The sequence below is a fragment of the Crotalus tigris genome, unplaced genomic scaffold (genome assembly GCF_016545835.1).
Source record: "Crotalus tigris isolate CLP2741 ecotype Arizona unplaced genomic scaffold, ASM1654583v1 scf7180000023583.536487, whole genome shotgun sequence".
In the NCBI taxonomy this organism is placed as follows: Eukaryota; Metazoa; Chordata; class Lepidosauria; order Squamata; family Viperidae; genus Crotalus; species Crotalus tigris.
Genome location: NW_024100058.1, coordinates 3285 through 291642, shown reverse-complemented (window position 1 = coordinate 291642; position 288358 = coordinate 3285). Strand labels below are relative to the sequence as shown.

General features: G+C 37.5%; 1 protein-coding gene across 1 annotated transcript; it reads left to right on the top strand.

Annotated features, from left to right (window-relative positions):
- The first annotated feature begins 32986 nt into the window (after positions 1 to 32986).
- On the top strand, positions 32987 to 40113 carry LOC120297123 (RNA-binding protein 14-like). Its single transcript, XM_039319382.1, has 2 exons — positions 32987 to 33479; positions 40109 to 40113. Exons 1-2 carry the CDS (start codon positions 33017 to 33019, stop codon positions 40111 to 40113), a joined length of 468 nt encoding a protein of 155 aa, XP_039175316.1. The 5' UTR covers positions 32987 to 33016.
- Positions 40114 to 288358: the final 248245 nt, after the last annotated feature.

The following is a 288358-nucleotide window of genomic DNA, read 5'->3' as shown; positions in this document are numbered from 1 at the left end:
CAAGAGGCTTGGAGTGTCAAGAAAATCAATGTAATATGTCATTCAGTAACACACTTTCAAAATGATGATTCACCTAAATCTTCAGCAAAGTGCCCCATTGAAGCTTTACATAGTGTCATTCTGCAATTGCTCCCATTGACACACATATTCAGATGTCCTTGCTTTTAAAGTCACCCACCACCCAGCAATCCATTATGAATTTACCCCTAAGCCTTTAATTTACTCACATGGCCTAGGGTATCAAAATAACATGTTTGCCATCCTAGCATCCTATTATAAGAAGTATTTTTTGCATTATATTTTCTTAGGTTCCAGGTAAAGAAATCTTTTTATAAATTACTTTCAGTAACTAAAAAAATCCATTCTAGCTGATATTACTTTTATTAGCTTTACATTGGTTTGAGGTGTGAAACAATTAGCTGTTATAAGCTTATAAGCCATGATGGAACTTTCTCTTGTTAAATAGATGTGGAAATTTTAAGAGGTACAGATGCTGATAGAAAAGGTAGTGAGTAATATGTACTGTGTTGCAAAGGATTAATGTGTACACAAAGAAACAGAAACAGCAGTTGTATAAGCACACGCTTCTGCCCACTTCATCAGATGAAAGTGAGAGCTGACTATCTCCAGAAAACATAAAAGTAAGTTGAATACAATATGAAGTTCTTAAGATTTGTTCAGGTCAAGAATGAATGGGTTATGAAATGTGGATGTAATAGAAAAGTGAATGGCCAGTGTTCAATAAGAAGTTGAGATGGCTTGGTCATGAAGAAAGAATGAATGAGGATCATATTTCAGAATAAACATACAAAGAGTGAATGGTTTGAGAGGAAAGGAAAGACCAAGAAAGCTGTAGTTGAAAGGAGTTGATAAGATCCACAAAAAGAGACAGGTGAGAAGTTTAATGAAGAGAATGCAATGCATGAATTTGCATGTGGATGTGTTAGAAGTTAAAATGATTTTCAAAGAGAAAAAAAATAGAGAAGCATAGTGAATACTGCTGCTATAAAGCAGTTTTAGTTTAATTCTCCCTTTTTCTTCTAATCATCTTCCTTCACTTTTTTTTTTTGCTCTTTCTTTACACTTTGCATAATATTATCTCAACAGAGTTAATGATGGGCATATATGTAATGTGGCAAATCACCTGGTGAAATTAAAGTCTTATAAATACATAAATAGTGATCATATATCTTATGATAAAATGAGAGAGGGAGAGAGAAACTTTCAAATTTCTACTGATATTGAAAATCGGAGAACTGACTTTCTACAACTCTCCTGAGATATTTGGGTAAATATCACACACTGTATCTTCATTGGTTCATTGTAGAAAGCATTTATCACTTCTTGCTCTCTTGATAGAAAAAGGCAAATCATGTTCATTTGAATTAATTTAGTTGTTGATGGAAAGACCTCCTAGAAGGGGCTCATAGAACATTGGCCAACAAAAACTTCAGAAATCTGTTTTTTCTCCCATTCTGTTGGTACCATGCCCAGGCAGAACAAGCAATCTGTCAAACCTTGCAAATACGGATCATCCACTGAGGAACTTCAACTTAGCAGAACCACCAAATGCCACTTTGTGGCAACTAAAAGAAACAGAAATTCCTGCTCATACTTTTGCAATACAGAAGATGGCAATGAAGGCAGGAAGCTACATCACACAACAAGAATTGCTATTGATTATGTTTCCCATGCCTGCCTCAACAGCCTATGGCTGTACCAGGTACAACTGTTCAGCTATTGACTCTACCTTTGCAGGATGTTAGCTGCAGAGGCCTTGTGAATCACATTAATGGTTTCCACTGTAGACTTCAAATAAATATGCCTAAATGAAACAGCCCCACATCACATGTATTTATTTCACTACTATATACAGAATCTATTTTACTGAATTTGTGCAACAAAGAAACAAATGTATCTCAAATACATATGACAAAGACAACAACAAAACTCACAAGGGAATAGCATGAAAATTAAAATCAAGAAACTCAGGCAAGGAAATTGCTGTGCAGTAGAAGGCTAGTGTAGTAGCAACAATTCCAAATGAACCCTAGAACCTCAAAAGCCCAAATTAATTAACTAAAAAATACTTAATTAATTAACCTTCCAAGTATCTCCCAAATGACCCTCCAAGCACTACTACCCTAGGATCTTGCTGGGTACTTCTCAGAAAAGACCTCCCCCCTTTGTAAAACACTCAGTGCTCCAGCTAACTAAGGACCTCCCCTTCCATATATGGTCACACAATGTCTTCAGCCAATAGATAAATAGGTACCACCCAGATTTTCACAATCTCCAGTTTTCACCCATGGAAAGGGAAGTAGAAACACAATTCAGTCTTTTCTTACTTGATGACCAGTCCAGTTTCCAATAAAAATTCTCACAAAATCTTCTTAGGTCACAATGGCTTTCACCTGAGAGCAGCCTACACTAAAATGACTGTTACAAGATCTCTCCCGGCTTCCAGCCAGGAAGGAGTTATGATGGCTACCCAACTGCTGGTGGCATAGAAGTCACAGGGACCAGGTAGCCACAACTACTCTGACCAAGCTCTAGTTCTGCCACAACAAACCTCCCTACCTCCAGCTATCCATGATGAAAGAAAATGATAGCTCCTATCTGCTCTTTTACAGAGCCTTTATCCTTACTTCAGAGCACACACCCTCTGCCCCGTAAGTCAGTAAAGCTGTGGTCAACCACACATAGCCGATCTCCTTCCCACTGCTGTGTCACTGTACACTGCAAAACACAAAGAGAGTACCCAGCACAGACAAGATGATCCACACACTTGGTGATCCAACAATCTAGCTGCCATTGCCAACTCCAATTCCAAAAACTGATTCTCCAAGCTACAACCCAGGCAAGGGAGTAACACTGGGCACCACACACAATTCTGTCCCAAACTTCCAAAAAGCTTGGCAGGATTACAAATTGTGTGAGCCAGAAAGAAGGCCTGTCCAGTCTATTTTGCTAGGGAAATAGCAATACTGCATCACAGTGTTTTACAGCCCTCTCTAAGCAGTTTGCAGGGTCAGCATATTGTCTCCAGCAATCTGAGTCCTCATTTTATCAACCTCAGAAAAATAGAAGGCTGAGTCAACCGTGATCCAGTAAGAACTGAACTGCTGGCAGCTGGCAGAATTAGCCTGTAATATTGCATTCTAACTGATGCATCACTATGGCTCAAAAAGACTCCAGTAGACTCCTCCATCATCCAGTCCAAAAGATAGTACCTCTAATCATCCAGAACATACTAAAATCCTCCAAGTAGCAGCACCTGTTTGGTACAAATATCCCAACTTGGCACCATGTTTTTAAACTATCCAATGTTTCCTTTCTGTTAAACTTAGTTCCCCATAAAACTAAAACTATATGCTTAAACTGGAGCATATGTTTATGACATTGTCATTCATTACTCATATTTACAAGTAACTCATATATAATTAATGTGTATCAGAAAAAAATAAACATTTTCCTTACAAATATGCTAAGCTACTAGCAGCCTGACATTTGTAAAGAAAGTAATCCAAGATTAACTATTTCCTACAGTATTAAATTTGTTTATAAAAATATGCTTATATCAGCATTAGTATTATTACTTATTTCATTATAATTTTTAAAGATTTGAAATGTCACATTCAAATTATAATAAAGCTCTTTTCTTCAGCAGGTGACTTTCATCTGGTGCATGAAGATGGTACCTGGGGAAGAGAGATTATCTTTTAATTGTGTGAAGACTCCAGCAGTGGCATCACTTCAGTGCAAACAGTGAACTCTCTTGAAGAAACTCATTCTTCTGAGAGAAGGACCTTGGAATGGATCTCAAAGATACCATAGGGGGATAAATGAAAATCTGGCTTGGCATTGTACCATTGCTTTAACCCATTTAATTGTATCCTCTAATGCAGGGCTTTTTTTTGTCATAGAACGCCCAGAATGGAGTTCCAGCACCTTTTTTGGATGGAACCTTGTAGGGTAGGCAAAGCAGGTTGTATGACGTGTGTGAGTTCCAGCACTTATTTTTTTTTTTTACAAAAAAAGCACTGCTCTAATGTATTTGAAAAGTGTACCAGATAGATAGAGATAAAGAGATAGATGATAGATAGATGATAGGTGATAGGTGATGAGAGAGAGAGAGAGAGAGAGAGAGAGAGAGAGAGAGAGAGAGAGAGAGAGAGGTGGCATGGTGGCCTAGTAGTTAGGGTTAAGATTGTGAAAACATCCTAGGTAGCAGCAGATGTTTCTCTCTCCTAGGGTGCAAAAAAAAAAAAATCTGTTGTGAACGCCGCTTGGCATCAGAATCAGCATCTGGCCAGAAAACACTCAGCTCCATTCAGTCACCCCCAATTCTACCCAGAATTAAAGTGTTACAGGGTTGTAAAAAAGGAGGAGGAGGAGAGGGATGGATGGATGGATGGAGGGTGGGATAAATGGATAGGCAAGCAAACTTTTGCTTAATATATGTAGGATTACACTATCTGCCTTGGATGGATTACAGGTTAAATAATATTTCTGTAATTCTACCAGTTTTCCCTATAAATCTTTCTGTGTAAACAATAAATACAAATAGACATCTGGATTTATTCTTCTTCTTAGAACCTAAATATGGAAGGAACTGATTTACAGTACCTGAGGGATGCATCTATAGATGAGAACACTTAGGCAGGTAAACACCAACAGCAAAATTTCTCTCTTGTTTGCAAGTTCTGCACTAGTGTTATCAAGCAAATATAAAGTTGAGAACCTCATCAGCACCCTATAATAAATAATTCTATAGAATGTGGCATTTTTGCAAATAAAGTGAGTAAGAGGTAAGCAGTATGTGTGAATAGGGTATAAGAGTGATTTGTATTTACCATGTTTAAATGTTAGTTGTCATACTATATATCAGGCATGTTACACTGCCGGCCCAAGGGCCGGATGCATCATACCAAAACCCGGCTCACCCCATTGCCAGCAAGGGGGAAAAAGTTCTGATACGTTGCGCAATGTCATTTGACGTCACAAGTTTGACATACCTCTATATATCATTGGTTCACAGATGCCAAGGTGAATCACAAACATTTTAGCAGGTGCTTGTATCACAGTAGGTTGCATATGAATGAGTATTTGTATGTATGTATATTTGTAAAGATGAGATGTGGAGTCCATTAATAAACAAAATATTGTTGATACTCAAAAGCCTCTCAAGTCATAAGTTTTTATCCAATGACATCTGAGTTCAATATAATTTAATCAGACTTGTCTGTCAATAATTACTCTTCGAGTTCATGCTTATGTTGTCATTGAAAGTATTAAAACAAAGTGGCCTTTTTTTAATTGCTTATTTATTTTCCTGAGCACCAGGACTTTCTGCACTGACATTTGTGCTTGCAGTATGTGTCCAAATTATTTTCGGCTTTAGTTTCATTATCAGTGCTTTCAGTAATAGTCTAGATTTATTTCACCTAATACTGAATGTTTTGTTCATTATGCAGTCAAGTACATTTCCAATTTTTCCGCAATGTAAAGGCATCATTTTAATTTATGTACCTTTTCTAATTATCCATTTCTCATAGCTGTATATTACAACTGAGAAAACTACAATCTCATTTGTTGACATCAGGTGGTGCCTCTGCACTTTATTTAATCTAGAGTTCACATTTTTGTTCTCTCAAAAGCCAGACATAAATTCTTCCAGCTATCAGAGTAGCATCAACAGCATCTTTAAGGTTGTTGATATTTCTCCCAGATTTTTTTATTGCAATTATCACTTTTTTTTTCCTAATTAGCATTTCCCACACGTAAGTTAAATAAGGGTATGGTAGAGCCACTTTGGTGCAGCGGTTAAGGCTTCATGCTACAAACTGTGTGACCTTAGCCACTCCCTCTGTCTCAGACTTAAGAAGAAATAGGCAATGACAGCAGTGGTGAAATCTTGCCAAGTTAACTACAGGGATTATTCTAGGCAATTACAGAAATCAAGATTAACTCAAAGCATTAACAAACAAACAAACAAACAAATAAAATTGCATATTGCCCATCCAATGATTGCCATGTATACTCTTATTGCTATTTTCTTGGGCAGAATTATATCAGTTTATCCATTGCTTTTTTCTTCCTACACCAAGATTAATTTTCCCATTATTCCACGTTATTACCGTCTGTAGCATTTGAGTCTCCCATAATGAGAATACCCTTTTAGGAGATGTTGTGCCAACAAGATGTTGTAGGTTACTATGAATTGTTCAACTTCTACTTCTACTGCATTTTTATGGGAGCATATATATGGATCACTATAATATTTAGTAGCTTGCTTTGGGTTCAAGTTATCCTTCTATCGTTTGAGGATTATATTCAAGCATTGATTTGATACCCTTTGTTAAGAAATATGAATTCTTCAACTTTTCTATATTTTTTTCTTATCCTCAGTAGAAGCTGTGTGGTTTCTGTTACTGACTGACTGACTGACTGACTGACTGATTGGCTGGCTGGCTGACTATCTAAAGAGACTGCCTGATTCCTGGCATCTTACATCTCAAAGGTAGGAAACAATAAAATGAAAGTAAAAAAGAGAAGTGGTTCTAATTCATTTCATTTCACTGATTCCCAGAATGTCAACATTCAGTCTTGATATTTCTGCTCTGACAACATCAAGTCTGCTTTGGTTTATGGTTCTGACATTATACATAAAAATAATACACATATCTTTGCAGCAACTAAATCTTCCTTTTAACCTTGACACAACTGGGCATCCTTTTGGCTTTATTCCAGCTACATGATAGGCACTAGCACTACTCGTCCTTGTCCTGATTCTCCAAGTAGGTTGTAGGATACCTTCTCATCCAGTAGATTCATCTTTCAGCATCTTGGTCATATCTCAGTAGTTTTGAATGGGCATTCATTTTTCTTTGCGGAATAGTGGAATGGGTTGCCATTTCATTTTCCAATGGATTGCATTTATATGAATCCCATATCTATGACCTACTTTCATGGGTCCATCATCCAAAGTGTCATTGGAATGTGATACTCAAGGTCCCTTCCATGAAATATAGCTATCTGTTAGAATCTAGAAAGTGTGCCTTTTCAGTGGTTGCCCTACATTATAGCAGGCCTACACCCTTTGAACATTCAGGAAGGCCATAAGCACTTGGCTCTTCATCCAGGCACTAGGAAATACAGAATAAACAGAGTTACAAGGGACCTTGGAGATCTTCCAGGCTACTCCTCAGCTTGAGCAGAAAACCCTATAGCATTTCAGATAGATGGCTTCTTAAAAAATCTCCAGTGATAGAGCACTCACAACTTCTGGAGGCAAGTTATTCGACTGATTAATTGTTCTCACTGTGAGGAAATTTCTCCTTAATTGTAGATGGGATCTCTGTTTAATAATCTTCCATCCATTACTTCTTGTCCTGCCCTCAGGTGATTTGGAGAATAGGTCAACCCACTCCTCTCTATCCACCCTCAAATATTGGAAAACTACTATCATGTCACCTTAATCCTTATCTTTGTTAGACAGGCAAAACTAGATCCAACAATCATTCAGGTAGAATAGAATGAGATACAGCGAGGAGAACCTGACAATGATTGCTAACGTATCCAGGAAGGATGTGCCATTTTTTTAGTTTCTGTTTTTATAATCTTTATGTTTCTGTGGTTTTATTGTGATTCTGACCCACCCAGAGTTATTCTCAAACATAGATAGTTTACAAATCTTTTAAAATACTGAATAAAATCAGACCCTGTATCCATTATCAAGGATCTTGTAAGCTGCTTTTGATTTATTACAACACAATAAACTTTGAAAATGATTCAGAAATCTCAATTAATCCAAGAGTCTGACTCTTGAAGTTTAGCTAGGACTGATAGATGGAATGCTAATTCTTTGCCATTTTCCTTGTCTATATTTGAACCTAATTTAAAATGCTGTTTTTGGTCTTTGGAGGTAGATATTTGAAACAATATTTCTTACCTTATTTGTATGCATGAATCTAAAGGTTATCATCAATGGACTTCTCTTGGTGCCCATGAAGTTATACAGATAGAGAGAGCTGATTCAGTTCTAAAATCCAGTCTTAAAAACAGCCTCTCCTGAGACATAGAGGTTAAGACCCTTCAATTCCCCAAAGCTTTTGAAAGAAGCACATTTTTATGGCTCTCATATCTTTGCACTGTTTGCTCTTTAGTTGGTTGCACTATGATTCTACATGTTGCATTGTATTATTATTCTTGCCACCGATTCCCATTTTTATTTTATTATATTATTTTTCACTGGAGTTTTACTTTAAAGTATATTGATTTGCATACCATCCAGATCACCTTGTTTATTGAAGAATTTAAAAGATATAATAAGACCTGAGGGATGAAGCATTTCCTTTTAGGAGGCTTAAAAATGTGACCTGCCAATATAATAATTTTAAGAGTCAGATTTTGGAAAGTGTTTGATTCTTGTGAGTATGCCTCCTCCCCCATGGTGGGATTCAAATATGTGAACAACCGGTTCTCTGTGTGGATGTCACTTCTGGAAGTCCATTCTGGGCCTGGGCAACAAAAAATTAACTACCGGTTCTACCAAAATGGTGCAAACTGGCTGAATCCCACTACTGTTCCTCTCCCTCTTTCAGGGTGCTAATCAGCCCCAAGGCTGCATGCTCATCTGGATGGCCCCAAACAAGACCATATAGCCATGTTTTTATGCTTTTATGAAAGGCCAGGGGAGTGGGAGTCTGCCTCATGGGGGAAGAGGAGGAGGAGAGAGTGTCAGACATAGTGAGGCAATAGCAAGGAAAGCTTTGTTCCTGGACCCGAACAGGGATCATCTTTGGAATGTGACTTTGTATTTCCCCATCCATTACCCCTACAATATATATATACTGTAAAAGGTCACATAATGTTCTTTTTTAAAAATTGAATGTTTGTATAAAGCAGTGGTTCTCAACCTTTTTAATGCCGCGACCCCCAACCGGTTGTAAGTCGAGGACTACCCAACCGGTCATAAGTCGAGAACTTTCCCTGCCCGGGAGCACCGCACATGCATGGTGCCACCCCCTGCGCCGGCCGAGGCATAGCTGGCAAGTGGCAGAGACAGAGCAGGCCGACCACCGGCTGGGCCACCAGCTGGCCCAGCCCAAGGGAAGTAAGGCATCCACCGGAAAAGGGGAAAAAATGGCAGACAGCCTTGCTTGGCGACCCCCGTGAAATGGTCGATCTATCCCAAATGGGATCATGACCCATAGGTTGAGAACCGCTGGTATAAAGTAATGCCAAGCAATTGACCACTCTAGCTACTTAAATTTCTTTATTGTTGTTGTTCCTCAATTCGATTTTCTCACAATTCCTTGGTAAAATTGTGGCTGCTGTGGAGGTGACTAATCTATTTTTTGGTTGTTAATGTTTTTTCTGCACTTACTCTCTTGATGATTTTTTCTGAACTACTGACATACAGACATAATAAAACTTTTCACCACATTATATTCTCTGGTGTTCTCCAACAAATCCGAGGCCTTCAGTACTCTTTAAAAAAATCTTTGTGGAGGGGGAATGGCCACTCTATACCACATCTAGTTCCTGAAATTTTAAATATCAAAGGAAGCAGGAATTATCAAAGGTTTGGATTAAGCTCTTTATTTTCAACTTTTTCTTTCCTTTTGTACCAAAGACACAGTCAATTTAAGCTGTATCTAATTGAACTGCAATGAAATTCCTCAAATTTATATGCCAAGATGCCTTTTGAGATGCCTTCTTAGGTTGATATTAGAGGCATATCTAGGAATCTGACTTCATGGCTGCTGGACTTCAGCCAGTTTTATAATGCCTATGCTTCATGCTACCAATTAGTAACATCATCACTCATGTTCATTTGCTGACCTTGACTTGAGAACAAGGAATTTGACAGAAATATCCTGATACTGGGTATTTTTAGGAGTTTTTATCCTTAATGTGTCACTGGATAGCATTGCTAATTGTTATTTTTCTTAGTTGTTGTTTTTAATTTATAAGCCACCTACATATGCCTGCACATTTAGCGTGGGATGCAACTTGAAAGTGAGATAAAACTATTTTTTTTAAAAAAATAAGAATTACAAATAATTCAATATTAAAACAACTTTTAAATACACAGTCTCTTTCAAATGGATACCTTTTGCATCTAACTATTTCAAATGGTTTAAATATCCACCCTATCTAACATTTATTTTTATTTAACTTGATAGTTGTTATAACAATTTAAAACATACAATTATATGTCATTTTAAATCTATACATTCTGCTGTTATGTACTTGGCAACAGTGGTTTACTGTTTTTATAAAGCAGGGCTGAAAATAGGTCTACAGCTGAACTTATTTACACAGAAGTATTATTTTAATACATTGCTGGTTTTTCAAACTAATCCAAAAAACCTCAACAATAAAATTGTAACAATAGCAAAAAAAAATTCAGAACATTAGCATCTTTATTGCTGACATCATAACTTAACATAACATAATCCAAGAAAGAATAAGGCCAGATTGCAAGTAATTTATCCAAAAGAGCTCTGAGCCTCTACCAAAAGCCGAGAATAATGTTTTTACTTAACATTCCAAAATAGTTCATACTGGAGCTAGGAAGCACTCTGAAAAGAGCATTCAAATGACTATTGCTAGAAACAATCAAGAAGAATGTGTTTCTGATGGATGTCCAACATTTTGGCTATTGTATAAATCTAAAGAGTTTTAGGTGACATATGCAGCATTGAACATACAGGGAAAGCATACATACTTAGATTTGGAACTTTATTATCTGAATCATAAGATTTATTTTGACCTCCAAAGTGGGCAATTAAGTTTACGAATCTGTTACTTTCTGAGTTACTCAAAAGATAACATAGCCTAAAGTACCAATATCTGAAATATTGTATAATTATTAGTCCTCATTCATTTGAAGTGAGTTGCAGCTTTCAAATAAAATTTATTAGATAAAAAATATGTTATCAGACTACCACTGATTCTTAATCATCATAAACTAACATTCCTCTGCTGATATTCTGGTACTTATACTACATATGGGATGTGTGTGATGCCTCAGTGGTTAAAGACACTGAGCTTGTCAGCTGGAAAGCTTATAGCCTGAGTTTGGGTCATGAATGCTACATGATGGGGTGAGGTCCAATTACTTGCCCCAGCTCTTGCCCATCTAGCAGTTTGAAAGCAAGCAAGTGTGAGTAGATAAATAAGTACCACTTAGTGTTCTGTGCATCTTAGTGTATAGTCATGCTAATCACATGTCCACAGAAATGTCTTCGGATAATGCTAACGCTCTTGGCTAAGAAATGGAGATGAGTACCATTCTTAAAGTTGGAGTCAACTGGACAGAGGAAACCATTACTTTTATTTTTTATGTACCGTATATGCCGGCATATAAGGCGACTTCCGCAAGCGCTAAAATTGGCGCCAAAGACGGGGGTCATCTTATATGCCGAGTCGTCTTATACGCCAGAAATACTGGTAGTTTCCGGCGTATAAGACAACATTCTAGGAATGCAGCTCGGCGACAAAGATGGGGGTCGTCTTATACGCCGGGTCGCCTTGTACACAGGCATATACGGTACATTTATGACACATACAAACCAGGGTAAAGGAAAACCAACTTCCTTTTACTTCAGGAAATTTTGTCTTCTCATTCTTCCAACAAATGCTGGATAAAGCATTTGGGAGAGTTTGATAGAGAACACTTATAGATTTGTTACTGCTGATTTTAAAAAAAATCAATAACATCCAGAGTATTATGTTAGAAGAATTCACTGTAACTGCTGAAAAAGATATACCTGCATACGTTCTATGCAATTTCAGAAGTTAAAAGGTTCTCTCTGCTTGATGTATATTTGATTGTTTGAACTAGACATTTGGTAGCTAAGTCAGTGAGTGCAGTATAAAGGAATTGGATTGAGGATCTTGATTCATTGCACATGAGCCATTCTATTGAGACAAAATAGTGAAATAATTAGTTTATACTACTAATAGTTGAACATTTGAGTTACAATTGACCTTGGCCAAATCTGACATGGTGACCTCGAGCTGCAGAGCTCTCATATCCCATTACAAATGCCCTGAGCTATTAAGAACCCCATGACAATAATATCATTAAAGCCCTCTAAATTTGCCGACGCATGAGTTTCCTTTCCTGAATCTTTATTTATGCTCTCTAATCAAATTAAGTGTTCATGGTGTAAATTCAAAACATTTTAACATCCCCTTTCTTCTTATTTACTCACTAACCTGATGTTGAACCAAAAGATTTTTACTTGGAAGGGATTTTCCCTCCCCTAACTACATTCTTTCCTTCTTAGTATTTGACTATTTTTATCAATAATTCTCTCTCACAGACACAAACTCAATCTTGAAGCAATCTTATCAATGGATATCAGGATTTTTAAAATTCTTATTTTATTATAAACATATAAACTTATATTTAGATAAAGTATTTTATAAAACATTTATTTGATAAAATTCTTATTCTTTAAACTGTTGTTCCTTTCAATGACTTGAAAAATGTGCATGTATTGTAGATGCAGATGTTGCAAAAGAGATAAAATACTATATGAATTTTTTTAAACAGTGTAGCTTTGGGCACCATATTTTCAGTTTAAAATAACTATTTTATATGTATCATTTTTGGTTATTATGGAGGTAGAAGAATCATTTGAAATGTGGTAGACACTTTTGAGAGTGTGTCAATAAGCAAACTTTGCTTCTTAGCTTGGCCACTTTGTTGTGTGCTTAAAGCTAGTTCCATATTGGGAAACAATAGTGGATGGATATGAGATACATCCCTTGCTAAGGTTCTTTTGTGGGCTTATCCTACACATGTACATTTCTTTTGGATCTGCTCCGGGCCTTGGGGGATCATTAAAAAGTTTCTTTTTCAGAGTTAGGAAACCAGATTATTTGCAAAGAGGAAGCAAGAGTAGGGCCAATCAATTATTTCCTTCTATAGAACTTGGAGGGTTCAGTATGTCAGAGATAGTAGGGTCCCTATTTTCATTGTTTGTGTCTAGAGCTGCCATCTGTGGAGCTAAACTCCAGACAGAAGTATTTGCAAGAAAAAGAGAATGGACCACAGAAAATGGCCCAGTGGTCATCTGAAGATTTGCAAGCTAGAAATAGTAGATTCACTCTTATTGACTTACAACTTTGCCTTGCAACTTTTCCTGGTTGAGCCTGGCAGTGAACCCATTATCGTATTTCTTTTAATCCATAGTCTTGGAACCCTACCTCCCACATAGATGCCTTTTGCTTAAGAACAGCAAATTCTATTCATTCCCAGTAATAAACTGTTATTGTTGAATTTGTGCTTAGCTGGAATATTATAGTTTCACTGAGATGGATAATAATTACTTTGGAGAACCAAGTAAGAAGGACAGAAAGGGATAAACAATGGAGCTGTGTTTAAACAATAAATATCTTGGGCTATTAACATTAGCAAAATAGCAAAGGAAATTCTTTCTCTCTCTTTCGCTGAATATACTCCTTCATTTAAATATCTCTATATATTTTAAAGAAAAATCACAGTTATTCTTTTCTCACATAATTCTCAGCAGAAGTAACAGGCTTGTCTATCTTTCTCCTGGGATTTCTTTTTATCTTCAGCAGGATGTGTGTACCAGAGAAAAACAGGTGTTTTCATTTGCTCATTGCCACTTGGATGCCTGTCAATTTCATCAATGTTTTTAAAAAATATTAAAAACTTAAAAAGGGGGGGAGCTGAATTTTTACCAGTTTACATATAAATACTAAAATATTTTTTCTATCAGACTTCTGGTGGGACTTTATAGCCTGTTCTTTATTCTCTTTATTCTATCTCCAATGCTTCTCATGAAATATGTTTTGAGATTGATGGATATAATCTATATGTCATGCCGTCTGTCGTTGTCCTGATGGAATAAACGCAGGAATGCAGGAACGAAGTGCAAGTCAGATAGTTTAATCCATAAAAAACAAAGTCAGCACTGGGAGTGGTTTGCTCCCAATGCTTCATATAACAGTGCCGCACCCAACACCCCACCCACCAACCATTAACCACTATCCGCCCATCTGTCTTCAAAAGTCCATTTGTCCTGCTCTGGCCCTCCCCCAGCTGAACCCCACCCCTCTGGCCTGCTTCCTGTTCATTCAAGATGGTGCCATCTGCTGATGCGCTGTTTCCAGGCTCCTCCAGGCCCCCATGGCCAGCCACCGGTATTCACCCTGGTAATGGTGAACGCTCTGTGCTGTGCAGCCTCCGGCCCTGCATATCCCCCCCCCCTTTGTCCAGCCATCGCACAGGCCGTCTGCGCTGTTGGAATGGCCCCCTCGCCCAGTTCTGGCTTCTCATCAATCTGCACATGTCCAGTGATCAGCTGGGCAGCGGGGCAGCGAGGCTTGGAGGTTCCGGGTGTCGGCTGGCTGAGCTCAGTGGTGTTCTGCTGGTCTCCGACACCCAGCTGGTTGGTGAGGCGGCAAGGAGTGGGTTTCCCCAGTGCCGGCCAGGGCGAGGGACCGTGCAGCGCCGCAGTTGTGTTTGGCGGCAGTGGGCTGGTTTCTGAATTCCCCCCACCAGTGAATGGCAAGCCCCGCAGGGCTTGACATGCAGCCCCTTCTACCACGTCTTTACCTGGAAGGTAAGGAGAAATGAGTGAGTCCATTATTCTATAGCTTCTACTACTCAGCTTCTCCGGACATCGACGGCAGAATGCCCTGTAGGAGCCGAGGAGCATGTACATCTACCACCCCAACCCAGGACGCTGGGAACAACCCTATGTACTTGGGGTCGAGTTTCTTACAGGGTAGTCGCAAACGGAGGTACTTTGTGGATAGGCATACCCAGTCCCCCACCCAGAAAGGCCTTCCTCATAAAATGTCTATGTTATTATGTTCCTTTCCTGAAATAGGGGAAGAACATAGAAAATATTTAGGGTAGCAACCATACTGTCACATTACTACATAGTTTTCTCCTGAACAATTTGAAAAAAAATATAAAGAGAGAAGGCTAGGGGAAGTGTGATCTGTTTCTCAGCTGTGTATCAGTTGCTAAGATTCTGTGTTTGGCATTACCAAATAAACTAGGCTGAAGAAGAGAATAACAAACATTTTTCCTGGAGTTATAAGAACTTGCTTCCAATCAAATTAGGTTATGCTGGACTGGGTGAAACAGTGGCTCAATTTGATATTAATCAGTTTCACTTGAGATCTTTAGAACATTTGTTTTCCTTTTTGACTAAGCCAAACTGGTCTCAAATTTTGCAAGACCATGAAAAACCTAGTATGATAAGTGAATTTGTGTGAACAGAATTTTTATGGCTCCTGCTTTCAGATAGGATAGCTCATTCCCATTACATCTGGAGCCAAAGCTTTATTACAATATGTTTGTATTCAGAGGAGTAAGTCTTGTAACAGCCCATGAGTGTCCCTGAGCATCACCCAAGGTGACCTAGCTGGGAATCAAAGAATCAATCTTTTTGGTTCAACTTTCCCCTCTTCCTAAGATGCTACCAAGAAATTCAGATGGAGGCAATTTCATATTTTTTCCTGTTTGTTCATAAATCCCCTATGTCCCTCATCTCCATCTTGTTTCTTCTAATTTCTCTAATGAAATGTTGACTTTTGTTTCTTTTATTATACTAAATCTGTATCAAATGTGTTTTCCTTTTCTGCTTCTCTTTTTTCTACTATTTTTCTTTTCCTATAATTTTCAAGAAAAAGAACTACAATATTAATACAAATAGCAGTTTAAATGAAAATTGATTTTTTAAAGAAGCTTGCACTATGAAATATGTACGTGCAAATTCAGAAAGACACATCTTGTTCCCCTTTTGTAACTACATCCAGTCCAATTTTTATTTTATTGTTTGATGGAAAAAACAGAGATTCGGTATGATATAATGTTTAAGGCATCAAGCTAGAAACCAGGACCCTGGGAGTTCTAGCCCAGTCTTAGGCACAATATTAGAAGTAACTTTGAGTCAGTGACTCTCCCTCAGCCCTAGGAAAAAGAAGCCAATGGCAAACCACTTCCAAATTTTGCCAAATAAACTGCATGGACAAATCCAGGCAGTCACCAAGAGTCAAGATTGTTTCACATACTTAAACTATAGTACATATTAGTCCTGTTGGTGATTTGGATGATATTTGAATGAGCAATAGACTCATCATATTAGAGCAAAATGAAGTATATGCAAATGAAACATTGCATATACCTTGCTGAGTTAACAAGCTAATGAGAGTTAATCTCAAGCCATCTTTAAAGTGAATTATTCTATGTGTAAATTTACATTCAGGACTCATAATAAGGATATTAATATAAATTGGATCTTAGTTATTCCCCAAGAACATTTTAGTCTTTACATTTATAACTAACTGTTATTATTCTATAACATTATAGTCAATTATTGTACAGAATAATTTAAGTACTATTGCAATATTTTTATCAGCATCAAAATTGGATTTTTAAATTTATTTGTCAAATTTAGAAATGAATGCAACATCAACCCATTAATCAGATCAGAAGTATTCAATGCATCTCTTGGTTATTGAAAGTTTTAATTGGAAACATGATTTTTGAAAGTAATAAATATATTGTATATAGCAATGGTTCTCAACCTTCCTAATACCACAACCCTTTAATACAGTTCCTCATGTTGTGGTGACCCCCAACCATAAAATTATTTTTGTTGCTACTTCATAACTGTAATTTTGCTACTGTTATGAATAGTAATGTAAATATCTGATATGCAGGGTGTATTTTCATTGTTACAAATTGAACATAATTAAAGCATAGTGATTAATCACAAAAACAATATAGCAATGCTCGCTGGAGAAGCTTACTCTTCCTTGCTCAAAAATGTTGGGAGGGAGGGAAGGGGAAGGAAGGAAGGAAGATTGAAGGGGAAAGGAAGGAGATGGAGGAGATTGAAGGGGAAAGGAAGGAAGGAAAGAGAAAGATTGAAGGGGAAGGGATGGAGAAGGAAGGAAGGAAGGAAGGAAGGAAGGAAGGAAGGAAGGAAGGAAGGAAGGAAGGAAGGAAGGAAGATTGAAAGGGAAAGGAAGGAGATGGAGAAGGAAGGAGATTGAAGGGGAAGGAAGGAAGGAAGGAAGGAAGGAAGGAAGGAAGGAAGGAAGGAAGGAAGGAAGGAAGGAGAGAGATTGAAGGGGAAGGGATGGAGATGGAGATGGAAGGAAGGAAGGAAGATTGAAGGGGAAAGGAAGGAGATGGAGAAGGAAGGAGATTGAAGGGGAAGGAAGGAAGGAGGGAGAGATTGAAGGGGAAAGGAAGGAGATGGAGAAGGAAGGAGATTGAAGGGGGAAGGAAGGAAGGAAGGAAGGAGAGAGAGATTGAAGGGGAAGGAATGGAGATGGAAGGAAGGAAGGAAGGAAGGAAGGAAGGAAGGAAGGAAGGAAGGAAAGAAGGAAGGAAGGAGAGAGAGAGATTGAAGGGGAAGGGATGGAGATGGAGATGGAAGGAAGGAAGGAAGATTGAAGGGGAAAGAAAGGAGATTGAAGGGGAAAGGGAGGAGATGGAGAAGGAAGGAGATTGAATGGGAAAGGAAGGAAAGGACAAAGAAGGAAATTGAAGGGGAAGGAAGGAAGGAAGGAATGAAGGAAGGAAGGAAGGAGAGAGAGATTGAAAATGAAGGGATGGAGATGGAGATGGAAGGAAGGAAGGAAGGAAGATTGAAGGGGAAAGGAAGGAGATGGAGAAGGAAGGAAGATTGAAGCCAATAAGGATACATGATGAAATCATGATATCATTTGATGTAACATCGCTATTTACATCTATTCCACAAGACAATAAAAGATCTATTACAGCAAGAGGAGTCACAGAATCATGACTCGTTCAAGAAAGAAGGCGTCATCCACTTATTGCGCCTGTGTCTTAGAATGGACTTTACATTCCAGGGCATGATGTATGAACAGATCAAGGGCACACCGATGGGATCCCCCATTTCAGGGGTCATCGCTAAGGCACTCCTACAGTGCCTGGAGTCTAAGGTGATGTCTGACTATCGACCCAAATTTTGGGCCAGATATGTCGATGACACATTCGCTATTGTTAAACGGAAAGACAAGGAAGGGGAAAAACTAAATGCAGTGTTTTCTGACATCCAATTTACAGTGGAGGAGGAGGCCAATGGCACTCTGGCCTTTCTGGATGTACTGGTCAGTCGCCAAACCAGTGCAACTACACTGGAGAGATGGCCAAACAGATTAAAACTAGAATCCATGAGCATAAGTTGGCCGTCAAAAGGCAAGAACAGTACTCACAAATATGGACGCACATGGTCAACAATGACCACTCTTTTGACTTCATGGGGGCAGAAGCTATTGCTCAGGATGCCTCCAAAGGAGGTTGTCTGCTCAGGGAAGCTTGGTTTTCAGACACATATTTAATTAACCACCACAATTAACCACCGGCATACCAGGCATTGAAAGCACACAAACAGCAATTAAAAACATTAAGAGAGGAGCCAAGGAAGATAAAAACTATACAACCCATGTAAGTGAAAGAATACCAGATACACAGCAGCCTGCTGAGGTCGGAGAAAGGGAACAAGTAAGGAGTGATCCTGTGACAACTTCCAACAGCCAGATGTGGATGGGGCGAGGAGAGAGAGGATCACGTCCAACACATGTATGAATGGATGGAGGGCGACCAGAGGGAATAGGGTCGACTAGGAGGGGTGATGAAAAGCAGGAATGGCAGGGGGTGGAATGAACACATGGATGCACCCAACCTGAAGGCTGGAGGGGATCCGGTGGATAGGCGGAGGTGGAGTGACATGAGAGCCATTGGGGGAAGAACGACGAGTAGATGAGGACAGTATGACTCGTGAGGAGGAGGATGAACAACAACCTATCGAGCTCGTGTGGCAGAGCAAGGTGAGGACTGATCCAGCAATAACTCTTGTTAACCAGGTACGGACGAGGCAGGGAGGAAGAGCGCTGCAACACACCCACACACCTATGTGAGAAGAATGGCCAGGGAAGACAAGACCAATGGGAATGAACAACAGAAGACAAGGGCAATAAACAGACACACCAGAGGAGGAAGGGTGGAGTGGCAATGGAAGGACACGTACATCGTCGGATCGGGATACACAGTCCATAATGGTCACGGGAGGGGAAAGAAAGGAGGACAGATCAGGAGCAATACCACATGGCCAAGTGCAGAAAAGGTGGGCGGGGAAGACAGACAAAGGGGGAGAGGGACCCCCCCAGAATCAGCACACATGCCAGGAGATGAGACATAGCGAGGAGAGGCAGGACTGACTGGAGTGGGTAAAACAGAATAGGCAAAGAAAGGAATGATGGGAAGAAAGAGGGTGATAGGATTAGAATGAGGATAAGAAGATGCGGGACAACTAGAGCAACTACGGTTAGCTAGAACAGGTGGGCCCATCACACGATCAATGGGTAGAGTGTTACACTCTACCCATTGATCAATTAGATTTATAATTGATCAATCAATTAGATTTATAACAAACTCCCCACCCCTAATGCTTACTCTGATGATGCTGGCAGTGGACCAACGACAGCTAAGACAGTCAATTTTTAGGTTTTATAAATAGTTGATTTTATTGTTTTTATTTTTCAACAATAAATAGCTGTTTTATACTTATCCCAGAGTTCAAGGACTTTAAAACAATAACAGTAATTATATTAATATTTAACCTTTAACACTATCGAACAACAGCATCTGCCTATCACAGGTCATTGAGAAGAACTCTATATGTGAATAAAATATGAAATCCATTCTAAACATCTCTTTGACTCTGCAACAAATCTAATTAACATATTAAATTTATATGCTGTCCAATTCCCAGTGACTCCTATTTCTCAAATGGATTGCAGCCTCTCTGGCTTCTCACATTTCATAAAACCATGAAGGAATTCTTCTCGTTATTATTTTTTTCCTGACTAAGAAGGGTAGGCAGCCAAGGTGGGTACAGAGTGATGAAAAGATCACTCAGCAACAGCATACTTTACCACTTCTTTCAGATTAAATAAGCTCAATATTTACATCAAGAGAAATATTAAAAGAAATAATTTTAAGCATAATAAGAATAAGAGGGTTTTTTAAATAAATCTCTTTTAACACAAAAAGGAAACTGAATAGAATCATTTAGAATACAGGAAATCTGTTATGGAATTACAGCATGATCTGGTGAGACACGTTGCAGTGGAATTTCTAAAACCAAGCAATTCTAAGTTTGGCCAGTGCTTAAATAAAAGACCATATGTCTAGAATTCTAGAACAAAAAGAAGGCAGTCTATACATTGCTGAATAGATAATTCGTATAGACTCAATCAACACTCCTTGAATACTTTGTTAACATAAACCATCGCTCAACACACTATGCTCCAGGACTTTACAAATTCATGCTTGATAGAGTTGTATAGTGAAAATTAATATTATGCTATAATAGCAAGAACTATTGTGGCATAGATTTTTTTCATGCATATTTATAGTCTTCCCACTTAATAAACTTGAAAATGAATACCCTGGATATGATCATTGCTGCATACAAAAGCACGTTTCAAATCCAATATCAAAATAGGCTGCAATGTCAGGTTAACTGACGATCGGAAATAAAGGTACTGCATTGTAAGCAGAAAATGCCTTCATCAACACATATCAAAGCTCTTTAAAAGGATTAGATCAATCAGAGTTTCTCAAATAAATCTTTTGTGCCTGATTCAGTGAAACATAATAAGAACACAAACCATCCAGTAATGGTTATGCAGTGTATATTGTAAAGAATACTGCATGTATATGATTTCCAGGATATGTCTCATTGATGTCTCTATCCTATGGCTGATATTTAACAGCTGCATATCAATTATTATTTTGGCGTAATCACAGAAAATTTTTAACAACATATGTAGTTCCTATGAAATATATTTAGTTAACTCTGATTTTACCTGTATGCTGCTTCTGATTTTCAGAAGAAGAATATGGAATAATTAAATAAATAGCCTTACAGAAAAAACAGCTAGAGCTAAATAAAACCAATGATCTATTAATTAGACAGAGGCTGTATTTTCAGATAGTAGTAACATATGCACCTTACACTTAGTAATATGGAGGAGGGTTTAGCCTTACCTCCCTAATCATAGTGTCTGGATACAAATACTACAATAAATTAAAGTGTGGGTTTTTTTGGTTTTGGCATAATATCAATGAACAAATTCAAACTCGGTTTCTGATTGCAAAGGAATGTGGGTTGATTTCAGAAGAGGAAGAAAGTACCAAGTTATTATAGAAAAGTAGACAGTCTGAGAAAGAAATTCAAAGTATTCTCACCTTGATTTGAGATACACTTTGACAGTTTTTTAAAATTCTGTTGCAATCCCTTAGCCAGAATAAGGTAAATTCTGAAACTCCTAGCAACTTCTGTTTCCAGGTCTTTCCTACCTTGACTGGCTCACACTGGTTTACCAAGTTGTGTGAACTAGGTAGGAGTTATTCAACAAGTTATTATTATGAAACAAACTGGGTTTGCTGGATGTATGAAAAAGGTCCCTACCAAGAATATTTAGTGTGGATTGAATACATATCTATGTTTGTACATATGTTAAGTACTTGTATTTATATTTATACAAGAACTCACTACAATAGCAATAGTATTTAGACTTATATACTGCCTCACAGTGCTTTACAACCCTCTCTAAGTGGTTTACAGCATCAGCATATTACCCTCAACAATCTGGGTTCTCATTTTACCGACCTCGGAAGGCTGGAAGGCTGAATCAACCTTGAGCTGGTAAGACTCAAACTGAGGAACTGCTGGCAATTAGTAATCAGAATTAGCCTTGCAATACTGCATTCTAACCACTGCACCACTACAGCTCTTGGACTTAACTTGCAGTAGATCAAACTTCCACTGTGATTTACAACATTTGTGTAATTATATGCAATTACAAATGGTATAATGAATTGCAAAGAATGCAATTACATCATTTACATGATGAGGTCATTGCCCAAATGACAGAAATGCCCTGATCTTTGATTCAAAGAAAATTCTTGAATAACAGGCACCTCCTTCCATAATTAGCTCATTAAAACAAGGCTTTTTTGGACATTTATAGGGATGCATTTCCCTGTAAGCTCTACACACAGTAGGGGAGTATTTCTTTGAGTCAGTGGGGAAAGACTTTTCACTTTGTTTTCTACATTGAGAGTTCTTCTTGGGGAAAGCATAGGAAAATATGCACAAACACAATCCCTGGATAGAAAAAAGAATATAAAGGGGTTTTTTATAAGAATTCAGCAAGCTGTTTTGGGGAACAGGATGTAAAATCTCATTCCATTCTATCCCTTACATATTTTATGCATAGTTTAATGAAAAGAAGGACTAAGGGTAACATGATAGTAATGTTCCAATATCTCGGAGTTGCCATAAAGAAGAAGGAGTCAAGCTATTCTCCAGAGCACCTGAAGGCAGGACAAGAAGCAACGTATGGAAACTAATCAAGGAGAGAAGCAACCTAGAACTAAGGAGAAATTTCCTGAAGTTAGAACAATTAATCAGAGGAACAACATGCCTCCAGAAGCTGTGGGTGCTCCAACACTGGAAGTTTTTGAGAAGAGATTAGACAACCATTTGTCTAAAATGGTATAGGGTTTCCTGCCTGAGGACTCCAAGGTCCCTTCCAACTCTTTTATTCTGTTCTCTTCCGTCCTGTTACTTTATATCCTCGAAAGCCCACTCTATCTAGAAATGAAACCCATTATCTCAGTTTATGAAAATTATCAACCTTTAAACCAGGGATCCCAGCCTGAAGCAATAGAACTATAAGAAAGACTTCAAGTGTTGACTGGGTCTGCAGAGGCTCTCAAAATGTTATTCACAAACTGCAGTATTTAACTGATGAAAGTCAAGCATGTTAAATCCCTAAGAAATACATGTATCTGTGAAATATATTTAATTAATGCATATTCACTTGAAAGTAAATGGAATATTTGTTTGCTCTGGTTCCACTCAGTTTTTGGGAATAGGAAGCTAGCCCTCCAAAGCCAACTGCAGTTCTCCTCTAACCCCGAAAAAAACTGTATGAAATGATAGTGTTGACAATTAGGAAAGAAGACTGGCTGAAGCTTTTTCATAGAAGAAATGATGCATTTTAACCACCTTATCATTAATCATTCATATGACTAAGGAGTTGTAAATAATTCCTTCAACTTTTAATAGCAAACTCTTAATTAAAAAAAGAAAAATAAACAGAGCCAGAGCCAGAGTTAGAAAATTCAGCTTTATTGAAAAGTGATAAGAAATTTTTCAAGTGAAACATTTGCTTCTGTGTTTATTTGTTTGTGTAAAATAGGCTTTACTATCTCTCCAATGGCACAGATATGTCTTATTGCAAGAGCTAAGGAAAAGAAGTAATGCACGAGTTTGATAAAATAAGACAAACTGTTATGTAAATCTCATTAAAAATAATGCAACCATTAAGAAGATAATCCTAATCTTTTCAATTGCCTGGTTGTTCTTGTTAATTAAGCTCATTATGAAATATATCTTTGAAGGAAAGGAAGAGCACTCCAGATTAAAGAATTCCAATTTACAGCAAAAAGTTTTCAAAGAAAAAAGCAAATATAAGCAAAATTTGACATGATCTTTTGCAACTGAACAATTTGGCCTTAATTGGAAATTTAAAATATAATGGTTCTTTTTAATGTAGAGGAAAAAACTTTTTAATTGCTAAAAGCCACATAAAACAATCCTTGCTTGGTTTCTGATCATATGGTGCAAGGACACTATAGGTGGCAATGGAAGGCTGGTTAGAAAGGAAAACAGTGTTGCATAAATAAAAGATGGATGAAATAAATGGGGAAGGATGAGAAATGTTGGAACACTATTTGTTTTGTTTTGATAGAGAAACACGGTAAATTTAGTTTTGGTAGCTAAGGTATGGGTTAGCCCCTAGCCAATTGTGGCTAATTTTGAAAACTAAGCTTTGTTGTCTCTGCTTTGAACTTGGATGAGAGACCAGTAGAAAAGAGTCTAGACTGGAAAGTAGGAAAAAATATTCTGTTAAAAGATAGTGCCAAACCAGTTTTGTACTGATGCCAAGAAAACTATATGGATCTATCCAGGTAGTCACAGGCTTTACATTTTATGGTGAAGGCATGATTCCAAACAATTTGTTTTCCCTTCTATGAATGCTTGCTAGGTGAACATTGGAGGAAAAGGAGAACAGCTTAAACATATGCATTTCATTTATGAATATGGCTCAGTCCAATTGTATCAAGCAACCAGGATAAAATATTAATAAAACATAATTGACTCCCATTTAAGTGTAGATTATGTTTTTCAGGGCTGCTTGCCCCCAGATGTTGGAATTCACACATGAAATTCAGAGTAAGGAGAGACTTGATCTTGACTCTTCTACATCAAATAATGCATCTTAGGTTGCATTATTTGCTAAATGCTTCACATATAAGCATTAATATTCTATAGCAAACCATGGGAACTCCTGTTGTACTGCCAATATGTGGCATGAAATGGATCCTGCATTCCATAGTCGTATTGTTCCCAATTGTGTTCAACATTTTCCAGCCAGCACAACATTGCAAAAATTACTCTGATGAATGAAGCTGCTGCTGCTGCCATTGGCACAACTCCTGGAGGTTTGTTATTTTTCTCAAGCTTTTTCCTATTTCATGTCAATGGGATTCTCTTGTCCAAGAACATCATCAAAGAGGATCTAAAACATTACCGGGCTAATGTCATTTACCCAGTACAGGTGCAAGGATTGGGATTAAAAGAGTCACTTCATAGCAAGATGGGCAGCAACAAATTTAATACTAAAAATAAATAAAAAGCAATCTCATAATGTTTGCTGAGTAAGGGAAAATAGCTCTCTTATGTGCCAGAAGAACCTAAACAATAGTTAGAAAGGAAGGACTCCTGTCAAACATGTAGTCCCAAAATTGCTTTTGAATTCAATTTCCTGGCTCATTTTAAAAAGAGGAAGCCTATGTTATATCACTTTTTTATTTTTATATACTGCTTTATTATTTTTACTTACTTTCTTTGCTGTGACACCATACCTGACCTTTGGAGTATTGCCCCTTACCTCAGCTGATCCCATGAGAGATGACAACCATACGGTGATGAGTTCAAGGGTTTGAGGTTTAACAGTTGTGTGGCCATCTTCTCAAACTTATCAACTGGCCATCTGATTTTGTGAGGTTAGGAATCATCAAGAGTAAACAAGGAACTGAGGGTCAATATGGCAGATGAAGTGGATTATTACAGTAGTGGCCAAAAATGTGGAAACCTTTTGGGAAATGTGTACAGTAGAAATGCCACCTTTGGTTAAGTTTCCACCAATTTTTCTTCTAATTTCTTTATAACTGTAGCCTTGTTCACTTAATAATACTATTTTACATAGCTTTCTGGGCAACCAGTCAACTCTTTGCACCATTACTTTAATTTTATTATGTTTTACAAGCTCACTAAATGAAAGAAAAAAAGCAACTTGATAGTGATCACATAACACACTGACAAATGTCCTCCTCTCAGCTTCAATACATTACATCAATAACTGAATCCTACTGTGATCTGATTGGCTCATTGCCAAAACAAATGACACCTGATCGGTTCTCTATACACTCATGCTCATTGGCTACAATCAGATGAAAGAAAGCTACCTGATATCAACCTAAGCAAGTTGTGCTTCCTTTTTCTGGTTATTTGGCTATACCTTTTCATAGAATACAGTACAGATAATTGAACAAACTATGTTGCATTACATTCTTGATTAAATTATCTTTCCATTGATATATAATTTTTATGGTACTACTCCAAAAAAGTGGTGTTATTAGCCATCAAACCTCAAAAATACACTTTCCCCAAAAGGTTTCCACAATTTTGGCCACTACTGTACTTAGGTAATCATGTTCTTGATGGTTATAAGAGTATAAATGCAAATGCAAATAGAGGTTCTGCTTGAGCATGCACATACAAGATTATGATTTAATGGAACTTCCTTTTGAGTAAACAGCATATATTCACACTTCAGTAGCCTTAATTCAAGTTTTAAACCTGCAGTCTTTATAGCTTTATAGCTGGAGTATATTTGTCTTGCTGTAGCAGCAAAATCTACAAGATTGCCAGGGGAAAGTTCCATGAATCTCAATTGAGAACTACTTCCTAGATGTTATGGAGAAACTGGTAGATAGTTTGCAATGAAAAATTTGATTGTGAAAAGTTATTTTCATTTATTTCACAATTCAATGCTGTCCTCATTCACACTAGCCTTCTTTGAGGGTCTTCAGATAGTAGGATTTGTAAGACTATGTAAATGCCAGAATAAAGATAGTCCACTTGGAATATGTAGCATACGCATAAGTAGGCATGGATAGAAACTTAGGGTTAAAACAGTTGAAGACCACTTAGTTTGGACAGTTAGCTTCATCCTCAGGTAAGATCTACATCTCTGGAAGATGCCTTTACACATACTTGGACCCTCTCCTTATCCATCCATATAGCTGCCACTTATTCAACTTATTGTATGCTAATGTTTGGAGGACAAGAGAATATGGTATGAATGTTTTAAGAATGAGGGCGATAATCTTAACATTAATCTAGTCATTTCTAGACTAGAGATGCACAGCATATAAATCAAAATTTACAAATATACAGGCTGCATTTAAGAGATTGGGAGATGGAAACATAGGATATATGAATTGTATTGAAGTTCTATGAATCTGATAGGATATTGTCCATATTATTGATTTTTTCCTGTACACACTTAGTAATACTAAGTTTCACACTGAAGTATAGATATGTTATCATACAATTGTCAATTGGATACTGTGAAGATCACATATTGCATTAGAAATCCACCTCACATGGTTAGGTTGGCATGGCATATAGTGGGATGAAATATAGTGTATCTATGTGTGAAAGTCTATTGAATGATCCCTCAGTGTTACTGCCCACCCAAATGAACAATAAAGACCTTGGGAAGACTAAGATGTTTTCCCCACATATACTCTACCAGCATTTCTCTGTTGTGTCTGACCTATAGAATTGTTCTATAATATATAGTGTATATAAATGACCAAACTGGAAAATAAATAAGGCCCAAAAAGTCATTTAGTTGATAGCCTGGAATACTGTAATCATTTGAGACTAAATTAGTCAGCAACCAATAGACAGCATTGCAAAAATACTTCATTGGGAATGAAGTACAATTCTTTAGTATAAGGTAAGAATTATGATTCTGGATGACCCTAATAAGCTGATTTTTGTCTTACTGAGGCAGCAAAATCTACATGGTTAACTCACTGAGTTTAGGGAGTATTCCCCATATCCATAGTGAGGGTCCATAGATGATAAGAACTTGAAGTCCTGGAAAGTAAAGACCCAAATGGGAAAAACTAATGCAAGAGACTCAAGGGCTTTTCTGCCTGATCCATCAATGGCAGGTGAGCACATGATCAATGTATGTAAACAACTGTCACAAGCTTGCAATTGCTGACAGTCTGTAGCTGGTTGGCTGGGAGAGGTTTGTAACCAGCACAAAGATTGAAGTTGCATAGTGGAAACCGGTGCCATCTTGCACCAAAATGTCATGTTAACTAAGTCCATAAAGGTTTGGTGAATATTTTTTTCCATATTCTGAAATAAATCACTTAGTATTTTATTTGCTCCTTACTTGTATTTAACAGTGCTGAGTCAAACACATCTCTTTCTTAGCTGTGAGCAAGCAAGGCAAACCATAGGTATCACTGGAAAGAATAGAGAAGCCATAAATTGTTCCTTTTCCTCAGATTGAAGAAGTTTGAATTACTGTGTTCTGCTGCCCTTAGCAACAGGAACCTAGCAATTTTGAACCTCTCTCTAGGAGCAATAGGGAAGCCATGAGACAAAGCTTCTCTCCCTCTTCCTGTTCTTGGCTGGATGCTATCATTTGGTTCACCAAGAAACTTATGCTCTATTCTTGTGAGTCACTCAGTGATATCTTACTTTCCCACTGTTTTTCATCTAACCACAATATTGTATTTTACTTGGAGAAGATTTTTGCTTCCTTTTGCTGAAACTATCATTAAAATTGACCCGCTATCTTCTTTCAGTTGTGGCTAGACATTGTTAAAATATCAATGATGTTCTTAAAAGACAATTTGCTAAAGATCTAATAAATGCTGTTAATTAACTATGTGTGCATGCTTGTTTGCTGTGTAATTGCATTCTCAATTTCTCATCATTTTAAGCACACACACGAAACATGCAAATGCAGACACACACTCATACACATATGCGCACATATAGGGGGCTGCGTGCACACATATGCAAATGTTTTACTGCTGTCTTTGAATTAATTATGATAGTTATAAAATAGGGAAAAGTGAAAAGAACAATATTCCAAGCTGTGTTTTCGGGGAGAAGGCAAAAGTTAAAGAATTGTTTTGTCTCTCTTGTCAAAGAGAATAATAAACTTGGTTAGATATACAGGACAAAAATATAAAATATGGTGAGGCATGAATGTCCACAGACAGCATAGAGAAGACATGTCAAACTCGTGACATCGTGTGACATTGCGCAATGTATCGGAGCTTTTTCGCCATTGCCGGCAATGGGGTGGACGTGGTTTCCAGATGATGCGTCCGGCCCATGGACCAGAAGTTTGACACCCCTGGCATAGAGTAAGCCACAAAATGTGTTAACTTGTCACAATGCAAATGCAATCACATTTTTATTTGCATCCAATCATTGCTTATAATTACATAAGAGGCAGAGATTGCCTTATGATGTCATGATGTTAATTCCACTATTCTGACATCATCATGGTTAGTTGTGGGAATAGTTGGGGTGAAATGTGGGGTAAAATGTTTCACCTTTAATTCCATTTTCCTGCATATTATTTTTCCATACCATAAAAGTATGCAACTTTTCAAAACTGGGAGTGATTTAGTTCATCAATTCATCCCTCTTAAGTTGTTTCTGATGTATTATATAGTGAGGGGTTTTTTTGCTGCTGTTTTTTTTCCTTTTAATTACACAGCTATGTAATATGGTGTGCCACAAAGTTAATCGCTGCAATCTGAAGAGCATTACTGGTTCCCCTAACTCTTGTCATATAAATCTTTAATACTGAGCCTTTAATTATCATCCTCATGGCAATTTTGTAAAGAACTATCTGTTATTCAATGACAGCAAACTCCTCAATGATTGTCTGTGGTAGAGTAAAACTTTTGCCATAATAAAATGAAGATGGAGAATACTGGTGGGCATTTATTGTGCTGCATAGCATTGTAATCATCCTGAAATTCATGGACAATGTCTTGGAAAGCTCCTAGTGCCCCAACAGAATTAGAGTTTGAAGGTTAGGCTGGAAATTTGAAAGAAGAAAAACCCATCCCCAATAAATATAAGTACTGAGAAACACTTGTTGACAAGGAAATGACATGGTTCAGCTCATGGGATCAGATCACCAAAACAAAAATCTGAGAGATTCATTTACACCCTTTCATAATAGTGTTCCAATAGCAAACATAAATTCATAAAGGAAGCAGTTTGCACTGTGATGTTCTGGCAACATTTCATTATTTGTGTTATCCATGGAACCTAGGTGTTTTAGACGCATTCCACTGTCCTGGCCACAGTTAAGTATTCTACTTTCTGATATTTAACTGAAAAAAGGCAAAGAAAAAAAAACACTACATAAACTAGGGCAAAAATGGTGAATTGGGTTTGAATAATATTTAATACCTCAATATGTAAAAATAAAAATCAACAAACTAGCTGGTTCTACGAATTATACAAATCCATGATATTTAGGACCTTTCAATACATCTCCTATTAATTTTCACTAAAGTTGTTGGCAACATCAGTTCTGCTATTGAAGCACTAAAGTATAAGACAATCTGCCCTGGGCTGAATTTCATGATATGAGATCATTCTCACAAATTTTACCAAAGAGTTTTGAGTTTTTATCTTCTTGTTTTGAGAAAGGGGTAGCACCTGTGTGTCAATATATTGGCCAATATAAAGTGAAATGATAAAACTGCAGTGGTAAAAGAGCAAGAGGCAATAAATCACTTCCCTAGAGAGGATCATAAAAACTAGTCACAATGTACTTGTTGGCACACTTGAAATAAATTAAGTTATCAGAACATTGGGTACCAACACAATTTATGCCTAATCTTTTGTTCACTTATCAAATATCACTAAAAATCCAATAGCAGTAGTTTCTAGAATAAGCATTTTTCTTCTCAGAAACAGGATTACTGGATTGCATGACATATGAATGTATAGTGTCCTGGAGCATTCCAGTGGAAGCAATTGATTTATTAATCTTATTCCAGCAACTTATTTACTCTGAAGTCTTCTGTTTCTTAGCTTGTTTTTGCAACTTTTGCCAGCCAAGTCCACTCTTAACCACACATTCTGCTTGACAAAATATTTGATAGATTTGTGTTAATATGCCCAGGACAAGCATCCTGGACTGGGTAATCTTAAGCTAATTTCTTATCTTTGTCTCCAAGGGGCAGGTGCTTAGCTTTATTGATTCCATAAACAACAAAGAAAGCTGGTCCCATTGTCCAGGGCTAAATGCAAATTTGTTTCTGTTGTGCACAGTTCAGGGCCAAAACTGAAGTGTTGGACTCTCCGAAAGGAAATAAGAATGAAAAAGTAAATATAACCACAATCTTCATACACATATCTTATAATCATAAAATCCACCTTTGTAAAAGTAATGATATTGCTAGACAAAAAACTAGTAGGCTTCAGTTTAAATATTGAACATATACTGGATGCCAAAGTTCTTGTGACAAAGATACTCTCTGCTTTAAGTACTTTTTCCTCGGTCTCTGAAGGATCTTAGGCCATTCTATCATCAGCAAGTTTTTGTTGAACAATACTCTCAACTGCCAATCATAGATATAAGTGGGATAGCTAAGGTTTTAAGACTAGACTCATACTCGTGATAATAGATGAACAGGGAACAAGAACTATAATAAGGAATAAAAGAAAAAAATGCAGGCATCATGCATTCATTTGTAAGGACAGATGAAAGGACTGAAGTGAGAATGAGAATTACGTTGTGATTTTCTTTTATCTAAATTCAAGCCTAAATTGTTTTCTCAACAAATTAGGTATAGCTGGACAAATAAAGGTAATGAATTCAGGATGTTCCTAAGCCAAAGCAAACTGAACTTTATCATTGCCATGTGCTTTATTTTGCTCCTGAACCTGATGAGATTTTGCATGCTGCTATTCTGATTTCTCTTATTTAGAATTAATTAGGAAAAAAGTGGGAAAAAATAAAAGTTTAGTAAGTCGAAATCCCAAAACAGGATTTGAATGTTTGGGGGCATTTGAGGGAAAAGTCATATTTGTATGTAGACATATTTTTCTCAATTTTACCCAATTTGCATCCCAAACTGAAATGTTGGGGAAAGTAGTACCATAAGCAGGTAAATTATCTTTTCCTCATTACTCCAATGAAAGTTGTGACTAAATTTTCTTTCTTGCCTTCTTGTTTCACTATTATGTTCCACTAAAATTTAAGAAAAATGTGATCATAAAAGCCTATACCAGCACAATACCATTGAGAAAGAAAAACAAGAAATTTAAGAAGAAACCAGCATGGCTGCACAAAGATCTCTCTGACAAACTTAAAGACAAAAAGGACAAATACAAAAAATGGAAAGAGGGGCACATAACTAAAGCCGATTACCAGCAAATAGCCAGAACATGCAAAGATGAAATCAGGAAAGCAAAGATGAAGTCAGAATGAACAAAGACTTGCAACAGAAATCAAAGTTAATAAAAAAAACCACATTTCTTCCAACATATTAACAGCAAGAAAAAAGTCAAGAAAACTGTGGGCCCACTAAAGAGAGAAGATGGAAAGGAAATAACAGACAACAGGGAGAAAGCAGAGCTCCTTAACTCATACTTTGCATCAGTCTTCACACAAAAAGAAACTATAGCCCAACATATAAAAAAAAAACATTGTAAAAGACATACTAGAAACAAAAATTAAAATAAGCAAGAAAATGATAAGAGAACACCTATCTGACCTGACAGATTACATCCCAGAGTTCTGAAAGAGCTGGCAGATGTTATTTCAGAACCATTGTACCACATCTTTCATAAATTCTGGAGCACCAGGGAAGTACCTGAAGATTCGAAAAGGGCTGATGTGGTTCCCATCTTCAAGAAAGAGAAAAAATGGACCCAGGAAACTACAGACCAATCAGTTTAACATCAATACTTGGGAAGATCCTAGAATAGCTAATAATAATAAAAAAAACAGATCTGCAAACAACTAGAAGCAAATGAAGTCATAAACAGTAGCCAGCACAGGTTTGTTAAAAACAGATCATGCCAAACTAACCTTATTTTCATTCTTCGATAAAGTGACTAAACTAGTAGACCAGCGAAATGCTGTAGATGTAATATACCCGGCTACTGAACTGCAGGAACACCATCACGCTTGCTAGAAGAGCTGGCAGATAGCGGCGGAGCGGAGCGGAAGGGCAGCTTCTCTCCAGGCACCATCCCAAGCAGCAGAGCAAAAGCCGGGTGAGGAATTCGCGAGAGGAAGAAGCCTCCTCTGACCGCGTTGGAAAAGAACAACCGCCATTAAGCCGCGGCGGCGGCTCTTGCTGCTGCTGCTGCTGCTGCAAAGGCGGCTCCCGGAATCTCTGGGCGGCGTGGAGCAAAGAAGACAGTGAGAATTGCCAGCCTGGAGGTTCCGAGGTGAAGTCACGGCACAACCCAGCCCAGCGTCGGACCCCACCGCCCGCGGAGGACCCGCCAGCGTTGCTCGCCCTCTCCCCTGCCCTATCCCCCGCAGCCTCGGAGCCAGCCTGCCCGCCAGGTCACAAGAGGCGGAAGGACTGTTGCTGGAGGGGGGCCGCGTCTCTTTCGCAGGTGCCATTTTGTGGGTCCGCGTTGTCTGGCTTCTTTCCTTCTCTCTGGGCCTCCTCGGGATGGGCGGGCCCGGTGCAGCTGGGCGTGGAGGTGTTCGTGGACGGCGTGCCCGGGGGGGGGCATCGTGGATGGAGCTGCGCGACCTCTTCGAGGCGGCCGTGCCGGGCGTGGTGGTGAAGGTGGCTCTCATGAAGCAGTTCGCCTTCATCCACCTGCGCGACGAGGAGGCGGCCGAGCGCACCATCCAGAAGCTCAATGGGCACCTCCTGCACTGCCACCACGTGGTCGTGGAGTTCTCCCGCCCGAGGCCCACCCACACCGTCAAGACCTTCGTGGGCAACGTCTCGGCCGCCTGCACCAGCGGCGAGCTGCGCGTCCTCTTCCAGGAGTTTGGGCCCATCATCGAGTGCCACATCGTGAAAGGAGTGGGAGAGGCAAGCTTGTGGCCTAGAAATCTACTCTGTATATGCTCAGAGGTGTTGTTACATACTCCATTCCCGGCTGCGATCCAAGCAATTGAAACCAACTCAGCTTTAAGGAGCCCCAGTTTGACTAGCTGTTCCGCCATGGCTGGGTTGACTTTACACAATTGTTGGATGTCCGGAGAAGCCATTGATGAGCTGCACGAGAGGTACTTGGAGAAGTTGACCCAGCTCTTTGAGGAGCATAAGGCCAAGTACGGTCTGCCCCAAGACAAGTACCTAATGATCACCTAGCCGGCCACATTGGACCAGCCTGGGACACAGAGGGGCAATATTATTTTTTTAGAGAATGTTTGTTGTGGGTGTGAGTATGCATGTAGATGAATGGTGGCCCTGTTATGTATAAATTTTATTATTGTATTTAGGGCGTATGAATGTGAATATTTTTATTTTCTATGTATATAAATTGAGTGTGAATGTGTATTGAGAGTTTGGGGTATGAGAATGGTGGAGTCGGGGGCGGAGCCTGGTACCCCCTCTGCTGAGTGCAATAGCAAAAGTAGGGGGGGGCAGGACTTACCTTTGGGCTTGGTCTGTATGGAAAGCGAGTCCGGTCAGGAAGGGAGAAGGCTGGTGAGGGTGGGGGTACTCCGGGGAAGGGAGAAGGTTGGAGCATCCCGGTTATGACTGGGATGGGCAGATACGGCAGGAGCCGAGGGGCAGGCCATCTTTGGGGAACGAGGACTCGCTATGTTAGAGCGATTCCTTGTTCTGGCCCCTCAAAAGGCTCATCCTATAGTACTGGTGACAGGGGAGTACAGGGCCCTAATTGTAGGCTGCTGTTGCTTAATGCCAGGTCCGTTGTCAGCAAAGCCCCCCTTGTCCGTGATTTAATATTGGACAGCGCGCTGGACCTGGCATGTATAACCGAAACCTGGCTGGGCCCTGAGGGGGGTGTTTCCCTCTCAGAGATGTGCCCGGACGGGTTTGTGGTGCTTCATCTGCCTCGACATCAGGGCAGGGGTGGGGGAGTGGCAGTCATCGCTTGGAAGTCCTTGAGTCCTCGTGGGATTCCTGCCCCGGAGGTTGTTGGGTGTGAGTCCCTCCTATTGAAGTTGGGTTCATGGGTTCAGTTGGGCTTGCTGCTGACGTACCTACCTCCCAGCTGCATTGCAACAGCCCTGCCTGCATTGCTGGAATCAGTAGCCGGGTTGGCGGTGGAGTTCCCCAGACTTATAGTACTGGGCGACTTTAACCTACCATCACTCGGCGATCACTCAGAGGCAGCGCAGGAGTGCATGGCTTCCATGGCAACCATGGACCTGACCCGGGTAATTCAGGATCCAACTCATAGGGGTGGTCACACACTCGACCTTGTGTTTCTCTTGGGGCAATGGAGACATGATCTGGAATTAAGAGGAATAGAGATCTCACCCTTGTCATGGACAGATCATTTCCTATTGAGGCTGGACTTCAGAGCATCGCAGGGAGAGGGAGCCGACTAGGTGGTTCCGCCCCAGGTGCCTAATGGACCCAGATCGGTTCCACGAGGAGCTTGGGGAAATACCTGACTCCCTTGTCCACAACTCGTCCAGGTCCCTGGTTGCGGCCTGGAATGAGGCGGCGTCCGGGGCCCTGGATCGAATTGCGCGTTTGTGACCTCTCTGTGGTAGTGGTCCCCGGAGGGCGCCTTGGTTTACTGAGGAGCTCCGGGAGATGAAGCGCCACAAGAGACGTCTAGAGCGATGTTGGAGGGCCAGTAACTCTGAATCTGACCGATCACTATTAAGAGCCTATCTTAGGACTTATTTAGTGGCGATAAGGGCGGCAAAGTGTGTTCACTTTTCCGCACTTATTGCGTCTGCATAATCTCGCCCAGCCACCTTGTTTAGGGTGACCCGCTCCCTTCTTAAAGTGGAGGAGGCGGAGGAACCCTTGCAGGGGAGAGCTGAGGAGTTTGTTCAGTTTCTTTCGGACAAAATCGCTCAGATTCAGAGAGACCTGAACTCCGACTGGGCAGTGCCAGCCGAGTTGCCAGGGGCTGGTCTTAGTCATGTTATCTGGAGCGAGTTTGAGCCTGTGACCCCTGATGAAGTGGACAAGGCCGTGAGGGCAATGAATGCCGCCACCTGTTTATTGGACCCGTGCCCCTCCTGGCTGGTTTCTGCCAGTAGGGAGGTGACACGAGGCTGGCTCCAGGCGATAATCAATGCCTCCTTGATGGAGGGGTCTTTCCCGCAACCTTTAAAGGAAGCGGTGGTGAGGTTCCTCCTCAAGAAGCCTTCCCTGGACCCAGCTGTTTTGAAGAACTTTCGTCCCGTCTCCAACCTCCCCTTTGTGGGGAAGGTTGTAGAGAAGATGGTGGCATCCCAACTCTTGCGATCCTTGGATGAAACTAATTATCTGCACCCTTTTCAATCTGGTTTCAGGCCCGGCTACAGCACTGAGACTCCTTTGGTCGCACTGACCGATGACCTCTGGCGAGCCCAGGATAGGGGTTATTCCTCTATCCTGGTGCTTCTTGACCTCTCAGCGGCTTTTGATACCATCGACCATGGTATCCTTCTGCGTCGTCTCGGAGAGGTGGGGGTGGGCGGCACCGTATTGCGGTGGTTCTCCTCCTACCTCTCTGACAGGTCGCAGTCGGTGTTGGCAGGTGGACAGAGATCGACCCCTAGGCGCCTCGATCATGGGGTGCCTCAGGGCTCGGTCTTGTCCCCCCTCCTTTTTAACATCTACATGAAATCGCTGGGTGAGATCATTCGGCGACACAGGATGAGGTATCATCAGTACGCAGATGATACCCAATTATATATCTCCACCCCGTGTCCTGGAAGATGTGAGGGTCAGGATGGGGGTGAACAGGCTTAGACTCAACCCTGAGAAGACCGAGTGGCTCTGGGTCTTGCCTCCCAAAGGCCAACTGGATGGTCCATCATTAGTCCTGGGGGGGGCAAATTTACCTTCCTCAGTGCAGGCACGCAACTTGGGTGTCCTCCTGGACTCATGGCTAAATTTGGAACAGCATCTTTCAGCTGTGGCCAGAGGGACCTTTGCACAGGTTCGCCTAGTGCACCAGTTGCGGCCTTATTTGGATCGGGAGGATTTACTCACAGTCACTCATGCCCTTGTCACCTCAAGACTGGATTACTGTAACACGCTCTACATGGGGCTACCCTTGAAGGGCGTTCGGAGGCTGCAGTTGGTTCAGAACGCAGCCGCAAGGGCGATTGTGTGCGCACCAAGGTACGCCCACGTGTCACCTATCCTCCGTGAGCTGCACTGGCTTTCTGTGGGTCTCCAGATGCAATTCAAGGTGTTGGTTATCACCTTTAAAGCCCTTCATGGCATAGGGCCAGGTTACTTACAGGACCGCATTCTGCCGCACAGTTCCCAGAGACCGGTGAGATCCCATAGATTGGGCCTCCTTCAGGTCCCGTCGGCCAGACAATGTCGGCTGGCGGGCCCTCGGGGAAGGGTCTTTTCTGTGGTGGTTCCAACCTGGTGGAATCAACTTCCCCCCGAGGTTCAAACTACTCCCACCCTGCTGGCCTTTAAGAAAGCTGTTAAAACTCTCCTATTCCGGCAGGCCTGGAACTGATGTCCCCGGGGGGGGGGGGCGGGATATGATCGGACTCGTGGTATGACTGTATTATTTTATTGTTTTATGATTGTTTTAACTCTGTACGCCGCCCTGAGTCCTTTGGGATTGGGCGGCATATAAATAAAATTAAATACAAATACAAATACTTAAAATTCAGTAAGGCGTTTGGTAAAGTAGACCACAACCTACTCCTTGGTAAACTAGAAAAAGGTGGAATAGACAACATCACCACTAGATGGAACTGTAGCTGGATGATAAACCATACTCAATGAGTAGTCCTCAATGGCACTACATCCACAGTGAGAGAAGTAAGCAGTGGGATACCACAAGTTTCTGTCTTAGGCCCAGTACTCTTCAATATCTTCATAAATGACTTAGATGAGGGAATTGAAGGGGAACTCATCAAATATGCAGATGACACCAAACTGTCAGGAGTAGCCAACACCCAAGAAGACAAACTCAGGATCCAAAAGATCTAGACAAACTTGAACAATGGGCCCTATCCAACAAAATGAGTTTCACTGTGGAGAAAAGCAAAGTTTTACATTTAGGCAGGACAAATCAAGGATATAAGTAGAGATTAGGTGAGACTTGGCTTAAAAACAATAACTGTGAGAGGGACCTTGGAGTCCTATTGGATGATTACTTGACTATGAGCCAGCAGTATGAAGCAGCAATCAAAAAAACTAATATAATCCTGGATTGTATAAACAGAGGCATAGAATCAAGATCATGTAAAGTATTAGTACTGCTTTATAAAACCCTAGTAAGGCCATACCTGGAATACTGCAGCCAATTGTGGTCACCATATCACAAAAAAAGCTGTTGAGAGTTTGGAAAAAATTCAGAGAAGAGTAACTAAGATGATCAAAGGCCTGGAGACTAAAACATATGACGAATGGCTGCGGGACTTGGATTTGGCTAGTCTAAAGAAAAGAAGAAATAGGGGAGACATGATAGCAGAGTACCAGAGGGAAGGGCAAGAAACAACGGTTGGAAACTGATCAAAGAGAGAAGCAACCTGGAATTAAGAAGAAACTTCCTAACAGTGAGGACAGTTAACCAGAGGAACAGCTTACCTCCAGAAATCATGGGAGCTCCATCACTGGAGATTTTGAAGAAGAGACTAGACAATCACCTGTCTGAGGTGGTACAGGTTCTCCTGTTTGAGCAGGGGGCTGGACTAGAAGACCTCCAAGGTCCCTTCCAGCTCTATTCTATTTTAATAAAGTACTTGTAGTGGTATGTTGTCTTTAAAGCTTGGACAATACACCTAAGAGAAAATATATTATGCCAATATTGGTACCAAATATTTTATGTGCCAATATTGGAACTAAAATGTAGATTTGCTACAGCAGTAGTCAAAGACAGTCTCATTATATCAGCTTGCTACACTTGGTGAGGCAGGGAAGATAAACATGGTGTGGACCCCAATCAATTCTGATTGGTGGGGTCTAAAAAGAGAGCCCTCGCTGCCATTCTAACATCAGTTCTGAAGTGCCCCTCCTGGCCTTTTGGAAACATCTAAAAACCTGGCTCTACCCTCTCCCTTGAGGCTGATTGGCTGGTTAGTGCCCCGAAAGCCTTCTGTCTTCCTTTTAATTAACTTTTAATGTTGAATTTTAAGGAGCCTTCCCTTATGTTAATTTTTTATATTTATTTTTATATTTTTAATATTTTATTTGTATACCACTTACAGTCCCTCTGTGAGGGAGATAGGTGGTTTCTAAATTTCTAAATAAAAAAAATAAAGAACATAGTGACAAAATATGATTAAAATTAAATATAAAGAAGATCAAACTAATGATGACAATAGGTAAAGCAATGAGCCACAGGATTGACCGTGAAGGTATTGAAGTGCTAGATATCTTCTGCCTTTTAAAATCAACTATCAATGGTAAAGGAATAAGAAGTCAAAAAATATTCCATAACTAGTTCTCAGTAAAGCAGCCTTGAAGGTCTTGGCAAAGATATTCAAATGCTGTGATGTGTCTATAGTTACAAATAACAGAATAATACAAGCTATGGTATTCCCTGTGATAGTCTAGTTGGACTTTAAAGAAGCAGGCTAGGCAAAATATTGGTCACTCTGAACTTTGATATTGGAGAAGACTCCTGAGAATACCATGGACAGTGAAGAAAGCAAATCAACCCAGGGGTCTCACTTGAGGCACGAATGATCAGGTTCAAATTATCCTATTTTGGATTCGTTATGTGAAGACCATAAGGCTCTAATGCTGAGAAAGAGAAGAGGAGATGAATTGTTGCAAGATGGACAAACTCAGTTGTGGTGGCAATTAGTACACCATTGGGAGACTGGACAAAACAAGTTAGGGATAGATCAGCATAGCAGATCTATCTATGTGGTTGCTGGGAATCAAAAATGAGTTGATGGCACATAATCAATCAATCAAACAACTGCTTCTGAAATCTAAGTAAAATAAATGTGTTCTACTGTATAATGACTATTCCCAGGAGTGGATAAATTTGGTCTAGGGTAGTTTTCTGTATCTCAAAGAGTTTATGCTTGACACAAACACTTATATGTTGGCTACTGAATTTATTAAAATCTTCTGAATAATGCATAGATGTTTGCAGACAAATTACAAGCTCAGGAGGTTGTATTATATGAAGAGATGCATTTCAAATCTTTCCAGTTTTAAAAAAAAACCTGATTACCAGATTGCCTGACTTATATAATATGCATGCATTTAGGATGAGTAATTGGTTTTTGCACAGGAAATAACAACCATTTTGTTTATTCCATGACCACCCCTCCCCAACATACACATATTCCATCTGGACCTCAGCATGCATTACAGATGATAGTCATCAGCAAAATCTTTCTGTGACTCAGATGGTCTAATATTTCTTGCATATTAAATGGAGGCATATGAAAATACATAAATAATGGTGCATTTGCATCTTTCCCCCCCTCATGGAAAAGATCATGGAATAACAGCTTCCAGGAAATCTGGCTTTAATCCATGTTTGTGAGGTATGTGGGGTTTATACATTTCATTTACAAAATGAGAAAATATCTAAAGGCAACACTAGACTACATGGTCACAACCTGGATTATTCCATTTTATCTTTATCTGGGACTTCTTCAACACCAAGTAGTTTGTTTTCTGTGCAGTTCTACCACAACACAATCATTTTTATAATTTGATCCTTTGAATTTGTCATCCTAGCATAATGTGCTAGAAAATCCCAGATGGAAGCCACCTTTCCTAAGAATTTAAATCAAGAGCTTCTACAAAAAGTGCCTGGTTAGTGACAAATGACTTAATTCTTTCCCAGTTTGAAAATGGAGCTTTTCTAATATGATTGTTACAAAGAAATGAAAAATTTCCTCTGAGATATAACATTGCTTATGAAATACATTTTGAAGTGTAATGCTTGCCTTTTGAAAAGTGATGAATGAGATGGCCCATTTGATAAGTTGTTGTCCTAAGCACATCTATTTTCAATGAGTTCTTGAAGCAATCTCTTTAGGATCAATCTGTCAGTGGTTGTGCTAACTTTCAAACAAATCTGTATTTAGAAATAGTTCTTTTATGCAATCTGCCAATAGCAAAGTTGAGAAAACCATGCCTGAGATGAACTGAATTCATTTAAAATTCAGTCTTATTCATGTAGCTATGACTGATCAGCAAACAAAATAAGCAACATGTAATGAGGAGGAACCTATCTTTTATATATATATTTTTTTATTTTCTGAAAACTATCCTTCAAGACAATATATACACCAACCCTTAAAGATGCATAATTATATTGCAGAAAAAGGATACGATCAACACTGAGTTGGCGGCACATAATATTATTGTGCTATATTCTATTGTACTGTATTATGTTGCATTGCATTGTGTTGCATTGCATTGAATTATTTTTAGACATAGAGGTATGCATGTACTGTATAAGTAGCAGAAAGACATTTTAACTCTGTTAAATATTTCCCTTTCTTTAATGAATTTCACAAAATTATATCTCCAAATTGGGAGGACTTTCCTTTGAATATTGAACACTTCCACTGGTAACATTAATTTACAAATTGTACATGATTAATTGATTGATTGATTATATGCTGTTATTTTCAACTCCTACAAACTACCTAGCTAGGTTTTCTTCATGGTCTTTCACATTTTCCAACTGTAACTGAGCCCACCCACCTTGTTTATCCTTTTTCTTTCACCTTTTCCCAGCACTAGAACCTTTTCTATATATTTACTTTGGTGATATCCATGTGTAGAGGTGCTATTTTGATTGTTTGAAGACAGTGTTACCTATGGAAAATTCATCAGGGTGGCAGGAACTGGTAAGTCAGTCTCTTTTTCATTTTGGTTTCCTAAGCCATACAATCCAACTACATTTTCCTCTTTAATGTTGAATGTTTCTAACTTTGGCATACCAAGCAGCACTTCTTGCTTACATGTTATGTCAATTTCACATTGAATTTGGTCAATGAAATCTCTTCTTCTATATAAGCCCTTGTAGCATAAACTTGAATGATTGTCATATTAAAAAAAAGGTCCACTTCTAGGTTCCCAGAACTAAAGAATAAAGAAAAAAGAAACACTGTATTTAGAATATGCTATCAAAATTATATTGGTGAGCTAGAACTAATCTTTGTTTACCTCTCCAATTAAAGTATGAATTACATATATCTCTCCACCAGACTTTGAACTCCTACCAATATTTTAATGTAATTCCAAAAATGTAAATCTAACAAAGTATGCATTAAATATAGAATAACAGAGTTGGAAGGGACCTTGGAGGTCTTCTATTCCAACCCCCTGCTCAAGCAGGAAACCCTATACCATTTCAGACAAATGGTTGTCCAATCTCTTCTTTAAAACTTCCAGTGTTGGAGCATTCACAGCTTCTAGAGCAGTGTTTCTCAACCTTGACAATTTTAAGGCATGTGTACTTCAACTCCCAGAATTCCACAGCCAGCATTGCTGGCTGTGGAATTCTGGGAGTTGAAGTCCACATGCCTTAAAATTGTCAAGGTTGAGAAACACTGTTCTAGAGGCAGGCTGTTCCACTGATTAATTATTCTAATTGAATATATAATGGAGATTTAAAATATACAGTGGAGAGTTATAACATATATATATGATTAATTAATTAAAATAAGTTGCTGGTTTATTAAATATCTCTCTCTCTCTCTCTCTCTCTCTCTCTATATATATATATATATATATATATATATATATATATATATATATATATATATATATATGTCTTTGGTTATTCGGGTTTTCTACCGCGTCAAATTGGAAGTGTCTTGGCGACGTTTCATCGACGTTTCATTCGTCATCTTCAGGCTGGTATTTTCGGTTTTGTGCTTCTAGGAGCAATGTGTGATCATAGCTGTTTCTTCCTTTTAACTGCCAGTGGGGGTATGAACTGATTGGGTGGGAGCTTGGCTGTGTTCTGATTGGGTGCAGGTGTGTTCTGATTGGTTAGGGGCTTGGCTGTGCTCTGATTGGATGGGGGTTGGCTGTGCTTTATTGGCTGGGGGAGTGTTCTGTTTGGGTAGGGGCTTTGTTCTGCTCAGGTTAGTCTGAGTTGCAGGGGGTTTTGAGATGGTGAGCTGCATTGATGTTGTTTGGCTTCACATTCATGGTCATGCCTCATCTTCATGGTGGGTGTCAGTTTGCTTCATGTATGGATTGGAGGGGTTTAAAGTGGCTAATGATGCAGCTGTGGTCTGGCTTCTGGTTTGTGGTCGTGCCTCATCATCGGTGTGGGTTTGGGTTTGCTTTTTGCATGGATGTGTGGTGGTGACATCCTGTGTGGTTTTTGCAAGTGTGGATCTGGTGTCATTCTCTGTGTTAGGGACTCGTTTGTCAATAAGGGGGGGTTTCCAAATGGCTGGTAAGCGGAAGGTATCATCTTGTTTATTCATGCTGTGTGGGCATTTTTCTATCTCGATGGCTTCTCTGTTTATTCTGTTATTAAAGTGTTCAGTTTTGGCAATGGATGAAGATGAGGCATGACCACAAACATGAAGCCAAACAACAGCAATGTAGCTCACCATCTCAAATCCCCCTGCAACTCAGACTAACCTGAGCACAACAAAACCCCCACCCAAACAGAACACTCCTCCAGCCTATCAGAGCACAGGCATTCCCACATCCAATCAGAGCACAGCCAGGCCCCTAACCAATCAGAACACACCTCCATCCAATCAGAACACAGCCAAGCTGCCACCCAATCAGTTCATACCCCCACTGGCAGTTAAAAGGAAGAAACAGCTACAATCACACATTACTCCTAGAAGCACGAAGCCAAAAGCACCTGCCTGAAGATGACGAATGGGACTTCATTGAAATGTCGCCAAGACACTTCCAATTTTACGCGGGAGAAAACCCGAATAACCAAAGACCTACAGACAAACACCCGTGAAAACCTCAGAAAACACACACACACACACACACACACACACACATATATATCCTTAATGGTTATAAAAATATGAATCCCAGGCATATTTGTTCAATGATGCAATCTTCAATCTCCAGGAAGAGTATACTCCAGTTATTTATTGTTAAAACAACATTTAAAACAATAAAAACAGTTATATACAAGATTAAAACAACTTAGCTTTTGCTGGTCCTCTGCCAGCATCCTCAGAGTGGGGCTTAGGGGGTGGGAAAGTTCTTTTTATCCCCTTGCTGATCCAATTGCCTACTCATTGCCCTCATGACAGGCCACTCTTCCTGATTGCCTATAACTGCCTTAACTGTTCCGCCCTCTCTTTTTTGCACTCCAATTTTGTATTTTTCTGCTCTGTCATCTTTGTGCCGCCTCCTCCTCCCTGCGCTGTTATTACCAACACACTACTCAATCCCTCCTATCTACCTAATGCAAGGTGCCTCCTCCGATTCGACACCATACAAGTCCTGTCACGGAGTTCCTCCTTTTTATTCTCCCTGTTGGGCTGCTGAACGGCAGGTAGATCAGCAAACAAATAAATAAATAACGATCAGCAGGAGAATAAATGAAAAAGCATTTAATAAAATCAACCTAGCTTTTGTCGGAAGCTTCTGACATCGTCAGGGTTAAAAGCAGTTGTTGGGAAGAAGTTTATATATGATCACTGGATGCCTGAAAAAGAAACAGCTACCATCCCAGAACCAACGGTGGAGGAGTACACTGTAGCGCATGGAGTAGAAACAGGAAAGGGCTGGGCGCTGATGCAGGAGACATATTTAGAGTGGAATACAATCAGCTGAGACCGATGATGCATTCCAGAAGCCAGATGCAGGCATCCAGTTATCATATATAAGCTTCTTCCCAATGACTGCTTTTAACCCCGACAACGTCGGAAGCTTCCGACGAAAGCTAGGTTGATTTTATTAAATGTTTTTTCATTTATTCTCCTGCTGATCGTTATTTATTTATTTGTTTTATAATATGAATATACCCGGGAGTCGTATTTTTACCCACATTACTATATATATATAGTATATATATACAGCTTCTAGAGGCAGGCTGTTCCACTGATTAATTATTCTAATTAAATATATAATGGAGATTTAAAATATACAGTGGAGAGTTATAACATATATATATGATTAATTAATTAAAATAAGTTGCTGGTTTATTAAATCTCTCTCTCTCTCTCTCTCTCTATATATATATATATATATATATATATATATATATATATATATATATATGTCTTTGGTTGTTTGGGTTTTCTCCCACGTAAAATTGGAAGTGTCTTGGCGACGTTTTGACGAAGTCCCATTCGTCATCTTCAGGCTGGTGTTTTCAGCTTCATGCTTCGAGCAGCAATTTTACGCGGGAGAAAACTCGAACAACCAAAGACCTACATACAAACACCCGCGAAAACCTCAGAATATATATATATATATATATATATATATATATATATATATATATATATATATTTTAGGTTTTGCTAACAAAGAATAAAGAGAGAATGGTATAGCTATTTCGGGTTCCTTCCCCAGCCAAACCTAAAAATGTAAAAATGATGTCGCAGTTAGTGACTGCTGCTTGTGGATGGCTCTAGATTGAGCTGATACAGGCAAAAGAAAAGAAAAGAAAGAAGATTTCTTTCTCCCATATCTGGGCTGACAGGGTGTTCATTCAAGGTAAATATATATATATATATATATATATATATATATATATATATATATATATAGCCATTTAATAAACCAGCAACTTATTTTAATTAATTAATCATGATGTATAAAACAGTACCAAGAAAATAATTTAGACATGACTCAAATATGCATACAGGAAGACTTTAAACTAAACCAGAATGGTGAGAAGGCAAACAGAAAAACAAGGAACAAGTCTGTGCATAGTAATGGAGAATGTGTGATGAAAACAATTCTGAGAAATCCCCAGTTTGATGGGTTGGTAAATCCACCAAATTTCCAAAGAATATATATACACACATTTCCAAAGTCTATATATAAATGCACACAGAATGTGAAAACAGCAATAATTACAAATTCTAAAATAAGAAAGCAAATAGGTCCTGTTAGGACTTACTTACTTATTTACTTACTTACTTGCTTGCTTGCTTGTTTGCTTGCTTGCTGGCTTCCTTGCTTGATTGATTATTTTATTTGCCATCCATCTCGATGCAAAGTTGAATCATGATTATTTTAATAGTCTTTAAATTCTACATTCCAAAAAGGATGCATAACCCACCACTTTATATAAAACAGACCAAACAAAATGGGAGATGTGAGAGGGACCTCGGAGTCCTAGTAGACAATCACCTAAATATGAGCCAGCAGTGTGCTGCAGCTGCCAAAAAGGCCAAGACAGTGCTAGGCTGCATTAACAGAGGGATAGAATCAAGATCACGTGAAGTATTAATACCACTCTTCAATGCCTTGGTAAGGCCACACTTGGAATACTGCATCCAGTTTTGGTCGCCACGATGTAAAAAAGATGTTGAGACTCTAGAAAGAGTACAGAGAAGAGCAACAAAGATGATTAGGGGACTGGAGGCTAAAACATATAAGGAACGGTTGCTAGAATTGGGTATGTCTAGTTTAACGAAGAGAAGGACAAGGGGGGACATGATAGCAGTATTCCAATACCTCAGGGGCTGCCATAAAGAAGAGGAAATTAAGCTATTTTCCAAAGCACCTGAAGGCAGGACAAGAAGCAACGGGTGGAAACTAATCAAGGAGAGAAGCAACCTAGAACTAAGGAGAAACTTCCTGACAGTGAGAACAATTAATCAGTGGAACAGCTTGCCTCCAGAAACAGTAAATGCTCCAACACTGGAAGTTTTTAAGAAGAGACGAAATGGTGTAGGGTTTCCTGCCCGAGCAGGGGGTTGGACTAGATGACCTCCAAGGTCCCTTCCAACTTTACTACTACTATTATTATTGTTGTTGTTGTTAATTGCGAAGTCGTGTCCGACCCATTGCGACCCCATGGACAACGTTCCTCCAGGTCTTCCTGTCCTCTACCATCTTCTGGAGTCCATTTAAATTCACACCTACTGCTTCAGTGACTCCATCCAGCCATCTCATTCTCTGTCGCCCCTTCTTCTATTGCCCTCAATCTTTCCCAGCATTAGGCTCTTCTCCAGTGAATCCTTCCTTCTCATTAGGTGGCCAAAGTACTTGAGTTTCAACTTCAGGATCTGTCCTTCTAAAGAGCAGTCGGGGTTGATCTCTTCTAGGACTGACCGGTTTGAACGCCTTCAGTCCAAGGGACTCGCAGGAGTCTTCTCCAGCACCATAGTTCAAAGGCCTCAATTCTTTTGCGCTCAGCCTTTCTTATGGTCCAACTTTCACAGCCATACATTGCAACTGGTAAAACCATGGCCTGGACTATACGTACTTTTGTTGGCAGGGTGATGTCTCTGCTTTTTAGAATGCTGTCTAGATTTGCCATAGCTTTCCTCCCCAGGAGCAAGCGTCTTTTAATTTCTTGGCTGCAGTCTCCATCTGAGGTGATCTTGGAGCCCAGAAAAATAAAATCTGTCACTACCTCCATTTCTTTCCCATCTATTTGCCAGGAATTGAGAGGGCCGGATGCCATGATTTTGGTTTTCTTAATGTTGAGTTTCAAGCCAACTTTTGCACTCTCCTTCTTTACCCGCATCAAGAGGCTCTTTAGTTCCTCTTCACTTTCTGCCATTAGAGTGGTATCATCTGCATATCTTAGGTTGTTGATATGTCTCCCGGCAATCTTAATTCCAACTTTTGATTCATCTAGCCCTGCCTTTCTCATGATGTGCTCTGCATATAAGTTAAATAGGCAGGGAGACAGTATACAGCCTTGCCGGACTCCTTTCCCAATTTTGAACCAATCAGTGGTTCCGTGTCCAGTTCTCACTGTTGCTTCTTGACCTGCATATAGGTTTCTCAAGAGACAAATAAGATGGTCTGGTACTCCCATTTCTTTAAGAACTTGCCACAATTTGTTGTGATCCACACAATCAAAGGCTTTAGCATAGTCAATGAAGCAGAAGTAGATGTTTTTCTGGAACTCCCTAGTTTTCTCCATGATCCAGTGTATGTTGGCAATTTGATCTCTAGTTCCTCTGCCTCTTCGAAATCCTGCCTGTACTTCTGGTAGTTCTCAATCCACATACTGCTGGAGTCTAGCTTGTATGATTTTAAGCATAACTTTACTAGCATGTGAAATGAGTGCAATGGTGCGATAGTTTGAACATTCTTTGGCATTGCCTTTCTTTGGATTTGGAATGTAAACTGACCTTTTCCAATCCTGTGGCCACTGTTGAGTTTTCCAAATTTGCTGGCAAATTGAGTGTAGCACTTTTACTGCATCGTCTTTTAAGATTTTGAATAGCTCAGCTGGAATACTGTCACCTCCACTAGCTTTGTTGTTGCTCAGATTTTCTAAGGCCCATTTCACTTCACATCCTAGGATGTCTGGTTCGAGGTCAGTGACCATCTCATTGTGGTTATCTGGGATGTTAAGCTCATTCTTGTATAGTTCTTCTGTGTAGTTTTGCCATCTCTTCTTAATCTCTTCTGCCTCTGTTAGGTCTCTGCCATTTTGGTCCTTTATCATGCCCATCTTTGCATGAAACGTTCCCTTATGTACTTGAACTTCAGAAAGGCACAGTCTGATGAACACAGATGAAAGATGGACAGCGTATAATGGCTCAAACTCTGAAGGATAAGTAAATTAAATTCTAATGGATAAATGACCAGAAAAACTAGATGTTTAGAACATGGGCGCAAACACTTCTTATGATGAGAGAAAAAAAGGAAGAAAAATAAAAATAAAAATAGCTAACACAGTGGTTCTCAACTTTTTAATGCCACGACCCCCAACCGGTCGTAAGTCGAGGACTACTCAACCGGTCATAAGTCGAGGACTACTCAACTGGTGCAGCACTGTTTGCAGAATGGGATTTTTGGTGGGCTCAGCAGGGCAGAGACAGCCTGGACAATTCCTATTGGCTTTTGAAAGCCAATAGAATTAGACTCTATTCAAGAGAGTCTATTCTATTGGCTTTCTAAAGCCAATAGAATAAAAGGGAGTAGCACAGCTAAGGAAAAGGGGGAAAAATGGCGGATTGCGTTTTTTGGCGAACCCTGTGAAATGGTCGTTCGACCCCAAATGGGGTCCCGACCCACAGGTTGAGAACCACTGAGCTAAAAGGATATCTCATTTTTGAAGGCATAAAAGCTAACGGAAATATGCATTTGTTATGTCATGTTGTGTTTTTGTAGGGCTCAGAAGCACTAGAGAATGCATGAAATCTCTAAAATACTTTAAATGTCTCATCCTTAGATTAATAGAGGCACAAACTAATCAAAAAAGGGCTACTTCAAGTCAGGAACTAATCTAATTCAGTGACAGAAGAGTAAGATTTTTATATCTGAAGTTATTAGAGCTTTTCACTTTGTGTAATTCTGTTAATTTTGGGCACACAAACCCAACTGTGTGGAACAAGGATAATCTGAGTTCAATGTATAAATAAATACAAATTTACAGAATTGAGTATGGATGAGAAGCAGGGACCAACAAACAACATTAAAAATTAAATATCAAAAAAGCTTTGAGTAATTGCAGAATTTCAGATAAGCTAAATAGATTTAGCACTAATAATTCTTATGATTTTGTAACATATATTGGGCATGTATTGGGGTAATTGTTTATATTGTTCCAACTGTTTCCTAAGTATTAGGAAGATTTTTCTAACATTTCTCTGAATCTATAAAAGTGAATTAATGTATAAAATATATTAACTCTTTTAAACATAAAAGCACATACTGAGTCTTATCAAAATAGAAAATGTTTAAGCCAAGACAGATGACGCATATAAATTCATTGGCCTTGTCATATAAACTTTAAATTATTGCTAGCAAATTCTTTCATAGAACTTTTCTTGTACCTGAACATTCAAACTTTCAAGTATCCAGTAGGTGTGGGTGCAGATCAAAAAGCAAATTTTCTCTTGAATTTACTTTGGATATATTGTTTAAAGCAGCATTCCCTAACCTTAGCAAGTTTAAGATATATGAACTTCAACTTCCAGAATTCCCCACCCAGTCATGCTCTCTGGAATTCAGGGAGTTAAAATCTGCATATCTTAAAGTTGCCAAGGTTGGGAAATGCTGCTTTAAAAACAGAAAAAAAGTCTGATATCTGAAGGCTCAACTTTGCTTTCATCATTGCCCTGGGTATACCCAGAACATACAACCAGTGAAGTTGGCAAAGCAAAGCACACTGTCAAAGCAAGGCCTTAATATGTACTAGCCTTTTCCAACTTCACACAATCCATAAGCAATGGTCTTGTGGATTACGAAAGGACTCTTACGAATTCCAGAGGGTTTTAGCAGAGAGATTTATTGCGCAGGTTCAGAAGCAATAGCAACAAGCAATTCTGAACCCCGAGGGTGGGTTCAGACTTCAGTTTTATACTTTCCTTTTCTCAGGAACAAAGGAATACACATTGAAATACACATTGTAATACATTAGGTTTGTTTCTCATGGGTATACAATGGAGAGTTTGCTACATACATTGTATCCAAGTGCAAAGCGCATTAGGTTAGTCACATACTACTAACACAGCACTATTCCAGTAATTATGCAGACATATCATTATTCTAGTGATTGTTCATTATTCCATGTTAATGGGAGTGCAAAAATTCCTAGTTAGCTGGTATGAGCTTAGACCAGTAGTGGGATTCAGCCAGTTTGTACCAGTTCAGGAGAACCAGTAGCTACTTTTTTGTTGCCCAGGCCCAGAATGGACTTCTGGAAGCAGCATTCATACAGAGAACCGGTTGTTCCCATATTTGAATCCCACCAGTGGCTTAGACCATAATTATATTTTATTTTCAGCCAATCCAAATTATTGTTGTAGCAGTAGTTGTTATGTTCTCTTCCCCAACCATTCAGGGAATCTTCCAATGCTTCTCAGACCTCATTTATTCTCCTGAATCCTCTCAAGAATAGCAGGGTCTTTGTGTTATATAAACTATGTGAGAAGTCACATCTCCAAGGAAAGGTGGGCTGGGGAGTTTGAGAAGGCACTTGAATACACATGGCTCCGCTCCATGCTAATGAAAAGCATATTTAAAAAATAAAGATCAAATGCAAGAAAAACAATGAGAGTCAACAGGGGTAAATGTGAACAGCTTTAAATATGATATTAATAAAATTGATTTTTTTTAAAAAAAAAAAAAGTGTGACTAAGTACCATGAATAGCTTTCTGGAAAAATATTTCACACACACTGAGAAATGTTCTTTCTGTTATTTTATACATACATACATACATACATACATACATACATACATACATATATATATAACACACACATATATATATATATATATATATATATATATATATATATATATACACATACTGTTCACCTTTTACTCAAATATTTATGCAGCTGGCTAGATTTGTCTCAATGTCAATGGAAGAGCCTGCAAAAGTTGATATTTGTGCTTTGAGGAACAAATTAGAAGCATGAACAAATAAGAGAAACATTTTTTAGCCACCTCATCAGAAAAGCCAAAGTCTGTCTCACTTTTAGCCAGCGAATTTGTGAGGTTATAAACCTACATCTCTCAGCAGCTTCAGGAAGTGTTGAGCAGTAGTAAAAAGATATTGAGAGTTGTGGTTCAACAGTATGAGCCTAACCACATTCTCCACATTTTTGAGTGATGTTTTCATATTAATATGGATGCTCATTTCCAGTGATTATGGAAAGAGATAGATAGACAGACAGACAGACAGACAGACAGACAGATAGATGCTTTTTATCTTATAAGGGATGCCCTTTTATCTCTTAGATGTAGTCAATCTTTCTCTCTTCTGGTTTTTAGCTCTTTCTTTTCCATTTTGCCAATCAATTGTTTTGGAGGCTTGCTGATGTTTAATAAGAAACATCAATATATTGATTTGAACTGAATAGCTTGTATGTTTGCTCTAATCTGAATAGGGATTAATTGGGAGTGTGCTGGGTGCAAACTAAACTAGAAATTACAGTATTTTTTCAACAACTGTCAGGATCAGTGTGCATGGGGGACAAAATATCTATATCTACACCTATATCATCTATGAAATGCATTTAAATCTGCATGTCCATCAGAATAAACAAAAACAAACAAATAAGAAAACAACTTGATGGTGCTGTGCCAACTCTATTCTCCTCATCATACTTTTAACAATTGGATATTTCATCTTATTTTCTTTTCAAAGAACTAGCCAGGAGTTAAGAAAGTATTTTAAGTCGGTTAAGCTGTCTTTGATTGACATTAGTCCTTAAAGTAAATAAAGCCATGTTTTGAAGAGGCAGGCAGGCAGCTAAGGAAAAACTTAGCTATCTACTGAAATCTGTTTTCAGTCAAAAGCCAATTGGTGTGTTTGTTTATTAGTTACCTCTGCAAATGCCACTGTAGAGAAATTTAGGCTACTTACAAGTCTGTGTTCCAGAAAATTGGATGCAAATACATCAAGAGCAAGCAGGAAATATTGTAGTTTACCTAAGAACTACTGAAACAATGTGTGTGGAAATCTGAGATATGTATATCACTTATTGTGTTAATGATATGGCTTTCAATGGTTATTTCCTTTATTTTAACAAAATGAAGGATAAGAATACAAGATTTTTTTTAAGCCACTCTAATGACTCAGAATAAGACTTTTTATTCTTTATTTCCAGCAGTCTGAATTCAAAAGCAGGTTGGTAAGATGTGTTACATTGCATTTTCACATTGTATGATTGACTTTACTCACTACTCACTACATTAATATTGATAGTTAAGTATTGATTTAACTATGTCAAAATAGGTATTTACTGTAAATCTTAAAGTCTTCTTTTTAACAACTTTTGAAACCAAAGAGGCATCATATAAGATATGAATCAGTATGAAATCTGAATTTTAATTACAAGGGCAATTCAGAAATAAACCTCTGTTTGAGCATGTGTGAGAAATAGGCAGGGATAGTGATGCCTGTTCTGTAGCACCGTGTGCAGTAGTTCAATAGGCAATGAAGAGTGGAAGGAGAAGATTGTGTTGCAGTTGACTCATCCACTAGATCAATTGAAAATGAAGCCTGCCCTAGAAAATCCTGCCAAATGTGAAGTGCATGCAATAGTACAATTCCTGTGTGTGAAAAAAACTTTTGGATACTGCGATTCATCATGAACTGTGTAGTGTTTATGGACCAAACGTGAAGGTGTCATACGTCAATGATGTTGCATGTTTAAAGATGGATGAACTGACATGCATGATGAGGCAAGAAGTGGCCGCCCATCTGTAGTCAGCAATGAACTCATGCTTGACAAAAAAAAGTCTGTGAAGTCTGTCAGTTCATGATATCTGCACTTTCTTTATACTTTCCCCATTTTCTTAAATAAAATTTTTATTTAATTTTTAAGAATTACAGTCTTTAGTGCTCAGTAAACAACATGTTGTCTGGGTTCAGATATTTAACATTGAATTCTTCAATATAAATCTGTTCAATACTACACAATGCAGTATTTTTTCTCTGATCCTCCTTTCTTCTTCATATTTTTTCCATTTTCCCCTCATTATACAGTTACAATTTTTGGTACTGTTAATGTATACAGAGTTAAATATAAGCATCTTCATCATATTTTACTAATATCATACAAATAATAATATCAATTCATAAATCAATAATGTCAATTCATTAATCAATATCCTGTTTTTTGTGCTCTTGTTAAGGTTTAATTTCCCATTAATATTTGAAATATCTTTATCAGTTATGATTTTCTCAATATTAATTACATTTATATAGCCAAAGGTTTTATTCATATCAATCCTCATCTTATCTTCATATTTCTGATATCATAAAAAAGGAAAAAAAATGTTATCTTAGTTCTAAATCATATCTTTCATTATAAAAGTCTAATTATATCTAAGGGTTATTCATTCTTTTAATCTTATTCAAACAAGTATTTAAATACATAATTCCCCCTTTAAAAGGTCAAATTTCCTGTTTTTTTAAATCTGACCCATTACTTTCTTTCTTTGCCAAGTTGCTTTCCAAGCCAGGGCAATTAGATTACCCAGGAATTTTCTTTCTATTTTTGTAAAAATTGCTTGACATGAGGAAGACAATTTAGGTAGAGTATTTGGGGGTGATTCTGCCCATTTATATTCCTTAAACAACTCCCAGTTCCTTTCTCACTCCATTTCTCTTTTCATTCCCTGTCTCCCAAGTGACATTTCCCCTAACAGCTCTATATTCCATTTTTTTAAAATCTTGCTTGCCATCAGATATATTTTGCAGACTTAAGAGGTAAAAGGTTTTTTGCATTTTCATTGTTATAGCTAAGTTTTGCAGTATTTTGTTTGTATATAGTCATTTATTTTTCCCTTTTTTATTTCTTTATCTCTAAATCCATTTCCTCTGTTTCATCTTCTGATTTCTGGATTATTTGTTCATACTTTGTAGTTGTTATTTGGGAACTTTCTAGTTGTAGATTTAATTTGGAGATTTGCTCATTTATATTGTCTACATTGTTTTTAGTCTCATTATGATTTCTGTTTATCTCCTCTTTGCATTCAACAATTGTTTGGTGAATTAGTTATAGCATAGAATATATTTCTTTCTGAAAGGTGTTTGTTTTTTCTTGAGGCATCATTCCTGGAGATCCTCTAGTATTACAAGTCTCAATAGATAAGATCAAAGTTTCCTCTAGTTTTCTGTTCTTTATATGTATTCTTTATAATCCAATAGATTCCAAAGTGTAGTTTCAATTCTGAAAGCAATATTTTATAGTGATCCTTTGTCTCAAATATCCAAAAACTGTCCATCAGGCAAGGTTGTAATCCACAATGTTCAAAGTGTTCAAAATGTTCAATCTCTCAGAAAACAATTGAAAAGTCTCTCCCAGCCAGGCGTAGTCCAAGGCCATATTTTTCTTTCTCTGCCACTAGCTCTTGAAGTTAAAAGTCCAAGCTCAGTAGGTATTTATAATCCAAGAAGGTCAGGGTGATAAATATGCCAATATATTTTCCTTTATTGCTAGCTGTTCTCCCAAGCTTGGAATCACCAAGCAGCCAGGAAGCAAATTATAGTGCTATACACAAATCCACCATTAGATGCCATTCCAAGTCCATTTTCCACACTTAAAACAAAGGATTGATTTCTTATATTTTGCCTCAATGTTTTTTTTTTTCAAAGAGAAAATCTTAACAGTTATCTCAGTCTCAGACTTATCAAAACTGTAGCTTTATGTTACTTCCACTTCAGTATTGTATGTTTCTGTCCCCCTTAAAATTAAAATGCTGCTAATGTTGCATTTGGAGGTTTTTAGCTTCTTGGGAGCCTTTCCAAGGAAATCCAGTTGTAAAATAGTAAAGAAAGGATCAATATTCTCACCCAGTTCCAAACATGCTGTTTACGATGTATTAATTAGTGTTTTTTTCTTCTTCAGTTGTCAGCAGCTAATGGCCAGCCACAGAAATGTAGCCAATCTTTCCACTGCCAGTTTGGAGGACTTTCCTTAGATCAAACAGAAAGACTACCATCTCTCCGTGATCAACAAGGTACCCCTTCTCTTCATCGCCTCTTCGGGACAATTTTAGGCCCTTTTTAGGGCCCCCAGCAGGGCAAAATCACAGAGCCCTGCCTTCCTTCATCCTGTCCCACCGTGATGCAAACCAGAAGTCTACTTTCCCCAAATTTTGAAGCAGTTCCGTTGGGATGTTTTTGATCCCTCCTCCCATAGCCCAGAGTTGGTGCCAAGTGACTACCACCTCTTCAAACACATGAAACAGTAGCTTGTGTCTGCTTCAAGGATGACAATGTGCTTCACCATACTGTTACAGGGTGGCTTCATTCCCAGGTGGGAGATGTTTTTTCAGAAGAAATTTCAAATCTTGTAAGACGTTATGACAAGTGCCTCAATTTGAATGGCAATTATGTCAAAAAGTAATGCAATGTTATAGTTTTCTAATGTGTATAATAAAAGTTCTTTATCTGCAAGTGTCTGTCATATATATATACACCCCAAAATAAAATTCACGATGGAAATGGAAGCTAACAACCAACTCCCCTTTCTGGATGTCCTAATTCACAAAAAAAAACCAATGGCTCCCTAGGACACACCATCTACTGGAGAAAAACACACACCAACCACTTCTTAAATGCACAATCCCACCACCACCCTGCACAGATCAACTCCGTAGCCATGACCCTCATCTCCAGAACCAAACACCTAGCTGACAAAGACCATCTGAAAACTGAATTACACACTCTCACAAATGTATTAATCTCCAATGGATTCCAAAGAAATACAATTACCAACCTAATCCAAAGGGAAACACCCCCCAAGAACTGAGACATAGAACAGTACAACGACATTGCCCTCCTCCCCTACATCAAAGGCACAGATAAAATCAGCAAAATTCTCCACAAACACAATATCAAGACAGCCTTCGGCACTGACCAAAAAATAGCCAACATCTTAAGAAATGCCAAAGACATGATCCAGCTAGAAAACCAAGGAGTCTATGAAATACCATGCAAAATCTGCCCAACCACAAACATTGGACAAACTAATAGGAAAATAAATGCACGCATTGCAGAACACAAGAATGCAGTCAGAAAAGAAGAAAAAAACTTCCTCCCTCTTCCAGCACCTTAAAACTACAGGACATGAAATTGATTTAAAGGAACCAAACTAATCTCCAAAACTGAACACCACAACAAGAGAATAATTATGGAAGCCATCGAAATAGAGAAACACCCCCACAACATGAATAAACATGATGATACCTCCCACCTACCAGACATCTGGAAACTAGCCCTAATCAACAAACGAGTCCTAGCCACGAAAACTGACTCCAGACCCAGAACAACATAGTACGCCACCACCATTCACCCTCACCAGATCCAAACCCAAGCCCAAACCCATCCCTAAGACAAAATGCAACCACTATCCAGAAGCCAAACCATGATGACATCACCAGCTGCTGCACCCCTCTCCCACCCCCACACAAAGCAAACGGACACATGCCATGAACACAGAGCTAGACCCAAACTCGGAGCCAAACCAAAGGCCAGCATGTTGCATCACAGCCTTCTGCTCCGGACATCACATCACAGAACGCATGAGGTTACAACGCTAAAGTTCAGGATGTTACAACACAGCCAACCACCCAGGATGGTGCAACACAGAACTCAGGATATCACTACACTAGATCTCAGGATGTTAATACACAGCCCATTACCAGGTCATTACAACACAAAAGACTAATGGGCAGACAGCCAGCACCTTAGCTACTCAGGATGTTATGAAACAGCCGAACAATCTGCAAACAATAACTCCAACAAAGCCAACCAACCCACCTACAGCAACTAAGCCAGCATTCCACACACTCCCACCAATATTTATAGAGAGACGGCAGCTCCGATCACACTTTGCTCGCACAAGCATGAAGCTGAAGATCCCAGCCTGAAGATGACGAGTGGGACCTCGTCGAAACGTCGCCAAGATACTCTCAATCTTACACGGGAAAAGACCCGAATACATGGGAAAAGACCTGAAAAATTATATATATATATATATATATATATATATATATATATATATATATATATATATATATATATATATATATATATATATTTAGCAATAATGTACTGTGGAAATTTTCTAAAAACTACTTGTTGATAATTCTTGACAATCAGCAAAAGTATTTAATGATTTACCTAGATCCTTGTGAGACATTTTTCACTGATCTTTGTTCTCCTACCAATTGCTCTCTATCTGTGGTTTGTGGTGCATATTTTATTCTGCCAACAGTAAGGACTTTCTGCTAAAGAAACATTTGCCAGTTTGAAGTTGATACATTTTAGTTCCTTTATAATTTTCTTACTTCTGGTTCCTTTTATTCCTTTATACTCAAAATACTGAAAATACTTATCCAATTTATTTAGCAGTTGTTTTTTTCAGATGCTTTTTGCTTATCCTACATTTTATCAAACAGAATGATTTCAGTATATTGGCAAATTATTTCAATTCATTCCTGAATGGCGTTCATTTTCTGTAAAGGATTTAAAAACACCCACATTTGCTAAAGTCTGTGGCAAAGTGTCCCCTATTATGAAAGACCTTGGATATCAAAGCCACATTTCTGCCAGATGTCCACCCTTTTTAAACATATTTCTCAAGTCATTTCTGAAATCACAAGTGTTATTTGCAATGTACAATATATGATCATGAGGAGATTCTAGCTTATTCCAAAAATATGAACTTTAAAAGATTTGAACCTCCTGCAAAAGATGTATTGAATTCTAACTATAAATAATAACTAGTTAACTAATTTGTTCAGTTGGGAATTTTTGTTCTCTCTTTTATTTCATGCACTATAATTCTTTGAATTGAACTCCATAAAACCTGTTGATGAGGTTCAGCTTCAGAAGAACATTTTCTGAATCATAATATTTAAAAAGCACATTTCTGGAAACATTACAATATTAAATCTTATTAATATAGAGGTCTGGAACAGTCGTTATTGAGTTGTCATCATGGTCTACAGGATATAAATCTCAATTAATGCCCCTGGTATAAATAGATTTTTTTATTAAAACCATCTTCTCTGAAGGTCCAGTTACCTCAGAATGTGCTTTTTGCATATTAGAGGAGGGTTGCTCCTTCTGTCACTGTAGTCAGTCAACCATAGACTTGCCCTACTTCAAAATTAGATCTGTTGGAAGTCTAAGGAAAGCAATCTGACAAGAAACAGTGCCTTTTAAAGAAACATTTAACAAATTGGTGATCCATGGGAGACCTTATTTAAAGTCAATGGAGCTTTTGTCAGTTTTCTTAAGCAGCATACATCTAAACCCCAAATAGAATTAAGCTGAAGAGACTAGAGACTGACAGCCACTTGGTGAGGAGGGTCATTTAACTTCTCTAGGACAAAATTAGCCCAAATCCCTCTGTTTCTATAGACTTAGATTTTCAATTAAATTAAGAGAGACTACAAGGATTATTTTGAATGTATAGGGTTTATGTTTTGCCCCCAACTTTGGTGGAAGCCAGCTTCGAGGGGCAGCATCAGTAGGATCTAGCATGTCATGGGAAGGGATCGTGAGAGATGGTGGCTCTCTTTATGTGTTTTAGTGCCTTCAAAATTGAGCACTAAAGTTGGACAAGTGTTGAGAGCCATCTAAATCTCTGAGCATAGGTTGTCCATTAATATTTCAAGGAAAGAATGTAGGAATTTGACAATTTGCTTAGCATCTGAGTCACTGGTGCATGCTTAGTTCCTAGCTCCAGTCTTCCTAAGAAACTAGGGAGATTGGGACAAATTTTGTTTAATTCAAGCCCCCAAAGCTAAAAAAAAAAAAAAAAAAAAGTATCTGCCATCCATCTCCTCCAGGACATTAATCACTAATGGAGATTGTAATATGCAGTATTTTTACATTAATATACATTATATATTAATGTATAATTAATTAAACTTGTTTTTTTCTTGCAATGGATAATTGGGTCTTGTATTACATTTTTTCCTGCAAATAAAATCATTCTCTTTTTTGTGACATTTTAAATTTCAATTGATTATAATGATACATTCTGGGAGAACTGAGAGTTTAAATGATCTATACACAAGAGGTGTGCCTTTTGCATATATGAAGATGGATTGTCTAATAGCTGTAAGTCGAGTCTTGATACAATCCTTGAATGTTCTTATGACACGAATCATGTACTGAATTATCTCTTATGTCAAAGTAGGTTCTTAGAAATTGAGAAACTCAAAGAGCAATTGTTCACAATGAATCAAGCTGTAATCTTCTTGTTTAAATCTTCTAATGTAGATAAAATGTTGCCCATAAGAAATAAACTTAATTCCACTTGTTACCTTCTTTGAATCAGTAATGTTTAAAAGTACTGGCAATTATCCATTTTTAAAATTTAATCAATTACTAAATCAAAACAAAAAAGATTGTGCAAAGAGGTATTGCAATGATCATTATATCATCTGCATTTTGGTGTAGTGGTTAATGTGCTAGCCCAGAAACCAGGAGATCATGAATTCTAGTCTCTCCTTAGGCATAAAAGCCAGCTGGGTGACTTTGGACGAGTCATTCTCTCTCACCCTAACAACCTCACAGGGTTGTTGATGGAATTAAAAGAGGAGGAGGAGGAAGGAGTATTATATATGCCTGTTGCCTTGAATTATTTATAAAGTAATAAACACAGGATGATGATGATGATTGGATATGTGCACACAACTTTTAATCAAATTACCCGATACTCTAGTAAATGAAAAACTAAGCATGGGTACCAAACTGGATCCACATTTTTAGTTACAGATTTCTCCCTTGCAAATATGATTCCCTTCTTTTCTTTTCCTCTTTCCTCTATATATTTTGAAGAGAGGAAGACCAAAGGTACATCACATACACCAGTGCTCCAGTGTGAAATTTCAAACTAGTTGTTCTGTTCTGGGATGCTCACACAGAATGCTGTGTATACAGTGGCCTAATGGAATAAAGCAGTGGTTCTCAACCTTTTTAATGCCGCGACCCCCAACCGGTCGTACATCGAGGACTAAACTGGTCATAAGTCGAGGACTAAACCGGTCGTAAGTCGAGGACTACCCAACCGGTTGTAAGTCAAGGACTTTCCTTCCCCAGAAGCACCACACATGCGTGGTGCCGCCCCCTGCGCCGGCCGAAGAGTAGCTGGCAAGCGGCAGAGACAGTGCAGGCCAACCACCAGCTGGGCCACCAGCTGGCCCAGCCCAAGGGAAGTAAGGCACCCACCGGAAAAGGGGGAAAAATGGTGGACAGCCTTGTTTGGGGACCCCCATGAAATGGTCGATCGACCCCAAATGGGGTCGCGACCCATAGGTTGAGAACTGCTGGAATAAAGCATCTCTTATGTTTATATGTAAAACTGTACAGAAAGAATCATTTCATATTATACTAAGAGAACCATGTTAGTCTATGATGGCAAAATTAAGAGCAGTCTGGTAGCGCCTTTTGTCAGATAACAAATTTTATTAAAAGGCATGAGCAGCTCATGAGAATTTATGCTTTATAATAGCATTTGTTAGTTGAAAAAGGTGCTATTTTGGACATCATGAGCTAATTCCAAAAAGCTTGTTATATGTAAATTTAATGCAATGCAGTTACGGCTGTTGGTATGCCAGTGTGTTATCTGAAAAGTAGACAGTCTTTTTGGCTATTTCCTAAATCACAATTGTTAGTTTAAAGCAAGGTTACCTTCCCCCCCCCCCAAATCTTTAAATCCTTAGCCTGAGACTGAAAAAGATATTCAGCACACCTCTGTTGGGAAAGCATTTCAGAAGAATGAGGAGGAAAGGGGAGAGGTTTGCTAACTGACAAGTTGGAATTGGAAAAAAAAACAAGTATACATACCTTACAAATCTTCCTATCTTGAGCTCAGCTTAAAATATAGCTTAAAAGCTTATACTCCATAACAGTTAAACAAGACATCATATTACTCCAGTGAGACTATTACTATCTAAAGTGATACTATTTTAATGTTATAATAATAGTGGAAGTTTCTCACAAGGAACTCATTAAAGTTGATTGGAAGGCACTTACTAACTGATTTTGAACAATAGAAAAGAAATATAATTATTGCCCATTTTATCATTTTTAATTAACAATCTAATTTCAGTAGCATTTTCAGCTGAAATGATAAGCTTGGGGGAACAACAGTAGATGCAGTTCACTCTGTACATGGGAAACAAAATAATAAGCAATAAAGACTTTTACAAAAAATGTTTACAGTTGATTACAACTTTGAGAGTTGGAAGAAACCTTTGATTCACGTTTATCAACAAGTTACTCATGAAAAATATTGAACCATTATTAACAATTAAGTGGTTTCTGGTGAGTTCTCCATTTCTTGCATAGATTCCCTGAATAATTAATTCCCAGACAAATCCAATAAACCTATCAGATGTAAATTACCATTTGTGTGGATGACAATACATAAGTTAAGTGATGGTGATTTTTTTTGTTAACTCCTGAAAGTGACTAAAAATATTAAAGGATAGATGCTAAAGTCCTGAATAAAAAGTGGAAGCATACTACTTATAAATAAAAATAAAAAAGAACTGATGGTTAATCCAGCAAACCATTGAACGCCATCTAGAGTTGTTTTTTTGTTTTTGTTTTTTGAGATGGACAATTATATAAATGTGATATAGATAGATAGATAGATAGATGGATGGATGGATGGATGGATGGATGGACGGTCGGACAGACAGACAGACAGACAGACAGACAGATAGATAAATAACCACACATTGATATAATCTAAGCTTCCTAAACAAGGCCTGGAAGAACAGCCAGAATTTTAGGAGGAAGGCAGCTAATCATAGAAGGTATATTTTTGGTGTCCTGATAGATGACATTGTTTCACTGCAGGACTCAGACTAGGCCCTTCTGCTGGATCAAACTGGCTTGTCTCATACAATGGGAGATAGGCAGTTCCTCAAATAACCAAAGCTCTTTGCCTTGTTTTATAGGTCATAATTAGCACCTTGAATCACACAGAATCAAACTGGTTATCAATGCAGCTCACAAAGCACAGGTGTTACATGGGCATACAAGGCATGCTCATCATTGCCCATGATAATGCAGTTGAAATCTTCTTTCATTCTTTGACAAAGTGATTAAATTAATGGATCAGCAAAATGCTAGGGACATAATATACTTAGATTTCAGTGAAGCATTTGATAAAATAGACCACAACCTACTTCTTAACAAGCTAGAAAAATTTAGGATAGACAGCACCATTACCAGATGGATTTGTAAGTGTCTGACAAATCATACTCAACATGTAGTCCTGAAAGGAACTACATCCACATGGAGGAAAATAAATAGAAGGGGAACTCATCAAATTTTCAGACAACACTAAGCTGGCATGAATAGCCAACACCTCAGAAGACAAGCTCGGGATCCAAAAAGATCTTGACAGACTTGAACATTGGGTCCTATCTAACAAAATAAAATTCAATGTACCGTAAATGCCGGCGTATAAGGCAACTTCCGTGAGCGCTGAAATCGGCGCCAAAGACGGGGGTCGTCTTATACGCCGAGTTGTCTTATACGCCAGAAATACTGGTAGTTTCCAGCATATAAGACAATGTTCTAAGAATGTGGCCTGGCGATAAAGACGGGGGTCGTCTTATACGCCAGGTCACCTTGTACGCCGGCATATACGGTAGATAAAAGTAAGATTTTATACTTAGGCAAGAAAAAACAAATGTATAGATACAGACTAGGAAATACTTGGCTTAATACCAGTAATTGTGAAAGGAATCTTGAAGTCCTAGTGGACAATCACTTAAATATGAGCCGGTAGTGTGCAGCAGCAGCCAAAAAAGCCAATGCAATCCTAGGCTGCATTAATAGAGGGACAGAATCAAGATCATGTGAAGCATTAGTACCACTTTACAAAGCCTTAATAAGACCAAACTTGGAATACTTCATCCAGTTCAATATAAAAAAGACATTGAGACTCTGGAAAATGTGCAGAGAAGAATAATTAGGGGGCTGGAGGTTAAAACATATGAAGAACAATTACAGGAATTAGGTATGTCTAGACTAATGAAAAGAAGGACTAGGGGAGACATGATAGCAGTGTTCCAATATCTGAGGGGCTCCTACAAAGACAAGGGGTCAAACTATTTTCCAAAGCACTAAAAAGCAAAACAAGAAACAAAGGATTGAAACTAACCAAGAAGGAAAGCAACCTAGAACTAAGGAAAAATTTCCTAATGGTGAGAGAAGTCAACCAATTGAATAGTCTGCCTTCAGAAGTTGTGGATGCTCCATCATTGGAGGCTTTCAGAAAGAGACTGGACAACCATTTATCTGACATGGTATAGGGTCTCCTGCTCTAGCAGGCAGATGGACTAGAACAGCCTTTCTGGCATCAGGGACCGTTTTGTGGGAGACCATTTTTCCACAGACCGGGAAGGGATGGTTTCATGCACAACTTAGATTCCATGCATCCACAGATAAAGCTTTGCTCACTGCTTATGCTGCCCAGTTCCCAACAGGGTCTGGACTGGTACCAGTCCATGGCCCAGAAGTTGGGGACCCCTAGACTAGAAGACTTCCAAGGCCCTTTCCAACTCTATTATTCTATTATTCAAAGGGAGCTGGGAAGGACTTATTCTTCTAATAGAAAATGTCAACTAAGAAGCTATTTATTCATAAGTCAAATACACCTTACAATTAAATAATTTTGCCTCTATATACTCTGGGTGTGCAGAACATAAGTACAAATGGAAATGCAAACAGATTCCTTGTAGTTCAATCTGAAAGAAAATTAATGTTCTGTGTTTCTATTCCATGCAAAGAGGTGACCTTTTCCCTAGAAAGGGGTCTGTGGGTAGGGCTAAATGGATTTGCTTCTCAAAAAGACCTCTACTTTATCTTGGGAAATAGCAGTCTGGAACCTTTCTCTATCAGCGCATCTACTCCTTCTAATTCTAATCTCAACTGACACTGGAATTTGGCTTAAAGTAAAACCTGGAGGGCCTCCTCAGTCTCTGTATTGAACTCTGATTTATTTCAAGAAAAGCTATTTGGGCTTTTGATAAGATGAGTGGCATATCTTAAGGAGGGTGTCCTGGGATTGTCACCACATAAAAAGAAGATAAAATATCTAAGGAATGCTGCAAATATTACAATGTCACTAACTCTGTTTCTTTAACCTTGAGGATTGTCTGGCATGATCCACCTGAGCCCCTGCTTATGGGAAATGTGGAACAGAATATTTTACTAAGCCAGCAAAAACAGCTGTAAAAATGAGTGGTTTAGTCTGTTACCCAAGACTCCCACAGAGGCTAATGAGGTCAGCGCAGAAGTAAATTGTCATAGAGAATTAAGGTTCATCATCTTCAAACTTGGCAATGAACACAGGAAGGCGAAATAAAAATGAAAATGCATATTATGGGGAAAATCCATTCTGACATAGTATAAGAGTATTAACTTGAGGATCTATAGAAACCTTCCTGAGCTCCTGAACTCTGACTTGAAATTCTCAGAATTTCCTATGGGCATTGTCTGAATCAAAAAGGTTGGATCAAGGTATATCTAATTCCAGGCAGTGCTATAGCAATACACATTGGCTATCCAATTGGTATCATAATAAAAACTAAATAAACAACCATCCAACTCCACTGGAAAACTCAGAGATTCCGTACTAAACATTAACTCATTCTTCGGAGTGGAAAGAGGCTTCTTTGTTTGTTTTTTTCATAATAGCAGTAAATATTTCAACCCATCACTAATGAAAATGAAAATTATCTTCAAAATGTGTTGGTATGTAATAATAATAATAATAATAATAATAATAATAATAATAAAGTTGGAAGGGACCTTGGAATTCATCTAGTCCAACCCCCTGCTCAGTCAGGAAACCTTATACCATTTCAGACAAATGGCTGTCCAGTCTCTTCTTAAAAACTTCCAGTGTTGGTGCATTCATCGCTTCTGGAGGCAGGTTGTTCCACTGGTTAATTGTTCTAACTGTCAGGAAGTTTCTCCTTAGTTCTAGGTTGCTTCTCTCCTTGATTAGTTTCCATCCGTTGCTTCTTGTCTTGCTTTCAGGCACTTTGGAAAATAGCTTGACTCCCTCTTCTTTGTGGCAGCCCCTGAGATATTGGAACACTGCTATCATGTCCCCCCTTGTCCTTATCTTTGTTAAACTAGACATACTCAATTCCAGCAACCGTTCCTTATATGTTTTAGCCTCCAGTCCCCTAATCATCTTTGTTGCTCTTCTCTGTACTCTTTCTAGAGCAGATATGTCAAACACAAGGCCCGGGAGCCAGATGCGGCCCACAAAGTGGTTTCATGTGGCCCGCGAAGTCATCCTAGAAACAGTGAGGGAATGGCCCCTGCTGTCTTGGCCCTGGCCCAGGCTGGCCGGGAACCAATGTACAATTTTGTGGTGGCCATCGATGCTGAAACACATTCAGTCTTAGCTCCACCAGGCCGTCTAGAAACAGCAAGGAACCAGCCCCTGCCCTGTCGCCCCCCCACCCGGGTGCATGCTGGTCACCCTTTGTGAGGAATGAAGAAATGCACCATCACCTGGAAGTGGCCAGTATATGGCCCTTGCCTACTTCACATATCCGATTTGATGGGCTCTGGGGGAGGGGTTTCAGCAGGCAGTGGGGCGCTCTTCTCTCAGTGCCAAGAGGTTGAGCTGGGTGGTGGAAAGCTCACCAGCTTTGCACCTTGCTGCCTGCTGAAACTGGGCAGGCTGGGGGCAAGGCAGCATTGCACTTCTCATCAGATTCGCGGCACCTGGCTCAGCTCTTAGCACCCCACTTCCTGCTGAAAACAGGCAGTCTGGGAGCTGAGCAGTGTCATGCTTTTCAGATTCGCACCTCCAAGCTCAACCTCTTGGTGCTGTGAGGAAAGCGCCCTGCTGCTTGCTGAAACTGGGCAGGCTGGGTGCTGGGTAGCATCATGCTTCTTTTCAGATTCATGCCGCCTGGCTCAGCCTTTCAGCGCTGTGAGGAGAGCACCTTGCTGCCTGCCAAAACCGGGCAGGCTGGGGATTGGGCGGCATTGTGCAGGTAACATTGACTCTCACGCTGCTCATGGCATCCCCTCCCCCAGAGCCCACCAAGTCAGATATGTGAAGTAGGTGAGGGCCATATGCTGGCCACTTCCAGGCGATGGTGCATTACTTCATTCCTCACAAAGGGTGATACCTCCCCGGCTGTGTTTCTTGCCTGTTTTTCTCCCTCCCTCATCTGAAATATTTTCCGACCACTCTGTACTTAGGAAGGAAGGAAGGAAAGAAGGAAAGAAGGAGAGGGAGGATCTGAGGAGAGTCCTGCTTTAGTCCTACCCTACTGCCTTTTCACCATTCCCTTCCCCCCTCCTCCTGGCCTATCCTGGGGGTCTCCCATCCTATTGCTAAGGAAGCTTTGGATACAATGCCGGGTCTCCTCGCATGGAGAGGGAATGGGCCTCCCTCTGACTTTGCCCTCACACCCATCATAGCAACCTGGCTAAGGAGAGCAAGCACAGCAGCAGCAGCAACCTTGAGGAGGAGGTAAGTTCAGCTGGACACCTCCTTGGGGAAGTGGGGCTGGACTTTGTGCCATAGGTGCTGGAGGGCCAGGCTGGGCATTTGACCTCTGCTGCCCAGGGCTCTGGGCAGCCCACACCACCATCCACCCTCCCCACATGACCTGAGAGGAACAGTGAGGTTCCTCTAATGGACCATGACTTGGCACTTGCCCTGGTCCCACTCCCTTCTGCCAGAGACCCTCAGATCTGTCCCATTCTTGCCCAGGCCCCCAGAGGCACCCTTGACGCGAACAATGTAGAGCGGGCCATGCCCACCCAGTAGGCCACACCCACTCCATACACACCCACCCTGACCACACCCACTCGGCCCCCCGAGGGCAACTGCAATGCTGATGCGGCTCTCAATGAAATTGAGTTTGACATCCCTGTTCTAGAGTCTTTACATTGTGGTGACCAAAACTGGATGCAGTCAAATTAAAAGTAATAAAAATGCTTGGATTTTTTTTCTTTTGCTCCTTCCTTCCTTCCTTCCTTCCTTCCTTCCTTCCTTCCTCCCTCCCTCCCTCCCTTTCTTTTTTGTTATTGATGTGATTAAAATGATGATGATAACTCATTAAATGTGGGATTCTCATAGATTCTGAAATTGTGTAGCTTCTATGATAGAAAATGAATATGAGAGTGACCAGTGCTTGATAATATGTGAAATGGGAACACATATATTTAATTTGTAGAAATATTTGAATTCCATAACTATTTAGAAATATATTTTGCTTTGTGCATATTATGTTAGAAAGAAAGTGCAAGAAATGTCATTACTGCTCTGCTTTTTATAAATCTTTATAATTAGAGAACTGACTTTAATTTTGATTTGTATTCATCCAATGGAATAAATAAGTAGTGATCCATTGTTGTTTTATCAATACAGACTTAGATTTTCATAATACTGGCTTCAATGTAGTCTTAAAATTCAATATAGTCTTAATACTAGAATGATTTAATATTTTTTGGCTACCTAGATTGATAAGATGAGTTTAATATAAAAAATTAAAATGATGTTCTGCATCATAAGGTTCAATAGTTGAAATGAGAATCATAACCACATAAACATGTCATTGATGTAGGCAATCAAAACCCCATCATAAAATGTTTTACATTTTCTAGTTTGCCAAGGATAACTATACATATATAGACATGAAGATTATACCACTTCTATTCTGGAATTAATATAATTGTCTCCATATGGAAGCTATATGACTCATCTTCTGAAATTGACAAAGTTCATGGAAGTCCTCCCTTGCCCCCAAGGTTACCCATAGAATCCTGATTATACAAAACCATGTACTCTCTTTATGGCTTTTTCTCCTTGATATGGTTCTGAAATTAGAAGAAAAAAAAATACTTTCTTTGAAAATAATGTATTGCTTGATATGAAAATAACAACTAGCTGTAAGAATTCCCAGGTTGGTGCTTTGTAGCTTTTATACTCTTTCAGAGTTATATTTGCCATGTTCTCCATGCCATATTGGATAGAAAGTGGAAAAATAACCTGAGCCTGGCCTATGAGGTAATGATGACTGAAGCTAATTACTCAGACTTTGTACTGAAATTTTCATGGCATTCCACCGTCTGCTGTGAGAAAACATCTTCTTGTGTTCACTCATTTCATAGCTTTCAACCATTTTCAGTCATCATCAAATGAATAATAACTCAATGAAAGTTATGGTGACAGGGAAAAAAATATTTCACAGTGGCCTACAGATTGGAGAAAGTGGGAGGAACTCCAGAATGTAACCATGCAATGAAACAGATTTCAAAAAATAAGAATGTTCATTCTATCGTTGAATGTTTCTAAATTCCCATAACAGTCTGTGTTGACTTTAGAACATATCAGTGTGCATGTTTTTAAAGAAAGCCAAACTTAAAACATATATTGTGAGATATATAATCATGCCTCCAAGATACCAGCCATTCTGAAAGTTGTTAAATTCATCATTATTTTTCATATTCTTTCACCAACTATGGAGACTTTTATTGGCTATTTTTGTTGCTCATCACAAAGCAACTGAAGGTGGGATAGTATTAACATTTCCCCCCATAAATGTGAATGAAGGATTTTTTGTTCATTCATGGTTCTATGATCAAGATGTAGGACATTCAGCTCTTGATAGCAAATAAATAAATAAATAAGAAAAAGAAAAAAAATAAAATTGACTGGTTGACATTTCTCAACAATCTCTAGCATTATACAAATATAGACATGACCATGTTTATAGCATTTGAATATTAGCACAAACTGAAAACATCTCAGAAGAAGTCCAATTTAGTTTCAGCATGCTGCATGAAAATTTGGAAAAATAAAAGGCGAATCTGCTGGGTATCAGTGTAGGTTTCAAAAAAAATCCTCACCTCACTTTCCTAGGGGATTTAAAAAGTTGCACTTTGAAAGTTTAAGGAAAAGTTGTTGTAAAGATTATTATGGTTCAAGTGCAACCCATACAGCAGATCTGGGAACTTGAAGCCCTACAGAAGTTTCTGAGTCATAGGTACAACAACCAGTGTGACTAATATTGAAAGACATTGGAAGTTGTAATTCAGGAACATCTAAAGGTTTATCACATATGATGAATATTTATGCTGTGGTCTGTCAGAATGGGGGGGGGTTAGAGAAAATGCCCCTTCCCCAAAAAAAGTTTCCATTTCATTCTGCTTTGAAAGTAGCACACATGTGAACATGAGTATACTATCTTTTGCAGAGGCTGAGTCTTTACAATATCTCTGAGCCCATGAACTGCAATCTGCTTTCCACTTATTATCAGTTGGGAAAAAAACACACAAAAGGGTAGGAGCTCCCTGGATGTTTGCAGATCTGCCCTGTTTCACAGGCAGGCACCACAGTGGAGAAGATGTGTTTCCTGGGTCTTGTAGGTTACCTTGTTTAATTGAGGGGACATACCACATGCCCACTTTACTCAATCTTATTACGTAAGCAAAAACTATTGGATATAGATCAGACATGTCAAACTCGCAACATCATGTGACATCTCACAACGGATCGGGACAGTTTTGCCATTGCCGGCAATGGGGTGGACGTGGCTTCCGGATGACACATCCAGCCCATGGGCTGGCAGTTTGACACCCCTGATATAGATGGTTCTTCAACTAACCAGATCCCTGCACAAAAATGCACATTTTTTTTTTCCCTGATTGTTTCCAACGATCACACCAAACTTGATTTCTCTCATATACAAAATAGTGATCATTCTTGTATCATTCATCTCTCTCTCTTTTTTGTTCTGATAAGCAATGTAATCAATCATGTTTGGTTTCTTTGCGTGTGTGTCTCTCTGTGTGTGTATGTGTGTTTTAAGATTTATGTTCATTTCTTTGCCCATGATTTCAAATAAATAGTCTTATGCTTAACTATATGTTTGAAACATAAAGTGTGCCATACACTTCTCTTGATTTGATTTGATTTGATTTGATTTATATAGGTGCCCATCTTAAGTACATGATTCTGGGCAGTTCATAGCATTAAAATGAATCAAAATATATAACAATATAAAATCAAATGAGATAGAACCCAACAGCCCCAAAATCATAAAAGCCCTCAGGCTCAAGACATTTAAATCTTTAAGACCCTGCACAAGTCAGGAAGGTTTAGAGAATTAAGGTTCTAGAGGGTGGGTGCTATGGCAAAAAAGATCCTGCAGATTCCAAGATATTATATGCATACAAGAAGGTATAATTATTATGCATACAAGATAAATGCCATCAGAAAGAAAGAAAGAAAGAAAGAAAGAAAGAAAGAAAGAAAGAAAGAAAGAAAGAAAGAAAGAAAGAAAGAAAGAAAATTCCAGTTTCTGAATGCATAAATTCCATTTGCAATTAATTTTCTTTGGGAAGGGTTTCCAGATTATGTATGTACTATATGTATGCATTTAATAATTCCTTGGTGTCAACTGGTTCCTTTCAAAATTATGTAATGCCCCTTTTAGAAGCTTGCATTAAACTGAACATCTGAAATCGCTATTGAAGGCTTTCCTTTCTTTGCCCTCCCTTCTTCCACTGAACCTGAACATTCATAGCTGTGGAGTCATCCTCTAGTAAACACAATAAATTATACAGTCATGCTCTCTTGGGAAAATACAACATTTCTCATCTGATGAATAAAGCGCACATTTTACTTCCAACCCTATGCAGAACTACCATTCTTTATGCATTACAGAATGTTTATACAAGTAAACGTGAGACAAACAGGCTCAATTGGTGTCAAAATGCACTCCCTGCAGCATTTAAGGTGTTCTCTTTTAACATTAATCATGTAAAATTGCAGCATTTTTTTGTACCTGGAGAGTAGTCATGAGGTTAAACAAAATACAAATGAATGAACAAGAAACTTATCAATTAATTTTATAAGAGACTTCACCTGGAACAGGGGGATCTGAAATACTAGGATCTTTGATAACCAAGCATTGAACATGGTATTTCACAGAGTAGTTCAGTATTCAAATGTTAACCATTTTTAAATAGCATATGTTTTACCAACAAAAACAGTAAGTCAAGCCATTCAATAGCTGGTGGCTCAAAATGCTTTTCACTTTTAAACATGATTTGCCCTATTTTCATTGCGGAAATCTGATTTCCCAAAAAAAATGGGGAGATACATTTCATGTAGCTTAGCTATGAAGTGAATGAGTGACATGTCCAAAGTTATATAGGTGATTTGATAATAAAATAAAATAATTTCTCTGGTAATCAATTTCCTGGCTGCTCATCTTTCAAATCAATTCCATGGGAAGACATCCTGAAAGAATGCTTTCCTTCCTGGCCCCACCACTCTGACCCATAGGAAGAAGAATCTACAGATAGAAAGGTCTTATAGGGATGGGGAAAGCATCAGAACAACAGGACATTAAAAGTACAGAAATGCTAAAACATTTCTTAGGAGAGAGAGAGAGAAAGAGAGAGAGAGAGAGAGAGAGAAATGGGAAAATACCCCACAGCTATTGACATAGTATTAACTGTATTAATTATTTTCATTAAGTTGTTATTTTTCCATTCTAAAAATATTTCATACAAGGAAATTAAGCTTTAATCCCTGATTTATGATTTGCAATGATATGAAGAAAAACCTGAGCCAGGTTTTCCAGACTGCATAAGGAGAAAGAACTTCCTCACTTTGATCGATTGAATGGATTCCTCAATTATGAAGGTGGCAATCATTTTAACTCAATGCATTAGGAAAGAGAGACAGCAGAGATACTTCCATGCATGCTAAGGTCATTCAAGATCATTAATTAATGTAGCCCTGCCTTCCCAGGGCAGTTGGCCCCACAGAAATGTCTTTCACTCCCTCGCTGCATATAACATTTTAGATTACCATATATCATTTTAATTTACTGTACAGCTATAGAACACAAGAAAAAAACAATGGATAGAAACTAAGCAAGGAGAGAACCAACCTAGAAATAAGGAGAAATTCCCTGACAGTGAGAACAATTAGCCTTCAGAAGTTGTGGATGCTCCATCACTGGAGGCTTTTAAGGAGAGACTGAACAGCCACTTGTCTGAAATGGTACTGGGTATCTTGCTTGAACAGGGGGTTGGACTAAAGACCTCCAATGTCCCTTCCAACTCTATTATTCTTTTATTCTGTTAGCTTGGGGGAAATGGTGATTCAAATCTCTTTTTTATTCCAATTTGAAAAAAAAAATCATGGAAGATTTCATAGGTAACCCTTGAAAACTGCTATATGACTTCAGATGACTTTTCACACATTGTGATACTTTTTGAAATTTAATTTAGATCCTTCATACATCCACCAAACTTTGGCTTTTTTGACTGTTATTAATCATGTCCATGTCCTGCTATCATTCAAAAGTCCAGCTGTGTGTTGTATCATTGTTTGACACTATAACAGTGATGGCGAACCTATGACACAGGTGCTAGAGGCGGCACTCAGAGCCCTCTCTGTGGGCATGCGTGCTGTCACCCCAGTCCTAGGCCTTCAGCTGGGTTTTATAAAACCTTTTTGCTTTAGGCCTCCACCACCGTGTGCAAAAAAAAAAAAAAAAGGTTCGATCAATCAGTCAATTTCAACTTCTTGCAGGAAAAAAAGTCTTGCAAAGTTGGAATTGATTGGTTGAACTTTTTAGTCCCACCCAGTCTGCCGTTACCACCACAGCCACGTCCAGCCAATGGGCTACACCCACCCGGCACCCAACAATACATAAGTGGGTTTTGGGTTGCAGTTTGGGCACTCGCCATCACTGTACTATAAGAATAGAAAAATACTTAAAATTCATCACTTTCTATAATAATAAGAGACAGACACTAACAGCTCCAATCTCCCTAATGACAATGTCTTTACTCTTTTATTTGGTTAAGTATACCATTGTCAATAATCCTTTTCCCCAAAGGCATATGAATATAAGTATTTTAAATAAACTAACTTTTAAGTAAGTACCATATGCAGAGATTTGCTAACCAAGGATTACATTTATCTTTTCATATTTATTCTTAATACATTGTCTCTCTTCTAAAGCAAATGGTTGAATTACCCACCTCCTCCCCTTGCCAGGTCACGAACTGATGTTTCATTTCTTTCATTTGTAGCTCATGCCATCACAGAGCAAACACACCTGACATTTTGCAAATACACTGTTCTAATCCACTAGTTTCCTAACTAATATCAGTTGTTGAACTGAGTTGATTAGCAGCTTGGCAGATAAACCTTTAGTTGTTTGCTTATCTCATTGCCTGCTGCACCACTCGGATGAAGTGGTGCAATGAAGGAAAAGTCAACAGAACTGTTAGTTTGAAAACAGAGCAGTATGTTTGGACCAGGGACCAAGATTTAACTTGAAAATAGAGCAAACCAAAATGACATAGTTGCTTCCTGTTGTATTTGGTTTCTGTTTGAGGAAGGAAGGAAGGAAGGAAGGAAGGAAGGAAGGAAGGAAGGAAGGAAGGAAGGAAGGAAGGAAGGAAGGAAGGAAGGAAGGAAGGAAGGAAGGAAGGAGCAAAGTTAGTAACCTCATGCTGGCTTACTAATACATTAAATACCTTAGTTTGGTCATACTGAATAAAAGTTGAAATCATCTATTGCAGACATGTACATGAATTCCCCACCAGAGTGTTTGCTGATAACAGAATAATCGACAGCCACAAATAAAGGCATCCTCTTCTTAACATTATACTTTCAAGAAAAAAGGAAGAACATGTGTTTGAAAACATGGCAACATTAATTTACAATTTCAGCTTTATTTTATTGATGTTTTACATCACTTTATAGCATGAAATGCACTACATAAATTGTTTTAAAGTGAGATAATACACCATAACATGCAAGAAGAGGCATAACAATTGATGTTTTGTTGCTGTTTTTACATAGTTTTTTATTCCACAGATTGGAATATTTTAATGGGGTTCATAAGAAGGTGTAATTGAAAGCAATTCCATACTGCTGGCCTGTCCATTTCTCAAGCCAATTTCTAAAATTCCACTTTGCCTTTAGTGGGTGGGGAAATGGATTGGAGCTAGTACTCTGTATGAACTATTGCCAATGCAATACCTGATGGCTTATTCCTATTCTTTGCCCTTCTCATCCATTCTAGGAAGGCAACTCCCAGCAGCTGACTCCTGGATGGACCTACCATTGCTTGCTTTCTCCTTTTACAGTTGTTCCTTCCTCACAATCTCCATGTATTTCTTCTACTTTTACTTTGCTTTCCCCCCTACTTTTCACCTTATATCCATTGACATAGATTTTACACACATCTTATGGAAATACTCTGTTGCTTCATTAATCAAGCAATAGGGTATAGATCATTCTTTCATTCCTATATTTGTCTGTAGGTCCATGGAAATGTGTAAAAAGAATGAATTTAGAATTTGGTTTTGCAAAAAACAAAAAAGATTCTGTTGATAGCTTTACATGAAGACAATGGACTATGCACCCCCACAGTCTATTGCACGGATGTCAAACTCAATCATGTCACGTGACATATTGTGACGTATCACAACATTTTTTGCCTTTGTGGATCCGAGGTGGGCATGATCTGTAGGTGACACATCTGGCCCATCGGCCACCAGTTTGACACCCCTGGTCTATTGTCTTCATGTAAAATAGGGAGGGAGCTGTCTGTGGCTTTTACTCATGCTACTTTCTTGGCTGCATTCAGGCTTTTCTTCTGCCTGTTGCCTTGGTATTGTCTCTTTCTCTTATCTGTCAAAGTCATTCCCTCTTCCCATTACATCAGGGGATATGCTAGACACTTTAGCCAACCAGAATTGGGGCTACTTGCTGGAATGAAACCAAGCTGGAGATCATCTGTTCTGAAGAACTTAAAATGATTCAGCTCAGAAAACTGTAAGATTGAATCTAAGTTGGAACACCCAAGCTTTTGGAGTATTTGCAATGGGCTGGGAATGACATCATCCATTCATGCCTCAAGAACTGTCGAGGGACCTGTACTGGTGACAGGCCAAGAAGAAAGTGCAAATCTGCCCATATTTCACTCATTAACAAAGGATCTTTTCAAGTCAGTAGATGCACTTTTACTGCCTGTTTTATTTTCTCCTTTTATGTGGTACTTAGAACCTGATTATATAAAATTAGAGTTTGACCTCAGTGGCCTTGAAAAATTCTCCACCAAATTTGGTAGCAGAGTAAATGAGAAGGTGAAGAAAGTATTAGTCGTTTCTCATGGATATGCTTCACCTTTACTGGTAACTGTAGCATTTCTATGGAAAAAGAGAATTGGGAGAAGTTCCCTTATGGTATGCTCCCTTGGGACTAAGTGTTGAAGATAGGATTAACAGATAAAATATAGAACATTCTTCATAACAAATCAGTATGGTATGCTGTACTTTGTCCAAGGCAATGCATGGAGATCCTGGCCTCCTTTGACATGAATAAATATCTTTCATTAAACCTGACATGAAGGAAAAGAAATGCATGAAATTTTCTGTTATCTGTCATTGTGTAAATCTAAGTCCAATCTGGTGCTGTGTGAAGCTAGTGTAGAGGGAGGAAGGCAATTAAACCAAGCAACAAACACACAGTTGTTCGTCCTTTATGTAAAACTGCAGGGAGTAGCAAATTTACAATTTTTATTGGGCATTCTCTGTGAACCCCCCCCCCCTTCACAGGGAGAGGGGTTTTCATGCTTCTGGACTATAATTTATATTATTATTAATAATAGCCATGTGGCTATTTGAGTCTTTTCTAAGCACTTTGTTGTTGTTGTTAGTTGCGAAGTCATGTCCGACCCATCGTGACCCCATGGACAACATTCCTCCAGGTCTTTCTGTCCTCTACCATCTTCTGGAGTCCATTTAAGCTCATGCTTACTGCCTCAGTGATTCCATCCAGCCATCTCATTCTCTGTCATCCCCTTCTTCTATTGCCCTCAATCTTTCTCAGCATTAGGCTCTTCTCCAGTGAGTCCTTCCTTCTCATCAGGTGGCCAAAGTACTTGAGTTTCAACTTCAGGATCTGACCTTCTAAAGAGCAGTCAGGGTTGATCTTCTCTAGGACTGACCGGTTTGATCACCTTGCAGTGCAGGGGACTCGCAGGAGTCTTCTCCAGTGCCATAGTTCAAAGGCCTCAATTGTTTTGTACTCAGCCTTTCTTATGGTCCAACTTTCACAGCCATACATCGCAACTGGGAAAACCATGGCCTTGACTATATGTACTTTTGTTGGCAGGGTGATGTCTTTGCTTTTTAGTATGCTGTCTAGATTCGCCATAGCTTTCCTCCCCAGGAGCAAGCGTCTTTTAATTTCTTGGCTGCAGTCCCCATCTATGGTAATCTTGGAGCCCAGGAAGATAAAATCTGTCATTACCTCCATTTCTTCCCCATCTATTTGCCAGGAATTGAGAGGGCCAGACGCCATGATCTTGGTTTTCTTAATGTTGAGTTTCAAGCCAACTTTTTCATTCTCCTTCTTCACCTGCATCAAGATGCTCTTTAATTCCTCTTCACTTTCTGCCATTAGAGTGGCATATCTTAGGTTGTTGATATTTCTCCCGGCAATCTTAATTCCAACTTCATCTAGCCCTACCTTTCTCATGATGTGCTCTGCATATAAGTTAAATAGGCAGGGTGACAGAATATAGCCTTGCCAGACTCCTTTCCCAATTTTGAACCAACAAGTGGTTCCATGTCCAGTTCTCACTGTTGCTTCTAGGCCCACATATAGGTTTCTCTCTAAGCACTTAGGCATATAGAAATGAATGGCAATAATTGAAGAAACAATAAGCCATCTACTCTACTTATTCTAAAACTGAAAAAAGAGATATTTTTGATATGTATCTCATTAATGTAACATGGATTTTTGCTTTACACTAAGTATAACAAAGGATATTTCCCTCTCTCTTTGACATAGGTCTTCCAAGCAATTCCCATGTTTAACCATGTATCTCTGAATATGAGGCCCTAATTATATTTTTTATGAACTTCTAGGCTGGCGAGTTTTAAAAACAGAATGCTGGATTAGGCAGGAATCTCTTTCTTATCTTTCTTAATGTCCGTTAAATTCCAACTGATTTATTAGCTAACAATATTGTGTATTCTAGTAAACTTTAAATATTACATTTAGTCCTAAAGCAGATTTGGGCATTAGAAACCATCTAGTTATAGCAAAACTGAAATCTCATAGGAATCTGCATTTAAATGGTGGTAATTCTCAATAATACTAATAGAATACCCAAACATCAAATCTAAGACAGTGTGAAACATACTTTGTTGGTTCTAAAGGTGTTCCCACTTTGGAATATTTTTGTACATTTATAGTTGCAAATATTAGAAATTGTGCTTGATCTCCTCAGTTACATAACAACCATAGCTTAAAGAAGTTCAAGCAATGAGAATTTTCCTGCAAACATATGCTCTTCAGCTCAGCCAGCAGTCTTAAACAAAAAGGACCAAACTCTTAGTTTTCAAACTGTATCAGAGAAACATGGCAACAAGAAGAGTTTTCACATTTGCTCTAGGCCAGGGGTGTCAAACTTGAAATGTCACGTGATGTGTTGCGATGTATCACAACTTTTTTTCCATTGCTGGAAATGAGGTGGGCGCGGTTTCACTATGATGCATCTGGCCCGCAGGCCAGCAGTTTGACACCCCTGCTCTAGGTAATTCTTAGGAAAAGAAAGAAAGAAAGAAAGAAAGAAAGAAAGAAAGAAAGAAAGAAAGAAAGAAAGAAAGAAAGAAAGAAAGAAAGAGGAAGGAAGGAAGGAAGGAAGGAGAGAAAGAAAGAAAGAAAGAAAGAAAGAAAGAAAGAAAGAAAGAAAGAAAGAAAGAAAGAAAGGTGTTTTTTTTCTTTTTTCCTATTCAATTTCAAAGAGCAAATGAGAATGGGCAATCTGCAACCTAGACTAAAGACATGTTCCGTTTCCAAGAAAAACATGCAGTTTTCATTTATTTTTATCCTCTGAAGAATAATCATTATGTATAACATCCAGCTGAAATGGCCTCAAGCCTTTTTATTGCCACTATCATCTTGTTCCAAAAATATTAATTATTGAATAGAGCTACAGGATATTTCATGACATTCAGGTTCCCTTTGACTCCTGCCAAAACTAGATTCTTCTCAGCAGCTTCTTAAACAGTACCCTCCATGGGTAAAATAAACACTCTTAACCATCCGAATACAGTTTCACCTCAGATCTTTAATCTAGAAATAATGTATGGTCCATAAGTATCTCTCTTCATTCAGAATGGGTAATAGCTTTGAGATACTATATTGTTTATGGTAATACAGATGATACTTTAATAAATTTATAATTCATTATATTACAATGTCTTTTTCACTTATTTGTAATAATGTTTATTACATCATTTCTACCTTCACTCAGAAAAAATAGTATTTTTGGCAATTGTGAAGATGAAATATATTCAGATTTCTGAAACTTCATCTTACCTCACCCCATAGTATTGCTGGAAATCAGTTGAAATCCCAGTAATTCGTAAATCATGAATTTTGTAAAAGATTGCAATTTGTTGTAATCCCTGAAGTGATTCCAGTGATGTTAACCATTTTAATAATCTGATATTTTGGATATCATGTTTTTATTATTATTTGCTTCAAGAATGTCTTCCTAGTGATTAGGCAAAATGCTAAACATAATTTGGGAATGTATGATATGTGTGTTTGTGTGTTTGTTTGTGTACAAATATGTAAGTGTGTGGTGAGAGAGACAGAAAGAAACAAAGGAGACTGTAGGAGTGCATATAATGCTAATTTTAAGTACAAAAAGGTACATTTCCTCTGAGCTTGTGTGTAACTTTGTTTTAAGGAAATAACAATCTACTATGGAGGCTCCCTTATTTCCAAGTATGAATAGGGAGAAAAATCCCTATATATCCTCAGTGGCTTTCATCAGGATATTCTTCTTTGTTTACATTTCTTGCAATATCAGATTATCATGTATGGAAAGATGAACTGTCCTGACCCAGAGAAATGTTATGTGTGACGGCCAAGGTCAAAGGTTTTTTTCTCTGCAGGGATCTCACTGTCAACTGCCCAGCTTAGGCATGTAGGTCCTTGCAGAGACAAGAAAAATAAATTAATAAATAAAAGTTTAAAATGTGTTAGCATCACCTGCAAGGTGATACACAAAGGTTTCAAAAGAAAAAACTATAAAAGAAGATACAGTGGGGAGACAGAAGGTATGAATGAGAGGAGACCGGACATGGTGTGGAACAGGAAAGACCAAAAAAAAGAGGATCCACAGCCAAGGAGAAGATCCAGCAAAATACTGATAAAGTTAACATCAAAGGATGAGAGAGAGAGAGAGAGAGGGGGGGGGAGGGAGGGAGGGAGGGAGGGAGGGAGGGAGGGAGAGGCCAGCTCTGAACTCTCAATGGGGGCCCAACAAACTCTATATGACTCAGAGGCTGGATAACTGGCCAAGAGACCATTAAGAGCAGAAGAAACTAGCAGTGAAGCATTTTTTGTATTGTAAACAAAGCAATAGAAATGTAAGTCATTTAGTTAAGTTCTAAGTATTACGTTATGTATCATATTTCCTCTTGGTCACTATGGCTAGATATACATGCAGTATATATGTAGAAACACATACATAAAATCTTATAAATAAACTTTGTACTATATTAAAAGGATTACTACATAAAGAGGATTGCCTTCACTTGTTAGCTTCCCGTCTATCTCTGGTTTCTTTACTTCCTATCCATTTCTACCCTCTGGCACCATGTATTGTCGGTATATATCAGGGGTCATTTTAAATGGAAGGAAATGATGACAAGTTATGGGGATGGAAAGATTGTGTTCCCTTCTGTCAGAATTCATAGTCCACTCCATTAATAATCATTGCTGCAATTTTGCCCCATTTCTCCTTAAAGGGGAGAGAAATCAAAGCAGGTATTCTTTTGTCATATCTCCAAATGATAGCATTGATAAGTACATTTTTACATCTCCCAATTAATTAAATAACTCAAATAAAACAAAGTTGGACCAGGATGGAAATACAAATATAAATAGACTTTGATGATTCTATAGTGCTGCTTTGAAGATGAGATACAGTAAGTATGATTCCTTATTTACTGACAATCCAAATTGTTGTTGTTGGGGGTTTTTTTTGCTTTTGTGCGTGTATGTTCTTTGAATCTGCTTTTTACTCCTGGTGACTGCTAGGCCTAGTCTCTGCAATTTTCTTGGCAAGAATTTCAGATGTGGTTTGCCATTGCTTCCTTCCAAGGACTGAGAGAGCAACTGGCCCAAGGTCACCCAGGTGGCTATGTACCTACATAGAACTAGATCTCACAGTCTTCTGATTTTTAGCCTGTCACTTTAATCAATAGGGAATTAAGTTCTACATTAGAAGTAAAATATTTAATGTGTAGATCTTCTCATTAGTAGTGTAGTCTGTTTAAAAGTAAATTATATTGAGTTCATTCTAAATTGCCTGGTAATCTAATCATTTCTTTTAAAACATCCTGTTTGCTAGAGATTTAAGCAGATTATATAAAATATAGATAATTTTTCCTAGAATTATAAAAAAATACCCTTTTTATTTTGAAAAATCTAAGTAGCAGGCATTTCTCATAATACAATATAAACAGAAATATAATATTATATTTCAGTTTATGGTATCCTTGGTGTTCGCTGAGCTCAATTGTTTGCTTGCAGATTTTCATTACCCAACTAGGTAATATCTTCAGTGCTAGTGAGTGTGGAGCTTGCTCCCAGTTTATATACAGTGGTTTGCCCTGCTTTGATTTGGGGTGTGTGTGTTTTTCTCCTTGGTAGTCCTTGATATTCTAATTCGTTGTCCTCACTGATTCTTTCCTAAAATAAAAAATAGAAAATGGCTCATAATTACAGATTTACACTGAAAACAAGTTATACTATAGATAAGACAGCTACTGCTCTCTGGTTAGATCTAGTCAACTAGTAACAAAACTCTGAGAGTGAAGATTAGGGGACTTACATTTATCTTACACATGAGATGAAAATTTTTATAGTTTATGTGGATTCTCCCATATATACATACTCCACCATCTGGTCTTGAGGTTTCTGTTACATCTATTTTTGAATCATTAAAGTAAATGAGGTGAATAACACAATTAAACTTGTTTACTTGTCATGTAACAGCCAGTTAACAATGAAATGTACCTTCTACTTTTTTGCTATGCAGTGCAATAAACATATCTTAATGCAACAAAAAGTGATTTCTTAAAATTAATGCCAGATAAATATATTTAATTTATAATATAATAATCCAAAAATACATTAGTTTTTCCAGTTACATTCTACCTATGATAATTGTATCAGCAGCCATATGAATAGAACCAAGTATAATTAAAACCATAAAACACAAATAAGTAGCATGGAAGGGGGGAAAAGCCTGCAAGCACAATTTAATGCTACTAATCAGACACACTTGGGTTTTTACAAAGACCTTTGTGCAGAATTGCATAAATACAGAGAGAGTGAAAGAGAGAGAGAGAGAGAGAGAGAGAGAGAGAGAGAGAAAGAGAGAGAAAGAGAGAGAAAGAGAGAGAAAGAGAGATCAAGGATCTGTAACTCTCCATATGTTGAAAAATATTATTCCCAGAGTACAAATCCCTGGCCATATTGGCTGAAAGTTTTCACAAGTGATAACTTTGAGTTATCAAAACTGGCAGTGTTATTTGGGGGGAGGAAGGGAGACGGAGAGAGGAGAGAGAGGGGGGGAGGGAGGGAGGGAGGGAGAGAGAGAGAGAGATTGAGCATCAGAAAGAAATAAAAATATTGATTTTGCTTTGATTCTGATAGCATTAACCAATAGCTTTGGTCATACTGACCACTAATGTGCAATCTCAACTGTGGTCAACAAATTGAAATGATTATAACAGTTGTATCAATAAATGACATTAAAAAACAAACAAACCTACCCTTAATCTAGAATATGCTGCTCACTGAGAAAAAACAACAACAGTGAAGCTGTTTTGTTCTGATCAGATTGTTTAAGCTGATTGCCAGAACCCATTATATCTTTAGAAGCAATTGTTGCCAGTCTGCTCTTCCATTTCATCCCTGTGCCTGAAGGACACACTGCACCGTAAGTCCATTATGACCAAGAATCAAGAAATCAAAGCATATTGGCTCAGCAAACACATAAACATAAAAAGAATGAGCTAATATGGACAAGATGTTGCTACTGAATCATAGGCATCCCTTGCCTATGATTTATGGCTATCTAGCTTTACATTTCTAGCCACATATTTGTTCAATAAGAAGGACAGAAGGAGAATATTAATATTAAATTGCTTTGAGGTCTCTCCTACTCTCTATTTCCCTCTCCTTACTTTCTCTCTGATTTCTCCTTTTCTATGAATAAATAAATAATATGTGATAAATTCACAATTCACACCATTTTCTTCTTCGAGTATTTTCATACTATTACTGTTTTACTCCTAAGACTTTCTAAAGAACTTCTAATTATCTTTCCTGTTGACATTCATGAAAAGAATATGCTAAGATTATCATGAATCAATCAATATTTTGACCAGAAAACCAATAAGACAGTGAAACATTTTAATCTAGTTAGTGCCATTGACCCCCCTAAATTACCAGGGACCATGGAAAAGTGCAAACCTCCATTGCTCCCATCTTATACAAAATAAACTACAAAAAAGAAAGGAAGTAAAATAACTTGTTACTACTATCATGATGCAAGTTTTGAGAGGGATGGTGAAATATACAAGTTGGTTTATCACCATCACTAGTGAAAGACATTGGAGATATTCAAGCAGAAAATTACTTTTAGGTAAAGAGCTGTTGATACTCATGCTGAAATGGAAATATTTTGATTTTGCTCATAACCAAGCTAATATTTTGAAATTACATCACCAAATCCTGTTAGACCACTCTTCCTTTTTCATTTTTCCTTAGAACTGAATTAGTGCTCCAGAGGTTAGTTTATGGATTTCTTTTATGAATGCCACTTTAATAATTAACTGAACAAATTGCTCTCACTTGCTCCCTCCCTCCCTCCCTCCTTCTCTCCCTCCATCGTCCCATCCTTCCTCCCTTTTTCCCTTTCTCCTTCTCTCCCTCCCTCCCTCCCTCCCTCCCTCCCCATCTCTCTCTATTTCTTTCTCTGTTAGGAATAGTATGAAAATAGCAGTTTAGTTCAACATTGTGTAAGATGACCAAGCAAGTAGTCTGCTTTCTTTGTCAACAACATTCACAAAGTTGGTTTCAATTTCTCACCACAAAATCACTGAATAGATTTAATCCACCACACTTACAAAACTGCTATTGAATTGCTTTGCCTGGTTTCAGCCTTAAAAAAAACTCCTAAGCAATATTGAAAATGAAGGTGGCAAATAAAAGTATACAACAACTTCCATCTCTTTCTCTCCTCTCTTTTTTTCAGTACAGTTGAGAAATAACTAGTGTGTGTGATAGACCACCCTGTTCTCGGCTGTTCTCTTTAAACAAACACACTTAAGTCGTCTTTATTTATCTAGAAGCCAATTCATGGGATAAGAATTATGATGTCATGGCCACATTTTGTCTCTTTTGATGGGGTGAAAATTTAGAAATAAATATGACCCCAGTATTAAAATAGTTTTGAGCAACTAATGCCATGCAAATCCTATATCTTTTTTTTTATTCTTACCCAGTCTGAGAAATGAATACTGGATATTTAGATATTGGCCTATATAATATATCATCAAGAGAGTTTACAAGTAGATTTTTTTGCTCCCAAAGATTATGGTAATATCCTGAAATTAATTATTTAAGCATAGCAATCCACACAACTCTGTATGTATGTATGGTTTTTTTTTTTTTTGTTTAAATGTGCTGTCTGTTCAAAAGTTTGAGGTGATTCAGAAATTTTCAGATATTGAATGGATGATGTCTATGAAGCTCTGCTCATTTTTTTAACAAGGTATAAAAACAAAGCTTTCATTGCATTTTGCATCTTGACTTTTTTGACCGCACCCGTGGATACCCTTGGAATGACCCTATTGTTTGGTTCAATCTAGCAATACTTGGCCAACAGCAGACTATTGCAGAAAAAGTACAAAAAGGAGACTCTGTGTCAATTTTTGTTTGATTTAATCTCTCCCTCTGTCTCTCTGTCTCTCTCCCCTCCTGTGTGTGTGTGTGTGTGTGTGTGTGTGTGTGTGTGTGTGTGTGAGAGAGAGAGAGAGAGAGAGAGAGAGAGAGAGAGAGAATCTAAATCTTAAGCCCATTTGGATACATATAAGAAGCACTTACTTTCCCCAAAGTTTGTTTGAGGATCTTTTGCCCCAAACTCAGTTTCTTTCCAACTTCATGAGGTCAGGAAAAGCATTATCACATCATCTCAGGAGCTATTGAAGTGCATGATATATGAGAGAGGTGAGTAGTCTTAATTCAGATTAAGAAGAAAAATATACATACAGTACTACTGATGTAATCCAAATTCAAAAAGAGAATCTAATGTAAATTATCAAAATGTATGCTCCACTATTTGTTCTTGCTTTTTATTAAATCTTCCTGAATCATATCCCAACTCCTTTTATCATGATTCTCATTTCTACTGGTATAGGTTCCCACCAATTGCAAATACAGCTCTTAAATTTAATTTCAATTAAAATATTCTAATGTCATCCATATGGTTATTTTCCTTGTATTCAGTAATTTCGTCCTTTGTGACATTATAAATTACAATTCAGTGGCAATTTTCGGGGAGATTCACTGAGCCATGCTCTCAAATTAGGGAAGCTGGATTGTTCTACTTGCTAGGCCAAATTTAAAACCATTGAAATCCATTTGTCTCTTCATCCAATAAGTACAACAGAAGAGTTCTGATGATATCCCAAAAATATGAATCATTATTTCATATCTGCCATCAAGTCTTTTTGACTCCTAGCAATAATACAGACATATTTCATCCATAAAAGTCTCCCTTTCTTAACTAAAATGTCTTCTTACAAAATACATATTGAAATCATTCTGTTCAGTCGACTTGGCACATTTGGATCCATTCCACTTCTGTCTTTTTCAAATAGCTTTCCAGCATTTGACACCGGGAAATTCCATATAGTATAACCATGGTAGGATGGTATAGTGGTTAAAGTATTGGACTTAAAAATAGGAAGAGCCAGCTACAGGTCTGGTAGGGATGTTTGTTGGTAAGCTGAATTTATCCTATGAAGTTGGTGTTGTGGGGAAAACCCTACATATTCATAATAAATAATAGCTGTTGGACTGATGCTACATATGGAAATTTCACAAAGGATGTATTTTTCCAGCCTTGCTTGATGAAAGTAAAATACACATCTCAACTTTTATTTATTTTATTGGTGAGCATATGCTCAATAAGTAACAAAAATGAACCCAATGTGATGGCACCTAACTAGCTAGCATAATTAGGCACCAATATAAGAAATATAGAATTTAAAAACAAAATTAAACAAGATTAAAGGAAGTCTATCCTTTTTGGAATGAAAATACATGATAAAGTATCTCAGGGATCTCTCTCTCTCTGTTTTCATAGTGATGCAATGGTAAAATATGGATATTTTAATATTGTCCTATAACCTACCACAGATATTATCACAACAAACACAGTAAAGTTATGTTCTCTTTATCGTCCATAACTCACTTCTTTCATAAATATTTATTTAATTGTGCTTCAGAGAAGTATTCAGACTTGCTAGTGTAAATTATTCAGACTGACAATAATTGTTTAATTAATTGACTAGCTTACAAAGCAAACTTAGCTTTTATAAAAAGATTCACTACACTTAATTTGCAATATCTTGTTTTGGAGAGATAGTTTATTTTTTTAAAAAAAGAAGTAGGATCTGAATATGTTCAGTCTGAAATGGTACTCTGTAATTCAAAAGAAAATACAAAACATCCTGAAAGCCACATATACATATACATATACATACACGCACAGAAACATTTACACTTCTCTTTGAATTGTGGGAGAAAAAAGAGCCTGCATTGACATTTAATATTTCTCGAGTAAGGTTATCAGTGTTTGAGCTTCAAATGACCTTTCCTAGCAATGGAATTGATCTTCAGAGAAGCCATTCAAGATTGAAATGGTGATAGCCTGTCTATATAGATCTAAAGAAGAAAATATTAAGCATTTTTTTAGGAATTGAAGTGTAGAGAAGCAAGGTCTATGAAATTGATTTCAACATTATACATAAGGTATAAGATTACGTTATCCAAATAAAAGGGCAAAAGAGAAAAATAACATTTGAAATGTTTATGCATTCCATGCTCGTCCAAAGATACTTTCTTAATCTGGTCCTGGGAAGTAGGCATGCTAGAGAAACAGTCTAATAAATGGGAAAAATACTATTTTTGTGTAGTGTAGAGGAATAACAATGAAGGAAACAATTGATACCATAATTTAGAGTAGAGTATTTGTAAAGGAATGTTCAGACACATTACCTACCTTTTATTAACCTGTATGCATGGAGAATAATATCAGATTTTAATTTTGTGTACTAGATATTTTTATTTATTAGTTTATTCATAAGTCACAGTTCTGCCCAAAAGGAATCTCAAGCAAATATGTAGCATTAAACATAACAGCTTAAGGGCAAAGCAAACCATCTTTGAAACGGTCAGACTGGAAAAAAAAACATTTAAAACCTATCAGCTATCAAATTGAAGCCAAGTTCCTATGCTTGTGATAGCAAAACCAAGTGATGCTTTTCATATGTGAATAAACTGTCAGAAACCTAGCAATAAAGGAAATGTGAGTTTTATTGTATATACAATATTTTCAATGAAGTGAAGCCAATCAATGCACTAACATGTACAGTATGAGTCAGATTTCTATAGTTAGCTCAAAAGAATGTTTTACATTTTTATGCATTTCAGCATTATAGTACATTTAAGAAACAATGTTATTTTTCTACAATATTTCCTATAATTTTATTTTTATGTATATATAAATAACTCAAGGCAACAAACATACATAATCCTCCTTCTATTTTCCCCAAAACAACAACTCTATGAGGTGAGTTGGTCTGAGAGGAAATGACTGGCCAAACTCACAGTCTCCTGGTTTCTAGCTTGGTGTCCTTACCCACTAGACAAAAATGGCAAATTTATTCAAAAGGAGCCTTCAGAGGGGTCTGAGCAAAGAACCTCATTGAAGTTCCTTTGGCTCTTCTGAATCTCCTTACTTTTAAAAGCTAAACAGCTCTGTTATTTCACTTGACCTTTCTCCAGAAGCTCAACAGCATCAATAGTTTAAAAAGGCACAAATCAGGTACAAGAAGTGCCAGGATGTATGTTGAGAATTTGCTCCAGAGAATCTTTTTTGTTGTTAGAACTGCAAAGCTTCAAGGTAATGTAAAACATCTCATTGAGAAGAATCCTGTTGTCTCCTCACCATAATAACAACAACAACAACAATAATAATAATAATAATAATAATAATAATAATAATAATAATAATAACCCCCAGTGAGGCACTACCTTGATGTGGTTGTGGGGCTTGTGTACTCTGAGGAAGATGAGAGCTATGCCAGAGGTTCAACCATACTGGACAGGTCTCATCAGAGGAGTCAGACCAAGAGTGTCTCTCCCATAAAAAATATGGTGAGACGTAAATTTCAGAATGCCATACCGGCTCGGATGTCGCCCGGGTTAACAAGGTCCGCGCTAGATATTGAAGTTCCTGGATATCTGGTGAAAAATGGGTTACAGGACTCAGGACTGTTGGTTGAGCAACCAGGGCCAGCAGCTGCAGAACTACTGGAAGAAAAGGTGTTTACCCGTCGCAGATACACAGTGATGGAAAACAAAAAAATAATGATCTGTTACTACAGATCAAGTCCAACAAGACGAGGATATCTAAAACGAATGCACCAGTTCTGGAAAGAACAACATCCAGAATCAGAAATAACAGAACAGAGACTAGCAGATCAACGCCGATTTATAATACGAAATAAAGTATTTACAGAAACAGAATTGGACGAACTGCAGAGGTTTACCCAGGGCAAAGAAATCAAAGCCTTACCAGAAGTAATTCAGAATATAGAGGCAAACCAGGGGGAGTTTGCAGTGAAAGAATCCAGTAGAGATATACAACTGTTCTCATTTGGAAACCAGGCACCTCTACCTCAGGAAGAACAAAACCCTCTAACTAAAGAAATCAAAGAATTGAAACAAAGAATAACTGAGCATCTAGAACAGCACAAAAACAACAGAATAAGGCTACCTGCATTGAAGCTTGTTCCAAAGAAACAGCTAGCACAAGCATTAAAAGATGCAAATACTGCAATAGCAAGTATAAGCACCAATTCACTGCAAGAAACAAACCAACTAATGTACAGCACAGCTCCAGTTATAACAGAATACCTGGGATGTAAAATCAACAAAAAAGAAAAACAAACAAACAGTGCACCAGAAAAATGGAAGGTTAGACTAGAAAATAAGATCAGCAAGTTAAGATCACATGCAAGCAAGCTAGAACAGATGAAAGAAAAGAAGCTGAAGAACAAGAAGACCCAAGAATACCTAATCAAGAAATACCACTTAGAAACAAGGAAGATCAAGGAAGCATTGGAAATAATAAAGCAACAAATAACAGCTATAGCCAGGAAAATCAGTAGATATGAAACTCGAATTGCAAACTATAGGCAAAACCTCCAATTTCAATCCAATCAGAAACGTTTCTACCAATCCATCAATGGAGAAACTGCAAGGAATCAGTCAGTACCTGACAAGGAAGAAACAGTGCAGTTCTGGAAGCAGATATGGGATAACCCAAAGAAATACAACAAGGATGCGGCTTGGTTAAAAGACGTGGATGCAAATAAAACAGAAGTTGAAATGAAAGAACTAGTAATAACAACAAAAATGGTAGAAAAAGAGCAAAGAAAATCAAAAATTGGTCAGCACCAGGTGAAGATGAACTGCATGGGTTTTGGTTGAAACATCTAACTGTTATACACCCACTCATTGCCAAACAGTTCAACAATATACTACAAGGAGGAGAAATTGAAAAGTGGCTAACAACTGGGAAAACCTACCTAATAATGAAAAATCCAGCAAACGGGGCAACACCAGGTAACTACAGGCCAATTACCTGCTTACCAACAACTTTCAAATTACTAACTGGTGTAGTAGCTGATGCAGTGCAACAGCATCTAGTTGAAAACAATCTCTTTCCACCTGAGCAGAAAGGAAACCGCCCCAACAGCAGAGGAACAAAAGATCAACTCCTAATAGACAAAATGATCTTGGAACACTGCAAGAGAAGGAAGACCAACCTGAATGTGGCATGGATTGACTACAAAAAGGCATTTGACTCTCTGCCACATGATTGGATAATAAAGTGCCTAGAAATAACAGGAATCAGTAGAAACATCAGAAAATTTGTGCAAAGATCGATGGCACACTGGAAGACACAGTTGCAGATCAATGGTGAGAGGCTGGGAGAGGTTAATATCAAGAGAGGAATATTTCAAGGAGATTCATTTCACCATTACTATTTGTTATTGCACTGTTTCCTCTGTCAACAATACTGAATAACTCAGGACATGGCTATCAAACATCAAAAACATCTGCCAGACTATCCCACCTCCTTTATATGGATGATCTGAAGCTGTATGGAAAAACATCATCTTAAATAGAATCGCTGCTCAACACTGTCCGTATATATAGCCAAGATATTGTAATGGAGTTTGGCTTGGACAAATGTGCCACACTTACTATCAAACAAGGAAAAATAGTGAAAACTGAAGGAATCAAGATGCCCCCCGAAAATAACATTAAGAGTCTGGATGAGGAAGATTACTACAAATACTTGGGTATCCTTCAAGCTGACAACATCAAGCACACTGAAGTCAAGAAAAAGATTAGAGGTGAATACATCAAGAGAGTGAAGAAGATCTTAAAGTCCAAACTCAATGGAGGAAATACCATAAAGGCAATCAACACCTGGGCAATTCCAGTCATTAGATACACAGCTGGCATAGTGGACTGGACTCAAGCAGAACTAAAAGCAATGGATAGGAAGACCAGAAAAATAATGACAATGAATCATGCCCTTCATCCACACAGTGACATTGACAGACTTTATCTACCAAGGCAAATAGGTGGGCGTGGAATGCTACAAGTACATCAGATGGTTGAAGAAGAAAAATGGCTTTGGAAGAATATCTGAAGAACAATGATGAAGATGCACTGAAATTAGTATATCAGGAAGGCTTACTGACTACTGGAGAGACCAAACTGGCCTACAAGAAAGACCAAATGAAGAACAGAATAGAGGCATGGGAATACAAAGCACTACATGGCCAATACATGAAAAAAATAGCTGGGAAAGCAGATAATAATAAAACCTGGCAATGGCTAAGAGCAGGAAAATTGAAGAAAGAGACCGAGGGACTAATTCTGGCTGCACAAGACCAAGCCTTAAGGACAAATGCATAAAAAGTCAAAATTGAGAAGACAGCAACAGACAGTAAGTGCCGCCTATGCAAAGAAGCTGAAGAAACAGTGGACCACTTGGTAAGCTGTTGCAAGAAGATTGCACAAACTGATTACAAGCAGTGGCATGACAAAGTATCAACAATGGTGCATTGGAAGATCTGCAAAAAATATCATTTGCCTGTAAGCAAAAACTGGTGGGATCATAAAATAGAGAAAGTCATAGAAAATGATAAAATTAAACTGCTCTGGGACTTCAGAATTCACACAGACAAGCACCTGCAACATACCACCCCAGACTTAACAATTGTCGATAAGAAAGACAAAAAAGTCTGGATAGTGGACGTGGCAGTGCCTGGAGATAGCAGAATAGAAGAGAAAGAACTGGATAAGATAACAAAATACAAAGACCTACAAATAGAAATAGAAAGACTGTGGCAAAAGCAAGCAAGGGTAGTACCAATAGTCATAGGCTCCTTGGGCGCAATCCCAAAACAACTGGAGCACCACTTGAACACCATTGGCATTGACAAATTTGCTATTAGTCAATTGCAAAAGGCGGCCTTATTAGGCACTGCTTCCATCCTGCGACGATACCTGTAATACCATCAAACATCCACATCTGCCTATCCCAGGTCCTGGGTAAGGACTCGATAGGTAGACAAAATGCCAAATCCAGTCTGAACATCTGGCTGACTGTGCGATGATCTCCAATATAATAATAATAATAATAATAATACATTGCTTCACTAAGTCAAAGCCAAGCCATCTTGTACAAACCTTCTGGCAAATGATCAGCCCTTGAGGTAGGCTAGGTCAGGAAACAGAAACTATACAGAGTCCAGAAATGTTACTTTATTGTTATAAATTATAATAACAGAATCTTAAAAATCTGTCTTATATCGAACAAAATTTATCACCTGTCCAGGACTGCATTGCTGTTTCTCTCTTCTTAAAAGTTCATCCATTTCTTAAGCCTGCAGCTTTACACAAATAGATCTATTTAGATAAAGCATATTCATCTTACAAGCAGTGAGTTTACAATGCAAATCCTCTCTACTGAAATAAATTAACACATTTATGCACATGTTATATATTAACACAATGTATAATCACATTGCCATGACTATGAACTACTCCATGTATAATTTAGGCAAGTTAGTATTTAACACAAAAATAATTCACTTCTTCAAGACAACTGTGATTGATCTTGGCTTTTAAAGGAAAGGAATAAAATCTTACTACTGTGTTCCCCCCAAAATAAGACCAAACCGGAAAATAAGTCCTAGCATGATTTTTCAGGATGCTCGTAATATAAGGCCCACCTCAAAAATAACCCTCAGTTAAGACAGCCAGACAGATGCATTTAGTACCATATTTCTCTGAAAATAAGTTCTAAATGGAAAAAAAAGATGCCCTAATGCATCTTTTTGAGCAAAAATTAATATAAGACCCAGTCTTATTTTTGGAGAAACTTGTAAAGATTTTAACAAGAAGTTATGCAAAGTTTTGAAGTGATTTGAGGAAATTCAACTAAATACTCTCAAATCAAATGTTTGGTATGCGTTGAGGAGTGAAATCAAGATAGATGACTTTGAAATACTTCAGCAAAGAGTTGATGGACTTTATGTCTTTGCAGATTCTTTGACACAGTTGTAATACTTCCTCATACTCATTCATATATGAATTAAACAGTGTAATGCATCCTTCCAATGAGTTTAATTATTTCTGCAGTCTTGCCCATCAGAATATTACATTTTCACTATAATTTATTTAGGCAGGTTCACTCAGATATACTCCCCTACTTTTTAAAATCTGGTTTGTTATTTTTATGTGATTTTTTTTTTGTTTTCTCCAAATCTACAGCTCTCACTTTTTCTGACCTGTAATTCCAGTAAATCCGGTCTGCTTGTGACTGCTTTAGTTGTTTCAGACCTCGTTTACATTCCATTTCTTCCTCTTTGACCATTTTTTAAAGAATAAAAGCATTTACTGTTTTTGCCTTGCTGTTTATCTGTTACTGTTGTGTCTTGTACTGAATCAGTGAACTTTCTTCATTAAATGAGTAGAATTGAGTATGTCTACTTGTATTAAGCTATTTGCTCAGGCTTAAATACTGCTTCATGTGCAACCAAATCTAAGAAGAGTACACACCAATTCAATTAATACAGCAGGTTAAAAATATAGTAAAGAATTAGCCATCACATAATTTTATTTGTACTATATCAGGAATTAACATAACCCCAAAATAGATAGAATATCATTTACTGCAACAAGGAATCTCATCTCATTTCATGTCTCATATCTCAAATTACTCCATAAAGTTTTCTGGAAAAGTAAGTCTCAGGGGCTTTCCTAAATCTTAATTGTCTGGTGCTGATTTAATCCTGGAAAATGAAACAATGGAAAAGCTTATCTTCTAGTCCCTGATGGTTAGAGTAGGGCAATTTTACTATCTATATCTTATGGCACCGGCAAATGCCACTAGGAGTAGGTGATCCTAAAAATATAATGTACTGTAAATACAATTCTATGATAAAAAAAATAGTTTACATAGAGCTGTGATAAATCACATACTTCTGAAACAGGTAGGTAAGTAAAAGGGGGGGAAGGGGGGAGATTGTTGCACAGAATACATTATTTCCAGAGGTAGCTCATCTTGTCTATTTGCATATACAAAAGCTTATCAGCCAAGGGAAAAAATGTGTATTGAGTGAGAGACTATTTTCTTTAGTAGGAATTAAAACCAACAGGGCAAGGGCAGCTTCTTAATAGAATTATTGCTGGACATTTTAGAAGCTTTTGTGTTGTTGTGTTATTACTTTCATATGCTAGTTTCTGCATAACACAGATCTCTCACCACCTAGAGTAGTTTATTGCTACCTTATTCCCACGCTTCTCTAATGGTTTTGCTAACTGCTATAGAGAGGTCAACATGCATTCAAATTAGCTAAAACCCCCACTTTTATATCAGTGTCCATTACAAAAATCCAAAGTTTTCTTCCATTTTCTCTCACAGTGGTTAAGGCACCAAGCTAGGAAGCCGGAGTCTGTAAGTTCTAGTTCCACTTTAGGTGTGAAAGCCAGTTGGGTGACTTTGGGCCAGTCACTCTGTCTCAGCCCAACTCACCTCACAAGTTTGCTGTTTTCTGGGGAAAATAGGAGGAGGAAGGCATGTTACATATCTTCGCCATCTTGAGTTATTTGTGGGAATAATAAAGATACAAATAAATAGGAGAAACTATGGTTTTATTTTCAGTAAATAATATATGCAAATATATAATAAATAAATAGGTAATAATTTTGAGACTAGTGCAATAATCATAATGATTAAAGAGCATTTATAATGTCCACCTCTTATATTAGAAAAAAACAGCTCAGTAGATCTTGTTCAAAAGATATTAATATTACTTTAACAGATTATTATTTTAACCCTTCCATATTTTAGTTTTCAAAATGTAAAAAAGTAGAATGTATCAAAGAATATACAAACATAGATCCTGCATCTCCTATATGCTCACAGTTCTCTCTTGTACCCAATTGAGGTTAATGAAGTCTTGTAATAGGTCAAAATTGGATGTTGTCGTGGAAGTAAAAGCCTTGTACATTATCTTATAATCTTATTCAAAATATTGACTCAGGGTCCATTATTATTCATCACTGGTAAGGGATAAACCAGCAAGGCGACCTTAATGGAGTATGATCAGAGAATACTGATGGATCCCTCTAGAGAGATTTTGAATACCAAATATCAATATCTTTGGACATGCAACTGGATATTCTCATTAGACAAGAACCCTCCAAAGTCTCTCTACCGATGCTTAATAGCTCATGGTAATTTGCATTTTGCCCGCTAACTAACACCCAAATGAACAGTTAAACTTTCAAAATGTTGTTTCCAGTTCTTGGCATTTCAAATAAGCATCTTCATTTGTTTGTTTTACTAAATGCTTTATTGAAAATGTGAAGTTTTTCAATTTCAAAATCAAAACATAAACTTACATACATTTTTGTTATGTTGCCCAGTGCATGGATAAACTTCTAGGGACCTGAAATTTGATATGCAGGCAAAAATATAGCCATCCTAATTAATATTGAAATCTATTAAGCATTGTCAAAGTAATCTTATCCAGATGTTACATTGATAGAGAAGTCCTGGTCATTTTACCAATATTGGATAACAGAATCGCCAACAGAATTAGCTAACTGAAGCTAATGCTGATATTGTTAGCAGGCCTGTAAGGCATCTCAATATTTTACATGACATTTTGTATATCATATTTGTGATATCTTTTGGTATTTGATTACCTCGTGGGTTCATTTTCTAGTATAGTTTATGTCATTTTGACTCTTGAGTAGGCAAAATGGATAAAAGTTCTTTATGAAAAAGTGCTGTTGTGTAGAAGCAGCAGGAAATCAATTTTCAACCCCAGCAGTTTATTTATTTATTTATGAGACTCATATACTGCTTTAAGTGCAAGCACTCTCTAAGCGGTGTACACCAGTAAGCAATGTATATATATATATATATTACATTGCCCCCAACAATCTGGGTCCTCATTTTACCTACCTCGGAAGGATGGAAGGCTGAGTCAACCTTGAGCGGGTGAGATTTGAACCGCTGACCTGTTGAACACAGTCAGCTAAAGTGGCCTGCAGTACTGCACTCTAACTGCTGCGCCACCTCGGCTCAGTTCTTAAAGTGGATTAAAATTATTCCAAATATATTCTTACCATCCCCATAAAACATCTTTTACAGGCAGATACTTTTTTTTGTAATACAGTCAATAACCTTATTTCTAAAATCTTACATGAATTGCACATTTTGAACTAATAAAAGAGAATATTTGTAGCTCAGGATTGAAATGAGGAGTCATTGCTGCTCTCTGAGCTGGGTTATTTTCTTGCAGACATTTCATTACTCAAACTAGGTAACACCATCACTGCTAGTAGGAGTGGGGTTTGCTCTCAGTTTTGCCCTGGGGTGGTCTTAGAGGTTATTTGGTTGGTTTGTTTACTGTTTGGCATGTTTGGCAGTTTCTTCTTTGGATTATTGTTTACTTGATTGTGGGTCTGATGTTAATCTATGCTCATCTGGGTGCTGATTGCTGGTGGAGAGGTGTTTTTGTTCTTTTGATCGTTTTGTTCACTTCTTGGCTTGTTGATTGTCTCTTTTGCATAGCATACAAATATTGTTTATGTCTATGTGATACAGAACAAAACAGAACAGAACAGAGCTGGAAGGGACCTTGGAGGTCTTCTAGTCCAGCCCCCTGCTTGAGCAGGAGAACCTATACCACTTCAGACAAGTGACTGTCTAGTCTCTTCTTAAAAATCTCCAGTGATGGAGTGTTCATGATTTCTGAAGTCAAGCTGTTCCACTGGTTAATTGTCCTCACTGTTAGGAGGTTTCTCCTTAATTCCAGGTTGCTTCTCCTTTGGTCAGTTTCCAACTATTGTTTCTTGTCTTGCCCTCTGCTGCTTTGGATAATAGTTTGACACCCTCCTCTTTGTGGCAGCCCCTCAAATACTGGAATACTGCTATCATGTCACCCCTGTTTCTTATTCTCTTGATTCTATCCCTCTGTTAATGCAGCCTAATGTTGGCTTTTTTTGGCAGCTACAGCACACTTTTGGTTATTTAAGTAATTGTCCACTAGGACTAAACAAATTTAGTAACTAAGAAAAATAGCGGTGTGGCTTTCTTTTGAGATTTCTCTTAATATGCACAAAATGTCTTCTGCAGTTAGAAGAAGTTGCAAGATCTAACTTTGCTGTTGAAATGACAAAAGCACCATTGCATCATCAAACAGCTCCGTCCTTTTCATAGGCATTTATGATGTCACAATCCAGGAGCAAAAGATAGGAGGTTGGGCTGCAATGGTGAAATTCTGCTTTGATCAATTGATTAATTTTGTTTCTCCTCCTCCAGACATGAAACACTTCAATGAAGCAGACAAGTCATGCCTATCAGCTGGTGTATATGTTCACACATTGTGCAGACAAATGTAAAGCAAAATCCAAAATATCTTTGTAGTGAGTAGCTCCAAGAGCTTTGACCAAATTTGTCCATTCTGATATTTCTAAAGAATTTGTGACAACTAAGTCTCTTTATATAGGTTAAGATGTTTGAATACTCAACAACAAAAATGAAATCTCAGAACTACCTGTAAAGTTTTCATTGAGTTGATCAGCAATGAATGAAATCTTCTGCATTTGTGTCATGTATGATCATAATTACAAATCAATGATTAGTGACAAAGATAATCTCTTCTCGGTTGTAAAATGTGAAAATTACACTAGGGAAGACAATTCTGTCGTTTCTCTCAAATAAGAAACAGATTTTGTGTTTAATCAACTAGTTTAAATGGAATATTGATTGATTCCTTCCATGGATCGGAAGACATTATTACATGCTTTATTCAACATAAGCTGTGCCTTTTTCAGAAAAAAAAACTTGATTCAGGCTTCCCCAGAATTTATTACAATAGCTAGATGTCAAGTTGTTGCAGCTGAATTCCAGGGTTTTTGCCCTGGGGGAATAATCATGTGAGACTTGGCCCACTGCAGTGGATCATGCCATAAATTTTGTGTGACAATAAAAGAGAAGTGCCTAACTATGGGAATCTTTCTGCTCTAAGTGAGGAGGCTTTAATAGCCCTACAATTGATTTCAAGATTATTAGGCAGCTGAGTATCTCAGGGAAATTGATAAAAAAGCCTAATATCCCTAAAATTCAGTTAACTATCTCAGTTAACTGAATTTCAGTTATCATTTAGAAAAATGATAACAGATAGTTATGAGTTATGTCAATTAGCTATCTCTAATATGGTAAAAACTATTTTAATTGTTTTGTGTGTGTGTATGTATATATGTATTAGACATAAAAGGTTTCCAGTTCAGAAGCTCCCAATGTACATGCAAAACAACAGAGTAATAAGAATCATAATAATGATACTAATAAGGGGAGATAGGTATAACTACAGTCATACAACATGGGTAAATATACTTAGACATAATACAGTACTGTGAAGATTAGGCGTTCAGCAGAATGATGGCATGAGGAATAAACAGTCTCTCCCATCTATATGCAGACTCATCACTGCAAATTTCAGAATTTTAACAGAGGGATTCTTAGAGTGGCAGTCACTGGTGTAGAGAGAGAAGAGCAATGGAGAGAGCACACAGCTCTGAGGGACACCTGTGATAATTGATAGGGTGCTTGATGTGATTTTCCCTAGCTTTACTTGTTGCTTCCTAACTGTCAGAAAGCTAATAATCCACCTACAAGTATGAACAGTTACAGTTAGCTGAAACAGTTTAGAGCATGGATATCAAACTGCTGGCACATGGGCTGGTTGCATCATACAGAGACTGTGCCCACCTCAGCTCCAGCAATGTAAAAAAAACATTGCGATACATCACAACACGTCATGTGACGTGGTGAGTTTGACACCTATGGTTTAGAATGAAGAATTTCTACAATGATGGTATTGAATGCCAAGTCTGCAAAAAGAACTTATGTATAGGTCCTTGAGGATTCAAGATATTGCAAGATATAGAATAGAATAACAGAGTTGGAAGGGACCTTGGAGATCTTCTAGTCCCACTCTCTGCTTAGGCAGGAATCCCTATATCATTTCAGATAAATGGTTGTCCAATCTCTTCTTAAAAATGTCCAGTGTTGGAGCATTCACTAGATGCAAGTTGTTCCACTAATTAATTGTTCTAACTGTCAGGAAGCTTCTCCTTAGTTCTAGGTTGCTTCTCTCCTTGATTAGTTTCCATCCATTGCTTCTTGCCCTGCCTTCAGGTGCTTTGGAAAATAGCTTGACTCCTCTTCTTTGTGTCAACCCCTGAGATATTGAAACACTATCATGTCACCCATAGTCCTTCTTTTCATTAAACTAGACATACCCAATTCCAGCAAGTGTTCTTTATATGTTTTAGCCTCCAGTCCTCTAATCATCTTTGTTGCTCTTCTCTGTACTCTTTCTAGAGTCTCAACATCTTATTTTATATTGTGGTGACTAAAACTGGATGCAGTATTCCAAGTGTGGCCTTACCAAGGCATTATAAAGTGGTAGTAACATCTTACATGATCTTGGTTCTATCCCTCTGTTAATGCAGCTTAAAACTGTGTATTCCCCAAGGGCTAAAACCTAGGAAATCAGCTGCAGTAATTTGACACTTAGCTATTGTAATAAATTCCAGGGAAGCCTGAACTACATATTTTTTTGTGAAAAAGACACAGCTTATGTTGAATAAGATATTGTGTAGTGCCATATTGGCAGCAACATCTGCTGATCTATTTGCTCAGTAGGCAAACCTCAAGGGATCTAAGAGTGGATCCATGATGATTTTCAGATGGGCCAGCAATAACCTCTCAAAGGTCTTCATATCTACAATGTTGGAGCAACCAGTCTGTAGTCATTCAGCTCCTTGATGGAGGGTTTCTTGGGAACTGGGATGTTAGCAGAGCAGTTGATGCAAGAAGGGACATAACACATCTCCAGTGATTTATTAAAGATGAAGGTGAAGATGAGGGCCAGTTGTACACTACAGTTTTTCAAACAAGAAGGAGTTTCTCCATCTGAGCCTGGTGCTTTTCTAATCTTTTGTCTATGAAATAGACCTTTCACATCTTTTTCTAAGACTATTGGGGGGGGTAGTGGGTTGAAGATAGGCAGGAGATTTACCTATTGCTGGTGTATCTGAGGTGGAGAAGGTAGCAATAGTTGAAAGTGATCTCCTCTCAAACCTACAGTAAAACACATTCAGGTCATCTGCCAGTTGATGATTTTCTTCAGAAGGAAGGAGGTAGCCAAATTGAAATAAAAACAATGAGGAAAACCATGTACAGAAGAATATATGTGGAAGGTTTTCATTATGAAATGAAAGAAATAGCTAACCTGAGTCACTTTCAGAAGCAACTTACATCTCCTTCTGTGCCTAAACCAGGGATGTGATGAGTTACGTACAGTATAGCCACTTCAGATACTGTTCTTAGTATCCCATCACTCCTTCACATACCCAACTATCTCCCTACCACAACAAATAATCCTGCCTACACTGATTTTTCTTCCAAAAATTCCCAGCTATCCCCCTGCCACACCCCCTTCCATCCTCTTCAGTTTCCTCTCATCAGCCCGACCTCACTCTTGTGGGTCATGTCAATTTACCTACAGTATATTAACCTTCACTACACTTAACACTGATTTTAATTCCTGATGTTTTCCATACTGTCCTCTGGCCTTCTAGTTTTCTAGTTTGGCTTTCCCCAAATGCAAGGATCCTTACCACATCACCTTTTAGCCTATCCAGATGCTTTCAGCCATTCTGTAGCAGCCAATGAGAGTGCTTCATTTTAATGTATTATGTGGTAAGAGAAAGGTCAGATTAACTTCATCCAGTTCTTGCTTTGTCTTCACAATATTTATCAGGTTCTACCCTCTGTGTTTTTGCTTTGTTCCTGGTAAGAGAACTGGAAGATTATTTGCATGCAAATAGAGGAAGATTCAATTTATATTACAAAATAAAAGATTATGAAATCATAAATATTACCCATAGGAACCTACACTTTCCTAAAAATTATGGTAAATACATTGTAAATTTGTTATAATGTGGCTTAAAGCCAAATGGTAGAATATATCACTAGTTTTGATGGAAATATCCAATTAGGCAGTCATTTTGGTGGAAAGTTTTAAAACTAGAAAATAATCCAATACACTTATCTAATGAACCCTGTTATGCATAAAATATAATGATGTAATATAAAAAATCTATTCAATTCCTGTAAATGTGTTTTGTCACAAACCACTGAAAAATAAAAAATAAATATTGCGTCAGAATACATGTATACAAATCTGGTAGTCATTTAGTAACTATATTATCACTATTTTCCAACTGTTATATCTTTTTTAGTTATGAAATTTGAAATTCAAAATTGCATATGAACATTTAAAATGTTTCTATTTTTCTTTCAAAACAAACATCTCCTTTGTTTTTTCCATATGGTTTAATCTACATTTTTTATTATTTTTTAGATTTTTTTAGGCTGCTTTTCTTTCAGTAAAAAAGCAAAAAGAATGGAATTCAGTTCCCTTTTATTATCTTAGCTAATTTAGATTTATAAGCACAATTGTGCTAAATGAATAGATTTTTAAGAAAAAATGTAAAATCTTGGCAGCTGGGGAATTTGATAGGGGTAATACATAGATACATATATGATAAATCAAAGGATAATTTAGGAGAAATTGTGCCTTTTTAGGTGTACAATAAACTAGGCCACATTTTAATGTTTCCCTCTAAGTATACAGTTTTTAGAATAATTTGAATGTTTGAATGCATTTCAACTAGAATGAAAAATGGGTATCAGAATAATTTTTATTACAGCATTAATCAGTTTCTGGAATATATTGGTTATATGTTTTACAGTCCTAGAAGAGATCAACCCCGACTGCTCTTTAGAAGGCCAGATCCTGAAGTTGAAACTCAAGTACTTTGGCCACCTGATGAGAAGGAAGGACTCACTGGAGAAGAGCCTAATGCTGGGAAAGATTGAGGGCAATAGAAGAAGGGGATGACAGAGAATGAGATGGCTGGATGGAATCACTGAAGCAGTAGGTGTGAACTTAAATGGACTCCAGAAGATGGTAGAGGACAGGAGGACCTGGAGGAGCGTTGTCCATGGGGTCGCGATGAGTCGGACACGACTTTGCAATTAACAACAACAAATGTTTTACTTATGCTATTCAGCTGCATTTTATTTTCTTATTACAACTTTGTAACAATATTGTGTGTGACAAGAGTTTTTTTAAAAAAAACACCGGTTTTCTCAACTAATACCATTATTTTTATTATTACAGTTTTACTAGAATGGTTGGTTACATAGTAAGCCAGATATTCAGATTTGGCATTTTTGTCCACCTATAGAGTTCTTCCCAAGGAGCTGGGATACGCAGATATGGATGTTTGGTGGTGTTATAGATATACTGTACAGCTTACATATAGCAGGATGTAAGCTGTTCCAAATAAAGCTGCCTTTTGGAAATGAAAATACACTGGTTTGGTTTTAATTTTTAATCATTCAGTGCATTCTTCTTTTAGTTTCTTTTTGTTGACAGGTAAATCAATGGTGGAAAATTCTATCTATTTAAATAAAAAATCTGGCATAACAAAATAATCGCTGCAATATACGATCACTCTTAGATCATAATAAGCACTGCCATTAAAATTAATCCCATTACCGACTTTCACTTTTACAATCAGCAGGTGATAATCATACATTCTAAACCTGACGTGATATAGCTATCACTGTAAGACACTTCTAATCATTATGTGAATGAACACTTGGAACGTTTAATCAGGTAGCTGCGTATAATTGCCATCTGACTAGACATACAATTAAACTCCACACTTGAAGGAGAAACTTTTTTAAAAGTTTCTTTTTAGCAATGCAAATGGATGTAAGATAAATATTAGTAGGCCTTAAGTGTCAGCCTGTTTTCATGCCATTCAGTTAGTCCTCAATATATGACTACAATTTGGACCACAATTTCTATTGCTAAGGAAGAGAATTGTTAAATGAGTCATGACTGATTTTACAACTTTTTGCCACAGTTGTTAAACAAATCACTGCAGTTGTTATGTGAACCACATAGATGTTAAGTGAATCTGGTTTCCCCCAGTGACTTTGCTTGTCACAAGCTAGCCAGAAAAGTTGCAAATTATGATAACATGACCCCGGGATGCTACAATTGTCATAAATAGATGTTGGTTGCTAAATGCCTGAATTTTGGTCATATGACTGTGGGGATACTACAATGGTCATAAATGCAAGGACTGGTCATAAGTCACTTTTTCAGTATCACTGTAACTTTAAACAATTGCTAAATGAATAGATGCAAGTTGAGGATTATCTATACAACAAACTGATTTTAATACATTATTTTTCAAGCTCTGCTTCCTGTTTACTAGATATTTGGATTTGGAGGGAAACCAAACTACCCATCCCATTATATCAGAGATATAATATTTCTGGCTAAGGACTTGTTTGCCCTTTGAATGGACTGTTGGTGGCAGTACCTCAGAAAATAGATAAGGCAAAGATACAAAAAATGGATAGGGAAAGTCCTCAACATTTTACATTATTTTCATGTACCTGAAATTATATATAAGATGGTTCCATATTCTGCTTTCTTTAAAAATTTACTGGGAACTTTTGGAGACCCAAAGATAGCTTTACACAAGGAAACTGGACTTTCTTGTTTTTCTTTGAAAACATTTCACTTCTCAACCAAGAAGCTTCTTTAGCTCTGACTGGATGGTGGAGAATGGAAGGGTTTATACTCCTTGCAGCCAGTTGGACATTTGTATTCCTTTAGAGAGTCATTGAGGTCACCTGGAGGTTTATCTTTGTTATCACCTGAGTAGTGCAAATGGGTGTAGAGCCTGCTTGAAACTGTTGAAAGGACTGTGTTGTAGACTGGAGATAGATGATATCGTATCCCTCCCACATTGTTGAGAGACGGTTGTTTAAATTTTTATATACCTCTTTGACCCTCTTTCAAACCAGCAGTCCTCTCTATAAAAAATGTGGACCTTGTTATCTTTTAAATGCAGATGGATTGCCCTGACGGGTTTGTTCTCCTAAGTTGTGCCATGCATTTATGAAGTGGTTACTCTATTTCCCCAATGTACAGATCTGCACATGGCTCACGCCATTGTACTACATATACCATGTTGCTCAGTTTGTGTCTGGGTGTTTTATCCTTGGGATGGACAAGCTTCTGCCTTAGTGTATTCTTGGATTTGAAGTATACATGTATGTTGTGTTGACTGAAGATTTTACTGAGCTTTTCTGATATTTCTGCAACATATGGAATATTCATGTTGCTTCATTTATTGTTTTCTTCTTTGTCTGTTATGGATGAACTCCTGTTGAGTCTTTTTGGGGGATTTTTTTGGGATAGCCACAAATTCTGAGGGCCTCCTTGGTATGTTTTAGTTCTTTTTCTTTCCCATCTTTACTGCTAGACAGGCCTTCAGCTCAGTGGTGTAGGGTTCTGATAACTCCTATTTTATGATCCAATGGGTGGTGAGAATCAAAATGTAAATATTGACATGTGTGGGGGAGTTTTCTGTAAACTTCAATGTTAAGGCTTCTGTCTTCCTTAATGTGTACTACACAATCAAGAAAGGCTAGACTATTTTCCTTAGCATCTTCTTCTATGAATTTGATGTATCTGTCCACTGAGTTGATATATTTGGTGAATGCTTCCAATTCCTGTATTTTGATCTTGACCCAAGTATCATCCACCTACATATATCAGTGAATAGATGAAATTCCTCTGAAGGAATTCAGGGCTTTGGTTTCTACCTATTCCATGTACAGATTGGCCAAAATGGGGAAACCAGGTGAATCCATGGAGCAGCCGTGTTTTTTTTTTTTTTTTTTGTAAAAACCTTCATTATATTTAAAATAGGTAGTGGCCAGGCAGAGGTACAGCATGGTATATATGTGGTCTCAATGACTCTCTAAAAGAATGCAAAAGACCAGCTATCTGCAAGGAGTATAAATCCTTCTATTCTCCACCATCTAGTCAGAGCTGAAGAAGCTTCTTGGATGAGAAACAAACATCTTCAAAGAAAAACAAGAAAGTCCAGTTGCCTCATGAAAAAGCATCTTTGAGAAAATTATGACCTGGAAAACTGAGACTCTCCATAGATAACTTTTTGAGAAGTTTTCAAAAATTTCCTGTAGCTGGAAATGAACTTAGGCCTCTATTCAGATATTCTTCTATTACCATTAATATTTCATGTTACCCAAGTGTTAATTCAAGGCTAAGTTTATATACCTCTCTCCATCACAAAATTCTAGTCATGATTTCCAATAATTAAAAAAGACCTAAACTGTAAACAAGTTAATTAAAAAAAATATTTGCGAATGGTTTTTCATAGCTCTACTAAATGCAGTATACACCATAATTATGTCATACAAAAATGCTGAAAAAGGGGCGTTGTCTTACCTGAACGCCTTTTCTCAGCATGATGATGGAGAATCCACGGATGGGTTGTCTTAATCTATCTGCTCCAATTGGACTAAGTCTGAAATTGGTAACGCCCCCTCTGTGCCAAGTGCACCCCAGTTTTAGACTAAGGCGATACCCAGACTTTAGTCCGACGCGTCTGAACAAATGGGAACCAGGCCAACTGACCTAATGGGAGGGAGTGGATTCTCCATCATCATGCTGAGAAAAGGCGTTCAGGTAAGACAACGCCCCTTTCTCCAGCATGATTGGATGGAGAACCCACGGATGGGACATACCAAAGCCCTGTGTCCCTAGGGTGGGAAATTAGATTGGGCCTGGGTCCCATCCAATGTTAATGCGTGTTCTAGTACCTTGCGGCCGAATGAAGCCGTAGAGGATGCGTATACATCCATCTTGTAGTGACGGACAAAGGAGGAGGGCGATGCCCATGTTGCTGCCCTACAAACTTCCTCTATGGATGCCTGGGTAGACCAGGCTGCTGTAGTGGCTGCGCCCCTGGTGGAATGGGCCGTGATATGGCTGGGAGCTTGAAGTGACTGAGTCTGGTATGCCAGAGAAATACAAGCTCTAATCCACCTGCCTATAGTGGGCGAGGAAACCTTTTGTCCTAACGACGATGGGTGAAATGACACAAACAGAGCCTCAGTCTTGCAGAAAGATGAGGTTCTCTGTATATAACAATATACGGCCCTGCGAACATCCAATCTGTTCCACTGAGCCTCTGTGTTATTAGATGGGTTCGGACAGAAGTCCGGCAAAACTATGTCCTGGGACCTATGATATAAGGAGTTAACCTTGGGCACAAAGGAGGGATCTAACCTGAGAGTAACCCTGTCCTTATGGAAAATACACAGGTCCTTTCTTACTGATAGGGCAGCCAGCTCAGAGATCCTTCTGGCTGAAGTTATGGCAACCAGAAATGCCACCTTCATTGATAAATGTTTGAGCAAACAATTGTCAATAGGCTCAAAGGGTGGTGAGACGAGAGCCTGTAGAACCTGATGAAGGTCCCAGGAGGGATATCTATGTACCGTTGGTGGTCTGGCATTGTTAGCTCCCTTTAGGAAGGAGCGTATCATAGGGTGTTGTGTTAAGGGCTCCTTGCCATAGGAAATAACCGTGGCAAGTGCTGCTACCTGCCTACGGATGGTACTTGTGGAAAGACCTTTGTCCAGACCATCCATCAGGAACTCCAGGATAACTGGCACTGCAGCCTGTAAGGGTTCAATATTGTGTGCTAAACACCAAGTACAGAAGCTCTTCCACGTGGCATCGTATATTCTATTCGTCGAGGGTCGCCTGGATTGCTGGATCATGGCTATGACCCTTGACGAATATGAGTCTAGGCCTAAGGCCTGCCTCTCAAGTGCCAGACGGTTAACTGGAGCCATTGAGGGTCTGGATGATGCAACTCCCCCTGAATGAGGGAGATCCGATTGGCTGGAATCCTCCATGGAGCCGATGCGGAGAGCTCCATCAGGTCGGTGAACCAAGGTCGTCTCGGCCAATGTGGGGCGACCAGGAGAACCTCTGCTTGTTCGCGAAGGATCTTCCTGATCGTGGCCGGTAGGAGAGGTAGTGGAGGAAAGGCATAGAGCAGTTCCCTGGGCCAGGAACTGCGGAGTGCATCTGTTCCTTCCGCTGATGGGGACGGGAACCTGGAAAGGAATCTGGGAAGCTGTGAGTTGGCTGGGGAGGCAAACAGATCTAGGGATGGGGAACCAAACCTGTCCACGGTCTCCCTGAAGATCTCTGGATTCAGCTGCCATTCGGAATGGTCCACGGTGGCTCTGCTCAGTGAGTCCGCCTGTTGGTTGGCCACTCCGGATATGTGCTCCGCCCTGATGGAGGCAAGATTTAGTTCCGCCCAAGACCCCAGCAATCTGGCCTCTCGCATGAGAGGCTTGGACCTCGTTCCCCCCTGCCTGTTGATATGGGCCTTGGCTGTGATGTTGTCGGTAAAGACCAGGACGTGCTGGCCTTGTACTAAGCTGCTGAATCTCTTTAGGGCCATGTGTATGGCTCTTAGTTCCAGCCAGTTTATGTTGTTCTTTAGATCCTGCCTGGACCACTGACCCTGGGCCCAGTGTGTGTGGAGGTGTGCCCCCCACCCAAACAGGCTTGCGTCTGTGGTGATGGTGATCCTGTCCGGTTCTTTGAATTCTGCTCCCCGTGACAGTGCTGGAGAGTCCCACCAACGAAGGGAGTTCAACACCGCCTGTGGAACTCGGACCTTCTGGTGGGATGTGCTGGTATGAAGTCTCTGAAATGGAAGGAGAAGCCACTGTAATTCCCTGGCATGGAGACGTGCCCATGGCACAATTTGCACGCAGGACACCATCTTCCCTAGTAGCTGTGAAAGGGATGCCAATGTGACTACTCTGTCCCTTCGGATCCGACGTACAAGAGTCTGGATAGAGTTCCGTCGGTCCTGAGATAGGTATACCGTGCAGTTGTCTGTGTCTATAACTGCCCCCAAATGGAGGAGCCGAGTTGTTGGTATAGTATGACTTTTCTGGAAGTTCACAGAAAAACCGTGCTCCTGTAAAACCTTAATGGCTAGGGCGAGGTCTGCTTGGGCACTTTGCCATGATGATGACTGAATTAGAATGTCATCTAAATAACATTGAATCCTGATGGGAATTAGTCTAAGGTGGGCTGCGATCACTGCCAGTACCTTTGTAAATACTCTCAGTGCAGATGAGAGGCCAAATGGAAGGGCTCTGTACTGGTAATGGCGTCGGGCATAACTAAATCTGAGGAATTTGCGGTGTCCAGGAAAAATGGGAATGTGCAAATATGCCTCAGTCAGGTCTATGGAGGTAAGAAAGTCACCTTGCCTGACGCTAGCCAGGATTGATTGAAGTGATTGCATCTTAAATTTCTTATACCTCAGGTAGAGGTTTAGACCTTTTAAGTTCAAGATCGCCCTCCAGCCCCCTGAAGCTTTGGAAATGACGAAGAGGTCTGAGTAAAACCCTCGCCCTTCTTGTTCCTTTGGAACTGGTTCAATTGCTTGTATTTGCAATAAATGAGCTATTGCTTCTGACATAAGTTCAGCTCTGGTCCTGTTCGTTGAAATAGGGGAAGAGCGGAACCTGTCGGGTGGATGGGAATAAAACTCTAATCGTAGACCTTGGGAGACGGTGTCTAACACCCATGCATCCGTAGTAGTGGCCGCCCAAATGTTGGAATAGAGGGCCAGCCGGCCTCCTATGGGAGGTGAGGCTGCAGACTCACTTGCCTCGCTTGAAGGAGCGGCTCCCTGTGCCCCGAAAGGACCGTTTAGTCTGGAACTGTGGTCTGCCTCTGTATGCTGAACGATCTTGTTGTCGTTCCTGCCTCTGAAAGGAGGGGCGAGAGGCCTGGGCCCAATCCCAGGATGGCGCTGGCCGAAAGGGCTGCCTTCTGTAGTTACTCTGCGACAAGTTCCCCCAGCGCCTATCTCCCCTCCTTGATGTATTGACCAGGATCTTGCGTTTATCCTTACCTTCGGTTAGGTATGGCTCTAGCGCCTTACCAAAGAGTTGTCCACCTGTGTAAGGCTTGGAGGCCAGACGCCACTTGGCCTTGGTGTCTGCTCGCCAGTTCCTGAGCCAGAGGAGTCTTCGTGCTGAAATGTCTGCCGCGATGGTCCGGGCAGTGTATCTGGCCGTGTGTAAGGAGGCATCGGCCAGATACTGGGATGTGGCCACCAACTTACCCAGATTCTGGTGGACTCTGAGCTGGTCTGGAGGGATCATGTCCTGGAGCTCCCGTAGCCACAGGACCGAAGCCCTGGCAAAGAAGGCCATGGAGGTTGCCGCCCTCGTTGCCCAGGCTGACGCTTGGTGGGCTCTGCGTAGGGCAGACTCGATCTTCTTGTCCTCTGCTCTTAGTGCCTCATTTATGTCCCCAGGAATATTGGACTTGGGAAACAACGAGTTCAAGGGTTCATCAAGTTCGGGTATCTCCAAAAGGGAGGTCAGGGAAGGAGCGACGTTGAACAATTGTCTTTCTACTGCCCCAGGGCTCAAGGGGGACCCTAGGTTCTCCCATTGCTTCTGGACCATCTTTAGGAAAAGGGGAGGGCAGGGAATATGATTCTGTGAGACAGAGGGTTCAGTGTAAATGGCATGGGGACCTTGGGATGTTGGTGGGGTCTCCTGTTGCTGAGTGAGGTTAGCAGTAGTACAGGCTTTGAGTAAGAGGGAATTAAAAAAGGAATGGTCAAAGAGACCAACAGGAGGGGTGGGTTCGGATGGGGCGATGCCCTCGTCCTCAGACAAGATCAGGTCAGGTTGTTCAGCTCCCGTAGACTCCAGGTCTGATGTGGGGCCATCCGTCCAGTCCGGAGATTGTGAGTGATGTGCGGTCTGGGAGGGTGGCTGTGGAGTGTTGGAGGCCATAAATTGAGCCACAGCCTGGGCTATCATGGACTGGAGCAAGTTTGGGTTCAGGGCCTGGTTCTCAGGGAGGCGAAGCCCTGCTGCAGTGGGTGTAAATGTGGCCTGGGGCCCTGAGGTGTCCTGACCAGTCATACCCCTCCCTGAGGTCACCGCTTGCTTGGGTCTGACTCGGCAATTCCTCGGGGGGGAGACCAAGCCCCTGGGGCCGAGGCACTATGTGAAGAAAGGGGCTCAAATATAGACCTCCCCCTTGTGCCTGCCAAATCTGGGGATACCGTTCTCGGTCCTTGGCCCCCTTCCTCTCTCTGTGGCTCCCTGCTTAGTCGGGCTCGCTTGGTGGTGCTCTTTCCACTTGCCTCTGATTGGCGACTTCTCTTGACCGACTCGCTGCCTCTCTCCGCCATGACGGTTGCTCTGGTCTCAACCTTGGCAAAACGCCCCCTCAGCGTTGTAGTTCACCAAGGGAGTCTACAGAGATAATTCAGCCCTAGAGGGGAAGGGCGGGGAACTGATGTGGGCACCCCGATCACTCAGGATCGATCAGGCCCTCCCCGGTCAGAGCTGCTCTCTGAAGCGTTGGCCACCGATGATCGAATGCTGCCTTCAGAAGAAGATTCCAGGCAGCCTGGACTCCGGCCACAGCCCAAAAGGCCTCCAGTGGCTTTAGCCATGCCCAAAATGGCCAACGATGAATGTAGCAACAATTAAAATGGCCACCGGGGCCTCAGCCCCACTCAAATTGGGCGCTGAGGCCTCAGCCACAAACAAAATGGCCGCCGAGGCTTCAGCCTCACTCAAAATGGCCGCCGAGGGCTTCAGCCACAAACAAAATGGCCACCGAGGCTTCAGCCTCACTCAAAATGGCCGCCGAGGGCTTCAGCCACAAACAAAATGGCCGCCGAGGCTGCAGCCCCACTCAAAATGGCCGCCGAGGGCTTCAGCCACAAACAAAATGGCCGCCGAGGCTTCAGCCTCACTCAAAATGGCCGCCGAGGGCTTCAGCCACAAACAAAATGGCCGCCGAGGCTTCAGCCCCACTCAAAATGGCCACCCGTGACTTTCGCCACTCCCAAAATGGCCGCCGGAGGTAATTCAAAATGGCGGCCGCTAATTTGGCGCCTTAAAAAGGCCCAGAAAACAAACGGCCGTTGGAACGAGGCCTTGAGGCCCGGGTTGTGAGCTGCGACGAGCCCTCGTTCGGGTGAATCGCCTGGGCTCCTAAGCAGCTGGTGGCATGCAATTAGGTCGGCTGAGCTCCAAAATTTGGGTCGCGCCCAATTCCTCACCTGTTGCTGCCGGCTGTGAACGAGGGACCTGGGAAGGCTCCCTGCCGGCCTGGCGAGGCTCGACGATCGTTGCGGAGCCCTCAGCGCGATCGGCAATGCCTCTGACGATCAGCTGGCAGTCGGAGGATCGCAAGGCAGCTCCGGAAAAAAACGAGTGATTTTGAAGGTTAGAATTGCTGTCCCTAACTGATTGAAACAAACAAGGGGAAACTTTCCCCCCCCCAGGGGGAGGGGGTGCGGGTCTGTCAGCCTAAATAGGCTTCAGACTAGTCTAATTAATCCTTTTTCCTGGCTAATAATCGATTCAATTCAACAATAAAAAAAAATAATTAATACTAATAGCCTGAGCTAGACAATTAAATGGAATCTAACAGTCTTCTGCTCCAGGAGCGAAGACAAAACGCGTCTTAGAGCAAATAGGACTAAGTCTAAAACTGGGGTGCACTTGGCACAGAGGGGGCGTTACCAATTTCAGACTTAGTCCAATTGGAGCAGATAGATTAAGACAACCCATCCGTGGGTTCTCCATCCAATCATGCTGGAGAAAAACAATGGTTGCAATTCTTTTTTTTTTTAATTTCATCAGAGAAGCACAGCCTATCCCAACAGTACTGAAGCTACCTTCAGCTAAGGTTCATGCACTAGTATGTTTTGGTTCCTGGCTCGGAACGTGCACTTCCTTTAGTTTTCTTGAAAGGGTCCAATCTAAATTCCTAAGGGCTGCTACAGTATTAAAGAAAAAGGCAGGTCTATTTAATGTCAAAACAGGTGCATAGATCTGTATCATAGTACATTGGTTCATGTTACTGTCTGGATTCTTTACTTATAAGAGACAATTACAAATGAATACAGTTTATTAGTGTTTAATTTATTTGATTTATTTTTATCTCACCTTTATTATTATTTTTTTAAAAAAACATGAGGCAGCAAAAATGCCTATTACAACTTCCTCCTCCTATTTTCTCCCACACTACCTTTTGAGGTGAGTTGGATTGAGTCAGAGTGACAGGCCCAAGGCTGAGGACAATCTTACAAAAATATAAGATTTTTGTAAGAGCTTTTCCTTGGTGGAGTTCCCAATCATGGGTTATGAGCATGCACTTAATAAAGGCAAATAATGTATCAAAGACCTGGTAGTCCAAAGGACCACTCTGCTCTATCTGACTTCTCATCAGTCAGCCCCCCTTTTTACAAACTAGTTAAACCACGTAACTGTTTCCAAATTTTGAAGAGTACTAATGCTAGCAGACTTCAACACTCTCTCCATACAGGTTTTGGAGGCTTGATATAAAAATATCCTTTATGAGCTAAGACTGTGCCCTGTGGACAAGGGGCTGTGGAGACTGCAGTTCATGTCCTGCTGTACTATACCCTCTAAAAGGACTCAAGAACCCACCTTATAACTCCTTACCTAGTAGAGCCTGATAAGAAACTCTGATTTTTTTATGTACAATTGTTATTATCACATAAGTATGATTCCATCTCTTTGAATAAAGCTAAATTTTGTTATGCTACCTGTATTACCTGTACACTTAGATTTTTATTATCCAGTGATAATACACCAACAGTTGTAATATTTCATCCTGTTTTGTTTTTACTTTATTTTTGTTTTTAATATATTTGTTTGCAATTTTGGTCAATGACCATAATAAAAATAGTCATTTATGCAAGGACAATTGGAGTTGTGCAAATGAGTGCCAATGTATCATCTGCTTGTCAGCATTTCAAAAGAGCCATATTTTATGCAGGGCTCACATAGCAAATTCAGAAAAAGACACAACTGTTTTAAAAAGAAGCAGTGAGGTGTTAGGTTCCTATATAGTAGTAATTTTTCTAAACTTTTCCAGCTCTGGAAATACAGCAGTGCCAATAATAAGTTTAAGTTGTAAAAGATATTATATTTCTTGCTTAGGTTTCCCTTTTTCTCTGCATCTGTGTCTATCTCTATTTTATCCAATCAGTAGCAAATGGCTATTAAACTGTATCAGATTTTCCATGAATTCATGTAAGCTTTGGCATCAAGGCATATGATCATGTTTGAGTTGTTCCAAAATTTGACTGTCACAGGCAAAGCCTAACACATTTGGAAGTTTTTGACCCCCACTTGAATGCAGCAGATACTAATCAGAGCTGACTTCAAAAACTGGGCTAGTCAGGAGTAATAATCTTCTCCTCAGTAGATTGCTTCAATATCTCTTCCAAGAAATCTGGTAGCCCTTCATCTCTCTGCTCTTTTGCTTTTAATGTGGTGGCATTAACACATTTGTCACATTTCTGTATCTGGACAAAATCATAGTTGGAGAATTGAAGCAAAAGAAGATGGTTCCATCAAAAATTTCACTGCACGATTTTTACCGTGTTTTCCCAAAAATAAGATCTATCCCAAAAGTAAGCCATGTGCCTAATATAAGCCCAGCCCCCAAATAAGCCCTAGTTTTGGGGTGAGGGCTGGAGCTGCCCCCCATGCACCTGCTTCCCTGCTGCAGCCTCTTTTTTTTTTTTTTTTTTTTTTATTGAAAATTTTTACATTTTACAAAAACAAATCCCCTTCCCATACCCCCCCCTACCTCACCCCCCCCCTTCCCAAGCTCCCAAACCCTCCCCTGGACTTCCCAGAGCTGAGTACAGGCTTAATTAAAAAAAAAAAAAAACTTAAAACACTTTTAAAACCTAAACAAATTTAAATACAATCATCATTCTATATAAGCTCCCTCCAAAAACACAAATTTAAACATTACTTTCTTTGAATATCTATATCTATAATATAAAATCTAATTTCTCCCTCTTTCTTTATCCTAAAACGAAAAAATAAACATACAAATCTTTGTTATACCATTAAAGCTAAATACTCTTAAAGAACTTAAAGTAAGTACATATTTCCTTCAATCTTCATAATCTTCTCTCCTATCCAAAAAGAAAAAAAAAAAAAACAAAAACTTAAAAAACCTATAAGTCCTAAACAAATCTAAGCACATTTAATTAAACAAATTATTTTGTCTTAAAAATATTAATAATAATATTTAAAAACTAAAAACACTTTTAAATCCTAAACAAATCTAAATACAATCATCACTCTATATAAACTCCCTCCAAAACCACAAATTTTTAAAATTTAAAACATTAGAATCCACTCACTAAAATAAGCAAATTATAATCCCTTCAAAACACAAATTTAAACAATATTATCATTAAAGGTTCAAAACTTAAAACAACAAAGTTAATAAACACATTAAACATTTCAATCTTCACCAATAACTAATTCCATCCATAAAAAACTACATCCTTATCAATCTCAATTATATTAGTATTATTAATTATTCACATTCCAGTTTTTTCCATTCTCCATTCTTCCATTCTTCCATTTCCCTTCTCCATTCTTGTATCAAACTCGTAAGAAATGCTGCAAGTTCTGCCTTAGGAGACTGCTCCAAAATTCCTGAATCTCCCATCGACTCCGAAGCCAATAAGGGTTCCTTAAATTCCTCCTTGTATTGATCTTTACAATTGTAAGTTGTACAAGTTATCCTCTGCCCATTCCTCTCTTGTTGATGCCCCTCAGACTGAGATTTCCCAGTTTCCATTTCAGGCAACAATTCCACCCTTAAAGATTGCTCCAAAGACTTTGTAGGTCTAACATCTCCCAGAGATTCAGAAACCACTAAATATGAAACTTCCTTAACCTTCTTCTGTTGCTGCTTTTCTTTGGGATTATATACTGCACAAGTTGTCTTCTGCTCCTCAACCTGGACTTGTTGAGGCCTCTCACACAAAGATTCTCCAGTTTTCATAAATATAGGCTCTTCAAACTGTGATTCTACATTCTTTTCTTCCAAAGCTTTAAACTTAATTGATGGCGATGCACATACCCCCAGGACCGAAGTATAAAAATCTTTTGCTTGAAAAACAGTATTAAGTCTATAACATGTCCCCAGGTAATTCACCACCATTCCAATCGGAACATCCCATCTGAATGAAATTTTTCTCTTTTTAAGTTCATTTGCTAAAAAAGCAAACTCCTTTCTTCTTCTTAAAATTTTAGATGGGATCTCTTTAAAAATTATAACATCTTGTGAAGCAATTTGAAATCTCTTCTTATAATAGGCTTGCACAATTTCATTGCGTAAAGATCTTTTACCAAAGTAAATTACCACATCTCTTGGCAGATTCTTCTGTGCTGCCACCACAGAGTTAACCCTAAATAATTTTTCAATTTCATTAAGTATTCCCTCTTTTTCTTTATTCAAAATCAATGCAAAGTCCTTTGCAACCATCTCCTTCAGATCTCCTTGCAAAGACTCTCCCAGGCCTCTAATTCTTAAGGCATATTCCATTTGTCCATATTGAAGCATAAGAATCTCATTTTCCATTTCTTTTTCCATACTTTCAATTTTCCCCTCCATTATGTCCACTTTTTCAGCTACCTCTTCCACATGGGAGTTCACCTTTTCAAGAACAGAAGCAACACCTTCTAAAGCCAAAACAAAATCTTGTCTCAAGATCTTATTGTTTTCCTCTAAAATCTTTTTCATTTCTGCCCTAATTTGAATTATAACATCTCCCATCATGTCTTGCAAGTCCTTCATAGTTATTAGCTGACCCCCAGAAGAGGGTGAAACTGTTGATTTAGAAGCTGTAGAAATCCCTGGACGCTTTGGAGCCATCTTAAAGAAAAACCTTTAGTCCTTCTTAAGAAATTATAAAAATTCCTTCAAAAATCATAACTCCCTCCAAAGAAGGTCATTATAATAAAAAGAAAAAAGGGAAAAAAAGGAAGAGAAAAAGAATTAAAAAAAAGTTTTACTCCTTCTTAAAAATTACAAAAAATTAAACAAAAAAAAAGTCCTTCAAAAAAGGGTCATTACAATAAAAAAAAAGGGAGTTCAAAGGAAAAAAAAAGGGAGAAGAAAAAAAAAATAATAATTAAATAAAAAAAGTCCGTTCCAAAAAAAATACTTAGAGATACCAAAAACAACCATTCCAATCATAAGGAAATAAAAAAAGAAAGGGAAAGGAAAGAAAGAAAAACACCAAAAAGCCTGCCGGTCAGCATTCTAACTTCCAGAAAAAAAAAACACCGAGGAGTTTGCCGATCGCCATTTTACTTTCCCTTTCAACAAAGAAAAAAAATAAAAAGAGAGAATAAAAATAGAAACAAATCTTAAAACTTAAAATCCAAATAAGTCAAAGAAAGCAAAAACTAAATCCTCTACTCAGCTCTGTCCATTTAAAAAAAAAAAACTCACCAGTTCTCTTTAAGCACGGAGGTGTTTGCGGCGGCTCGTTTTGTCCCTGAGGACAAAAACAGCTGGGAAGCGGAGACAAGTCTGAACTCCGTGGGAGCACTCCTTTCACCCCCCCCAAAAAAAAACTTGGGGGGTGCGAAAGAGGCTCTACCACTATTCAGACACTCTCTACCCCCCCCCTTTGCCCGGGAGGGGGATTTTGAACCGCTGAACAGCTGGTGTCTGCTGTTCATAGCGGTTCTTACACTTACCCAGGAGGACGGCTACAAAGTAGCCGCCATCACGCACGCAAAATCCACCGGAAGTCCCCTGCTGCAGCCTCTTGTTAGCAGTTCAGCAGTTCAATTCTCACTGGCTCAAGGTTGACTCAGCCTTCCATCCTTCCGAGGTCAGTAAAATGAGGACCCAGATTGTTGGGGGCAACATGCTGACTCTGTAAACCACTTAGATAGAGTTGTAAAGCACTGTGAAATGGAATACAAGTCTAAGTGCTATTGTCATTAAATAATTATAGTTTTAGGAATACATTATTAAACTTATTTTAATGCCTTTATTAAGATAAATCCTTCCCCGTTCCAATGTCTCAAAAATGTCTTTTACTCCTTATGCTCTTTTTTTTCATCCAAAAATAAGAAAAAAAACTGATCTTGAATTTCTTTTGTAGTTAAATCATATGATCTATAAATAGTCACACAGATTACTCATAACGTTTATATGTAATACAGATTAGTGTATATTTTTCCCCAGGATTCCATTGTACATTTAAGGTCTGAAATGGTTTGAAGCCAGAAAATATTAAAGACATTTTGACCTGTGCATCTCCAGCATCAGAGGAAACATGATTTCAAAAGCCAAAGCTTTCTCTTTAGTGGCACCAATTTACTACACCTTCTTTCTTCTTAAATGTGTTTTCTTAAAAGTCTTTCAGGAAGTAAATAGGTGGTCACTTTGCTGTCTGCCATGTATTTTTAAGGTGGCAAGTCATTATTTGCTCATGTCCTTAAGAAGTGATGGCACTTGGTTGTGGACATTTTCTTATGACTTTTTTATTTCTGATCTTTTTTTTTATCTGTGAGCTGCCATGTGGATCAGTTTTTGATAGAAAAGCTGAGAGTGTTTAAGCAATTTTAGATTAAATAAATTGAATTTATTTATTAAACAGAGAGGTATCGGCTTTCATTGAAATCTAATGTCACTGAAGGTTTTCTCTATTTTTTGAATGCCCTAAAGCATTCTAATGATTTTACAAAACAGAAATGTATAAAACACCTACGGCAACTAGTGGAAACAAGAACCTATGAAACTTATTCAAAAGAAGCAAGGACAGAAAAAGAAGCAATTTGGGTTTACTATTAGGCTGAAGTCCCATTAAGTATTTCTGGTTTCTTCAGAAACACATAAAGGGCAATAGTTTAATGGTAAAACATATAGCATCACTAATAAGGAAATCAAATCTTCCAAAGTAATTATTTTTATGTGTAGAAATAAAGACTTCTGAAATTCTTTTTAAAGTAATTCATCTTCTCACCCAAAGTTCATTTTTTCTCGATGAAAGAGAGGTCAGTCAAGGACTGGGATTTTGATTTCCTGAATAGTCATAACAATAACAGTATTGATTATCCTAAGCATTCCACTTGTCACCGTGCATGTTAATGGATGCTACAAATTGTGATGCCTTTGATATATCTCTTTCAGCTTCCTGGAATGAAATGTTTAAAGTAGCTTTTTCAAGAATCAATACTCTTGTGTAAGAAGAGAGGGTTGTACAAAATTATTTAGTGGCTATCATAAAAGAAAAAGTCCTCCTTTTCCCACTGAATAAGACTATGACCAAAGCTCTCCATGCAATGTAATAGGGTGAAGTGATCTACCTCAGGCAGAATCATGGCAAAATGCCACCAAATAAAGCTATATATTGGTGAATAATAATAATAATAATAATAAAGTTGGAAGGGACCTTGGAGGTCATCTAGTCCAGCCCTCTTCTCAGGCAGGAAACCCTATACCATTTCAGACAAATGGCTGTCCAGTCTCTTCTTCAAAACTTCCAGTGTTGGAGCATTCACCGCTTCTGGAGGCAGGTTGTTCCACTGGTTAATTGTTCTAACTGTCAGGAAGTTTCTCCTTAGTTCTAGGTTGCTTCTCTCCTTGATTAATTTCCATCCGTTGTTTCTTGTCCTGCCTTCAGCTGCTTTGGAAAATAGTTTGACTCCCTCTTCTTTGTGGCAGCCCCTGAGATATTGGAAACTGCTATCATATCCCCCCTCATCCTTCTCTTCATTAAACTAGGCATATCCAATTCCAGCAGTCGTTCCTTATATGCTTTAGCCTCCAGTCCCCTAATCATCTTTGTTGCTCTTCTCTGTACTCTTTCTAGAGTCTCAACATCTTTTTTACATGTGGTGACCAAAACTGGATGCAGTATTCCAAGTGTGGCCTTACCAAGGCATTGTAAAGTGGTATTAATATTTCACGTGATCTTGATTCTATCCTTCTGTTAATGCAGCCTAGCACTGTGTTGGCCTTTTTGGCAGCTGCAGCACACTGCTGGCTCATATCTAAGTGATTGTCCACTAGGACTCTGGAGTCCCTCTCATAGTTACTACTATTGAGAAGGTATTCCCTATACTATACCTGTACATTTGGTTTTTCTTGCCTAAATGTAGAACCTTACTTTTTTCACCATTGAATTTCATTTTGTTAGATAGTGCCCAGTGTTCAAGTGTGTCCAGATCCTCCTGTATCTTAAGCCTGTCTTCTGGAGTGTTGGCTATTCCTGCCAGTTTGGCGTCGTCTGCAAATTTGATGATTTCCCCATCTATCCCCTCGTCCAAATTGTTGATGAACATGTTGAAGAGCAGTGGGCCCAGAACAGAGCCCTGGGGCACCCCACTACACAATTCCCTCCATGTAGATGTGGTTCCATTGAGTATGGCCGGTCAGCCAGCTACGGATCCATCTGGTGGTGATGCTGGTTTTGACACGAGTTTTTGAAGAGAAAATTCAGTAGGTTGGGCACTGATCATTTTCATTCAATTTCACTTCTGTTTACCATGAAATAATGTAAAATCAAATTAGAATAATATGTATTGTCTTTCAACTAAAATTCCAGTTGTAATTCAGACAGTAAAAAACAGGAAGGATACCTTCACTTGCTGAAGTTCTACCACTGTCTGTTTTGGAAGAAAAGTATCTAGCAGGTAGAGTATTGCCTCTTAGCCAGTAGTGCAATTCTCCATCTTCTTCTGTTCATTCAATATATGATCAGGTGATGATGTAAATAATACCTGATCATATGCTATCACAATAAAATATGTAAGGATCAGTCATTCTGTGGGGCAAAATCAGGTTTTTCCTTTTCAAGAAAGACATTTCATGGGGTTGTTGAAAAACATTTTCAAGAAATTGTGTTTAAACTACTAGACAGAGGTGGCTATGCAATATAAAGATAGGGATGATAGAGATGGAGATGATGGGGATGGAGATGGAGAGAGGGTGGGGCTATCAGCTGAGGAGGAATGGAAGGATTTATTTGAAGAATCCAGTTCAGTTCAGCATGTACTGATTTCAGACCTTATTAGTATTAAATTCCTTTCATCACATTTCAAGCTATGTTTGTGAATTAACATAAACTCTGCATGAAATTCTAGAAAGACAAAGAGAAGATCACAAACCGCTTCAAGGTTGCCTTCTGATTTTGTGCCTTTTCATTTTAAATACTTTTATAGCAGCTTCAAGCTCTTCAAAAAAGCAAGTGCTGCTATCCATGTGACAGCAGAACTGTAAATCTTCCAGAGAGAAACGATTAGAGAGTTCATGATGTATCACTTACCATAGGAACTTTGGGAAACATGTCATGTCATAATATTGTCCACTCCCATTGATATTCATGTGGTACCTAAATTCCTTTAAAGTAATTAGGGGAGAGGGAAAGGATTAATAAAAGGAACAATATAATTGTACAAGGTCACCTTTGGAAAACCTTATTGGATTTGGCAGGAATATAAATCTTGGAATTGTGCACCCTCAAGTAAACTCAATCCTCAGATAAAAACTCACCTGATGAGTTAACTTCCAAATGAAAACTCCAGATTTCTGTACAGTGCTAATACGAGCAAGAATCAGATTAGATACATGATCTGAACTAAGCAGCTCTCCTTGTGATGGCAGAATATGTCTGTCAATTTTTATTATATTGATCATACCTTAAATGACTGGATACACTGAGAATTTTACATTAAGTTTCTGACTTAATTATAGTTTTGTTGATGGCTCAGCAACTGTCTTGGAAGACAAATATACACACTGATCAGAGACTAAAAATCAAGTAAAACAATTACAGGATGGAGTGGTAGACACCTCTATTGACTGTTTTAGAAGGAAAATGCTATTCCATCAAGAAGAAATGGCATATTATTTGGCCTAGTCACCAATTTTTCACATGGAAAGCAGCAAATAGGAAATTGTTTCAAAGGAAACACCAAAAATCAAAGAGGGCTGGGGGTGGAGAGAGGGGAGAGAGGGAGGGGGAATGGAGAGAGGGAGAACATTTGAAAACTTTGCATCCAGATCTTTGTGGAAATTATATTTTAGATCAATTATTCAGATAAATTGTGGAAATATTTCAAAGTACCAAGAATAAAATGGATACAACAGGCAGAATTGGCTTTATTCATAGAATATTAATAAAAATAATTTAATAGCAATCTTTGCGAGAATGAATAATATACCTTTAATTTTAAATTTGTAAAAAACGTTGCTAGTCCCACTGCATTATTGGACAGAGGCATTTTCCACATAGTGCATTGGTTTTATATAAAATCAGATCTTAACAATATGTGGAGTATTGATAACTCCAAGAATTTTGAGTTTCTATTCCAAGGCTTCAGACAAAATGTTAGTGAGAATACTTTATTAATACATTTAATATATATGACTTCTATCCCTACCTTAGACATAAAAGCCAGCTGAGTGACTTTGAGACAGCTTCGCAGTACAACCCACCTGACGGGATTGTTCTTCTTCTAAATATGAGGAGCAAGGAGTATTAGACATGTTTATTTTTTATAGTTAAAAAAGTTAAAAGGTGGGATAGAAAATTAATAAAATTAAATAAATAAAATATATTGATTTTAAGAATTCTTTGTATTTCACAGTAACTTCTACATTACACAATTTCATCACACTCATCAGGTTTTATCTTGATATCATTTCACTTGCTATCTTTTGTGGAAGGTCAGAAAAATGCTGAAAATGATAATTCTTAAAATTTCTCCTTCAGTTAGACCAAAATTGGGAATATTGCTGAATCAATATCCATTCTGGCTGAATTTGTAGTTGAGCAGCATCTGAAGAGATGTAGATTTCCCAACCCTAAATTAGACAATGGAAACCGGTTGTAAACAATGGTGGCAGCTATGAATCTGTTTGTGTAACATCCAGTTTAGCCTTGATTTATTTTAGCACAAGGGTACATGGATTTCTAACTGAATTGCCAATATTGTTCATCTGTTCATTAAATGTTTGCTGTGATTATTAATTAGCTTGTTAATTGGGAGGAATGGGCACACTTCTGTACCCGCAGGCGGTGCTTTTTCCAATTAAAAATAAGCATTTAATCTCTCTACCACTAGTTTATGAGGCAGTTTATTGTTAAAATGGAAGTGGTGCCAGGATGATAGAATTACAACATTCTCTGGAAAGCCAAAAGCTAGCCTGAAGCAATCCTGTGGACTTGTCTTTTTACTGTACAAAGTCATTTCCCACAAAGTGACCTAGAGTATCAAATGTGCCAAAATGGATCTGAACTTAGGGATCAAAAACATTTATTTTCCTTCAACAGTACTTCAAGCCCCTAAATAGATACACTTCCAGCATCAAATGGAAAGGATTCATTAGGCAGCTTTGCTTTACTAGCAACATGACTGACAGCCTCTGAAGCTCCACAAAGCTTTATTGCTTGCAATTCTTGAAGTTGGGGAGGGGGCTGGGAACCCCAAAGCAACTGTTAAAAAAGAAAGAAAAACCCTGCCAGATTTAGCACACTGAAATAAAACTCTGGACAGAAAAATGGAGGATTCCAGCCCCCCACTCCATGACAGCAGATATTGTGTGGGAAAATAATCTGCTTAACTCAATGTGGAATTAAGGAGTTTCTGTTTATTCTGTGATAGTCAGCACATCTTTGAAAACCATGCCTCTGAGAAAAGTAATGAAGGAGAGCAGATTTTCCCAGCAAGAACAGACGGAGGAATGAGAAATTGGTTCTTATTTTGAAGGAAACTATTTAAATGGGTTTGCTTGTTGTATCTTAGTATTCAGGAACTTTGATGTGGGTGATTTATAGGATTGCCCAATCCTATTTTACAGTATTTGCCTTCTTGCACCCACATCCAAAAGAGAAGCAAAAGAATTAACCCAAATATGGAATAATTTAGGACACATTTTCTACACATTCTGTTTTTCCAGAGTTTCTTCATCCTTTTCTAGGTGCCCCTTCCTTCCAATGAAGTTGTAAGTTGTGTTTTTTTTTTGTTGTTGTTGTTGTTTTTGTTTTGCCCTTCACTGGACCATGAAGGCAAAAGGCAGACTTTATCAGACTTTTTTGAGTCATCCTATAGTAGGAAGGCAATGATAAAAATAATTTGGCTGAAAAGTTAATCTGTGGCTTAAGGCTAGGGTAAACTACTTCTGTGGGTGCCCAAAGAGGACTTGCTACTAGCAGCTTACCAGTCATCCAATTATGCCTACAGCAGCCCAAGAAGGTAGGGAAGGCAAAGAAGCTTGCTGAACACAGCAAGGGAGCATCAGAGGAAGGAGAGGAGAGGCAGTCCATCCCAAAGCAGTACCAAGAGCTCATGGAGGCGTTCAGTGAAAAGGAATGTGATGTTCTACCCCCTCTCTGCCCCACAGACTGCACCATCAAGATCCTGCCTGGGGTAAAGTTTTCCAAGTCAAAAATGTATTCCATGATCCCAAAGGAGATAAGGGAACTGAGGGAATACATTGACAAAGAACTTGGTGAGGGGTTTTATTTAAGCCGTGAAATCTCGAGTCGCAGCCCCAGTTCTCTTCAAGGAGAAGAAATATAGGTCACTTAGATTATGCATAGATTTTCATGGGATTAACAGGCTGTGCATGGAAAATATGTAAAACCCCCCTCTGTGAAGGATATGCTGGGCCACTTGACCAAATGAAAGATATTCACAAAGCTGGACCTGTCACAGGCGTACTACCAAGTGAGAATTAAGGAGGGTGATGAGTGGAAGACTACCTTCAATTACCCCTTGGATGAATCAGCCTTTGAACTGGACAATGGAATGCCAAGCAGCATTCAAGAAATTGAAGGGGCTGTTCACTGCCAAAACCATGATAAGACACCTAAACTGTGAAGTACCTTTTGTGATCCAGGCGGATGTCAGCAATGTGGCCATGTGAGCTGTCCTCCTCCGATGGAATGTCAAGGGAGATTTGCAGCCATGCGCAAATAAAACAGAACGGAGATGAGCAAAGTGGGAGAAAAAGGCTTTTGTAGTACAATGGGCATTGATAACTTGGAGATAGTTCCTGGAATGGTGTAAAGTCCTCTTTGAACTTTGGACTGATCACAAAAACTTAGAGGCTTTGAAAAACTCCTGCAAGCTTTCTCCTAAACCAGGGTCAATAATCTTAAACACTCAAAGAGCCACTTGGACCCATTTCCCACAGAAAAGAAAACACTGGGAGCTGCAAAACTCATGCATGCACATGCATGCGCCTGAGGGGAGGGCTTGAATGAAGAGTTTAATTAAAAAGAAATAGAAGCTGCTGTGCATGAGTTCTCTCTCTCTCTCACTCACTCTCCTCCCGCTCTCTCCCTCTTTTTTTCTCTCTCTTCCTCTCTATCTTTCTCTCTTTCTTTCTCCCTCTCTCTCACTTTCTTTTTTCTCTCTTTCTCTCTCTCTATCTCTTTCTCCCCTCTCTCTCTTTCTCTCTCTCTCTTTTCCTCCCTCCCTCTCATTCTCTCTTTCTCTCCCTCTCTCTCCCTCTTTTCTCTCTCTCTCTCCCTCTCTTTCCTCTCCCTCTCTCTCTTTTCTCTCTCTCTCTCTCTCTCTCTCTTTCCTCTCTCCCCCCTCTCTCCCTCTCTCTGATCTTCTGCTCACCTGGCAAGCTGGTTTCACGCTGTTCTCCGACAAGCTGACACACATTCTTATTGACCTGGCTCTCTCCTGCCCTTGATCTGCCAGTCCTCTTCCCCCACTCAATGTGTGTGTGTGTGTGTGTGTGTGTGTGTGTGTGTGTGAGAGAGAGAGAGAGAGAGAGAGAGAGAGAGAGAGAGAGAGAGCACTGTGCTTTCTTCTGCTTCCTGAGGAGACTCAGCGAAGGCAGGAGCCCCACCTAATAAGCTTGTCAGTTGGAGAACAATGTGAGGCTCACTCCCCCACCAATGTGTTTGCCCATCAGCTGAAGCAAGAATTGTTGACCAACCCATGGTTCATGGCTCACCAGGCAGAATTGATTATGAAGGATGAATTGGCAGGGAAGGGGGATAAGCTGTATGTCCCTGGCTGACTGCAGTTGCAAGTCTTGCAACACAGCCAGGATGCCAAACAGGCAGGCCACTTTGGCTTCCTGAAAACTGTACACCTGTGAATTCTGGTCACCAAAGATGAAGGAAATTGAGAGCTATGTGGGGAGTTGTGTGATCTGTACTGCCAGCAAAAGACTGCCAAGGCTATTACAAAGGGTAGCCAACCTGACTAAACCTTGGGAGAAGATAGCCATTGACTTTATCATAGAGCTGTCAGAAAGTGGGGGGAGCATCGTGATTTGGACTGTGATGGATCTATTCTTACAGCAAGCCCATTTCATCTCCTGTGCCAGTCTCCCCTCAGCCCAGAAGCTAGCAAAAATGTTTTTGCAGCACATCTACAGACTGCACAGAGCACCCAAGTGAATTATTTCAGATTGGAGGGGTCCAATTTATGGCCAAATTCTCGAGGGAGTTTGTGAGAATGATTGGAACCTCCCAGGAGCTCTCTTCTGCTTTCCATTCAAATACCAATGGATCTGTGGAATGGGCCAATGCCATAATGGAGCAGTTGCTATGTCAACTACCAGCAAATGAATTGGGCAGAGTTGCTGCCATTTGCAGAAATGGCCTACAATAACGCAGTGTACAGTAGCACTGGTTTCACTTCATTTAAGTTGGCCACAGGAGTGGAGTTTGCGCCAATGCCAGAATGCCCCCAAGAGCCCCCATCTTTGAGCACCCTGAGTGATTGGGTGAGTTTGTTCCAACGAGTTTGGAGCAATGTGAAGAAGGCTCTAATTAAGGGAGAAAGTCAGAAAAAGCAAATAAAAAACAGGCTTCACAGGAAGCATTCCATGTAGGGGATAAAATGTATCTGTCTACAAAATAACTGAATTTGAAACAGAGTTGCAAGAATTTAGGGCCAAAAATTGTAGGTCCATTCTCCATAGTGAAAGTTATTAATCTAGTGACAGTTGAATTGAAGTTGACGAGGTGGTTTGGGGAAAATGCACCCTGTGTTCCATTGCAGTTTGCTAAAGCCATACAAGGAATCCACGCTGAAGCCAGTCGGGATAGCAGCACCCGCTCTGATAATGGTAGAGGGGAAAATGAAGCAAATCCTCGACTCCAGAATCCACAAGGGGAAACTGCAGTATTTAATTCAATGGGAGGGTTACCCAATGTCAGAATCTAGATGGGTGAAAGTGCAGCATGTAAGCATGGATTGTTTGGTAAAGCGATTCCATGCAAAGTACCCCCGGAAGCCAGGGTCGGTGCAAGTGAGAGATTAGCAAGTTTTATGTGTATTCTTTTGTTTTCTAGTTTCCCTTTTCTTCCTGGGGGAAGTGACCTGTCAAGCTATGAGCCCTACTGCCTTTAGGACTCCTGCATGCTTCTAGCTTGCCAACAGAATGGGAAGGGAGATGGGGAGAACTTTGGATCCACAGATGTTCTTATCATCGTTAGAAAGCCAAAGCTGTTTGGCGAACCAAAGTTTCTTCTCATGACAATTACTGGGAGATGTGTTGGACAATGTGATTTGAACTGAAAGAGGAGACAGGGAGATTCATATTTTTAATTACTTGTTACCTGCTTTTTCTTCAGAGCTAGCTTTCACTTTGATCCCAGCAAAATAATTCTGCTCAATAAAGATTACATTAGAGGACTTAATTGCTCTAGTGTTTTTCTTAGTTGGGCTTTTCAGCTAAAGGGTGACAGTTACAGTTTCCCAGCCAGTCTAACAATTCCTCCCTCCCTCCCTCTTCAGGCAGCAAGGAATTGACTCATCACATACCTCTTAAAGAAAGAACAACTTTAAAGTGCACAAAGAAAGACCTGGATATTTTTATTGCTTTATGAGCCCATTCTCTGACACACAAAAATGCACATATATCTATATCCCATCATAATTAAAGGCACATACATAGTGCTCCACTCTCCAATATTTCTTCACAACAAACCTATGAGGTAGGTTGATCTGAAAGTCACCAAGTGAGATGCTGTAGCTCCAGATGGAAAAGAAACTAGATATTTTTGATGAACAGGAAGAATTGTAGAAGAATGTATAGATTTCATCTATCCAAAATTTGACAGTCCTGCAGAACTGTTTTTGAAGAACTCTATCTTGCTTCCTCTCACTGAAATGATGTGAAAAAGTTTCACAGTTTCCAATATAGTCATACTTTGCTCTCACTATACATAATGCACTAGGACAAACAATGGAGAATGTGCTGAATTATCTGGAGAAACCAGTATTCCAGCATAGTCAGTTGAATGTTGCTTTAAGACAAAGAAAAGGAAGTGAAAACACTAGAGTACTATTAAAGAATGGCAGATCAACCATAAATATTGTCAGCAAAACATATTCCCAATAGCATCCTTGGTTAAATGAAAAGTATCTATCTATCTATCTATCTATCTATCTATCTATCTATCTATCTATCTATCTATCTATACACACACACACACACACACACACACACACACACACACACACACACACATATATTATATTCAATAATGATGGTGAAAATGCGACTCCCGGGCATAATTATAAATGGAATGAATAAAGCGCATTCACCAGGAGAGTTTAAAGTTAAAATACTATAAATACTAAATGTAACTTTAAACTCTCCTGGTGAATGCGCTTTATTCATTACACACACACACACACACACACACACACATATATATATATATATATATATATATATATATATATCTTGCTATGCATCTTTATTCTTTAATAAAATTCTATTTTCTTCTTTAATTTTAAACCAAAACAATAAAAATCCATCTGTGGTCATTCTGTTTCTCTGTTTAGGTAAGGAAATATATCTGAAATGAGGACCCAATGGGACATGGATTTCTAGTGTATACTAATAGGCAGAAGATCTAGTTTGGCTCTAAGCTAATCCTGCCTTAGACATGAAACCTTCTGGATGACCTTGGACTATTCACTCACTCTCAGCCCTAGGAAGAAGCAAGCCAAGGCAAACTACTTTTGAAAATTACCAAGAAAACTTCAGAGATTAGTTAAGGTAGACACCAGCAGTCAAAAATAACTAACACCGCCGCCCCCCAAGCAAAATTAAAAATCACAACACATTCTAACAGGCAAAGATTGAGCATTAGGATATAAATATGGATATTGTGCTATATAGATCATAGATACAAAACCTAATAATAATATTTCTATGCTACTAAAATAGGATCTTAGTTATATAAATGAAAGAGAATTTTGTATTTATCAGTGCTTTCCAAGAATTTTTTAGGAAGATGATGTTTAAAGTTTAAAATATTTATAAAAATTCTGTACACTTTCTTAATAATAGAAAGAGTTTTCCAGGTAAGCTCAATTTTATGAGTCAGGCAGTAATAAATATTTAAAAAAAAAAAACAATACCAGCCTTGGTTACTCATCAAAGCATAAATATTAAAATAATTAAAAGACTATATTGATTTAGAACATTTGCATTATATCTCCTTACAGAGAGAATATATTAACAAAAAAACAACAACAACAGCACAAAGTACAATCAGAATTCCTGGCAGTTAACCAACTGCAGTGTGTTGGACCGAGAAAAACCCATTATGGTGAACAGAGTAATGACAGAACAAATTGATGAATAAAATAATTTATAAAATTTACACTTCGTTACAGCAGATAGAACCCTTCTTCATCAGGATAATAATACTGGACTTACAGAGTTTTGAACTTTATAGAAACATATGCCTTTTAGTAAATCTATAGTTTTTGATCTGAAGTCTGAGTTTCACTTGACATAAGGCTTTAAAAATATTAGAACTTGCCTGATTTGGGATGAGGAGACACTTTCTCATAGGACATAAAAACTCCTACTAATTTCTTATTCTGATTGATGATTCTTACCATAATGGTTGCCTTTTTTAATCACGGAATATTGATTTGATGTTAATCATGATTTTAAAGTGCTAAGACCAAGTTTAGATGTATTATTCATACAGTGTTACTTGAAAAATTCTTATTCAATTGTATGAAACTTGTATTTGTTTCCTTTTTGTTTTGTTTGTTTCTCTCTCTCTCCTTGCTCAAATAAATTTCAGCAAAACAAAACAAAATAGGAAAGGAAGACCTCTCTAGTAGAACAGTGCAATCCTACCTGTGTATAATTCCTTGATTTTAATGGGACTTACATAAGTTGCAAGAACTAAAACCCACTGGGCATTTTTCACCCAATGCAATATCATTTCATATGTAAAGTGATTTCAGGACTGCAGCAGAATCTTTTTCACTTGTTACACTTTTTCCACAATGGGTACATAGTCTCTTAGACTTTTTTTTAAGAAAAAACCCTAACATATTGCCTTGTTCTATATAATCTATATAGATTATCAATCAACCATGATATTTGAGAAGGTGACTGTATGAATACATCAAATCGTTTTAACACTGAAGCAAAATGAATTCATTTCACTTTAAAGATAGTTCTTGTTCCACTATCAGTTTTTGGTTCTGTTTTTTTTAATTTGCATGTGCTTTGAACTCAGAAATGATGATTTTCTTTGTTTTTCTCAGAACATCAATGCTTTGAAACATTTGGCCAATCATTAATAATATATTTGACAGTCCAATAATTGATAGCTGCTTTTCTTTAAATTTTTAATAATTGTTTTACCAAAACAGACATCCTTAAAAAGTGCCTTGATCTAATTGGATATACTCTAATGTCACTTTCCCTTTTTGTCAGTATTTGGTCAGTGTGCATGATTGACAAATGAATGGCAATAGACAAATAAATGAAAATAATTTGATCTGTGTATAAACCAAAGTTATCATTAATTTACAAATTGTGTTAAAAAAAATTTCATACAGAGCAATAGATTGGAAATTTCTCTTCTTCCCATTTCAGTAGAAGTTGCTACCAATACATTTTAAGACAAGTTATATTGAGATTATATTGCATTATTTCAAAGACAGGCTAATCGTCATAGGTAGGGCTGGGAGAAAGTTGTAATAAATATGTTGTTTATTTATAGTGCAACTGCCAGAAAGGAACTGCAGAAATTTGGGTGATCTGGATGTATAGATTTTGAGTAATTTTCTGCAGTGGGATTGTCTTAATTTTGGCAGCCAAGTCTGATAAATCTAATTTATAATGATATGAATTTTCTTCTTTTCTTCAAAATGGCACAGCAGTTTATAATTTTTAACCAAATGTTAAAACAGCCAAAATAAGAATGACATAAAAAGTAGAAGGTGGGAGGAAGAAAAAAACAAAATGCAGCTATCAGTTTTTAAAGATCTTATTATGACCAGGTTGTTATTAGTAGTAGATCAGTAGTATGTAATAGATGAATGACCTAAAACTATTGGTCTTTCAGGGAAAGTTAAAGATTTTTTTTTCTGATGCACCCTAATAAAAGAGCCCCTTATAAGAATCATCTTTTTAAGAAAATTCTTTAAAAATATCATATATTAGTAGACTAATCTAAAATCTAGTACACATTAACAATGGACAATTGAATGTAAAAGGACTTCCTTCTGGGCAAACATGGATAACATTGGTCCATTAGGAAACAAAAGCTATTTATAAAAGGCACCCTCTTGTATTGCAAAAAACATAATAGTTTGGATAAAATCCAAATATTGCTGCTTAGTAACCGTGTTTTCTATATTCTCTACATATTGTAAAGATGAACATCATGAAAATGACTGGGTAACTTGGCACATGAAAAGGCACAATATGCTGCCATAGTAACAGATTAATAAAAATGAAGAGTTCTATACATCAGAATTCTGATGAATTTCAGCATGATTCTTAATACTTTTGTGCGCTATTTTTCAAGTGTTCTTAAGCCATGGATTATGTGCAAGCAACACGGAAGGGTACATTGAAGGATGCATTCAACTGAACATTTGGAGAAGAGAGAAATGTTTATTACTATTAACTTTTTTATTTTTTGGCAAATCTAAGTTCTGAGGTTCAACTGTAACCTTAAGACCCAGTTTTACTGTAGATACTAAAAAAATAGGCCTTTCAGCTTGTCTCTACAATTGTTAAGTAATACATTTTTAAATTGCCCAGGCTTGCCTAAGAGAAAAGAGAGAAATAATGAATGATAGATGAAAGAGAAGAAAGAAAATGAGAGAGATAAGAATAATGATAAGTAGACACATGACAAACTAGGATCCTCCCTTTCTGCCTTTTTAAATTATTTTATTGTATTATAAGATGCAAATAATATATCACAGAATAAATATTAGTTGTTTGCAGCAGTATTTCTAAGTATCAACTGAATTTGTTAACCCTATAATACAGTAACTTAACCCTTCAATGGTAAGAAAAAAAGTATATATAAAAAGTATATAAGAGCCGAGGTGGCGCAGCAGTTAGAGTGCAGTACTGCAGGCCACTTTAGCTGACTGTGTTCAGCAGGTTCAAATCTCACCAGCTCAAGGTTGACTCAGCCTTCCATCCTTCCAGGGTAGGTAAAATGAGGACCCAGATTGTTGGGGGCAATGTAAATATGTATATACATTGCTTACTGGTGTACACCGCTTAGAGAGTGCTTACACTTAAAGCGGTATATAAGTCTCATAAATAAATAAATAAATAAAATAAATATCAATATTAACTATACTTCTGTACAAGTGAATTGTACAATTAAAGTTAAGTGTTCAACTGCAATTTGATAGACTACTGCAAAATGCATTAACCTATTTTATAATAGAATAAGAATTTCTATTTTGAATTTGATTCTTAATACAGAGGTCTCCATTGTATTCTTGTTTATTGTGGTTTATGTATATTAAGAAAAAAAGGAAAACAAGGCATAATTTTAATTTGTATTATTTATTTATTTATTAAATTCCTATTCCATCCATTACACTATCCAAAGAGATTATGGGTGACTTACAATACATTGAAAGCACAATTATAAAAGTATTAACAGGAATTAGATAAGTTCCTTCGTATAACTGTCCAACCCATGGAACAATGAATTAGATTTGATGAACTCCAGTTCTTCAGAACCCATCCCATAACATGCTTCTACATCTAGATCTGAGCAACTCTAAATGATTGTAAGTTGCTCTTTAAGTAAAAGTCAGTGGGAAAATCTAAGAGGAGCAGAACATATCTGAAAGATAACAACTTCCTGATCTGAGTGCCCTTCATATGCTGAACTGCAGCTGGTGGTAAATTCTGGGGATGAAGAGATTACTGTCCAGAAAACCTGGAAGATACTAGAATGAATAAAGGGTTACATGCTACAGGGTTACATGCTATAGACACAGGGTTACATACAAGGGTTACATGCTACAGGGTTATATGCTACAGACACAAGATACTGCACTCCTTTCACAACAGCTTCTTGCTTTTTCTATGAAGATTTTACTGGAGCTGCACAAAACTAAGTGAAATAATGATGGAAAATAATATTATCATTATAATGAACAAAAGTTGGTATTAAAAATGACTGGAGATTGTTCAAGTAAGACTACTTGATAGAATCATTTTTTTTTTCATTTTGTTCCAGACATCTATGATGATCAAAATCATTTTGATTAAATTAAACTCATAAAAATTTTCAGCATAATGTTGAGAGTAAACCAAAGTAAATTATAATTATTTTGGGAGCAGAGTGTATAGAGTGAATAGGGAGATAACCTATTTAATTCACACTTTCTGGTTTATTAAATAAAGCCAGGCACAATTATCATTTGGCTTCTACACTTTGCTAAAATGCTTTGAGGCAGTTTTCCAATGGAAAAAAATGCATGTTTTTTTTTAAAAAAAACATGTATTAAATGAAAAATATTTGCCAAAAAAGGGGGAAAGAGAGTTTAAAAAATAAAATGTGAATTTGGGAAACTCAATTTTCATAGCTCATGTTTAATATATTCTCAAATATAGGATTTGTATACCAAATGATTATATTCAAATTTCAAGTAGGCCCTGTATGGTTTTATTCCATGCTTCTTTTTGTAATATCTATCCACCTCTTCTATCTTTTAAGGGTGCTTTGAACAATGATGGAAAATTATTACAGAGTAAAATCCTAGAACGTAAAAGTTCACTATAAATACATTTCAGAACAAATGAGTTCAATCTCAAGCAGAAACACATGGGATCAAGCACATAAGCAACAAACACCTCTCCTCATCTTTTCTGCTAGTTAAATAAAGGTTTTCTCATATTAAAATTAAATATTGCTGGATGAGAAGTTGTAAACCAGTGAAATATACCATTATTCTTAATCATATACCTCAGTGCTATAATCAATTTCATTTATATTCCTTTTATTTGTCCGAACACATAGAATTTATAGAGGCCTGATTTTCATTACCCATGAGGGTCAGGGGAAGGGAAACTAGATACAAGAAAACCAGTTTGGTGTAATGGTTAAACTGTTGGACTAGGAGACCTGGAATTTGAGTTCTCCTTCAAGCATGAAAACTGGCTGGCTAGCTTCGGCCAGTCACTGTCTCTCAAAGCCACTTCATTGGATTGTTGTTGTGGGGAAAACAGGTGGTGAGAATCACATACAAATTGTTAGTTGTATAAAACGTGAGTGTTATAAAATAAAGACAGGGAGAGAGGAAGGAGGAAGATTGATGTTGATCGTCTTTCTAAATCATTGGTTTATTGCGATTTGCAGTGACAGGGCATCAAATGATCTCCCCCCCCCCCAAAATACTTTTCGTTATGAAATAGAATTATTTTGAAGATGACTGTGCCTCTCTCTCTCTCTTTGTGTATATAATTTACATGTTTGCTGTGATTTGGCTTGTTGATGCTGTTCCTTCTGCAGTGTGTTATGTGTGTGTATGCATAGATGCAATATATCCATCAAAAAAGATGACCTATGCTCATCATTTTTTAATGAAGCTCCAGTGTTTCTGAAACAGAAAAAAAAAATCCCAGTTTAGATTATTTTTCAAACACAATACCCAACTGTATGTGTGGAATTCTAATCATGCTCTTTTAGAGTTATACTGTATACTTATTACAGTTTTGTTGTCTTAAAAGGTGCATCTTTAAGAGAAGAGAATAATTATCCTTTTCCTTTCCAACTCCATGAAAGCTTTTTCTGATCATTTTCATAGCATATTCTTCACAATATAGATAATGGCTATTTATATTTTATAATTTTAAACTATTAAATATTAACAACAAATATTAATTTGTATATTTCATTAACTTTGTTGTATACCACCCAAAGCTACTTGATTGTGAGCTGTATAAATATGATTAAATCAATCAATCAATCAATAAGTAAGTAAATAGACTCACAAATTCTTTTTTGGTCTAGATAGTTTTCACTTGCTCACAATCTTTTGTGACAGTATGATTCTATTAAATGCTGGTTCTGATATTCATTCCATTCCATTGTAAGGTGAACTATTTTTACATTAGTTTCAATCTATTGATAATGCACTTGTTCAAAGCAACACTTCATGTGGCTTCCTAGGAATTGTTCTTCAGTTCTCCACATTCTGGGGTATTTTAATCAGAAAACCAAACAAAATATAGTTGCTTGTTTATTTAAAAGTAAATCTCACTCACTTTAATCAGACTTATTTTAAAATGCATATAGGATATCATAAGATTGTGCCCTTAATAAAAGTAACCTTATCATTAAAATAAAACACATTACATACAGCAATACAGAACAAATAACACTTAATTTTCTCTATTGATTAAATGTAAAGAACATTCGTAAATTTCTATTCAGCAATTTTGACTGTTTTACAAGAGTCTGTGCAAAAAAGTGGTCAGATGACACCAAGATGTCCATAGCAAGTCAGGATTTCATCAAAATCACAACACAAGTATTATGATATCACAAGGCAAGCTCTGCATCATTTAATGAATTTGTCTACAAAATGCAACATTCCATCATTTGCCCCCCTCTGTGGCACCTGTGTCACACTGAGATCAGGATTTGGCTGTTCTCCAACCAGCCAAAAGCTTGATCTACAGAAGAAATCAAAGGAGAAAGTATAAATTGGAGAAGCTTCATGTAATTAAGCAAGTAAGCATCAAACAAATAATGATTTTTAAACAAGATGCAAAAGAATAGCAATGTGGTCTGGCATTCTGGGAGAGAAAATAATGGAAGAATTTGTTCCATTAATCTTATTAATAAAATACATGAAACACCTCTATCTTGATTAAAAAGATACTGGTGACAGAGAAAATAATAGATGACCTGATACTATTGTTTGTTAAATTTATAAGTGTGTGCATGTGCTTTTATGAGTATACACACACCAGTATTTCACTGGCAAAATACAAGGAAAAGATGGACCTAGCTGTTAGCATACTGCCAGCATAGTCACCCAAATTCCTACAGAACTCATTGTTCTTCTGCTAATATATGAAATGTGGAAGGAGGGACATACCGGTCTCCAGGCCGTGTATTAGGTTACAGTCCTATAGTCCTGATACAGCAACTGTATCAGGATTCCAAACTAGCAAAGCACTTTTGACAGCAAATTCTGTCAGGTCTCCCTGTCACTTTGATATATACATCAGAATACAGCCTGAAGGCTTTAGTTCTCCCTCCTTTGTGATAAGCTCAAAGGGTTACCTTGGTATTATCTCCATCCGTTTAGAAGTTTTATATCATTCAAAACTGCCAACATAAAGGAACAAGGACAAATGGTATCATGAATCACAGGATGAGAGGATTCCTCCAGACCATGAATAAATATATCCATGGGATCTAACATTTCACTTATTAGATTCCTAATAACACTGTCTCTTCAGAAACAACTAAACCCTGTTTAAATAAGCTCCATGAGCATTGTGTGGGGTGTGTGTGTGTGTGTGTGTGAGAGAGAGAGAGAGAGAGAGAGAGAGAGAGGCTTTCCTGCAGTCTAATATTGTTTTTAATCTGAGATATTTCCCTTTAATATGATACACATACATGGGAAAACCTCATGCCCTTTGAAGGTGGATATGTGCAATGTACGGTCAAGTGTTAAAAAGTAATAGACATCATTCTGAAGGTGTATGAAAGAAAAATGAAATGAAGGTGTTATGCCAGAAATAAGCACATCTGGGCACATTTGGAATGTTGAGAAAATATCGTGAATGGTCTCCCCAGGTGACTAATAGGAGCAGTTTTCTGTTCACAAAATGTCTACCATGGTGAGCAAGACTAGGTGTAACCTTACCTAGTTTCAAAAAAGCAAATTGATGAAATTATTCTCTACTTCTTTGTCTACTTCCCTGAAAAGGTTTCCAACATCCAAGCTTGACCACATAAAATAGGGCCTCGTGTTTTATTTTCTGATCATGCTTTGGGTTCCAGAGTTACTGTTTTAAATAGGCCTACTTCATCTGCCAAATAACTGAATAACAAGTGAATAACAATTTCTCTATTTCTTTGTTGGCATCAATTGTCACCCAGATTTTTGCATGCTGAAACTTGCAGTTATAACTTAGCAATGGACAATTTGAATCTCTCAAGCTACATGTAGACTACAAACTTTGCAGAAATCATAGCAATTGTATTCTCTATGTATACCAAAACTAGAGGCCAATTTCCTCCCAATATTTTTGGGAGCCAAAAGGGATAATAATTCTGCAGGACAACATCCTTCCTCTAAATCAGTGGTTCTCAATCTGTGGGTTGGGACCCCATTTGGGGTCGAACGACCATTTCACGGGGGTCGCCAAACAAGGCTGTCCGCCATTTTTCCCCCTTTTCTTTGGCCACGCCCCTGGCACCCGGTGATGTATAAGTGGTTGGGGGTCACCACAACATGGGGAACTGTATTATGGGGTCGCGGCATTAGAAAGGCTGAGAACCACTGCTCTAAATTTTTAAGATTCACTTAATCTCATTTCTCCTCTTTCTGATGATATCACCATGTCAATTTTCAGGGATGTATGAAGTTATGTTTTTAAAATAATGTAGACCATGGCCATAAATGATTGATGTCATATTATAGTTTAAGATTATTTTGAAAAGAGTGTGTACCATACCAAATATACATACATACCAATAAACAAATTGTCTCACATATAAAATATATTGAAAAATGAAAGGGAAGTTTTGTGGGCATAGGATACCTAATGGGTTGGCATAAATTTGCCTTTCTGTTTTTATTATACTTGGTGCAAAGAAGGGATCTAGTACTTACACTGGAACCATTTTGTTGGGATCTGGACCACTAAGGACATGGTACCAAGCAGAAAATGCATAAACTAGTTATAATTTTCAGTATTAAAGGATCATATGTAGTATAAAGATATTTTAACCTGCAACTTTATGTACACCAACTAAAATTATTTAAGTACCAGTAGGACTTGGTTCTGAGCACATGTGCTTCCACAATAAGTATTTGTACTTCTTTCCTTCTATTTCTCTCTAATTAGAGTCTAATATCTCATGAACAGTGCTCACAATGAATATCAAAATACTTCTATATTTTTCTATTGTTGTCATTCCTAATTATGTTGATGTTCCTTTATCAGTTAGTATATACAGAAGATCAGGACAGAAAGAATTCCAAACTCTGTGCTTTAAGTCCCACCCTTATGGGAAATAAAGAAGATGAGCTTGATAATAATATGTAGAATCTGTTGCCTAGGACAAGGGGGCTGACATATCTTTGAAGTCCAGAATGAGACAACATTAGAAGCAGCTCATGCACTTCTCTAACTCACGAACTATATAAAGAAGGAAAAGATACAACATGATCAGACTTGAAAGGTTGTCTTATTATAGGCAAATAATAAATGAATAACAGTAATCAATAAAAGTAGCTTTAGCCTTCTGGGGAGTTGATTTCCTGGTCTGGTCTATCTTGTAGGGTTGACATCAATGGACATAGAGCACAGACGATTTATTAACTGATCCTGAAACAGCAGATATGGGGTGGGAAGAATATCAGATATTTCTTTTTGTTCTATCAGTGATTAATGCTAGACTCATCTCACAATTTTGCTGCAGGTTTAATTGCAAAGTCCTGCTGAGTTCGTAAGCTTTTAAGAATTGCTAAAAATTATTCCATAAATTGAGATTAGATTCTAAAAATGTAAAAAAGCTACTGGCAAAGATGGCTAAATCAGACAATATTGCCATTTTTCCTGCTTAACAGGGCAAATGACTGATTAAAACTTTAAGATTTATTATATATAATTAATACATATTTATATATATTTGCAAAACACAATAGATTTTCAAATAAGTGTTTTATTTAGCCAAAGAAAAATTAACCTGCTTGGTGAGAAGCAAACTTGAAATGAAACAGTAGATGAGATCACCTTGGGAACAGAAAACAAAAAGCTATAAATTATGGAGGCCTGTGAATTAATCATAACAAAATTAGAAACAGGAGCTGAAGCAACTTGCAATGAAATGAAAAGTCCCTGAGAAAAAAAATAAATCGAGCCATTAGTAAGTTATGGAAGCACAACTGACGTTTTATTTAGAACTTCCCCAATCCTGTGTCAGCAAAGAAGACACATTTCCTCTAATGTTCAAGTTCATATTCCTCTTGTACTTGTATTTATCCTAGAGAAATGAATAGAAGATATTTTCACTTGATTACTTAGAGATTTTAAAAGTAAGGCTATAAGACTTGCTGAACAGATAAAAATCCTATAGGAAAGGAGTGGGGAGTGCTATAAATTCATTGAAAAGTAAAAACTTAGTATGCATTGTCCTGATAGGGAAGAAACATTAGATAGTACACACATCTATATGCATAATTTCTGTTCTATGTTCTGCAGTGATGTGCTGAATTGACAAAGACTGCCAACAATTCACTTTATTGAAGAGGTCCAATGATACATAACCCCTCCCCAAAAAGTAACATTAATAAATAAAGAATGATTTTGTTTTTTACTAATATAAAGAACAACTAATAACAAGCAAAGTCCAGCTAATGTGCATCCTTCCTAAGATCCACAAAACCAAGAAAGGCAATTGATTGAATTGAAATTTTAAAAAAGTGTTTAAAAGTTCAGCTTTCTAACAGTAGCTACTACTTTCTTAGAAGGAATTTTTCACCTTCTTCACAGAGCTTTCTGGAAAGTAACACAAAACATTGTATGTCACATAGTCAATCTAGGAAGTGCTAGAGCAAACAGAACATGTGCACTGCTGTTATTTTATTTCACTTTTTAAAAACTTGAGTTTCAATTTATTGTATTTATTTTAAAAAGCAAAATTAATATTATTTCCACATCCATAATGAAAGCAGATTCTATTTAATTCAATCAAATTTATTGATATTTATTGAGGGTTTTTTTTATAAACAACACAAGGCAGCAAATACATCTAATATTCTTTCTTTCTCCCATTTTCCCCATAATAACAACCATATGAGATGGATCAGGCTGAGAGACAGTGACTAGCCCAGGTCACCTAGATGGCTTTCATGGCTGAAGAAGGACTACCGTAGAAATCTGGCCTCTTGGTTTCTAGCCTGGTGCCTTAACAACTGGTTGGGTATGTATTGCTAAGTAGATTGCACTGCTAAGGCGTGACATTTTTAAGTTGGAGTAGGCAATATTTTGGGGGCAGGAACATATTTAGAATAGTGAGAGAATGCATTCACAAACTAGTTGCAATGGGAAACTTGCCTACTAAGGAACAAAATGGCTACCACAAGAGACTTGGGGTTTTCCAGAAATACCCATATAAGTGAAATATATACTTCATATGACATTTTTTCTATCCAAGAGAAATCTTTGTAGATCCTAAGACAGGGGTGGGGAACCTTGGCTCTTTTATGACTTGTGGACTTCAACTCCCAGAATTCCTGAGCCAGCCACTATTATGTCCTAAGACATAATGCTTTGCAGAATGCCAGCTCCCTCCCCTCATCTATATCATTTATCAATATTTGTAACTTAAATACCCTTTTTAAAAAGGCAGTGGGGAGCATCACATTGCCTATTATTGCTATAAAACAGCAGATTAATAAAGACAAAAGGGAGAAACCCATCCTGGAACTCCCTTCACCTAATTTATTTGATGATATTAGTTGCCCTTTCCTGGACTTCTTTCTTGTTCTCCACCTTCTATTAATGTTTTGCCATAATTCATATTCAGAAAATCATATTCCCTTCCACTTTGCAGCAGATATAATTGGAAACAGAAAACTAAAAATCAAAATCCTTTCTAGCATAGACTTGATTTCCTGAAATTCAAATGTAAGAGAACCAGCTGTCTCAAGAAGCTTTTTTTGGATAAGTTTTGACCTTCAGTAAATGCCTCCCAAATGAGTTAGGAATAGCATCTGTAATTAGAAAATTCCTTAACTGTCCTCATGGAGAGTGTTCAAATTAATCTCCCTGTATATTAAATGAGATCCAAAGTCATCCTGCCTTTAAATGTTTTATTTCAGCTTGCTTTTTCGGTAAAGCAACATTGCTTGCTTGTGTTCTTTTAATGGTTTAGTTCCAAAGAAGGGGGGGGGGAAATGGAGAGAGAATATATTTTGTTATTTTAGTATAGCAATTATAGTTACTGTGGAATGAGAAAAATAGAGCAATTTCTACTGAAAAGAATAAACGGAAAGTGAATCAGCCAGAAATCGCATATGGTATTTTAAACAGAAGAGCTGTTACAAATCATTTTGAAATGTCTATAACTATACTATACTACACACTATAACATGATTAAAATTAGTTTGTGAGAGTCAAAATACAATGCATCTTTGTATCTTTCTCTAATCCTTCTGAATTACACATGAACATTATAAAAAAGAAGGGGAAATGTATTCTGTCACATTCAAAAACAATAACATTATAGTATGTCATTTTCTCTTACCACGTATTGACATGTCGGTTTAAAAAATAATACCCATAGTAGTTTAATACATTGCATTGGGCACTATTATCCATCCTGCAGGTTTTTGTCCATTTTATTACCATAATGAGAATGAATGAGAGGCAAAAAGTTAAATAAGCAGTAAAAACAGTTACTTATAGTACGGGTGCTTGGAGAATGAAATTTGTTATAATTTCCATTTAGAGAAGCTTTTCCAAAGAGAGAAATGAGTTGTAAATTCTACATTTCTGTATGCTGGTAGACCTCAGTTAAAGACTGCCCTAATTAGCAACCCCATTCAAACTTATGATGGGTCTGAAAAAATAACTTTATGACCAATCAAATGATTGAGAGTTGGGCACTTTATACTCAATGGGCATTTATAACTGGTGTAGTGTCCCACAGACACATGATTGCCATTTGTGCACTTTATAGCTGGCTTCTGACAAGCAGTGTCAATGGAGAAGCAGCTATATGGTCATGTGACATCTCACTTAACAATGATGATTGAGGTCATAAGCCCATTGTGGTTAAGTGATGTCTCACATAATGATATCACACAATGAGACTACATGTCATTTAGCGACAGAATTACTAGTCCCAGTTGTAGTTGTTAAGTGAGGAACTCTATGTTTCTCTTTTTGGATTTACTTTCTTCTCTTTAGTTTTCTCAGGAGAGGATCTGAAGTGTATCTTGGTGGATATTCTGACAAGACATTGATCAGACCCTGATATTAGTTTTATTTCTTGATTTGCTTTTAACAATCTCAAAAACAATTCCCAATAGGCAATGTAAAAAGTATGTGAATCTATTTGGCCCAAGCACCAGCTTACGGAATAAAATGGGGATAGGGTTGACTGAACAAGACTCATTCATTTAATTCTGGTGTATTACAAAATATGAATAAGTGATCATAAAATAAACAAAAATTGTGCCTTAAATCCTCAGTTTCATTACTTTTACCCTGATGGTAGCCCCCTAAGTATCTAGATCAAAGACTGGACAAGAAAATTATTGCCAATAAATCATAAATGACATTATTTGTGATGATTGATTTTGAAAGAACAGCAGCTGTTTGATGATCCATGTTCTTTGTTCTCATGTACTAATGGCTTAGTAAAGAGAAACAAAACTTTCATATGATTTTGAAAATCAAACTAACAACCTAAAAATCTTATCTAGTCACATATCTGCCATGTCATTTCAATATAATATATATAACAACATAACATAACATAACATAATATATAATAATATAATAACATAATATAATATAATAATACAATACAATAATACTACACTATACTGTACTATACTATACTATACTATACTATACTATACTATACTATACTATAATATTTGTGGGGACAGAGAAAGAGGAAAAAAAAGAAAAAGAAAAAAAGGTAAATGATTTTGATACTATCTCTGAAGAGATAAATGTTTTCAGGTATTTTTTGGTGGGTTGTTGTTGTATTGTGGTTGCTACAACTTTATCACCTTCACAAAGTCCTTATCATGATTTCTGTTGCTCCAGTCTTCAGTGACTAGAACTGGAATCAAAGGTTAAAAACAGCAAGCATTAAATCACCAAATGTGAAATTTCTTTTCCCTCTTGATAGAAATCTAACAACCCAAATGGGATCTTTTTGTATGGCAAATACAAAAAGATTCCATTTGGGTATATATATACACACACATATATATATATATATATATATATATATATATATATATATATATATATGTATATATGTATGTATGTATATATATATATATATATATATATGTGTGTATATATTATATATATATATATATACATACATACATACATACATACATACATAGATGATAGATAGATAGATAGATAGATAGATAGATAGATAGATAGATAGATAGATTGCTTATCACAGGAAATATAAGTCATTTTAGGATTTAGATTCATCTTTTTTTTTTTTTTTTTTTGTGAATTTGCCCTATCAGGGATGCAAAATAGGTTAGTCTTCTGGATGTTGAATTATGCCATGATTAAAGCCAACAGGTAAAATTAAAATGTAATATTGCAATGTCTTGTGGATAGCGACAGATTCTTCATGTCTGTGCTGCATTGGGCCAACAAAAAATACTGTCAGGAATATTTAAAGTAAACTTTGAAATGGGGATATAATATGGGTACAACTGATGTTGTACCCATATTAACAATTAAAATTGTTCTAATGTTTTTAAGTTGAATGATTTGTTGTACATTTGTAAAATACAAATAGCTACACTGAATGCAATTATAATAAGGAAAATAAAGGCAAAAGCAAAATTATGTTAATAATAATATTGTCAGGCATAAAAGATCATGTCCAGAGGTGAAGTTCTAATTAAACTGATTTATTGCTAAACAGACTATGCACAGGAATCTTCTTAAGTAATGGTTAACATCTACTTGGAGTTAGATAAGGGTCCACAGATCTTGAAGTTAGAATTCAAAGGCGATTGGACATAATTCTCTTCTGGCTATGTAGGGATTTTAGGTTAATCCCTCTTTTAACCCTGCCCCAGGTTCTGCTACTCCTACAAATATTTAATAAACAAAATATTGCTATTGCACTTTAATATTGTCAGTTTTCATAGTTCTACAGAAAGGCTGTGTTGATGACTCATTAGGATTTTAAGAAAATGAGCAATCAGAGAAAATGTTGCAGTGATCGCTGGAGCCAACCACAAAACAGCCATCTAGAAGGGGAACATTTCTAAACAAAGAATTGGGCTGCAATAGTAAAAAACTTTAAGAGAATTACAAGGCACAAAAACATTTTGAAAATAATGTTTGAAAATAGCATTTTGCCTTTCAATATGTTAGGTTGCTATCAAAAATTAAAATAATATAATATAATAAAATATACAATGAAATAAATAACACTGAGGATGCTCATAAGGGGCCTGGGAACCTAGGATTTATAGAAATTCTATTAAAGGGGGGGAGGGATTTGAGGGAGAAGTAATATAAACTCTTAATTTTATCAAGATGTAACTATAACTTCTCATACTAATCAGAAAGAACCAAAGGAGCTTTCCATGCATATTCACTTAAATGCAGGGAGAAACTGACATGATCAAATAGGAGAGCAAGATTATCTGTAAACATATGCAGAAAGAAGCCACTTGAGGTTTTTTCTTATTCAGCACCTTGAAGCTGAGAATTCAATAGATTCATTCTTTCATTTTATACCCTACTGCAATCTGACAGTTCTCAGTGGCTTACCAAGTCAACAGTAAAACAAAAGTTAAAACATCCACAACACAGTATGATTAAAATGAATGAATCAATTAATCAATCCCCATGTATAAATGTATAATCATTTACACACACACACACACATACTAGAACAAGAACTTAAAAAGGGAAGGATGGCTCAGTGCTTCGCTTCAGAGATACTCTTTGAAATAACTCTGTGGTCAGCATATTTTTGAAATCCATTAAGTATTACACTAGTTAGATTTCTGTGGAGAGGCCATTCAGGAACATCAAGATCACTACAGGGAGGCAATACCTTCTAGTCTGGTCCTACCTCATCTTCTAAATTGTTAGATGACAAACAGTTCCTGCCTAAATCAGGGGTAGGCAACCTTGGCTCTTTTATGACTCGTGGACTTCCACTCCCAGAATTCCTGAGACAGCTATGCTGTCTCAGGAATTCTGGGAGTTGAAGTCCACGAGTTATAAAAACAGCTAAGGTTGCCTACCCCTGGCCTAAATAATCAAACTTTGCCAGTTGGGGAATTCTGGGAGTTGAAATCTACTCTTCTTAAAGTTGCCAAGTTTGAGAAATACTGACCTAGTGAGTCAGACCAATTCTAGTTTGGAGCTAGTGTAGTAGTTCTGCATATACCCACCTATCAAGCCATATAAGGCCCTATAGGTCAACATCAGTCTGTCAAACAGTGCCAGGCCCACAAAATCAATCTCAGTTAACCATTGTTGGGAACTAATAATGCAGTCTGCTGCATTCTGAGCCATCTTCATTTTGGGGGCAAGTTTTAAGGGCAGCCCTATGTAAAATGTATTGTAGTAGTCCAACTGAGTGGGCTGAGGGCATGAATTAATGTAGCCACATTCTCTTGCACCAAGTAGGGTCATAGTTAGCATATCAGCCATGGTGATTAAAGCTCCCTCTAGCTTTGGCTTCCATTGCTGGAGCTGTGAGTCAAGAAAGACCTACAAATAATAGCAACTGAAGCAGACAGTTGCAGGCGAGAAAAAATTAAGGCTACTGCACACCACCATTGTCATTGCTATTGGAGTGAAGCATGGTTTGTTTGTTTTTCCTTTTTTTCAGCTTCATATATCAGATCCCATACTCTGTGTTAGTATCAATAAATATTTGTTCATGTCTGCAGTTTCCTGCTTTTTCCTGTACTGACTATTCAATACAGTAAATCTCCTTGGTATTTTTTTATATCACTGAAGAAACTGATATGCTGAAATGAATATCAAAAAAAAGTTCTGATATGACACATATCTATTCTTTTTTTAAAAAAAGACTTTATGCCTATTTTTTTTTCCCTCTTGTACCCATAGGAATGGTTTGATAGCTCAGCATTTGAGCAGCTCTGGAAGGCATTTATCTTAAGGCAGTTTTCTCTATACATAAACTATTGAAGCAGAGAGGCTGTGATTAAAATAATTTCACACTGTCTTGGTTGGAGTAAAAATGACATGACCTTCAGTGGCTTCTCTTTGGACATTTGTAGATCATTTATTCCATTGTAACTGTTTGGCTATGACAATGAATCAGGCATTTTTAAAAATAGTGGCCAGTTACAAAGGGGTTCACATGTTGGTGAAGCCAGTTTAGAAGTGAAAAAAAGTTCACTTATTATTTATTTTATTCATAACACTGTCTTTGAGGCTCATCACCATGTTAGGGTTATACCCAATCATGTTGGGGCTCTGACCTCCTCAAACTCCAAGGTTGGCATAGTGAGCAAAAGGGATGGAAAAAAGGAAGAGGGTTCTTTTCTTTAAAAAAAAAAAAAGCAGTATCGTTAGTTGGAACATGCCAAGAGCACAAGACCAATTTCTTTGGTAAACATATAGGCCTGGAAATAGAAACAACTGCTTTAATGTCAAAGAATTTGTACAGCAAATCCAAGCAGGTGAACTTGATTCAATTATTTTTTTTTACAATCCAGATCTTTATTATCTAACCTAGCAATGTGAAAAACTAAAGAAACATAAAGACATCAGGGAAAAGGCAGACATGTAAAAGATTAAAATATCCTAACTAAGATCTGCTTTCTAATGTGCATCCCAATCTCTCTCTCTCTCTCTCTCTCTCTCTCTCTCTCTCTCTCTCTCTCTCTCACGCACACACACACACACACACACCGAATTTTGATAAAACTGTTGGATTATATGATATCTCTAGAACTGTGAATTACATTGTGAAATTTGCACCCTTCTACTAGAACTAAACTTTTAGGTTTTAGTCTTTCGAGAGAGAGAGAGAGAGAGAGAGAGAGAGAGAGAGAGAGAGAGAGAGAGAGAGAGAGAGAGAGAGAGAGAGAGAGAGAGAGAGAATTTTAACAAAACTGTTGGATTATATGAAAATATCTAAGATTGTGAATTAACCTGTAAAATGTGCACCCTTTTACAAGAAACCAAACTCCTAAGTTTTAGACTTTCTACACAAACACACATGCACAGAGAGAATTGTATGTAAAGGTACATATACTTACATATACAGTACTTATACATATGGACATATACATTTCTACATAAATATATGAAAGCCATACAAAGTACAAGAGCAATTTTGATTCCTGTCCAATTAATTTTCTCTACTGCCTAAGGAAATTCCTTTAGGGGTTGTATAGCCTCAGGAATTTCTCATCCCTATTTGTGGGAAAAAAAATGTGAATGCTAATTCACAAATTTGTTCAGGAGAAATAAATATTATCAATAGTTTCTCTTGGGTGGAGCTGCTGATTAATAGTATTTTCTTTACTTCTTTATTTGAACTGATTACTTCCAAGAGTGAATATGATCGCTTGATTCTAAATTGTGAAGGGGGAGGAGGGAATTAGGAACAGTGCCTGGGGAAAAAAGGCCTTCTAGCAATATTATATGACCACTTATTTCTTCCCTGTTTGCCCAACACAACATCCAGCAAAGGAAGTAGTGAAAAAGAGATGCCACTCACATCACAGCTAGATGAGGAACAAATATTCATTGTTTTCTGTGAGCATCTCCCAATAGGGACAAGCAGAGTCTTCCCTAAGAGCTGTTGTTTGACATGTTAGCAATCTTTTTCTACTTCCCTTGTCATTTTTCAGATGTTTTGTCCAAACACATGCCTCCAGATTTGCTCTGAAATTTTACTGTAGGCCAAAATTCACCAGCAGCTCTCTGTGGCATAAAATAGTGCTGCATGGAGAGACTTGCCATGTTTTTTAAACAGGAGCAGTATAAACAGCTGCTAGGCCACACACATTCTGAGATTTGCATGTAGATTCAAGAACAGTAGACATTTCCCATGCTTGTATTTTTATATAACAAGAAAAGGAAATCTAAGAGTGAGGCCAGCTGTGTATGTTTAAAGAAAGGCCCAACTTGCTGTGTGAGTGGACAATTCTCTATGACCTGAAGCAGCCCTTACGCCAAAGCTGAAAGTTACTTATCTATTTTAATTCTGGCAATGATCCATATATTTTTTACTGTTCCAAAGATATATCTTCCCATAGGGCTTATTTCAAAGAAAAATTGAAATGTTCCAGCATGTCTATACGTACAACATGTGTATATCCTTGAATTTATCACTTAGGAAAATTTTCCCTTGGAGTCAAGTTAAATGCCTGAATTTCAGAAGCAGAACTGCAACATTTCCTAAAGCTACTGGCTGTGCTTTCATTTCTCATAGAAGTCAGAGATTTCTTATGCTCTATTTAGTACTTCATAAACTGTACCTACTGCATCTCTCCCAGATTCTTATTCTATCTTTCTTACTCAGGTGTCAGAAAATTCCATCAATATATTTTCTCTTGTTTGGTAAATAGGGTTAGATTATCTTTGGTGCATCTTTGTCATTATTGTGATCCTAGCCTGTAATAAAACTATTTAACATGTCTATATCCTTTATTTCTGAACATGATGAAATTGTGCCTTTGAGATACAGTACCCCAGGTCAAGGTTTGTTTGTGCCAACAATGAGATGGTCTTCATTACTTGGCCTGTAATAACTTTTCTATGTAGTATCTAAACCAAATAGAAGAATGACTTCAATTTTCTTTTCCAAATGCAGGCCAAGTTATTAACCTAGATGTTAGATTCTAGTGGGGGAAAGTCAGAACAATATCTCTTTTCCGCCTCTCTCTAGACTTAATCCTGTTAGAGTGGGAGAAAAGAAAAAGAAAAGGTTTTTGAGGAGAGATGATTCACTTGTACTAGGTGAATTTTGCACTAAGAATGACCTGAAGAGTTCCTGGGTAGATATATATCATTGTGAAAATAAGCCCATATATAGAAAAGACCCCATTGAATCCTGGCATGCTATCCTGGCAAAAATTCAGTTTTTACTACTGTTTTTACTTTTAAGACAAAAAGCCAAGAGGAAATAGATGGGCTCCTATTTCCTGACAGCACTGGAGAAATAGCTGAAAGGAAACATTGGATTTAAAAAGTGGAATCTTAAAAAAAAAGCCTAAAATCCCAAAACATTATTTGTTGTTTTGTTTCAGTTTAGGGGCTGGGCAACTTCAAAGTAGCTCTGGGTGGATTGTATTAAAACATAATTCCAAACAAAAATAAGATCCAGTCACTCAATATAAGAACACATCAAAAGGGATGGGAGGGGGAGTACCATCCCTCATACTCCAAAGCCTGAGGGAACATTCAGGTCTTCAATGAGAGCCACCCAGATTTTGCTCCAGATGGCAAGTGTTCCAAACGGATTCCCAGTTTCTCCAGAAAATGATTATGTAGTGTGTGAATAACACCTGGTTTAGCTCCTTTAGCCTGGGTCTTTTAAATTTTTTTTTTTTTCCAGCCTTGCATAATTGGATTTATGGGAAATTATTTCCCTTTACTGAAATAAACCCAATCTGCCACCATATACCATTTGTCTGCAGTTTGTTTCAAATCAATTTGCATTTGGAGATCACATTTGATAAACATAGGGAGTAATGGGGAACCATTACAATGGAAAAAAAATATTAAGAGGTCAAAAGCAGCTCCACTTTTTTATAGAGTGAGGTGAAATAGCATGGTTGGTCCATACAGAGTACCATAACCCTATCTTTTCAAGAGTTAGACTACATTACATTCTTGAAGTATTCTCCCTCTTTATCATTAAGGTAGAAGTAGCAGGGATGAAAAGTCTATAGAAATATTTTGGCTAAATGAATGCCAAAAATATCAGACTCTCATTTGACAACAATACTTTAAAAAATCATTTAAAATAGGTTTGCGTAAAAATGAGAATTCATCATTCTCTGGTCATTTGCTTTTTTAAGTGGAGAGGTTTCTTTGTATGCCTGTTTTTTTTGGAGGGGGGATGATTTATTATATACTGTTTATGCAAGCATTATTAAAGTCTGATGTGTTGAAATAGAATCATATAAGGACTATTATTTGCATGCACCAGAGCAAGTACATTTTCAGACATACGTACCCAATGAATAAAGATGAGCCTCTTTTTCTCCCTCCATCTAAGTGAGTCTGCCTAAACAAATTGTATCAGAAGAGAAAGATAGTAAAAGTTTTCCCCAAATATTGTGATAATCACATTTTACAGAACTGGTATAAATTTATGAGCTGACTGCTCTTGTCAATATTAGAGAACTCATCACACCCTTCAATTTCTCCTGATCTTTATCCACATAAGGAATGAAAGCTGTAAAAACATCTGAAATTCTACAGAGTGAAAAAGTCCATCAAACCTCCAAATTACTCCAAATTGTTCCTGATTGGTTCAATCTGCTAATCAATTTGAAAGTTCAGTTTAAAAAACAAGTCAATCAAATTTCTTGAATACCTACATCCCATTTGAAGTTTTATGCAGACTCACACTGGATGCCAACATTCTTCTTTGATACCACTTTAAGAAACAAATAAAACTTGTAAAGCTTTCCAACATTTTTCATAGTTATTACTACAGATAGTCCTCGACTTAGAATCACAACCGAGCCCAAGATTTCTGCTGTTAAGTGAGACATTTGTTAAGTGAGTTTTGCCCCATTTTATGACCTTTCTTGCCACAGATGTTAAGTAAATAACCACGGTTAAATTAGTAACACAGTTGTTAAGTGAATCTGGTTTACTCATTGACTTTGCTTACCAGAAGGTTACAAAAGGTGATCAAATGACCCCATGACACTGCAACCATCCTAAATATGAGTCACTTGCCAAGCATCTGAATTTTGATCACATGACCATGGAAATGCTGCAATGGTTGTTTAGTGTGAAAAATAGTCATAAGTCACTTTTTCAGTACCATTATAACTTTGAACAGTCATTAAACAAACTGTTGTAAGTTGAGGACTATCTGTATGTCACAGAAAGTATCAACAACTACATTCTTAGCGTACATCATAGAAATATGACAACCCACACTATCTTAAAAGGCAGTCAAACTGATACTGTATTGTGCCTTCTTTTTCTGCAGAGCTGACCCAAATGTTCTCATTAATCACAATTGTAGAACAACATTGTTGTGCTAGCTCAACATTGGTTATAGTTCAAGATGTTTCTGTTAACCCCCCCCCCCCAAAAAAAAAACTTTGTGTGTCTGGTGTGGGAAGATTAATACATTTGTGGCTATCAATGAACTGCATTGTGCAATGCGCCTGCTTTCAAGTGGCCATGTTCAATTTTTTATGTAATAAAGTAGTGAAGTGAGCTTGCACAAAAGCAAAGGAGACTGAATAATATCTGATGTTTACATAAGTGCAATGGATGCCAAGTGCAAATGGCTCCAGTTAATGTGAGCTTTCACACAATGTCAGCCAAATCTGAAAACTTTGCAGACCTCTCTTTTTTCCCCATTTTATACATATTCATTATCTTTGATTCCATGCTTCAGTTTTATTGGCACAGAATGATTGCTTTATCAGAAGCCATCAGTCTTGTCCTCTTCCTCCTTCTTATCTCGCCTTTCATTGCTGTTTTCTGAATTTTTTTATATATTTATTTTTGGAATAATTTTTTACCACCCAATACAAAAATCTTCAACAGAAAGAAGAAATATAAACAATATATGCAATAAAATCCCTCCCCCCATCCCCCCTTAACCCTCCCCCCCTTCCCAGAGCTGAATACAGAGCTAAAAAAACAAGAAAAAAACATAAAAATTAAATAAAGTTTATAAAAAGTTTATAAAAATTTCAATTAAAAAAACAATATATCCAATAATTACATCAATTAAAGCTCAGTTAAAACATGCATAATAAAAATTATACCCATGACCTCATATTTGGCATTTAATGCCTATTTAAAAATCTTCAACATCTTGAATGTCAGAAATTGAAGGAGCCACATCTGCAAGCAGTACGTATCACAAGGTCTGAGAAGCCACTTAGAATTTATCCTTGCTCATCACCACTATCAAAATGCTCTCAGGATGATAAGACTTATAATGAGCAAGGTGAGCCATATTAATCTGATGGGAAGATAGACATTCACTCCTATTGTTATCTTTTCACAACAATGTGAATTCACAGCTGCCAGATCTTTAGTTAGTATTGAACTTCATATACATCAGGTTCTTCCCAAGAATTAAAGAAAACATAATGCATCTGTGTAGAATATCTGGGTATGTCATCCAGAGTGCTGATAATTATTAGCACAAGTCTGTGCATATTTCTTGGCAACATTTTTTTTTTTTTTTTGAAGTGGATTGCCATTGCTTTCTTCCTAGGGCTGAGAGAGAGTGAGTGGCCCAAAATCAGCCAGCTACCTTTGTGCCTAAAGTACAATTAGAAGTCACAGATTACTGGTTTCTATTTCAAGTTACCTATTTTGACATTAAGAAGACTGAAGCAGAGTTGTACTAACAATCACAGCATCCCTAGATAATGGTAAGTCTCTCTCTCTCTCTCTCTCTCTCTCTCTCTCTCACACACACACACACACACACACACACACACACATACACACACACACATCTATCTTTCTATCTTTCTATCATCCATCTATCTATATCTTAGTGTGGAGATGATGAAGGTGACATGGCTGCACCTAACCAAATAAAATCAAGGCTGTTAATTGGCTAGCAGACTAATTTGTTCAAAAAAAAAAATCTGGTAGTAATTTAATTTGTTATATCATTGTTTCCAATCTCTTGCCCCTCCCCAAATTAAGTTTCTCAGTCAAAAATGTTCATTTATTATTAAAAATAGAATTCTAAGGCAGAGTATCTAAATCAAAGCATTCAAGAATGTGAGGCATATTTACATAGCACTGAAGAAACATAATGGGAAATAAATTACTAAAGCCATTGAAAAGAATTTTTTAAATGGCAAAGACACATTACCTCTGAAAATCATGAGTAGGTTTATACAAATATATTTAAAGTGTTTGGAATTGTTTGGCAAGAAGTTCATCCATGTCCTGATCCATGCTGATGTGGAATTGAAATATAGAAATGTAGCATTTTAAAGGATGTATTATACTTCTGAAAATTTGAAAACTCTAAAGGTCAGTAATGGCACCATATATGGGACCATATAAGTAATTTCATTATGACTTTAATTTAAGAAACCAGAAGTGAAAATGGAATAGATTTTATGGAAGCTCCTGAACTCTATGAAAAGACTGGTTCTAAAAATGTTCCTCACATTCAAAACTGTAATGTGCAAAGCAGCTTTTTGCACTTTAGTTTATTTAAGTAGTATTTTTTAAAATGAATCTACAGATTATTACAGGCCCAAACTTTTTATATTAGTCATCTTTTTGGGTTCACCTGTTGCCAATAAGCTGAATTGGGATAATTATTTAAATTTCCACAATGCTCCCAAATATCCACCATAATATTGCAGAAGAGAATTGAGGCCCATTCCACAACCATATATTTATTTGGATGGATGTTTAATCCTGCTTTGCTACTTTAAAAGGACTAAATAGGCTAGCAAAATAATTAAATTTAGAAATAAAACTACAGCTTACATAGGAGAAATCTGAACAAGTCTTCAGATGTTAGGACTTGTAAACTATTCACAGTTGTTGTAAATTGTCCAGAATCACTTGGGTGAGATATGCAATATAGAAGTTAAATTAATTAATTAAAATAAAATAAAAAATAGACTTTGAATCTCATTCATATGGCATACTTTGGTCCCTGAATATAGCACCTTTTTTTATTCATTAAAACAGGAAAGCCTAAACCTAAATAAAAATGATATGGCTACTTTAATGAATTCACTAATTAAAGCCATCTTTAATATGACTTTTAAAATAGCTCCTTATTGTACTGATTGAAGTGCTAAGCCAGGAACTGGACACATTTTTATGCAGACATTTTTATATAGGCTACATGCTGTATAAAGAATTTGCAATATTTTTCCTGATAATAAAGACAATAAAACAATTGCCCTATGATCCTAGAACAAGGGTGTCAAACTTGCAATGTCACATGACGTGTCACATGATGTGTCACAACTTTTTTTCCATTGCCAGCAATGGGGTGGACATGGTTTCAGCATGACACATCCAGCCCGCAGGCCGGCAGTTTGACACCCCTGTCAAAGAAAAATGGGTGGCTGCTTTAAAGAGTTGATACTACTTTCATATCCCTGAATGCACTAAAGTACACTTATTAAGCTAAATCCCCAGTCAGAAATAATGCCAATTATAAATGTATAAATACAATATAATAATAAAAAAACCCACAAGCCTGGTTCCCCACCCTACCCCCATTATTTTTTGTGCCTTTGAGTCAGTTCTGGCTGTATCATGGAATACATCCTGCAGTTTTCTTGGCAAGATTCCAGAAGTGGGTTGCTATTGCCTTCTTCCTAGGGTTAAGAAAGAGCTGCTGGCTCACGTTCACGCAGTGTAAGCACCTGCGTCAACTAGATCTCCCAAGGAAGCAGAACTCCTGAAACAGGCATTGTTTCAAAAGGAACTTTTATAGAAAGTTAATGATAGCAGGAAAGCAAAGCAAGGTCTGAAGATTACACACATGAAAAGTTACATCAAAAAGCCCATTCAGGTCTCCTTCCCCCAGTATCCAACTGTCTGTTTGAAATCCAGCCAATCCATAGGTACTAGGTTGTTTTGAGAACCTTGTGATTTAGCCCACTTTTCAAGGTCTCTCTCAATTTCGTTCCCAACGGTCCCAGGCTTCATTGTCTGGAGATAAGACAGATGTTTTCAAGCCACATTCCTTTCACATGGATGGAGGGCAAAGCAGAGTAAAGCAGAGCAAAGCAGAGCAAGACAAATACATTTCCCAACCAACCAACCCCTCCTCCCAACAGAATGGCAGGCCATGAAAAAGTATACATAGGCATAAGCAATAAATACATAGGCATATCTATTTGATATATACCTCCCTTAAAAATGACAGATCCACCTGTAAAACAGAGAAAAAGGAAAGGGGAGAGAGAAAATAAAACATATCAATCAGGTTTATCGGGATATTGTTCATGAAAGTGTTTGAGTAACCTAGAAACTTTAACATGCTTCTTATAGGCCCATTCATTCTGCAAAGCAGGAAGATCTTTTCAGGTAACTAAATACTGAATGGACCATGATGTTTACAAGAGTCTAGAATGTCCTTGATTTCAAAGTGTTGCTCACCCTCAACCATAATGGTTGTGCTGTAGAAGCAGGGGCAGGTCTTAATGCAGATAGCAGACAGCAATGAAAAACTGGGTGGATTTATCGTAGACTCTTATGGAGTTCTAATTCCCCTGTGACAGGATTAATGATTTGTTTAATGGGAAACTGTCCGATATACTTTAGCCCTAACTTTTTGGAAGGTTGTAATGACTGTAAAAACCTAGTGGAAAGGTAGACCCTATTCCCTATATGAAAGAGTTTAGGCTGCATCTGTTTTTTTATCTACCTGGGCCTTATATGCTGACCTAGCTTCATCCAGAGCTCTCCTAACAACAGGTCAAATATTCTGCAATCAATGTACCCACTCCTTAAAAGAAGGAATGGCAGGTTCATTAGCAGGCAATTCAGGCATAGGGAGGAAACTGTCTGTTAGCCACTTGGAAGGGAGTGAAACTGCTGCTGGAGTGCACCACATTGTTATAGGCCACTTCAGCAAATGGTAGCAAAATGGTCCAGTTATCTTGTTGATAATTAATAAAACATGTAAAGTATTGTTCTAGAACAGAGTTTGTTCATTCTGTCCCCCCATTCGTTTGAGGATAATGACTAGATGACAGTCCTTGATCAGAACCCAGAAGACCCAGAAAGGTTTTCCAGAACTTAGAAGTGACAGCTTCCTAGAGGTTTTTAGCACTTCCAGATTCTTAAGATCAGTCCACACCTGAAAAGGGATTTTACTCTCCTCTAAAATATGCCTCCAAGTTAGGAGGGCCCATTGTACTGCTTAAGCTACTTTCTCCCAAGCAGCCCAGCAGCCCAGTCTCAGTTAATTTTTGGGATGTGTAAGCACAGGGCTGCAACTGGCCTGGTTCTTCTGAAGCAGTACTACACCTACGGCTATATCATTAGCATCAGCTTGAATCACAAAAGGTTTTTCCAGGTTCAGGTGCCTCAGCAATGGCTCCACTGAAAAAAGTCTCTTAAGTTTTTTGAACGCAGCTTGATATTCTGCAGTCCATTTTAACAGCTGCCTAGGCTTTGGCTTACTTTCTCCCTTAGTTTTCAACAGATTTGTAATGGGGAACACAATCTGTGCGAATGAGGGGATAAGTTGTCTGTAAAAATTGGCAAATCCCAGAAAACTTTGTAACTGTGTCCTGGTGCATGGAGGGGCCCAATCCAGGACAGCCTGCACCATCTCCACCCCCTCATGCAAAATGCAGTAGCCCAAATAGTCAATTCTGTCCTTATGAAATTCACACTTTGAAAGTTTGGCATATAGTTTGGCGGAGTGGAGTTTCTTTAAGAACTGCTCTAACTAGCTTCACATGTTCATGGAGAACTTCATTAATCAGCTGCTTAAACACTTTTGGTGCCCCCTGTAGTCCAAAGGGGAGCACTCTAAACTGGAAACACCTCAAGGGACAGTTGAAAGCAGTTTTCCATTCCTTTATTCTGATCTGATAGTAAGCCTTCCACAAGTCCAACTTTGAAAACAAATCCCTTTTGACAGGTGAGCCAGTATGTCTCTCATGAGGGGCAAGGTGTACAAATTCTCCACTGATACTGCATTCAAACATCTATAATCAATGCATAAATGAAGAGACAAGTCCTTTTTCTCCCAGAATAGAACCAGGGCTGCCACCCTGGGTCTGGCCGGTTGAATACAACCATGGGCTAACTTTTTGTCGATAAACTTCATAGCTCATCTACCTCTCTGGGAATCATATAATATAACTTTGGCTTTGGCAGCCCCTGGACTGATCTCAATTGCACAGTCTGTAGGTCAGTGAGGGGAAAGCTCATACGACCTCTTTTCACTGAAAACCTTGGCCAGATCACGGTATTCTCTTGGAATGCTCTGCAGCTCCTGCTCAATCAGTGCCAATGCCAACTCTCACTTCAAGCCCTCTACTTTACAATCACGCAGACACTGGGGTGGGGGGGGGGTATTCTCTTCTTTGGGAACTTTAATCACTGCTCTCTCCAATCAATTAGGGTGTTCCACTTCTTTAACCAGGTCAGTCCCAAAACCAGAAGCCATTCCATGTCGGGAGCCACAATGAAGACTAAAGTCTCTGAGTGGCCTCCCATGGTTAGTCGCAGGGGTTCAGTGGCAAAACTTGCTGGGATGCCCCCTGTCACTGACCCATCAAGCTGGCAAAAAGCAACTGGGTCTTTGAGTCTCCTTAGGAGAACACCCAGTTTCCCAACCAGGTTTGGGCTTATTAGGCAATCAGGTGCACCCTGAGTCCAACAATGCCAAGAGAGCCATTTTCCTGCCCACGCCGGAGACTAATAATTCTATGGGCATGGTTATGGGATTGATTGACCCATTTACCAAAGGATCATCATTGTAGTTGCTCTCCAACATCCCTGACTTGTCACCCAGTGGGCTAGGAGCTCTACCTTCAGCTCCATGACCTGACACCCAGCTGGTTTTGTGCCTAAAACAGGACTTGAATACAAAGTCTTCCAGTTTCTCACCTGCTGTTTTTAACCACTGTACCAAACTGGTTCTCAGCCTAACTCTTCACTTCTGCTTTTAATGGCAGAATCAGTTCTGTTTGTTTTCAAGACACAGAGAAATCATGTTATCATGTATTTTGGTGAACAGATTAAGATGTTATTAAATTAAGTTAAAAGTACAAAATGAAAACAAAAGAGGCAATTCTGCAATCAAGTCCCCCCCTCCTCAAATAAAACAAAATGTGCTTGCTAATATGTCTGACTTTTTTTCTGGTCCAGCACAATGGGAAAAAATAAGACACATACATCTTTTAGCATGATTAGAATCTGGCCAAATTTACAGAAACAATGTTTTCACATACATTCTAGTCATTTTTTTAAAACAAAATATCTATAGTAAATCAAATCTGAACACTGCATTTCTAACTACACATATATTTTGATTTCAAAAAGTTGATGCTTGAGACTTGTTTCATTTAATGTGTGAAAATACTTTTATAAGATTTCCCACTAACACAGTATCCCATTACCCAAATGAGAGAACAACTAAACTACTTTTTTGACTGTTCACAGTACTTTAAAAGAGTGAGTACAAATAATAAGTACAAATCAATGATTTTTAATGATTTAGCAGGATAGTCTGGCATGTGAACAAAGATACAGAATAAAGAAAAAGATTTTTCATTTCACTGGTTTTTCAGTCCTGTTGATATATGGAGAGAGGAGAGGAGAGGAGAGGAAAGGGGAATCTTTTTAGACCTAATTTTAGGCAGAGAAGAAATACTAACACTGAGCTACAGAGGCTGCAGACTACCTAAGACAATTGCTTCTGAAATAATTTATAACTAGATTAAAGATGGAGAACAAGAATGACTAAAAGTAGCAAAGCCATAAAGAAGGAAAGTTGAGTATGCAATTCAGGACACACCCAAATTCTTGTAGATTTGAGTGTGACAAGGTTTATTTCTAGTGACAAATAAATTTTCTGCCTTATCACATCAACAAACAAACACACAAATACAATAAATATGGTCCGCACTTCCCCCAAGTTACTATTTGGACATGGATGCATTGCATTTTTTTCCCTTTTTCTTTCTTTAATGGAGGAACTGCTTATCCATCTGATACATCATAGGAGCTGTCAGTCAGAGAGGTTCCTTTTTATGGGTTGAATTTTAAAGCAACTTTTTCCATTCTGATTGAAAAATAACAGAAAGTCCAATGGATATAGATACTGCTCTGCACGATGTGAATCAACCATACATATGTAGGACTGTGCATATCTGTATTCATAATAATTGTAATAATAATGATAAACATAAATCAGTCCACTGCTGGATGAAAACCTTTTTGGTTATTGTTGTCCAGAATGATATATTTGAGATAGGCAGCTGTATAAATTGAATAAATAAATAGATAAATCATTATTTAAAAAAGTGGAAGACAAAAAACCTTGGAAAATCATAAATTTAAAATGAATTACTTGGATGTCCTTTTCCTTGCTTCTTTTTTAGTACCCCCTCCCTGAAAAACAACCCTCAAATACAATATTTTGCTGCAGATAGGGTGTTGATTTTTATTTTATTTTTACTACCGTTTATATAATGCTCGATCAATTGTGAAATTGCATATAATTAATGACAGCAATATTCAAAATTCATCATAAATTCATTCATGGGCAAGTACAATTCTTGATGTCTTAACAAGCGGCAAAAACCAAATATATAATCAAGAAAATAACATGCTTTACCACTTTTCCATCTAAAGCATAGGATGTCCCACCTTGGCAACTTTAAATCCTGTGGACTTCAACTCCCAGAATTCCCCACCCAGCTTGCCATGACACTCCTGATCTAAAGTTATATAAACACTTCTGTTGATTCCAAGCCCAAAATGTGACAATTTCAAGTTCGAATCATGTAAGTTCATGTTCCAGCTTCTGAATTGCAATGTCAAATGCTGCAAGGAAATTGTCATCAAGCTCCATTCAATATTCTGGGAAATATCCGATATATACAAAACATTGTTTGAAATTGTATTATCCACAATTCAAGGTCAAAAGAAACTAATTCCATAATTTTAGAGTAATTTTCTATTGATTGATCAGGATGGGACATTCACATTTGTTTTTCTAATGGCTGCATAAATAATTAATAGCATTTTTATCGACTTCCTTCCATTTGTCTAAAAATAGGTTACTGACTTAGGGCTGAATTGATTCCTCTAAAGCTTCTAACCAGATAGAAGGGATCTTGAGGTAAAAATGAGCCCTTGCAAATTGAGTGTAATTAACATTAAAAATGAGCCTTGTGCAAGTTGAGTATAATTAACACTGTAAATCTATTTACTGGTAAATAAAATTAAGATTCAGTCCTTCACACCTTAAGCTTATGCCATTTACATGGCACTTACAATGCTTAGACTTCGTCTTGTGATCCAGACCTTTGATTATTTACAGATTTGGTTACTATTACTGTAATAGAGTGAAAGCTGTATGGAACTCATTATTCCCACCTAAAGTTGATTACATCCAATTGTGGTTTTTTTTGCACAAAATTATAACTAAGTCAATGCTGTGTCACATTCAGTGGTGGAATTCAGACAGTTTGCCCCACTTCGGCAGAACCGGTAGCTAATTTTTTCTTGCCCAGGCCCAGAATGGACTTCTGGAAGTGGCATCCACACAGAAAACTGGTTGTTCACATATTTGAATCCTACCACTGGTAACATTAATCAATATTACACTAGGTTGAAGTGTCAGCTTTTGGGGATCTTAATATTTAGCCCCATTTAAACAGAACAATTGATTCCTATTGAGATGTGAACTCCAAACCTAGACCAAAGTTTTCACTTCCAAAGTTATAGCAAGAACTTCTGCAAGTATCCATTTTCAGATAATTGGCAGGAAACAGTTCAGGAACTACAAATGATAATATGAGATATTTATGACTTGCAAGGGGTAGCAACTGACAACAAATGTCATATGTCATAATGCAAATTATCTAGGTAACATCACAAAACTCTTACATAATTGCATTGTTTGTGTGAGGATATTATGATGCATGGCTCAAAAATTTGACATCATCACAGTTTGCTAGAGATAGTCCTAGTTTCCAACTTTGGTTACAGCTTATGGCTAACTGGAGATATGTTTCTTCCTCTGTTGGACTTCATCATGAAGAAGGTTATTCATTCATTCATTCATTCATTTAAGTTTATATGCTGCCCACCTCAGTGTCAAGCAACTCTTTCATTCAGTCCGTCAAATACAGGCGTGTAACAGCTGAAGGGCTTCAGGTAGAAAGCTCTGGTAAGATCATGGTGGAATTAATCTTTCTGATTTTCAATTATATTGCTGGGCTTACTATCTTGATATGTGTTTTTAAGTGGAATGAGAATAATTTTGTGTATAAACATTAGGTACAACTAGAAAACCATTATCCAGCTTTGAAACTTGGCAAATAAATTCTAATTTTAACCAACATATTTATTTTTCCTGTTCTTAAGGCTGTAAAAATATATTTAGAAAACTTTAGAATAAAGGCCAAAATCAACACTGGTTCTCATGAGAAATTGATCCTTTGGGATAACTCAACTTTTAAAATGGTAGCTAAAAGTCTTTTTGTTTGTTTGCAAAATTTGGCAGAGAATGGAATTGATACCTTAAACTAACTGATAGTCAAAGCTTTTTGTGAAGGTTTTGACCACTGCCAAAAAATTTCTAAAATTCAAAAATGCTGAACAGCAATACATCCAATTAAAACATTTTGTTGCTCTGTCATTTTTGACTGATGTGTTTGGCAACCTCTGAAACACATAAATTATCAGGGATATTGGCCCAAAGGTTTTGGCAGAGCCCAAAACCACAGTCCACATATAGAAACAACTGAATATTTCTAAGAAAAATATAGATAATCTACAATAACCTTAGTCTAAAGAGCTGAAATATCCTATTTTACAAATCAGTGGTATCATGTTTTAAATGCTGTCATATAGTGCCATGTGATCTTAAGATGAGTGTAAGTCATAAAAATGTTTGTTTTCATTTTTATTGAACACCTCAAGGAATGTTTACAACAGTCTTGCCATCAAATGTTTCATGCTGGCAATGTGGTAAATTTGTAGACTAAATTTGAAGATTTAAATATGATTTGGGCTTGTTCATTAGTTGCCCCATTTTTAAATGTTATATCAATACAAAATAGCATGGTATTGAGGCAGAAAATGTTTCAAAATGTCAATTCAAAGATAAAGTAGGTAGCAATCATTTGGAGTTTGTTGATCCATGAAGACCTTTGGGTATAAGAAGAGAAACATTTGAATATGATAAAAAAAGCTATTATAATAATGCATAACACCAGAGATAAAATCCTGGACAGAAGCAATTAGGTCCCTTTTATCCTTTAGACACAATGCAGTAATTAATATGATTCCCATTATGGTAAAGATATAATTCATTTTTTTAAAAAAATGTCCTGCTTCATATGATTTCAGTGCTTTATGCCGATACTACAGTGTACAGTACATTTGCTTTGATTTGTTTATTAGTTTCATACTGACAGCAAATAATAGAAAATCAAAAAGAAAAAAAATGACAAATCTTCCATAGTGCCACTAATTGATTAGTTATATTCTGAAATCTTATTTGTCCGGACAGCTTCTCACTCCTACAAGTTATTAAAACAAAGAAACAAAAAGAGAGAAAGATGAAATTGTGTGCACATGGTTTCAGCCTTTAATGCTGTCAATAGATGTGTTTCTTAGCCTTTTTGATAGCAATGGTGGGGAGACAGTGGGGAGGAGTATGAAAAATTGCCATGTTTCATGGCTTTAAAACATTGGCTCTGTTGTCTGGCATAATTGAGTCAACAGTCTGCTGGGTTTCTTCCAAGCACTTTGACAACTGTTTGCTCACAGCCACCAGTAAATAAACTGGACTGCAATTTACCAAAGGTCCCTGTATACAGAAGTTGCATTTCCGGTCCTTTTGGTCAAAAGTAGTAATAGGCAGTAAAACGCAATGGATAGTTCCTGATCCAAGTCACTTGTTCTATTGTAGCTCAGCCCTGGGGGTGTTTTTCTTGGCATATCTTTCAGAGAACCTTTGTTCCAGGGTGTTTATACTGCAAACTGTTCACATTCTTTTAGATTAAAGGAGAGAAGCTGGGGGGATGGGGAGAAACTTGTTTCACAATGTGAAAAGAAAGGAATTATACTGATCATTTTGAAAGACTTGAATGAAACATTGAAGAAAACATTTTGGAGATGTTTTGAATTTTAAGATTCTAAAAAAGAAAGATTTCTTTTTTCTCCAAAAGTTTGTTTAATTACTGCAAAACAGTAAAGGTTACCCCATTGTTAAAGTACAAAACAATATGCAAGTTGAATATTTATTTATCAAATTTAGAGACTGCCCATCTCACTCACAGAGGGAATATGGCTTTAAAAAATGTTATTGCAGTACTTGCCATCAGCATTTACAATGAATAAAACATTGGGAGACCTAAAAAACCAAGTCAGGGACAGATCATCATGGAGAAAATCTATGAATGTGGTCACTTTGTGCAGATCAAATTGCAACAGTGAGGTAGATACCACAGGGTTTCCCATTTTATACAGTTCATGTCAAAATATTACATTTTGCACTTATACTATGTACTTCAAGAGGATGTTTTTTTCAGCCATGATTTAAAATACTAAACTTTACAGGTATTTGCTGTCTCTTTAATCATTGATATGCACAAATGACAAATTTGGGAACTGTTTTAAAATTGCTGTGAGGAACAAAAAGGACCCTGAGCTATAGTTTTCATATTAAAATTCTGCTCAGCCAGGACTTTACCTAATGCAGCACTAAATAAATTATCTTTTGAACTGTGTAAACCTCTTCTGTATGAAGTTTTAAGGATTATTCAGATAATCTAAAAGAATGTTGAATGAAAAGTCATGTCCATCCAAGCTGGGATAAATAAACAACATGGTGACTGCTTTAGAAAGAAGGCTGAGTTTATTGAAAAGCCAGAGAGATGGTTCTTGCAGGAAAGAGGAGAGAGAAAAAAAAGAGACTGAGCACATGTGGCAAGTAGGTTTTTATACCCACTGAAGCCTTTTGTTTGAAATAGTTTCCTGTTCCTGTGTTGAGGCTTTGTATTTCCTGTGTCACATATTCTGACCTGAGTCTGGGTGTGCCTTTTGGGTATTCTTGATGGTGATGGGTTAGTCCTATTATGCCCCAAGGTCATATCCTGCTTCCCTGGGGCTGATGACTCTTAGAGTTTGGATGGGGTATGTAGATTTTAGGTGTCTTTGTCTCCTTGATCTCCTAGCTGGAGCCTTTCTGATGGTTTACATCTGCATTTATACAGAGCTGACCTCTGCTTGGGACAGAGAGACCTGTGGGCAGGTTTGGTTTCTGCTTTTAAAATCCTTTTGAGGAAATATATTTTTCTGCCCTTTTAATATTTCCTTCTCGGGGGGGGGTGACTTCCCTCAAGAAGGATTTTGAATCCTTTGAAAAAGCAAATTATTCAATGAATAAGACCATCAATGGCTACACAATATCAACAATTTTTGAAGAGGTACTATGCATTTTTATTTCTCTATGACACCTTTCATTATTAATTAATTATTCATTATTAATAGCAGTTATTAAAAGTTATTAAGAGGAGACTATAAGAGTGATGCATGAAAGGTATAAGAATCACAATGATGCCATATGTTAATGAATATTATAATAATACCACAAAGAATAGTCCCTAACCCTAACCCTTCCAACACAAGAATTTTAGTTCTGTTTGCTTGTTCTGTTGCAAGAAATCTTGACAAGAGCTTCTTTTTTCTTACTAGTAGGTGTTTAGTATTAACATATTTGAAAATTAGAACAATTGGGAAGCTTCAAGAAAAATATAACAGAATAGCAGAGTTGGAAGGGATCTTGCAGGTCTTTCAGAGAAGTAGTTATCCAATCTCTTCTTAAAAACCTCCAGTACTGGAGCATCCACAACTTCTGGAGGCAAGTCATTCCACTGGTTAATTGTTCTCACTATCAGGTAATTTCTCTTTGGTTCTAGGTTGCTTCTGTCCTTCATTAGTTTCTACCCATTGTTTTTTGACTTGCCTTCTGGTGCTTTGGAGACTAGATCAACACCGCCTTCTTAGATATAGGAACATTGCTATTATGTTACCCCTAGTTCTTTTCATTAAACTAGATATATCAATTCCTTCAATTTTTCTTTATATGTTTTAACCTCCAATCCCAGAGTATGCTGTTTATACAATACACTTTCACTAGGAGCAGACAAATGTAGGTTGGGGGAATCTACCAGGGATTTTCCTGTAGTCTCAAGGTTCACCACTCACAGCCTACATCCCAAAAATGGAGGTTGAATTAAGGGAATGTGAGCTCAGACATTTCCTCAAAGTAAAAGGACTACACATTGCTCACTGATTTTCCACTCACAAATCCATTCTTGGCTATCCATGCTTCTTTGTTTCAGCTGTATAATTAAGGATTCATTTTATTACTGCTGAAGCTAAACAAGAGAAAACGAGAAAGCCTCATGGATGTATTGCAATTCTCTTAGCAATTCAGATTCTATTTTTGCTGTCTGCCCTGTTTGATACAGCATAGAATCACTGCACAATGTATTGTTCCTATTTAGCATCATAAATAATCATGAGGTTGTCACCAAGTTCTCAAGTTTGCTTTAGAAATAAGCAGACCCTCCTTACCCTTGTCCCTACCTAGAAAAATAAAAATGAAAAGAATTATTTGAAAAGCAAATAAACAAACAACTAGTCTCAAAAGAAAAGGCAAGGATCAGATAAGTCTGCAAGTGGCTGAAAGATGTTCCTTCACTAAATAGTTACCCAGACAACCAGCAACAAGAGAGAAACAAGGAAGAAATAATTTACCAGTATGTAAAATGGCATAAAATGTTTTTGATATATGCAATTCTTTTCCCAGCCCTATTTCTGTGGTATTGTGAACCTTTCTAAGTAAGCCAGACAGGAAACATAATCAGATGAACTAATTCTACTTTGCTGTAAAGCTACATTAACAGAATTGTGCAAGTCTGAAAGGCAGATCTCCCGCTGTCTCCTTGACAGTCTGAGAAATTGGGAGTATCCCTTCTGAACCGCTTTCTCCACCCATTATGCAGCTACAGGCTATGCTGTCCCTTATTTGAGCCTTTCCCAGGCAGTATCTCTTCACCCCATTTCTCAAGGTCTTTCTCACATACTATTACAATTGTGTATACATATATATTTTGTATCTCATTTAAATAGGCAGATATGAACAAAAATGTCTTCTGTCTGCGTTTTCAGAAATAAATTGTTTTGTTCAGAATTAAATACCTCATGAACCAGAATTATTAATTTCTATTCATATTAGATATATTTGTGCCAAAAATCTTACTGTAAAAGCTGTAGAAATAACATCAACTCTGAAAGCTTATATATTGTATATCTATGTCTGTCCGTCTATCTATCTATCTATCTATCTATCTATCTATCTATCTATCTATCTATCTATCTAATTATCTATCTGTCATCTATCCTCAAATAATTTACATCATGTAAGGTCTTAAAAATAATAACTACCAATTTAATTGTGCCCAGAAGAACACCAGCAAACAATACAGCTCATGAAGCACTAGTGTCACCTCCTGAGGCATGCTCATTACTGTCCATGCCACTGCTGCTACGTTCTGAACCAGTTGAATTTGAACAGTGATCAACAGCAGCACTATGCATTGCAGTAATTCAACCATGAGGAGACTATACCATGAATGACTATCCACCAGTTTTAAAGAGATGTTAAGTAGGAGGGAGAAAGCAGTAAACTCTTGAATTCATTATATTTTTGAACTATTTTTAATTAAAAATCTGTAATAGTTTTAATCAGAAGTTATTGGATGGGGTTACATTTGTTGTCACACTGCTGTTTAGAGAGCATTAATCTTCTTAAAAAAATAAAAAAATAGAAGAGAAATTTGACTATGTGAATAAAGTAAATGCAATCCCTGTCCTATTGTATTGAGGATATACTGTATTCTGAAGGAGGATTAATACTAACAAAGCTTTGTTCTGTCTTGCACTCATCCTGTTACAGAGAGACAGGTGAAACATCTATGTTGATCTGCAAAATACCTTGACTGTAATCTCTATTTATTCTGCTTACATGTCATCTTTTCCAACTAATTTTTTATCATATTCTAAATAAGAATTACTCTTTCATACATGTATGAAGCTTTGAAAATACACAAGACACATTTACATGCATACAAATATAGATAGAACCTTCCCTCCCTTCTAGATTTTCTTTTTTTTTCCCCTTTTAAAAAGACTAAATTTCCTTCTTGTTGACCAGTTGTCCTTTTTTCCACGTCTTCATTTTCTTTCAATCCAGAACTAATCTCTAAAACTGGCAAATGTCCTTTAGATTTTGCTATGGATTATTTTCTTGTATATCTCCAACATTTTCAAAATCAGGTTCCGATAAACAGTTTCTCTCTTCCATGTCTGTTGTAAAGAACAATTACAAATTTAAATTTGTAATTTAAATTTGTAATTTCAATTTTATTTTTTTTATTGAAAATTTTTTAAAAGTTTTACAAATAAACAACCAAAAACAAATCAACCCTCACCCAATCCCTCCCAAACCCACCCCTCCCTCCCCCCTCCCCGAACTTCCCAGAACTGAATATAGGCTTATTTAAAATTTTAAAAAACCTAAACAAATTTTTACAACTTATGAAATAATTAATAATAAGATATATGTGACATAAACATTAATAAGAAAAATACTTAAAAAAGAAAAAAAGAGAGGAAAGAGAGAGAGAAAGAAAAAGAAAAAGAAAGGAAGATAAAAAAATAAAAGAAAAAAAGAAGGGAGAAAACAAAAGACGGGAAAAGAAAAAAAAAACAATCTATACAAGTTATGAAAAAGCTAAATGATATTTTTCCATATCCAAATTATATTGTATAAAATTTATCCATTTTCCCCATACAACAAAAAATTTCTCTTGAGATTGCTCCTTTAAGAAAGCCGAAATCTTTGCCATTTCCGCCAAATAAGAAAATTCAATTTTATTGAAATCATCATCTCTTGCAGAGATGAGCACTTTCTCAAAGACCTTCTCAGCAACATAAGAATTAATGACTCTACTTGACTTCAGAGTTTCCCAAAAACTCTCTCCAATGTTCAAAAACAGTAGACAGCTTCCTACTCAAAGTGTTACTGTGACAACTAACTCTTTAGTAATGTCTCTGGTTTACATGTTTAAATTCAAGAAGTTTGAACATGAAGTCATCTTATTTATGTGTTATAATTCTCCCCAAAAATGTCCATAGATATAAACTCATATCTATTTCAAAGCATAATCAAAATTAGCAAATAGTAGATATAGTCCCAGTGGTGCCTTCAATTTATGTACCCCTTGTTAAGTGCACAGCTTCCCTGAAATGAAATCACTGTTTTCCCCCCTAGTTATATAAATATTAAATATTAAAGTAATTTGGACACAGTAACAAATAGAACTAATTGAGTTTTCCTCAGCACCAAAAAGAATATGTGAAGGACTAAAATAACACGCAACTAAACAACTAAACATTGCCCTGAATGAACCTGTCTTTAAAATCCAAGGATATGTTCTGATTGGGGCTCATTCCTAGTCACAACTGTGACTTTTAAAAGCTATTTGCTTAGTCCCTTCTCTGTTATCTTTAGTTCCTTTATGCCCTGCCATGCTTTTCCTTTTTTTATAAGAAATTCTCCCCTCAGATGACAGTTGGTCTCCAAGGACCAGGAAAACTCATTTCCTCATTAACCTTCTCTCTCTCTCTCTCTCTCTCTCTCTCTCTCTTTTCTCTCTCTCTCTCTCACTCTGTCTCTCTCTCTCTCTCTCTCTGTCTCTCTCTCTCTCTCACTCTTCCTCTTCCTTCTTTTATCAAACTGGCAGCATAAAACAGAGTTGGTAGAATTTTGTTTGGTTTTTATCAGATTTTTTCTCTAATGAAAATAGCATCTCTCTTATTTTACTTTTATATTTATTTATTTGGTCAAATTTAGTTTTTCCTCAAAGATCTTTCTATGATTAATCTATGAAGGAACATCTCAAATCAGTTGCCTAGAAACTTTAAATTATAATTTTACCAAGTCATTCATCAAGCTATAAACTACATTATCACCCAAGCACTGGTTTGTTTGCATAATATGAACATGGAGACTATGGATCAAATCTGTGTCTGTTCTTTGTCATATTTATATATTCTAAATGACTAAATACAATTTTGGGATCAATATTTTGCATTTTTAAGATGTTGCAATAATAGAGTTACTTTAAATACATCTTGTCACAAAGTATGCATTTGCATTTTTTTTTACCGGACACATTTTAAATCTGGATATGTAAATCTACATATACAGTAGATTTATCTGTAGAATTTGTTTTCTTTTTAAAAACAACAACCAGAAACTGAATCATAGGAGATGCAATAGAGAACAAAACTTAAAGAGAATTATGATAGGATAATCGTATACCACTGAGATCTGGGCCTTTGAGAATTTAAATTTAAAGCTTTGCACTATGAATTATAAGTTAATTGTAAAAATCTGTACAATGGTTATAAGAAAAATGAATCAGCAGGTGAAAAATATTGTCAGAAACTCAAAAATTCTTCTGAAAATTTAAGACTACGGGAAAAAAATTGTGGATCAGAACTACTTTATACAATAACATATTTTGAGGGGTCCTTAGTGCTTGCTTGCTTTCTTGCAGATTTTTCATTATCCTAACTAGATAACATTATCAGTATTATATAACATGTTTTATACAGAGTCAAACTAAAAACTGAAACATCCATAGGAGATTCTGTTCCCTCTGTGAGAGATATTGAAAGAAACATTGCCACAATTTTGAGGGTAATTTTAAGCTTTAGAGCCTAGTATTTATTGATAGCCCTACTATTCTGAAAACAAAGTTAAAATATTTAGATTCTGACAAGAGCATGTATTTTCCCAGTCATATCTACCCAACCCATGAGAGCAGGGAGGCATGGAATGCTATGGGTTCTTTCTGCTAAGGTGATCCATCTAGTGAGCCTAAGAAAAAGGGTCTCCTTTGTGGTGGCTCCCTCCCCATGGAACATTATTGCTGCAGAGATAAGATTGCCCCCCACTTTGACACTCTTTCACAAAGCCCTGAAGCCCTGGTTTCTGACCCCAGAGTGATATGGAACCTATCAAGTAGCTTGTCTGATTGTTATCACCAAAGGGATGGATAGGTTATTGTTTTTTGTATTGAGTTTTTTTCTCTTATAAGAGTTACTGAGAATGAGTTGGGTGGCCATCTAAATATTCTAATGAATAAATAAATACTATCATTCAATTTTTCCATATAAGACTTCCCAAATTAATTGAAATCCAAACTCATTCTTTTACTTTTTTCAGCTTTGCTTGACCTAATGTTAATTGTTGGAATAAAGTTCTTGAGAATTCTATTATATAGTCACGGAATTAATGCTAGAGAAATAGCCTTTATATGTGAGTCAAGGGTTTTCCTTCCTTCCTTCCTTCCTTCCTTCCTTCCTTCCTTCCTTCCTTCCTTCCTTCCTTCCTTCCTTCCTTCCTTTCTTTCTTTCTTTCTTTCTTTCTTTCTTTCTTTCCACTGCAGTAGTTTGTATTAGTTTTTATGTTTTCTGTAAAAGTTTTAATAAGATTTGTAAAAAAAGAAAAAGTTTGGTCACTGATGTTTTTCAAGAACAGGCAAGATAAAGTTGTTTTTTTTCTTTAATAATATATTTAATAAATTTCAAATACAGGCATTAAAATACAAACTAAAATAAGAGAGAAAAGGGAGTGGGAATAGCAAACAAATTAAAAGTGTCAAAAATGCCACAAACAAGGGAAAGTTGTAGTTTTTAATGAATTCAATCAGTTTTCCATTTTCAGCTTTGAAAAAAACAATTGACTTATCAGAAATTTCCTATGCTACGACAAAGTCCTTAGCATCACTGAGAAGCTTAAGCCATCACCATAACAAGGCAGATCTTATGATGATTCTCCTCCTCCTCCTCCTCCTCCTCCTCCTCCTCCTCCTCCTCCTCCTCCTCCTCCTCCTCCATAATCTGGCTTTCAGAAATGTGTTTGTGGAAGAAAAAAACTCTTCCAGTTTTGCTACAGATAAAATCTAATGCCAATATAGGAACATGCTGGATAAGGAAAGGTTTTTGTTTTCTCTTTAAAATACAATGCAGCTTTCCTTTAAAAAAATAACCTTTGAATTTAAAGATAACAAGATTTTAGCAATAATTTCATGTCTGATAATGTGTTTTCATGTATTTACCTCATATGTATGTTGTGCTCCAAAGCATATAAAAGTTCTTGATAAGTAGTTGGTTTCATTTCTAATCAGAGGCCCTCCTGATCCAAGACAGCTGATATGGTCTTTGGTGATGACCATGCTATGCATTACGTACCATTGTCTTCTTTTATTTGCCTTCTTTGGCACTGGATAGAAGAGCAATGGTTGAGATTATTCTTTCCACACCAACACCTTTTTTCCCCACAAATCAGAACATCATTATATAGAACAGAGCTGAGTAAATGCCTTTGAGATATTGAACTACAAGTACTGGTCTATCACCTCTAGTCATGGCAGTTGTTAGGAATTATAGTTCATAAAATCAGTAGGGATATAGTTTCTTCAGTCCTCATGAAAATATATCCGATATCTGCCTCATGCTCACTTGACAACTGTCCTTTCACACACCCTGATTATCTAGAGCCACACTGCATGGCAGTAATGCTATTAAACTTGGTGGTTCATGAGCTGAGTAGATTTGACCCAGGAAAGGACAGTTCAACAAATGCTGCATTTAAATAGTGCCTACTCTCTCAGGGAGAATGTATCTGGTTTAAATGCCTCTAAACATATTGAACTAAGGATCTTCCAGGTAATGTTACTTACTGCAATATTAAGTGCTTTAGTTATGCAATCAAACTCTCCAGATTAGCTACAGATGCATTCAACTTGCATAGGGGCTGAAAGTCTTAACTGAGAAAAACTATGTTAATGCCTTCAGGTTTTTCCTGCATGGATTAAAAATATTTTTATGTTGTTTTCAGTAAGTGTTATTCCATCTGCATATATTATGCAGAACATTAGCAAATTATGATGAGAACAATAACAAGCAAACAAAATAATAAAAGTGAATTCATTTTGCTTTTGTTAGAAAATTAATTTGAATTGCAGCACTGAGTCATTGTTATGGTCTTCACTTCAGGAGATAATGCCACCACTTTGCATAACTCATTTATATTCTACAGTCTAGAAAATGCAATCCAGGCTACTTCACTGTATCTTACTTGTCCCATTCCCTTCATTTCCCCCAAAAATGTTTTAAGTCAGTTACTTAAGTGGTAGGGATAAAATTTACCCTGAACTTATGCCCCATTAGAAGAGGCTGCTACTTGAATAATGGGGAAATATTGAATGACATATCTTCTTGTGTACAACTGATGTGTGTTTGCTTCCATACCTTTAACAGTGAATTTAAACATTTAAACTTGTATGAAAACCAACAGAGTTGCATATATGGAAAATTTTTACTGCAGTTCACTATGTAGATAGAGATGTCTGGTGCTATTATACTATCTGAGTTGAGTTATATAAAGTGCTATTTGTATGGCTTAGACAACATTAAGTTATAATAACAATAACGCATTGGAGCTAAATTATGTTTGATGAACTTAGTTCCCATTAAAATCAATGGAACAATTTACTTAAGACTTTAGGCCACATTGATTTTAGTGGGAACTAATTTTCAGTGCAATCCAATGCATGTTAACATAGAATCCAGTCCCACTATTTTATTTATTTCAACAAAGAAAAGAAGATTTTTAGGAGGAAACCTTCTCATGGAGCTTTATTGCCAAGGATTGCCAGCTTAGATTGGTCATATTTCACTAAACTTTAAATTATGATAGAATTTGTTAAAGAATGGACAACACTTTTGTCAAATATTGTGAAACATTTTGTGAATGTCCAAAAAGGAGTTAATTTCACTGACTCTTACAATAATATACAATAACATAATTCTATAAATGATTCACCCATGTTAAGGGTGCTTATATCAGTTGATTTCAATTCACTTCAGTTACATTTGCTGTGGGTTGGGTAATGGCTGTAACATTTTTAAATAGAGTAGTATAATATAATAGTGAATTTTTGGACAGACTCTAATTGAGATGTTACTATGTTTACAGCCTTAGTGATTTTTAGTGGTCAGCAGTACCTAACTTGGAACATGGCTCATAATATGGCTAATGCCTCCATATTTCATACCAAGTTGAAGAAGAGTGAACAGATACTGTATATGAGAGACAGAAAGATATAAAGCAGATTAATAAATAGAGAGACACAATGTATCAAAGAACATAGATTTTATTTCTTACTCATCTTGCAAATGGTAATTCTATTGCTCAAGGACATCCAAATATGTGTGTTTAGATGAGTTGGGTTAAAGCACTATTATTCGTAAACAAGTATAATTTTAAAAAGGGTTGCTTTGATTCAAAAATATTCAGGAGTCAGTTTATTTCTAAGTCAGTCTATTTCTAAAAATATTCAGGATAGAACTAGGAAATCTGAGCCAAGATTTGTCACACTGAAAGTAGATGCTAATTACATTCTACTAATTGCATTTGAGTAGGCATCCAAGGATGATTCATGTTTTATAATTTGGTAAGTTTCCTTTGCCTGACAGAATTTCCCTAGCTTTTTGAAAAGTATTTCAGTTGTCACTAGTATTCACAGTTGTTTTGAACATGGTCTGTTATAATTAATCATTGAAGAATGGATTTCAGGCATCTGGGAAGACATTCAAATTTCTGCACTGCATCCATGCTAGGGTTCTTTTCAGTCCCAACTATCTTACTACAAATTAACTTTTTATGCTTATCTCCCAAGAACAGAGCCAAAAAGAATGATAAATGGAAATGGGATATTAGGCACAAACTGCAGAATTTCACTGATCTAAAAAAAAAGTCACATGCAATCCATATTCAGTTCATTTAAGATGAATCAAAAGGTGTGCATTCAGTCACATCTGTTTAGAAATTATGCTCTTTTAAACAAAAGATTTTCTTGAAGGCATTGTAACCAGACATAAATGGGAAGCTATATTGCAAAGGATTTCTTTACCCTCTTCTCTAAGCAAGAACTTCCTGAAATCTCCCAAGTTTCTTAGCCTATAAGATCACATTGCACTCATGTCAGAAGCACTGAAGTGCTTCCAGGTTGAAAGGATTAGCTTGTGACATTACCATTGCCTGTTGGAGGCTCCTTTCATGTCCCTTGGCAGGAGTTGAAGCGAAGGACAAGAGCTCACCCTGCTTCATGGCAGCACTCAGGTCTCAAACACAAGCCACTGTGCTTCTAGCCCATGAGACGAAAACTAAAGATAGGAATAAGCTCGTGTATACTATAGACAACATGTGTCTGTATATATTTCATATCTTCTACATCACAGGTGTCAAACTTGTGATGTCACGTGACGTATCATGATGTATCGTGACTTTTTTCCCATTGCCAGCAATTGGGTGGGCATGGTTTTGGCGTGATGCATTTGGCCCGCTGGCCAGCAGTTTGACATCCCTGTCCCACATAATGTACCTCATGCTACTAATTCTGTCATCATATACTTAGGCACTTACTAGATACTGACCAAGATATATTAAAATCCTCCATCAACATTTCAAATATATACTTTGAAAGTGATGTAGTTTTCATTAAACTAAAAGTCATGGATTGCTTCATGATTTTACCATTCATATTTTACTTTCAGGTCAGATGATATTTTGAAGTCTGTCCCACCTCCACAAGTTTCTGATTCTTTGATGTCAAAATAGAGAAGAAATTCCATTGATTCTAGTATGCGTATGTGAAAATATATGCAGTTTGATTATTGATGTTTTATTTATTAAAACATGAGGACATCTAGGTATTCTCTGTCCTATGCATTGAACAGCAGCTGAGCCGCTTTGTTTCCAGAAAGATAATATATCATTTACCATAGGATTGTTTTCCTAGTCTGTAGCTTGAGTGAATTAATAACCCACTACTTGATAAGATAGAAAAATGTGGGTTAGACAGCATCACCACCAGATGGATTCGCAGCTGGCTGACCGGCTATACTCAGCATGTGGTGCTCAATGGAACTGCATCTACATGGAGGGAAGTGTGTAGTGGGGTACCCCAGGACTCTGTTCTAGGCCCGGTGCTCTTCAACATCTTCATCAATGATTTGGACGAGGGGATAGATGGGGAACTCATCAAATTTGCAGACGACACCAAGCTGGCAGGAACAGCCAACACTCCAGAAGACAGGCTTAAGATACAGGAGGATCTGGACAGACTTGAACACTGGGCGTGTTCAAAATGAAATTCAATGGTGAAAAAAGTAAAGTTCTACATTTAGGCAAGAAAAAACAAATGTACAGGTATAGTATAGGTGGTACCTTGCTCAATAGTAGAAACTGTGAGAGGGATCTAGGAGTCCTAGGGGACAATCACTTAAATATGAGCCAGCAGTGTGCTTCAGCTGCCAAAAAAGCCAACACAGTGCTAGGCTGCATTAACAGAGGGATAGAATCAAGATCATGTGAAGTATTAATACCACTTTACAATGCCTTGGTAAGGCCACACTTGGAATACTGCATCCAGTTTTGGTCACCACAATATAAAAAAATATTGAGACTCTAGAAAGAGTGCAGAGAAGAGCAAAAAAGATGATTAGGGGACTGGAGGCTAAAACATATAAGGAATGGTTGCTGGAATTGGGTATGTCTACTTTAATGAAGAGAAGGACGAGGGAGGGACATGATAGCAGTGTTCCAATATCTGAGGTATTGCCACAAAGAAGTGGGAGTCAGGCTATTGTCCAAAGCACCTGAAGGCAGGACAAGAAGCAACAGATGGAAACTAATCAAGGAGAGAAGCAACCTAGAACTAAGGAGAAACTTCCTGACAGTTAGAACAATTAACCAGTGGAACAACCTGCCTCCAGAAGTGGTGAATGTTCCAACACTGGAAGTTTTTAAGAAGAGACTGGACATCCCTTTGTCTGAAATGGTATAGGGTTTCCTGCCTGAGCAGGGGGTTGGACTAGATGATCTCCAAGGTCCCTTCCAACATCATCATCATCATCATCATCATTCATCATCATCATCATCATATTATTATTATTATTATTATTATTATTATTATTATTATTATTATTATTATTATTATATTCTTGTTAGGTCCTGACCTTAACTTTTTGACCCTATTGATGCTCACTTAAATTTAAAACACTTTATGTTATACTGACTAGGCATCAAGGCAAGGTACGATTGATTCTGCCCTAATATGCCTACCGATTTACAGTTTATAAGTCTGCTTATCAGTACAGTTTCCTTTTGGTTCATAGTTGAATAGGAGAGTACATCTGAGAATTTTTTACTTTAATTCCTGCAGGTAATAAAAATTACTTTTAGACATAGTTTGGCAAGAAAAACAAAACAGATTTTAAGCCAATAGGAATTGGGAAATGGTTTCATGTTTCAAAGTGGGACTTGAAAGTATGTTAAGACTATATTTTATTTCCAGAGATGATATGTTTTACATCTATTCTATATTGTCTTTCTGAGAAATTCAGCCTCTTGGTGTTTGGGAACCTTTTTTTTTTTAAAAAAAGACCAATGGTTATAAATAATTTCTTGTTAAACTATGTCATCTAAACATTATTATGGATTACTAAAACATCATTTAATGTTAAAATCTTGATTAATATACAATGGTAGGTTTAGAGCTCAAAGAACAAGAGAAAGATCGGAAGATCTTATATCTGTAAATATCAATCCTTGATCCATCCATTTTAGCTAACTAATGCTCCCCATGATAACTTTCTAAATCGGAAATTAATATGGTTGCTTTAATATGGCAAACAGATCCCCTTACCTTTTCACAGTACCTCTCTTCTTGTTATTTGAATGTGAATGGTACAATAGAGAAACTAAAACCATGTTGTAGATGTTTTCTTTCCCCAAAAAGAGTTTGGGGATTATGAAACTGCAGTAATTAAACCTTGAGATTTTCTATTCCTATTTTCTATTTTTAGCATGTGTCTCTTATGTGTACCCCAAAGCACGCTGAAATATCCTAAAAAAACACTGCCATTCTTTTCTTAGAAATATGTTTATCAGTATTTCAGTAGATTAATGGGCATTCATATTAGTTAAATATGCTTAGGGATAAATAAGGTAATGAAATTAAGAAAAGGAAAGGAAAAGAAAGCTAGAATTTATTGAAATAAATATTTGGTTGAGAATCCTTTAGATAAGACATTATGATTCTATTCTGGTATGGCTGTTATTATTTCCTTTTTCAGGGAAATGGAAATATAGGGGAGACATTCATTCAAAGATTCAGAACCTTCATCCTCTATCTGTCTATCCTCCTATTCACAATGCTATACCAACAGTATAGCTTTCCTATTAGACTTCAGTTGTTAATTTTCTGTATATTGTTTTTCTGCTTTCCTCTGAGAAAATATGAGCATGATTTCTATTTTAATAAAAAAGTTCCAATTAGATAATACCACAGCTTTGAACTGCATCTCCTCCATTCGCTCGGGGCATCTCAGTTATTATTGAGATAAGCAGCTCTTGCTAAATATGCCAGACTGTTAACTTTTGATTTAACTATTTTCTGCGAGTAATGCCATTCATCCTTAGAATAAGTACAGAACAATATGTTTCTGCTTGGAAGAAGCTGCAACATGAATAAAGGGCCAAAACACCTTCAGAGACTGTACAATAGCTAACATCTAAAATTAAAAGTGTGCCTGAGAAGTTCTGCTAGCGAGAGGCAGAGTTATTCAGAGGGGTAGATCAGAGGGGCAAACTGATAGAAGCTGCATTAAGTCATTGCATCACAAGTTCCACTCTTTTTAAAATGTTTGCATAAACAATTTAATTAAATATAAAGAAATCCATAGAAATTGTATAATATAAATACTATAACATTCACATTTAATAAATATTAATCATTCACCATCAATCAGTTACAAAAAGCAACTTTATTTGGAACAATACCTTTAAGACCATCAAACATCTGCCTATCCCATCTCCTTGGGAAGAACTCTGTAGGTAGATGGGGATGCCAAATCCAGTCTGAACATCTGGCTAACTATGCAACGAGCCATAAAAATAGTTAACAAAATTGAACGCAGTTTTATAAGAGCTGATTAAAGCAAAAGTTCTCAATAAAGAATAAATCAAATTCAGTTCCCAAGTTTATGTTTCAGCAATGTGCTTCAACAGGAAGAATGACATTTGTGTTTTGGTGGTCACACACGTAAATGAGATCTAGAGTCTGATATGGATCGATTCCAGCTTTGCCTTGAGGAATCTGAGGAAAAGCTGCTTCTTCAAAATCAAAAATACAAAGCAGACCTCATATCATTTTCTTACAAATGATGTTCAATCTTCACAGTTTACAGTATGAAGATTGCCATCATAACTAATTACATTTGTTTATAGTACAACATACTTCCAGGACACTAGCCTGTTACCACTTCTTCACCTGTAAACTTTCTTTTGGAAGTTCTGGCAGTTGCTAGGCTCCCCACATATTTGGGTACAGAGTTCTCCATGTGTAGAAAATACAGAGGATGACCTCAACAGAGAGAATAAAGATCTATTACCAAGGCAATGAGCAGATAAACATTGCTTAAGGCCAGACAACAGGTTGACATTCTTCTGTTTATTTCTAAACATCATACTACCATTCCAGTGTTCAGGCAAATGATAGCAGGATGGTCTATTAACTGGTTTAAACTGGAACTGGTGTCAGTAGGTGACAATGGTTAATTTACCTACTCTTTTAAGGAATATTAATTCCATATTTGTTCCATAGCCATTTTGATTTATGCATACCAAAAGATATAACTCAGTAACATGTCATACAAATAAAATATATAAAGCGGTTTCTTCAGTTATGGATAGAAGGGAGTCATTAAACCTCAATCTTTGGGAAAAGGGGCTCTCAAAATAAAAATTCCTGTACAGATATCTGGGAAATATTTTCAGAAAATAAACTCTTTCTTTAGAAAATGTTTTGGGGGTTCTTCAATTCTGAGAATATCTTTACAGAAAATGCAAATATCAATGAATAAGGGAGGATTTGATTTTCCAAATCTGCAGTTATATTATCAAGCTTACCTATTGTTAAGTATTAATTACTAGAAGCCAACATATGGTTTAATTTTCCAACTGGGAAACACTGGAATATACACACTTTTCATTAGATGGACAATACTAGGGTCTAAATACAATAGAATCCTTTGGAAACAATTATTAGAAAGCTATGGAATGTCTAATAAAAAAGCCCAATCATTTTTCCTATGCTTAATTGACTTTATAGGGAAACCCAATATTAAAAATTGGGGAAAAGATGGTGATATGGAAATGTTGGGTGGAAGTGGGGATATTGACTTGGACTAATAGATGATTAAAATGAGTTTTTAATCTATGCTTCATTAAGAGATAAATTATTATGTATTTGATGTAACCCAATAGTGATATTATAGCTACGACATTTGTTAACAAATGCTGAATAATGTGGCTATTGTGGAAGAGTGAAATCAAAGAATCAATCAGATAAATAAATATATGTATGTATCTGTGAAGCCCTTGCTGGTAACATTCAGGTCTGCCTATAGCAAAGTACTAATGCCTTTTATCTACTCTGAATCTGGTAGAAAATGTAGGATCCAAGTTAGTCTTAAGAAGAAAGAGAAATATAAAATTAAACCTGTCTTCAAACACTAAACTGATTGTTATTTTTTTTCCAGGCAAAATACAAAATACAATGGACATTAACTTTAAAATCAACATGGTTTATTTCCAGGCTGTTTAAGAGGGGACCTACGTCTTTCTGAACCTCCACACCTGCTAAGTTTATCTAAGGAAGTTCTGTCTACTTGTTGCAAGCTTCTTTGGCTGTAAATTAGGACTGAGTTTTTTCTGTCACTAGGCTACCTCTTGGAATGCACTCTCTCTGGAATCAAGGGGGCCCGACATCATTATTAGCTTGTTAAAAGGCCTTTAAAACACTTTCACACTGTTTAACTGCTGATTCGAACTGTTAACTTTAATTATTAATTCAACTTATACTACTTGTTTGTTCTAATTGCTTTTTAACTGGTAGCAGTTGATTTTAATTTGATTTTTCTTGTTTGTTTTTAATTGTAAATGACAGAGAGATGTTGGTCATTAATGATATAACAATTTAAACCACTGAGTAGATAATTTGTGAAATTCATTAAAATTATGCATGGTGATGATCACCTACCTAGAAAACTTTAAAAGGGGATTGGACATGTTCAGGAAAGACAGGCCTGTCAAGGAATGGTCACCTTGAAAAATCAGTACAAGTTACCTCAGGTTTAAGGGTGGCAAACAATCTGTGTTGCAGGAGAACAACTGCAGGGAAAGAATCTGTTTAGCCACTATGACAGTGGTTCTTAACCTTTTTAATGCCGCGACCCCCAACCGGTCGTAAGTCGAGGACTACTCAACCGGTCGTAAGTCGAGGACTACTCAACTGGTGCAGCACCGTTTGCAGAATGGGACTTTTGGCGGGCTCAGCAGGGCAGAGACAGCCTGGACAATTCCTATTGGCTTTTGAAAGCCAATAGAATTAGACTCTATTCAAGAGAGTCTATTCTATTGGCTTTCAAAAGCCAATAGAATAAAAGGGAGTAGCACAGCTAAGGAAAAGGGGGAAAAAATGGCGGACTTCATTGTTTAGCGACCCCCATGAAATGGTTGTTTGACCCCAAATGGGGTCCCGACCCACAGGTTGAGAACCACTGCACTATGAGAAGATATGTTTGAATAATCATGGATTTTAGCTAATCTCAGGCTGTTATGAAAAATTGTGAAGAGACAACATAATCTGAAGAATAGAATTGAAGGATGAAGGGCTGATGCTTTCCATGCAGAATTATTTTTCCCTTTGTGATTTTTTTACATTGTACAATACATATTAAGATGACTATCTCCAGCTTAAAAACCAAATGTAAACCATAATTCCTAATGCGATTTTGAATTCATAATCCTTCCAGATAATCATCCAACATACCAATTCAATGTGATTTCTAATTTGTTCAATTTATATTCTGTTATCACTCATTATTTAAAGCTGTAATATGCTAAATTTGATGAAAAGAATGGTGTTCTATTCTAACTCAGGCTTCGGTATCTAATATACAGCATGTAACATTTTTTGTTATCTATCCATAAAAATAAATGGCCTACCATTTTATCTTATTAGCCTACCATTAGTGACTACAGTAATTCTCACAAATAATGCTCTTTTTTAAATAAAATAAAATAAAATAAACTTACAATCCAGAATGAACAGAGGAAAAATATATTTTCCTGTTGCCTACAAGTTTGAACACATAGCAGACTGTGGAAAATTATGGGCTTATTTTCTAATTTCATTTCTGAATGTGGGATCTACAATCCATGCCAAAGATATAATAGTGAAGTTTACAAAGTAGGAAGAAGAATTGTTCTAACAAGAAAGTTCATTTTATGAGACATTTAGTAGCATTGTATTCTTATCAAAGAGGTGATTTATGAAAGGAATGCTGATTCTACAGAATTGTCTTAAGAAGTATTATTTTGACTGTGTGCATTTTTCCCCATTCCTTCCAATTCAGACATACAAGATATGTCCTTGTCTTATTCCTCCTGTTTCAGTGCACTTGCTTTTCTGCATGTTATTTTTCTTCTGCTGAGAAATATCCAAAAGATGTTCTGCCACAAATACACTAGCACATATAACATTAATAGGCAAACTACTACCGGTAGGAAAGGTCTATTCTGCATCAATAACTTTTCTAGTCTCCTTTATATGCCACATTTAAATATTTTGATACCTTCTTACTAGTCTCATATTTGAAAACATGTAAAAAACAGCTTTTGCCATCTATTATCACTAAGGAAGTGAGAAATTTTCTATGCTTCTTTCCTTGTATCCAAACACTCAGTTCTTATTTGGATAAAGAAAAATACAGCTGGTTCCATTATGTACAGTTTCACATATCTGCAGCTGATAAATACAAATCAGACTGTTTATCTGTGGTAAAGAAATTGACATAAGTGAGACTTTGGTACATGGTTTTGTTTTCAGGGAGATTTTTGAAGGGTTATTTATTTGGATTTATGTGTTTTTATACATAAGCAAACTGATGGATGGATACATGCAAATACACATACACACACACACACATGCACACACTATCACTGAACCATATCTTTCAAAGATCCGGGGGCACCAGGGAACAACCAGAGTACTGGAAAAGACCTAATGTGATCCCTATCTTCAAAAAAGGGAAAAAAATGGATTCAGGAAATTACAAACCAATCAGCCTGACATCAACACATGTGAAGATGCTAGAAAAGATAATCAAGCAATAGATCTATGAACACCTAGAAGCAAGAAAAGTTATAACCAGAAGCCAACATGGGTTTGCCAAAAACAGCTCATGTCAAAGAAACCTTATTTCATTCTTTGACAATGTGACTAAATTAGTGGAACAGTAAAATGCTGTCGATATACTATACTTGGACTTCAATAAGGCATTTGACAAAATAGATCATAACCAATTTCTTAGTAAGATAGAAAAATGTTAGAAAGATAGCATCACCACCAGATGGATTTGTAACTGGCTGATAAAATGTGCTTAGTGTGTAGTTCTCAGTAAAACTACTCCTACATGGAGGGAAGTATGCAGTGGGGTATCCTAAGGTTATGTCTCAAGTTAAATACTCTTGAACATCTTTATAAATGTTTTAGATGAGGGGATAGAAGAGAACTTATCAAATTTGCAGATGACACCAAGCTTGCAGGCATGACCAACAGCCAAGAAGATAGGCTTAAGATCCAGAAGGATCTTGACAGATGTGAACACTTGGCTCTATCTAACAAAATGAAATTCAGTGGTGAGAAAAGTAAGGTTTTATGCTTAGTCAAGAAAAACCAAATGTACAGGTACAGAATAGGTTGTATTTGGCTCAATAGCAGTAACTGTGAGAGGGCTGTAGGAGTCCTAGTGGACAACCATTTAAATATCAGCCAGCATATTTGAGGAGCTGCCACAAGGAAGAGGAGTCAACCTATTCTCCAAAGCACCTGAAGGCAGGACAAGAAGCAATGGACGGAAACTAATTAAGGAGAGAACCAATCTAGAACTAAGGAAAAAAAATGGCAGTTAGAACAATTAACTAGTGGAATGGCTTGCCTCCAGAACTTATAGTGCTCCATCAAATGTCTGAAATGGTATAGGCTCTACACTGCTTCAACAGGAGGTTGGACAAGACCTCCAAGATCCCTTCCAATTCTGTTATTATGTTTGTGTGTTTGTGTGTGTATGCATACACATGCACACAAACGCACACACACACAATTATTTTTCTCATAACCTGAATGTTGTTCTCCATGATTGGTAAGCTGGAATGGAATCCCTACAAATAACCAATGCCCCTGCATAAGTCTCAGTCAAACCAAATCAGTTTCTCATACTGATTTGCTTGGTAGAAATACAAACACATTTTTAAAAGTCCACTGAAATCACTGGGATTCATGCAGACTAACCTTTCTAGAACGTGCCAATTTTTAAAGCAGAAGATATGGAATCCATACTGCTGGTCCCTGTTGTGAATTATGTAAGGATATTGGAAAAGATATAAAATGAATGGAAATAGAAGCAGTCCAGTAGGAGGTACCAAATAGACACTACATCCCAGACAATGTCAGCTGGATGAGACAGCCTGTGGTTTCCCTCTAGCCTAGGCTCACTGCCCAGTGTGCAGCCATCACCACTTCACTCATTCTCTCTAGAAATGCCCATAGGATGTCCTTCCTAGCACCTAATTGTTCCTAATCAAATAATTGCTTTCCTGATGAAGTCTTTCCATGACAAGTAACAATGAAGGAAGTTTTCTAAAAAGAAATGGTTCAAATACAGGCTTGTGAAGGAAAATGAAACCCACAGTGATGACTGTGAATGCTGTCTGCCATTTTCTTTTGACACAAGCTAAATTTAAACGAGGCATTCCCACTCTTTTCTTCTCTTAGTCAGGTAACATATGGGTGATCGAACTCTCAAAAGTTTTGAGTGGGGCCAGAACAAAAGTTGCTTTTGATTTCATGCCAATTTTAATTGAAATATAATTCTCCAGTTAAGCACTGAGTATCTTTTCTTTCCTACCACATTAAAAATTACAGTTTGTACAAATTCTGAAATTTTGAATTGTGCATTTCAGTTTTCAAGTGTAAAATTTGCAAAATTGACCCAAGAGTTCTTCAGAAAATGTAGTGGCCTGTCATGAAAAATTCAGTATTAGTCCTAATCCCTGCTTAATCCTATTAAACTGTTCCTCAAATTCACCTTTTCAGATTCATGAAGGGGGCATCTTTGGGAAACACTTATAGTAATAACAACAATATATTTTTTCAATATACAAAAGAGGACTAAACACTTGAATGAGTAAATTAAAAATATGTGTTTGCTAAATTCTAAATTTAGGATTTAGATTGGGAAATGCATCTATTCCTATGATGCATATTGAGGATGGTTGAAGATTTGATTTCCTCAGACAGCAACTCAAACATGAGCAGCATGGTGGCTAGTGTTGAAGATGCTCACCTCCCATTTGGAAGAATATGAGTTCAATCCTGGGTAGTGGCAGATGTTTCTCTCTCAGGGCACAAAGAGAAAATATCTGCTGTAAACTCCATATGGACCGCAGGAAGGGCATCTGGCCAGTAAATGCTCAGCTCTAATCAGTCACCCCAACTCTACCCAAATTAAGGGATTACAGGGTCATAAAAAGAAGAAAAAAGATAGCAATGCAAATAAAATATCTGTCCTATGTAGTGTGCCTGCTGTGCTTCATTTGTTTTGTTTTGTTTTTTATATACACATGACACCAGTCCTACTGACTACTGTGCATTATGGTGGGAATAGTCTATCTCTCTAGACACTAGTGGGAACCACAGGCATTTTATCCTGGGTACTGGGATGTTTACTCCTCTGGGTTCATATCCCATAGTGAACCACTGAATCATTAAAGCAGAAATTCATTTGGTTTGTTTTCTGTAAAAAAATGGTGAAAAGTTGGATTTGTTTTTTTAAAAAAGATTCATCAGTTCTTAAGATCATAAGCATCTGTAGGCATTTGGATTACTACCTCAGATTCATACAAATGGAAATGGCACATCTCATTCAAGAATTGAGTAGAAAACTATTTTATGTCATGAAGAGAAAGGGAGAGAAAGAGAAAGAAAAATTTACAAAAGTCCCCAGTAATCTAACCAATCACCACCTATCAGGTCCTGAAATGCAAAGCCAGAGGTCTAATAATGAAGTAATTTGTGCTTGTAAAAAGAATGATGTGTTTTAAAAGCCTTTTATTCATTTATAGCATTTTTCATTATAACTTCCTGGCATGTTAGGGAAATGTTAAAACTGGGAGCCAGTAGAGCTGTTTAAAATAATTAAGAAAGCTGATGTCAGTAGGTTGAATGGGTTTGAGCAGAGGTTAACACCTGACCCTATATTTCTAAATAGACATAAAAGTAATTGGTACCCTGGATCTTTAATGATATTTTCACCCTGATATGCAAACAAAATACTTAGATCTTGTAAAGTTTTCTCATTAACACACAAGGAATAACTTGTTTGCTTTTGAAATATCTGAAATTAACTTAATTAATGATATCACAGGGTTGGAAGAATCTTACCATCAGCAGGTGCCTGGAAATAGAATATTTTAAAAACTATACCATATGAACTTAAGAAGCTTGTCAACTTTAATTCTCACTTCAGCCACCTACTGTGTCACTTCAAAGCTTCTTATAGTTTATTTAAGAATATTTTAGGTTACTTCTCTACCTAGTGGGTATAATTAGAGTATTGAATTTTGTTTTTACAAAATATAGTAATCAGAAATGTTGGAGACTAAGAGAACCTAGGGTATGAATGTCACCTTTCTTGATCACTTAAATACTTCAAAATGAATGAAAAACACATACAGAGTGGTTATTTTTGAATAGGCATTTGATTGAAAAGTTCTAGCAATCTTATAATACTTTTAAATTAGCAATATAGCTATAGTCCTGGTTTGAGTTTGTAACTGATTTGTCAAGTGGATTAGCATTACTTTTATTCCTTGAGTTTTTTAGTGCTAAATAAACTGAAAGGTTACTCACAAGTATGTGGTAATCTAGAGATGGATGGTCATTCTATTTTTATTGCATTCTTCAATAAACTTTACCTTGAAGAATGCTGATGTGCAGTGGTAATCTTGTGTGAAAAAAATTCAGTCCTTGATCAGTGTATAAACTAGGACCAACTTAATACATTTAAGAGAATAAAGGGAAAGTTCACATGAGGAAGATAACCACTTTGGTCTAGTGCAGAGGTGTCAAATTGCCGGCCCATGGGCCGGTTGCATCATGTGGAGGTTGCACCCACCCCAGCTCTGGCAATACAAAAAAAGTTACGATACAGTGCAACACATCACATGACACGGCAAGTTTGACACCTGTGGTCTAGTGGTTAAAAGAACCAGGCTAGAAACTGGAAAACTGAGTTTAGTCCTGCCCTAGGCATGAAACTGGCTGGTTAACCTTAGACCATAACTCCCTTTCAAACCTCAGAAAGAAGTTGGCAATGGCAAACCACTTCTGAAATTCTACCAAGAAAACTGCAGAGATTAGTTCAAGCAGTCACCAGGAGTCCAGGATGATATGAAGGCACAAAATAGAAAAATACATGAAAAAAGAAGATGTGAAAGCCAAAAGCAATAGAGTGGGAAAAAATTATGTCACAAAGTTCCATGTAATGTAAGTGTATGGAATTACTATTGGGAAGTGTGAAAATGGATGTTTGATGAAATGATGAAATAAAAAAGGTTCTGGATGAGGGGAAAATGCATATAAGAATATGAGAAGACAGAAACATATTGTATGGCGATTAAAAGTTGCAAAGAATACAGTCAAACAGTTCTTCCTGGGCAAGCTACATGTTGTCATCCAGTTCTTAAGTCAACAGAAAAAAAAAACTGCATTAATTGTGCTACCTAATGGCTAAACACTTTTCTGCCTCAATAGTAAGGCCAGTGGATGGTGCTACTCTGATAGATTTAATGTAGCAATAGCAATAGCACTTAGACTTATATACTGTTTCACAGTGCTTTACAGCTTTCTCTAAGTGGTTTACAGAGTCAACATATTGCCCCCAACAATCTGGGTCCTCATTTTATTGGCTTTAGAAGGATAGAAGGCTGAGCCAATCTTGAACTGATGAGACTCGAACTGCCAAACTACTGGCAGCTGGCAGTCAGCAGAAGTAGCTGCAGTTCTACATGCTAACCACCACAGCACCATGGCTCATGTAGGACAAGTAAAAGAAAGTGATTGGTGCTGTCCCCTGGTTTCATTTCTCCTGTCACTGACACAATTTCCTTGACAGAACATCACTTCAATATGTGAAAGGCTAGGCCAAGTCAGGCCAAACCTTGGTGTATTTTCCTAGCTGTGTGTTGCTGATGAGTGAAACACTCAAGTTTTTCACTGTTTCTGCAGACAAGGAATTTTCTAGGGCTGTACTTTTATCCCTTTGAAGGCTAATCATTTTGCCTATATAATTTTGCCCAGTGCATAGACTATTTTCACATTCTGCCAAATGTGTTGGTTTGCTGATGGCACTGGCATCACCTTATACTACCTGTTCTTGCAACAAAATAATAAAACAGTAAAAATGTGTAAAGGCCAGTGTGTGATGACTCCCCAGGATGCTTCCCCAGTTATCTCTCCAGATGTCAGCTTGGAAGAAGATGAACCAGTTCCAGGTACACCTGGAGGAGAGTTGATTAATGGCTCCAAGTAGCCATCTGGGAGGGATTTGACTCAAACCCAGTTGCAGCAAGAAAAGCCCAGAAGCTTCAGCTGGAGCAGTCAGTGATGAGGACAGACAACAGCTCCAAAATTTTATTTTGAAAAAAATTCCCATTGACAGAGGTTGAATCACATCAGAACTTTCAAGTCACTATTGCTAAAAATGATGGTGCATAACTTGAGGCAAAATGATTTAATTTTGTAAATCTGGAGAAAGTATCTTAGAAAGGGAAGAATACCTTTTTGTACATGGAGAAGGTGGTCCATCCAACAAAATCTTCCATAAACAATTTGAAATGAATTATGCTATCATGTCAGAAAATACAGCATTTTGAATCATGTCATGGGCAGCAAGAATCTATCTACTTTTTCTCTACTGTGTCCCTCTGTGTCCCCAGAGACAGAACCTGTTCTAGTCCTGGCTATATTCCTTAGTATTGAAAACAATGCACCAAGCAGATTTGGGGTTGTACTTTTGTTAGTAAATGACTGTATAGTCATTTTAAAAAGTTTTGAAAAGTATAGCCTGCACATCTGACTTAAATTTCTGACTGGGATTTATTAAGTTTTTCCATGGTCTTTTTATTCTTACTCAGAGAGCACAAATCTATTTCAGTAATCTCTTATTCCTGCAAAAATGAATCTGAAAGATCCTTTGCTCAACAGGAAGCCACTTACTTAATATTATCACCATTTTTCATCCACTGAAGTTACTGTGATTTGCTGGTACTTTTCCCAGCTGAGAACACACTGCCCATCATCTTACACAATTTCAAAGCTTAGAGTTACAATGGATCATTTTAATGTTCCTGCTTGGTCTTAGATTGTAAATTGTTACAATGCACCCTGCTCTGTTTATGGCACACTGATGAGGAGATGCAATTATATGAAGACAGTCCATTCCCTGCAGAATATTTAAACTACCTTGCACTGATTTTCTGTCTTGGAAAGTTTCATCACTTCTATTCATGAACTTAAATGCCTCCTAATCTAAAAGCCTGAACAGCAATAAAGAAATTTGCCTAAGTTCCTTTTCATAAAAGACTGGTAAGTAGTTCTCATTTCACTTTTTGAAGTATTTGTTAGAGGAGATGTTGACCCGAGAACAGATAGCCCTGCTCGAACGGGATATAGGACATAACTTGGCAGATGCACGACCACTGGATTTTTTGGAACTGCCATACAACAGATTGGGGTGGGTGACAAGATTAAAAATTCCATTAGACAAAGGGTCACAGACTTGTTAATGGGTCACAAATGGTGCCAAATATTATCCAGGGGTGAAAAAGAGGCTTTAGAGCAACTTAGAAAAGATCATACCATCGTCATTCTACCAGTGGATAAAGGCAGGGCGACAGTGATTATGGATAAAACACAATACACTGATAAAGCCCTGGCATTACTCAATGACACAACGGCATATAAAGCCATTACTGGAGAGCCTATGACTACACTTAGAAATAGTATAAACAAACTTTTGGACAATTTTAAACACCATAACATAATGGATGAAAACACCTTGAGGAAAATATGCACGGGGGATTCGGCCATAGCCAGATTCTATGGCTTACCAAAGGTTCATAAAGAGGGGCTTCCCTGCATCCAATTGTCTCATTCAAAGGCACACCAACCTCAGAGTTAGCCAAGTAGCTGAGTGGTCACATCAGCCATGTGGTAGATGGTAATCAAACCACAGTGAGATCAGCTGGTGAATTTCTAGAAAAAGTCAAGCTCCTAAAAGTGGAGGGGGATGAGGAGATGGTATCTTTTGACGTCACCTCACTCTTTACCTCCATCCTGCAGGACTTGGCAGTTACGACCTTAAGAGACTGCCTTAATGAAATGGGACAAGGACAACATCAAGATTCCCTACGTACTGACGACCTAGTGAAGTTAACAACATTATGTTTAAAAATGTACTTCACCTTCCAAGGGACCATATACGAGCAGGTCAAAGGAACACCTATGGGATCCCCTATTTCAAGCATAGTGGCAGAAGCCATTCTGCAACGTTTGGAAACCATAGTGATGACCCAGTTCCACCCTATATTTTGGGTCCAATATATGGATGATACATTTGTAATTATTAAGAAACAACATAAGGCTGATTTTATGGAGATGCTAAACTCTGTGTACCCAGACATCTGCTTCACAGCAGAGGAAGAGAACCAGGGTACTTTAGCCTTTCTGGATGTGTTGGTCCATTGCCAACCGGATGGGACCCTACGTACAAAAGTATATCGTAAACCGACCCATAATAACAGGACCCTCCACTATGGGTGCAACCATCCAGTGGCCCATAAAATCAGCTGGGTAAGAACATTGTTCAAACATATTGATTCACACTGAGTACAACTAGGACCAAAATTGAAGAAAGGAATCACCTCTTTCGAACCTGCAAGTACAATGGTTACCCCACTGGATTCATTAGGAAGTAGAGCAAACCATACAGATCCTGCAAAAATGTGCAAGAAACTGACAGGATGACAACACAAAATGTGCGTATCTCCCTCCCATACATTAATGGGGTATCAGAGGCAACAGCCAGCTACTGGCCCCCTTCAATGTAAAAGTAGCCCATAAACCAAATCAAACTCTACGATCTAAGATCATGCACCCGATCTGTCATTTTTGTTGCTTTGTTTTCTCCAGATTAATATCCATTTTTAAATTATGGATTTCAGTCAAAAACAATGGATGTTAACAGAATCAATATAGACTGTCATCTTTGTTGTAAGAGAGTTGATATTGATAGGTCCACCATTTTGTTCTTTTAAAAAAAGTATTTTGAATTCCTACTTATAGTATACTGTATTGCTTTGTTTTTTTCCAAAATAGTATACAGTATTCACCATATATACACCTTGAATATCTACTTCACATAGAGTAAATGGATGTTGCTCTCAAACATTCAGGGTTACAAGTTCAGTATTTTGCTACTTCCCTCTTTGGCTTTCTTAAATCACATATAAGAGCATTCAGAGACGGTCATGCTAAGCTTCATCAAAAAAGTTGGTTTGGAAGAAGCATGAAGTATCACATTCAGTACAAAATATGCATTATAACAAAGTACAAAACAGAAAGCATATCTCTGGGGCAATCATATTGATGATAGATTCCCCTTAATGAAAGAAAGAGAGCCCATCCAATATAGAGAGCATCTCCTTGTAAGTATATGAATCATTCCCTGTTGTCTTGGCAACCGGACAAAGTGGTTTGCCACTGTTTTCTTCCAGGATTTTTTCTCAATCTCAGATCTGATCTGTATCATTTCTGATGGCCTTTCATGAAAGTCTAGGGTGATTTGAGTTTTTGTTTGTTTTGTTTTGCTTCTTTTGGCACACTGCAATACACATAACATGCACACAAAAACAGAAAAGCACTCAGGCAACACACATATATTTTATCATATTGTTGACTACTTATTGTTTAATGTTATCTTTCATAATGCATATGCATTTGATTGGCACTGAATCATCCCTCATTGTCACCACTAATTTATTTTCTATGTAATGATTCATCTTAGTAGATGAATTCAGATAGTCCTTGACTTACAACCACAATTGAGTCCAAAACTTCTGTTGCTAAGCAAGACATTTGTTAGGTGAGTTTTGCCCCATTTTATGTCCTTTCTTGCCACAGTTGTTAAGTAAATCACTGCAGTTTTTAAGTTACTAACACAGTTGTTAAGTGAATCTGTCTCCCTCATTGACTTTGTTTGTCAGAAGGTCGCAAAAGGTGACTCTGGGACACTGCATCCATCATAAATGTGAATCAAGTGCCAAGCATCTGAATTTGGATCACATGATCATAGGGACACTGTAACAGTCATAAGTGTGAAAAATGGTCATAAGTCACTTTTTTCAGTATCATTGTAACTTTGAACTTTGTCACTAAATGAACTTTGTACGTCGAGGACTACATGTAATTTAGTGAAGCCAATGAGCCTGTTGAAGCAAGTAACCAACATTTAAAGTATAAGCCCCTTTACCAAACCAAGCAATTTATTAAAACTATAGCAATCAGTTCTTCTTTCAGAAAATTTCAGGGATTCTTATTCATGTTCATCAGCTAGAGATAAAAGGTGGTGGTAGATATATTGAACAATATACAGTGTTTAAGTCAATTGAATAATGAAAATCTGGAGAGGAAATGTGATTAATATTTGGGACATAAAGCATATGTATAAATTGTTTATGAAGCACAATAAAGAGAGAGAGAGAGAGAAGAAGCAGTATGTTTCACCCTCCTTTGAAAAGCTAAGTCTACATTATAACAATAATTGCATGCAATTGGAAGGTAGATGAGTGTGATTAATTTTGAACAGTTGTTTGCACCAGGATAGCTATGAAACACAAATTTATATCTCTTATGGTGAGCTCCTATGTGTCAAACTAGTTAAAATGTTTGGTGTTTTGTTCCTAGATACACACATACATGCATTATATAGATAGACTTCTCCAGCCAGTTGTTATACATATTACAAATGTATTATGTTTAAATATGGCACCTGTTTGCAATAAATCTTCATTATCCTGCTACTTTATTTATTATGAAACACAATAAAGATTATTGTTTTAAAATATTTCATAGAAAAAAGTCCTGTGATTCTAAACTAGGTACAGCTTAATAGACTTTTCTACATATCCCATTTGGTTACCTTCATCTCCTTTCTTAAAAAATGGCCCAATCCTCTTTGTAATTAATCTATATCTAGTTCAAATTACCCATAATCATTCTAATATCATTTCAAACATCCTGTTTATTTAGGAAGGTCTACTATTTTGTCCCCCAGTTTGACAGACAGGTACTTATTGAGGAAGACTGAGTGAGAGGCACCTCCATGAAAACCACACACCAAATTTGAGTGACCCAGACTCCACTGGCATTTTTGCAAAAGGCCAAAGACCTGAATATGCTCCAGACCCTAGGGATTAGGATGCTAGATCACCTATGAGATTTATCATTTATTTAATTAATTAATTTCAAGACTGAAGAATTTAATTCAATTGAACTTTAAAACTCTGAGTGGCTTACAAATTAAAAGAAAACAGAGACCATCAAGAGGAAAAAGGATGATTGACTTAATTCAACATTCACGAAAACAATAAAGTCTAATAGTTTGTGAAAAGTCAAAAGGTGAAAACAGTATGACTCTCTGAGGAAATATTGTTCCACAGGGTAGAAGTCATATCAAAATGGCATGCTTCCTAGATCCACAAAATGACATTGCTTATTTGATGAAAGTAGATAGTGGCCACTCTAACTGGTCTCACTGGAAACATATGGAGATCATCAAATAACCAAGCTTTGGAAGACTTCATACATGATAGTCATAATATTGACTCACACCCAGAAACCAACTTTAAATGAATGTAGTTCAGGAAGCAATAAGGACATATGCACATACACAATACTGTCCATGCCACCACATTATAATTCATCTGTAGCTTTCAAGTAGTTGAGTCCAGTGATGGTATCTTAAGAATAGCTTTAATCATTGCTTCTTTCAAGACTGATGGGACTGTCCCCTCCCACAGAGAAGCATACAACAACTTCACATCATCTCCATCATGGCTTAACCATCCAGGAGGCATCTGAATCTAACAAACATGTAGCCAAGCTATGGACTGGAGGATCCTTTCCATTTCTCAGGAATCACAAACTCATTCCAGCTAACTCTATTACTTTGGATATTTTATACAGACATAGCCATCAGGAGTCTAACTTGACTTTGTCTGCTTAAAAGTCAGAATATTTCTCACATTGGTCCTCCAGTGTGTTTTTTCATTGGTTTCTGGGTTACCTTCCACAAGGCTGCTGGCTGGCTATCAACAGATGTAATAAGGGTGGAAAAAAATAAAAAACATATGGCACCAAGATGTAAGCCCCATTATACATCCTTACCTTTTTCATTAGATTCACTCTTTTCTTTCTCCAAGTGGTGTTCTAATCATCTTTTCACATGCTTCTTCTCTTAGAACTGTTACGTATATCAATCTGCATACCAATCATTGCAAGAAGGGAGACCACAGTGAGGCAACATACTCTAAGGCTATAACTAGTCACCCATTCTAAGTTGTGACCAAGCCTTCAGCCAGACTAGCTAAAGATCCATAGGAAAAACCTCAAAATTACTCTGAAACCAACAGGTGGGCTGATCTAATAGGCTTTCTCTTCCCAAGAGACGGAGTGATATCAGTGAGCCAAAAAGCAACCAGAGATCAATTTGATCACAAATGACTGATAAAAATCTCCTCCAGATGCAGATCACATCATAACTGCCTCAAAACAAAAATTGGGCCTACGCTGCAGTCACTAGTATCCAGCATATAGTCTAAATCCAATAAAATATCCAATAAAATCCAGATTGGCTACCTTATCCATAAACAAATTGTAAATGAGAGAAGATTTATTGCTGACTGGCCTGACTTTCAATAGCAGCAGCCAAAGCCCTGGTCCACTAAGAATCCAATTACATCACCCCAAGGGAGAACCATTGGGATCATCTCAACCAGTGAGCTAACCCTCAGGATTCTATCATACCTAATCCTGCTTATTATGATTCTGATATTCCTGCTCACCTTTTCTCCCCACCCCTCAGTTTTCTCATATACCTCACTTTTTCTTCCCAGTCAAGGAATCCACTCACAGGTCACATGCTCTATCAAACAACCAGCATGTATTCACCTAAACATCCATAACTATACTCAGCTCTTACACCAACCCAACCTCACATACATATACATACTTTGGCTACCCATTTATCTGGCACTCTGCAACCTGGGGGAGAACATTAAGGCACTATGACCTGCCAACACACACCATGAAATCAACGTTCTCCCCCCTCAAGTAGAAGAATAGAATGTTAAAAAAGCAAACAAATGAACAGGTAGATGGATAATGATTCCTAAGTCTACAGGAAAGGAGTTAATGGATATTCAACAACCCAACTCACCCCTCTTTATCCTGAAGATCACTACAGGAACTCTGGGCAAGTAGTGTAGCTCTCCCAGTGCTCAAAAACACCTCATAGCCAGGTACCACCTGCATTACATCCAGCCTCTCCAGATCTTCTTCAAGATCCTCCAAATTTTACTTCTTTAGGTCATGGCACCTCAGAGAATCCAAATACCAGCAACGTTGCTGATAGCCAGTGTTCCAGCTTTATAACTCCATGGTATCTCAAACAGCATAGACCACATTGCCAATAGTCTGGCCAAAGCTGTGGGGATGACTTCTGACCATAAATCCTCATAGTCCTCCCAACCACAACTCACCAGAGCCACCTCCAGAATAGCTATTGACTTTGAGCCTCACCTGCGCATCAGCTCTGGTTCAGGCCTCTACAGTCCTAGTTCAGACCCAGAGCAACTTTCTCCATCAAATATCCTAGTCCTAGCTTCTAGCCACCATGATGTCTGCTGATCACAGTACTGCCACCACTACTTTCCTAGACTCTGCATTGCCATCAACCACACTGTACTGTAAATGGCCCTTTCTTTGAGCCATCAACATCCTCCAATGTCTAGATAAGCGACATCCAGTTATCCAATAACATCTGAGGTCCCAAGAGTACCACTGGAGCCAGTGAATACAATATCCCCAGCCTCTGGGCTCCAAATGATTATCCCATATAGAGCTGAATAGCTTCAACCATTCCAAGTGCTCCAAAGCACACAGTGCAAAAACACACAGTGAGTCCTTCAAACTGTGAGCCCTTCAAATTACTTCTAAATGCCATTTGTTACTGCTGGGTTTATTTAGTTTATTTTTGACATTAAAAGTTAGGAATGTAACCTTGATAGAAGCAGGCAGGAACTGTTGTCCAGGCAAAAGGAATTGAAGCAATGGGGAATTACAAGATAATATTTGGAAGTACTATAGCTCCCTAATTCATTGAAGAAGAGGGATACCACAATCAAACTTGCACACTTCTGTTATTACCACCAAACTCAATAAAAACAGTTCTTGCTATTCTGTGGGATTGGTTTCCTGGTCTGGTTTATTTAGCAGAGACACACTCAGCAACTATTGTGGGTTCCTATACTTTTGCCATTATTGGGGTTGGGATGTGGTTTTGGTTTTTCTTTTTCTTTTTCTTTTTGCATTATTTTTAATATGTTGCTAATCACTCAGAATCACATTTGTGCAATGAGCAGCCATATAAGTTCATTTGTAAGTCAATAAATATTGAAATATATTGGGCATTATTCTAGAATTTATTTCAGGATCTTGAGATCCTGTAAGCCAAACATCTAGAGGGCATTAGGTTGTAAGAAGTCTAATATAGAATGTATGTGTGTGCATTCAACCTTATGTATTAGATTTATTTTCTGCCTTTCTTCCAAGCAATTTTCATTTTGTCTCTATAATATTCAAGGATGCATTGGTAACATAAGGGTTGACTTTCTTGTGTAAATCTACTTTAATTTCCATGGTGTTAATATGAGCAAAAAATACATTTTGTTGGACCACAGAAATAGATTATTATCCAATAGGGCCCAAGTTAGTTAATATAGTTCACAGACTAGAATAATCAGACTTTTTTTTTCACCATAGCTACAGATGGACTCATGAAGCAGTATTTTCCCTAGATATACTTCTGATATTGTTACTAAACATGTAATGGTACACCCTGCTTGTGACTTAGGAAAGGCACATTGTTCAGGAAATGATAAGCTGCTCAGGAAAAGCTTCTTGACTCTTGACAAACTCTTATGAGGAATAACACAGCCAAGAAAAGTCCAGGGAGGTTACAGGATGTGGAGGCGTTTCCCTTTGTCTGAAGTCTCCTAATTGAGCAAGTATTTTATCTCATTGGTCACAGTGGCCTGTGTTTTATCACTCTTGAAAGCAATACCATACCTTTGTTTTTGTTTTGTTCTGTTCTGTTCTGCCAGTCCCTCTGTGGTCTATTCCCATTAAATCATGTTTGTGATTAGTCTGCAGCAGCACTAGAAATTTGTTTCCTTCTAGTTAGATGTCACTTCTCCTTTTCTTTCTTCTTTTGAGAAGGTCTGTTCTTTGTCTCTTGGATCTTACTTCACCACATAAGTTGTTAAGTTCTGTTGAAACTGATGGGACTTGAATGTACATAATCATGTGCTGGATTTTAGCATAATTAGCTGCCGAATAATACCCATGATTGGAAAACTAGGATTATATTACTGATGGGTCAACTCTTCTAGCTTGTAATGAATTTGGATTTTCTGAGCTTTTGTCTCTGTATTTTTTTCCCTATAAGAAAAAAAAAAAATCTGAAGCATTTGCTCTTGGCCTTGCCTGCTAATCTTTCTTTCATAAGCAAAGTTTTCCTTCTGAAAAGAAGAACAAGCAAAAGAGAGGCTTATTTGAAATCTGGGCAATTCTGTAAGTGTTAAAGCTATTGCTTTCAAGATTTCATTAGGGGTTATGCTGCAGGCTATAGTTAAAAAAAATCAAGATGGCAACACATTAAACATTTGATTTTATGGGTACTACACAACAAACATGAAAATAGGTGAACTTCTATTGCACAATTGTGGCCATCGTCTTGACATTTTTTTAAGCTTTACCTTATGGGCATCCTTGTCACTTGATATTGGGATTCATGGCATTTATTGTTTAGTTGCTCCCTAATTCAATGAATTGAACCAGGAAATGAGGAAACCATAAGCCCTGACATTGACTGCATGAATTTAAAGCCATTTCTCAATCTTTTCCTTGATGCTAACAATGACACCATTATCAAATGCTTTTGAGGACTTCTACACAGATTGGAAAATAGGAACATAGTGCCTGGAAGGAACTGCAGCATACCTGACTCTGCCTGGAAGGCACTGTGGCACACTTGACTTTCCAGATGGAGAAGATGGGACTCCAAAATTCATTTAAAAATATGAAACAACCAACATTGCTAGCAAAGTTTATGTTGTTTGCTTAAATAAAGCCACAAACCTTTATTTGTTTAGCACATTTATACAGCTGTCCATCACTCAAGTGTGATTCTGGATAGTGCACAACAAGATAGGCAACTAATTATAATAACTAATCAATTAAAATCAATAATCTTTTTTTTAATGCATGTTGAATATCTCATTGTTGAATTGCATGTTGAATTGCTCAACATTGTTGAATGCTGAGCAATGATTGTTGAACAATGAAAAAAACCTTAAGTTAATAGGTCACTACATATCTTTAGAGAGAAGAATTTTGAGTCAAGCTCAAAAAATCTTGGAATCTGTGTCTTCTGATAGTACTGGATGTTCTGACAATACTGTAAATTGAGCTGACTTATTTTCAGCTCCACTGGGCTATAACTGAAATTAGGATTTGGGGGTTTTCTTAGACATGATGTTTTTATTTTCCTTTGCAGAGGACTCTTGCCATATCTGATTCCCATCTCATGAATTTCAGGTCATGTTTGGGAAACAGTGGTTGAATGGTTTTCTATAGTAGTAGATAAATAAGAACATGATTAAAACTGAAATGAGTTTTAGCAGTTTTTGTCTTCTCTGTAATTGCTTGTTTTGTCTTTATTTTTTTAATGTGGAGTCCAAGAGAGAAAATTATTCCTACTACATAGGAATAATGACCTACATAACAATAGCTCAGGGCAAGCTAAAGATTTTGCTGGTTGTTCTCAGTATTTCAGGTAGGAACATATTACTTTATGGAACTGAAGTGTGGATATAGTGACAGGGCAAAGCAAAATAGTAATAGCAGCAGTAATGATTATAGTACTAGTAGTAGTAGTAGTAATTGTAGTAGTGGTAATAGTAGTAATAAAATCTACTAGGGACATCAAGTTGAGAAGGTTTTGAAAAATGAGTGGATTAAGATCTTATGGGATTTTAAGATCCAAACATAGGCATCTTATTCATAACATGCCTGGTATAACAATTTTTGAAAGATTGGTTCACTCATGTTATTTTGGTTAATGGAAAACAATTGGAAAAAAATGACAAAACATTGAGACTTGCAAATCAAAACTGAACACTTATGGGAAAAGAAATTGTTGTTACCCCATTGTGATTGGAGCCCTAAGAGCAATATCTAAAGGATTTCCTCAATATCTGGAACTTTTAAATTTATCAGACCTGAATACTCTATTTTTTTTTAAAAAAAGCCCACCTTCTAGGAACTGCCTATATTCATAGATGCTATCTTAATAATTGTTAGTTTCTTGGTTAGGATTTGTATTAGAATTCTACCAGTCTTAAATTGTGAATCCTACTGTAAGTTGAAAATTAGAGGGAACTAGAAGAAACTGAAGATTACAATTAAAGAAGACTTACTAATACCAAATGGAACAAAGTATTTTAACATTTGACACATTGAATGATATTTTTGTCCAATGGATCCAGATGTTAATTTTAAGAGTGTCTACTTCTATTGATAGTGTTTAAAAGATGTTACTAGTTTTCCTGGACAAGACAAGTTGATCTGAAAATGGATTTTAAATGACAAGCTAAAAAAATAATGGAAAAAGATGCTGCACTGAACATAAACAGTAAACCAGCTGATGTCTTAATAATTAAAGGAGATATACAAATAACACACCACGAGAGAGACCTTGATAATTTTTCTATATTGGTTTGGCAAAAGAGACCTGTTAAAACTTCGAGGAATTTTGTGAGATTGGACAATGAAAACTAAAAGAAAGAAAGAAAGAAAGAAAGAAAGAAAGAAAGAAAGAAAGAAAGAAAGAAAGAAAGAAAGAAAGAAAGTAAGTAAGTAAGTTCTGGAACATAATCTGAAGGGACTAAAGATAAAGATTGTTAAAGAAAAAAGAAAGAATATAAAGTTGATTTATTTGATCAAGGTTAAAATGGATATGTTATTATCTCCACTAATCCTTAATGGGTTTTTGCCTATCTGACTGAACAACAGGGCTTTAAGAAATTGTTTATCAATAATATATGGAATATGGAAAAAAGTAATCATTTGTTGTATTTCAAGAGGTTGATAAGTAAAATTGCTTATAATCGTGATGAAGGCAAATTTATTTACACATTTCTTTTTTTAGTATATTCTTATTTTTTTATTTTTTTCTGCACTTCCTATTTTAATTTGTGCTAGTTTTTATCTTTTTAATTGTAAGTTTTAATAAAATTATTATGCAAAAATACTGAAGCCAGCATGATTTCTGAATTACCCAGATAGGAAATAGGAATGGACTGCTGAAGAGTATGGTTACTGCAAGATATCACTGAAGTAAAAGTTACAGAGAAAGAGGAAAAAACAGCTTGCAAAACAGCTTGTGCCTATTCTGAGAGAATAGGTGGTGGTGTCAATAGGTATATCTTCCAATTACTGGCTTGCTGTCCCTAGATCAATGATCTTAAGGGGAGGGGAGCTTAATTAAGCTTTAATTCACTCAAGATAAATTGACAGTTCTTTGTACAGTTGTAATTGCTTGAACACAAAAATTACTGGTAGATACAGGCAGATAATCATTTTACTTTCCATATCATTTACTAAATATTTCTTTGCACATTAATGTACATAACTTCATGTTCAGTAATAATAGCAGATTCTCCCCCCCTCAAAAAAAAGGAAAAACTGCAATCTTTTTGACAGTTAACAGATGGCCTAATGTTAATTTTCATTGTTTCATGACTGTAAGAGACGCTTGAAGTTTGTCTTCATGGAAATGTCAGCCTTTTGTTTCACCAATAATGATCATTTCAAAGAGGTCCAGAGGGAACAGATTGAAGCTGTGAGAACTTGAAAGAGTTTGTATGTTCTCAACAAAATTGAGATTAATGCATGAATGGTGGATTTCAGGCACATTCCAAAACTTAAACATTTCCATTCAAATAACTGTAGAGCAGGGAAGGATAAGAAATTGATTTAGCTTATATCATAATTTCCAAATTGCAGGTCCTGAAGTAATTCACAAACTTATTTATTTATATGCTTGCTTGCTTGCCCACATACCTTAATCTATCACTTCCAGATCTGCAATTCAAAAGAGTTACAAAATGAGCAGATTAGTGAAGTGCAAACAGGCATATGTAAAATTTGGAAAGCAGACATACAGTAAAAGCATATATTCTCTTCAAGCAATATGTATGAAGAAAGAGAGAGTGAGTGAGTTTGCTGTAGTGATTAAGGCACCAAGCTAGAAGCCAGGAGAATGTGAGTTCTAGTCCTGCCTTAGGCATGAAAGCTGGCTGGGTTTGGGGACAAAAATCTAATTAAAATCTAATTTTAAAAAATCCCTTATGGGTGATAAGTGTTTTTCTCAGACTTGTATCCTTTATCAGAGGCCTGGAAATTTACTCAAGTATTTTAGCTGCTCCTATCATTGCACACTTCTGGATAGAAACAATGGTGGGATTCAGTCGGTTTGCACCAGTTCTGGAGAACTGGTAGCTATTTTTTTGTTGCCCAGGCCCAGAATGGACTTCCGGAATGAGCATCCACCCAGAGAACTGGTTGTTTACATATTTGAATCCCACCTCTGGATAGAAAGCTCCGATGTTGTTCCTGAAAACTGTTAGAGTCACTGTTGGATGCTGAGGAATTAGAAAGGGTATGCAGAAAAGTAACAAAGATGGTAAGGGGCTTTGAGGCTAAATCCTATTAAGAGTGGTTAAGGAAATTTTGTAAGTTGAGCTAAACAAAATAATGCTAAGGGGATATAGGATATTCATATTTTAATATATGAAAGAATGTCTTGGGGCAAAGGATGTGGATTTATTCTCCATAGTATCCAAGGATAAGACAAAAGCCAATGGATAAAAGATTTATAAAGAGACAGCTAAACTTCTAATAGTGAGAACTATACAGAACTCAAACTTTACAACTGTAAATATGCAAGATAACAAGAAGGATGCCACAGGTATATTCGAAGTTGGAAGACATAACCGTAACATTTTTGTGCAGCTTAGATACACAACAGGTGTCAATTTGATTATGTAGTTAACTGGAGGAAAGATAAGAAAACACATTCTGGAATCTGCTGCATTTCATTAAACTCTATAGGTTTAAGACATCATTTGAACAACTATAAAGATACATACAATTAAATGCACAACAAAGAATATATGGCCCTTTAGTTCTGTACTATAAATGTTTTGAAAGCGTTAGCATAACTTTTGACTCTTGCTCCATTCCTCCACAAGTATCAGTCTGACAATAGCCCTTTAATTTCCCAATGTTCTTGTATCTCAGTACTAACCAGGTCTGATTTTATCCAAGATCTGCCAAGGTTCATTAAATGCTGCTACTTGTTGTGATTTCTTTGTAGGTAGTACAATGATAGAATAGAGAGCAGATTTATTCTTCCTTGTACCTGAAAGTAAGCTTTATAGTGAGGGATCCAAATCTGAATTTATTAAGAATTTGTGGGTGTTCATATAAATCCAAGGCTATCTGCAGCAAACAAACACATTGGCCCTGGAGACAAAAGGATATTCAGGGATGTCAACAGTATCACTTTATGATGGAGAGCAACTATTCAACAGAAGCCATAAGTTCAAGTACCACCTTAGCCATGAAAGCCAGCTGGGTTATCTAGGCCCAGTCACTCTCTCTCAGCCCAAATCACCTCACAGGGTTATTGTTGTGGGAAAAATAGGAGGAGGAAGGCATGTTGGATATCTTGCCTTGAATTGTTTATAAAAATAATAAAGGTGGGATATAAATAAATAAATAATCTGATCAAAATGCCAGTTCCAATATGAGTATATACTGATGCAGCTCAATAAAAAGGAGATTATAGAAATAAAAAAATATTCAAGTAGCAGTTTTAGTGTTGAGGGTTTGGACAAGAACTTTGTGAGAAATTTTAAAATGAATGGGTCACCAGAGCTGTAGTGGTAATTTCAAAGTAACAAGGTCAGTTCCAAGTGTTCCAGAGGAGGTGGGGGGGATGCTCTTGGATTGCTTCCAAGTTGTTGCCCAAATCTCCAAGACAACCTCTTATGACAAACATGGCATGGATCTTTCATTCTGTATCCAGTTTATAACATTTGTGATAGGATGCTTTGTCTTTAGCTTTGAAGATGGACAAATGGTTTCTTAATTTAACTGCTATGAAGTCTGTTGCCTAAATTGTGTGGCAGGTGGTGCTGCAAAAATTTTTTACTCACAGTCTGTTTCTGCAGTTTGAGGATATCTTTTCAAGCCTTTGATTCTTACAAACATAGGAATGCAGTCTCTGGAGTGCAATTGCCATTATATCCTATTACATCTGTATATGATGTTTCAACATTTGAACTAGTCTAAGAAGGGAAATTAAACATTCCACACTAGTATTCAATAATGTTTTCTTAATTACTCAACTTCTTTAAAGGTTCCCTTTAAAATTCCAGTAGAAAAAAGACATTTGATTGTGAGTAAAGACTCCATGCCCTGTACATATTAATTTTGAAGAATACCTAATAAGTGCTCTCAATGTCCCCTACCATTTGCAATACTAATATTTCCAACTGCAATGCAACTTTATAATTTCAAAAGACATACGAACAATGGTGGTTCTTATCTAGTACAATGGACGTTTAACATTCATATCAACCTGTAAATATCTGGATGGCCACTCAGTGGCAGCAGAAATATATTGATTTCTCCAATTCTGCCTTTCAGTGATCATGTGAAATATAGTAGCCCTATGGATCCATAATGTATCATGGATCCATTGCCCTCCTTCATGTACTGCAGGGGTGTCAAACTGGTGGCCAGATGTATCACACATGGGCCACGCTTACCCCAGCTCCACAAAGGCAAAAAATGTTGCAATACGTCATGACACGTCACTTGACATGATCAAGTTTGACAGCCATGATGTACTGGAAAAAAATACTTTTACAAAGAATGGCATTTTGTAAATTTGGGTTAAAAGTATTTTAAGGAGCTTTATATTAAGATACTTTAAATACTATGGGAAATTGCATATCAAAGTCAAGTGAGATTGGCCAAGGAGAAATATTTTTAAGCTTACCACAATTCTGCCTTAGGAAAATGCACATAAGAAAATCAACTTGAATTTTCCTAATCTACACATCCCGCAGGCATGAGAGATTTGTCTGATAAAAGGACATTAGTGATACATTGATATGGCTTCAAGTACCATTTTTCACATTTAAAAAAAATAATGCTACTTTATACATGTCCTGGGACCTTTTACTAAATGGCAAAACAATTCCATTGCACATCAGAGTTCTGGAACTAGCACAAGGAGCAACAATGGATTCTGTATTATCAAGGATGGGATGGTTGACTTTATCATTAATCTGATGTAATGTTCTGTCTCCAGGCTCATGTTCTCAGTATTAGCATCTTCTGATCTTAAATTAAAACATAATACTTGAGACTGGAACTATATGAACTCAAACATCTTAGATCTCTCCGATATATGTATATTCAATTCTTATATTTGTCCAGGCCTGATGCTATTATGAAGTTGTTCTTCTGGTTTTAAATGAGTAATTGCTTGCTTCTTGCTGTAAATACTAGCACTAACTCAAAATTTTGGCTTCTACCAGTTGTGCTGGGCTGCAAACTCCTCTCTCTGAACATTTAAGAACACTAATAATGCAGGTTCCACATCACACACAAAAAAACCTGTATTTCAAATGTATATAACTACTTTTCCCCTCAAGACTCAGCCTAATGAGAGGATTCTGTGAGAGAAGGAACTGCATACATTGTCTATTCTATATTTGGTTTAGTGTTCTACATGTTCAGATAATGCTTGAATGGGGCTATAATCCCAAACATCTCAAGAGCAAAAAGTAAAATCTCATGTAGGCAGCAATCTCAAAATATAATTGCACAGAACACCAGACTGTAGCATTGTCTGAATTAAGAAACTGAGGTGAAAAATGAACAATACTTCATTTTCTCAAATTGTCTAGAGTTCCAATATTCCAAAATAGAATTCCAATATGCCAGAGTTTTATAATTAGTATACTTTGTGTATCTGGAGATGCTACCTTAATGTTCCTTGAATTACACTAATTACAACTTATTGGTATATTGGAATTCTATTTTCAATTACAGTTGCACTCTCATGTAAAGTGAGTATAATTAAGATGAGATGGGAAGCTTTGTGGAGATCACACAGGGAGTGTTATGTGCAGGCAGCATTGCTTATCTCTCATCTTAAAGAATATCCAGATTTATTTATATTTATTTATTTATAGACCAGGGTTCTGAGTTTATAACAATTATTTTGGCTACCATCATAGACTTGTTCTAGTCATATTTTTGATGTATATGTTGCCATTCTTTAGCAGATAATTTCCCAATTGCTTAATCTAAAAAGGTCTCTGTCTATAATCTTATCATGAATTCATATTTTCTATTTCCATTTTCTATTTGTAATTGGGATATATCCAAACTTCTTATGATCTCTTAAGGTTAACAGAACCTCATAGACCATGCAAATAGAGGGTGGGGAAGAAAGGGTTTTTTTAATCATTAGAGACAATTGGAGCAAGATAAAAATCACTCAGGCAGCAAAAAAAAAACTAATTTTATATATACACACATGAACACACACACACACACACACACACACAAATGATGGAATGACTTAATAAGTGTAAGTTCTCCTTCACCTTTTTTTATCAATGACCTTTTTAAAAAAATAAATATACAGTATTTCTCTTAGCAAAGGACTACTTTTAGGTTAAGTTGTTGTCTGGAAGAGGGATATATAAAAGCAAATGTATTTCTTAGGCATTAAGTCATCTTGGTTTGCTTCTACCTAGGTTCACCAAGAATGATCATTCATTGTGTAAAGGTTTCCTATCTTCATCAGCATTATGAGAAATAAGGATAGGATACAAGGACCTATTTGCTCCATCTACCAGCATGCCAAAAGTTTCACCTAATGAATTAAGCTCACTGTATGCCCTCCAAGCTTGAAATTATATTATTGGGCAAATCCAATAGCAATTCGAACTAAGATCACATATCTTTCCTCCTGGGAATGCATATGAAGAGGAAAGGAGGGAGCACTCAATCTCACTTCTTGTTTCTGTTAACATGGTGCATAATACACTCACTACATTTGTATCAGACTTAAGAAAGAGACAGAATGGCTGTTTTTTCCAGAATGTGGGTTAATTGCTACTTTTCTCTGGAGTTAGCAAAAAAACTCAGAATTCTTCAGACAAAACCTTTGTGAACTTCTGTATTCAAAACACTCTTCCATTACAATTATTTATTTCAGCTCAATATGTAGCATTGACCAAAATGTGCCTGTCTATCAAGAAATATTTAAGATATTTGTACTTTCTGAAAGAGAAGAGTACTCTCAATCATTAGGGATTACCTTTTTATGATATATCTCTGCAATTTTGTGGAATTGGATTGAAAAATATCATGGGCAACAGCCTAACTCTAATCTTTTCTTATCCATTACACTTGCTTTGTGAACACTTCTTCCCTTCTGATTCAAATTTGGATTAATGTTGTACTGCACTCACCCTGATTTGATTTATACTGATTTGTTCAAAGTTATCTCCTTGACCTATTAGTAATGGGGCAAGTTGGGTTCTATCCTGAGGAGCCTCAACATGCAGGGAAATTTCATATTAATCCAGAAAAGGGTCAACTGAGTTTTTTCAAGGTAGGCAACTGTCTAAACAACTCTTGCTAATTCTGCTTTCATCCTACAGCATGTATGTTTTTAAATTTAAGTAACATGGAAACCACTGCAATAAATCACAATTTGTGTATGTTTTAATGGATTTATGTATTTGTTGAAAATCTCTTGCTTTTTCAGTTTATCTTTCCACACATGCGTTATTTTTGCCAGCCCTAAAAAAATAATTTAAAAAAAGAACTTTAGCCTGGTATTTGCAATATCCACCACAGCCCTTTTACTCAAATATAGATTGTTTCTTTTAAATATTGCTATTGTTTGGGTTAATGCCCAACTTTTATTTCAAGTAAATTGGCATTTTATATACACAATCAAAATCTTTGATGTCCCAGTAATGCTCTTTGACACAACTTCAATCCTATCTTGTTTCTTCCCTAGTTATTTTTGTTAAGCATTTCTAATAATCTTGTACAATGCATTTACTGTACTATATATGCTTTCTAGCATGTCTTCCAAATTATATGGACCTTTTTGCAGAAAAATCCCTGATAGATGTGTATTTAAACATGTTAATTAAATCTATCTCTCCCATTTTAGCAACCAGATATAAACATAATTCCTTTGTTTTTTTTTTAATAATGATTTACTTGTATGAAATAAATGGAGAAACATTTTCTGTACTTATATTTAAATTAGAATTCTAAAAAGATAAAAAGATGTTCCCAAACATATCCCAAACTTTGTTCTATCACATTGCAATAGTCCCCTCCATTAATATTGTGAATTAATGAATCTTTCTTACTATACTTTTAGCATAGCAGAAAAGTTACATATTTCTAAATTTTGCATCATTCTGAAGATTCCCTAAAAAATCTAAATGTTCTGAGAGTGAGAAGAAAGATGATAATATTATACTTTTGACATAAAGTGGGGAGAAGGAATTAAAATTTTCTTCCCTATTTATGTCTAGTAACATAAATTACACTATGGTCAGTCTTGACTGGTTAATTTTATGGTAACTGTTTCTTAGAAAGGACATACTCTAGTCTAGACTGTCAGTTAGCAGATATGGCTCTCTAGATATTATTAGACTTAACTTTCAAGAACTCTAACTAGCATTATGAATTATGGGAACTGTGATCCAATAATTTCTTTACAACTACATATTTCCCATCTCTCTGGTTTGGGTCATGCTACTTTCATCTAGATGAACACAACAGTCAGATATGAATGCTATGACCCATTGATCTTAAGAAATTGAACTGAAGAGAAATTAAAATTACTTATATTTATCTAGATTGAGTCCAGGCTTTTAGCATGTCAGAACAGGAGATTATTTACAATTTAATCTGAAGAAAATCACTAATGGTACTATCTAAACAAAGTTGAACAGTTTTTGAGTCCCCTGAACTTCAATTTAAATTCCTCTAAAATAGATAGGGCCAGAAAGTGTTTAATTTTGTCTGGAATGTTTTCCATATCTGAACCAGGATTTGAAAATAAACAGTAGCTGCTAGTTGCACAAGATAATTTTGTGTAGGACTAAGGCTACCATCCATATATATTCTATCAGTTGCTCATGGGACATATAACTAGTAAACTCTTATGGAAATTTACTGATACACTCAAATGTATTGGAGTCCCAGGGTAAATATGCTTAATATCCAACAACACAGCTGCAGTCAATAATACAGGCTCTGTATATGTAACCCCAACTAAATATAGCTAAGATTCAGATGCGTTCAGTTTCCCAAAAAAATAAAAAATAAAATAATCATAATGACTAGCAGTGATGGCACCCTGCTAGTAACATTGCTTTTTAAATGTTTAAGGCTGCAGTCTTTTATATATATTCATCTGCAACTCTTCAGAACTCAGTAAGACTTAATATCACAGCCAAACAAATTGTATATGTTCTACTCTAATTTTATTTACTTAAGTGTAATTGTAGATTGGAGAAGGTCTATCTATGTGGTCACAAGGACTTGAAACTGACTTGATATGACATCAGTTAATCAAGTGTAAGATGGTTCTATCTTGATAGGGATCACTGTGCATGAGCTTTTCCTGGCCCTGAATTTTATAATAATTAACCGTCCAATTGTGAATTTTTTGTTTTAAAAAAGGACTGATTGTAGATGACTCTTAGAAGACTTATTTAAAAGCATGCAGGAGGCTTACACTTTTTTAATGCATAAAACTACCAATCTGGTCACTGGATGCTAAATTATCATTAGCCAATACATTGATGAATTGAAGCCCCACAACACATGTTTTGCATCTTCTACTGTGAACAGGAACAGAATTGTGCTATAGGACTGCAGTTTGATGAATCTTTACTTGAAGGCAAATCACACTCTACTAAATGCAGCTACTAGTCAAGTAGACATGTACCTGTATGGGATAATAATATAGAAGAAATGTATGAAAGATTCTATGTAATTCTGAGAAGACCTGAAAGTAATTTCTAGGTTGACAAGAACATGACATGGAGAGGATTTCCCACCACACTTGCTAGGTTCTTACAGAAAGGGTTGACACAGTGTCAACATAGAGTACTTAAGTATTCCCTTCTGCCCTTCACCAGCTAATCTGAACTTCTCTGTTCAATAAATTCCCTATATTAATCTGCTGTGAAATAAACTTCTTAGTGTCTCCTTCATCTCAGCACTATTTAACACCTTACATAGCACCACATTAAGGAAGCAGACTGCTGTAGTGATAAGGTCCAAGGGGAATATCATTTCTTCAGGAATCAAACAGCTACATAGTTCCATGTCATTTTAAATAAGTGTGTCAAAGAACTGGCTGGATATAAGAATGCATTTGTGAGACATAAGAAGAAACATCACTTTCTTTAGCCAATTTTATGAGATTTTGTTTTATTATTGTTGATCCATTTCTTTTAGGTAACTCATATAATTTAAAAGATGCACCATTGAGCCTTCCTTCCTTCCTTCCTTCCTTCCTTCCTTCCTTCCTTCCTTCCTTCCTTCCTTCCTTCCTTCCTTCCTTCTTTCCTTCCTTCCTTCCTTCCTTCCTTCCTCCCTCCCTCCCTCCCTCCCTCCCTCCCTCCCTTCCTTCCTTCCTTCCTTCCACCTACCCACCCACTCACCAACATGACCTCAGCTGATAGATAAACATGAAGTGTGCAACTGATTAGTTTTCTTTGAATTCTAAACAGAATTTTTTGATTTCTGGTAACTTGAAACAATTACAGTATCCCAACAGGACAACCCTTTGGAAAGATACAGAAAACATAGTAATAACTGTGAACCTATCACTGCTTAGAGGATATTTTTCAGAAAGTATAATTGGGAGAAGTTTTGCTCAGCCTTTTAATACTTCTGAGATATTAAGATTTTTACCACACCATTTAATAGTTGTAGTTTTCTGAAAAGTATTTGCCTCATTTTTGATTTTTGGAATGTTTGCATATATTAGCCAATGAACGTCATCAGAGTTTCATGTGTATCCAACTGATTTATAACAAGTGTAAATAACACTGGTGTATATTGCTTGCTTCATTTATTCCATAAACAAGTAATCAAATATGCAATGTGAAAAAATAACAGCTTCTTAGATACAGCAACTATCTTTTACTGCAATAACTGAAGTCAGATGCTTTTGGTAGCTGATGATCAGGATCCTACATTGTTGTGTAGGATTTGGGGCCCATTCCTTCACAGCCATCGACTTCTGTTCAGCATAATTTGAGGGTTTTCTAGCATGAATTGTTTGGTTTAAACTTGCCAAGTTTCTATGAAGTTTAGACCTGGCTTTGACCATTCCAGAACCATGGATCAGAAGAGATATCAGGATGAACTTCCTAGCTACCTAACATCAGCTAGTAGAAAAGTTGTTCTCTAGAAAACCAAACAGATTCTAGATGGTGAAATGCTTTAAGGAATACCACCCAGAATAGACTTAAATGACTATTAAAGAGACTATTAAAGACCCTTCCAACACAATGACTTGATGACTTGATGATTCTATAGGAATATTACATTACATTTCACCCATTCTCCTTGTTTTATATTTGGAGCAAGTCTTGCTGCATGATCCACTTAAACTTAGCTCACAAATAACTTAATATTATCCAGTAGAATGATAGGATATAAACAAAAATTCATGCCTTCTTCCATGTTAGCAAGCCCCCCAAGTCTTGAGGCAGCAAAACATTGCAAACTATGATACTACCAGATTCTTACCAGTGAATATAATGCTTGATTTTTGCCAGAGATAATAAAATTCACATCGTAGAAAACTTTGATTCATTTGTCCATAGAACAAGTCTGAAATATCATCCTGATGTTTTTTTTTTTTTTTTTTTTTTTTTGCAAACATGTAGTATCAATATACTTTATCCTTATTTTTTTTCTATGAATACTTTTTTATCCAATCTTTTTCTGATCATGGACTCATGAAGTCTGAAGAAGATATGGAAATCCCTGGATATTTTTCTGAGGTTGTTTGAGACTCCCTGGCTGATTTTATGCTTCATTCTTAGACCAATTGTGATGAAATGCTTGTACTATAGAAATGGATCACTATTGTCCCAAATATCTCCACTTCAGGACTATGTCTCAGTGAATTGGTGCAGCACCAGAGCTATAGAAATGATTTGGAACTTCTTCAAGAGAGATTTTAGATGATGATGATGATGATGATGATGATGATGATGATTATTGTTATTATTATTATTATTACTTTGAGTGGGACATAATGTAAATCTAAATTTGTGGATGATAAGAGTGTCATTAAATGACCCAGGGTTTGTAACATTAATATAGAACAGAACTGGCGCAAATCAACCCTCATTATTTAATAGAACTTTGTATAAAAATACCTAGTTAATTCATTAATTACTTTAACTGAACTGATTGACTTGGGGTAGGATGGGTAGGCATTTTTGTATCACACTGTACACAGCATGTTGGATAGTCAGTTTATGAAATGAATTAAACACCAAAGCTGGTATGGTGTATTCATTCAACTTGCCTTTAGAGTCTGTGTAATAGGATTCTCCTAAAGCTCTAATAACAGTCACCCACAAACAGTGGTGGGATTCAGCCAGTGCATACTACTTTGGCAGAACTAGTAGCTAATTTTTTTGTTGCCAGGCCCAGAATGGACTTCTGGAACCAGCATCCACACAAAGAACTGGTTGTTCACATATTTGAATCCACCACTGGCCACAAAGATATGCAAAATTCAAAAAATCAAAAAGTGATTCAAGATTTTTTTTTGTCGAAGTGGATAAGAAATCACTATATAAAGGTTTTGACTGAGATGATGATTTTTCTTAAATAATGTAGTATGTAATATGGGTTAATTTCTACTGTGAATGTCTTAATAGGTTGGAAGAAGAACAACAACCAAAAACAAAATGTATAAAATTTTGACAATAGAACTATTGATCCCATTGGACATGTACCACTATTACACCCCCGAAAGAGAGAAATTGCAGCTTTGGAGAGCACCCATGACATAATAGAGAGGTTCAAAAGTCTCTTTGTTTAACCAACCACGTGCATTTATGCACAAAAGTAGTTCAAACCCCTTTTACCTCTCCAAGTAAAATACTATAGTATATATGTCACTGTTCTTAAAGAAGTTTTATCTTATGCATACTTGGGCTTTCAGAATTTAGATCTCTTAATTAAAATTGAGACTTTATTACTCCATAGGAATTACATTGGGTACCTATTTACTGCCAACCTCAACTAAAATATTAATTATGGACATTAAGAGAGTTTGAATCAAAATCTGTGTTATGCTGTTCATACATCCTTTGGATTTCTGTGCTGAGCTACTGCATGTTTGATGTCTGGCAGCTAAGTATATGAATTAACTTACTAAAAACATTATGATGTGGGGCTATTCAAAAGGTCTATCCATTCTGTTAACTCATTTGCACATATAAATCATGTCCTGATGTTGCAGTCATGAAGTGATGAAAATGCATATGTGAACCTGCTCCCAGGCTACTGCTTAGCCATCTGTCATATAGACATGTTCATGAGAAAAGCCAGGCTAGTCTGCCGCTTTTCGTTCCTTGTTCAAAAGAACCAAGACAGAATCAGTTTGAGAGAATAGCACTGTGATCAATAGAAGGTAAAATTATTTTTTTTAAAAAAAATCTAGTTAGCAAAGAAGAAAGGATGGAATTGTATTTCAAGGTGAAGGTTTCAAGGTGAAAGTTTTAGAAAGACCCATGTCTTACTAAAATCCTACACATTCATTCTTCTTAATCAATATGACAGATATTTGGTATTGCTGGCATTTGACAGTCTGCTTTGCTAGTTTTGTAGGACATGAAGGCCAAGTAATTCTAACTGCTTAAAAATAATGATTACAATTAGGCCTGAAGCATACAGCTTGGTAGGGCTGTGTGATTAGACCATTATTCATAATCAAACTTCTTATTTTGAAATCCAAACAGAATCTATGTCCTTTCAGATTTGTCATTTGCTTACGTATTAGAGATTTGTGGTTTTGCATGAATTGTTTTAGTCAAAGTAAGAAATCCTTGTTCATAACATTGTTCTTTCTTCTCCAACACAAGCAGTCATGAAATTATAATGGTAGCTTGTTTTCCCTTCCAACCTGGGATAAAATGAAAAAAAAAAAAACTGGGGAATATTCTTGGTTAATAAAGGGAAAATATGAAATGACACTACTCAGACCATAGCAGAAACTAGATAACTTTGAATAAGTACCCTGAAATACATTATAGCTGATCTGATGAATTGGTATGAACACTTCAGATTCCAACTGGTAAAAAAAAAGAATACAAACTGGACATGTAAGGAACCCTCTTGAAGAACAAAGTTGTATATATTTATGATGTAAGCTTGCCTAGCTATTCTTTATTAATCACAAGCTAATAGATAGATGAGAGAGAGATGAGAGAGAGAAGGGAGAAGAGAAAGGGAGAGAGGGACAAAGGGAGGGAGGGAGGAGGGAGAGAGTGGGTCTTATTATTGGCTAAGTTCCCTTTTTTTCTTGGCCAATATTCATTGTAGTTGCAATGGAATGGAGGGTCACATAGCTATCTCTCTTCAACTCGTTGGCTGCTTCACTTGGGATATTTCCACAACACATGCAACAGTAAATGCAAGATACAGAAATCTAAATATAAAATGTTATCTTCTACTTTATCAATATATCTTGTCATTTTAGCAGATTATCTGTGGGTGCTTTTATGGCCCAATTAGTTTGTATGGAAGTCACACAACTAAAGGTAGAGTTACATTACAAATATGAAAGGAGAAACATTTTTTTAAGTTTTCATTTTTTTCCAATTTAAAATCATTTTATTAGTTAATTATAGAATTTATGTACAGTATTTTTGAGCCATGGTAGTTTATAAAACCAGTCTTAAATCCACTGAAACAGTTAAAATAACTACTTCAGCCTTTAGCTTTTAGACAACACAACTGTTGGAAGCTACTTTAAACTAAACCAGACCAGACCAACTAACCCAGTAATGTTGTTGCTGACTTTAGAGGCTTCTGGGTTAATTATTTTTTGAACCCACAATGCAGAAGAATGGAAAAAATGAATTCAAACTATTACTGCAAGAGTAGAGTAGACAGAAAGGAAAAGGAAAAATATAGATTCCCCCCCCCTCCATTTTTACCTGGAGATGCCAGGGATTAATTAGCCATATCACTTTTAAAGACTATCTGGCATCATTATTTCACAATGCAGAGAAGCACAACCTCCCCGCTGTTCATTTCTCAATTGCATTGTTGTATTTTCAATTTAAACAATAAACATTTCAAGGGCATTTTAAAAACACATTCCTCTAATCTGTATTGCCTTAAGCACTGCTTTTAATGAAAACATAGATAATAAATGCAATAATTAAATAAATAATTGTGTTTTAATATTGGAGCATGAACCTTCAGGTGGTGGGAAGATATCATAAAAAGGCAGGACACATTTTCCAAAGTTATCTATAGGAAAACTTAAGGAATTTGAATTTTGTGAGCTGCTACACAAATAGTGAATTAGAAAGGAATATTTATAGCTCAGGGTTGAAACATGGAGTTCTTGGTTCTCTCTGAGCTTGGTTGTTTTCTTGCAGACAGTTCATTACCCAACTAGGAGACATCTTCAGTGCTAGAAAGGAGTAGGATTTGCAGTCTTTTTATATACAACGGCTTACCTGTCACTGTTGGTGGCAGTGTTATTTTCTTCTTGATAGTTCCTTCATTAAGCTGTAGTGCAATAAATGATGTTATTAAAGATAACACTATCATACACCAAAAGCATCTCAAAAATAACCAACAAACTATTACAATCACATGGCATCATCATAATAAACACACAAACTAAAGCCATCCAAAACTTCTTAAATAAACCAAAAGACTCAGTAGCTCCAGAAGAAAAAAAACAGGCATCATCTACAACAGGGGTGTCAAACTACCAGCCCGCAGGCCGGATACATCATGCAGAAGCTGCGCCCACCCTATTGCCAGCAATGGCAAAACTCTCCCAATACATTGTGTGATGTCACATGACATCGCGAGTTTGACATGTCTGATCTACAACATACATTGTTAAGAACTGTAATAGCCACTATGTAAGACAATCAGGGAGAAGACGAGTAGAATATATCCATGAACAATTATCAGTAAGAAGACATGATGAAAACTTCTTTATCATACACATCAATAGACTTTACCATAGTTTCAACTGAGAAACTGTGAGCAGCCTAGATCAATCTAAAAATGCTAGAGCAGTGGTTCTCAACTTTTTTAATGCCGCGACCCCCAACCGGTTGTAAATCAAGGACTGCTCAACTGGTGCAGCACCGTTTGCAGAATGGGACTTTTGGCGGACTCAGCAGGGCAGAGACAGCCTGGACAATTCCTATTGGCTTTTGAAAGCCAATAGAATTAGACTCTATTCAAGAGAGTCTATTCTATTGGCTTTCAAAAGCCAAGAGAATAAAAGGGAATAACACAGCTAAGGAAAAGGGGAAAAAATGGCGGACTACGTTGTTTGGCGACCCCCGTGAAATAGTTGTTCGACCCCAAATGGGGTCCTGACCCACAGGTTGAGAACCACTGCGCTAGAGAATTTCCAAAAGCCTGGGCACTCTGTCAAATCAGCCATCATCAGGCACTTAGAGATAAGCAATATTTATTTGCTGACAGTTAGAACAATTAACCAGTGGAACAACCTGCTTCCAGAAGCGATGAATGCTCCAACACTGGAAGTTTTTAAGAAGAGACTGGACAGTCATTTGTCTGAAATGGAATAGGGTTTCCTGCCTGAGCAGGGGGTTCCAACTTTTACTATTAAACTTCCAACTTTTACTATTACTATTACTGTTACTATTATTATTATTATTGATCATCGCACAGTCAGTCAGATGTTCAGACTGGATTTGGCATTTTGTCTACCTATCGAGTCCTTACCCAGGACCTGGGATAGGCAGATGTGTATGTTTGATGGTATTACAGGTATCGTCGCAGGATGGAAGCAGTTCCTAGTAAGGCCGCCTTTTGCAATTGACTAATAGCGAATTTGTCAATGCCAATGGTGTTCAAGTGGTGCTCCAGTTGTTTTGGGATTGCACCCAAGGAGCCTATTACTTTTGGTACTACCCTTGCTTGCTTTTGCCACAGTCTTTCTATTTCTATTTGTAGGTCTTTGTATTTTGTTATCTTCTCCAGTTCTTTCTCTTCTATTCTGCTATCTCCAGGCACTGCCACGTCCACTATCCAGACTTTTATGTCTTTCTTATCGACAATTGTTAAGTCTGGGGTGTTATGTTGCAGGTGCTTGTCTGTTTGAATTCTGAAGTCCCAGAACAGTTTAATTTTATCATTTTTATGACTTTCTCTATTTTATGATCCCACCAGTTTTTGCTTACAGGCAAATGATATTTTTTGCAGATCTTCCAATGCACCATTGTTGCTCCTTTGTCATGTCGCTGCTTGTAATCAGTCTGTGCAATCTTCTTGCAACAGCTTACCAAGTGGTCCCCTGTTTCTTCAGCTTCTTTGCATAGGCGGCACTTACTGTCTGTTGCTGTCTTCTCAATTTTGACTTTGTATGCATTTGTCCTTAAGGCTTGGTCTTGTGCAGCCAGAATTAGTCCCTCAGTCTCTTTCTTCAATTTTCCTGCTCTTAGCCATTGCCAGGTCTTGTTATTATCTGCTTTCCCAGCTATTTTTTAATGTATTGGCCATATAGTGCTTTGTCTTCCCATGCCTTTATTCTGTTCTTCATTTGGTCTTTCTTATAGGCCAGTTTGGTCTCTCCAGTAGTCAGTAAGCCTTCCTGATATACTAATTTCAGTGCATCTTCATCACTGTCCTATAGATATTCTTCCAAAGCCATTTTTTTCTTCTTCAGCCATCTGATGTACTTGCAGCATTCCACACCCACCTATTTGCCTTGGTAGATAAAGTCTGTGAATGTCACTGCGTGGATGAAGGACATGATTCATTGTCATTATTTTTCTGGTCTTCCTATCCATTGCTTTTAGTTCTGCTTGAGTCCAGTCCACCATTCCAACTGTGTATCTAATGACTGGAATTGCCCAGGTGTTGATTGCCTTTATGGTATTTCCTCCATTCAGTTTGGACTTTAAGATCTTCTTCACTCTCTTGATGTATTCACCTCTAATCTTTTTCTTGACTTCAGTGTGCTTGATGTTGTCAGCTTGAAGGATACCCAAGTATTTGTAGTATTCTTCCTCATCCAGACTCTTAATGTTATTTTCGTGGGGCATCTTGATTCCTTCAATTTTCACTATTTTTCCTTGTTTGATAGTAAGTGTGGCACATTTGTCCAAGCCAAACTCCATTACAATATCTTGGCTATATATACGGACAGTGTTGAGCAGCGATTCTATTTCAGATGATGTTTTTCCATACAATTTCAGATTATCCACGTAAAGAAGGTGGGATAGTCTGGCAGATGTTTTTGATGTTTGATAGCCATGTCCTGAGTTATTCAGTATTGTTGACAGAGGAAAAAGTGCAATAACAAATAGTAATGGTGATAATGAATCTCCTTGAAATATTCCTCTCTTGATATTAACCTCTCCCAGTCCCTCACCATTGATCTGCAACTGTGTCTTCCATTGTGCCATTGATCTTTGCACAAATTTTCTGATGTTTCTACTGACTCCTGTTATTTCTAGGCACTTGATTATCCGGTCATGTGGCAGAGAGTCAAATGCCCTTTTGTAGTCAATCCATGCCACATTCAGATTGGTCTTCCTTCTCTTGCAGTTTTCCAAGATCATTTTGTCTATTAGCAGTTCATCTTTTGTTCCTCTGCTATTGGGGCAGTTTCCTTTCTGCTCAGGTGGAAAGATATTGTTTTCAACTAGATACTGTTGTACTGCATCAGCTACCACACCAGTTAGTAATTTGAAAGTTGTTGGTAACAGGTAATTGGCCTGTAGTTGCCTGGTGTTGCCCCTTTTGCTGGATTTTTCATTATTAGGTAGGTTTTCCCAGTTGTTAGCCACTTTCCAATTTCTCCTCCTTGTAGTATATTGTTGAACTGCTTGGCAATGAATGGGTGTATAACAGTTAGATGTTTCAACCAAAACCCATGCAGTTCATCTTCACCTGGTGCTGACCAATTTTTGATTTTCTTTGCTCTTTTTTCTACCATTTTTGTTGTTATTACTAGTTCTTTCATTTCAACTTCTGTTTTATTTGCATCCACCTCTTTTAACCAAGCCGCATCCTTGTTGTATTTCTTTGGGTTATCCCATATCTGCTTCCAGAACTGCACTGTTTCTTCCTTGTCAGGTACTGACTGATTCCTTGCAGTTTCTCCATTGATGGATTGGTAGAAACGTTTCTGATTGGATTGAAATTGGAGGTTCTGCCTATAGTTTGCAATTCGAGCTTCATATCTACTGATTTTCCTGGCTATAGCTGTTATTTGTTGCTTTATTATTTCCAGTGCTTCCTTGATCTTCCTTGTTTCTAAGTGGTATTTCTTGATTAGGTATTCTTTGGTCTTCTTGTTCTTCAGTTTCTTTTCTTTCATCTGTTCTAGTTTGCTTGCAAGTGATCTTAACTTGCTGATCTTATTTTCTAGTCTAACCTTCCATTTTTCTGGTGCACTATTTGTTTTTCTTCTTTGTTGATTTTGCATCCCAGGTATTCAGTTATAACTGCAGCTGTGCTATACATTAGTTGGTTTGTTTCTTGCAGTGAATTGGTGCTTATACTTGATATTGCAGTATTTACATCTTTTAATGCTTGTGCTAGCTGTTTCTTTGGAACAAGCTTCAATGCAGGCAGCCTTATTCTGTTGTTTTTGTGTTGTTCTAGATGCTCAGTTATTCTTTGTTTCAATTCTTTTATTTCTTTAGTTAGAGGGTTTTGTTCTTCCTGAGGAAAAGTTGCCTGGTTTCCAAATGAGAACAGTTGTATATTTCTGCTGGATTCCTTCACTGCCAACTCCCCCTAATTTGCCTGTACATTCTGAATTACTTCTGCTAGGGCTTTGATTTCTTTGCCCTGGGTAAACCTTTGTAGTTCGTCCAATTGTGTTTCTGTGAATACTTTATTTCATATTATAAATTGGCATTGATCTGCTAGTCTCTGTTCTGTTATTTCTGATTCTGGATGTTGTTCTTTACAGAACTAGTGCATTCATTTTAGATATCCTTTTCTTGTTGGACTTGATCTGTAGTAACAGATCATTATTTCTTTATTTTAAATCACTGTGTATCTGCGACAGGTAAACACCTTTTCTTCCAGTAGTTCTGCACCTGCTGGCCCTGGTTGCTCAGCCAACAGTCCTGAGTCTTGTAACCCATTTTTCACCAGATATCCAGGAACTCCAATATCTAGCACGGACCTTGTTAACCTGGGTGACATCCGAGCTGGTATGGCATTCTGAAATTTACGTCTCACCATATTTTTTATGGGAGAGACACTCTTTGTCTGACTCCTCTGATGAGACCTGTCCAGTATGGTTGAACCTCTGGCATAGCTCTCATCTTCCTCAGAGTACACAAGCCCCACAATCACATCAAGGTAGTGCCTCACTGGGGGTTGTTGTTGTTGTTGTTGTTGTTGTTGTTATTAAAGAGAAATAAAAAACTAAAAAGGAAACAAAAAGACCAAAAACCACTTCTTGCCAGCAATCAACACCCAGATAAACAGGGATAAACAATGTACATGTGATCACGATTAGTACCTTTATCTCAATCACGTGACCATTGGGACACCACAATGCTTGTAAAGTTTTTTTTTTGTGCTGTCATACTTCTGAATGGTGGGTAAATAAGAGAGTGATTAAGTGAGGACTATCTATAATAGTAATATGATATTTTGCAAATAATAGGTTCTTCTTTGTCTGTACCTCTGAATTCCACAGCAAAATCATTTTTTTACTATTCTCGTCTCATCTGACCCTTACAGCAACAAAACTACTTTCACATCTGGATGCAGCAGAGGAGAAAGCTACTTTTCCAGTGGGAGTCAAACCAATACCAGTATCATAACAGGTATTGTAAGCCAAACAACATTCATTTCCTATGAATAAGCCATAAGATGATAGCCTCTTGGCCTGGGGCAAAGGATTTTATTGCCTTCCTGAATCCATAATTGGTAGGTGGCTTGAATATCCATTGGTCATGGTATTAGTCTTTCCTTCCCTTCCTCATTGTGTTTTCATAGCCAGAGATCAGCTAGCTATCATTCCTAGCTTAGAGTGAGATTAAGCTCCTTGTGTAGCTGTAAGTGCTGAATTCAGCAGAGACAATTTGCTAAATTACATCCAAGACAGAGAATTGACTAAGAAGAAGCTGGTAATCTGTACTATGATATGGACTGACTCCAAATGAGATAATAAAAAATAAGAAAGAAAGGAGGAGCAGTAGGGGCTGGTTGAAGAGACATGTGAACTTAATGGAGCGTTGCTTATTTATTTTATTTATTACACTTGTATGCCACCCATTTTGCCTAGAGATGATTTATTCTTGCATAACCAACATTATTAACATCATACAAAGGCTTTACTTTGGTATTTAAAATTCTAGCTGACTGTAGAAATGGAACTAAAGCTAATAAGAAGAATTCTGTATATGCAGATTTGCACATCCTACATATTATGTCCTGGGCCTGCAGACACAAGCTGCAACGATTGGCCCAGGCAGACCATATGAATGCCCGGGACCAGAGGGGCTGTTCCAGCCTTGCGCGCATGCACAAAGTGGGAAAAAAGCCTTGCAACGATTGGCCAGCAAGGTACCTTGTAGGGGACTATAAAAGGTAACTGCACCATTTTGTAATCAATTCTGTTACTGTTTGGAATAAAGGAGGACTTATTTGAACCCATGCTTCATCTCAATGCCTCTTTCTCGAAAACAGAACACTACACAACCATGAAAAATGGGAAAGCTTTTTTGGGGGGGCAGGGATGAATAATGTAGGGGAACTTTATTTAATAATGGAGTAGTAAATTTTGATGAGCAAGACCCATTTTCCGATGAGTAATGTCTGGATGTAATACCCATCGAACAACTGATTTATGTTTATTTCTGGTTACATGGACTGACATTTGACTGCATTCTAATTTATTTATTAGAATCTTATACCAAACTCTGCTATAAATATTGAGCTATGGTGGCACAAGGGTTAGAATGCAATATTGCAGGCTATTTAACTCTCTACAACCAGGTCTTTGATCCTGACCAGCTCAAGCCTTCCATCCTTCCAAGGTCAGTAAAATGAGGACCCAGATTGTTGGGAGCAATATCTGACTTTGTAAACTGCTTAGAGTGGGCTGTAAAGCACTGTGAAGCTTTATATATTTTAAGCCTACATGCTATTGCTATTATCAGTAATAAAACAACATAAAAATATATTAAAACTATTAAAACCATAAACATTTTAAACAAACACCTGGCACAAGTTAAACATGACATTCAGTCACTTCATTTTATTCCAGCCTTCGGGGAAAACCCAGGTCTTCAATACTTTTTGAAAGGCTAAGAGGGTGGAGCCTGCCAAACTTTAAGGGGAAGAGTAGCAGGGTAGGACAGGGGCTGTGATGAAAAAGGCAAGCTTCCTACTCCCATAAAGTGGCAATATTTAATGGAAGGGATCATGTTTCCTGGTAGGATGAGTAGAGGTTCAAAGGGAAAGGTAGTCCTGCAGATAATCTGACCCTGTGCCATGTAAGCTTTTAATGATCAACTCCTTGAATTGCACCTGAAGGAAAACTGAAAATGAGTGCTTCAAGGATAGCCCCATGTAGAGGCCATTGCAGTAATCCAAACTTATAAGAATTTTTTTTTTAAAAAAAAGCCATCACCAAGATGAACTCCAATGTTATTTTTTTTTAGAAATATATACAGCCCTGGAAATAAACATTATGTCCTAGTGAAAAATAGAGATTGCATCAAAAGAGCAAGGCAGCATTCATAATGTTTAGTTCTTTTTGTTAGTCTTTTTATGTCTACTGCTGCAATCTGTCACTAGTCAAAGTTATATTTAAAATTCTCACTATTAACTTCAATCAAGTGCCAGAGTAAGCCAGTTCCTACAATTGTCCAGAAGAGTATTATTTCTCCTGCTCTGAAGAATCCTAGAGTTATGTTATTCACATACCCATCCTCTACTGTAGCAGATAATGTAGGATTAGAATTGATATCCAATTTTAGCTAAATTAAGGTTAAACCACAAAAGAAAAGAATATAAAAAAGCATGTTGGAGGAGGGGAAAGCAAGCAAAAGTTCAAACATTTTAGCTGGGATTCAAAAATTAAAATGTGAACCCCCTTCCCTTCTCTCTAGTATTTGCTTCAGCAATCTTTTCTCCATCCTTGGAAGAACAAGAGCTGCTTTTCAATCTAAGGATTATCAGTTACTTCCCACTAAATGGCTTCTTATCTTCTCCCAAACCACTCTATGTGAGGGAGGAGTACAGAATGGCTGTCTGTCTATATTTATCCCTTTTCCCTTGCCTTGTCCTTTTCTCTCAGAACTGATGTGGAATACAAGAATGAGGTGATTTTATAAATAAATTAAGTTTGCATCCCCTAATGAAGAGTGCACGAACCTAGCTGGGATTAGAATCACCATCAACTGAAATCCAGCCTAAAGCATACCCATGAATCAGTAGTCAACCTCTGATGCAGTGTTGAAATTGGTTGCTTCTTTGAGCTGATGCTCCAGCTTTTGATCTAACATGCCAATACCCTATTCTGAGTCTTTTTTTAAAAGACTTGGGCTGTGCAGTTGCAAAATTTTATTTTTCTAAGTGGCTTAGGAGGTTTTTTTTTTTTTTTTAACTATCTAAGAGGAGTCAAATCCTTCCTATATGGGCCAAAGAGAGAGTGAAAATATTCATATATATTGACCTGAATCTCATGCATTGAGTTATGTGGGGGAAAAAAACCTTCTGCGCCTCTTTTAAATGTACGTGCTCAGGAATCTTATTTACTTATCACTTGGGAAGATAAGCTTGTGCAAGTAAACCATTATGCATCCAAATCCATTATATACAGTACAGAAGCTTCTAACTTATTTCTCTCCTTCATATATAAAAGAGAGAAGGAAAGTGTTAACAAGATTCCAGTATATTCTGCTTTTTTAAAAGAAACATTCATTCTTAACTTAGAATTCTGAAGTACACAAATTTCAGTTATAAGTTGGCGTGGGAAAACCCTGTTAATTTTAGGGTAGAAATGGGATTTCCCCATGAGAGAATTAGCCTGTATGTTCAGATTTTTCTCATAACTGAAGTGCCTTGAGACCATGCTACCTCTTTTTATAGCTCTGTTTTGTGGAGAAATAACATCTACATTGCTATTCATCAAGTATATTCCTATATATGATATTTATAAAACAAACCTCTGGGTAGGACAGTCTGAGAAGTCATGAATCAGTTAAGACCTCAGACTTTGATTTCAGATTACTTCAAGCCAAATCTTATACTCTAACACTATCCAAACTTTTTGAATTAATTGTGGAAGGAAACTTGACTGCGAAAATGCTGCTATTTTTTCCATACTGATTTATTTCAACTGTGGCACACACTTTTATCACTATAAAGTTTCTAGGAGTAAAATATGTGACCAAACTAACAGAAGATCCCACATTCATGCAACCTATATGAAAATATACCTTTTTTTTAATTTTGGTTAACTGCTTTCACTGAAAGGAGAAATAGGAAGTGGAGAAAAGAATGGTATACTAATGCATTGGCAAATGAATCTTATGGTTTTGAAAACAAACTTACTAGCTATGCACGGTCAAAATTAATACGTGTATACTTTTCTTCAAATTTTATTTATACTATTCTAACTCCAAGTTGTGATTATTTTCCACTTTGAAAGAAAATAAAATGAAGAGCTTCAATGAATCAGCTCTCTCTCCTCCAAGGAAGATGGATAATGGTATATCTCTGAATGGATCTCCTGATATTTTCATTTTTCACAAGAGAGCACTGGCATGAGGACTCTGTTATTAGTCAGAACACCAGAAGGCTTTCAATGATTAATTCTTATCATCTCAAATATCACTTCATAACATCTGTCTGTTTGGTATATGGTTTGCTTATAGAATCCAGGATAGTAGATCTTAAGGTTGGGTTGGAAACACATGGCTTCTGTGTTTCTCTGCTTCTGTGCTTCAAATAAATAAATCTTTAATGAAGCTCTATAGGATGGAAGAAGAGTTATCCTTGCAGAAATATATTCTTATAGAATTCTCTATATACTTAGAGTTCTAATAGAAGAGAACATATATAACTCAGAGTTGAACTGTGGAATCCTTGATGATATTTGGGCTTGGTTATTTGCTTGCAGATTTTTTTTCCCCAAACTCAGTAATATCATCAATGCTCTGATATTAAAAGAGCTTATGATGTTACCTAATCAGACAATGAAATGTCTGCAAACAAACAATCAAGCTCAGAGCACCAAGGACTCTACACTTAGAGCTCTTCTATATAAAGTTTTATCACTGCTTCTTAATGGGCCTCTTGTGTCTGTTATTCATAGTGATCTCCATTAGATAACTGAACTAAATTACTTCTCTTTTCTAAAATGAAACCAGTATGACTTTCAATTTGAGAAACTAGAACATTGCAAAGCTTGGAGAAGGTTTATTGAGTTTATTAATTCAACTGACCATCTATAGGGCATTTCTAGAATTTGAAGATAAGAAGAAACATGAGTTGGTTCCTAACTGTTTAAGAACTGAGAATTAAATATAGGAGGAATATAGAAATGCCTGTAACTAAAAGATACGAGTAACCCAGGAAGAAAGCTATATCAAGTGTGTCATTTTCTTGAACATGTTACATCAATATCTATATAACAGTCTAGAGAGCCAGTTTGATCTAATGTCATGGTTCCAATAGATGAAACCAGTAAAAGAGCTTCAAGGCAAGACTTCTTCCTTAAAGAACATTTCATTAGGAAACAAAGTATTGGCACTTACATAGTTGAACCCAAAACTGAGATTTCCTCTCCCCAGATACAAAGTAACAAGTTGCAATTCCCATCCCACAAACGCTGTCATAAATCACATTCCCCAATTAATGCAAGATGTGGGCTTTTCTCAATGGCCCCTCAGCCCACCAAAACCTTATCAGACCATGTCCTTGAGTTCCCACACTTCTACATTGTTATGGCTCGCTAAACCCTCAAGCATTTACCCCATCCCCCCTTCTACATTTGAACTCTAAAATAATAGGAAAGGCACACTAGAAGCAAAAGTAAAAATGGCTGCTGATTCTCAGTTGTCAGAACAATGACATCCATTGTCACAGCATTGACATCTAGTGGTTCAGGCACCAGACTAGAAATCAGAAGACTCTGAGTTCTAGTCCTGCAGTAGCATGAAATCCAGCTGAATGACTTTGGCCAGTCACTCTTAGCCCATGGCATCAGCCTCAAATGATAAACTGTCATTCAATTCCTATCATCACCAATGGATCAAAAATTGGTTGATCCCAAAAAAGTAGTCCCTGCACTTATAGGAAAACAGGAGGGGAAAAAAACTATATAACAGTCTATCTTGGGCCTATAACAAATGAGCAGATTTATATTTAGGTTGCAGAATCCAAATCTAAATTAATCGTTGGACATATAAGCTCAGAAATGAATAAATGTTGTAATGGCTGAACATTAGATTTAGTGCAGGATGTAAAAACAAATATAGTGTTGAAGGACAGAAAGAAGAGCTTGGATCTGCTTGGTGTTTCTTTTGATCCTGGAGAAACATATGTATTTCTCCTGTGGGTATAAATTCAACTAATTTTGTATTTTTAAGCTAATATAAAGTTTGTATAAATATAAATCTCAGTTTATTTGAAATTCATACTTCTTATTTTTCAATGTATTTTTACATGTACAAAATGATGAACAAATAGGAGAAATAGCACTGAAAATCATATATTCATAAAATCAATGCAAAAATCCACTGGAAATATTTTTTTGTATATTTAGAAGAGAATAAAAACATATTCATTATTTTGCAGACAAATAAAACAAATTGAATTTATGAATGGAAAAACATGAGAGTGAGACCCTGAAATTGATCAGTTCATCCACCCTCATTTGTACTATTCACAAAGATCCAGGAAAGTGGTTCATAGAAATTCTTAGTACTTTAAAAATCCTAAACCCTTGCCCTTCATTCCTTGCAATCAAAGCATACATCTGAATTACATATCATTATATTAGCTTTACATAATTCATTCTCAAAATGGATTTTTAGATATAAAAATATGTAGAAATTCCTTGAGTAAATTGATACAGCAGTTATATTGCAATACTGCTGGCATACTGAGAAAACTAATTGGATTCCAAAATTCAGATAGCAAGTGATAGTGAAGAAATTGCCCTAAAGAAAAAAGAAAAAGAGAAAATTGGAGAAATGAGCATTATAAGCATGAGACAAGGAGATTTCTAGGTTGAGTAACAAAGTAGCCAGGTTCTCTGTATGTAGCAATAAAAGTCAAAGAGAAAACTATTACTTTTCTACTTTTTTTCCAACAGTCAGTCCACTTTTGCAGAGGCAAAGGATACTAATTCCCTAGAGCATGAGTGTCAAACTCGATCACATCACATGCTGTATCATGACATTTTTTGCCTTTGTGGAGCTGGGGTGGGCGTGGCCTGCATGTGACGCATCCGGCCCATGGGCCACCAGTTTGACACCCCTGCCCTAGAGCATCTGTGATTAAGGGTAGATATTGTATATAACCTTGGTCTACATCCCCATCAGCAGAATCATGAAGTGACATAACTCACTGCAGATCGGAGCTCTTATTAAGAAAACATGAACAAGTATGGGACATCAAAAAGACAGAGGTGGTTTGGAATAATAATAGGCACTTTCTTGTTCTTGGAAACTTTTAGATTTAATGGCTCAAATAATAGGTAGAACTACATCATACACATTGACATAGAGTTTTTTTTCCCTAGTTCTTTCTTGAGTAGTTCAAATGTTCTAGTTGTTGTTTTTAAATGGGTTAGAGCTTTAAAACATCTGGGAATGTTTCTGCCTTCAAAAGACAGGAAATCATGTTGCCAATTTTCAGAAGAAAATACATTGTAAAGTTGAAGGGAACTCTGGAGAATGCCATAAAAGGGCTGGTGGTGACATGAAAGGCTGAATGCCAACCTCTGCTCTAGAAATAGATAATAGTCATCCAAAGTGCCTGCCTGCTGAATTTTCTTTAATTAGATGACTTCAGAGAATAGGTTCCTGTAGGTTCTTGATTCAGAAGTGGCCATTCAAACACCTGCTCTGATTGGGCAGCACCAGGAAGACTCACAGCTGAAATGCTATCATCTTCAGATGTTCACAGTTAAGTTCACAGCAGTAAAGTTATGAAATGAAGGAGGCTGAGGATTTCCTTTGTTAAATATCAGTTAGCTACATTCATCATCAAAGTGCTCAATAAATAGTGAGAAAAATAGTTCCTCTAGCTATCTAAAGAAGTCTGCTGCGTGCTAACATCTTTTAAGGGAAATTGATTTGTCCTTGTACTACTAATGTTTGTAGATTAAAAACACTGTCACTCCTGCAGAGCAGCATTTTATTCACCCATCCAACTATCAGTCAGTTTAGTAGCTAATCCAACAAATTCTAAATTCTAAATTGATGCCAGGAGTTATTACTGCTGTTCACTTGAGCCATGTCTTAAATTTTGCCAGAATAACCTGTAAATTAGTTTTATATAACTCTAAAAGGGGCCAAATAAGATCTCCCATTATTAATCACCCTGAAATAGGTTAATAAGATAGTGTTTATAGTTTTAAATGTTGTTTGCCATTTGGAGATGATTTACCTTAAAAGATTACTTCTTTGAAACTATTGATTGGAATAATAATAACAGACAAGACAGAACAAATGTTGGTAAGAAGGAAAAAAAGTCTGGACATAGCAGTAACTGATGACAGCAAAATAGAAGAGAAAACTGGAGAAAAATCACAAAATTCAAAGATCTGCAAATAGAAGTAGAACAACTATGGCAAAATAAAGCAAAGATAGTACCAATATAATAGCCATATTGGGTGCAATCTGCAAACACCTGGCACACCACTTGAACACCATCAACATTGAAAAAATCATCAGTGAACTTCAAGAGGCACCTTCATTTGGAACAGCTTCCATCCTGTGATGATACCTCCAACACCATCAAACCACCAGATCCTTGGGAAGGACTTGATAGGTAGATAAAAATTCCAAATCCAAGTCTAAACATCTGGCTGACTGTGCAACTAATCATAATAATAATAATTTCAAGCTGATACTAACAAGCACACTTAAATCAAGAAAAAAGGCTAGAAACAAATACATCAAGGGAGTTAAGAAGATCCTAAAGTCCAACTCAGTGGCAGAAATACCATCAAATCAATCAAGTCATTAGATATGCAGCTGGAATAGTAGACTGGACTCAAGCAGAACTAAAGGCCCTACATAGGAAGACCATAAAAATAATGACAATGAATCATATGTTTCATCCACACATTGATATGGACAGAGTATACTTACCAAGGATCATATGTGGACATAGAATATTGCAAGTATACCAATCAGTTGAGAAGAAAAAAGGGCATTGGGAGAATATCTGAAGATGAAGAAGATGTATTAAGCTAGTATACCAAAAGGCCTACTTAGTATTGGAGAGACCAAGGGGCCTTGGGTGCAATCCTAAAACAACTGGAGCACTTGAACACCATTGGCATTGACAAATTCACCATCTGTCAATTGCAAAAGGCTACTTTACTGGGAACAGCTTAAATCCAGTAATAATATCTATAATACCATCAAATATCCACATCTGCCTATCCCAGGCCTTTGGGAAGAACTCAATAGGTGAACAAAAATTCCAAATCCAATCTGGCTGAATGTGCAACAGACCATAATAATAATAAATATAGCCACTTTACAAAATAAAGCAGAAACAAAATGTTACAATATATTATCAGTTATCAAATGCTAATAATAAGAAGATAAGACATAGATTTTAGAACTCAAGTCCAAATCAAATATTTTTTCTTCCAAGGTTTAATATTTCTTTAATATATCTTAAATTATCTATAGTTCATATAAGTCACAAATGTATTGTAAATATCTTTTTAAGGTAATGATATAAATGACTAGGAGGAAACTTTTATTTTCATAAAAGTCAGATTTGTCACTAAGCAAATGGAAAATCAAAGGAAGATCCATAACAGACATATCAACAAAGTATTAGCTCAGACGTTAACAGCAAATCATACATTGTTGTAGATAATCTCAAAATTAGTTAAGGCTATAAGGCATTAGCTTTTTTTGTTTATTTTTATTTGTACATCCTGTTTAGAAACTGCCCATTTCCCTCATAGAGTGAATCTGGCTGATATACAAATAGACATAAAAACATAAAAGCTAGATATTATTCCTTATTCATCAGGAACCTTCCAGAATATCATAGCTTGAGTTGTAGCCTACATGCAAATATCAAAAACCTTTCTAGAGTACCTAAAAAGTTGTGTAGATATCTTGAGTATATGTATGTGTGTCTATGTAAGAGAGAGAGTGGGTGTGCAGGTGTGCGGGTGTGCATAGGTGTGCATGTGTCTTGACAGAAGCAGAAAACTGTAAAATAGATGATGAAGAATTATGATATATTTCATAAAATACAGTTTGATCTGGTAGAACCTGCTTCTTTTTTAAAAACACTGCTTGCATGTTAAAATGCAAACCCCATGTCAAGCAATTTCTAAGAACATTCTTCATCAAATATCTCATCCCCTTCTTCTACATATTTACAGCTAAATTAAAATTTGGTACAGTATCTATAATGCCTGGCAGAACATGAAACTATTTAAAAAAGGCCCCAATGACTAAATTTACAATCTATGGTTCTTACGCTTGCTCTGTGTAATATAAAGAAATTGTAGTCTTGGACAATAAATGTCTTAAAGTGGGACATGTGAATAATAAGGCAACTTGCACTAGAAATGAAGAGGGTTTCACTCTCTCATGTATTCCATGTTCACTTGCAGTAGTTAAAACTGCTGTTAAACTCTGGAAGAGAGTTGTGCTAGCCACTGCAGAAGTCCTTTTATCTGTCTTCCAATTTCCTAACACAAGTATTTCTCCCTTATATGCAAGGTGTGTGGAATCAATAACTATCTCAGCTAATCCTTGCTGATTTACTTCAGGCTTGTTGCTGCTTTCTCACAAATAGAATAATTTTATGCTAGAATGACTTGATGCAAATTAAGCTCATCCCTCACCAAAAAGGATCGAGAGGGACAGAAAGGTAGAAGATTTATTTCCCAAAAAGAAATGCAAATGAATAAAAAGTGAAGGGTTTCCACTTTACGTTAGTTTTAGCAGAAAACTCTAGAAGGCTTTTGTGAGAATGTCAAAGCAAGCATATAAACAAAAAAGAGACAAATTATAAGGTCAGATTTCTAGTAATAGCAGATCTCATCTGTCAAGCAGACTGTATGAAAAAAAATTACATAGATTTTTGAGGCAGTAAGTCAGTTTCTGATGCATCCAGTTTTGTCTTATTGAGATTTCAGATGTAACATAAAGATTTCTGAATGTCTACCATGTTCATGGACATGAGGGGGTAAAAAAAAATCAAGATAGCAGCCATAATTATGCAGCCAAATCCCTGCTTTTTTTGTAAAAAAACAAAAACAAAAAACAAGGTGTCAGAACTCACACACGTCATACAACCAGCCTTGCCTACCCTACAAGGTTTACCTTTGTAGTTGAAAAAAAAAACCTTCAATTTTTAGTGTATCTAAAAGACTAGGATTTTGTTCAAGGTAAGTTAGTACTATTAATGTTACCATGCACTGTGTAACTTTAAATTACAAGAAGGCATTTTATTAATCTTTTGGGACATTTACCACTGGCATATCCATTTAGTTTAATGAGTGGAAATGTCAGCTTTCTATATGGAATGAAATTGGCCCAATAAAACAAAATTTGGTTGCTTGTAAAAGATTGAATTATTTTTAAGAAGTTGTCAAACAAGGTGGAAAAATTTACATTTGAAGTTTAATATGGATATTGACTTGAAACAAATTAAAGCTGAAACTTTGTCAGTGAACAGATTACTTTTAATTTACCTTTAAGTTAAATCCAATTTAATAAATAGATCTGATTAAACCTCATACTGTAGGTCTGCCTTTACATCTGACCAATACATAATTAATATATATTATTATTAATAGTAATACTTACAAATCACAAGATATTGACTTTATTCTTATTCTTCTCCTCTGCAGTTTGAATATAAAGTATAAAAGACTAAAAAGATATTTTTGTAGACATCCCAGCCTTTGAACTACCCAAGGAATTGAAACAGCAAAGTTTCGTTGTTAGGCAAGCTTCCACACCAGCCATCTTTCTTTCCTCTCACTTTGCCTCTTTTTACCCTCACACCCCACCTTCTGTAAGGGAAGGCAAAAGGCTCACTCACCCTCTCGTGAAAGATGGCCTCCATGTTTATGTGTCTCCCATTGCCACCATCGGCTTCCACACCACATGGTCTGACCCAGCCAATCAAGCCTCGTTCTGGCTGTGGTGCTCCAGTGCCTCGTGGCTCCTCCTAGAGGAGGCAGACTGTGCCGGACGGGACCCGCTCGCACCATACTGCCAGCAGGGCATTTTCAAAAGCAAACGAGGATAGGAAGGGCAACAATATAACGCAACTCTGGAAAATCCTTCGGAAAAAGGTGCCAGAACTACGTTCCAGTGCATTCTATGACAAAAAAGCCCTGCATGTATCCATATATATGTATTCTTGGTCCTATATCCATTTGGTAAAATCTTTTCAATACAAATCTAAATTTTTCAAAGGAACAAAATCAAAGTTAACCCTAACATATTTAAATATTTCATTTTGTTATGATAAATGCCTATTTGTTCCCTCTGTGGACAAGTCCATTACTGTACAATCCATATTTCTTTCTTTATCTTAGGAGGCCTTTAATTTGACTTTTTTTAAAAAAATATATTTATAATGAACTGTGCTCAAAGCAGCTCACTGTAGCTGTGCACAAAATGTATTTCAACTAGCATTAATACAATGGAATTGCACACACGAACTGCCATGTTTAGTACTATATAAGGTCTAATGAAGACAAATTGCTACATTATCAGTAACAATTAATATATATCTTTTATTTTATTCATTTTACAACAGAATAGTGCAAATACCCACTGAATATAAGACATATAATTGCATGTGAAATCAGGATTTAGGAACAATTATTTACTAACATGGAAACATATAACAAGATGGAAGAAAATAAATTTATCTTGGTTAGAAAGAAGTGCATCCATTAAAATGAATATTTTATGGACACTAAATTTTCTATTTCAAGTAGCTCCAGTTTCTATTAAGAATAAGGTATTAAGCAACTGGCATAGACATTTAATGAATTATATATGGTCTAACAAAAGGCCAAGGATTAAAATAAAGAACTTGCAATATTCAAAAGAACCAGGTGTCCTGAATTTCAGATTCATGCCACTTGTCTAACATAATTTTTTAATGGAAGGGATATGTTTTGTTTCCTTCCTTGATTTTTAATCTTTCCTTTGGATGATATGTAGATATGTTTATGTGTCTGATGATGGCTGATTTGTCTGAATGCCAAGCTTCCAGGAATTCCTAGCAGTTTGTCCATGTGTTGGGAGACTAAGGAGTTTTCATCATGTCTTCTGACAACAAGCTGGTGTTCATGGATGTGCTCCATGGCTGTAACAGTCTTTGGTTATTTGTAGTAGATTATTCCTGTTTTTAGTTTTTGGGCTACTAGGTCTTTTGGCTTGTTTAAGATGTTTTGAAGAGCTTTAGTTTATTTCTGTGCTACAGTGGAGCCATCTTGGTTGTTTCTGACATGTTTTTGATGCATGGGAGTGTTAACTTTTTCATAGGTTGTACTACTTGTGCTGTAACAAGTTGTGAGATCAGGCATTTTTTTATAAAAGTTCCATCTTTTGCTGGAAGATGTTGTATAGCTGATCTGCTTTTTCCTTTTGACATTCTGCTTTGTTACTCTATGTTTGAGCATATCTTCCTTGTAGAAGATTGTGATAGAGAAGCACCTGGTTACTGTGGATTTATGTATTGATGTAATATTAAACAACCTATTGAAAGTTTAGGATAAATATAGGGGGGGGGAGCCCAAACCTTTGCTTTTGTGCTTCCTTATTGAATATCTACATTTATGATGAAGAAATCACTAATAAATTTTCTCTGTGGACAATTTGTTTAGGTTACAAGGTTTTATTACTGACAAGACAAGGTTAAGATCTTTAAGTCTTTTGCCACACTCAGTGAAATTCAATATTCTCAAATAATTAGCATTGCATCAATAGAATTCTGGTAGCACAGTGGTTAGAATGCAGTATTGCAGACTCACTCTGCCCATAGTTCTGGAGTTCAATTCTGACACAGCTCAAGGCTGACTCAGCTGAAGTCAGTGAAATGAGGACCCAGTTGGGGGCAATATGCTGACATTATAAACTGCTCAGAGAGTGCTGTAAAGCACTGTAGAGCTATATAAAAATCTAGGTGCTAATGCTGGAAACAAGAAGCAATGTTCAGAAATTTGACTGAAGTTGAAAATGTTGAACTTATAATATTGAACATAGGTGAACTGGCTGCAACATCTGTCATCCCATTGATTGCTAGGGTTAATTGGGCTAATCTGACTGGATATATGAGTGCCCCCTTCTTCCCTCACAACTCCATGTGCTTTTCTCCTGAAGCTGTATGCTCAGTAGAAGAGGAGAACTATCCCAGATAGAAAGAGACTACTGATCCTAATTGTATTGGATTATTTCTTTTCTTGAAAGAGGAGGAAGAGGAACCACTCATGATCTGAACTGTCAAGAAAGTTCTGGAAGAAGATAATACTAATACAGAGTTCTACAAAATTTATATAAAATATTTTATAAAATATTTCTTTGAGCCCACAGTTCAGCCATTGTGCAGAAGAATGGAAAAATTAAGTTCATACTATTAATACAAGAGTAGACTATAAAAAGGAAAAGAAAAATGCAGGTTTAAATCCAAAAGTAATCATTATTACTACGAGCAAATAAAGGTTGCACATTAAACTAAGCAGATGGAGAAGAAAAATGATGCACATATGTTTTATTGTAAATGGATTTTTAGTGGAGGCACATTTAGGGAATATTGTTTTCCAAGTGGCGTTAAAACATGGATTCACTCAGATAGTCCTTTTGTGCCTAACTAGAAATTGCAGCAAGAAATTTCAACAGTTTTAAGAGAGGTATTTTTTTTAAAAAAAAAACAACAATTACAAATATTTCTGTTCCCAATTTGATTTGGTGGAAGTTTTCCTTGATCACTCTTTTAGCAAATGCTAATGAACATAAATATAAAAGTAAATGTTGCATCTGTATATGAGCAAGGATACATTTTCACAGGAAGTGTCTAAATATCACAGGAACATGAAGTACTTTTCTCCACAGAAAAAACATGATCACAAAGAATTGTAGATAGCTTGATCCCAATTTTGACTCCAATACATGTGGCTTTCATCTACCCAGAATTGATGTGGTTCTTTTCTGGGTGCAGGCTGGGGTCTACCTCAGTTTAAATCAGAATAATTGAATCAGGAACACCAATCAGCAGGGGTATATTGTAAAGATTGATTTTTCATAAGAAAAAGAAATGATTGCTTTCTTGACTAGACTAACAAAATAAGTAGTTGAACCAAATGTAATGCAAGCAGATACATCCACATTTTAGTGAAGCATTAGGTATGGTGCCTCTCAGACTAATTCTGTAAAATCAAATTGATCTGGATACAAACACCATTTTACGGTCTGAAACTGGCTGAGTGAGCATAAACAATGGTTAATCATAAGTGATAACTGAGCCTCAAGAGATGCATTTTGTGCTTACCATTGAGATAAATTCCATTTCTTATCTTACTAAAACATTTTACCAACAAGTTATTTGAACTGGATAAAATTCACTGATGTCATTATGTTGAATTTTGTATTAAACTGCATATAGTTGAAAAATCAAAGAAGGTACATTAGTTACTGTCTGCGTAGCACTTCCTATAACAGTGGTTTTCAAGACTATAGGTTTTCCTAGAAGATTTTTTTTCTTCCATTCAATTGGGTCTGATTCTCAGAGACTGCATGGACAAATGCATGCAGTTTTCTTGGCAAGGTTTTCCAGAAGTGGTTTCCAATTGCCCAGGGCTTTTTTTTTTTTTTTTTTGTCATAGAACACTCAGAATGGAGTTCCGGCACCTTTTTGGGAGGGAACCTTGTAGGGTAGGCAAGGCAGGTTGTATGACATGTGTGAGTTCCGGCACCTTTTTTTTTTTTTTACAAAAAAAGCACTGCCATTGCCTCCTTCCAACGGCTGAGAAAAAATGACTGGTGCAAAATAACCAAGCTAGATTAGAACTCACAGTCTCCCAGTATCTGCCTACACCAGATTGGCTTTCTGGACTTCCAAAATTTGAAGATCAATAATATAGGGGGGAAAACAGTCCTTGAAAGGTAATATGATACATATTTTTTAGCCTCCTACCTAAGGCAGAGGCAAAGTGACTTGCCCAAAGTCTGCTTCCCTTCCTAATTCTATTCTCATTGCTCCTTGTCCAACATCATAGTCATTACAATACACTGACTCTCATTCCCCATCTACATTGTCATTCTGATTTAACAGACAGATCAGTACAAATTCCATGAATTTGTTTGAAAAACAGTCATAATAAACCATCTCATTTGTCCCATACCCAGAATATATCTCTCAATAAAACATGATTTGATTTCAAGATTAAGAAAGAATGGCCATGAACTGCTGTTTAACTGGAGGCAGGTGAGTGAGCTATAAAGAATGAATGGATATTCAACTCTTATTAAGACTGATTACTCATCTTGAAATACAGCCAAAATAGAGAGAAAGTTGGTTCAGCCTGAATCTCTGAACTTTGACCTTAGCAGAAAGCTGATGAATTGGAGTTAATGCTAGCTGGAATATGTAAAGCCAGACAGCTTACCCACTACCCACCCACCCCAGACATTTTGAGTTGGACTAAAAAGAAGAAGCCAAGAAAACAGACCTTGTGGCCAGTGGTCTCCTCTCATACATCTCAATTTGTCTTCCAGCACTTTGTAAAGGTCAATACACAATGACCTTGTGCCATTCAGAAATGGAATATGATGTATTAGAGCAATTTTGGTGGTCTAGGGCCTTCCCATTCCTGTTCAATACTTGATCATTCTGTTAATTTGCAGTTTGTGTTCAAATCTAAAATATTAGGTAATCCATGCTGGGCATTTTTATGAAGTTAGTGATATAGTTAGAAATGCATTGTCATGAAGGGATATTACAGAGCACTTGTGTAGGACTTCTTTTAAAAAAAATTCTCCCTATCTACCAATAAGTGCAGTTGATTTAGTCAAACAATTTGTTTACAGCTTGACTTTAGCCAAGCCAAAAACATTCAAGGAAAGTATCACCTTACATTACAATTATTACAGTCCATTGAAACGAGAAATCCTAGCAAACCTGTAAGCCCATTCTACCTCCATTTAGGAAAAGGCAGGCAATTCATAGTTACTGATTCACAGGATTGGAAATGACTTGACACTATACAATAGGAAAATTTGGAAGTGTGATTTAAAATCATTTAGATTTCTGTAATAAGCTGAAAAGAGTTGGGTAGTGCCTTTTTAAACTGCCATGCTATCAACATAGTTGCAATGAGTGCAAGTATGCTTTCACTCTCACTACAGTTCACAACAACCCCACCTGCCATCCCATAAAAACTGAATATGGATAAGCTAGATATGAAATGAAGGGTTCAGGTGATTATATATGCATGGAGACATTCTTTACTGTATGAAATAATGGATATTATGGATAATTCCTAAACCACATATAATAACAGCACTAGACAATACTTACATTTTAATCACAGTAATGTATGTTTGTATGTATGTGTGTGTGTGTGTGTGTGTGTGTATATATATATATATATATATATATATATATATATATATATATATTTCCAAAACACCACCTACAATCTAATGTTGAGATTGCCAGTAATTAGCATTATTTTAACTTAGAAAACTTTAATTTAGGATTTAAATTATTTAAAAGAAAGAGACCAAATAAAAGAGGAGGTGGAGTTGCTCTATATGTAAGAAATAGCTACATCTCTACAGAAATAGAACACAACAATGATGAAAACTGTCTTGAAAGCATTTGGGTCAATATAAAAGGGGGGGGAATAACATTACCATAGGTGTATACTACAGGCCACCCAACCAAACAGAGGAAATAGATGAACTTTTTGCTAGTCAACTAACTAAGGTATGTAGGAAGCACATCACAATAGTAATGGGGGACTTTAACTACCCTGACATCAACTGGGAGACAAACTCTGCACCAAGTGGAAGATCAAACAGATTCCTTGCAAACCTAGCAGACAATTTTGTCTCCCAAAAAGTAGAGAAGGGAACTAGGGGATTAGCCATTTTGGATCTAATTCTCACTAACAGAGATGAAATGATAGAAGGTGTTGAAGCCACAGGAACCTTAGGAGGAAGTGATCATGCAATATTGGAATTCAACATTATGGAAGCACAAGCAATAGAACACAGTCAAACTAGAGTCTTGGATTTTAAGAGAGCTAATTTCAATAAACTTAGAGAGGGCTTGGGAAGGATTCCATGGATGAGCATCCTCCAGGGGAAAACAACTCAAGAAGCTTGGGAAATTTTGAAAAGTAAGATAATAAAAGCCCAGTCCAGCACAATACCAACAAAGAGGAAAAATAACAGCTCTCAAAAGAAACCAGCATGGCTGCATAAAGAACTCTCTGATAAATTGAAAGATAAAAGGACAAGTATAGAAAGTGGAAAGAGGGGCACAAAACTAAGTCAGAATATCAGCAAATAGTCCGAGCCTGCAAAGATGAAGTGAGGTAAGCTAAGGCTCAAAATAAACTAACGCTTGTGACCAAAGTCAAAAATAACAAAAAAAGTGTTACGACGTCCTGACCTGGAGCTCCGCAAGGAAATGAAAAGCCACAAACAGGAATGAAGAACAAACTGAAATATACTGCAGTATGCAAAAGGAAAAGTCAGCACTGAGAACTGGCCACTCTGAGCACCTTTACATAGGGAGCAGTCCGCCCCACCCATAGCGAAGCTAACCCCACCCAGTAAACCACCATCCAGTGCTGACATTATAATTACCATACCAACCACACCCCATCCGGCTCATTAGCCAGTTTCATAGCCATTCCCCTTCTTATGTCGGGCCCTGTGAAGTCCCAGAGTTTGCTAATGCCGTGCCAGCAGCACTCCTGTGTCCCTTTCCCCCATCCGGCATTCCATCCAGTCCCATGCTGTCCTTGGGTCACTACAACGTTCCCATTTGCCAGTCCCCACCCCTAACGGGCGCCGGGAACTATCAATATAGTCCGCGGAGGCGGGAGGCTCGGAGTCAGCTGGAAGGCAGCCGGTAATCAATCAGCTGGGAAGCGGCCGGCAAGAGCCCGGTGAGTGCGGAAAGGCTGGCCAACGTTCGGAGCAGCTGAGCAGCGGCGGGGTTCATTGGTCTTTTCTCTAACATGCACCACTGCAGCCTCGCAGGGCTTGACATGCCACCCCCCCCCTACCAGGAGTCCCCCTGGAAAGTAAACAGATCCGAGTTAATGGTATCACTTCCTTGGTTCGGGTGTCTCCCCCCTGGTTTTCCAGGATATTTCCTATGGTACCTCTTGATTAGCTGGGGTGCATTCATATCATCCTTCCTCACCCAGGATGATTCTGATAGAGGGTACCCTTTCCATAAGACCAGATAATACAACCCCCCCCCCATTTCACTTGTGAGTCTAGGATTTCCTGGATCTCATAGTGGCCTGGCTCTACAGGCCCTGGGGTTTCTGGGGGGTGATATTGGGTTTTAATAGACTACTGTGAAATACAGGATGGATTTTACCCAGAAACCGGGGAAATTGGAGTCGTACTGTTACCGGGTTAATCACTTGTATAATTCGGAATGGACCGGTATATTTCGGCCCCAGTTTCCTACAGGGAACCCATAGGCATATGTACTTGGTTGACAAATACACCATATCCCCCACCTTGAACGGTTTATGTGACCTACGTTTCTTGTCTATTTGAACTTTTGCAGAATCCCTTGACTACATTCCATACCCCGCTTACTCGGGACAACCATTCATCAGGTTGGCAGGGTTGGGATCCTGGACTGCTGAATTCAGACACTACCCAGAAAGGAGTGAAACCAGTACTACTATGTACCGAGTTGTTCTATGCTACCTCCGCAAATACCACCAGATCCACCCAATCAGTCTGCTGGTAGCAAACATAGCTGCAAAGGTAGCGTTCCACTGTTGCATTCGCCTGTTCCGCAGCTCCATTTGTGCTCGGGTGGTACACCGAACTAAACCCTTGGGAGGAGCTGAGTAAGCTCACAAAGGTAAGCTCCAAAATTGAGCTGTGAACTGGACTCCATGGTCTGATATAATCCGGTGGGGGGCTCCATGGAGGCGATAGACATGAGTTAAAAACATGCAAGCTAACCTCCAAGCTGATGGTAGCTCCTTACAAAGAATGAAATGGGCTGGTTTAGAAAACAAATTCACCACCGTCCAGATTACTGTATACCCTTTGCTGTCAGGCAAGTCAACGATAAAGTCCATGGCTGTATCTTGCCATGGTTGTTCTGGATTGGCCACTGACTGCAACAAACCTATAGGCTTCCCCGGGTTAGGCTTGCTCCTCTTTACATATGTTTCCACGTCCGTCCTCATTTGGGGCCACCAAAATTGGTGTCTGGCTAAATGCAAAATCTTTAAATACCCAAAGTGTTCTGCCTGTTTGGCATCATGGCAACGGTATAGAATACGGTTGCGTAGTGTCTGTGGAATGTATAATCTATTCCTCTACCAGTCCAGGCCATCCCTTTGCATTAACAGCCCATGGTGTTCCTGTAACCAGGGGTCATGTATAAGGCCACCTTCAGTTCCTCTTCAAAATCCATGGCAACTGGATGGGACATTGTCTTCGCAACACCCTGTGTATATGGGAGCATGATTGGCTGCACCACTTCCTCCCATTTACTGACATACTGCGGCAACCTGGATAACGCATCCGCTAGGAAATTCCGACCACCTAGTACATATTTCAAATGAAACTGGAAACAACAAAAGTATTGTGCCCAGTGCACATGTTTAGGTGACAACCTCCTTGGGGTTTGTACCACCTCCAAGTTTTTGTGGTCTGTCCAGACCTCGACTTCATGTTTCGCCCCCTCGAACAGGTGTTGCCAGGTGGATAGGGCCCACTTAACCGAGAAGGCTTACTTCTCCCAGATGGCCCACACTCTTTCGGCCTCCGCCAACTTCTGCGACGTGTAAGCACAGGGTTGTAGTTGTCCGTTCGGGTTCTGCTGGAGCAAGACCGCACTCACCGTGAGGTCGCTGGTGTCTGCCTGTATGACAAACGGCTGCTCTGGATCAGGATGCAATAGCACTGGTTCCTTGGCGAATAAGGCCTTTAGGGTTTTGAATGCCGACTGGCACTCCATAGTCCATGTTAGTGGTTGTCCAGGATGGGGCTGTGCATTACTCGTTTGGATCCACAGCAGGTTTGTGAGAGGTAGAGCAACCATAGCGAATGAAAGAATGAATTGCCTATAGAAATTAGCAAAGCTAAAAAGCTCTGCAATTGGCATCGGGTCCGTGGGGCTTGCCATTCCAACACGCTTTGCACTTTTTTTGGATCCATCTCCACCCCTGCTGCTGATATTCTGTAACCCAGATAGTCCAGGTGTGTCTGATGGAATTCACACTTTGATAGTTTTACAAATAGACGAGCCTCCAACAATTTACATAATACCTTACGAACCAAATGTATATGTTCCTCTAATGTCTTAGTATAAATTAGTATATCATCGAGATACACCAGCACCCCCCGGTATAAATGATTGTGCAGTACTCCATTGATGAGCTGCATAAAAATGGCGGGGGGTGCCCTGCAGCCCAAAGGGCATAACCTGAAATTGATAACTACCCAGGGGACAGTTAAACGCTGTTTTCCACTCATCACCAGGCTTAATTCTAACCCGGTAATATGCCTCCCGTAGGTCTAACTTTGTGAAGATCCTCCCCTGGGCTAGATGGGCCAACAAGACCTTCATTAAAGGAAGGGGGTACATATGTTCAATACAGACCGCATTGATGCCCCTGAAGTCCACGCACAGTCGGAGTCCTCCATCCTTTTTTTCCTGGAATAACACAGGCGCCGCTATCCGAGACCTTGCTGGCTGTATAAAACCCCGTGCTAGGTTCTTGTCAATATAACGTCATAATTCCTCCAGCTCCCAGGGCGTCATGGGATACATACGAGGCTTTGGCAATTTTGCTCCTGGCAATATATCAATAGCTCAGACATTCGGACGATGGGGTGGCAGACTGTCACATTTACGCTCACTAAATACCTTTGCAAGATCATTATATACTGCCGGGAAGCCCGGACCCTGGTCCAGTTGATGTATCACTGCTTTAGCCCTGTCCTCCACTGTATGTCTTGTGTTGACCATCTGCCCTGGCAATCCATCTTCCCCGTCATCTTCTGACCTGGGTGATCGAGGACCGACACCAAGATGCATATACTGGCAACCACCCGCCCACCATATAGTAGATCTCCACTTGTCCCGCCACACTAACCCCAATATGACCTCCTCAGTCATGGATGGAACCACAACCGGAGAACCTCCCAATGTTCCCCCATCTCCATTCTCACCAGCTCTGTCACCAGCGTAGCTGGAGCCCCACTCAAGAGAAAACTGTCCACTTGTTCGAAGTGGATTGGACAACTCAGCTGCCTAAACTTAAGGCCTACTTTCATTACAGCCCCCTTACTGATAAGACATCTGGTACAACCTGAATCTATTAATGCCTGATGTTCACTAGTCTGACCTGTGGTTGGACTTGTCAGGGAGACTGGAATAGCGAACGGTGCTATTGGCTGGTTTATCATAGGATCCTCATCCGGGTCCAAGTTGTCATATTCGTCCAGCAGGAGATCAGGGGTTGCTGGAGTTGCTTCTCCCGAAGGCCGTTGGGGCATTTCCCTTTCTGCCTGATGTAATGCCTTCGAATAGTCTGGGGTCTTCTTCGGGGTGGCTCCCACCTTCCCCAGGATTGGCAAGGCACCTTGTCCTGCCAGGAATGGGCACTCGGCTACCCGGTGTCCTGGCTGGTTGCACCTGAAACATCTAAACATCTCTTTGTTAGCTGGTGCAGAGGCAGACAGTGCAGGGGTTAGGTGGTTGGCATCCAGGCTCTTTTGGTTGCTCCCCCGACTGCCAAGGGGTGGCCTGGTCATCCACAACCCACCTCAACTTTTGCAACCCTGCATTTAGTTCGGTCACGACCCTGAACCAGTCCTGGAGCCTACACGGTGCACCAAGTACAACGCAAGCCTGCTGTAGGTCTTTGTCCAGCCCATGGCGGAAGTGGTACATGAGAAGAGGTTCCGGCCATGCCCTCAACCTACCGGCTGCACGTTGGAACTCCTGAACGTAGTCTCATACAGGCCTTCCTCTCTGCCACAGTCCCAATACTTCCGTTTCAGCACGTTGCACGCGGGTAGGGTCGTCAAATCGAGCTCTCAGTACATCAAGGAACAGCCCAACATCACCTAGTTCCCAGGTGTGGTCGCTAAACAGATCGACGGCCCAGGCAGCTGCCTCCCCCTGCAAACTTGCCGTTATCGCCACAACAATAGCCCATTGAGAAGAATACTGTGCACCAAACTGGCCCAGATGACTTAAAACATGTCCCATAAACATAGCTAGCTTATCTGGATCCCCATCAAAGGACACTACTATGGGTGGTGGAAGCCACATCATGCCTGCCGGCGATAGAGCCATGGCTTGTGCAGCTCGCTGGCTGCTATCCAATGTCATGGTACAGCGACTATCTGCTCCTGGAACCCCTAATCTAGAGGAGGAGCCAGGGAATAGTGTGGACTGGACAGTAGGCACCACTGTCGAAGGTCCCTGGTCCTCCCAGTCCCGTCGCACCTGTCCCAGCTTGAATTTTGGATTAGCCAACCAGAATCCAGACGAACCTGCTGGAGGCCGGGAACCTGGGATGGCCCCTGACCTGGGCAGATAGCCCATTTCCCCAAACCGCTCACGAAGAACATCCAAAGTGTATTGCCCAGGGGCTGTGGAATAGCTCCATTCCTCGTCGTCATCACCGGTGACACACCTCTATCTCCATCCACAAAAGAGGTCCCCCCCGCCAGTCACACATTGCCCACCAGCCTCTGAACATAGCAGGACCGGACTTAGCCACCAATCCCCAGAAATAGCTGCCAAAGTCCTCTGGCTGGACTCACCCCCACCGTCCACCTGCTACTGGAGGCTCTCCTTGGGATGCACTGCCGGCTGGGCCTCAGTCACCTTCCCCTCTGGGAGTATCCCTTCCTCTGTGGATGATTCTAGAGGCTCCCCCTCTGGAACAGCGTCTTAAACTCCCTCTGCCATGGTTCTCTGCAAGCACTTCTGCCAACAGGAATAGGGGGAGAAGAACGCTGCAGAATAAGTTTTGAGTGCTGACTTACTGTTACGACGTCCTGGCCTGGAGCTCCACAAGGAAATGAAAAGCCACAAAGAGGAACGAATAACAAACTGAAATTTACTGCAGTATGCAAAAGGAAAAGTCAGTACTGAGAACTGGCCGCTCTCAGCACCTTTACATAGGGAGCAGTCCACCCCACCCATAACAAAGCTAACCCCACCCAGTAAACCACCATCCAGTGCTGACATTATAATTACTGTGCCAACCGTGCCCCATCTGGCTCATTAGCCGGTTTCATAGCCATCCCCCTTCTTATGTCGGGCCCTGCGAAGTCCCAGAGTTTGCTAATGCTGCGCCAGCAGTGCTCCTGTGTCCCTTTCCCCCATCCGGCACTCCATCCAGTCCCATGCTGTCGTTGGGTCACTACGATGTTCCCGTTTGCCAGTCCCCACCCCCAACGGGCATCGGGAATTATCAATACACTCTGCAGCGTCGTTGGGAGGCTCAGAGTCAGCTGGAAGGTGGCCGGTAATCAATCAGCTGGAAAGCGGCTGGCAAGAGCCCGGTGAGCACAGAAAGGCTGGCCAACATTCGGAGTGGCTGACCAGCAGCGGGGTTCATTGGTCTTTTCTCTAACACGCACCACTGCAGCCTCGCAGGGCTTGACAAGCTTGAAAGCTTCTTTCAACATGTAAAAAACAAAAAAAGAGAAGGAAATGATTGGTCCATTAGTGGGGGAAAGTGGCAAGAAGGTGACAAGAAATAGGGAGAAAGCAGAACTATCTAACTTGTTTTTTGCATCTGTCTTTACACAAAGGGAAAAACCAGACCAACCTTCCAAAAATAGCGCCATAAAAAAACAGAATAGAAATGCAAGTTAAGATAGGCAAGAAAACGGTAGGTGAGCGTCTGTCCAGCCTAGATGAGTTCAAATCACCAGGACCAGATGGATTATACCCCAGGGTTCTCAAAGAATTGGCAGATGTGATCTCACAACCATTGAACTATATTTTTCAAAGATCCTGGAGCACTGGGGAACTACCAGAGGACTGGAAAAGAGCTGATTTAGTTCCCATCTTCAAAAAAGGAAAAAAGAAATGGACCCAGGAAATTACAGACCTATCAGCCTGACCTCAATACCTGGAAAGATTCTGGAAAAGATAATCAAACAACTAATCAGCAAACATATAGAGGCAAACAAAGTCATTACTAAAAGCCAACATGGGTTTGTCAAAAACAGATCATGCCAGACAAATCTTATTGCATTCTTTGACCAATTGACAAAATTAGTGGATCAGAGGAATGCTGTGGATATAATTACCTTGGTCTTCAGTAAGGCATTTGATAAAGTAGATCACAACCTACTACTTGATAAGATTAGGGTTAGACAGCATCACCACCAGATAGATCCGTAGCTGGCTGACCAGCTGTACTCAGCATGAGGTCCTCAATGGAACTTCATGGAATGGAAGTGTGTAGTGGGGTGCCCCAGGGCTCTGTTCTGGGCCCAGTGCTCTTCAACATCTTCATCAATGATTTGGACAAGGGGATAGATGGAGAAATCATCAAATTTGCAGACGACACCAAGCTGGCAGGAATAGCCAACCCTCCAGAAGATAGGCTTAGGATACAGGAGGATCTGGACAGACTTGAACACTGTGCGCTATCTAACAAAATGAAATTCAATGGTGAAAAAATTAAGGTTCTACATTTAGGCAACAAAAACCAAATGTACAGGTATAGTATAGGGGCTACCTTTCTCAATAGTAGTAACTGTGAGAAGGACTTCTGAGTCCTAGAGGACAATCACCTAAATATGAGCCAGCAGTGTGCTGCAGCTGCCAAAAAAGCCAACACAGTGCTGGGCTGTGGGGGATAGAATTAAGATCACGTGAAGTATTAATACTACTTTGAATGCTTCAGGAGTAAAGCTAGGGGTGGAGTCAAGATAGTGGACAGGTAGCGAAGGCTGTAAAGAGCTCCTCCAAAAGCAAAAGCTTTTTATTTTTTTATTCTTATTTTAACTTTTAATTTTTAACTTTTTAACTTTTTAACCCCTTTTTAACATTACATTTTTATCCTACCTATTTCACAGTTATTGGGACCAGGCAAGGAGGCAGCAGCAGCAGGTAAGTAGGCTCTCTGCTTTTAACCTAGATTAAACTAACTTACTGTTTTAATTTTCTTAATTTTAAACCTCTTATATTTTTGAAACTTTGTGCAGTGTGGCCACTAACCCACTTAATCCACTCTCAGCTATATCTCATCTATGGGGTAGCTATATTTTAGCTGTATTTAAGATATCCCGAGCTGGGCCTCAGCTATGGGAATGCCTTGCTGCTGCTTTTGTTGTTGCTATTTAGGTTTTCTGCTTTGTCAGGAAACCTAGTATTCTCTAGTTTTGAGTGCTTTTTATTTGATCTATTTATCTACCTACTATTTTTTACCACTTTTCTTTTTACTACTTTCTTTTTACTATTTTACTATTTTGTGATTTTTATTCACTCCCTATTCCCTGCTTTGGCGGGAGGGTAGGATTCTTGCCTTACTTGTGAGGAGCCTTGCTATTGTTTGCATCGGGACTTGCTTTTTCTTGACTGTTGGCCCTTGGCTTCTTTTTTTGGATCCAGGACTTGTCTTGGGGATTAGTCTCTTGTTATATTACATTGCTCCTCCCTTATTGTGTTTTTTAACACAATGAAGTCAAAGAAAAGGTGCAGATCCCTTACTGATCTGGTTCCTCAACCTTCTTTGAAGCAATCTAAGATGGAAGACTTTGTTTTGGCTCGGCCTCTTTGTTTGAAAACTCCAGCTCCTTTTTTTCTCGCTCCTGCCAGTCATGGTGATCCTTCGATGGCTGAGGGTGTCGCCCCTCGAGTTGAGAACAAAGGCTCCCCTAAAGCTATGGTTCCCAATCAATCTTTAAACGAGCCCACCCTTACAGAACTTCTGGCTCAGCAATGTTTCCTGGTCGCGGATACAACAGCGAGCATACAGCTCCAGCTTGATAAAATAATAAGTAACCTAAATTATTTAGTTTCTTGGGTTGCCAGTGGTAGTACTGGGCCAGCCGCTCAGCTTCCCAATGCGGTAGCAGGGCCTCCCTTGTCAAGCCTCAGTAAAAGATCTGCTCAATGTAATACTATCAATAGTTCGAACTCTATTTCCCTAGAAGCAAATAGTCACCTGGTTTTACAGCCAAAACAGGTGGCCCTAAATATCAATCCTATTAATGGCTACTTGCCACGCTGGGGCTCAAGGGGTCATATACTACAGTTATTGGGGTTGGAAGCTGATGATTTGAAGAAGGTTGAATTTTTACCCTCCTCTACATACTGCACTCGAGTGTTACTTAGTTTTGCTAATTCTAACACCTCTAAACTATTCTTCAGGAGAAGATCTCTACTAAGGTCTTTCGGCATTTTGCCAAGAAGAGTCTTCAAAGATATATCGACTAAGCCTCTTTTAAGCAAGCGACCACCTGTGAGTGTTAGGAGATTTACTGCCGCTAAAAGATCTTCAGTAGCACATGTTAATGTGCCAACCTTGAACGTCATCTCTGATGTTAGTCCATCTACAAAATCTACATCTATGCTTCTAAAATCTCCTGATGGTGCCCCCTCTGATGGGGTTTTGACTGATTTCCCTACTGTCAATCAAACCAACCCCCTTCAGTGAGTAATATCTCATCAGGATCCTTGCCTTGACTTTATCAGCTGGGAAGAAATGGCCTCAAAGGAAGCAACATCAGCCCAGGGTACTCAAGGCTTCTTAGCGAATAAGCCCCAGGCCAGTGACTCTGGGATTCCATCTATTCATGTAACCGATTTATCTCAAGATAATTTCTGGAATCAGGAGGAGATACAGCTCTTTGACTCCTTTCGTGCGCTTCCACATTCAGACAGGGCCCAAATTATTAAGCGTCTGGCTGCAGTTAAAGCCAAGCTTTGGAGTCTCTCACTACCTGACAAGGATTTCCCTGGATTTCAGGGAGCCCATACTGACTTATCAGTGGAAGTTCCCCTGGCCCTTTCTCCAGGTTGTCTAATTCATCAATATGAAGATCGTGGGCTCTCTCAGACCCTGTCTGCTGATGCCACTGAATGCCTGCCAGCCAAGCATCTAACTAATGCTACAAGTATGAACTGGAGTGCATTTAGAGTCCTACAGCCCCATGAACAAGGTTTGCCTCCCTTCCCCCCTTCCCTGCCTTTATCTCCCATGAGGGTGACACTGCCTTTTAATAATGGGTGTATCTTTTTGGACCAGAAGGGCTCCCTTGAAAAAATTAATCAGATAGAATGACTATCCAATCTGGCAACCCCCCTCTGTACTCTTAAATGTCTTTCGTGGAACATAACAGCTTCAGGGAGAAGGTGTGGTACTATAGAATTTACCAACTATATTCAGGCATTTGATGTGGTTCTGCTTCAGGAGACTTGGGCATGTGATAAGATATCCCTTACAGGGTTTACGGTCTTTTCCTTGGCCGCCATCAAACAATCGGCGATGGGAAGACCCAAGGGTGGCTTTGTTTGTTTGGTCTCTACCTCTTTAAAGGTGGAGATAGTGGAGCTGTCCCCCTGTGGCTCTTTAGCTATGGCACTCCTAATTAAGAGAGGACGCAGCAAATTGCTAGTGTTTAATGTCTACTTTCCTCCGACGGTGAGGCAAGCTGACATTAAGGCTCAATGGGATGAACGGAGAACTATATTACTTGTATTGAAATTAAATTTCCAGGGCTATACACCCTTATAGGGGGCAACTTTAATGCCTGACTAGGAGTCCAAGTTCCTCCATCGATTGAGGCACTTTACTCCCAAGAAATCCTTCAGGCAATAGGTCATCAGATTTCAGCTAGACACTCTAAGGATGAAGTAACAAATTTTGCTGGTATTCAGTTAGCACTTTTAGCATCCCAACATGACAAGGTAATCCTTAACTAGAGTACCCCAGGTGATCTAATTGGTGAGTTTATTTTTAGTTCCTCACATGGGAGTAGCATTATTGATTTTGTGCTGGTTTCTCAGTTATTAAGAAAGGCAATCCATGCTTTCTATGTGGACTGCCGCACGGAGAGCAATCATTACTCCCTGGTTACAATTATTGGGCTTTCCTCAAACATACACTTATCTAGAGGCCCCCAGATATTGGATCCCCATACGGCCTTCTATACAAAGAGGATCAAATGGTCTTCTAATACCGAAAGAAAGTTCCACTCCTTTTTATCATCTCCGGAATGTCTCAGCCTTTATAATCAGGTTCTAACAAATAGTGGCTCAGAGACAATCTTGGTCTTTGCATCACTAATTAATAGTGTTCAAAGGGAACTAGGAGCTGACTGTAGGCCAAGGGGTCCATATCACTTAAGAAGCAATTCCTGGTTTGATAAAGAATGTCTGATGCTTAGGAACCAGATTAACCGGGCTTATTTAACCGAGGGGACAAACGCCCACCAGAGGATTATTATCGCCTGAAGCGGGAGTATAAAGGGCTAATTGTTAAGAAAAAGAGGGCTAAAGTGAGGAGAAGTACTTCTCTCTATCCAGCAGAAGAACACCCGACTATTTTGGCAAATTGTTGCCAGCTCTCTCCCTGGTTACCAAGAACTCCCTCTCTGCTGTATTTCTAACAGAGATTGGGAAAATCATTTTTTGTCAATTTTTCAGACTTCAATAATTTCGACCGAGCTTGGATCACAACTGCCTCTTGCAATTCCTATATGGCAACTTGTGACTCATGCTGAAATTGCTGAGCTTATCTCAGAACTTAAGTCAGGCAAAGCCCCTGGCCCTGATGCTATACCCCCCATTTTGCTAAAATCTAATCCCAAGTGGTGGATTCCTCTTTTGGCAACACTTTTCACCCATATTAATTCCTCTGGTAGGATTCCTATCTCTTGGATTCTAGCAATTATTATTCCAGTTTTTAAACAAGGAAACAGAAACAATCCTGCTGATTATTGCCCTATAAGCCTGCTTTCCATCATTGGGAAATTGTATGCTAAATATCTTCAATGTAGACTCCTCATTTGGGTTGAGGAGTCTAACATTATTGGTGCAGAGCAGATTGGGTTTAAAGCGGGCTGTGCCACATTGGACTACTGTTTTGTCTTAGCACACCTGGTTGATAAATATGCTATTACACCAGGTGGCAAATTCTTCACTGCTTTTATCAATTTAAAGGCAGTGTTTGACTCAGTCCCTAGGGAACTGTTGTGATCAAAATTGCACAAAAATTCTATTGACAGATGTCTTTTGTTCTTAATCAGATCTTTGTATAATCAGACCTCTAGCCAGGTTAGGTGCGGCTTGCAGGGAGAACTTTCAAATCCTATCCCGATTGAGAGCAGAGTTAGGCAGAGCTGTGTCCTGGCCCCTCTTTTGTTTAATTATTTAATTATTCTTATCCGACCTGACCTCTTACATTGTACACACTGAATCCCATGCCCCAAAGTTGTCAAATACGAAGATTCCACTTCTTCTTTATGCTGATGATGCAGTCCTTCTATCACAATCAAGGCTCGGTCTGAAAAGATTACTTTCTGCATTTGGGTCCTATTGTGCTGAGAACCATTTGTCTATTAATTATGACAAATCCAAAGTATTGGTGTTCTCTAGAGTCCAGAAATTATACAACTGGCCTATCAATGGTAATGTTGTTAGGCAGGTTTAGGTATTCAATTTCAGAATACTGGTGCTTGGACTAAACATCGAACCCAGGTGCTGAATTCGGCCTCCTGTAGCCACCAGCAGATTATAAGATTCTTTTTTACCCAAGAGGGCCAGTTTATTCCTTCTGCTCTGCATATATATAAAGTCAAAACCCTGGCCCAAACTCTTTATGGAATTCCCATATGGATATGAGATTTCAAGGATTGTATTGAAAGAACCCAGGCTGTTTTTCTTAGGAAACTTCTGGGTCTTCCTCCTTGTGTTGAATTTGCTTTGATGTACCTGGAACTGGGCATTCATTCAGTCGAATGCATGAACCGCCTTTAAATGGTGGTTTCGGGTTCTCTTTTCGGCAGTCCCTGGTAACTACCTTTCCCTGGTGTTTACTGACTCTCATACTTCTCATTGGGAGAGGGAGCTGATGAAGAAACTCTACTTACTAGCAAAAATCTTATAATCAACATTCAATAATGAAATTGGCCTATAATTCTTAGGCTCTGTAAGATCCTGATCTTCCTTCGGAATCAGTGATATAAAAGCTCTTTTCCAAGAAGGAGGAACTTGCATACCCAACAAAATACTATTAAAGAGTTCCTTTAGTGGCTCTATCATTTCTTCAGATAAAATCTTATAATACCTAGAAGTCAGTCCATCTGTTCCAGGAGACTTTCCAACCTTTAACTGCTTAATAGCTAAGCCAATTTCCTCCACAGTAATTAAACTATTCATCCCATTTTGTTGTTCCTCTGAAAGTCTAGGAAAATGTACTGATTGTAAATATTTATCTATATCCAAACCCCTTATATTATCACTTGAATATAATTTTGTGTAAAAGTCCAAAAAGCTTTTTTTAATCAAATCTTGCTGAAAAACCTCAGTACCTTTATATTTTACTTTCTCTATAATTCTAGCTTTCTGTTTCTTTCGTAACTGATAAGCCAACCACCTCCCAGGCTTATTCGCATTGCAAAAAGTATTATGTCTCATATACGACAGATTGGTAGCCACCTGATCTGCCATCAACATGTTAAATTGTTCCTTAAGCATCTTTATAGATACCTTTAAATTATTATCAGTAGGGTTAAGAACCAACTCTTGTTCTTTTGATTTGATCTCTTCTTCTATTTCTCTACGTCTTTGTGACCCTTTTTCCCTAAAAACTTTATTCAATTGAATCAAAATTCCCCTCATATATGCTTTACTAGCGTCCCACACCATAGACATCGATGTTCCCTTATTCATATTTATAGTAAAAAAGTCCTTTAAATGTTCTTTACACTTTTGTACGAACTCCTCCCGATTAAATAAGTTCTCATTCAATCTCCAGGATCTTCTATTCCCGTCTTCCAAATATAACTCCATCCACACCAGACTATGATCTGACAATGTTCTAGGAAAAATTTTCACCTTCCTCACTCTAGGGAGGAAGTCACTAGTAATAAAAAAAAAATCAATCCTTGAAAATGACTGGTGTCTATCAGAATAAAAGGTAAAGTCTCTATCACTTGTATTCCTTTCTCGCCAAATATCAATAAGCTCCAATTCTTCCTTCAAATCAAAGAAAGTCATAGGTAATTTAGTTTGAATAAAAGTTTTAGAGGAACTTCTTTTGTCTATAGTTGGGTCTAAAACCCCATTCCAGTCACCCATCAAAATTACCGATTTATAATCCAACTGAGATATCTTGCCATGCAGCAACTTATAAAATTGTTTCTGTTGTTGATTGGGAGCATATAGTCCAACAATAAGAACCTTTCGGCCTTGTAATAATAATTCCACAAAAAGATATCTTCCTTCAGAATCAGCCTCAATTAGTTTAGCTGAAAAAGTTTTCTTCACATAAATTACCACTCCCCCTTTTTTCCCAGGGGCTGGAGCAGTAAAATGTGTGCCCAGACGGGAATTCATCAAAAATTTAGAATCCTTTAAAGTTATATGAGTCTCCTGCAAACATATCAAATCATTATTATGTTGTTTCAAATAATGGAAAATCTTTCTTCGTTTCTGGGGCACGTTTAAGCCATTAACATTCCAGGTCAGGAACCTGACCATCTCCACCGGCCTGGAGCCTCTGGAGCATGGCCTGCAGATCTGCTGTCGAAGATCTTTTTGGTCTTGCCCCTCCCACAGGCTCTGTAACAACCAAACTTTCACCACTCTTCTGCAACTGCTCTTTTTCTTTACGTTTATGGGCAGCTCGTGTCATCCTTTGCTCTTTTATGTCAGAATTCGGTGCAGCTTGTTCCATAACCATCATTGATGAGGCTCCTGCCATAAGAGACTCTTCCGTCATCCTTATTTGTGGAGGTGGTGACAATCTTGCTTTTAAGATAGACTGATAAAAATCTCTTGCTTTGGAAACAGTAGTTAATCTGTGACGTATCCCTTCATAATTTACTATTATTCCTCTTGGAATCTCCCATCTGAACTGAATTTGACGATGTTTCAACTCATCAGACAAGAAAGTAAAATCTTTTCTGGCTCTTAAAATTTTTGGAGGTATCTCTTTTAAAATTATCACGTCTTGATCAGCAATTTGAAACTTTTGTTTGTAAAAAGCCTGTATAATTTCATTACGGATAGATCTTCTAGAAAAATAAATAACCACATCTCTTGGTAGATTTCTCTGTCTAGCAACCCGTGAATTAACTCTAAAAATTTTTTCTATCTCATTCTCAATTATTTCAGGCCGCCAACCAATATTAGGAGCAATATCTTTCACAATAAGCATCTTTAAGTCTTCCTGAGGGTTCTCCCTCAGGCCTCTGATACGCAATGCGTGTTCCATCTCCCTATATTGTGAAATGATTTGTTCATCCTGTGTAATTTCTATCTTGTTCTCTACCTCCTGCATTCTAAATTCCATCCTTGATGCATTTTCAGTAATCTTTTCCATCTGGTCATCAATCCTTTCTATGTGCAGGGCTAGGCCCTGAAAGGCCAGAAGGATATGGTCTCTTACTTGTTTATTCTTTTTCTCCAATAATTCTTCTGTATTAGCCCTCTCTGCAATTATAAGATCTTTTACCTCCTCCTTAATATCCAAGGCATGCTGTTTTAAAGCATCTTATAAATCATTAAGAGAAATTGCAGGAGGAGGAGGAGAAGGTAGAGGTGATTTTGGTTTCTGAAATGCAGGCTGAGGCATTGGAGAAGAAATAGGAACCTTAGGGGCGGGAGGCAGACGTTTTGAAGCCATTTTCTTAAGTTCCAAGAAGAAAGATTCTTATTGGAAAAAAAAAAGGGCACAGTTCTTTTAAGTGTTCTTAAAAAAAAGAGAAAAAAAATAGAGAAAAAAAGAGGAAAGAATAAAAGCCAAATTCTTACTTCTGTATTTAAAGAGTTAATCTGTATCCAGGTTTTACTCTGTAATGCAAATCAGGCAAGAAAGACGATCGCCATTTTAGTTTTCACTTTCCCTTTCTTCTAAAGGGAAAGTGAACAAAAGAAAAGGAAGAGGAAACTTGCTGAAGTTAAAGGCACCATCAAACTTAAGCACAGTCTCTCCTGGTCTGCTCCGTCTGCTTTCAAATACTCACAAGCAGCTGGAAAAAAAAGCAGATGTGGAAGCGGCAACTTGCTTCATCCCAAAAACTTCAGAATGAAGTCTCCCTGGAACGCGGAGTTGCTCAGGCTCCGAGGGAGCTCTACCCTCCGATCCCCAAAATAACAGGAATCCAGGGGAGCTCTTACCTCTACCTGAGAGCTCTCCTCCTCCCTTTTTCCCAGGGAGGAGATTCAAGCCGCGGGACAGCTGATTGTCAAAGTCCCGTGGCTTTTACACGCACCAGGAATGGGCGGCTTTGTAAAACGCCGCCATTCGTCATCGCTGGAACCACCGGAAGTGGTATTTCTTGATTAGGTATTCTTTGGTCTTCTTGTTCTTTAGCTTCTTTTCTTTCATCTGTTCTAGCTTGCTTGCATGTGATCTTAACTTGCTGATCTTATTTTCTAATCTAACCTTCTATTTTTCTGGTGCACTGTTTGTTTGTTTTTCTTTTTTGTTGATTTTACATCCCAGGTATTCTGTTATAACTGCAGCTGTGCTGTACATTAGTTGGTTTGTTTCTTGCAGTGAATTGGTGCTTATACTTGATATTGCAGTATTTGCATCTTTTAATGCTTGTGCTAGCTGTTTCTTTGGAACAAGCTTCAATGCAGGTAGCCTTATTCTGTTGTTTTTGTGCTGTTCTAGATGCTCAGTTATTCTTTGTTTCAATTCTTTTATTTCTTTAGTTAGAGGGTTTTGTTCTTCCTGAGGAGGTGCCTGGTTTCCAAATGAGAACAGTTGTATATCTCTGCTGGATTCCTTCACTGCCAACTCCCCCTGGTTTGCCTCTACATTCTGAATTACTTCTGGTAAGGCTTTGATTTCTTTGCCCTGGGTAAACCTTTGCAGTTCGTCCAATTCTGTTTCTGTGAATACTTTATTTCGTGTTATAAATCGGCGTTGATCTGCTAGTCTCTGTTCTGTTATTTCTGATTCTGGATGTTGTTCTTTCCACAACTGGTGCATTCGTTTTAGATATCCTCTTCTTGTTGGACTTGATCTGTAGTAACAGATCATTATTTCTTTGTTTTCAATCACTGTGTATCTGCGACGGGTAAACATCTTTTCTTCCAGTAGTTCTGCAGCTGCTGGCCCTGGTTGCTCAGCCAACAGTCCTGAGTCCTGTAACCCATTTTTCACCAGATATCCAGGAACTCCAATATCTAGCGCGGACCTTGTTAACCCGGGCAACGTCCGAGCCGGTATGGCATTCTGAAATTTACGTCTCACCATATTTTTTATGGGAGAGACACTCTTTGTCTGACTCCTCTGATGAGACCTGTCCAGTATGGTTGAACCTCTGGCATAGCTCTCATCTTCCTCAGAGTACACAAGCCCCACAACCACGTCAAGGTAGTGCCTCACTGGGGGTTATTATTATTATTATTATTATTATTATTATTATTATTATTATTATTATTATTATTATTAACTGTTGAAGTCTTGGCTTTCAGGTTCACTCAGGAATACCTTCTTTAAATAGTATCAACTCTTCCTTTCTTTTTAACTCAGGTTCAATTATTAATGCTCTCTGTTTCTGGAAGATTAGAATCACCAAAGCTGGCCAACAATTTTGCCACTCCTGTTTAATGGAACCGTCTTCTCACTGAGGCCATCTTAGCATCTAACTTGGCAACTTTCTGAATGTTGGTCAAAATCAAACTCTTCCAGAGAATATATGTAGAGCAGTGGTTCTCAACCTGTGGGTCGGGACCCCATTTGGGGTCGAATGACCATTTCACGGGGGTTGCCAAACAATGCAGTCCGCCATTTTTTTCCACTTTTCTTTAGCTGTGCTACTCCCTTTTATTCTGTTGGCTTTTGAAAGCCAATAGAATAGACTCTCTTGAATAGAGTCTAATTCTATTGGCTTTCAAAAGCCAATAGGAATTGTCCAGGCTGTCTCTGCCCTGCTGAGCCCACCAAAAGTCCCATTCTGCAAACGGTGCTGCACCAGTTGAGTAGTCCTCGACTTACAACCGGTTGGGGGTCGCGGCATTAAAAAGGTTGAGAACCACTGATGTAGAGGATCAGTTGGGACAGTTATAAAGTACACCTGTGTTTTTATGAATTTTATATTTGTTTTTAATGTTGATTATGTTAATTGCAAGGAGTCCTTGTTTGATTGAAAGAAAACAAACAAACAAAACACCTTGAAAATTAGTGTTTCTATGCATGAAGGTAGGAGATGGCTAATTTTCAGGATAATAATAAATGATAATATTGAACAGTCTCATTCTGTTTGTCTCACTTTGGATTGACTTAAATCTTGATAGTCTTTTTTCTTATTACAGTATGTTTTCGAGAGATAGACCCTGATGATGAAGGCTATTTACAGGCTGAGCTCTTAGACATTTGTCTCAAATTATATCTCAAAATAATTGTAGAAATTTCTTACATGTTTTAATCAAAATAGGCAAAATTCATTTATGTTTGCTCCAACTAGTTTTTTCAGTTTTATATATTATCAAAGCAAATGGAGAGCAATTAAAAGTATGAAAAAAAAACAATCTCATAAAATATAGCATAGCTGGAACTCAAGTTCCATAAGATTATTAATTCAGTTAAATAAAATTAATACTGGTTCTAAGGTTTAAATAAGTCCTTGTCTAATATGAACAAGTATATGACAGCTCCTCCTTACTCACTTTGAGAAACTTTTATATTTAAGTCCTATTCCTTTTAGCACTTCCTAACTTGCATTCATTTTTACCCGCTTGCAAAAATATCATTTATTATCATAGTGACAGTGAGCTTGCAAGCTACATTGCAATGGAGTCCTTTCACTGAATTTTCTTTCCAATAGTACCTTTTCACTTTGCTAAAGTGCTATTTTGCAGAAAAGGAAAATGCAGAACATATTGGGGGGGGGGAACCTGACAGTGATGCTAAGACAAACTCAGCTCATCATTAAGGCAATAAAATCAAACAACGCATGAGTCTTATGGGTGTGAAAGTTGCTGCGAAGCGTGACAGCTTGAGCTCATCTCATATTCAGTGAAGTCTGCACAAATGTTACTAATATCCCCAAAGGATTCAGCTGTTACCTTCTCTAGGCGATGTATCTTTACAATTTTTACAATTCTAAATGGGAAAAAAGAGAAAAATCATTAGTCAGATAAAAGTAAGCACAGGTGAACACATTCCTCACAGAATGGAAAACCATTTGGAAATTGTGGATAATATACCAAACTGCCAAGGCTTGCAGAGCTGCTGAAATGTAGCTGATTTTGATTGCTTCAAAAAGACTGTTAGAACATGTTGATTAAAAGAACTGGCAACAGTCCATCCAATTCTATATCAAACAAATTTGGAATGCAAATATTTGTTTGTGGCTTGCTGTGTTCACTGCTTTTGGAATCTGGCAAGAAAGTTCTCATTGGATTTTCCCACCTTATATAAAAAAGAGAAAATATATATACTTTTTTGAAAGGCATAGTCTTGGGGGTAGCTATTCTATTGCTAGGATACTCAAGTACTCGGTGTGTTAGTAATTACTAGATAAGAAATTATTTAGCTATCAATCCAAAAACTGAGTACAAGGTACAAAATTTTGATAGATGATAACCCAGAGTTGGCATTGCATAAGATTTGGAGATCATTTTAGCAGCAAGATGCTGATGTGAATTATTGGATTTAGAGATCGTGCATTTTATTGTGAGAAAGATATTGAATTTCCCTCTGCAAGCATTACCTTAAACACTCCAAGAGCAAAAGGCACAAATCGTTCACACGTTTACTTTTATTGCTTTTGTTTTAGCAATATCCAGCAAAGTTTAAACAAAGAGCCAACTCTACCATTAGATAGAGTGACTTTGGTTGGACAAAATGATGGTGGAAAGAAGATAAAGGTTTCATATTGAGCTGAAAGATCACTCTAGTTTAGTTGCTGAAAAAAGGGAGAGTAAATTCAAATAGCATGATCCGAAGTAGATTGGGGCAAAAGTCCAATCCATATTCAAAAACTGGAGGAAAGGAACCTTTTCTTGGTTAAAAACAGTCTCCCAAGTATTGTGAGGAGTTTTAGTTTTCTCATTAAATAATAATCATGGTTAGGTAAACACAAGTTACAAAGAAATAACAGAACAGAAGAATATTCAATGCTGGTCACAATTACACACTTTTCAAATGAGGAGTTTTAGTTTTCTCATTAAATAATAATCATGGTTAGGTAAACACAAGTTACAAAGAAATAACAGAAGAACAGAAGAATATTCAATGCTGGTCACAATTACACACTTTTCAAATAAAGGAGAAAGACAGGGATAAGCAGGGACATTCCCAGGAGAGTTAAGATGTCAGCTGCAATTATATGATCAAAATTCTGTCTCCTTTTAATATGTATTAAAGAGCTGCTATCCTTCAGGGAATTTATTTACTTTTGCTCTTTTCTTCTTTATATAAAGCCTGTTTACAGGTTCACAAACAGCATATGAAGTACTTCCTTCTTGTTCCATAGTGATTACTTAGCCATGCTCTATAGTTGTATGGGTATGGTGAACATCATAGCTGATCCCAGTTTATTAAGGAACATATTGCTTAGGGTGCTCATACTACTTATGACTGTACAAGTAAACTTAAACTGATTACGCTTGAATCAGGATTTTTTTTTTTTTTTGGTTCTCTGTTTCTCTCTCTCTCTCTCTCTCTCTCTCTCTCTCTCTCACACACACACACACACACAAACACACATTCTGTAATTTTCATAGGGATCAAATCAGTGACCTTATATTACTTGGAAATCTTTGTGGGATGCACAATGTCACTTTTAGACAAACTTTTGGGTATAGGACTGAATATGAAAACATGCTTTCCCTCCTGTAAGACCTACTGTTGATGTCAGTGAAGAATATATGAGAATAGATTGACTGCAATAGGTAAATTTATTTCCACATGTACTTTCCTCCCAAGACTAGAACTAATGGAGGACTCTGTAATGTCCTAAGTCTTTTGCTATTTTCCGCCATGGAATAAGTCTTGCTACCAAGCTTAAAGTTTACCAGGCAGCAGTGCTAACTACTCTATTGTATGCTAGTGAGACCTGGACAGTGTACAGGAGACATGTTAGGCAGCTGAACTACTTCCACATGACTTGCCGTCGTAGAATTCTGAGGATCCGGTGTATGCTCTAATTATGAAGCTTATATATATCTGCACCCTTACATATACAGTGTATAACTGCCTTAATTTTAATATGAAAGCTATAGTATTGTATAATTTTGGACTTTTTTTAGCTCAGAGACTAATATGTCAAATATACCTTCAGTATTCAATAACATTTGTTCACAATGCCATTCAATATGGGCCAAAAATATTGGCCAAAATATTTCATAATCATGTTTTGATAGCTGCAGTTATTATTCACAAGGTTAAATGTTGTTGAGACATTTTGTTAACCTTTACTGGTTTGTATTTATAAGTTAAAGAACTAATCAATATTGAGCATTTTTAGGTGATTTTACCTTCAGAAAGGTAAAAAGAAACTGGAGAAACTGATGGAAACCTTGTGGAAAAACACAACTAGTTTCATTAAACTACTATAAATTCTGTTTGAGTTACATTCAGTAACTCTTCTAGCATGACTAGAAGAAGAATACCAGGAGACAGACCCGATGCTCTTCTTCTAGTCCTAATTGTAGTAGAAATAACAATTTATGGAAAGGAAGTATTTGAGTTTAATTTAAGGAACTGGAGTTAGTTAAAAGCATACAAGATTTCTTAAAAGGATAGTATAAACACTATTGAATCCATCTAATTTTATAGTAAGCAAATTGATGCTTGTTTGTGACAATTATCTAGGACCACAAGATACAGTACAAGTAAAACAACCCATAGAGATCGGGAATGGCAGGTATTGAAATCAAGCAATATAGATCTTTTCTTTCTTTCAAGCCCTCAACACACTATTAAAAAAAGGCAACTTCCATTGATGAAGCTGCTGCTAGGCAACACATCTTCCTACCAAGCATTTGCCACAACATTACTCATCACCAACTACAAGCTAAAGGAGGCACCCAAATTGCTTTTAAAAATAAAGTGATGATAAGCATGTTACAATGCAGCATAGGAAAAACACATTTGATGTCCACCTGGCCTTAACCCTATATACTTAAAGGGCAGGATTTAAGTTCCTCTCCATTTGTCATCCTTTGTCTTAGTTCAACATTTCTGCCCATCCCACAAGGAATCCATAATGTCTTGTTCCTGTAATATGGGCAGTATATTATTTTTTTGACGGTATTATGGTGCACCTGCATTTACAGATAAGAAGCCAGAAGAATAGGGGCTGGGGAAATATTAATAATCAGATACTTTAATACTTTGGAAAGGCAGGTGGCATTTTTCCAAAACTTAGGAAATCCATTTACCATTTTCATCCATGTGGTAGCAACAATAGCATATATATGAGTAGGGTTTTTTCTTGTTATTTCAATGCCTTGAATTCATTTCCATATTCTATGTGCTTATTTTTGGAGGCTGCAGCTGGAGGAGAAGGCAAATTCTTTTATCCATTTTAACTGCGGTCACTGGCTTTTAACAGATCGCAACGCCAGCCAAAAAATATTAATGCAATTTGCTCACGTTTTATTACAGCTATATGTGCATATTTTATCCTGGGTGGAATAATTGGGCAATGGCAGAGCCACTGGAATGCATAGGATGTGAAATAGCTTTGCTTAAATTGTATTGTAATTTAGAATGATCAGTAACTGCAAAAAGACTCTCCCCCAAAGTATTTTTTAAAAGGGTATCTGTGGGGAAGAGACTTCAAAATGGCCACATGATCAGAAACTCATTCCTATTTTACAGGCATTTTTTTTTTGATGCACACACACACACACACACACACACACACACACACACATACACACACACATCAGTGTGGGGGCCAGTAATGAAATTTACTTCCTTCTTTGCATTGCATCTAAAAGTGCACTTTCGCTGGCTTACATGTTAGGCTAAACTTCACAGCAATCTAATCCTTCCAATAAACAATAAAATGTATTGAGTGTACAAAACAATTCCTCATGAGAAACTGTTCTTAATTAGCATTTCTGTCAGAGGTGAGTTGTTTTTGTTTTTTGTTTTGCTTCAGACTGCATTTGATTTTTAATTTTTTAAAGATTTTAGCCCTCCCCCCTCTGCCCCCTTCCAGGCCACTAGGACCTTGATGACAACATCAGAGAGAGCAGACACTTTTTGCTCCTTTAAAAAAAAAAAAAAAAAATAGGATGGCAGTTAACACTAATAGATTCACAGACATATGCTATCCAAAGCACCAGGTTGTCCCCAGATTTCAAAGTAAAAATCTTACAGGACTGTGAAAGCTGCAAAAGTAAGGCTAAGTGCCAGGCAGGTCACCAGATGCCTTACCTCTAACAGAAATGGGTATCACAAAAAATGAAAGTGCGGTAATGCAGCAGTTTTTTCTTTAAAAAGCAACATTTTTCTTGTTGTGCATACCTATTCAAAATGGAAAATATTCAACTCTCCCATAGAAAATTCAAAATATAGTTAACATACCAAATTACAGTCCCAGGTATCATCTGAATTAAATTTCTGTAAGATTTTCAGTCCTAGTTAGCAGGTCAAAGGTGAGAGATATTAGGAGCAAACAAGCTTTGGAAAGATGGATATCTCATAGATTTCTTATACAGATTGTAGTATTAGACCAGACATATACAATTTTGGACCTATAATGAGTTTCATTACCCTATATGAAATTTCAGTTAGTTAACAGAAACTTAAATAGTTCCAGTATTGGAATTAAGGTTAATGGCCTCTATTCGCTTTGCAAGATCTTCAGTTTATTAAATGTTCTTTATGGTATTGCAGTTTTGAGCATTTCAACAACAAAAAAATGATACACAATTTTAACTTTTCTTCCAGAAGATGCTCTAGTCACAAGGACTAGAGCATCCTGTGCCAGATAACACTTGTGCCAGATAACAATTGCAGTGTGCTACATTTTGGCTTTCTCTGCAAGTTATGATAATTAATCTTGCTCCGGAAACAAATGTTTGAGTGATTTCTTCTTGAGGCCTAGTAAAGCAACAAAAATGCAAAGTAACACACTTGCTTTCCTCACTTGCTCCAAATATGCAAAATTTTGAGACAATGAATTAATAAATAACTAAATTACTGGTTTCCTTGGTTACAGTTAACAAGAAAGTAATTATCATTATAATGTGGGATATGCTGAGAAGATATGTTGAAATCTGCATGAGTCTTTGGCTATAGATGGGCTTTGTCAACTTCTCAAATGGCAAGAGCTAATCTCTCCAGCCATCCCATTAAAAGAAGTGGGAAATTCCTCAGAACCAACAATACAAGCATTAATGGAAATACAGCCAGAAGGCAATTTTTAATTGACAATCAACAGAAGCAGCTGTGGAACTAAGTAATTTGATTCCATTCTGGGGTGAATTTGCTCCCTCCTGTGGATGCAGTTACAAAATTTAAGTAGCTGAGCCAACACGTCAGTTTCTAAATTGTATATTTTGCTTCCCCAACATTGGAGACATCTTCATTGATGTTGCTTTCTTTGCCAAACCAATTGATGACATTAATCAGAGGTACTTCTTATCCAAAATATTGAGTTTTCTCAACTATGGTCTTTTGGGAGGGGGGATTGTGACACCCCCCCCCCCGGGTTTTCCAATTGTGGCTTGCTTTTTCGGAACACTTAAACATATGGGAGGATTATTCATCTTGGATTAATCATCACATTCCAACATAAGGCGGCTTCTTCCTCTTAGATACACAGGGTTGTTAGAACACATTGCATATGTTATAGAAGGTTGAATATGGAAATGATTATTTCAAACAATCATAGCTGGATTTACAGCTGAATAATGTTACAGTAGGAAGTATTTACAGCAAGAAAATGAGATGCATATCCTGTGGTGACAACCCAGACCTTTTTATCTATACTTCAATACAATTGTCCTTGGGTTGAATTGGGCTTGGTCCTCTAAAAAGTGGTGCATAAGTGGCAACACATTTTTTTTTTTTTGAGAAATGGCTGTATCCTGGGGATCTTTATCAAGTATAATAAATTAGGTTAGCTGGAAAAAGTACAAAACTTAGGTGGGTATGAAAGAAAGTATGCAGGAGGAAAGGAAACCAGGTGAGACACCAACTTGTTACATCGCCAAATTGGAACCCCCCCCCCAAAAAAGAGAGAAAGAATCCCCTTAGAACAATTCACATCAGTTCATTCATAGGTAGATAAAGGGCAAGTAAATATATGGAAGCAGCAGCAGGAACCAAGCAGGAAAAACATTAAATATGTTTTTCATCTTTTACAAGGAATTGTTCTTGTGTGCCTGGCTACAATTTGGATATATCACAGCATGCTTTGGGTGGTATCTATGAACATTCTACAAGGGTACTTTCCCAGAAATAATCCCAGAGACTCCCGCTAGACAGCATTTCTTGTTGTCTGCAGCTTTAAAGCACCTTGAATATTTTTAATTATAACATTAGTAACTTGGACATTTGATCCATACAAATTATTCTTAACTCTTGAGATTATTTAGGATAGATAAGATGCCATGGTAAATTTTGTACAAGTTGATTACAATAACAGTTTGTTAACTTACTCTTTCTTTCTTTCTTTCTTTCTTTCTTTCTTTCTCTCTCTCTCTCTCTCTCTTTCTTATTTATTTATTTATTTTTCTTTCTTTCTCTAACATGTATTAAGTTTCATGAGATTCTCATGTATGTCTGTATAAACAAATAATAATCCCAATCCTGTAAATACTTTTACTTTGTTATTATATATTTGCATATATTTGTCCTCATCCACAGAAATTGTACAAACATAATGAGTGAAAATACTTGAGGTGTTAGTATTTTTTGAGTTGTTTCAAAACTCTAAAAATGTCTAAGACAAAATAAAGTTCTCAATTGCCCTAAGGTATTCTCTGATAAATCAATCAATTAGTATCTGATGATCCTAAAATGGTGGTTTTTTTTGTTCATTTCTTCATTTCATTTTTAGATTTTCTAGCAACCACTGATCCCTGGGCAATGTACAAATCAGTGATGGTATGCATAATCTAAAAGAAAACCAATAGCACAGTAGGGATGAAAGCCAACAGCAACATCAAAAAGAGTACTGCAGACAGCACAATAAAAATCACTGTCAAACTAGCAAAAAACCTCATACCAGTCATTTTAAGAGCTTTCCTTAAAATGCAGGACAGAAACATGATGCTACAACATAAATAGCACTTTTTTTGTAGTTATTTGCTTTGCCTTGTTTGGTGAGACATGGGAAGAAGGATTTCAAAGAAGCTGGTGGAAAGCAAATGTAAATAGTAGATTTTTCAACCTGCAGGCCAGCATCAACCAGGATTAGTCATTTTAAAATTCCACGGCATGAAAGACTTCTGAGATTTATGATGAAAGTTTGCACTTTACAAGAGAAAGAGAGAGAAAGAAAGAGAGAAAGGGAAAGAGAGAAAGAGAAGATCAGCCTTGATACAAATCCTTCTACTCACCCTCATTGCATTTGGGAAGAATTCTCTGATGGACTATGGTCTTCTGAATTCTATCAGATGTTTAATAAATGAACTGGAAGGCAATGGATATAATTAGCGATTTCTATTATCATTCTCTGCTTCTGACTAGCAGCTCTGGTCCAAGTGCTTCATCTGTTAAATTAATTCATTTGGGTCTTATATTAGTCAATGGCAAGTCTGAAAGTCTGACATTCTCATAACTACTTTGTACCATAGTGAAATCATAGTTCTGAATTTAATTTGTTCAACCTGGATTTTGTTCAACCTGGCAATGCATTGTTCTTCCTGACTGCAGAGAAGGCCACCCAGAGGTTTCTAGAGATCCAAGGTAAAAATGATACAGGTGCAAATTAATTATGCATATGAGATCCTCACACTGGAAGTCCACATATTATCCTTTGACAGTTCTGCACCCATTTCTTGAGTAGTACATTTGCCTTCTGAGTTTGTTGACTCCCTTAGGTCTTGGAGCTAAGAAGCCTTATGCCTAAATTAACTGCATGCCATTAACTCTTGGACTAGATTTTTTAGGTCCAACCCAAAACATATTTGTTAGTCCAGAGATCGCATGGAAAACCTATACCTCCAAACGAGACAAACCTAGTCATGTTTTCTGTTTACCAAATACCAAAGGCTATCTTTCAATACCTATAACTGGCCTATTTCATAGCATTGTTTGTAAACTTTTTATTTTTAAAGGCAGTTCAAGGGTAATCCTCCAAAAAACTGGCTTTATGTAAGGTAATCTCTTTTAAAAGCAGCTTTGTGTCAGCCTGACAGTTGAGGATTGATCAGCATTAACCAGTACTTTTGTACTAAATCAGGTTTGCATACCTTAGTAGCAAATGAAAATATATAAATTATTTTTTTGCTTAGCTTTTAAGTAAAATGTCTGAATGCTTCTAGCTGACCACTGAGAGATACAGGCTATTAGATTTCATAGATTTCATCCAGCAGGGATGTTCTTATTTTATTAAAAAAATATTTTTACATAGTATGTACTTGTAATCTTATTACAGGAATGCTAATCCACATGGTGTATAGCATAGAACATGACACTCAACCAGCTCTGTAAATATTGGACTTCGTACTGATGGAATAAAATAATTTCCAGAATCTATTGATATTTTTATCCAATTTAATCCAAACAGTAACAAGAAAATTATCACCAAGAGTTTCAGATTTAGTAACGCTGACCCACACATTATTTGAAATTTGTATTACTCAGATAAACAACATTTCCTCCTTTTTCTAGTTTGCACCAGATGGATTCCGAAAAAGTAGATAACATTTATTTTATGCATGATAAACACAATTTGTCTTTGAGACTTTTTAAAGGATTATCTGTTGATGATTATTAAAATACTTATCAAGCTAAACCATTTGGTCTCTCTCTTAGGGTTTCTAGAACACTGTGTATAAGTTTAATACTTGAAAGCTTAATTCATGCCTGCAATAAAAATCATTTCAGGTTAGCTTTCAGGTTTGACAGACAGAACTTACTAACACTTGCAATGTTAATAGAGATGGGCACTTTGGGGTGAGGGGGGGGAGGCAGTGAAACCATTAGAAAGCCAGGTTGGTCTGGTTACACAATTTTCAAAATTAGCATCATTTCAATGTAATTGAGTACAATTTGCACATGTAACATTGTTTTAAGAACATATCATTGAAAGATTAGATTAGATGGCTGCCCATTCCACCAGAGCAACTCGGCACAAATTTCACCTCTCTTGCAGCAGCTGCATTGGTTACCAATTCACTTTGAGTCCAATTCAAGATGCTGGTTATCATCTTTGATGTCCTACATATCTTGGGGCCAGGTTATTTGAAGGACCATCTTTTCCCAGTTACATCTACCAGACCCACCTCAAGATAGGTTACAGGACAGACTGTCTTTCTGCATTTAAAAAGTTAGTATCTGTAAAAGATAAGAACCGATTCTCATTGTGTTTAGAATCTTGAATCTGTTGTTGGCCATAAAATTCCATAGTTTTTGACTCAAGTCATCAACAATTTCAGTTTGTTAATATGCTCAGTGCATATATTTGACATTCAAATAAGCCTGCTTGATGGAAGACTTATACATATCTTATACAGAATGTTTCAATGTGTGAGTTTTTTTTTTTTAAAAAAAAAAAAAAACCTTCAAGTCTCACATGTTTGGATGCTTCAGAATTCTTGATATGCTGTTGGCCTTTTGCTATTTTCCTTTCCTACAGTATCAACGCTTGTCATTTCAGGCCCATTTTATTATAATTCAGTGGCACATTTCAAAGAGATTTTTTCAAGTAAAATGTCTGGGACTTCACACATTTTCTATAAAACTGAATAGTTTTATGTCCTTCTGATCAGACAAGTTTCATTCTTGGATTGTTGCCTCTTTTTTATTCAATTTATCCATATATCCATCCATCTATCCATCCATGGTATTTATAACTCAGTTTTTTTTCTATGAATTCAAGATGATGTACTCAAGTGACATCTCCAACATAGTGTGAGGAATGTTCGGTTGGGTAAAGCTGGTTGATTCAAAGTCATCCACTGCACTCTGAAATCAAATGGAGATTTGAATCTGACCTTCCCCAGTCTAAGTCCAATACCTTACTTATTGAAGTAGACTATTCTAAAATATGATCATATGTGGAAATTTAAATATTTCCAAGAAACAGTCATTAGATTTATTTTCTTAAATGACCTACATTGATTTTACTACGAGTAAAGGATAAATTGTACACCAGGATAATTAAAACATGATATTATTTTGGAGATAAATGCAGCACCATTTGTATGAAATAAACATTTATGCCATGTATACCTACATCTTCTGTGATAGAAGCAGCTGAATAAAATGCTATATTATGCAAGCCAACCACTAAACTATAAAATTTCACCTTATATTTTACATGTAAATCAGTAACTATAACTGAAAGTTTGGGATTCATCCTGAATTGCCTTGGTAGAATTGCAGCTGCTGCTTCTTATACTGGTCCAATTCTATAAGAAAATCTGGATGACACTGGAAATAAGCACAATAGGTTTTGTTTGCATATCATCCTCTTTCACTTAATTGGTCTGACACCACTCAAAAACTAAGCATGAAAGCTATATTAAAATACATATTGAATACTTTTTATATCATTAAGTACTGAGTTCAGTCCTTCATATAGGGAAAGAGCTATATGAATTCCTGACTTGTACCCTCTAACATAAGCAATACAGAAAGATACAACTAAAGATCTTTCACAAGAATGGACATGGCTGCAATGATCATTGCTACTTATTTTCTTTTTACCTCTCCTTTCTCCCAGTTCCTTGATGGAATGAAAGTGATGCAGATAGGATTAGAGAGAGTAGAATATCAGTGTTCACTTTTTCAATATTTTTAGGAGCCCCTTTGCCTCAATAAATTGTGGTTTTTTTTTTTTTTTAGCATAGTATCATGAAGAGGCCATTTAGGCCATAAAATTCAATGTCTACGCCTTGCAGGAATTCAGGGCAAAGCTCCCAATAGACCTCTTTCCAACCAGTGCTTCAGTACATATATTAAAGGGGAGCTCTCTATATCTGAGGTAATTATTTTCACTGTCAAACTGCTCTTCATGTTAGGAATTTCCCCCCCTAACATTCAACAAAACCTGTCCCTTTTTATCTTAAATCTACTGTTGTATGATTTCTTTTCTGAAACTATAAATAACAGTTTAAACTTCTACTGTATATAACACCTTCAGGTATTGCATCACTTCTAGCCTTCTCAAAGATAAGCATTCCCCCTACCTTAGGCATTTTGGCACTGAATTGCCACAATGAACTGATATGGAACCATAAAAATGTGGCCCATGCACTACCCATCTCTAGCCTAGCCAAATATAAAACATGTCTTTTTATCCAGATTCATTCTGCATGGCTTTAGATTTCTTACTACTTGGCCATTATTTTCAAAGAGAAATGCTATAGCATTTGATCTGACTTGACTGGCAAGTGACTAAAAAAAGGATCCTGCAAGATAGGAATGAATGCAGTAATAGGGCCATCCAAGGGCAATAAATTAATCACATTTACAAAGCTGAAATGGTGTATTCATCAACATTAGTACACACCAGGATAATTCCCTTCAAATAGACCATATCTTTGCCACATCTCCCTGTTCTCTCCCCTACTCCCTTCCACTTTCTTTCATATGACTTCAGCACAGTAGTATCTGCTGGACTTTCTTGCTCTCCCACAGGGAAAGGTGTTCATTCACAATTTTAAAGAACAAGAGCCTTTTCATAACCTCAATTACCACAAGGTCATCCTGCAACTGAGTGTTTGAAAATGCTGAAGTTTATGCAGACGGCAGCTGTGGCCCAGAAACTGAGCTGAAACCAAGCTAGACTGTCACTCCTGTCTGTTGACTAATGACTGTCACTGGAGGGAATCTTGGCAGATAATTGGCTTTTTAAGGGGCCAGGGAAAGGATTTGTTGTGAACAAATAAAACCTGCAGTAAGGATTAAACCTTAATTGGTAATGCATAAGGAATGTTTTTTTTTCCCTCTCTTTCCTTCTTTCCCCCAGAAAATAAAGCTGGGATAAAATAATAATAATAAAATCAAATCAAAGAATTTGCTGAGCAATCCTGCTTGCTGCACTTTTAGTAAGACTTAAAGCATTAAATCACCTATTTGGCTAGCAATAAATACATATTACCTTATTTTGCAATAAATATATTTATGCTCCATATTTGAGATTCATGCATAAGAATTGAAAATTACCGTAAAGCTGCTGGTAATTGATTGAGAAGCTTGTCCATCCTTTCCAATTTTATTTATTCAAGAAGGGCTCCCAATAGGTCAAAAATATGTACATATTATGTATATTCACACTCAGGACACAAACTGGCCATGTTAAATTTTTCCTCCTGCCCTTGAGTGGCAGAAAATTCTTCTGGCACACTTCACACTGCTCTCACCACAAGCCCCTATTTTATTTCAGGTTTGTGAGTAGGGAAGTATCCCAATTTGTGGCGGAAGCAGGCATGGCCACAGTAGCCTAAAGTAGCCAATAGAAGCATCACATAAGATCACATTCTTCACACTGATACATTATGGTCCAGCTAAGAGATTTCCTGGTGTTCTGTTACAGGAAATATGGGAAGCTACCCTATGCTAGCATCTGGCTAATATCCACAGTTACTGACATCAATCTTTTATAGTGTAAATGTTTAAGAACATGAACGATATGGATGGATGGATGGATGGATGGATGGGCAAAACTCATGTGCAGGGAGCTAGAACTACAATCCTGAAAAGGACATAGATAACTGAAGCCAAACTATTTTCTTTTCTCTGGTGTGAAAGAAGGCAGTAGATGGATATATTGTTTATGGTATATGATATAGTATCTCCAGAAGGAATCAAGTCCCACAGTCCCATGCCACAGTAAAGTCATCCCCTAAATATTATCTAAGAAATTCTGGTGATAGAGTTGATTATATGATTTACAATATTTTATTTAACATTCTTATGTAGTTTATCAAAATGTTATAATCTTTCCTTGTTCAGGATTCTTCCGCATTCCTTCAATGAGAAGCCCAGTGGTCACTGTAGTTGTGCATGCCAATAAACTATTGAGGGTTCTTTAATGTTCTCTGACCTTGGATTTTTTTTTTTTTTTTTTTTTTTGCAGACTTTCCATTACCAAACTAGGTAATATCATCAGTGCACTGTATACTGTGCACTGATTATGTTACCTAGTTTGGGTGATAAAACATTTGCAAGAAAACAGCTGAGTTCACAGAGCACCAAGGATCCTTTATTTCAACCCTGGGCTATAACTAGTCTCTTGTATCAGAATTTCCAATTGCTTTGGTTCACTAATAAAACTGGTAGTTCAAAGCAAAGCTTTTCCCATCCCCTGTAACTAAATCTTTTCTACAAGTGGAAATAAAGCATGGATTCCATTCCTGCACTTTGATGTCGCAATATTTGAAAGAAGAATTTCCCTATTTAGTGAAAAATGTTGGAGACCTGCAAGTTGGTTTTCAAACAGAAAGATAAAGTGGCAACTTCAGATTAAGAAATATCCATCCTTAACAGCAACTCATTGGACTAGGATGATTGTTTGCAAAAGTGTCTTCAAGTGAGAGAAGCAGACACTTCATAATGAGTTACATCTTGGAGTTTTTGCAATGATTGACTTTTGTTTTTTACTATGGAATTACAGAGTATACACAGACTCCTTATGTGAAGTCCTGATTCTATTTTCAAATTCATTGCTCCAAGTCCCTGCAAGAAGCTGCATTCTACATAAGATATACATTACAGTTCCTGTAATCTTTTGCTATTGGCCATTCTGATTGAGGTTGATGGGTTTGTCTCAGAGGAAGTGATCCAGTTAAGCTGAAAAAAAAAATCCTTTCCTCCTGTCAAGAACTATATTCAACTGTTCTAAATCAGACTTCTAAACTATGCCCAGTGATTTAATTTAGGAGTTCCTACATTTCTGTGGCTTAAAGCAAAATGTGTTGTAGTCACAACCATTTGGATTGTTTGTGATGTCTTATAAACATGCCTGCTTTATGCATTATGCAGGCTCACTTTGATCTTCCCCTTGGAATCAGAAGCCCGTGCTGACAATTATTTAAGTCTGACAGTCTTTTGGAAGAAAGCCATTAAATGCAAGTGGGGGGGGGGAATAGGAGATTGGGGAAGGAAGCTATCATTGTTCAATAATTTATTCAAAAAAAGAACCTTCAACCCAAGTAGTAGTTCAATTTTCTCAAATGCAGTTATAAATCCTTTCTACTAGTGACAAATCCCCATACATGACAAGATGATGAGTTGCTAAAGAGAACTTTTCAAACCCACTTGGATCTCATCTAGTGTGGCCTTTTTTGCCCAGATATACAACATCAAAAGAATTTTTGTTACTTAGCTATCCCATGATTTGCCCTGTAAGCCTGTAATTTTAGAACAATTAACTTTGATTCCCATGCTTTATTGCCAAGGCCAGCAAGCTCTTTTATACCTGTTTAACCTTAGTGAGAGCCAGATATGTTAAATCAATTACTTTCCTTATTGGTAAAGGTAGACACCTGTCATTACTCTCTTTGCATTGGGATTCTTTGTTAGACACTGTTGAACCAGCTCTGAGGTGCTTCCAATTCAAGACATTTTACATGGGACCTCCTGATGCAAGATAGGATCATCAAACAGCCCCCAGAAGTGACTACTTCACCATAGCTGAATCAAATTGGTTATGTATTATGGTTTAATGCTAGAGCCATTCAACTTAGCTTTAACAAGGTTTCTCCCAAGCTCAGTGCAAAACTGTTTCCTGTCTTTGACAAGATAAAAATAATAATCATTTGCAGCTTGATCCTTGCATCTGGTGTTCTCCTTAAAGCTTATAAATAGGGGGGAAACAAATACTGGAAAACATGGCTTCCATGGAGCAAAAAAAAATCAATTTCTTTGTAGCAACTTAGTTCAATAGAGAGTTAGATTTCAAGGTGTCAAGCTCATGATAGCAATATCTGACTTGAAATGTAGCTAGGGAAATTGGCCAAACTTTAGCTTAGTTAGGGCTATAGACATACATTATGCTAATGAGACTCTGCATTTTTTTAAGCCTCATTCAAATTGGTGGGAAAAATGCTACTTTTTTTCCCAAAAGAGAAGTTTGCTAAAGTACTCATATTGGTTTCTTGAATATATTTGAGCTAACAAGGGGCCAAGGAGAGTCCATGTGTCTAGCCTGCATTCTACAACTTCTCCCCAGCAATCAAAAGCCTCCCTGGTGTCTTACATTTCAATTACATATAAAGAGAAAACTTCTGTAGGAACTTTTCCTATAAGGCTTTTCAGATCAGGAAACTGGATTGATGGAGAGAGATCTAACAGAAAACAGCACTGGTATTCCATGTTACTTCACAATGATAAAATAACCTCCAAAGAAATTATTCTGAAAATAAAATAGAAAAGCAGATGTTTATTTCTAGAGGAAGAGAACTCAGGATATCGGAAGGCAGGGTCAGGGCTGGGCCTTGTACTCTTCAACAAATTTATTTTTAATTATGGTATCTAAGCTGCAGATACTGCAGAATTGAGTGGGATGCAAACTGCTTTAGATTAGAAGATAGAAATAAAAGGCAAGACTATATTAATAGATTATAGACATACAGTAGGCTAACAACAATTAAATTTTATAGACATATATACAAAAAATCTTCACTTAGGGATCAGAAAACAGATATACAATGTGGAATGCTTGGCTTGGTAATTTTTTTCCCATGAGCACTTTTTTCAAAACAACTGCAGACTGAATATAAGTCAGGAGTGTAATGCAACTGCAAAAGGCAAATACAGTACAGTTTTAAGATGATTCAACAAAAATACAGTTCTAATAATCACAGCTACATGGATCTACTTTTTGATATATTGGTTCAACCCCAACGTGAATATCACAACCAGTTCAGAAGAGGGTGTATTAAGATAAACCAGGACAGACTAGGAAAAGTTTCTGGGCAACACTAGAACACTTTCTAGATTACATCAAATTCCAGGTCAACAATGTATATTTCACCAGGGTTCTTGCAGTGACTGAAGTCACACCCAATATTTCCATTGTGTGCTGTTTGAATGATTTTAGTTGCTGCTTTTTTAACATCCTACCAAAGCCTTTTGGAATTTCCTTCTGCAGAAGAAAGCAAGAGAGTTCATTATCTACTTTCACTGGAACAATGAACAAATGGTCTAAATAGGTAAAATTCCTAATGGAATATTTTTGGGAAGGTAGCTGTTGATGTTCTCACATCATAGCCAGCTCTACATGCCCCAGAAACACAAAGGTGAAGGAACACCCAGCTATAGATAGGCTGTAATTCAAATCCAAAGGTAAACAGTGTTCAGAGAAGATGTGACTATGTTTGCCGAAACTGTCAGAAAGTAAACGACAATCTGAGTCCAGGAGGCATAAGGAGACATCTTGAAGATCATGCCCTCCAAGGAGAGATCTGCACCATTTTGGGGGGCCTTCTGAAGGGGTATGATTCTGCCAACTGGCTTGGGACCCCAACAGGGGTGCGTCATTTGGAAGTAGTTAATGGGCTAAGATAAAACCCCATCTCCTCTCTATGTGCATCTTGCTGCCTTCCCTCCCATCTTTGTTAATTTTAACTCAATTTTTATTGTTTTAATATTTTCAAAGTTTTATCTTTGTTTTTAATTTATTGTAAGCCACCTAGAATCACCTCTAGGTGAGATGGATGGCATATAAATTTAATCAATGATAAATAAAATAAATCAACATGACCATGCCTGTTCCAAAGCAACTTGTCATACCTTGGGCCTGTTTGGACCTTTATAGAATCAAATTGAATTTTCCCCCAGGGTTAGTGCAGCTTCTGTAAAGAAATATCTTCTTTGAAGACATCCTAAAGGTGTACAGTGTCTACCTATGTGATCACCAAAGGACCTTTTTAGCTTCAAATTAAAAATATTGGATGTTTCTTGATCAGGAATGATAATTTTTACACATGTAAAAAAAGAAACAGGATTATATTCATAGCATCTTGCCTTTTTTTTTTAACATCACCCTCCCTATTGATGACCCTGGCTCATTCAGAAATAATATTGTGTGGTTAGCTGTTGAGTTGTTGTTCAATCACAAAATATATGCCTGATTGGAAAGCAAAAGAATAACTATCCCAAAGGTGCTTTTTCATGAGGCAACTGGACTTTCTTTTTTCTCTTTGAAGACGTTTCACTTCTCATTGAAGAAGCTTCTTCAGCTCTGACTGAATGGTGGGGACATTTTGGACAGAGAGGACCTCTGGTTTGAAAGAGGGGTCAAAGAGGCTATCTATGTCAAAACTGAACAGCTCTCTCTTTCTCTCTCAACAGAGGGAGAGGGATATGACATCATCTATCTCCAGTCTACAACACAATCCTTTCAACAGTTCCAAGAAGGCTTCATACCCATTTCCACTACTCAGGGACCCTGACAATACAGATAAGCCTCCAGAGGCTTCAATGACTTGTTAAAAGAATGCAAATGACCAGCTGACTGCAAGGAGTATAAATCCTGTCTTTCCCCCTATCCAGTAAAGAGCTGAAGAAGCATCTTGTATGAGAAACAAATTGTCTTCAAAGAGAAAAAAAGTCCAGTTGCCTCATGAAAAAGCATCTTTGGGACAACTATGACCTGAATGAGTGAGAATCTCCATAGACATTTAAAAGAATAACTAATGCTATTGATGGTGATAGGCAGACAGACAGATCCATAAGTGACTTTAGGCACACACTCCCCATCTCTCAGCACTGTTCCCCACAGCCATTTTGCCCAGGGCAGTAGAGACCAGGTTTCTGTAGAGGCATTTCCTTATGGATTGCTTTGCCTACATTTTGGAAAGGCTAATTAAGTGTTAAAGAAGTGAGGAGGAGGAGGAGGAGGTCATCTTTCTTGGTAAAGAATGCAATGTGTAGAGATGGCAGGAGATCATACATACACTGATTATAGAGTAAAGCTTTCAATGACTTGGAAGTTAAATTTATACAGGAACACTTTATACTAAAGATCACATGTTAAGATAAAACTTCTAAAGTTCAATTATTTAGAAAAGATGCATTATATATCTGTAATGTTCTTATAAGGAAGAATGCCTGGCCCTGAACTGTATTCAAACTATATTCAAAGTGACATAGATATTTTAAACAGATGGCATTTTAGGTGGCTAAATACTTTTGTTTACTGCTTTCAGTTTAACTGTGCTTAACAGTATGTATATGATTTTTCAAATGAGATTTTCATATTGCAGTGATATTTAATTGTGTAGAGCAGGAATCTTTCAGACTGCAGGTATAGGATTTACATTTTTAAAACACAAAAAGAGAAGGAATATATATCAGTTTGTAATTTTGCAGTGTGTTCTGCAAAGATTTTAGAAAACTTTATTTCCTACAAAAATAAAATCTAGGCTTTTTACCAGATTATTTGGGGGTTTGGTAAGATCAACAGATCCAAAAGCCTATCAGAATAAAGGTACAATAATCATCAGTATTATTATGAGATACAAAGAATGTTATGTTTTTATAAGCCAAGTTATGATCAGATTATAGTGATTTCATATATACGTATATACACACACAGAAAGAATATTCCTTGCATTTCTTGGAAGATGGAGGAGTTTTCTTAAAAATATTTTATATTTATATTATATTTTATATTTATATTTAGTTATATTTCGTGTTTGTAGATGCCAATCTCCCTCAAGGCTCTAGTACAATATATTGCACAAAATATAATATAACATCATCAACATAAAACAGAGATTACTTTCATCTTATATAACCACACTTTAACATCATAACTATTTCTCAGGACTAACCTTTATTTTCTACCTCATTTGAGCTATATTTTGTTTTTAAAAAATTGCTCTGCTATAGCACTTGATTTCCATCCCCATCATTTCTGAAATTGCTCCATGAATTTGAAATGAAGCCTATACTTTAAAAAAAGATAATTTCATTGTCCTGTTAAACATTAGAGGGGGGAGGACAGAGAGAGAGAGAGAGGGAGAAAAGATAAATTTGCAAACTGCATGATCCTCAAATCCATTATGAAAATAATTTTTCAGTTAAGTCTGTGCCAATAACCACAAAATAGTCAAGCTTGATTTCTGTAATATGAAGACATTGGCTGAACTCAGTAAGTGAAATTCTGGCAATTATTTGAAAACCTCAATCATTTATCATCAACTGTCTCAAATTCAATTTTATAACTGATACGTTGTTACTTTAGCATTTCTTTTCCCTCATATATGAAATCAGAAAGATTAGCAAAAATCTCTGTAGTGTTTTTTCTTGCTGCTTCACCTTTTAAAATACTCAGATTAATGGAATACTCCATTAATAGCTCCAAATGAAGGCTTACCTGCTTGCTTTTGCTTTTAGGTGTGTTTGATTTGACTAATATGAATGAATATGAGAATGATGTTTGCCAGATTATGTAGATGATAATTATTACCTTGGTATCTTAATTAAAAATTTAACAAATTATTCATCATACGTTATGTACCAAACATACTACAAAAGGAACGAACCCCTAGATACTTGTTAAAAAGTCATCTTCAAACTGAGGTTCATGGTCCACCAGTGGTTTGCAGAGCTCCACCAGATGGTCTGAACCACCTTTTCTATGTTCAAAAGCTAACCAACTTCCTACTTCAACCCTCCCTCCCATTGACATTGGTTGATGAGAATCAGCAGCCAAATGTAATGGCAGTGGTGGGATTCAAATATATGAACATCCAGTTCTCTGTGTGGATGCTACTTCCAGAAGTCCATTCTGGGCCTGGGCAACAAAAAATTAGCTACCAGTTCTGCCAAAGTGGTGCGAACTGGCTGAATCCCACCACTGTGTAATGGTATATGGCAATGACCTTGGGAGACAGGAGAGAGAAGAGCTGTAGACTGGACAACTAGCATGTAACAATTCACAAAAGGAGAGAAGGCATTGGAAGTCTTTCAGAAGGGACCCTCTCCAGTTTTCTTGTGATAAAGATAGCAATAGCAATAGCACTTAGACTTACATACCACTCCATAGTGCTTTACAGCACTCTCTGAGCAGTTTACAATCTCAGCATATTGCCCCCAACAATCTGTGTCCTCATTTTACTGACCTCAGAAGGATGGAAGGCTGAGTGAAGGATCGAACTCCAGATTATGGGCAGCGTTAGCCTGCAACATTGCATTCTAACCATTCTAAAGATAAAACTAGGATTTGTTGTTGTACTTCTTCTTTGAACTATTTTGGAGGACTAATACCATCTTAGCTCCTGTCTCCCTGTGCATGCATACTGACCACTAGTGAAAGCTCACTTGCTTACCACCTTAATTCTTGTCCCTTCCCTTCACTTTTGCAGGCATTACATTTATTTGGCTTCCTGCCTTAAACTTAGCCACCCCACTCTTCACACTCAATGGACAAGAACCCAATTATAGTCTCTGCATATTCTGATAGTCATCTAGTTCACACAAATGGATCAATGGTGGAAAAATGAGCAACTGAAATATACAATGATAACGTTTTGACCTGGCTTCCTGAACATAACAGATGCACCAATAAATTTCCAACCTTCCTTTTATTTAGAAACGCCAGCAGTTTAAGTCTTTAGTTACCTCCAAACAACAGAGGTTGCTCCCTTTTCCCCTGCAGGGGTCTCCCCAAATCCAGAGTTAATCTCAGTCTCTCATCATGCTTGCAGCAAGAGTCCTTCAGGCAAGCTGGCTCTTTTCTGACATAAGACACACGCATACATTCAGAAGGTGCTCCAAGTCCCAGCACCACAGGGTCCTAGGAAAACTCTGGCAAGTTTCCAAACAAGAGTCAGGAGTTCCAGCTAAAATTGGCTACCTGGCAGGGAGATGAATAGTTGTCTGCCACACCTATTCATCTCTGCCCCTGCCTTTTATCCACACCTGAGGGTGGGGCTCTGTTAGCAGCGGTGGCTTTTCTGCCCTGAAGAGCAGCCCATAACCTCTCGCTGTTCTCCTCTCCTCAGCCTCCACTATGCCTGTGCATCAATCACTGGCCCATGTGATCCTCCTCTCCCGAATCACTTGCCTCAAGGCATGGAGGTCTCAGCCTTTCCATCTGGGGGCTGGCGGATGGCCCAGTCTCTGCCTCTGTCCCTGGCTGCAATAGTCTCCATTCCTTTGTCCCCATCAGAACTTTCAGCCGGTCCTGATGCTGGGCCTGACACCCAGCATCCTCTGAGTGAGCTGCGGAGTCCTCCGGCAGCCCAGAGGCCACAACAGATAATACCAATAACATCATGGAGACTAAATTCAGGAAAGAATGTAGGTTTCTAATGGATATTGTGTTTGCTGTGCTAAGTGGAACTGTATTCTCATACAAATAACCCAAAAGAAAACTGAGAATAAAAATGGATGTTTATTGCTTTGGATATTTATTTCTTTTCCAGTTCTTTATTACTGGGAAATATATGCTCACAATATGTTTGACTAGCATTTTGAATTAAAGGTTATTGTTACTATGATAATAATTCTCTTGTAGTAGCAAGAGAAGATTCAGACCAACCTAGGTATGTATGGGTGTGTTTTTGGTTCTATAATCTTCCTGTTGTAGTTAAAGGCAGCAAGGTACAAGTCATCCTTGACACAACCATTCATTTGATGACCATGCCAAATTACAACAGCATTGAAAACAGTGACTTTATAATAGGTCCTCACACTTACTGCTGTCACAGCATCCTCACAGTCAGGTGATCAAAATCCAGGTGCTTGGCAATTGGTATGTATTTTCAACAGTTGCAGCATCCCAGTGCAACTGGGATAAGAGTCATGTGATTGCCATTTGTGACTTTCCCAGCCAGCTTCCAACAACAAAGTCCATGGGGGAAGTCAGGTTCACTTCACATCCCCTTATTCACTTAACAACTGAAGTGATTCACTCAACAATCAAAGTGATTTATTTAACAACCATTGCAAAAAAAAAAAATAAATCAAAAATCGAGTGTGACTTATTTAACCACAGACTCACTTACCAACAGAAATTCTGGTCCCAATTTTGTAATAAGTCAAGAACTACAGGTATACTGTATTCTCTTGTCCAATCCAGTGAGATTCCCTTCAACGGCAGTCCAAGGCGACTGGTGCAAAGCTACCAAAAGATTTGGCTGAGATTAGGATAAGAACTTGGGTCTTTCCTGTATCGATCCAATTCTATAACTGTTACAATTTTAGTTCATAAAACTTTGTGACATCTTTGAGTTAGAAATACTGGGGACTGAATGCAGCAATGTCTGAGGGCATAACAAGGACTTCATTCATTTTAATTTTCCTAGAGCAGATTTAAGATGAGATTTCATCCTAGGTTTCCCTAAGTTATGATACAGCTATCAGTTTAGGTCAGTACTTTATGTTAACTGTGACTGTCTAAATAACCTTCTCTGATGTAAGGAAATGCACATATCCTTCTCTGACAATTCACTCTTCTTAAAATTATGAGCCTAAATAATTTATCTAAATTATATCAGAACAGAATTGTTTCCTTTAGGCCTCTCAGAATCAATTTTATTTTTTTCTTTTGTTAATGCTAATGAAACATTCTACTTTGTCAAGAAGATAGAGTAAATTTTGCTTGTTGGGGGCTGTTTTTTACTATCTTACTGTGTTTTACACTGAATTAAAAACATATTTGACATTTCCAGCTGGGTCTCTTCTTGAATTTCAGTCTTAACCTACTTATTTTTGCTTTTTTTCCTTTACTATATTTCTGTAACTATCAATAGCAGTCAAAATTAGCTCAGTGAGTATTTAGCCATGAAAAAAAGTCCCTTAAACACGTAGAGAAAAAAATGATAAGAAAGATCAATGTTTTTTTTTCAGCTAAAAGCCCAATCCATTATTTTGTAAAATAAAATGCTTGTGTATAAATTGATTCAATTCCATGGACCTCAGTGAAGCAAACTGATTTAAGTTCATGCATTATTGCAAAGCTAACTAACACTTACCCCTTGATGATGATCTATAGATAGAATCATATCATAAAACTAAGCCATATTTTTATCCATCACTGCATCTCCATTTTTCCTTCTCAGCTGAAGGCAAAGTCTTATATGACCTGTTTGTGTTCAAATTGAAAACTGGAAAAGTTCCATGCAATAGCACTCAATAGTTAATAGATAGTGGTAAATCTGTCACTGTATGACCTATTTGATGGTGATACCTTTCCAGTTAGAACCACATTTATTTCCTGCTATGTGTTTCTTTTTTTAATCTGTAATTTGTTTTCAGTCCACTCAAATAGGCATTTAGTAGGCATTTTCTTTGAAAATATTGTATACTTTAATACATCAATACTGGGGAGAAAAGACACAGTTTAAATCATTTGATAAAGGAGAATATTACAGTTAAAGCTTGCAAGCCTTCAGCTTCTTTCCTGAGTACTTGCAGTATTCAGAATGTTCCAGGGCCCAACGACACCCAATTCACCTTTCTGTTTTTTGCAGCTTTTGAGAGAGGTGCCCGACCCAATAAGGATCAGCTTTCTAACAAAACTAGCCTGTGCCAAAGCAGGTGTTCTTCTTGTGAACCTGTCTGATCCCCCAGATGGCCTGATCCCCTCTTGGTCACTGGGTGGGGAGGACGCTGGAGGCTTACAAACTCTAACCAATTATGTGTGCACTACAGCTGGCCTGATCCCCTGGGTAGATGTTTGGCTGCAGGGACCTGGTTCCTGCAGTTTGTCATAAAGGGAAATGATTATGGGGTTATGTAGCAGCCATAAATTTGAAACCTGATTATAAATAGCTTTGGGGGGGTGTCTGTTGTAACTTCAGACTGTCATAAGTCAAGGACTACCTGTATGTTTTCCTAATAGAGGCATTAGCTGTCAGCTACTTTGCCCATTAGGAGATATGCAGATTTTGGTCTCTGTATATTTCCTACATAATTCTATATATTTGGCAGGTCTGAATTGGTATAGTCATCTAAAATGTCTAGTGAGCCAAGCGTTTCATCCAACCATCCCCTGCCAATAAAATTGAACTGATTGGAATCTAAAACAACTTATAGCAATTTAATGTTCACATATTCACACTCTTTCTTTTCATCTTGCCAGGTGGCTGGGAAATACCAGCATCATCTGCATAATATAATAATCCCTTTGGCCCAACTTCTATGAATGTCCTTGGGGATATTACACACAATTTCTGCTGTAGATCATGGGGCTGGATATGCAATTCAAAACATAGCCCAAGGAGATAAACAGCATGGATTCCATGTTAACACTTTGTAGCAAAACAAAGATCAAAGCTAGACATTTACTATTTGCATTGTGGTGTGTGTGTGTGTGTGTGTGTGTGTGTGTGTGTGTATTTGTGAGTATATATAAAATCTTTTTTAATAACCCTGTGTATGTTCAAGACCAGCCCTTGGATAAATACTATTACAGCTTCTGTTTTGGAGGAAGGGAAAGTATGGAAAATGCACAGGAATTATTACAAGCACATAAGAAAAGGGAGTCTTAACTATGACATATTGCTCAATGAGGCCCTAATGTATGATATGCAAACTGCTTGGAAATCATGCAAAGATGAAAAGCATGATAAAATTGTAATAAGCTAACCACTCTATGTAATTAATAACATCAACTATGCATCAAGAGTTGCACATTTCCTACATGGACTATTAAATGCCAAATCCAAAGCAGAATTACTTGATAAATTTAAAGCCTATGAAACAATTACTGTAATCATTTTTGATGCATATGCTATGTGAAAGCATCTGTTTTAATCTCTTGACATTCTCTTGCCTGGATTTGTTGCCATAGACATCAAGGCATTCTCCTTGAGATATAAGGACTTTGACATAAAAGTCATTTTCTTAATTATGAGATAGAAATGGTGGATGACAAAGGACAGTTCCTGTAGAGAAAAAATTTGATGCAGCCTGGTTAGAATTCTCATATTAGATGACTAGGGATCAGTTTAGCAGAACATGGATTCAGCTATCTGAAGCTAGCTAAAAAGAAGGCCTAAGGCATTCTAGGTGGGAAAGCAAGCAAAGACAGAGAGAGGAATAAAGAAAAGGAATCTCTATTTGCTATCTCTACTCATAATATTGCTGGTAGCCAATAGGATGAAAGGTACAAATCATTTCTGGAATTATATCCCCAATGGTCTGCACCATTTGCAGAATGGGACTTTTGGCGGGCTCAGCAGGGCAGAGACAGCCTGGACAATTCCTATTGGCTTTTGAAAGCCAATAGAATTAGACTCTATTCAAGAGAGTAGTGACACTAATTTTGACACTTTGACCAAGTGACACTAATTTTGTCACTTGGTCAAAGAATGCAATAAGATTTTTCTGGCATGATCTATTTTTGACAAACCCATGTTGGCTTTTAGTAATGACTTTGTTTGCCTCTAGGTGTTTGTTGATTCGTTGTTTGATTATCTTTTCCAGGATCTTCCCAGGTATTGAGGTCAGGCTGATAGGTCTGTAATTTCCTGGATCCATTTTTTTTTTCTTTTTTTGAGGATGGAAACTACATCAGCTCTTTTCCAGTCCTCTGGTAGTTCCCCTGTGTTCCAGGATCTTTGAAAAATATAGTTCAGTGGTTCCGAGATCACATCTGCCAGTTCCTTGAGAACCTTGGGGTGTAATCCATCTGGTCCTGGCGACTTGAACTCATCTAGGCTGGACAGGTGCTCACTTACCATTTTCTTGCCTATCTTAACTTGTGTTTCTATTCTGTTTTTTATGGCACTATTTTTGATAGGTTGGTCTGGTTTTTTCCCATTGTGTAAAGACAGATGCAAAAAACGAGTTAAATAGTTCTGCTTTCTCCCTGTTGCTTGTCACCTTCTTGCCACTTCCACCCACTAATGAACCAATCATTTCCTTCACTTTTTTCTTGTTTTTTACATGTTGAAAGAAGCTTTTTTTGTTATTTTTGACTTTGGTCGCAAGCCTTAGTTCATTTTGAGCCTTGGCTTTCCTCACTTCATCTTTGCAGGCTCAGGCTATTTGCTGATATTCTGACTTAGTTATGTTCCCCTCTTTCCACTTTCTATACTTGTCCTTTTTATCTTTCAATTTGTCAGAGAGTTATATTGTTGTAAATGCATGCTTCAATATGTTAAGAAATCAGATTTCTGGATTTAGGCACAGCTCTCTGTAGCCTCTCAATCACTGTATTGTATAAACTATCAAACATTATATATAATTTTCAGTGGAACTAAAAAAGTTAAATTGTCTTTTGTATGTGCAATGGGCAATGCCCACATTTGTTTAAAGGGGAAAGCAGAAATCTTCCATCATGCAAAATGGTAGTAATCTCACATCTCCATGCACTTGAAGAATTAAAACAGAAACATAAAAATATATAAAATGAATGCCTTTCCCACTTTTCCATGATGATATGACACTCCCAAACAGGGGTGTGTCATAAAAAAACCCCTCAAGATGACAATCTGTTTGTTACGTATGTGACACATGCAATACCCATTTATCGATATATTTATTGTGAACTTGGGTGCTTTGACTAACTAGCTGGAAGTTAAATTGGGAATTTATTTGCTTTTTATGCTCAGTGCATTTAGTGGAGCTTATTCTGTGGACACAGCAAATCCATTAGTAGCCTGTTTTCCACTTTACTCCACTTTAAAATTGAAGTGGAGTAAAATTAAAAAATAATCTTGTAAAAATGCATTCATCATTTTGTTTCCAATCTTTTGACCCAAACAATGGACCTTTTTTCTGCACCCAGCAAAAAATAAAATGCAATATATTTCAAAACAAACATTAAACAGCCCAAGGAGCACTGCAAGAGTAATCAATTATAAAAGTTTTTATTTCTCAGCTCCTCATTTCTTACTACAACGGCATCTCTGAATTATGTAGTATTTCTAAAATGAAAATGTACATTAGACCTGTTCATGCATTCAGCCAAATGAAAAGAGGACTTCAAACCAAATAAAGAATAAGACCACACACAAAGCCCATTCCTTTCTTTTCTCGGCCTCCATGCTTTCAGCTGGATATCTGAATGATAGGCATGTTCCCATTTGCTTAAACTCAAGTACAGCTTTCTGTTTCTTAGAGACCCTTAAAAAAAGATTTCTAGTTCACATTAATTCACTTGCATCCGTACAAACTCTCCTCCAGAGAGAGGAGAGTATGTGGATGCTAAGGGGAGAAAGAAAGTAGGAATGATAAGCACACTGATTTTGAATGCTCTATGAGCCCTCCAGATGTTCATCTACTGTTAGAATATATTAACATACATTCTAAATGACCCAATTTTCTACTGCAAATAATCCTAATTCCCTATCTGTAGTTTGCTTTTGGGAGTGTCATATTTAATATTAGTATGAATTGTTAGCATTGCCATTCTCTTAATTTCCTTTACAGAGCCTTCTATCAGTGAAATTTCATCATGAGGAAGTGAATGCATCATCCTTCATCAATTCATGCAGACTTTCACAGTAGCACCATAAATCTTATTGAACTTATTGAAAAGGAAAATGATATTTCCCCCCTAAGGTCAGTATAACTGAAATAACATAACTTCCTGCTTTCAATATTGATGTAAGAACAGACAACTGAGAAATATATAGAGTATAGGTCATATAGTGAAGAAGCATTACTTTTTAAATTTATTGGAATTTCAGCTCCCCAAATTAGTGGTCATGTAGTTGCAATTTGAAGAAGGCTGGTCTAAGGTGTTTAATATTTTTTTCAATATTACTGTTTATGTATCCATACATATATGTACATTCTCTAACAGTAAATTCTACCATACTTATGTTACCTCCTTTATCTGCATAAAGCAGATAGACAGTATGTAACATATCCTCTAATGAAATAGGCTTTTCGTACTAGCTAGGAAGTTTCTCAGGTTGAGTCTTCAGTGGTATTGTTCTTAGGTACTAAAAGTTCTTTCATTGGTAAATTGGAAAATTCAGCAGGAAATTGCTTAGAGAAAATTCAGTTCCTATCATTGCTAGTATTCCTACATATATTCATCCTTGTCTAGAAGTGGGTACACCTCTATAAATGAACTGGACGCCCTACATTTTTAGAAATAGATTTTGATAATTTCAGAATACAAAGGAGGAGGTAAGAGTCCAATCTGAGATTTTGGTGTTTTTTTTTTTAAATTCAGGAAAACATGGTTGTTATCTCTCTACTTTTAGTTTACAAAAACCTGATGGCAAACCTTTAGTTTTTTGTGAGGTACAGGAAGTTTATTTGAAGCGCATTGCAGAACAGAATCTTGAGTAACTTGAAATACCTATTTTAAGGCAGTAAAGCAGTACAAAATGATAAGCAATGTGGTCTTGGAATATCCCACTGGGATGAATTGTGAATATAAATATCACAATGCAAATATTTATGATTGAAAATTCAGATGAAATTTGAATGAAGTAACAGAACTAGATTACTTTTTGATATTAGAATAAAAGTCTCCAAAACCTCTTTTCCTAATGCTGACTAGTAAAAAAACATTGATTCGCTGTTCATCGTTTAATATTCCACCCAGTATAACTGTAATCTCAGAATTTTAATTCAAATACCAACATTTTCCATTCAAATTGCATGGTGAAAAAGTTAAAAACCCACTTAAGTTATATGTCATTACCCTTTTCCCTTCCCGCATAACAAATATCTCTACTATCAGCCCTGTGAGCAATGGAGTTCTGTTCCAGAGTTCATTGTGCTTTGAGAATCGAGCAGAGGAGGGAATGTCATCCATTTATAATTGCAAAGTGTTGATCGACATTTCACAGCCTAACTTACATAAGAGACCTTTTTCCAGTTAAGTGTAAAGATTTTACAAATGAAAAAAAGTTTTGCCTGGAGTTAAAGCAGTACCGTTTCCTTGTCAGATCTGAACTTGCAGAAACAGAGTAATGGAATTCAACTCTAATGCATCAGCTATGTAAGGATGAAATGCCTGCAGGTTTTAGTCAAAATTACACGGAGGAAGCATGATGTAGTGTAGTGTCTCAGGGTACAGTGCCACATTTATCCAATAAACTTTACTTCTCAGCAATGTGAGATGCTACAATATAAGTAATCTGCATTTAGTCACCAAAATTGGGACCAGCAGCATTATTGTTAAACAAAGTGAATAGAATAGAATAGAACAGAACAGAATAGAGTAGAGTAGAGTAGAGTAGAGTAGAGTAGAGTAGAGTAGAGTAGAGTAGAGTAGAGTAGAGTAGAGTAGAGTAGAGTAGAATAGTTCTTCTTAGTTCTAGGTCACTTCTCTCTTTGATAAGTTTCCATCCATTGCTTCTTGTCCTGTCTTCAGGTGCTTTGGAGAATAGCTTGACTCCCTCTTCTTTGTTGCAACCCCTGAGATATTGGAACACTGCTTTCATGTCACCCCTAGTCCTTCTTTTCATTAAACTAGACATACCTGTTGTGTCCTGGGCCTGATGAGGAAACTCAGCAAGCCCAGAATTATTGCAAATGGTCCCGGGCATTCTAAAAGCTGCCCGGGACCAGACAGAGCGGCGCCAGCCTTGTGCGCATGCGCAAGGCATGAAGAAATAATAACTCTTATTGGTTCACTCTGTTCGGGTTTCAAGCCCTTAAAAAAGGCCTGCGTGCCTTTTGCTTTTGCTTGGAGTTGGAGAAGGAGAATAAAGCATTGTTAGTTGTCACCATGTGTCTTCATCATTCGCACACGAACGAAGGATTTAACAATACCCAATTCCAGCAATCATTCTTTATATGTTTTAGCCTCCAGTCCCCTGAACTTCTTTGTTGCTCCTCTCTGCACTCTTTCTAGAGTCTCAACATCTTTTTTACATCATGGTGACCAAAACTGGATGCAGAATTCCAGGTGTGGCCTTACCAAGGCATTGTAAAGTGGTATTAACACCTCACATGATCTTGATTCTATCCCTCTGTTAATGTAGCCTAGAACTGTGTTGGCCTTTTTGGCAGCTGCAGCACACTGCTGGCTCATATTTAAGTGATTGTCCACTAGGACTCCAAGATCCCATTTCACACTTACTACTGTTGAGCCAGTTACCACCTATACTGTACCTGTGCATTTGTTTTTTCTTGCCTTAAAAAAAAGATTGCTAAGTGAAACTATAACTGTGCTTATAAGTTTATAAGCAGCAAAGATGGGGCATCCAAATTCCTCTCTCTCTCTTTCCCTCCTTCTTTCTCATTTTCTTTCTCTCTTTCTCAATTTCTTTATTTCTGTCTTTTTCCAGTATATGCACACACACACACACACACACACACACACACACACACGTATACGCGTATACAACTTTAAGAAAAGTTATTTTCAAAATTCTGCTGGTATAACTCTATCCAGCAGAGATATATTTATTTAATGCTACACTGAGCAGATGAAAAACACACAATACTAGCTTCTGGGGGGGAATCATGTATAAATGCAGGATGCATTAGAGAAACTTATATCCATACACTGGAAAACAAGCTGTTTTTAAGTTATGAGTACATTAGCTTGACTCTTTTGCATATGCATATAAACAGTTCTTACTTTCATATTGTATATTTTTAGTCAATGGAAGAAATTGTGTAGGATAAAAGTAGACAAAACAAAAGGATCCTCTGTGTCTTAAAAGAAATTGCAAATACTATATAAGAAGGACTATTTTAATCATCAGTAGCTTAAGTAAATAATTAACAATCTCATAACTTCAAAGGACTGACACAATTTATAATGACATAATATCTGCCCACAAATGTCAACCCTTTCTACCTAGCTATTGCTTAGCCTAGTACGTTCATAGATATTCAGACACAAACTTTGTAAACCCAACAGATTTTATGAGGCAGTGGATATCTGTACTTTACTCCTCTCATATGATCGCTTCACTTTCTCTTGAGGTATCACTTTATCTTCTGTATATCATTTGACAGTTATTGAAGGAGATGAATGGCTCTAGTCTTAGCAGTAATGAAAACAGTGAAATGGACTAAGAATATATGCTTAGCTCTGTAGACCAAAGGCCTTTACTTAATTTATCCAATTATAATTTCCTATTGTACCAAAACCTACAGTTTGGAGAAGATGGAAGGGTTTGTGGTTTGGGAGAATATTTTTTTATTATTTTTAAAAAATAAGTAATTAATATTTTCATTTAGATGTATGATTACCAAGACAGGATGATCATATTTCAGATAATAACTTGAATGTTGGATTCAATTGTCCATTTTCTGAAATTTCAAATACTTTTTAATAAGTTTAATAAGCTTTTCCATTATCAGTTCATAAGAAGATGGTCTGAGACCTCAGAACTTCCTACTTCTAAAGGTAAAAGGTAGTAATGGGGCTATTTTTTCTCCAGAAGCAACTATTTTTTTATATGTTAATCTGAACTGCTAAACAAGAACAAACTGCCATTTCACACAACTTCCTAGCAATGCCTCAATCAATATACATAAATACATAACAATCTCCCTCAACCCCATTTTTTTAAAAAAAGAAGAATTGATGAGTGTTGCGAAATCCAAACTATTTTTTATTAATGTTGAAAATAATCAGCATTTCTCTTTTGTAAAGGATTTGTCATTATCATAATGGAGTAATATAACATGATAATGTATCTGCTCTTGAACTTGGGAAGACTATTGGAGATCAATATTTTTCAAATGTCATAGATAAAGGAGTGACATCCCAAGTAATAATTTTATACTGCAACCTAAACAAGACAGCAAAGATATGTGTGCCATTGCTCTAACAAATGTGATGGATTGTCATATTTTTGCTATTTTCAAAGTGAATTAAAAATTCACTAGCGCAGTTAAACATTATGTGCTGAATCCAGATTAAACTCTACTTCAAATAATAATAATAATAATTGTGGGGCTTGTGTACTCTGAGGAAGATGAGAGCTATGCCAGAGGTTCAACCATACTGGACAGGTCTCATCAGAGGAGTCAGACAAAGAGTGTCTCTCCCATAAAAAATATGGTGAGACGTAAATTGCAGAATGCTATACCAGCTCGGACGTCGCCCGGGCTAACAAGATGCGCGTGAGATATTGGAGTTCCTGGATATCTGGTGAAAAATGGGGTTCAGGACTAAGGACTGTTGGCTGAGCAACCAGGGCCAGCAGATGCAGAACTACTGGAAGAAAAGACGTTTACCCGTTGCAGATACACAGTGATTGAAAACAAAGAAATAATGATCTGTTACTACAGATCAAGTCCAACAAGAAGAGGATATCTAAAACGAATGCACCAGTTCTGGAAAGAACAACATCCAGAATCAGAAATAACAGAACAGAGACTAGCAGATCAATGCCGATTTATAACACAAAATAAAGTATTCACAGAAACAGAATTGGACGAACGGCAAAGGTTTACCCAGGGCAAAGAAATCAAAGCCTTACCAGAAGTAATTCAGAATGTAGAGGCAAATCAGGGGGAGTTGGCAGTGAAGGAATCCAGCAGAGATATACAACTGTTCTCATTTGGAAACCAGGCACCTCTTCCTCAGGAAGAACAAAACCCTCTAACTAAAGAAATAAAAGAATTGAAACAAAGAATAACTGAGCATCTAGAACAGCACAAAAACAACAGAATAAGGCTACCTGCATTGAAGCTTGTTCCAAAGAAACAGCTAGCACAAGCATTAAAAGATGAAAATACTGCAATATCAAGTATAAGCACCAATTCACTGCAAGAAACAAACCAACTAATGTACAGCACAGCTGCAGTTATAACAGAATACCTGGGAGGCAAAATCAACAAAGAAGAAAAACAAACAAACAGTGCACCACAAAAATGGAAGTTTAGACTAGAAAATAAGATCAGCAAGTTAAAATCACATGCAAGCAAGCTAGAACAGATGAAAGAAAAGAAGCTGAAGAACAAGAAGACCAAAGAATACCTAATCAAGAAATACCACTTAGAAACAAGGAAGATCAAGGAAGCACTGGAAATAATAAAGCAACAAATAACAGCTATAGCCAGGAAAATCAGTAGATATGAAGCTCGAATTGCAAACTATAGGCAGAACCTCCAATTTCAATCCAATCGGAAACGTTTCTACCAATCCATCAATGGAGAAACTGCAAGGAATCAGTCAGTACCTGACAAGGAAGAAACAGTGCAGTTCTGGAAGCAGATATGGGATAACCCAAAGAAATACAACAAGGATGCGGCTTGGTTAAAAGAGGTGGATGCAAATAAAACAGAAGTTGAAATGAAAGAACTAGTAATAACAACAAAAATGGTAGAAAAAAGAGCAAAGAAAAACAAAAATTGGTCAGCACCAGGTGAAGATGAACTGCATGGGTTTTGGTTGAAACATCTAACTGTTATACACCCACTCATTGCCAAGCAGTTCAACAATATACTACAAGGAGGAGAAATTGAAAAGTGGCTAACAACTGGGAAAACCTACCTAATAATGAAAAATCCAGCAAAAGGGACAACACCAGGCAACTACAGGCCAATTACATGCTTACCAACAACTTTCAAATTACTGGTGTGTGGTAGCTGATGCAGTACAACAGCATCTAGTTGAAAACAATCTCTTTC

What these genes read in the sequence shown, in the direction of transcription:
- LOC120297123 (XM_039319382.1), top strand. Translation starts at nt 33,017, where the DNA reads ATGGAGCTGCGCGACCTCTTCGAGGCGGCCGTGCCGGGCGTGGTGGTG.